General features: G+C 46.3%; 2 protein-coding genes and 1 long non-coding RNA gene across 5 annotated transcripts; 1 reads left to right on the top strand and 2 right to left on the bottom strand.

Annotated features, from left to right (window-relative positions):
* Positions 1-12,050: 12,050 nt before the first annotated feature.
* On the bottom strand, positions 12,051-15,054 carry LOC115866035 (uncharacterized). The gene is made up of 3 exons (XR_004044489.2): positions 14,942-15,054; positions 14,066-14,303; positions 12,051-12,265 (listed from the first exon to the last, which is right to left on the bottom strand). It is a non-coding gene; the product is annotated as an uncharacterized lncRNA (long non-coding RNA).
* A 41,775-nt stretch (positions 15,055-56,829) lies between these two features.
* On the top strand, positions 56,830-201,950 carry BMP6 (bone morphogenetic protein 6). Its single transcript, XM_030881473.3, has 7 exons — positions 56,830-57,436; positions 176,305-176,500; positions 190,921-191,069; positions 191,555-191,752; positions 199,316-199,392; positions 200,208-200,318; positions 200,410-201,950. Exons 1-7 carry the CDS (start codon positions 56,830-56,832, stop codon positions 200,557-200,559), a joined length of 1,488 nt encoding a protein of 495 aa, XP_030737333.1. The 3' UTR covers positions 200,560-201,950.
* TXNDC5 (thioredoxin domain containing 5) lies at positions 201,737-226,761 on the bottom strand. 3 transcript variants are annotated; one of them, XM_030881474.3, is made up of 10 exons: positions 226,473-226,761; positions 222,955-223,104; positions 217,925-218,030; positions 213,485-213,581; positions 211,122-211,237; positions 209,659-209,745; positions 208,929-209,072; positions 206,010-206,092; positions 204,461-204,590; positions 201,737-203,425 (listed from the first exon to the last, which is right to left on the bottom strand). In XM_030881474.3, the coding sequence occupies exons 1-10, from the start codon at positions 226,742-226,744 to the stop codon at positions 203,303-203,305; spliced, it is 1,308 nt and encodes a 435-aa protein (XP_030737334.1). In that variant the 5' UTR covers positions 226,745-226,761; the 3' UTR covers positions 201,737-203,302. The 3 variants fall into 3 exon arrangements, with proteins under 3 accessions (XP_030737334.1, XP_060163762.1, XP_060163763.1); XM_060307779.2 differs by lacking the exon at positions 226,473-226,761 and adding an exon at positions 225,917-226,282 and having other exon boundaries at positions 201,739-203,425; XM_060307780.2 differs by lacking the exon at positions 226,473-226,761 and adding an exon at positions 223,893-223,913 and having other exon boundaries at positions 201,739-203,425.
* Positions 226,762-248,653: the final 21,892 nt, after the last annotated feature.

The following is a 248,653-nucleotide window of genomic DNA, read 5'->3' as shown; positions in this document are numbered from 1 at the left end:
AAAGAAATAAAAAGGTCCTGTCAGTTGGAGATGCATACGGGATTGTTTACGAGTAAAATACCATAAAGTCTGGGGTTTGCTTTAAAATATTCCAGACAAAATAAATGGGGCAGGGCGGGAATGGGGCAAATAAAATAAATAGATAGAATGTTGGTAATTGTTGAAGGTGGCAGATGGGTAGATAGGAGTTCTTTCCACTCCTGTGCATGTTTGAACATTTGCCTAATAAAAGTTGAAAAAAAAGAGAGAGAACATTTTTCTGAATTGGGGTGAACTCGAGACTTCTCTAAATAAATAAACAAAGTGCCCGTGCTCGGGTGCAGCAGCTTTCGGGGTCTCAGCAATGACACATGGCCCTGAATTTGGCTTATTTCTGCATCTCAGCTGGGTGAGGGGGAGTGGAGATTGTGGTTAACTCAGGATGAGACAAGCTTTGAGTTTATTTAATAGCTCGAATCCACTCCTTATTCCTGGCACTCTTTATTGAAAATCAAATAATCCATTGGCTTATGTTGGACCAATCTGTCAATCAATCAATCAATCAATCAATCAAGGATTTATGGGGTTCCCTTACTTTGAAAAAAATAATATTTATTATTTTAAAGTAACACATGCACGTAGTTTTAAGAAGTCAAACAGTTCTACACAATTTGCAACCAGAAAGAACCAGTGGCTCTTTGCTCTTCCCTACTTGGCTTTCCTCTTGCCAGAGGGGTGTGACTTCTAACTTTCAGTTCTTTCGCATGGTGTTTATTTCCATATGTCAAAATAATCTGTTTATCCTATTTCTCTCTTTGACTTTCCAATTTTAGATGTCACCCTTTGGCCTCCTACTGAAGCAAGTGAGGAGTTAGCTCTCTTACATCGCCCTCCCCACACCCAGACTTGTGTCTTTCCCTATTTTCCCAACACCTTTGGTTTTTTTGTTAAATCAATATTCTGTGTTTGCACCATGAGAACCAGGTAAATATTGTTCACAGCCCAGCCAAAGAGCGAACTCAGAGTCTATTTTCTTTCTTCTGAAATGTTTCGGTTTCTCAGATGCTATTAATTGTCTCATCTGGTCATCTATTCATTGGCTTAGTTTCCTGGGGACCTGTGGCTCCGACCCCCTATTGCAGTTGTGAAAGTCCAGTATGTTCTAAAGATACTCAAACATGTCAGGTGTTTGATTCCATAGTTTTTTTCTTTCCTGGAGATGTCTCTCTTGGATACCTCTATCCTCCAGCTCCAGAATGAACTGGTCACTCTGCAGGCCCACTTTGCAATGTCACATGGAGCTTCCTTTCATCTCTTTCCTTTGCTAGATCCCTTGCTTCCTGGATTTGCTCCCATGTGTAGGGGGAGCACACTTTCCTGTAGTTTCTTGAGAGAAGACATGTGGGGGGCAGGGATAATGAGTGTTACATATAAGAGAAAATGAAGAGGCAGGTCTGTCTTATCACAGGTCAAGTTCACCTAGTTTTAGGTCTTATGTTTAAGTCTATGTTCCATTCTGAGTTAATTTTTGTGTATAGTGTGGAGTCAGAGTTCAACTTTATTTTTCTGCATGTATTTTTTTTAATTGAAAGTATAATTGATTTACAATATTGTGTTAGTTTCAGGTGTACAGAAAAGTGATTCAGTTATATATATATATATATGTATTTTTTTCAGATCCATTTCCATTATAGGTTATTACAAGATACTGAATATAGTTTCTTGTGCTATACAGTAGGTCCTTGTTGTTTATCTATTTTATATGCAGTAGTGTGTATCTGTTAATCCCATACTCCTAATTTATCCCTCCCCCCTTTCCTTTTGGTAACCATAAGTTTGTTTTCTATGTCTGTGAGTCTGTTTCTGTTTTGTAAATAAGTTCATCTGTATTATTTTTTAGATTCCGCATATAAGTGATATCACATGATATTTATCTTTCTCTGACTTACTTCACCTAGTCTGATCATCTCTAGGTCCATCCATGTTGCTCCAAATGGCATCATTTCATTATTTTTTATGGCTGAGTAATAGTCCATTGTGTATATACACCACATCTCCTTTATCCACTCACCTGTCAATGACACTTAGGTTGCATCCATGTCTTAGCTATTGTAAATGGTGGTATTATGAACATTGGGGTGCATGTATCTTTTCTAATTAGAGTTTTCATCTTTTCCGAATATATACCCAGGGGTGGGATTGCTGGATCATACGGTGACTCTGTTTTTAGTTTTTTAAGGAACCTCCATACTACTCTCCATTACTGGCTGCACCAGTTTACATTCCCACCAACAGTGTAAGAGTGTTCCTGAAAAAGCTGTTCATTCCCCCGTTTAATTGTTCTGGTCACCCTTAACTTTTATTGGCCAGTTTTAATTATTCTCAGCTTTTTATTTTTTTCCCCCGATATCAGTTAAACTTGGTAATAATCATCCAATTTCGTTGTCCTCATAGTCACTATTTCCTCTATATTTCTTGATCAGTATCAATGCGAAAATTCTAAAGTATTACCAAAAGGAACCCAGCAGCGCATTAAAGCAAATGCATTACAACCAACTGGAGATCATGTAGAATTCAATTTTTCTTGTTTTTTTAAGAAATCTTATTGATTCCCCCCCCAAATTATGGTAAATATATAGATTAATTTGGGGAGAATTGCTGTTTAATAAAATTGAGGGTTCCCATCTAAAAACAGCATATATTTTATCATTTATTCAACTCTTACTTTGTAAAAAAAATTTTATAAAGATCTTTTACATCTCTAACTCAGAGCTAAAACTATAAATCTCTTAGAAGAAAAGAGTAAATCCTTGTGGACTTGAGTTAGGCAATGGATTTCTTCTCTATTTCATGGTACTTTTATAAATATAATTTTTTTCATCTTTTTCTGACTGGCTACTGTTTATATGTATCTAGTCACATTATACTGCATTTCCTTGTATAATACTTTTCAGTTGATTTGCTTATGTTTTGTAGTGATATCCTGTGTGGCTTATATTAATTGGTTTCCCAATGTCAGTCTTTTCTTTGCTATTCCTAAGGGTGATTGAGCTGGAGTTTTCTTCTGTTATTATCTTTGACAGGTTTTTGTATGAAGGTATGGCAGCTTCATAAAAAAGAATTGGGATGTTTTCTTATTTGTCTATGATCTAGAAGAGTTTAAATAGATTTGGGAGTTATTTAGCCCTTATAGGCTTAGGCCTCTGCAGGGCCATGTGAGCTTTCTCAGGGTGAGTGTGTGTGTGTGTGTGTGTGTGTGTGTGTGTTTTCGGGGGGCGTCGTTAGCTCCTTGACAGATGTCTTAATTCTTTCTATGGTAATTAGACTGTTACCCTTTCCCCCCCTCTTCTGGGGTTGGTTTTGCGATTTATACTTTCCTAGGAAAAGCATCTGTTAAAAATGTACATACATATATACAGGCTGAGTACAAACCTGATATATCACAGCCACTGATGTGTTCGATTTCACTGGTACACCATCCAAGTTCGCCTCAGATGCCAGTTGCAGTAATTCACCTGCTACCTCCTACCTCGGGCGATCTGGGCTCCAGCCACTGTCCATGATGAGGTTCCCATTGGCAGCTGGACAGCAGGTGATCCAACTCCAAATTCCCAACTCAATTTGTTTTGTTACCCGACTCCCATTTATATATCTTAAAAATAATACTGGCTGGTGTTCCCCCCCCCCTTTTGGCTTCTTCAGGGTTTGAAGTGGGGGAGTGAGAAGATATAAGGCCAGGAAGCATCTCACTCGGTTAGCGCTGCTGTGGGCTGCCATGGACTCTCCTTGGGTTTGGATCCGGGTGGCGGTGATGGGCGCGGGTAGAGCTGCTCCCTTTTGCACTCTGGACACACTCAGGAGGTACAAATCCTGAGCAGACTAAGATGTCCATAGCAAACACACTCCCCTTTCTGCTGACTGGTCTCAGTGAGGACATGTATCCCGATTCTAGTCCATGGACTTGACAAGATGTTCCCAGGGGCCACTGGTGTAAAAAGATTCGTAGCCTCTGTCCTGTCTGTAGGCGATGTCTGTGCTTGCTATAGTCACCTTGCTACCTACCCGTCTGAGGATGAAGCCAACACATGGAAGAGGGCAGAGCTAAGAGAATTGCAGGAACTGGGCTGACATCCTGATGGGCCTAGAGCTGCCCTACTTGGGCACTTTGTATGTGAAAAACTCAGTCCCTTATCATCTACAACAACAGGTACACAAGGATGTTAAAGTTGAGCTCTGTCTGTTCCATATTCACCTAATGCACCATGGTAATCGATGCCAGCTACTCCCACAAGCCACAGTAAAAATCACTTGTGTAGGCCTTGAAAAAGCGCTGTCAAAAAAGCAGTTTTGCAACCTTTGGTCCCTCATATAACCAAGAGTATAAAAAGCAAGGATCCAGGAGGTTTGAGATCACAGGTTTTTGGAGAGAGTGGTTAGTGTTCTGTGATTTCTACTCTCATCCCATGAGGAAGTGATGGGAGTGCCTTTCCCACTTTCCTTCACTTCCAGCCCTAGGAAGAGAGGCTTTAATGGGACCCCTCAAGGAAGTAGATATTTAACTCCTGGAGCTTAAGGGACCTGGTAGAATGATGTGTGATTCATGCCTAAAAATAGCTAAAGGATGTGAGACCATGGTTGGGAATGGCCTGGACCCTCAGGGGCAAAGAGTTCCATGGAGCAGATGTGTACCTTGTCTCATGGTAGTTCCCGTGGGTTCTTAGATGTTTCCTGTGATGGGCTGAATTGTGTCCTCCTAAATTCATATAATGAAGTATTAACCCCCAGGACCTCAGAATGGGACTGTATTTGGACATAAGGTCTTTAAAGATGTAATTAAGTTAAAGTGAGGTCATTGGGGTGGGCCCTAATCTAATCTAACTGGTGTCCTTATAAAAGGAGGGACTAGCACATAGATTTGTGTCTGTACAGAGGATAGACCACGTTGAGACCCACAGAGAGGATGGCCATCTACAAGCAAAAGTGTATGCGTCTGCTTGGGCTGCCATAATAAAATACCACAGACTAGGAGGCTTAAACAACAGACATTTATTTTTTCACAGTTCTGGAGACTAGAAATCCATGATTAGGGTGCCAGCAGTGTTGGTATCTGGTGAGAGCTCTCTTCCTGGTTTGCAGATGTCTGCCTTCTCTCTGTGTCCTCACATGGCCTTTCCTTCACATGATGGGGGAGGGTGGGGGGGTGGGAGGGACACTGATGTCTCTTCCTTTTCTTACAAAGACACTAATCCTATCAGATTAGAGCCCCACCCTTATAACCTCATCTAAACCCTAATTACCTCCCTAAAGGTCCCATCTCCAAATACAGTCACATTGGGAGTTAAGGCTTCAACCTATGAATTTTGTGGGGCCGCGGGGGGGGGGGGAACGCAATTTAGTCTATAATACAAGAAAAGAGACCTCAAAAGAAACCAACTCTGCTGCCACCTTGATCTGGGACTTCTAGCCTTTAGAAATGTGACAATAGGGACTTCCCCGGTGACGCAGTGGTTAAGAATCCACCTGCCCTTGGAAGGGACACGGGTTTGATCCCTGGTCCGGGAAGATCCCACATGTCGCGGAGCAACTAAGCCCGTGCGTCATAACTACTGAGCTCGCATGCCTAGAGCCCGCGAGCCACGACTGCTGAGCCCGCATGCCTAGAGCCCGTGCTCCGCAACAAGAGAAGCCACTGCAATGCGAAGCCTACGCACCGCAACGAAGAGTAGCCCCCACTCACCGCAACTAGAGAAAGCCCGTGCACAGCAACGAAGACCCAACACAGCCAAAATAAATAGATAAATTAATTAATTAAATAAATTTAAGTATAGTTGATTTCCAGTATGGTGTTAGTTTCAGGCGTACAGCACAGTGATTCCCCTATCTACCTATCTGAAAAAGAATATATCTATGTATGTATAACTGAATCACTGTGCTGTACGCCTGAAACTAACACCGTATTGGAAGTCAACTTTACTTCAATAAAAAAAATAATGGATGTAATTCCCATTGTTCTACATCCTGTCAACACTTAAAAAAAACTAAGTGGCTTAGACATGCTATTGGTGATGGGGGGTTGAAGCCAGGTGACCAGGGATGTAAAAGGACCTGGGGAGAGAGAGGTGGGAGACACCCAGCGTTTGACAAGGAAAGAGTGAGGAAAATAGGAATAGATTCGAGACTGTGGTCGTGAACCCTTCTCAAAGGCTATTACTTTTCCTAATTTTAAAATCCCAAAGAAAGGCTTTTCTGAATTTGCTTAATTTGAGAAAATTTTGAAAATATATGAAGTTTGGCAGAAATACCAGAATAATTTGATTTTACAGATCCTAGTCGATAGTCGTATTTGTTTGCTAGGGCTGCTGTTCCGGGCAGGGCTGGTTCTTTCTGAGGCTGTGAGGGAAAAATCAGTTCCAGGCCTCTCTCCTTGGCTTGTAGATGGCCATCTTCTGCGTGTGTCCTCACCTGGTCTCCCCTCTGTGCATGTGTCTATGTCCTAATCTCTTTTTAGAAGGACACCTGTCCATGACCTCATTTTAACTTAAATACATCTTTAAAGGTCCTACCTCCAAACACAGTCTCATTCATAAGTACTGGGGGTTAGAACTTCAACATATGAATTTCTTTGGGTGGGAGCAGGACACAATTCAGGTCGTAACCCCAGTGACCATCTCAACTGGGTTGTACAGCCAGATGGTTCCCTGTAACCAATATCGCCCATCTCCATTGCAAGAACGGTCCAGGTGGCCACTGCTGACCCCCGCCCTCAGCGCTCTCTCTCCTTCCTCAGTCCCTTTCATCATCTCCATGGTGACACATGTGTTATGCCCCTGGATCCTAGATTTGAACTGACTGCTCATTTATCCTGGGCGCACCCGCCTATTTGAATCATCTCAGGGCCACTCCTATTTCTTCCCTTGCTCGTTGGTCACTTGAACTTAAAGGCATTAAATAAACCGAGAGTTCAAAGCCACAGTGTGTATAATAATGTTTGGGGTTGGGGATGCAGACAGGGAACTTACCTAAAATGTCACAGTGTTTGTGGTCCTCTGGGTGAACTGAGGCATGCCTGGGAAGGAAAATGCAGGCCAGCGGAAGTTTTCCCCTGGGAGAGCCGTGCTCCTAGAGAGACATCCTGTTGACTTTGAGTCATTGCTGAGACGGTGTGTCAGCTCATGTTTTTTGAGAATTTGCTAATGACATAGTATCTCTATTAAATAGGTCTATAGAAAGGTAAAAATAGGTTAAGCATCTTGTAAATAGCTCTGGCTCACAGCAAAGTGGTGAAAGAGTAGTCAGTTTGTTTTAAGGCAGAATAAAGCTACTCTTCATCACCCCCAGCCACGCTGGTAATTCATCCCAGGACAAACAAGACATCTCCCAGCTAAAGAAAAGGAAAACCCTGTTCTTGACTAGATGGCTTCAGAAATATGCTCGGATTGGAGAGTTCCAACTTTTCCGGGACTGATTCTTACAGAGTCTAACCCTTGTGGTTTTTTGGTAGGAGGTAATTTCTGGGCTGGTTATGATTTGAAGGCGCTGGCCCACAGCTCAACCTTGCTTAAATTAGAACAAGATGTCACCAGTGGTCTTGCTTCCACAGTAGACACTTGAAAATAGACTCTCGTCGGACAGACGGGGTCAGGCCATTCCGTGGGACTCCTGTTAGTTTCCATGACTAGAAATGACATCAGCCTTCTGTCACTGCGTTTCAAGTGCCTTGTATCGTGGAAGAAGTGTGAGTTGTTGTGGGTGGGTTTTTTTTGTTTTGTTTTGCTTTTTTAAAGGAATGAAGGCAAGGGCAAAGAATTTTTCATAAAAACAAGTGACAAATTTCACTCAAGTTACTGACACATAAAAGGAGAAAATTAGTTTCTGCTTTGAAGCTAACCAGAAACAAATGGGACTGGTTCTCCAAAGGAAAAGTTGGAGTTTAGTTATGATACATCTCCTCCCAGAAATCTAGGAAATTATACATACTGTACCCTCTGTTTATAAGAATATGAATAACACGATTGTGTGCACAGGGTCAAGTGCAGTTCAGATGAGAATTTACTGCTGCGGAGTAGCAACAGCATAAAGGCAGAGAGAGCCACCATTAACCCCTTATTCACACCATCCAAATGTTTTCCTTTTACGAAATACTTAGATTGAAAGCTCCTTGAAGCCAGGAAATACATCTTCGATGTCTTTTCGATGTCTCCTCACATCCAGCTCGGGACACAGGGGGTGGGCACACGGTAGGTATTCCAGGGAATGATCCAGGAGAGAAGCAGTGTTTGCTTTTTTCATGGAGAGATGGGAATGGTTTTATCTGAGCTGTATTGTTCTGAGTCCTCTGGGGGCTGAGCAGTTGAGGGCTACAAGAACCATGAACTTTGTTTTTAATATATATTCTTTTCCATTATGGTTTATCCCAGGAGTTTGGATATAGTTCCCTGTGCTGTACAGTAGACGTTGTTGTTTATCCGTTCTAAATGTAATAGTTTGCATCTACTAACCCCAAACTAAAAATTAATAATAATAATAATGTCTGTATGTGTATAGCTGAGTCACTTTGCTGTACAGCAGAAATTAGCACAACATTGTAAATCAGCTACACTTCAACTAAAAAAAACATTAAGAAAAGAACCATGAACTCGCTCTAAGTGCGGCCGCTTCCTTCCACGCCTCCCGATAGGACAGTCCCCATGACTGCAACTGCTGTGTGCCCGGCTCTGTGCTGAGTGGGCCCCAGGCCTCCTACCCATTGACCATCCCAACCACCCAAGAGTGGGCACCGTCTTCACTTTGGAGATGAGGAAAGGGCGGCCCAGACCGGCTAAGCAGCTTGCCTGAGATCACGTAGAAAGGGACATGACCAGAACTTGCACTCAGGCTGGTCTGAGTCCAAAGGCCACCTCACCGTGCTGCCCTCCGCGATGCTCCCAAAGGGGTCATGCTTTGTTCCCAAAGTCGAGTAATGTGAAACACCGTGTGGTCACAGTTGGAGAGCTTGGGAGTAGAATCAGGCCAGCCGAGGGGTGGTGGGGATCTCGGGTAAACCCCAGCCTGTGACCCACTCCCTGGAGGGCTCTATTTCAAACAAGATTATCCTGGGCAGCCCTCAGCGGCAGGGCCACCAAGATCGCCAGAGCCAGGAACAGATGTGGGCAGAAGGAAGAAGCTGAAGGGGAGCGGGTGGAAGGCTGGGGCCGGAGCAGCCCCGGGGTGTGGGGGGTGGCGTGTGGGGGCAGGGAGGTGATGTTGAACTCCAGCCCTGGCCCGCCCTTGGGCCTCTGCAGGGGGAGGAGGGTGGGACCAGTTCAGGGAGGACCGTTTATAGGCATCTCAGGCCCTTTTACAGCACCAGCCGATGGTGCCACTTCCTTCTCCTCTAGTTTAAGGCCCCTCTGAGTCACGCGGGGCCATTCCAGCCACCTGCAGTCCCCAAGCTGGGGTGGGGAGGAAACGCAGGGTGGGCAGTGGAATAAGCTGCATTTGGAGTTGGGCGAATCCAGCTGTGATTTGGACCAGCTGTGGGCAGATCACTTACCAGCTCTGCATCCTCCTTGGGGGTAACCATGCCCACCTTACAGAACTCAAATCAAAATGGGTCCAAGCGTGTGAGGCGTTTAGAGTCATGTCTGCCACCTGAGAAATGTCTGAGGACTGTTATTGCCTGTTCTAGACTCACCCGTGCCCCGCCCCCCAGTTAGGAGTCTGCCCCTTGTGTGACCCTCCTGGGTCAGCCTGAGCTGGGGCACGCCTGCCTTGAGACCGGAGCCCTGGGCAGGAGGGAGTTTTCCTGCCCTTCTCCTGTGTTTCTGACTGGGATCCTAGTTTGAGGACGGGTGGTAATAAATTATTGGCAGCAGGAACGGCAGCGGTCTGGAGCGCAGTCACGGAGGACCAACTCTGTGCCAGGAACTGCACTCGGGACAGAGCAATGGCACGCATGGCCCCTGCCCTTAGGGACCTTACAATCCATCCGAAGAGAAAGGCACATTAGATAGTAAGTTAAGAACCCACATATGTGAGGTGCTGTGGTAGTGGGAGGCACCGAATGCTCTGAAGGGCAGGACACGGAGCAAAAGCTGGGGGCCGAGGATGACTTCCCCAGGAAGGTGCTGCCTCGGTTGAGTCTTAAAAATGGAGTAGGGGCTTCCCCGGTGGCGCAGTGGTTGAGAGTCCGCCTGCCGATGCAGGGGACACGGGTTCGTGCCCCGGTCCGGGAAGATCCCACATGCCGCGGAGCGGCTGGGCCCGTGAGCCATGGCCGCTGAGCCTGCGCGTCCGGAGCCTGTGCTCGGCAACGGGAGAGGCCACAGCAGTGAGAGGCCCGCGTACCGCAAAAAAAAAAAAAAAAAAAAAAAAATGGAGTAGAAGTTAAACACGCACCCCAGTGTTTATAGCAGCACTGTTTACAATAGCCAAGACATGAAAGCAACCTAAGTGTTTATCAACAGATGAATGGATAAAGAAGATGTGGTATAAATATATATATACACAACAGAACACTACTCAGCCATGAGAAAGGATGAATTAATGCCACCTGCAGCAACATGGATGGACCTAGAGATTATCATACTAAGTGAAGTCAGACAGAGACAAATATCATATGATATCGCTTACATGTGGAATCTAAAAAAACATGATACAAATGAACTTCTTTACAAAACAGAAACAGAGTCACAGGCAAAGAAAACAAATTTATGGTTACCAAAGGGGAAAGGAGGGGGAGGGAGAAATTTGGAGTTTGGGATTAACAGATACACACTACTATATATAAAACAGGTAAACACCAAGGACCTACTGCAGAGCACAGGGAATTATAGCCAATATCTGGTAATAACCTATAATGGAGAAGAATCTGAAAAATAATAGATAGGTGTATATATATGTGTGTGTGTGTATATGTACACACACACACACGTGTGTGTGTAACTGGATCACTCTGCTGTACACCTGAAACTAACGGAATATTGTAAATCAACTATACTTCAGTTTTTAAAAAATGAGTAGAACTTAGCCCATGTGGTGACCTCGCACCGGTCCACTTGGCTAAGCTGGAACTGCTCTCCCCAGAATCCCCTTTCCTGCAGGGTCCTGGGTTATGACCGACCACAGGAGACCCTTGCGGGGGGTCTGGAAGGTGGGAGAGGAGCCGCAGCCATGTTTGTGTCCAAACGTCGACGCAGGGCCAGCTGGAGCTCACCTGCGGTCGCAGGTCTGTGGACTTACCTTGCGGGTTGAGGCAGCAGCCAGGCTTGCAGGGACTTCCGTTGCCACTGGCCTGCCTCCTTCAGCCCCTCTGACCCCTGGACTGGGGCTGTGTTCAGCTCTGTGAAGAAGGGCACCAGCCTCCCCGAGGGCATCACCGTGCCATCGACGTGAGAGGCCGGCCTGGCCCCCCCACCCCCCCAGCTTTCTGGGCTCCCAGAGAAGCCACGCTGCACCCCACCTTTCCTTCCCACCTGCCCGCCCTGCGGACTTCAGCCTCAGCACCGAATGCAGAAACAGCCGTGAGGACACCATTTAACAGGCTCCCGCCGGTTGTTTGTGGGACTAACCCCCGTTCTATGTCACTCCCGTGGTTCTGTTTCTCCTGTGGAAACTTGACAGGTAGGTAGTTAAAGATGTCTGGGAAAATGGACCCGGCAGGAGGAAAAGAAGGAGCAGCGTCGTGAAACGGCAGAGGCTGTGCAAGGAGCACAGGTGGCTTGGTTATTTCCAGAAATAAGATGAAAAACAAGGAGAAGATGAGACTAGAAAAGGAGGAAATGGCCAGGCCATGGGAGGGACTCGAATGCCACGCAGGAAGTTTGGCCAATACAGGAAACAGCTGAATGTTTACACGTGCAGAAAACAGGCTTGGAGCAGTTTACATTACGCTATTTCTTGTTCTCTGAATAGCGTTCCACAGGACAAATCTTCTTTAGCATATGCTACTTGCTTTAAGAAATGCTGTTTTCTATTGTCAGAGCGCAAGACTTAGGTAACGTATTCTATGGGGCTAGGGTAGGTCATGATGTCTAATAAGTAAACCGCGGATGTCAGTGGCTTTACATCACAAAGGATTTTTATTGCTCACATCATGCTGGTCAGATGGCTTCCTTGGGTGGCTCCTTATCAAGCCGTGTCTCAGGGTTCCAGGATCCTTTGATCTTGTGACACTGCAATCTTAAATGTGGAGGCTGTGAGACTGCCAGAAGAGGGGACAAGATGGTGGCCAGTCCTGCTGGGGGGTGAGGGCAGGTGGGTCATCACCGGGCACGAACTTCCGACAGCTCACCCAACTGCTAGGAGGCTGGGAGACATGGGCCAGGAGGAGGAAAATAAAACAAGATCTGGTAAGTGCATGGCATTGTGTCTGCTGCCCTTATCAGCTTGGGAGCGCTTTTATTTATGGCTGCATCTCAGTAACACAGTAACTGTGTTAGCACATAGGTGGGATGCGTGAGCTTTTTTTTCCCATTGCACGGTTCAGATTTTCTACTCCTATTTCCATGCCTTTGTATATTCACAGACAAAAAAAATTAACTCTGATTTTCACATCACAACTGAATGCTGTTATCTGAGCCCTTAAAACGACACTTCTACTTTTATCTAGATGAGCTGGCCCTCTCTTCATAAACAACCTTTGTGTGGGACCAGGTATAGAAGGGACTCTCTCTCGAACACGTTTTCTTTGTTCTCTGGAATGATCACCTGGGTAACAGGGATTGTTTGGCTTAGAGAATATCAGCTAAGAAAAATGTAGAGTGGGGCTTCCCTGGTGGCGCAGTGGTTAAGAATCCGCCTGCCAATGCAGAGCACACGGGTTCAAGCCCTGGTCGGGGAAGATCCCACATGCCGCGGAGCAACTAAGCCCGTGCGCCACAACTACTGAGCCTGCGCTCTAGAGCCCGCGAGCCACAACTACTGAGCCCGCGCACCTACAGCCGGTGCTCCGCAACAAGAGAAGCCACCACAATGAGAAGCCCACACACCGCAGCGAAGAGTAGCCTCCGCTCGACGCGACTAGAGAAAGCCCGCGCGCAGCAACGAAGACCCAACACAGCCAAAAATAATTAAAAAAAAAAAAGTAGAGTGATAGTTTTTGATGATTATGTAAATGTGGAGAAAAAATAAGTTATTGGGATCCAAGAACATAATCACTCTTCCCATTTCTGTTCATCACTGGAGGGAGGATATCACTGGTATTTTGATTTACAGTTTTGAAAGTATTTTCCTATAGACACAGTGTTACAAATGGTGATGAGGTGTACCGCAAAGAGAACCACCAGTTGTGTACTTTCCAGGCATATGATGGATTAAGTAGGTGAAATCAAACCATTTTTACATTAATTGTTGCAATTGCTGTATTATAAATTCCAGACAAAGGACTTACACTTTTGAAAAAGGGCCTATTCTTTCCAATATTTAAGTGGTCCCAATTGTAAAATTTTCATGGCATGATGTCTTTAAGACCAAAATGATAAAGTACTTGGAAAACTAGAAGATACTGCACAAAGTATCATAATGTTTTAATTTTCTTGTAGAAAACCTCAGACTGAACATGTGACAGTGCAATGGTTAATTTTATGTGTCAACTTGGCTAGGCCATGGTACCCAGATGTTTGGTCAAACACCCGTCCAGATGTTGTGGTGAAGGTATTTTTCAGATGAGTTCACCATTTAAATCAGTAGACTCTGAATAAAGCAGATGCCCGCCATCATGTGGGTGGGCCTCATCCAATCAGTTGAAGGCCTTAGAAGAAAAGGACTGTGGTCCCCTGAGGAAAAAGGAATTATGCCTCCAGAGACCATCAGACTCAAGCTGCCCCAACAAGCTCTTCCCTGGGTCTCCAGCCTGCTGACCTGCCTTGCAAATATCAGACTTACCAGCCCCCAGAGTTGCATGAGCCAATTCCTTAAAATAAATCTCTGTGCGTGTGTGTGTGTGTGTGTGTGTGCGTGCACATACCCCATGGGTTCTGTTTCTCTGGAGAACGCTGACTAATAGAGATATATTTTCTAAGCAAAGGAAAACAGACAGTATTTACTAATTTGCATCTAAAATATTTGGGATTATACACCCACAGAATGTTCTTTGAGAGACACTAACCCAGTTGATGAAGGAATCTGATGTTTCTTGTTGATTTATCTGTGGCCATCCTCAGACTTCTCCTATTTTCTGTAAATCCTTTACAGCAGGTCCCACATCTGCATTCTCTGCTTGAGGGCAGAGCAGCCAAAACACTCTTAGTCAGGAGAACCCATAATCCAGTGATAAAACCAAGACGGTTCACCCTTAAATCTGCGGGGAGGATTGCTCATACTTCGTGCAAACTCTTCTTTCAACTCTGATAAGGAATTACATTCATGTTAGGTACACATGAGATACATTCCCGGAAACAAAGGAAATTGGCACTAACTACTGTTAAATAGCATTTAGGACACAAGCCAATGGAAGAAATGAAAATTTAAAATATGACGGAGACTCCTCTGACCTACCCCTCTCCGCCCAGGCTTGGCTGGAGTTCTGACGCTCTGTGTGATGTTCCGTGCTTGCAAAATGTCTGGGTGTTTGAACCAGAAGGCTCATGCAAAGAATAAAATGTCAGCTTTATGAAGGTGATTTGTATAGCGTGAGGTATTAGCTCCTAAACAGAAGGGAAACAGAAGGAAAGAGGTCCTGTAAAGAAGTAAGGCTGCTCAGGAAGCAGACCTGGTGACATGTCTAAAAGCATTCATGTCTGTCGAAGGAATTAAAATGAAACAGAAGTGAGAAGCCGTAAAGAAGTGCATGTAACAGAGGCTAATTTCCATGTCTTATCTAGGATGCATCTTAGGAAGCAGCCATTCTTTTCTGTGTTACGTTAGAAGACAGTGAGTTTGAAAAGATTAAAAAGGAAAGGGAAGATTAAAATGCCCGGGGGGGGGGGCGGCGGAGAAGAAGGACCAAATTAGGACTTAAACTCGTTCAAATCATTGTACGTACCCTCTTTTTCTTTCCTTCCTTTGGAATCTTGGGAAGTGGTGTGTATCTCCTAGATTAAAATGACCCATCAGAAACCTCGTAATGTCAGAAATTTGAGCCTTATGTAACATCCGCATTAAAGACACAGGCTACAGTGAATGCAGCTGCAGCCAGGAGTGATACTCGAGTAGATAAAAGGGAAAGGGGACTGCAGTACCGGCGTGGACTTAAAACGAAGGCTTGTCTTTGGGAAGGCACAGATGAGAACAGACGGGGAAACAGAAGAGAAATTTGCATGTACAGAGGAACTATGATAAGTTAAAACACGCAGGGAGTCAGCGTCTCTCTGGTTCCACGTAGCCTTACTGTGTGGGATCTCGGCTGAATGACAGTCTACCTTCCGCCTTTCTAAAGACAATAATAACTATTTTCATTTACATACTTATAAGGCAACGGTCCCCTCCCCTGCATAGTTAGCACAGCGCTTGGGATGCCACAGGCTCTCGATAGGCGGCTGGGAGATCAGATGATTTCCTCAAGAGATGTTCTAAAATTAAACCAATATTGTGACTTACTATCCCATGCGATTGTCAGAATTAAGTCCTGGGGGCTTGTTCTCAGTCTCAGGTTTTTGTTTTTGATTGTGTGTCCTTGGGCAATTTAAAAATCTCCCCAGGTCTCAGTTTCCTCATCCGTAGGGTCGACTAGATGGTCTTTTGATTCTTTCTGGCATTAAAGTTCTGATTCTATGAAACTAGCTTCTGGGTACCCAAAGCTTGAACTACATAAACCTTATTTTACAATTCCATCCAGTTCAACCATAAATATGCAAATAAATATTTCTTAAGTACACACTATGTGTGAGTCACCACACTAGGTGCTGGAGGTCTACGAGTCTGAGACTATGAAAGCCTGCCCTTGACGTCAAGAACAGACCCGCAGAAAGGGTGGAAGTAAATACTGGAAAGTTCCAGAACTCTTGAGGGAAGCCCTCCTTCTTGGGATGGTGATGTTTTAGAACTAGGGAAGCCGTGGTGTGTTGAAAGAAGGAAAGAGGGATGGAGGCTCAAAGGGTAGTGAATTCACATTATCACCAGAGATGGGGGAGAGCTTCACAGAGGAGGGAAACTCAGAGAGTGGTCGGGAAAGAGCACGTGTCTCTTGAGCGGGATTGCAGGGTTATGTACAGAAAAACAGCAAGGTCAGCTAGAAACGGTAAGCGTAGGCCATTTGCAGAGCGCCGTGAATGCAGAGCTGAATTGACTGTAAACATTTCTGAGCAAGGACGCGAGAGGATGTTACGTGGCAGATAAATCAGAAAACAGAGAGGAGGGGTGGAGGCAGCAGCCGCTCAGGAGGTGAGGCCTTGGGGTTGGCTGGCAGTAGCAGAGCCATCTCACCTTCACCCGCAGCTACCAGAATGCGTCGTGAAAAATGACCCCTGGTGAATCAGTGTGGGTGTGGGCAGTCTTTGGTACCCAGACTTGGTGCTTCTGAAGCTGCTTGCCTGTTTTGCTAGGGTCTCCGCTGAAAGTAGCTTTCCCAGCCTGCACTTGATGCAGCCCACGGTGGGGGAATTTGGCTTTCCTCCTGGCTGATCTCCTGTTGCTATATTTTTGGGCTGTTCCGCAGTGGTTTGGTTCATGTCTGGATGAAATAGCTCTGAAGGGAGTGGCTGTGGCTGGTTCTTTCTTTTCCCCATAAGGACACATCACATCATAAGGCGGCGTCGGAAACGGCAGGACCAGGGTCCCTCCGGCTTTGATGGTTGACTTAATTGCTTTTAAAATTTTTTGGCTGGCTGAGATAGCAAAACAAATGAGGCGGAAATCTTTATTTTTAGCTCTTCATCTTAATCACGCTGATTAAGTGATCATTGTTATTATATCAGGAAGATGATGCTCTGATGCATCCCGTCTCTTGTTTTCTTTCCTTCTTTTCAACCTGCCTGCTCATCTTTTTGGATTGTTTGTTTAAGCAACTCCTAGCGTTTGCTATGTCTCCTTGAAGTGGCAGCCCCGGAAATTTCACACCGCGAGGGCGGAGGGCAACAACCCTGGATAAAGGGGCTGAGGACTTGCATTGTGTCTCACTGGATATCTCTCTGGGAGTGGCCTCTGCTGGGACACTGAGTGGGGGGATCTGGAGGCTGCCGACCCCTGATCACTCCTGCAAAGACCCCTCCCTCCCAACTGTATCTGTGTAACTGACCCCCTCCTCCTTCCAATTTTGTTTTAGACCATTCAGCCACTGAAAGGCCTTTTCTCATTTTACTGCTTCCTTCCTCAAGATTTTTGCTCTCTCATTCGTCTTTGGCGAAGTTTCTGTGCATGTGTTTGTGTTTTTATTAGAAGGTTTCTATTGGAAACTTTCTTTTCTGTACCTTATTTTTTCCCAATTGTATCTTCATTTACACAATCCTGCCCTTTTGCAGACTAAACAATGGCTCATTCATTCTCCAGTTTTAGATGTTTGGATCTCCTGACACACATGTCAAAACAGATGTTTTCCTGCAAGTGTGACTGTCAAAGGTAATTCAGCTTTGTCGGCAACCGTTATTTTAATGAAATTTGGATTTTTTTTGGCTCTCTTTCCCACTTGTGGCCTTTTACTCATTTGGAAATATCATATTCACTATATGGCAGAATTCTATGTTATCCCCCTGTGGTTGGTATCTTTGCCTCTAAGGCCAACTTTCTAACTTTTCTGTATGTTTGAATGTAATGCTTCTACAGTGGGAGGGAAAAAGCTCAGTTTCTGGTAGTTACATTCTTCTAAACAGTTGCCCCAGGAATGATAAACCCAACATTTTCAGTAGAGTTAACATACTGCTTTATCTGGTGGACAACTAAAACACACACGCACACACACCACAATGCAAACCTTATGCTCAACAAAGAAGAAATTACGATGCACAAGGGAGGGAAAAAAAAACCCAAACAAAGATAAAAGGCAGACCAAAAACCTCCTCAAAGCAGGGCATTTGTTTAAAGTTGCTGAATTACACATTTTGGGCCCTAAAAATGTTTGTGAAAAGTGCTCTGAAATTATTAGACCACAATATTCCTTTTGAGTCTGAAAAACATTTTGAGATTCTGTGGCACGGAGCATGGAGGCCGGGTGACAAGAAAGCGACAGAGAGCTGAGGCTGTGTCCCTGTTTTGGTGGAAGCAAGGGGGTGACAGAGCTAACAAGATGGGAGGTTTGGTCAGAGAAAGGAGACGTTGGCCATTTCATGCTTCAAAGGAATTCCAAGGTTCTGCATGTGACCATGGGGAGTGTGGAAGTAGAGTGGAAGATTGCTGGAGCTCAGGTGGGCAGGGACCCATGAGGTGGGCAGGCTACCAGGTGGTCTCCATGGGTGTCGATGTCACCCAGCAAGCTAGCAGCTCAGGATGGAGAGCAGAGCCATGAACCAGAAGACTGTGCCTCTTCTCATGACCCTCTATACCGAAATGGCAACCCAGCATCCATGCATCACTCATTCAAAAGTTAATGTGACTTAAGTACCAACCATAGTCTAAACCCTTTTACTGGGGTTACAAGAATACATCCGACATGGATCTGGAACCTGGGAAGCTTACTGCCTGCTTGGGGTCGGCGGGAATGTGCCAGTTATGAACTGAGGGGCTCATAGCTCACCTAAAGAAGGCAGCCATAATTCTGTGTTAGCAAATCTGATGTTTTTTTCAAGTCAGAAATGCAGACTTACAGGATAACGATTTCCCAACTTTAAAATTTTAGCAAACAATCAAAACATTAAGAGCACAGTACGGGCCAATGATTTGTGGCCTCTGATTTAAATAATTGGAGCTACAGGCAACCTTGTGTTCTTCTGGTTCTGCCCCTAACTTGCTAGTGATCTTAAACAAAACACCTAACTTCTCTGGACCCCTGTGACCTCATCTATAATGGAGCAGTAAGTGTACAGGACTTGCTCTGGAATCTTTCCCAGGTCTATGATTCTATGATTTCAATGTCTAAATAGACTTCTGATTAATTTCTGTCTGCAAAGAAGGGTGGGAAGCAGAGGGACCATATCTTTTACGCTCCTTCTTCTGAAGTGCGTGTTGTCAACAGAGGGCTGCCACTCTGGGGGAATTCATTATGGTGACCAACGTTGGCTAACTGGATCCTAAGACAGGGCCAGATTTGGGGGCTACCATGATGACCTTTTGCTTCCTTTACTCTACCCCATGTTGTGGTGGATGAGGGAGACATGGCGCTGTAATGGGATTGTTTAGACAGACATCTGCTAGAATCTCAGATCTTTTTCTTAATGATCTCTGTGATTGGAAAAGTCATTTTCCCTGAGTCCCAGTTGTCACCAGCCGTAGAGCTAGAAAAGAGAATGAGAGAATGTCCTCCCAATAAGAACTCGTACGCTTCCCTCTGCCCCAGGAAAACATGGTATTTCTTGTATGTATGTCTGTTTATTTGTTTTTCTGTTTTGCCTTGAAGTCTACAAAGTTTAGCAGAAACCAAAATACCTGGACCAAATTAATTTAATTCTCTAAAGAACTGCTTTGACTAAATTATAATTTAATGCCACAGCCTCAGATCTTTTTTTTTTCCCCCTTCAAAATTGCTGTTAAAGGTATTTAAAAAGGTGGCTCGGTATTTCCTGTGTGGCAAGGTAAAGGGAGAGCTCCTGTGAAGTGGGCTGGAGGGGTTACTGTGGGTCACCATTTGGGTCCTCGCTGAGCTTTTGCTTTGCTGAGCAAGGTATACGCGGAAAGGCATGAGCTGAATTGCCGGGACCAATAAAGATGATTTTTTAGAGGCTGTGGGTGAGGAGTAGGGGAATGGAGGGAGGGGAGGAAAAGAAAACTTAGCCGAAGGGTGGCCAGAGAAGAGGCCTTGGGACAGACAAGGGCAGAGAGAGCTAGCACAAAGTTGGATGAGACTTTGCCGTGTGCTAGGTGACATAATCCTTTCCTTCATCCGCTCGTGAAATCTTCAGGAATATCGACACCACTTACGGATGATTTTTGCTACTGATTATTTTTGCTACTTTTTTGATGTGATGAGTCAACTTCAAGGTGTGTGGGGTAGGCAGAGGCCACCTGAACAGTCCAGCCACCTAAACAGTCCAGCCACCCGTGGGTTACACTGATGGAAGTTTCCCCATAATATTTTCTCGCCAGATATTATCGCCAGGAAACAGTATGTCTTGCCAAATAAAAGCACATGCTTCCTTCTGCTGAATGAGAACTATATAATTCATTGAATGTTTTGTTTATTTGTTCAGCTTTGGCTAAACAAAGTTAGAACAAGATTTAGTGCTCCATTGTATATCACCCATTCCTAGTACATTTCTTTTTCTCTCTCTGTAATTTCTGATCTCTGTTTCCTATGTTTATTTTGACTGTATATCTTGTATGTTTTAAAGATAACTCAAATTAGAGTTTTAGACCCCCCAGATCATTTGTGGAAGCCAAGAAGGGTCTAGACCAGAGCCATCCAATAGAATATTCTGTGATGATGAAAATGTTCTGTATCTGTGCTGAACCCTTGGGGTACCCACTAGCCACATGTGGCTCTTGAGGATTTGAAATGCGGCTGGTGAGACTGAAACATTGAGTTTTTAATTTTATTTAATCTTAAGTAACTTAAGTTTCAGTAGCTACCCGTGGCTGGTAGCTGCCATGTTGGACAATGCAGGCCAATTGTTTATAAATTATCAAATGCTTCCGAACGTCAGAAAAGGGGTCCTTCTTAAGTTTAAATGTTCTTTTTTACAAAATTGATATACTCAGAAAAATCTTTGTATATAATAAGGAAAAAATATTGTGTTGTATAATATGAAATTTTAAGGAGGTTTAAACCCCATTTATTTATAAACATAACAAAATTAACTGAGTATTTCTTATTTCCTGGAGCTTTGGTGGTTCCACTATCAATTTACATCCAAATATTTACTAAATGTTTGAAAATATGATTGTCAAACCATCAGAACTAGCTGATAATTCTTATTTTAAATAGGTAGTTTGCGGGACACAACTGAAAATAATAAATTTTAAAAAAATTTATTTATTTATTTGTTTCTTTTCGGCTGCATTGGGTCTTCGTTGCGCGGGCTTTCTCTAGTTGTGGCGAGCGGGAGCTACTCTTCGTTGTGGTGTGCGGGCTTCTCATTGTGGTGGATTCTTGCGGAGCATGGGCTCTAGGTGCACAGGCTTTAGTAGTTGTGGCACACGGGCTCAGTAGTTGTGTCTCGTGGGCTCAAGAGCACAGGCTCAGTAGCTGTGGCGCACGGGCCTAGTTGCTCCACGGCATGTGGGATCTTCCCGGACCAGGGCTCAAACCCGTGTCCCCTGCATTGGCAGGCAGATTCTTAACAACCGTGCCACCAGGGAAGCCCTGTGAAAATAATAAATTTTAGTTCTATTTCTTGACCTGGGTGGAGTTTACCCAGGTGTTCTCTTTATAACTATTTGTTTAAATGTTTTTACATATTTTATGTACTTTTCTGTATCTGTTACTTTTCACAGTAAAATACAAAAATTTTTGAAGTTTAGTCTCTTTCATGTTTAAAGACAATATGATGAAACTGTAAAAGTGTCCATTTCATAGACTGATTTAGGAAAACTCATAGGGAAATCTAGAAATAAATCCAAGAACAAATGAGAATTTATTATATAATAAAAGAGGTATCTCAAGTCAGTGGAGGGGATATAGGCATTGCTTAACAGATAGTGATGGGAATATTCTTACTTATTTAGGATAACATGATGCATTTGAATTTACATTTACTGGGATCAAACTCTTGCCATTTGAATTTACATTTTTCCCATGAAGTTTTTTTAAAAAATGGTGGCCGCTGTCCTGTTTAGCCATTCAAGATCAAGTTATGTCATTTAAATTTACATTTACATTCCAGATATTTAAGTTAAGAGCAGATTTTGATAGCCCATTTCCCCAAGAAGTCTCTATCACATTCAGTTTTTTTTTTTTTTTTTTTTTTTTTTTTTTTGCGGTACGCGGGCCTCTCACTGTTGTGGCCTCTCCCGTTGCGGAGCACAGGCTCCGGACGCGCAGGTTCAGCGGCCATGGCTCACGGGCCCAGCCGCTCCACGGCACGTGGGATCTTCCCGGACCGGGGCACGAACCCGTGTCCCCTGCATCGGCAGGCGGACTCTCAACCACTGCGCCACCAGGGAAGCCCCACATTCAGTTTTAATGAAAGCTGAAAAAGTAAAAATCTCAAAAGGTTATAAAGCTGGAGTGGGACGTCAAACAAAAGTGACTAAGAAACCTAAATTAAAAAAAATGACTTCTGGAAAGAAGTTTATTAATCTTAAGAAATATTTTTCCACCTTTTACTGGCAGATTTTAATTTCTTTTACTTAATTTAATCTCAGTAGGTTGAGATCCTTGCCACCCCCAAATTAATTCTAGATAGAATTTACACGGAAGAAAATGAAGGAAACAAATCATAGAAAACATTGGTGAAGATTTAAAAATAATCTTTGAGTGGAAAAGAGCTTTCTATAAGTTTGACTCTAAACTTAAGGAAATCTTTTTGTAGCAGCAAACGTCATAAACAAAGTGAAAGCACAAACTTATTTACAACAAAATTGACAGTCTGATTTCCATAAAACACAAAGTGCTCTTTCAAATTAGCTTTTAAAATACTAACACAAAAATGAGCAAATTGCCTAAACAGGCCATTCCCATGAAAGAAATATAAATGGCCAATGAATATAAGATACTCAATATCAAATATTAAAGAAATGCAGATAGAAAAGATCATTATTTTTAAGAACATAGAATACTTTCAATTGGCCTGCAGAATTATTTTAATGTATACTATCTCTTCATAAATTTTACACTTACTATGTGTACTATTAGCAGAATCTTGGGCAAGTATTTTCTGTGATGATGACCTTTTCACCAATTAGAATGGCTTCTTAAAAAAGAATATTAATTGCTTGCATTCGCACTTTGGGGAAAAACAATTTGACAGTTTTTTATAAAGTTAAACATATACTTACCATATAATCCAGCAATCCCACTCCTAGGTATTGACCCAAGAGAACTGGAAACTTTTGTTCACATAAAAACTTGTCCATGAATGCCCAAGACGGGAAACAACCCAAATGTCTTTTGACTGGTGAATGGATAAACAAACCATGGTACATCCAAGTACTGGAATATTACTCAGAATGGAATAATAGGGAGCAAATTACTGGTTCACGTAACAGTGTGGATGAATGTCAAACGCTTTTTGCTAAGTGAAAGAAACCAGACTCAGAAGACTACATTTTGTGTGGTTCTAATTATATGACATGCTGGAAAATGCAGAAGTTATAGGAACAGATCAGTGGCTGCTGGGAGTTGAACGTGTGGGGAGGGGTGACTACAAAGGGGCAGCTTGGGGAGTCCTTTGGGAGTGAGAGAACCGTTCTGTATCTTGAAATTGGGGTCTGACTTTATGCGTTTGTTCCACTCATAGAAGTGTGCACCAAAAACAGGGAATTTGTACGTCAATTAAAAAGGTGAGTAGAAAGCTAAGGTAATTCTAAATTAACTGTTGCATCAACAAGCAAATGGCATCTTTTTGTTCGTTTTTTGACTTAGATTTGGTTACCCGGGATCTTTTATTGGAAATAAACTTTAGATGTAAACATCTAGATGTTTAGATGTAAACATCTAGATGTTTAGATGTATAACATACATCTAAAAATGCACAAATTATAAACATACAGCTTGATTATACAAGTCATAACTCTCATGCACTTAACTAACCACCACCCAGATCAAGAGAAAGAGCATCTCCAGAGGGCCCTCCTCTACCCGCTTCCTCTTTCCCAGAAGGAACCAATATTCTGACTTCTAACACTACAGATTAGTTTTGCCTGTTTTTGAACTTCACGTAAACAAAATCGTGCTGTATTGAATATTGCACTCTTAATAGGCTTATTCTTATTCCAAACGAGTTTTTAACATAACTAAGTGTAGATAGGCCAGTTAACAATGAGGAGACTGGATTGGGTAATTACTATGATTTCTTATAGTTCTCAGATTTGGAGTCTGTGAGTTGAGAAAATTGTGAAATATTTTTTTGTTTGAAATACATTTTTGGCCAAACAAACTAACCATCTTTTTTTTTTTTTTTTTTTTTAAAAAAGCGAATCTAAAGGCATTTGGGAAGTGCACACCATATTGTTTCCTACGATCTCTAGAATTATATTTTTCTCCAGGATTATTTTCCCTAGTATGGGTAGACATCAGTCTTAAAATTGGCCTGATATACTGATCCTGTCATATGATACCTCCTTGGTACTTTACCAAAAGATGATCTATGAACTTTTCTTGCTTTGTTCTTTTGAGATCATGCTTGACTTTGGCACAGCTATATTTAAAGTTGTGGGGAGAAGAGATTTCTTGAAAAATATGGTACCGAGGTCTGCTCTAAAATTGAATATTTGGAAACCTCCAGTAAAAGTAAATCCATATGGTAGGTCTGGTTCCAGCTTGATTCCTGCACGATTGGGTCCAAGATTCTCTATCAATTTGTGTGAGTGTGTGTGTATGCACGCACAATCTTGCATGTGCCCTTGGTGGTGGAAGTCAATTATACTGGTTTTGTTTTTGTTATTCTTTCCGGTGAGAGAACCTGGAGAATCAGTTCTGAGTTTCTGGGTTGGGCCAGGTTTTATTTTCTTAGCAGTAACCACACCACGAAAGGGAGAAACAAAACAATCTCTGACCAAAAAAAAAAAAAAAAAGGTCTTGAAAAATAATATCACTAACAAATACTAACTTTTTAGAGTTCAATGTGTTCTCCAACTAATTCAAAGCCTAAATTAAATATTACACCCTTAGATCCTTCATACAAAGCCTGATGGACTAGTCACTCTTTCCATTGTTGCAGGTTACCCACACCACACAGCTCAAGTGAAGGATGTCCCCCGCTGGGTGTGACCTGCAGGGCCACCACACCATGGCTTCCTTGGTTATGGGAACCCCAAATACTCCAAGGGTTGACCTTTGTGAACAGGGCTCAGCCAGCTGATTCTTCAATTGTATTCCCTCATTTCCTCTTTCTACCTCTCCATGTTAGAATTCTAACGCTGGGTTTCTTGCTTCACGCTGAGAGTTTTAATGCAAATAAAATGTTCTGTTGTTGTTGTCAGTTGCTGAATTTGAGAGTGTGGAGCAATTCACATCTGTAATTATCAACTAACCCCATAGGACTCAGTGAGTTGGAGCTTAGGGTCTACAATTAAAATCATAGAATTTTAGTGTTGGAAGTCTAATCCTTTTCACTCTGCAAATGAGTTCCTGGGCTCAAAGAAGGTACACAGTTGCCTAAGGTTCCATTGGTAATCGGTGGCAGAGGAAGGCTGGTATCTTGGAAGACTCTGACTTTCCAGCCAAGCCCTCTTTTCCTGTTTTCCTTTTTATTCTCCCAAAATATACCGAGGGAGTTTGGGATTATTGCAGTGGAAGAATGTACATTTGAGTAGTGTCTTGGGAATTCTAGTTAAGATGTTTAGTTAAAGGGATTTATGGGACCATGTCAATAGATGGTCTAAGGAGGGTAGATGCTGGGAATGGTCTGAACTGGCAGCTCAGTGACGTCGTCTAAAACAAGGCTTCTTTTCCATCTTTCCATTTAGTCGTCTGTGGTGTCCTCTGTGTGGCTATAACACGGCTGTCAGCTTCTCCCTGGTCTGCCCACTTCTTCGTCAGAACCACAGAAGTGAGTGAGGGGGTCATTCTGGAAGCCCCCAGAAGACCACCCCTCACCTCTCCTTGGCCTCAGTGGCTGTTGGGTTCACTCCTAAACCTGCAGCTGTCGGTTAACTTAAGCCTGTGTCATATGTATTGTTCTGAGATCACAGTCCCTTAAAGCATGTATGTGGCACTGAGGAAATGTAGGTGACAGAAAGCAAACCGACGTAGTTGCCAAGAAAATGAAAATGCATGTAAGGAGGCAACGCTGAGGTCTATTGGAGTTGCAAACGGCAGAAGTCACCCGAGCTAGCTTGAATAAAGGGCGGGAGTTAATTAATGGGTACAGGAGTGTCTCATGGAACCTGGGGACAGGGAAGCAGAGGGGTGTGGAGACAGAGGGGACGGGAGTCAGGCACCAGGAGCCATCAGTCACCACAACTGTCACTTCCTCTCTTCTCTTCTCGTTTCTCTCTCTCTCCCACCCTCTCTTAGGCTCATCTTCTCACGGGGCTTTATTGTTTATAGACCGTCAGGTCCCTTGCGTCAGTGCAGATGGCAGAAGATGGCTCTCTCTCAACTCTGGTGTATTCATATTTCTCCATCTTCTCACATAAACAGAAACCGACTTGCAGCCTCTGATCTCCAGTTCCTCATTCCTAGGAGGATCTATGTTGGCAAGCTCGGGTCAGGCATGTGCTCTGAGGTAAGCAGGATGCACTGGTCCAGGTAAGACCCCTGGACCCACCTGTGTGGGATGAGGGGCGATGGGGTGCCTGGCAGGGCCGATGGTCCTTAGAGATGCCAGGCTAAGAGGGCCGCCCCGAAGTCCCCACTAGAAGGGGGATTTTAAGCTCTGGATGATGTTAGTTCCCCAGGGCACTCCTGGTAGCGGATGCAGTCGATGGGGAAATGCCCGTACGAGGGGGACATCTCTCAGTTAACCTGCTTCCACTCCCCCGGGATTCTCAGGTCTGAAGCATGGAGGTAGAGGTGTGTGTGTGTGTGTGGTGGGGGGAGAAGCAGTGGCACCGGTAAGAAAGGAGAATGCTTTCTTCTAAATAAATTCAGAAATTTGAGGAAATTCTACTTTTCACCATAAAACCGAAAGGAGGTATTTTGCTGACTCACAGGCAAACTTCTAGTGTTGGAAGCAAAAAACTGGCAATATTAATGTGAGCTGGTCCTCAGGGATCTCCGTCAAGACCACCTCTCCATCCTGACAATCCCTGCGGAGGCTGGGCAGCCGCCTCCCCGAGATGCTATGATCCCAACGTCCTCAGACGTAGGTGTCCCGCTCTCTGTTTGCTCTTGGCAGCCCTGCCCTTTCCTCTGGGAGCGTGAGTCAGCGGCTGGGGTGGCAGGTCTGAGGCCTGAGAGCAAAGTCAGACATGACTCTTCTGGGGCTGAGATCTGACTATTACAGGGAGGGACTGTTTGGACCTTACCTTTGAGGATAAACCTATCCGAGAGCTTTTTTCCTTTTTCTCCTGTTTTATTGTTTTACAACTTCCTCCTAAACCTAGAACAATAGCCTTATAAACAGGCAGGAGATCCATCTGTGTCTATTGCAGGGAAAATGAATTGAATAGAAGACGGTGCCTTTTGTTATCTCATTTAATACAGACTGCGGTTGCTCCCCTTGAGAAGTGAGAAATTTCAGAGATCCTTGGCCGGACCTTAAGGTGGCAATGGGTTTTAGCCAAAGTTTAAGGGGTTAAGAACATGAGTAAACTCCAAGGCAGATCTCATTAAGGAAGCAACGCTAAAACCCAAAGGAATCTGAAAGCAGAGGAGGGGAAAAGAAGGGGGACCGGAAGGAATTAGGAGGAAAACGGCTGAGATCAATGACGGCCATTGTTAAGCCTAAACTGTGGATTTGTTGGTTTGGATACTTGTTACTAATCAGGAGAGCTGGGCAGTAAGTATTTTTATAGCACCGTGGACTTTACAAAGCTCTTTTTTTTTTTCTCACATTCGTGATACTGTTTCATCTCTAAAGCCACATTCTGAGGTGGGCATTACCCCCATTATGAGGGTGAACAGAGTGAGAGTCGGTAAGGTAAATACTTTGCTGAAAGCCTTTTATCTCGTAAGTTTTGGAGCTGGGATGCAGATTCAGATCTTGAATGCATTCCACTGTCTGAATACTTTCTCACTACAATGCAATTAGAAAGCTCTTCAGCCTCTGTTATCGCACTCTATTTTCACAATGACACCATAACAGATATATTCATTTCTATTATGCAGATGAAGAGATTCAGGCTAAATGAAAATAATATTTAACATGTACTGTTTGTTTTCTTTTTAATTGAACTATAGTTAATTTACAATGTTGTGTTAGTTTCAGGTATACAGCAGTGATTCAGTTAAATATATAGGTATATATATATATATATACATACATATACATATATACATACATATACACACATATATATTCTTTTTCAGCTTCTTTTCCATTATAGGTTATCACAAGATATTGAATATAGTTCCCTGTGCTATACAATAGGTCCTTGCTGTTTACCTTTTTAAAAAAAAAATTATTTATTTATTTTTGGCTGCATTGGGTCTTCGTTGTGATGCGCGGGCTTCTAATTGCGGTGGTTTCTCTTGTTGCGGAGCACGGGTTCTAGGCACACGGGCTTCAGTAGTTGTGGCACACGGGCTCAGTGGTTGTGGCGCACGGGCTCTAGAACACAAGCTCAGTAGTTGTGGCACATGGGCTTAGTTGCTCCATGGCATGTGGGATCTTCCCAGGCCAGGGCTCAAACCCATGTCTCCTGCATTGGCAGGTGGATTCTTAACCACTGCACCACCAGGGAAGTCCTGTTTACCTATTTTATATATAGTAATGTGTATATGTTAATCCCAAACTCCTAATTTATCCCTCCCCCCCCCACTATTCCCTTTGGTAACCATAAATTTGTTTTCTATATCTGTGAGTTTATTTCTATTTTGTAAATAAGTTCATTTGTGTCATTTTTTTAGGTTCCACATATAAGTGATATCATATGATATTTGTCTTTCTCTGACTTTCTTCATTTAGTATGACAACCTCTCGGTCTATCCGTGTTGCTGCAAATGGCATTATTTCATTCTTTTTTATGGCTAATATTCCATTGTATATATGTACCACATCTTCTTTATCCATTCATCTGTTGATGGACACTTAGGTTGCTTGCATGTCTTAGTTGTTGTGAACAGTGCTGCTATGAACTTTGGGGAGCATGTATCTTTTCGAATTAGAGTTTTCTCCGGATATACTGCTGGGTCACACGGTAACTCTATTTTTAGTTTTTTTAAGGAACCTCCATAGTGTTCTCCACAGTGGCTACACCAATTTACATTCCCATCAACAATGTAGGAGGGTTCCTTTTCCTTCACACCCTCTTGTACTGGTTCCTTATACAGGTCCAGCTCTGTTCTAAGTTCCCCACACCGTTATCTCCTTGGATTCTTACCATAATTCCACGATCCTCCACTTTAATTGTGGAGAAACTGAGTCTTGGGGCTGCTAAGAAATGTGTCCAAAGCTGCTCCACTGTAAAGTTCAGCCTGAGCCTCCACCAGAGGTCTAACCTGGAGCCTGTGTTTTCAGCCACCTGCCAGGCGGTCCTTGCAAGGCCCTGAGGCCAGGCTCACGCTTCTTCCCATCACAGCAGGTGTGGCTGTGTTTACTCTCTCAGCCAAGCGCTAACCGCAGCTCAGTGCATTTACTCACTCACTAAATGTTCATCAAGTCCCTGTGAAATGCTGGGCCCTTGATCCGTGCAGAGGAAGACCTGCCCAAAATACGCGTCTGCCCTCAAAGAGCTCAGGGACTCACGCGTGAGAGCCACCATCACACTGGGACAGAGGAGCACGGAGGGGTGTCCTGCATGCCAGGGTCACCTGAACACGGAGCCCCAGAGCATCAGTGAGTGTCAGTGCACCTCCGTGGGGCACAGTGATCACAGTGAGGGCTGAAAAGTGGGGTCCATGAAAATGTTCTTATTTCTTCTAAAGGCAGAAGAAGCAAATTAACTTTTAGATTGAAAAATCTGCCTTAATATATTATATATTTTTTTAATTTAATTTTATTTTTTTATTATTTGTTTTTGCGGTACGCGGGCCTCTCACTGTTGCGGCCTCTCCCGTTGCGGAGCACAGGCTCCGGACGCGTAGGCTCAGCGGCCATGGCTCACGGGCCCAGCGGCTCCGCGGCATGTGGGATCTTCCCGGACCGGGGTACGAACCCGTGTCCCCTGCATCGGCAGGCGGACTCTCAACCACTGCGTCAACAGGGAAGCCCAATATATAATATTAATATATGTGTCTTTATACCAAGGGGCCAGGAAGGCAAAAATACCTAAGGCCCACGAGAGTCATAACGTGTCCTGATTATATGAATTTACTGTGAAGAGAAGCCCTTTCCGGAGTCTTCAACCCTGTTCCACTACTGACATGTGACGTGGGCTCCTTCAATCCAAGTCCAAGGCTGCTAAGAGCGTTATAGTCATTGCTATTGCAGGTCTGCTCAGCTTCATGTGTCCGTATCACTTTCACAGCTGCCTTGGACTATTCTTCAGGGACTGACTTGTGCAAGGAGGTTGGAGAGAGCGCAAGGCCTTGCCTATGCTTCATCATCATCTCATCCTCCTCGTTCTTTTTTTTTTGCGGTACGCGGGCCTCTCACTGCTGCAGCCTCTCCCGTTGCGGAGCACAGGCTCCGGACGCGCAGGCTCAGCGGCCATGGCTCACGGGCCCAGCCGCTCCGCGGCACGTGGGATCTTCCCAGACCGGGGCATGAACCCGTGTCCCCTGCATCGGCAGGCGGACTCTCAACCACTGCGCCACCGGGGAAGCCCATCCTCCTCGTTCTTGAAAACATTTTGAAAAATCTTAAAAAGCACATTTTTCCTTGTAAGAACTTTGCTGATTTGTGTGTGTGTGTGTGTGTGTGTGTGTGTGTGTGTGTGTGTGTGGTTGTGAATCTGGGGAGGCTTAGCTAGTAGGAGGTGGGCAAGGAAGAGAGCGACAGCATGGGAAGCCGATTTCCAAGGTGTGGATTTCTCTGGGTCATGGGACCTGCGGTGGGTTGATCATGTAGGTTTCCGCGCGTTGCCACTTAGGAAGGTAGAACGTGGAGGGTCACCGCAGCAGGACTGCTTTCTAGTTTCAGAAAGTCTGAAGGCTCTTTCACACAAAACAAACCCAAACACAAAAACCCCATCTGGAAGGATAGCTCTAGTTAAGGCTCTACCATCCTGATAAGCAGTCACTACTCTGAGCTCCTAGGATTTGCCCCTGGCCTTTGCATTTTCCTCCAGATGGTCCATCTGGAGATGCCCAAGGACTGAGGCTACTTGGATAGACTGGCCTGTTGAGGGCATTGGACCTGTTTCGCCAGAGCTTCTCCCCAGTGTTTTGGAAGTAGGTGAGTTGGGATTGGCCAAAACTGATATGACTCATGACACAGGTTACCAGGGTTTGGGTCAACTTTTTATGACCATGAAAAGAAGAATTGTCGCCTGTCACTGCTAGGAAATTGGCATGTGCCAAGTTTATCCTTAAACTTGTGTTGCTAGGGATATTCTGAGCAATAATTAAGGCAATGATTCATTTTTGCGTCTCCTGGAGTTTGATTTTTTTACTCAACCACGAGTTTGTACGACAAATACAAAACTGAAATCTGCTTACGTCACCCACTACTTACTCACAACTCTACCTCAGTGGCTTCCTGCTGGTCTTAGGAGGATGACTGTAATGTTTATCAGTGGCCACTAGTCCCTTTGTGGTCTCTTTCCTGTCCGGCTCTCCAGCCCCATCCCTCGATGCCCACTCCCTCTGGGGCTCCACCCAGCCCTGCTTCTAGTTCTTCAGATGGTCCAGGGAACGGTGGTCCTCCACCTGGACTGCTCTTTGCTCCTTCTCCACTCCACTCTTCCTATCTCTGCTCCACTATTCCTTAGTGATGCCTTTCTTGACCTCCTTCATTAGGTTCAACTCTCTTGACGTTATGCTCTAGGGTAGGATGTTCTCCTGTAGAGCCCTGATCACAATGGTTTTGCCAAACTTATTCTGTGATTCTTTGATTCACATCCCTCTTTCCTACTAGATTCCCTGTCACAAGGGCTGACATCACTCACCTCTGTATCTGGACGCCTAGAATATGATAGGTGTTTAAGAAATATGTATTGAATAAATGATAAAAGGGATAAAAGGAAGATCAGGGCAAAACAAACCCTTGTTAAGAGATTACAAAACAGTGCTTCCCTGGTGGCGCAGTGGTTAAGAATCCGCCAGCCAATGCAGGGGACACGGGTTCGAGCCCTGGTCCGGGAAGATCCCACATGCCACGGAGCATCTAAGCCCGTGCGCCACAACTACTGAGCCTGCGCTCTAGAGCCCACGAGCCACAACTACTGAAGCCCGCACGCCTAGAACCCGTGCTCTGCAACAAGAGAAGCCACCACAGCGAGGAGCCCGCGCACCGCAACAAAGAGCAGCCCCCCGCTCGCCACAACTAGAGAAAGCCCATGTGCAGCAACGAAGACCCAACACAGCCAAAAATAAAAATAAATAAATTTTAAAAAAGACATTACAAAACAAATCATTCCCTTGAATATACAAATCATTTCTTAGAGCAAAATAGGCTTATCACTCTCAGACCTAAATTATTCAAAGAATGCACAGTTGGGTTTGTGTTTTGTTTTTTTTTTTTTTTAAGAATCCTATAACTAAGCCTCACATACAAAATGATAGATGGCTATTATGTATTTTTTTCCTTCTCTGTATTTTTCTTAATGGAAGCACAGGGAACTTTCCAAATATCACTGTATGATTGGAAAAAGTGAGGCAGTGCCATTTTGGGGGGAGGAGGGGAAGAAAGGGGAAAGATTCTGAAAAGGGTTTATGTTTTCTAATCAAAGTCAGATGTAGAACTGATTTTGTGTCGCTTAAGGAACACACTTCACTTTCTCCATCAGTGGTCTTGTCCGGCATTGGAGGTTCAGAGGAAGTCCCTTGAAGATAAGTGTGTCCTTCTAATTCTGTGCGTTTTGTAAGTTAGCCGTCTGCTTTCAGCAGAGCAGAAACAGCACTCCAGGCAGACCTGAGACAACTGCTTGAGAAAGATTTCCCTTACAAGCTAAATGTTACATTTCCACTCAACAGAAAGGTACTGCTGTGTGGCCATAAAAAGCTGGCCCAAACCCTGTAACCTTTGCAGCCAGTGGTGTTATTTTTGGTTCGTGCCAACACGGATCACAGCTGTGACTCAACAGAGCCGCTGAAGCAAGAATTCAAAGAGTTTAAAGAACAGCGGACTCAGAAATGACTTTTTTTCCCTTACGGTGTCATTATGCCACATTTCTTGTAGTTTACCTTTCACATTTACCAACTGCATACAGAGGAGCTGAGCTGTTGTCTGGCACATGAAATCCCGAGCTGCGTCAGCGCACTTCCCCAAACCCCACTGCAGGCGAAGGATGATGGAGCGTTCCTTTCTGGGGTGTTTGTTTTACGTAAGTAATGACTTACTTTTTCAGAGGTAAAAAAAAATCCTTGTTGATATATTTCTCCCTCAAATAAACCCAAAATAGGGTAGGAGTTTGATTTAAATGTTGGTAATTTCCCATCTGGAGGTGACAGAAAGCCCATATCAATTGGTTCTGTTTTGGGTTTTGCTTTTTCCTCCATGTATGTTAATTACATGAGGGCACGAACTTAGAGCAAAACAGGCATGGACTCCAGTAGACAATTTATGAGTCTGTTTATCAACATCCTTTAGAAGTGTGGCTTCGTTTTATTGATCACCACTTAAACCTGAAGAACATCACCGGTTTTCCCCTTTGGGGATGCATAGGAAAGGGGACGCAGAAGAAATGACGGAACTTGTCCCTTATCTACTAAATTACTGCAATTTGAGCTTTGTGGTTAAACTTAAGAATTCTAAGGACTAACATGTTAAGGTGCTATTTTTGTTGTTGTTATCTGTGAGCGAGATCGTTAATCGAATGTTTTACAGAACCAAGGGAAAAGGCAACACATTTGATCTATTTTCTCTTTGGGAAATAGACCCAGATTTTTTGTTCTGCTGTTGTCATCACTCAGGTCTGCCACTTAGAAAATGCTCCACGGCAAAAGCTATGCTACGCTAGGCACGCTGTCACTGAGACCAGACTCAGCTCTGCATTTGAATGTACTTGAATGTCAGTCTAAAAGGTGGAAATATAACTGTGGAGCTTTTCTTCCAGTAGCAAGGGTGTTAGCTTAAAAGAAATTATATTTCAGTGACATTCCTTGGATGTGGTACATGTATAAATCCTCTTTATACACTGTCTTCAAGTATTTACCCTGCAGAAAATGGAACTAGGAGATTCTGCAGAAATCCTGTAGGTTTATCATTTTATTTACAGATGCAGAAAGTAGCACCAAGAGGTTAAGGAACTTTGCCTAAAGTTACGCAGCTAACTGGTGGCAAAACTGGGACTCGCAGCTAAGTTCAGAATGTCCTTGAATCACACCACCTGCTTTAGAACAAATTGGTCCAGAGAACTGACTGTTCCCAAGAATTCAGATTCACAAATCTTAAAAAAATTATTTTGATCACAAAATGTCGTAAGAGAAAACACTGAGAATATTAAGTGAACATGGAGAATATTAATACAAATGGACACTGTGCCTATTGGAAAAAAACAGAGTATTGCCTGTATCCTTATGTGTATCATGATTTTGAGATTATTTTGGAAGTTGCTGAAATTCAGTTTGGCAAAGCAATTCACTTTGAAAGACGTGTTAGGAAACTAAAGTTTTCTTTACTGACTTTCTATCAACAAATGAGCACTGAAATGTTATCTATAGAAACGAAGATTCATTTGTTCCTGGCACACATGAGGAGCTCAACAAATATTTGTTGAATGGTTGAATAAGAACTACAGTGCTGTGGAGGTTAGCCTGCAACTATAGACACATTAATAAGGTGTTTAAACCACAGTGTTGAGCAAAACAGGCCAGACACAAGTCAGCATCCTGCATGATTCCATTTATATGAAGTCCAAAACCAGGCAAAGCTACTTAGACTGTTAGAAGGCAGGACTGTGGTTATCTTTGGGAGGAGTAGCTGCTGGAAGGGGGTCTAAAGGCTGGTCATGTTGTTTCTTGAACTGGGTGCTGGCTACACACGTGGGCTCAGCCTGTGAAAACTCATCAAATTTGCATCAAGACATATGCACTTTTCTGAATGTAGATTATACTTCAACAAAAAGTAAAGAAATATATATAACATTTCATCTTAGGAACAGAACAATTTAATAAATGCTCAGCCCATGAAAGAAATTCCTGTAGCATAAGTAAAAAAAAAAAAAAAAAAAAAAAAAGCAACAGAAGGTAGGGTGAGGGTTTTACTTTCCAAAATGCTGTAAAATGTGCAACTCTTACACTGTCGCAGAATAAATAGAACTTTGACTTTGGTTTCAAAATTTATGCAGCTGCTTCCATAGACTTTTGACAGTTTTATCACATATTTCGCAGTTACAAAGCACGCTTCAGACATGAGGATGATAGATGCAGATGTTGGTAGGGCTTATATATCTACAGTCTTGTAAAACTGAAAAAAAGAATTCAGCAAAAATAAACCATTATGGGACTTCCCTGGTGGCGCAGCGGTTAAGCATCCGCCTGCCAACTCAGGGGACACGGGTTCGAGCCCTGGTCCAGGAAGATGCCGCAGAGCAACTAAGCCTGTGCGCCACAACTACTGAGCCTGCACTCTACAGCCCGCAAGCCACAACTACTGAAGCTCACGCGCCTAGAGCCCGTGCTCCGCGATAAGAGAAGCCACCGCAGTGAGAAGCCCGCGCATCTCAACGAAGAGTAGCCCCCGCTCACGTCAACTAGAAGAAGCCCGCGCGCAGCAACGAAGACCCAACGCAGCCAAAAATAAATTATAAATAAATAAATTTATAAAAAAATAAAAGAATAAGCCATTCTGCTGGTCTATTGAATTACTTTGTCAGCTTTATGAAAGCACTTTGAGCATAACTGACTAAATATATAGTGGAGAAGAATAATCTTTCTAAATTAGTAAATTAGTTTTCATTTTGAAAAGTCAGATTTAGGTAAATACCTTTTTTAGGAAAGAATATATTAGTATCAATGTATACAGAACGTAATTTTTTTTTTTTTTTTTGCGGTACGCGGGCCTCTCACCGCTGTGGCCTCTCCCGTTGCGGAGCACAGGCTCCTGACGCGCAGGTTCAGCGGCCATGGCTCACGGGCCCAGCCGCTCCGCGGCATGTGGGATCTTCCCGGACCGGGGCACAAACCCGTGTCCCCTGCATCGGCAGGCAGATTCTCTACCACTGCGCCACCAGGGAAGCCCCAGAAGGTAATTTTTAAAAGAAACAGTTGATGCCTTTTAAAGTTGACATGAGAATAGAAATCATGGTCTAACTTCCAAATACCCCTACCTCCCCACGCCCTTCCCCCACTGCCACACCCTTTGGTTGTCCTGTGAGCCATTTAAAAGAAAGAAAGCAGAAATGGTGGGTAAGAGGACTTCCTCACGTGAAATTTTCTTGAGATTATCAGTGACTGAACTACAAAATTCACTTATTTAGGCTTTTTACCATTTTGATATATAAGCTCCTCTACAAGAGAGGCTGATGCGTATTTATGTAGCCATCTTTCAAAATTTAAGAAGAGGGCTTCCCTGGTGGCGCAGTGGTTGAGAGTCCGCCTGCCGATGCAGGGGACATGGGTTCGTGCCCCGGTCCGGGAAGATCCCACATGCCGCGGAGCGGCTGGGCCCGTGAGCCATGGCCGCTGAGCCTGCGCGTCCGGAGCCTGTGCTCCACAACGGGAGAGGCCATAACGGTGAGAGGCCCGCGTACCGCAAAAAAAAAAAAAAAAAAAAAAAATTTAAGAAGAACAGAATCTCAAGACTTCTGCAAGGACACAGGCCCTACCTCTTTTCCCCAATACACTGCACTTTGGAGCTAGATGTCCTGTTAGCTTAGCCATACAAAGGAATCCTCTTATTTAAGATGTTTGTTCATTCGACTTTTAATGGCCCTATTTCTTGCTTTTTTCAACATAAGTTAAATTGTACGTGAATTCCAACGTGCTGATCGCAATAAGCTAATCCAACTTATAAATCCAAAAATGCACTTTTTTGGGGGCTGCATTTGGTCTTCATTGCTGTGCGCGGGCTTTCTCTAATTGTCGTGATGGGGGGGGCTACTCTTCGTTGCGTTGCGCGGGCTTCTCATTGCGGTGGCTTCTTCTGTTACGGAGCACGGGCTCTATGCACGCGGCCTTCGGTAGTTGTGGCGCGCAGGCTCTAGAGCGCAGGCTCAGTAGTTGTGGCACATGGGCATGTGGGATTGCTCTGAGTCATGTGGGATCTCCCTGGACCAGGGATGGAACCCATGTCCCGTGCACTGGCAGGCAGATTCTTAACCACTGTGCCACCAGAGAAGGCCCCAAAAATGCACCTTTTAAAAAATAGAGACTTTCCATGAATTCTTCTCAACAGAATGTGTGGTGTGTATTTCTAGGTGAATTGAAAAAATAGATGTGATCTAGAACAAGGCAACAGCTAATATATTTTTGCAATACTTAAACAATTAACTCCCTTGGCAATTCCCTGGTAGTCCAGTGGTTAGGACTCCGAGCTTTCGCTGCCGAGGACATGGGTTCAGTCCCCGGTCAGGGAACTAAGATCGCACAAGCTGCGTGTCGTGGCCAAAAACAAAACCCCAAAACAAAAAACAATTAACTGGCCTATTTCTTTGTAAGGAAAACTAATAAGGAAATAGGCCTTCCCTAAAGAATTCAACCTAGCTGTAGCATCATATTAATAACTTTATTTAGCACTTTACAGTTTACAAAGCACTTTTCCTATTTTTTCCCTTCTTCAGTCCTCACAACAATTTCTGTTGATACCAGTTAAGTATGATTCTTATTCTTATTTTACAAATGAGAAAAGTGTGACTCAGAGGCAGTGCCAGGGCTGTCTCTCTGTGTCCTCAGCTGTGTTACATCCTTTTCACTGCACTGCACCATCTTGTAACAAGAAAGGGAAGAAATTTTTTCTAAAAACAATTTCTTTGCATATGATATGATATAATTAATATACTGAGAATATGATTATTTTAAAGTTGGACAAAGTTATTTCAAAATAATAGTTCATTTTATTCATCAGGTATTCGTTTAATACCTCTTGGGAGCTACAACAATGCTGGCTTCTGGGAGGAAAACACACATGGGCTCTGCTTTCTAGGAGGTGACAGAGTTGTCAGAAAGACACTCTAGATTAAATAATTATGCACAGATAGATAAATAGTTAAAACTACGATAAATATTATAAAGAAAACCTAGAGAGCACTATGAGAGATGATTACGGGGGGACTACGTGTAGAGTGGGAGAAAGTGACATTTAAGCATTAAAATAGGATTTAGCCAGGTGAAGTGTCAGGGTTAGGGAAGAGAAGAGTATTCCTGATAGAGGGAACAAAAATTTGCCAAGTCCCTGAGGTGGCAGATACAGGCACCTCCCAGGAAATGGAAGGATGCAGGGGGCAGTGAGTGTCGAAGGCAGTGGCAAGGTTTTGAGGCTGGAGAGGTCAGCGGGATTTGGGGGGCCCATTGAAAGATTTGAGCTGGGGTACAGTTTACATGTAAAACCAACATGGTTCCTGCAAGGAGAATGGATTGGACGGAGGGAAAGGACAAAGCCAAGAGAGGAAGGTTTCATAAAAGCCGAGAGCTGAAAGTGTGCTAAGAACAAGGTAGAGGTCAAATTAATGTCTGTGAGAAGTTTCCAAGGTTACGTCTGGATTTGACAATATGGAGGCCAGTCGTAACCCTACATGGTGGGGGTGGAAGCCGACTGGGGTGGGTTGAAGTGACAGCTTCATAGCCGTCTAAGGAAGGGGAAAGATGGGAAGGAAGCTGGAGAGGGTGTGTGCTGGGCAGGGATCGAAGGGAAGGTCTTGAAAGTGGAACATACTAAAGTATTTGGGCGCAAGGAAAGTCATCTGTCATCAAGAGGGAGATTGGTGGTGATGTTGCTGAGTGTGTGAGATAGACACACGCTGTTGGCTAATCAAGGGAGGAAAGTCCCTGGGGAGTCACAAGGGGCTATGACCAGGGTGCATGAGAAGCGTTTTGCACTGATTCTGGGATAGGAAGAGAGACACCTCCTTTGTTGTGACAAAAGGGGGAGGAGGAGAAGAGGGTTTGTAGATTTGGTAGGAAGATGAAGATATTTCTTTGCAATAGATTTCCCACCCCCATCCTTTATGAGGCAGGAAGCAAGGTCATAGCGAAGGGCAAAAGGGAGTTGGAGCCGGAGGTGGAAGAGGTATGAACTTGGCATTGCGTGGAGATGGAGAGAAAGCTCTACTAGCGGTGTCCTTTGGAAACTGATGAGTATGACCTTGATGACAATCTCCACACTGGGTATTTTTCTCCAGCAGTGTTTGGGGCTAATCTAGGTTTGGGAGAATACTGGAAGAGTTATTGTTTGATTCAGATGACTAATAATTTGCGGTTAGGTGTGCTTTCAAAGATGCTTATAGTTTTTATCAAAATGCTGGATGTAAATATGATGCTGCCATAGTGACTGATTGAATTCACAGGTGTTCAGCATCGCTGACGTGGTATTCCTGGCTTCTGTATTTCTTTCCTTGGGATTAAAAGCAGAGATTTAGGCAAAGAATTAAATGTTGGAAATTTAGTTTCTGGCTACTGAACTCTACTAGAGTATTACATACTTTGTGAGGCTGGTACATAAAGTTTAGTAAGCCCCATGATTAGTTTAGAAGAATGCATCTCTAGACTTCACGGTCATCTCAGTGGGCAGAACTGCAGTAAGCCTTCAAGGTCATTCTCCTCTCCCTTCTCTGAACTTAAGTAGACCCACCAGCATACCCCCTTGCCCACACACACATCCTTTCTTGACCCTGCATCCCCCTCCAGCCTTTGTTGTCTCGTCTTTCCTTCCCCGGAGACCTTCTCCTTCTGTCTTCTCTTCTTCTTCACTTTCCATTGACTTGCCTTATACACCAGCTTCCATCCCTCTGCAGTTCACTCTCTAGGCTCTCAAAGGATGTTCTGTTGGTTACGTCCAGTGGAAACACTTCAAATGCCATCTTACTTGACACCTTCTGTAGCGTTTTCACCATGGAATCTCCTTCGTATTGAATAATATGGCACTATTCTCTCCTAGTTTCCCACCTACCTCAGTGGTAAATTCCTAGTGTCTTTGGTGGTTTCCTCTTCCTCGTGGCACTACTAAAATGTCAGTGGTCCCTAGAACTCTGTCCTGAGTCCTCCTATCATTCTATACTTATGCCACTCACACTCATGGCTCCATCTTCCAAATTGATGTCTCCAGGCAGGTGATACTGAGGAATATTCCTGTATGTCCAACTAGGCAGCTCCATGTGGATGTCCTGTGAGGGCCTCAGACCAAATACATCCAAAGTGGAGCCCATCTTCGTCTTCTGAGGAACCCTGTCTTTGCAAATATCATTGCTATCCACCAAGTTCCTCAAGTCAGGAACCAATGGGTCATTGTAAATGTCTCCTTCACCTTCTTCCTGTACTTCTGGTTAATCACAAAGACTGATCTTGTCTGTATCCTAAATGCTTTCACCTCTGTTCACTTCCCCCATCACAGCTGCCATTGCTCTAGTTCAAGCCCTTCTCCTCTCTCGCCTGAGTCATGGCAACATCCTTCCTTCCTTTCCTCTTGTTTCTGGACACATCAACGTCATCTAACTGTCACATTGCCAGCAGAGTCACCCTTCTAATGTGCAAACTGAGTCTTGTCACTCCTTTGCAAAAGACTCTTCCATGACTGTATCACCTATAGTACATACTTTTACTCTATAGAAGGGCATACAGGTCTCTTAACAATTAGGTCTCGTTTTGCGCCTTTAGCCTCAGCTTTTGACTCAGGTTTTAGAGCCCTTGCAAATCAAACATATGGACTTACTCATCAGGAACTGTGATCGTTCTTGCTCCTTGGCCTTTGTTTGTGCTCTTCCCTTTCCCTGGGATAGCCTCCAATGATTGTTTGTCACACCAAGTGAGACATTTACTATTTTCCTGGCTCAGTAACTGGGGGTCCAAAATGGAGGACAGAGAAGCACTAAGTTCTAGCAACTGCCCACATTTAGGGGCAGACACGCCATCAAGGGTTATTAAAGAGGCTGCAGAAGGTTCCCTGAAACCTTCAGCCATGACTCGTGTCTTTCTCCCCATGCTCCCAAGGAGAGCAGAGAGGGGGAATCGCTGGAGTCAGGAGCCAATGGCTTGGTTGGGGAACACGTGGCTTTTTCACTTCCTCACCAGGGAGACGGGGCTGTTTCTGACAAAGCCAAGTGTACCTGGGGAGCATCGAGAGGATCATTGCAGAGATAACTGAACCACAAGAGGAGAAGGCTGGGTCTCACTCCTTGGCTTCGTGCTCGGGAAGCTGGAAACCTGTTATTTTGCTCTGTTGTCACCATAGGAGCAGAGGGGAGCGTGGTGAAGGGATTCGTGGGGGAGCTTGACAAGTGTCCCTGGAGGTTAGGAGCCTACGTATCCATAGAAACCGGTGCCGCCTCTGCCTGAAATTTCTAAGGTGAGAGACTGTCTAACTCTTGCCAGTAGGGTGAGTAAGGACCATGGCTTAACATGCTCTGAGTGAAGAAGATGGATGTTGGGGGCCTCACTGTAGTTCTCTTTGGCCTTCAGGGGACATGGCAAAGGCCTTCAGTGGCTTCTGTGGCTGAAAAATAAGGAGCATGGAAGTTAGATGAGAGGCAGGAAGGAGGGCCCTCCAGGAGGCATCTGGGCCAGCGAGGGGATGCCCAACGTGAGGAGGTGATTGAGGGCATGGACCACTGTCAGCGCCAAAGAGATACATGGTCAGTGATGGCAAAGGCAGGGATAAACCTGAACACCAACCCCTCCCCCAAAACACATGTACTGGGTGTATAGAAGCCACCATATCAGCAGAGGGCAGCAACATCAGATGAACCAGAGTGGATCAAAGATGCTCCCCATTACCACCACCAGGTGGACATCAATTGTTTAGGAAAACTTCTGCTTTCTTGTTTGTTTCTTCGAATCCTTATCCCTGGAGGAGCGAGGCCCCAGAAACAGAGGGGGAAGAGTCCTGTCAGAGCCTGACCGCACCCTTCAAGGTACTGATAAAGGAGGATATTGAGGGAGAAGAACAGCTTTAAATCGTGCGCGTGTGTGCGCGCGTGCGCGCGCGCACACACACACACACACACACACACAGAGTTTTAGAAGTCAAGAAAATACTTTTGGAAATAAAAACAGCACTTCCAGTGCTTGAGCGTTTCTATAGGTCAGCCCATCTCAGGCTTTCTTAAATACTGAACACATTTAAATTATAAATTGACACAAGAGCAGCTGGGGCACCCAAGATATTTTGCAAACTTGGGCTAGCGTCATGGACTATTGTCTCACTGATGAATTAACTCCTGTAAGAAATCATTCCAAACATACTAATATCCATTTAAACATTTGAGATGTCAAAGGAAAAAGAACAAGATATCAAAGAAGTTGACATTTGAAATAAGATACTGAATATAAATCAATGATCATCAAATCAAGACAACATCAAACCAATAATAAATTAAGACATTCATATCCATCACTAAGCAGATTGAAGCTGTTTGTTCATGCATGGGGCAATCACAGTGAACGTCTGCCCATTTTCCAATGGGGGACATTTTAAGAGGCAGAGTATCAAGAATGAGGAAATGCACGATTTTTATAATACAGTTAAACACTTTTCTTACAGTTATACTTAAAATGAATTCTAGGGAAAATAAAAACAGTATAGATTTTGTTTTGTTTTGGCAGATTCTAAAGAATATGCTCAGAAGCTATCATTTCTGTGGGATACCCTTCGTGAAACGCCTTTTTCTTGCTATGGCTTTTTAAAAAATATTTTATTTATTTATTTATTTGGCTGCACTGGGTCGTAGTTGCGGCATGTGGGATCTAGTTCCCTGACCAGGGATCGAACCCAGACCCCCTGCATTGGGAGCGTGGAGTCTTAGCCACTGGACCACCAGGGAAGTCCCTGCTATGACTTTTTAAAAATTTTTTTATTTTACATTGAAGTATAGTTGATTTACAGTGTGGTCTTAGTTTTAGGTGTACAGCAAAGTGATTTAGTTATACAATATCTACTCTCTTTCAGATTCTTTTCCCATACAGTGTATTACAGAGTACTGAGTAGATTTCCCTGTGCTGTACAGTAGGACCTTGTTGTTTATCTATTTTATATATAGTAGTGTGTATATGTTAATCCCAACCTCCTAATTTATCCCTCCCCCCACCTTTCCCCTTTGGTAACCATAAATTTGGTGAAACATTATTATAAGGTTCTGAGGACCAGTTATCCAAACTGTGGATGAAACAATGGGCTGGGGATGCTCCTTGAAAATTTTAGTCTAACATTTTAGTAAAGACATTGAAGTGTTACACTGTATGGACTTTTCAGCTGAAAGTGAGTGACAAATGATGAAATCTTCCCCATCTGCGTTAAGGAAGGGCTAATGGGGATTTGAGAGAGCACAGCTGAATGCGTTAGACTGGAGAAATATAAGATGTTTTACATTTTGACCCCGTTGAGTTTGAGGCTTCTTAATAAATTGGTCACTTGACGCTGTCAATCCTAACCATAGTTCTCTAAATTTCTTTCTTTTGTTCAAGATTTTAGTTCCTTGTTTTCTTCTCTATATCAGTTTTCCGTTGCTACAGATCACCTCAAAATTTAGCGACTGAAAACAACCAACATTGATTTTCTCACAGTTTCTGTGGGTCAGGAATTTGGGTGCAGCTTGCCTGGGGGTCTCAGACTCTCCTGAGTTTGGGGCTGGTTGGGGCTGCCATCTCCTCCGGAGGACCGACTGAAGGAGGACCCCTTGCAAGCTCACGCATGTGGCTGTTGGCAGGACTCAGATCCTCATGGCTGTTGGACTGAGGGCCTCGGTCCATCCTGGCTGTTGGACAGAAGCCGCCTTCCATTCCTTGGAAGGTGGGCCTCCCCACAGTGCAGCTCGAAACATGGCGGCTGGCTTCCTTCAGAGTGAGTGTCCAAGAGGGAACCACAGTCCTGTATACCTCATCTCAGAAGGGACATCCCAACACTTCTGCCATTTTCTGTTCGTCAGAGGTTAGTGAGTCCTGCCCCCACTCAAGGGGTGGAGATCCCACAAGTTCACAAAGACCAGGAGGCAAGGATCACTGAGGGCCATGTACGGGGCCTCTACAACCTCATTTATCCTCACACCACAGCATCTGCCCACTGTAGCTCCCACGCTCACCTGAAGAAATGGCCTCCTCTTCTTTAAGGAACCAGGTGATACGTTGTCTTTTATCTTCTGTCAGTTACGTCTCACACCTTCTTCATCTTCAGCCATTTTCCCCTTCTTTCCTCTTGTTATCCCTGACAAAGCCCTTCTTCCTGCCCTCCCTTGTCACAAATAAAATGACCACTAGGCTTCTTGTCCTCTGCCAGCTGTCACTTTGATACTCTGCTCCCTTTTACAAAAAACTTTTGAACAAGTTGCGTTTCTGTGGTCCCTCCACACCTCAGTTCCCATTCACTCATTGGCTCTAATCCATCAGGCCTCTGCCCCTCTCACTCCATTGAAATTATTTTTGTGAATGTCACCAGTGATGTCCATGTTGTAACATCCAAGGGACATCCTCTATCCCTGACCACCTTCAACACGGTGGACCAGTCCCGCCTCCTTTCCTGATTTCCATGACACCATGGTTCACAGGGACGTGTTTTCTCTAGTCACTCTACTCTCCTTGTTGGCTTTTCTCCTATTTGTGCTCTAAACATTTCCCAGGCTTACTTCTGTCTTCCTTCTCTCCCTCCTTCCATAAGTAACCTCACCCATTCCCAGGGTTTTAAATATCACTTATATCCGGATGAACCTGAAATTAATTTATTCAGCAAGTGCTTTCTCTGAATGATACAGCGGTTTCTCTAACTGCTTACTTGGTACCCCCATTTGGAAATCTCAGTGGGGCCTCAAACACAACCTCTGTAATAGAACTTCTCTTTCTCCAACTTCTCTCTCCCTAACACATTTTTTTCCCAGAATTCCCCATCTCAGTAGTGCAGCCATCAGCCACTTTGTTTGCTCAAGTATAAATCCTTGATTCCTCTTCTTCACTAGTCCTCCATTCCCATCTATCAACAAGTCCTAGAATTTTCCTACCTTCAAATATATGTCCAATCCATCCACTATCTCCACCGTAATCTAAGCCACCATCTTCTGTCCCCTCGCTTACTACATTGTTCCGCTGCCGGCCTTCCTGCTTTTATGCTCTGCAAAGCAGCCCATTAAATGGTTTAGAATACTTTATCAGACTGTGTTTCCCTTGAGTAAAACCCTTTGGTGCTGTCCCTTTATCCTTTGAAAGTCTAAACGTCTCAAGATCCTGTCTGATATGTCTCTTGCTTATCTTTTCCACCTCAGATCACCTTTTAAAAATCAGCTTTATTGAAGTATAATTGATACACAGAAAGCAGCACATTTTTTTTTAACATCTTTACTGGAGTATAATTGCTTTACAGTGGTGTGTTAGTTTCTGCTGTATAACATAGTGAATCAGCTGTATGTATACATATATCCCCATATCCCCTCCCTCTTGCATCTCCCTCCCACCCTCCCTATGCCACCCCTCTAGGTGGACACAAAGCACCGAGCTGATCTCCCTGTGCTATGCAGCTGCTTCCCACTAGCTATCTATTTTACATTTGGTAGTGTATATATGTCAATGCTACTCTCTCACTTCATCCCAGCTTCCCCTTCCCCCTCCCTGTTGTCCTCAAGTCCACTCTCTACGTCTGTGTCTTTATTCCTGTCCTGCCCCTAGGTTCTTCAGAACCTTTTTTTTTTTTTTTTAAGATTCTATATATATGCGTTAGCATACAGTATTTGTTTTTCTCTTTCTGACTTACTTCACTCTGTATGACAGACTCTAGGTCCATCCACCTCACTACAAATAACAACTCAATTTCGTTTCTTTTTATGGCTGAGTAATATTCCATTGTATATATGTGCCACATCTTCTATATCCATTCATCTGCCGATGGACACTTGGGTTGCTTCCATGTCCTGGCTATTGTAAATAGAGCTGCAATGAACAGCTCTATGTCCATGTCTCTGTTTGAATTATGGTTTTCTCAGGGTACATACCCAGCAGTGGGATTGCTGGAGCATATGGTGGTTCTATTTTTAACTTTTTAAGGAACCTCCATGCTGTTCTCCATAGTGGCTGTAGCAATTTACACTCCCACCTATTTAATGTAAGCAATTTGATGAGTTTGGACATACGCAGACACCTATGGAATCATCGCCACAATCAATGTCAAAGACGTTTCCATCTCCTCCAAAAGTTTCCATATGTTCCCCCCCCCCTTTTTTGGGGGTAAGAACACGTAACATGAGATCTCCCCTCAACAACTTTTTTTTTTTTTTTTTGCGGTACGCGGGCCTCTCACTGTTGTGGCTTCTCCCGTTGCGGAGCACAGGCTCCGGACGCGCAGGCTCAGCGGCCATGGCTCACGGGTCCAGGCGCTCCGCGGCATGTGGGATCTTCCCGGACCGGAGCACGAACCCGTGTCCCCTGCATCGGCAGGCAGACTCCCAACCACTGCGCCACCAGGGAAGTTCTCACGACTTTTTAAGTGCACAGTAGGGTATGGTTGACCAGAGGCACTCTGTTGTACATAGGTTCTCTAACACTGATTCTTGCATAACTAGAACACAGCTGTCTTGAAAAGAATGTGCTTTGAGTTCCTCTGATAAAAAGTTAAGGGCAGGACTTCCCTGGTGGCGCAGTGGTTGAGAGTCCGCCTGCCGATGCAGGGGACGCGGGTTCGTGCCCCGGTCCGGGAAGGTCCCACATGCCGCGGAGCGGCTGGGCCCGTGAGCCATGGCCGCTGAGCCTGCGCGTCCGGAGCCTGCGCTCCGCAACGGGAGAGGCCACAACAGTGAGAGGCCCGCGTACCGCAAAAAAAAAAAAAAAAAAAGTAAGGGCAAATGACCTAGAACTAAGGTAATTACGGTAAAAGGCTTAACATGAAGCACACACTTCCCTAAACCTGTAAGTGATACTAACATCATTTCATTAATTTCATATAAGCAACATTTACAAAATTTCCCTTCAGCTCCCTTCTTCTTAGCAGGGAGAGACCTCTTTCTTTCCTTAGCAAAGTGCATTGCTGACAGGAGCCCTCCTCTACTGATGTCTGGAAGGGCTTTCTTTTACTGATTCTGGGGTGTCTGAATTTGAAACAGGTGTATGTATGCATCTGAAAGAATCTGTTCCAGATGCCAGAAGATTCAGTTCTGGTGAGGGACGTGAAGGAAGTATCCTATTCACATGCTAGGAAAATAAATGTTTTACTAATCCTTAAATAACATTTTTACTCTGAGGTGTATTGGCAAATTTTAGTTTTATTTCTGCATGAAAGTCTCATTTTTATGAGTGTGTTTTATACACATTTAAGGAGTAGAGGCGACTGCTAAAATTAGTTTTGGTGATCCCATGCTAATGTCTGTGTAGGAAGAGAATAATGTAGTTTTAAAGCCCTGACACTTTGGTTATTAGTGAACAATTTATTATTTATTTTCATGGGCTACAATTTAGTTTAACTATTGATGAATGCACATAACTTTTTGTGTTTTGGGATCTTCTCATGGTAGAGAAAGTATGTGATGGGAAAATGTCCTGTGCGTTGTTCTCTCTTCCCACCCAAGCCATTAACCAATAAAATTCTATCATTAAACAAATGTTGATTTAGCACCTTACTATGTGCCAGGTACTGTGGCCAGGGCTGGAATACAGAAGAGCTTGCAATCTCGATCTCTGGCCAGGTAAAAGTGAGGTGTACAGACTGCATTTCTGGAGGATGACTGAAGAGTTAGCTAGTTACGACTTGCTCTGCCCTCCACCCTAGTTCACTTGTCAATATGGTAAATTCCCTAGACTCTGCATGAGATGTGGAGAAATAATGCCACATAAAATCCCAAACGGCCCTATCTACTTACTTCCGGAATATACTGTATGAATCTTATTGGAGTGGATCTTGCTTATTCAGTCAAAGGAAAAGTGAACATGTGGTCATCAACAGGCAGAAGGAGTTATTTCTAAAAGAAACTATATTAAAAAAAAATCCTCTGAGGATTCAATGCAAGAAAAATTTCTCCAGATACTATTGCGTTTTTTTCTATTAAACTATGAGCACTGTATAGGCCTCTATTTCCATTTTTGTCTTGTCTCCTAGGAACCTCAGAGCGAAATACAATGCTTAATTTCTGTTATGATTTTAGATACCTTCATGGTTATTTGGTTTCAACCTCATAATTTGGTTTCCTTCTTTATCTTTAACCGTTACCTCTATTTTAATAAGTTACCTCTATTTGTGTTTGTGACCGTACGGAATTTAAGTTAAAATCAGTTAAATCATGGACTCCATATCAGAACAACAACGACAAAAATGACTCTTATGCAGTCATTGGTGGAAACCGGCCTGGAACCAGCATTTTGCTGTAGATCGTCAGTATGTGGGTGCTTAAAAGTTGACTCCCAGAGAGCCTCCTCGTCCCTGCAGTTCCCCCGCCCCACGGAGAGACACCTGGTGGTCTATGTGGGGACGATCCTCTGGCCCTTCAGGCAGCACCAGCAGGGATGACAGGAACCCCAGCAGCACCGGACAAACCACACAGACCATAAAAATACCACAAAGCCCCTGAAAATTAAGTTGCCATTGGAACCACAGCTAACGAAAGGAGGCCAGGACTTGCCAGCTAGACCTAGGCAGGGTGATGCCGGATAAAAGATTTAAGTAGGACCCAGAGACTCATAACATAATAGAATGCCCAAGATGCAAAAGCAAAGCAAAAACATACCAAAACAAACAAGCAAAGCAAACCCAAAGCAACAGCCCCCCGCCAAACCCTCCAAGGAATCAAGAAAATGCCAACTTGAAATGAGAAAGGACCGTTCACTGACACCACTACCAAGACCAACCAGATGTCCAATGATCTCATCTCACCCAAATCAAGGTTGTAAAAGCAGCTGTCATTAAAAACGCTTCAACAGTCAATTACAAATTCCCTGGAAACACATGAAAAAGCAGAACATCTCAGCAAAGAAACAGAAGTTATACATATATGAAAAAGAACCAAATGGAAAGAATACAATCCCAGAGATAAAAAGCTCCCCAGATGGGCTCTAGTAGAGTGGAGATAACAAAGGATAGGTGAGCAGCAGGACACCCAGCAGAGTTCCCCCAATCTGAAAAAGAGAGGAAAGAGATGGATAAAAGTGATTAGAAACAATGCCATTATAAATCTATGTGGAATAAGGCTCATAGTATTACTTTCTACAGCAGAGGAGGTGGCCAAGTTTTAATTATTTTAAGATTAAAGCTATAGGAACATTCTTTCAAATAAACCTTTTATTTTAGCAGAATTTAAAATTTACAGAAAAGTTGCAAAGATAATACAGAGTTCCTCTGTCTCCCATCCCCAGTGTCTCCAATTGTTAACATCTTACATTATTATGGTATATTTGTCACAACTAATGACCCAGTATTGATACATTGTTATTAACTAAATTCTACCCTTTATTCACATTCCATTATCTTTTCCCTACTATCCTTTTTTTTTTCTGCTCCAGTATTCCATCCAGGATACCCCATTTATAGAAGTCCTTTTAAAATTAATTCTTAATGGCCAAACTTCGTGTCTTGGAAGAGATTGATATTCCCAAGATGGAGCTATTATATAACTATACAGGGAATATTGTTGGAAGGCTATCAGGGCACTTGTCTTGAAGCTGTTCTTGGGTAGCAAGCACTCTTTATTTTGAGCGGCTTTTGTGATGGAGACTACAGGTTGGCTAAAGTCCCTCAGGCCACGCCTCGTCACCGCCATCATATTGACCCACAATCATTAGGGCATGAACACTTGTTTTCCTCAGTCCACTGAAAATTCACACTACTACCCCATGCCTTATGCAGTGAGGGAGATGGTGTTCTGCTGGCCCTACCCCATGCCTTATGCAGTGAGGGAGATGGTGTTCTGCTGGCCCTACCCCATGCCTTATGCAGTGAGGGAGATGGTGTTCTGCTGGCCCTACCCCATGCCTTATGCAGTGAGGGAGATGGTGTTCTGCTGGCCCTACCCCATGCCTTATGCAGTGAGGGAGATGGTGTTCTGTTGGCCCTATACAGGGGGAGAAGTAGCTGGTGCTCTTGTTTTTACCTGCAGTTGGTGAATCCTCTTGGCATTGGGATCTGCCTTCAAAATGTGTCCAGGATCCCACCACTTCTCTCTCCACTGCTTCCATCTGAGGTCCCCTATGAGCCATCATCATCTCCCGCCTAAGCATTAGCGAGACTTTCTTGACTGACCGCCCTGATTCTGCCCTGGCAACCCTATAGTCTGTTCTCAACACGGTGGCCTGAGTGATTCTGTTAAAATTTAAGTCAACTCATGTCATCTGCTCAAAACCATTCAGTGACCCTCCCATCTCACACTTTTCATTGGTGGTGGTGCTGGTAGTCCTTTACTTAATTGTCTTTTAATCAAAATTTTTATTGCAATATAACACACATGCAAAAAGTGTACAAATGATATGTGTACCACTCAATGAGTTATTAAAATCGACCACTCCTGTTATAACCACCAGCCAGGGAATGGAATAGAACAACCTTAGGAACACGCCACTTGGTTTCATTCGATCAATTACTCTTACTCTTCTCTCCAAAGGTAACCACTAACCTGACTTCTAGAATACTCTGTTTTGAATTTTGTATAAATGGAGTTGCGACATGTGTTCTTTTGTGTCTGGTGTCCTTTCTTCAACATTATGTTTGTGAGATGTAGCCATGTTGTTATGCCATCTTGTGCTTTTTATTTTTTGTTTTGGTTTTTGTGTTTTTTTTTGGTAGGCGGGCCTCTCACTGCTGTGGCCTCTCCCATAGCGGAGCACGGGCTCCGGACGCGCAGGCTCAGCGGCCATGGCTCACGGGCCCAGCCGCTCCGCGGCATGTGGGATCTTCCCGGACCGGGGCACGAACCCGTGTCCCCTGCATTGGCAGGCGGACTCTCAACCACTGCGCCACCAGGGAAGCCCCATCTTGTGCTTTTCAAAAGGTGAATTCTTTACAAGGACACCCAGGATCCCGTGCCACCTTGGCCCCCAGTGCCCACCCTCTGTGGGGTGCTGATGTAATTTTCTACTATTATTCCCCTCTCTTCTCTGCTCTAACCTCACTGGCCTCCTTGCTCTTCCTCAGGCTCATCAGGCATGCACCTGCCTCAGGGCCTTTGCACTTACTGTTTTTCCACTGCCCAGAAAGCTCTTCCCCCAGATATTCTCAGGGCTGGTTCTCTTTCCCCTGTCGGGTGTGGGCTCAAGTGTTGCCTTCTCAGAGAGGCCTTTCCTGACTACCCACACTCTCTACAGCCTCTTCCTTGTTTAATTTTTCTCCACAGCACTTGTCACTATACTATATACACATTAGTTTCCTGTTGTTTGTGAAAGAAATCCCACACCTTTAGTGGCTTAAAACAACACACTTATTATCTCAGAGTTCTGTTGGTCAGAAGTTGGTAGGTTTTGTTTCTCTGCTCTGGGTCCCACCAGGCTGAAATCGAGGAATCAGCTGCCTGGGGCTCCTACCTGGAGTCTCTGGGTGAGAATCTCCATCCAGGCTCATTCAGGCTGTTGACAGAATCCAGAATTAAGACTGGTTTCTTTCTGGCTGTCGGCTGAGGTCTGCTCTCATTTCTAGAGGCACCTGTATCCCCTGGCTTGTGGCCCCTTCACCTTTGAGGCCAGCAAAAGTGGCTCCAGTCCCTCACAGACTGCTCTGTCTCATCTGTCTCCCTCCTCTGCTTTTTAGGACCCCTGTGATTACGCTGGGCTCACTTAATAACTCCAGGATAATCTTCCTATTTTAAGGTCACCTGCTTAGCAAACTTAACTCCATCTGCAAAGCCCCCCCTGAAATGTAGAGTAACATATTCACAGGTGGAACACCGGAGGCAAAAATCATGGGGACAACATCCTGCTTACCCAAATATATTTTCTTAGTTATTTTGTTTATTGTCAATCTTCCCCTCTAAAATCTGACTCTTTGATATCCCCAAACCTAGAACAGTGCCTGGCACACGTTAGGCGCTCAAATATTTGTCAAGTGAATGAATGAATACAGACTGGGTAATTAGTATCAACATCTGCCTTCCCGTTGGTATACATCTTCTCAGACTTTCTCTTCCTCTTTAAAAGATGGCCTTGATTTTCATTTTAACCTGATTTTATCCAGTCACTGTGGTTTTTCCTGCCCGCTACACCCCTGGTTACAGCTCTGCTAGTTAAGGGGACTGGCAGAACAATAACATCATATTTTCATGAGACCTCCTAGTTGACACACAAGAGGCACATCGAGGACAGGACACATCCAGAGGGAACCACAGGCGGGGTGGAGCTCAGAGGCCTCAGGCACTGCCCAGTGGAGCTAAATGTCCAGTGATTTCTTGGAAAAAAACTTCAGGGATTGTAGAGCTAGTCATAGAAATATGTTAAGCATTGTTTTACTCAGTACAAAAAAAAAAAAAAGGGTTGACTCTGCCGACGTCAGTTATCCAATGAAAATTTCAAAAATGAGTATTCTAGATGTTTCTAAAGATTCTGTGGCTGGTGAGGATAGTCTGAGGCACACATCAGTAACAGATTTGCCGTTTGGGTTACAGTGTGGAAAAAAAATCTCTGGAAACAGATTTATGTATTAGTTTTTCACTTTGCCACCAGATGTCCTTCATGAGTAGGAAAATATGATGGCTCGAATGATATTTTGAAGTGTGAATGCCCAGCATTTTTTAATAGTTGACAGTGAAAGGAAAGTGTGAGTGAATGTAAGTGTTGCCACAGACTTTTGGATGAGACACGTATTTTGAAGGCTGCCTTACAGGTGTAGCTTTTAGAAGCAAAATGTTTATTTAACTCTCAAATTTTCGTTTCTCGGTGCTCTGCAAACATTTACTTACCATATTTCCTTTTCACGCAACTCCAGATTGATATTTTGAAAGTTGGAGCAAATTATTATATTGAGAAATTCATATTAGGAAATACTCAAATCCTCACATGAACGTTAAAGATAAAACTGTGATGTTTTAAGTGGAGTTGCCCGAGGATTCCAGGTGAGCAGACCTCAGGCTTTTAAGCACACGAGCAGCACAGCTTATAATACCGCCACGTTAAATTAATTCTAAAAGTGGCTACTTACACCTTTAGGAAAGTCAGTTGAAAGGGGCCCAGGTATGATTTAGCATAAAAATCAAAGACTGCAATTGCAGTTTATTGCTAATAAGATAATTCAAAGGAAAGCATAGAGTATAGGGTATTTAATGTATCAAATTAATAAGCAGCATCCTTTAAAATAGAAATTATTTGGTCAAGGGTGTCATGAATGTAAACTAGAAACCCTCATAATACGAAAGGAACATGGGTAACTCCTCTCTTAAAGGCTTTGTCGTGTGGATTACCCTGTGCGTTGACGGACACCTGGGTACAGGATTTTCGCCCTAACCCCATACCACCAAAGGCACAGGGTAGTCCTTCACTTTACGGTGAGGGTTCCTCACTCCCTCATTTCGTGCGTGGGAGTGGGACAGGCAACCTTGTCCAGAAAACTGAAGGCCATCTGCATGAAATGTCAGCCAAGCCACCAGATGTTTGATATAGATTGGTTTCTACATCCGGCTTCTTGACCGAATTCCTCCTCTTTCCACCCAGATGTTTTGGAGGCCCATGCAGGGAACTGAAGGAAGCTTGTCCAGGCACACAGAGCAAGGGGCAGTGATATTTTCGTGTCCTGCAGGGGGCGAAGTTCCCTCTGATTTCCCTCCGGTCACACATCCCAGCAGACTCCAGAGCCAGACCTGTTCCTCTCCCTCACTCCCTCCCTCCTGAATCACATCTGGACTTTGCCCAACCCCCTGTCCCGGGACTTCTGGGGATTGTTGGGGTGGGTGATGGGGAGTGGTCAGAAAAGCAGGGGGTGGGCGAGGTCGTGGTTAGGGGTCCCTTATCTACTCAGCGTTCCGATAGGCTTGAAGAAACAGTGGTCCCAATTTTGAAGCTATTAAAATTTCAGAACCATATCTCTTTCTGTCCTTTGCCCCTAATGGATCCAAGGTCGCGTCTGAGTGTTTCCTGACAATGTGCACATGCTGGGGGCGGTGGGGGCGTGGGGAGAGCACGCCCTCTTCCGTGGTCCTCGGCTGCATGTCACCATCTTTATGATCGTTGTCATAACTCACGTCACATATTTCCCCTCTGGCTCTTAGGCGAGTCGTGTGCTCTCGTGTTTGTCGCCGGGGGGCACCCCCTTTTTCTCCTGTCATGCAACAGGGCCTGAGAGTCCATCTTGGTTGAGATGGGAAGCCCGTGGCAGACGTGAATCAGGGTTGCTGCTCAGATGTTAATTGATAACAAGTCACTAAGGGCCATTTTAGACCCATGTCGCAGAGGTCCATCTACCGCTTACCAAGTATCCAAGACTAGGGGGAGACGGTGTGTCTGTGTGTGTTCTCCACTGGGTCAGTTATGCGTATATAATAGGTGCACCTGGAATAGATGGGGCCCAGTCAGCTTTTGTGTTTTAAATGGCATAGCCCTTCCCAGGTGCCCTGTGCTCAGGGTTTTTACGGCTTTCCAGTACTTTACCCACAGCCCTGATGGGCTGGAGCTGCTTTTGCTCTGCTTGTGTCTCACTAGAAGTCTTAAGAAGGTGTGACTAGGTTTGAGAAAGGAGGAGGCCCTTGGGAGGAAGCCCACACACACCTGCCGACATTTCACATCTTCTGATCAGAGCTCTTGGCTGCTGGCATATTATGCACTGCAATGATTTTATGGTGGTAACAAGTCCCGGACAGAAGAAAGAAGTGATGGAGGCTAATTCTAAGGGGCCTGGGATCCCAGAGCACGTAGTGACTTACTCCTCTTTTCAGGGGAAAAGAATCCCTGCAGGTGGTTACAGATTGGCCTTCAGTGTGGCTGATGTTGGCTTGCCTGAGATCCGTGGCTACGGGACGTTTGTAAAATTAAAGTCTGTCCTAAAGACCACTGTGTCTGGGCCAAGACAGAACAGCAGCTAAGAGTGAACCAGTGGATGGTGGGACGGTGGGAGGTAAAGACCCTTACCCATTCAACACATACTTTCACCAGGTAAAAGATCATAACGTTTTAAGAGAACTTCTTTCTAGGAACCACCAATAACTGGGCCTTCCTGGATAGGGTGAGGGCAAATGAGTGTGCATGCGGAATGGCAGATGGTGGTGGTGTTGTTTGGGGGAGGGGGCAGTGTCTGTAACTGAGAAGTGAGCCTGCCATGAAATTACAACGGGTTTTACGTGCTTGACCTTGTCTAATGCTCCCAGCAACCCGAGTTTCAGGGCCCTGCCTGTGATCCTGAATGGGACATGCCAAGACCCTACGCTTACTGAAATCACCTGTACCACCTCTCCTCAAATTTTACTGATCTTGCATCATGTAAATTCGATTGTCTTTCGGTACATTAAAATGCAACCTTAACAGACAAACTGGAGAAGCTCTGAAACATTTCCAAGAAGCTGGGGGCGGGGGGGGGGCTTTTTTTTTACTACACTCTCTGATTACACCCTCTTTCTTTTGGGTGCTAGCTTAAGAAGCGAAGCCGAAGCCCAAATGAAGAAATAAATCAAAATACTCAGAGCCCAAGCCCTCAGGACGACGGGTATCGCTTATATTTGGCCCTCTCTCTGGCGTTTGGGAACGGCTTCTCCGAGGGTGTGTCCCAACTTCCATCGCCTTTGGAAGCCACGTGCACGCTCAACGCCTGTATTACATCAATTAGAGAAACTAAGGAAGGAATGGGAAAAAGTGATGGTTTGCTGTTCTTCAATTGATTCAGGTGGCATTGATTTAACAGCTGATTTTACTTTTATTTAGTTAAGGCATCAATTTAGGCCTTTTATGGGATCGTGAAAGGGAAAGGTTCCCATCGGGGTGTTGATCAGATCATTCTTCCTAGCAGTGACCTCTTTGCCGTTGCCACCTCGCCACTCCTCGGGTGCCTCCGAGAATTCTCTGTACTTGAAACCTACGCGCGGCGGAGGCGATGCCTCCCGGGAGGGGGAGGGTGAAAGAAGGGGGCGGGCCTATTTAAATACAGGCGAGACGCGCCTCTTCATTGGCCGCCAGCCTGTCCGTTACCAGGAGGGCGGGGAGACCCGGGGGCTGGAGTGCGGTACCTGAGCGAGACGCGCACCAGAAAGCCCACGTTGGCCGCTGCGGAGAGCGCGGCTCCGAGAGGCGGGAGCCTGCGAATTCCGGCGCCGACGCCGCCGCTCCGCGCAAGGGTCCACTTCCCTCCCATCCCTTCTGCGAGCGGGGTTTGCAGGGCAGCCGAACGAGCACGGAACGGAAAGCAAGAGCCTCACCGCCTCCGCTTGGGGAGTGGAACGGCGCGCCGAGATCTTGAGGGGGAGCGACAGTGCCGTGCCCGAGGGCGGAGGGGGCGCGGAGTTTGTGAGAGGGAGAAGGAAGTGTAAGCCTCGCGGAGAAGGTGGGCATCTTGGGACGCCTAGTCCGCCACGGCCGGGGCCCTGCGGCGGGGTGAACTTCACGGCGGCCGTGCAAGCCGGCGAGAGGCGTGCGCGGGGATGATGCCCGGCATCCTCCCCAGCTGGTGAGCGGCCCCACCGTCCGTCCAGCCGCCCCGGAGGGCGCAAGGCAGCGCACGTGCGCGGGCAGCCAGACCTCGGAGAGACTGCGCCGTGACCCGCCCAGGAGCCAGGGCGCCGGCTGCCGCGCGGCCCCGACTCGGACGCACCTGGCCTGGAGCTTGCGCCTCCGGGGACCTGCACGGAAGCGTGGGGCTCCCCCCCTGCCCCTCCAGCGGCCCTCCCGGTGATCGCCCCCTCCTCCTCCCCTCCAGCCTGGGCAACTGCGGGCACCCCAGACGAACATGAGAGATACGGACTGAGGGCCAGGAAGGGGAAGCGAGCCCGCCGAGAGGTGGCGGGGCTCTTCACGCCCAAGGGCCACCGCGGCCGCGCTCCGGCCTCGCTCCGCCGCTCCACGCCTCGCGGGGCCCGCGGGGCCAGCCCGGCTCGGCGGGGATGCTGGGGCGGAGGGCGCCGTGGCTGTGCTGGTGGTGGGGACTGCTCTGCGGCTGCTGCGGGCCCCCGCCCCTGCCCGCCGCCGGGGGCGCGCTGCTGGGGGACGGCGGGCGCCCCGGCCCCGCGGAGCAGCCGCCGCCGCCGCCGCAGACCTCCTCCTCGGGCTTCCTCTACCGGAGGCTCAAGACGCACGAGAAGCGGGAGATGCAGAAGGAGATCCTCGCCGTGCTGGGCCTCCCGCACCGGCCCCGGCCCCTGCACGGCCTCCAGCAGCCGCAGCCCCCTGCGCTCCCACCGCCCCCGCCGCCGCCGCAGCAGCCTCGCGGGGAGCCCCCGCCCGGGCGGCTGAAATCTGCGCCCCTCTTCATGCTGGACCTGTACAACGTCCTGTCCGCCGCCGACGACGAGGACGGGGCTTCCGACGAGGAGAGGCGGCAGCCCGGGCCGCGAGGAGGGGCCGGCTCGTCCCAGACCCGGCAGGCGGCCCTCGGCAGCAGGAGCGTCCTGGCCCCCGGACCCGGCGGCGGCGGCGCGTCTCCACTGACCAGCGCGCAGGACAGCGCCTTCCTCAACGACGCCGACATGGTCATGAGCTTCGTGAACCTGGGTGAGGATCTGGGGGAGCGTAGCGACCGGCATCATTCCCCCCCCGTCCCCCCTTTCCAGTCTCCCGGGCCCGGGGAGGGGAGTGAGAGGGTGGAGGAGCCCCTGGCGCTGGGGAGCCGGGCTGGCGCGGCGGGGACGCGGGGACGGGCCGGTTGCCCTCCCGCCACCTGCGCGGCCGGGGGCGGCACGTGCACTCCCCTCGCCGGGGTTGAGCGCTGCGGCGGCGGGCGGGCTGGGACGCTGGGTCCCGAGAGCGGCGCTGGCTGGCGCGTCTCCGTGAGCTGCCGGAGCACAGTCCGCGCTTTTCCCGTTGGTGCCCGGCTCGGGCCACGCCAGCCCGACTGTGGCAGCGAAGTCCGGCCCGAGTGGAGCCAGCTGGGAAGGAGAAAGCTCTTCAGCACTTTCTCCTCCTGTTTTGGTTCTGCATCCTTAACGCTCTGAGTGCCAGTTTTCCCACCGGGACTCTGGAGACTCCGAGAGCAGCTGAGAACTCTGGAAACTTGACATGATTGCGTTTAGTGGTATTCACGGAATTGGGGGAGGAGGGATGCAGGAGGAGGTCCCGAAAGGACCGCGGAAGGCGCGCCAGTCCCGGCCAGGCGGGGCTTGCGCGGGTTTGGGGCCCGACCCCGAGCCCAGTTGGGGTCACCCGCCCAGTGCCTTCGCTCACATGCCTTTGGCCAGTGCCCCAGAAGGCCGAACTTTTGATCAGTGAGGCTCCAACTGCACGGGCAGGGAAAGGGTGCGGGTTGGGGGCCGGGGTTGGGCCCTGAGCTGGTCTGAACCGGTTGCCAGGCAACAGAATGGAAATTCAAGGGCGGCTAAATCGGGCTCAGCCACAAATGTTCTGTGGCAAACCCGGACGGAGTCACAGAGCCTTTACCGCCTTGAGTTTTCTCATCTGTTAATGAGAACGGTGTAAGGAAGACTTTTTCCAGAATCAGTGCCTCCGGTCTGTGCTACTCTTCATTCATAAACTGACTCAGCTTAGCGTAGACAAAGCGATGTAGGGGACGCGTTCTCTGCGGGGAGAAACGGGGCGCAGTAGCCACGCCCCAAGTGGGCGCAGCCGCGCGGTGGGGAGGGTCTCCGCGGACTTCCTTTCCGCTGCGAGACGCGTGGCTCTGGCCGGGCCCCAAAGTGGGTTAGCAGATACTTAGCAAAGTAGCACCCACGTCTCCAAGCCACGTCGAAGACGTCCGTCTTTTAAGGACATTATTTACTTGAATGATTCCCATGTAAAAACTTGAAGCGAATCTTTTACAAGTATGTCTAGGAGATGATTCTCAACTCCGGTGAGCGTTGGGGGAAGGAAGGAGAAGTGGGGCTGAGGGACGAGGTCTGGGAGGATATAGAGCAGGACGATTGACATCCAGGTGGTGCAGAAATCCTCCTGGGAGACTCATGGCACAGGGAGTGGAGTCTCCAGGCCGGCCAGTCTTGCTTCTTGCAGTGCCAGGGTTTCTGATTGGACAGGAAATGTCACAGTGTGTTGGGACAGAATCCAGGGTTGAGCCACCTCCAAGAAGTATTCTAAGGAAATTCTCATGCCAGTCAGTAAAGTTTGGGGGGTGGGGAGCGTGGGCGGGAGGAGAGGGACCAGTGCTTTTCCTTATTCTAACATTTCTGCTGCTCCTGGCTTAGTAAATTCCACCCATCGCTGCCCTCCCCCAAGTTTCCCCACAGCCTTGGGGAAATGTGTTACTGCCTTTCGGGGGTAGAGTCCCAACCTGAACAAAGTGGGGAGAATGGCACTCCTGGCTCCTCCAGGGACAATCATATTATAGTCTCCAGAAAACGGTCCCTAGGCTTTACAACAGGGTTCTCGACCTTGACTGACCATTAGCATCACCTGGGGCACGGAAAGAAGTAAGATGCTGGGCTTCTCCTTAGAGCAGTTAAGTCAGAATCTTAAGCTGGTGAGTTTCTGGCTTTTTTTTTTTTTTTGCCTTAGGTTTTTCTAATGTGTTGCCGTGGTCAAGAAACACTGGTGTGGGAGAACCTGATGTCTGAAGGAAATCAGAGCATCCCAGAAAGCAATTAAGAGCAATGCTTCCTATGTCAGTGGCTCCCAAACATTGCTATACATGAGAATTACCTGGGGGCTTTTGAAGTCCAGATGCCCAGGTGGTACCCGTATCAGTAGTTAACGTGTGAGGTGGAAGCCAGGTATCAGCGTTTTTAAAGATTCCCCAGGTGATTCCAGTGGTGTTTGGGAACCGCTGGTGTTTGAAATTGTGAGAATTAGCTTGAGTAAAGTATGGTGACATTTACTGTGTTTAGTGACCTCCAAATTCTCCCCACTCCTTGCTTTTCTGACCTTTCCGGGTCTACAGGTGGGCACTGCTCCTGAGTCGCACTGCTTGAGGCTAGTTGTCAACTAATCCTGCTAAAGCGATGGTTTAACCTAGTATCTCGTTAGGGATATTTTCATTTTTCAGAAAGATTTGTAAAGATTCAAAAGAACAGCACTGAAAAATGCCAAGAGAACTCAACAGTAGGGTCATTTCAGGCCCGGGACAGGCTGATATGGAAGGAGAAAGATTGCTGGGTAGGGGATTCTGTCCCATGCCCCTCCTATCATACCACTGGGCTTTCTGACTGCAAGTTATAAATATCTGTAGGTCCAATCCTGGACTCCACATGGGTGATTAGAGGAGACAGTCACTTCCAGGTAAGTAGAATCCAAGTCACAAGCTATGCCACCTGTCAGCGAAGCAGTCCATTTAATCTTAATCCATTTAGCAGTAGGAAAGGGGGATTTCATAATGAGAGGCTAAAAATGTGATAAAATCTGATTATCATAGCTCTGAGCATAAGGACAGTTCATTTGAAGGAAGTAATTGCTTAGCAATGTGGATTCTCTAAATACGGACGCTGGGAGAATTCCACAGGTTTCTTACTCTGTCTCAATGGCGTGTTAGCTACGGCTTTACATGACTCTAAAAACCTATAGAAAGAGGCTACAGCATGGGTTTTAAAGTATTCTTGTATCTACTGAGTTAGGTAAGTTACAGACTGAAATAAGGGAATATGTTACATAGTTGTAAACATCCTTCTTCCCTGGGACGGGGGAGTAACTTACTCATGAAATACATTGAAAATGCTTTGAGCCTTGTCCGTCAGAGTGGTTATGAGGAAGTATGAATCAACAGGATACATTTCTCTTGCATATCCCAAAGGCTGGTCATTTGACTGGCCCACTGCTGTTTATGTTGACGGTTTTAGACCCTCTCTGGGTGAGTGGTCTGGGGATGTGTAACCTCCTTTGTCCTAACCGGCTGGTGTGCAGAGTGCCCGCTGGGCAAGCTTGGTGCACTCGTGAACCTGCATTCAATGTGGGCCACACATGCCATTTTCTACTTGTTTTCTAATGCTAAAAAGTGTCTTGGCAGCCTGATACGCAAGCCTGCCTATTTGGTGACCTTGGAGAAATATCCTGAAATAGCTCAGGTCTTAGCTTAAAATTCACCTTTGTAGAAGCAGCCTTCTCTCACCACTCCATAGAAACTGGCCCTGCTCTCACCCTCACCCACTTATGTACCATCACTGCACCCTGTTGATTTCCTTGGTTGCACTTATCACAAGGAGTATTTTTTTTCTTTTAAAATTTGCTTACTCATTTGTTTGTCACCCCTCTAGGATGTCAGCCTCGAAAAGCAACCAGGCTTATCCACTGTTGTAACTTAAGTTCCTAACATAATGCCGAGTGTACAGAAGGTGCTTAATCAAGATTGAATGAATGAAAGTAGACACATTCATTCACAATTCATATTTCACTAACCTGGAAGGGTATATCTGATGTTTTATTTAGATCATTTACAAATGGTATACCTGATTTTTATTAAGTAAAACATTTGAGGTAAGTGAAGACATTTAGGACATTGAGATTCATGATATCTGGATGTATATATCATGCTTTATGAATATACCCCTTTATTAGTTACCCATATGTATATTAATTTGTAATACGCATTACATTTGAGAGTAGTGCGAAGGTTTCATTAAATCTCTGCATTTCAGACTTCATTTATTTTAAATTAATGAGGTGTTGATCTGCAGATGGTAGGATACAATGAAATAAAACACTCAAGCTATGGTCAGAAAAAGGAATCAGCGTGTGTTAGTACAAGTAACAAGAAACTTATTGTACTGAAAATACTGGCAATCTTCTGAACAAAATTACTCTCGGGAAACAATTTGTAGAAGAAAAATGGAATACTCCCTCCTTGGATTTGTAACTAGATACACTGTATTGTCTTTTTCTCACAGGATCAGTGGTCCTATTTTTCATTTAAGCTGCCTGTACTTAGGAAGATTTTTGTTAGCAGAAAAGAAACCTGTGCCTGCAAGCTATTCACAGCAAAAATAGTTTGGAGAATTTGGTTGCAATTGTGTGGCTCAGAGAAGGAGTAGATAGTCTCCTGAAGAGATTTCAAATAGTAAATGTGAGATTCAGTGGTATTTCAACAAAAAAAGTTGTACAAAGTGTTCTTCAACTCGGATCAAAGGGCAAGCAGATATCATTGTTTAGACCTTGGATGGTGTTTCCTCTGCTTGTCCTTCTAAGAATGGGTAGAAATCCTTTTGAAATGTGCTGAATCATTCTTGGTTCCTTTACTTGAGAGCTTACCTCTGATTAGCATGGAGGAAGGATTCCTAGTGATATAAACATCTGTGTAAGTGAAAAAAACCCAAAGTTCAGCACTTTCTTCAGCATGTAATTGTTTCATCACTGTGTCTTCAGAGTTTAGCTACTTTAAATGTTGGGTTTCACATCAGTATTTTCCTTGGATACGGCAGTGGGAGGGTGAATACTGGATATCGAAGGTAGGACAGCAAACTCTCAGATAACCAACTGCTCTCTCATCTTTGCCTCTCCCTCATCTGTTTATGAAGCTGAGTTAGGAAAGGAAAGCAAAGCAAAGCGAATACAATTTCTTGGGTAATTAACCAGCTTTGTGTAATTTTTTTCTCAAGTCAGTCCTCTAATGTTTCCCATTCTGTATTTAAAAATGAATTATTCCATGGAATGCTCTTCTTTCCTTAATATAAAGCCTTTGCAGTTTTCTTTTTCTTTTCAATCCTCTCCCTTTTGGGTTTCCCTCCCATGTACATCACCACAGTGCGGTAAGTAGGGTTCCCTGTGCTGCACAGTATGCTCCCCTCAGTTGTCCGTTTTATACATAGCATCAATAGTGTGTATATGTAATCCCAATGTCCCAGTTCCTCCCACCCCACCCCTTGCAGTTTTCTCTTAACTTTTCCATTTGGAGCCTTATTCTGAATAAGGACAAGCCTCTCCTCTTGTCTGAATTTGTCACATCACCACCTTCGGCCCCTCCAGCAGTAGGAAGGAAAGTAGGCAGTATTTTAATCGGATCATTGCATTCCTGACTAGACTAAGCTTCCGTAAGTATCTGAGTGAAAGGGGTAGAAACCAACATAGATACTTCCTAAGATGTGAGTCCTTTGCAGAATCCCATGAGTGTAAACAGCTGTGTTCCATTAACCTTTCTCCCCGACCCTCCCCAGGCCATTACCCTACCCTGCCGCAACCTAGGAAGGCGACATAGTGTCCTGGCTGAGCGGCCGTCATCACCCAGGGGCTGATAGGGTGGGCAGGTGGCATCTTCTCCTCCCCTTTTGTGTTCCCCATGAAGAGCTGGCGTGTTCCGTTGCCTTCATTTCTGTTTTCATCATGACAGCCGAGTTGCTCTTATTCAAGCACATTTTCTCATAATACTCTTACTTCCTGGCTCCCCCTTCCTCCACCTCTTGCCCTCCAGAAACTTGGGACCAGAAAACGGTCCCAGTCCTACCTGGAATGTATGAAAGTGGTGACAAGTATGTCAAGGAGAAGGAAAGCCATTCCCGTTTTCACACAAATTAGTTACTAAAGAACCAGGGCCATATCAACCTCTAGAGTTTTTGTGCGCGCCAGAAATTCTTGGAGCTGCAGAGTTATCCCTGTATGTCTTCCCCCACAAGCTATTTTTAAAAATGCTTTTTATTTATTTTAATTTTTTGTGTTTTTATCTAAAAATTTTTTTTAATTGAATGTTGTGTTAGTTTCAGATGTACAGCAGAGTGATTCAGTTACACATATATATCGATTCTTTTGCAGATTCTTTTCCCTGGTAGGTTATTAAGAGATATTGGCTATAGTTCCCTGTGCTCTACAGTAGGTCCTTGTTTATCTATTTTATATATAGTAGCCATGTATATGTTAATCCCAAACTCCTAATTTATCCTCCCCACCCCAAGCTTTAGAAATAAGACATTGTAGTGCACTGAAGCAGGTTGGATTTTTTGGCACAGTTTACTAGTGTTTTGAAAATATTGTTCTCTGCAATTACTCTTTCCACTGTAAATATGTAGTTATTTCAGTCTCCTTATGAAGTTAGACTCTGGAGCTGGCTGGGATCACACAGCTACCTTCCATGACTGTTGTTTTTCTGAAGGAACATGGCCAGCAACGGACAACCTGTTTTTTAAGTTGGGTTTCCTCTATCAATAGGCAGTTGGGGATGATTGGTCCGTTTGTGTTATCCATGGGTCCTAGAGTTTACAGCTTGAAAAGGTTCTTGCATATCATGTTTTCTGTTGTGTTTGCAGTTACATCTGTTAGATGTACTCAGAACCGTTTCTTCCTCGCTGCTGGTACGTCTTAAGGCTGAGGAACAACCAGCAGAACCACAGAGAGAGCCTAATGCATCAGAGGAATAGGGCTATCGAGTTGTTGGTCAGGTGTGAGTGGATAATTCAGGAGAAATTATAAAAGCATGCAAGACCACAGCCCACGGCAAGAGATGGGGAGCCCAAATCTGGAATTTTGTGGGTTTTCTCTTACTGGATAGCATTCTCTCCTAGAACTCTGCTTTTAGAAAAGAAAAAGACTGTGCATCTCTAAAAATATCCCCCTCTTTGGTATGTCGAAGGACCATTGACCTTAAAGAATTGTTTTCTGCTCCAAAACTGAGTTGAAAACCATGCTGCCCTGAGCGGCATTGTTCTGCTGATGTCCGCAGGCACTGATTCTCTTCCTGCCCTGCCCATATCCATTATTAAAGAGATTGGGTCCATAATAGAGATGCTATCTAAATTGCATCAGGTAATTCCTGGATGGGTCCCCACGGTCCTGTTATCTCCAACCCAGTCCCAGATGACTGGGTCGAAGACTCCCCTTCAGACATTTTTGCAGAATGAGGTTCTGGTTCTGAGTGGGAGAGCCTTCCTGGCTCTTGGGTTTATGGGCACACGCCCTTGGTTCCTGATCCTGCCAGATAGTTCGGGGATTGTCCTACGCCTGAAATGTCCTTGCTCTGTAGTGCTGATTTTATGTTCAGATTGTTTTCTCATCATCTGAGAGCTCCGAGGGGGGAGGAGCCGGGTGGCTTCACAGCAGGCAGAAAGCACTGCCCAGGAGCCCTCTCCACACTGCCCTTTGATATCCGCCGACAGCCTTATTATGACTCTCCTACCACTTACCCTTTTCACCTTGTCCAGAATGTAACTTCCAGCTTTAAACATCTGCGCCTGTTGTTATTCCTGTGTTTACAGTCTTGTTGGTTTCCTGTTCATGAACATGGGCTGGCAGAAAATTGACTCGTGTTTCAGCAGAGCATGAACTGACTGCATCACCCGTGCTGATGAGGCCGGGAGATTTTTATAATCGGCCTTGCTGAATCTCTGAGACAGTTTACTTTCTCTCCCCCACCCCGCCTTTCAGTCTACGAGTTGAAATATTCTAAAGACAGAGCCTTGTAAACTACACAGTGAAGGACTGAAAGTTTTACTGGTTTTGCAAATTTTATCGAACACTCTATCAGGATAAATTAGCAGAGAAACTGTGCATTAAAAAAAAATACACTTTACTTTTTAGAGTAGTTTAAGTCTACAGTAAAATTGAGTGAAAAGCTCAGAGTTCCCACATAACCCCAGGCCTCCGCATGTGCACAGCTCCTCCTGGGATCACCATTCCCCACCAGGGTGGTACGTTTGTTACAGTCAGTGAACCTGCACGGTCACATCATTATCACTCAAAGTCCGTAGTTTGCATTACAGCTCACTCTTGGTGTCGGACATTCTGTGGCTTTGGATGAATGTCTACTGACATGTATCCATCATTATGGTACCATACAGAGTAGTTCTCACTGCCCTAAAAATCTTCTGAGGAGAAACTGTACTTTCAGCCAGAAAAGCTAATCGGTAAAAATCCTAAGATTCAAAATATGCAGAGTTTGGGGGAAGGGAAACAAAATACCTTTGCTGAACAATATTTTGTTTCTGCTGCTTTACCCCATCAGTGTACAAGTAATTTTGACTGACTACGTAGGCCTTATTTTGTGCTTCCGTGTGTTGACACCAAATCCATTAGAAATCTCTCTCTCGTTTTTTTTTTTTAAGTCTAGGAGTTTAAAAATCTTTTTTCGCCCACATACTTTCAGTGAGGTGTCTGTCACCATAGTACCTAGACAATCCCTCAGGCAGAGATATGAGCGATTAAATTTCTCCCTGGCTTGTGCCCTGTTTGATCCATGCTTGGCGGGATTTGGGCGAGTGAAAGAAAGAGGCCTGAAGAATGAACAAGAATTAGAGGAATTCTGTGCTTGTAAATTATTAAAATTTGGGAGGTTGTTGGGAGAGGGGTTAAAGTTTTCAGAAAGGAAGAAAATATATTGTTAAAACTTAGTTTGATTACTGCATTGAAAAACTCACAAAAATACCTTTTCATGGCCTTAGTGGCAGGATCGGGGACTTGAAAAGGTTTCCTCAGGAGAGACTGTTTAGATCAGATTAAAATTAAATTAATAGAGACTCCGTAAACCAGAGGTCTTTGTGGGTGAGGCACATTTGCTTTGAACTGTTTTCTGTGAGAAAGGGCTACACAAATTAATGGTGAATAAATGAGAAGATGCAATAATGTAAACAAGGAACATGGTAACCCTAAAGAGTGCTGTTGAACAAATAGTTAGCAATTCATTTGAGGTAGTTTGGGAACTTGTGAGCATTTCTTGACAAATACTGTACAGGTGAGACACTTCGTGAATTCTCCCCAGGTCTCCTTGTGTCAGCTCTGCGTGTTATTGGGATGTCTTCTCACTGAATTCTAGCTAAATAACCTCCTTTATTTCCCCTACATCCCTGCAGAGATGAAACCTCTCAAAAAGAGGAGCTTGGGACCAGGGCCAGATCGGTGGATTTGAGAAATTCGGCTTTGTTCTCTAACACCTGACTTGGTATGCGCTGTGGTTTAACTAGCTCTCTGTCTGGTGGGATAGAAGTTTAATCACGCCAGAAGTGAAATGATACCGAAGGGTGGGGCTAAGATTATGGAGGTTAAATTGAGGAAGACACAGGTGTCTTCAGTTGAAGATATTTGGAGAGTTGCATTTTCCCCGAGGTCCATGGAACAGACCTTTGCATTTTTATGGGGTCTGTTTAGGGCAGGATCCCCTAATACCAGCTTTGGGAACTTGTCCCACAAATCTGGCACCTCACTTATTTCATCTACTTAATTGAGGTTGTTTGTCTCTATTGTTATACATGCACATACATGTCATCACTCTAAGATGTGGAAGCCAGCATAGCTGTGGGGATGCAGGTGGTACCCACTGGAGCTTAGTTTCTCCCTCTCTCCTCTTGCTTTTCCCTTCTCTTTTCCTCCCATTAATAAATTTGGCAACTCCATTGCATTTTTTCCCTATTTTCTATCTGTTCGTTTTCCGTATGCCTTTGGTTGTCATTGACCTAACAGCAGATTGTATACATCTCCATGGATTCTGGTAGCTTCTACCACCAAAACGATGCATCGCTCACTAGAATGGTTAAGTAGCTGGTTTTCTTGATGGTGCTAGAAAGTGCTGAAGGCCTCTTCAGTATAGAGTTGAGGAAAGAGCACCTGATTAAGATTCGGGAAGCTTAAGCCTCTAGTCTTCGTGTTATCCCTTTTTACAGTAGCATGTTCGAGCCACTTAACCGAAGTTCTGAGTCTTTCCTTGTCTGTAAAGTGTGAGTATTGGGCTAGATCAGCATTTTCCAAGTAGCGTTTCATGGAACACTTTTCCCAAATGCTCTGCAGAGGAAGAACGTGGAAGCACTTTATGTCATATTCTTTTCTTTGAGATTTCCACGTCTAGGAGCATGTTAAAGCCCTGACAAGCCCAGCAGTAGGGAAGTCTGCTAACTTGCTTTAATAGAGTTTTCTGAACCGACTTTTCTTCTGTAACCCTTTTTTCCCCCTGAAACATCCTTGTGTCAGACCTGGGCCTCTCTGTCCCAAGGGCCACTCCTGACCCTCCCCTGGTCTTCTCTGTAGAGCAGGGATGGGACCCCAGAAGGCTGCCTTTCCAGCTGCTACTACTCTTCTGTGTCTCTGGCTCCCTCTGGAAGGGCTGCCTTGTGCCATCTTCCACTGGTGGCCCCAGGCTCTCTTCCTGAGGATGGAAGTGGCTTCTGACTACTGCTTATCCATGGGGTGTCTCACCACAACCTGCTTGCCTTCCCCACTGTGATGCCTCCAGTCCCCTGCATTCATTTCCCTCTGTTGTAAACACCTGCTGGGATTTCTCTTTTGCTGGCTGGACCCCGATTGCTACGGCCTTTTAATTCTCTGGAACACAGCAGAGAAACCCCAGACGATACAATGTTCAGAAATTAATTCTAGGAGTGTAATTCTATTGTGTATCTCTGACTATTTTTTTAAACAGCTTTCTTGCAGTATAATGGACACACAGTAAGCTGCTTATTTAAAGTATAAATATGGTAAACTTTGACTTATATAAGCACCTCTGAAACCAGCACCGCAATCAGGATAGTGAATGTATCCAGAGCTATTCTTTTAAACAGTTGTCTATGCCAGGAAGTGCAGTAATATCCTAGCCCCCAGGAAGCGTAGTGAAAATTCCCATCTTTCCTTGATGCCATTGCCGTTCATGCTTTTATACGCTTTGAACATCCTTAAGAATATAATTTGCTGAAGATGCTTGTGAATGGTTTTCTTGGATTAGAGACCTCTGGGGTCAAGCCCACTCTTTGCAGTGGTGACTGGCCTCGATCCTGTGTCTTACCTCCCATATTTATTTTAGGAGCTCGTAATAAAGATAGGCAGATCTCTTCTAATTTCGACGTCAAGCATCAGGGGCACTTTGGGAGGGTTAATGACCCTATTGGCATCTCCTTCCTCAGTCCTCAAGTTGAAAAGATCTGATCCTTCTGGCAAACATCACAAAGATGCTTCCTTGTGTTTCTGTTTTAAATTCTGGCAATTGAGGTAGGGCACAGGTCCAAGAAATTTACGAAAGTAGACTCCAGTTTACTCCTAACTTCCCCCCGCTCTGCTCATCTTCCTGCAAATGTTCTGTAAGCTTAAACAGAGCTGCATTTTTGCGGGGGGGGCGGGCAGGTTGTAAGAACATGTCAGTATTGTATTTCTTTATGGCCTTTTGCCTTAAAGAATGACTGATGTCACTTATTATCCTATTATCTCAGCAAGGCAAAAACAGACTTTTATAGCTTCAAACTTACAGCTATAAAAGCAGATGGATAGGGGAGAATTTGGAGATCTGGGGAGAAAATTATTATTTAGAGTAGTGTTGATGTTCCAGATAGCACCCAGTCACACGACAGAACAGTCTGGTGAAGTTGCTTAGCTCTCTCCCCCGCCTCCCTGCCATTCAGGGAAGCTGCTGTTCCGTTGCTGCCCATTTTCTCCTGTCCCGTTGCCATCTGACCTCTGTCCCCATCACTCTGGGGACATTCTTCTATCAGGGGCAACTAACCACTCTGCCCTGAGTCTTCACCCTCCTCTCCGGAAGCCTTTATCCCTCTGACACTCCTTACCCCCCGCTGTACAGTCCTAAGAAATTCCTTAGCTTCTGTAACTCTGCTTGCACCCTCTGCGTTCTTTTTCTATCCTCCAGATTTCTGTGTGGGGACATTCCTGAAAAACAGCAAAAGATTCAGAGGGTTGGCATGTGGCACTCGACCTACACATGGGGCTGAGATGGCCGTGAGTTTCGAGGGGTGGGGGGAGCACACTCAGATGTAGGAGTTAGGAGATGACGTGCGTGATGGTGGCCAGGTGCCAGCCTTCAGTGATGCGCGTGCAGGCTGAGTGGACCGTGGTGATGGGGACCCTGGCAGCTGGTGGATTCAGGCAGCCAGATGTCAGCGACAGGGAGGTATCTCAGCTCGGAGCCCCTCCTCGTGTACACTTCCCTTTTGCTTACCCATCCATTCAAAGTGTAGTCAAAGTTTGCTTCTCACACCGTCTTTGTGCAAGACCCAGTTGGGTTTTTTAAAATGTCTAAATTTCTGTGGACCCATACTTTTGTCAAATTCATTAAAAATGAACGATTAGAGAGGTGAAATGGAAAAAGCAAAATACATATAAAATCAAGCCTCAATTTCTAATGATCAGATTCCATTGATATAAAATGATTGATCAAGTTGCTACTAAACTGTCTGGACAGTCTCCCTTTTGTACTCGTCTCACTGCAGGACAGTCATGCAGAGTTTGTGAGTCAGCACAGATCTCTCTCTGTCTCTTTTTTTTTTTTTTTGCGGTACGCGGGCCTCTCACTGCTGTGGCCTCTCCCGCTGCGGAGCACAGGCTCTGGACGTGCAGGCTCAGCGGCCATGGCTCACGGGCCCAGCCGCTCCGCGGCATGTGGGATCCTCCCGGACCGGGACACGAACCCGCGTCGCCTGCATTGGCAGGCGGACTCTCAACCACTGCGCCACCAGGGAAGCCAAGAGATCTCTCATTTTTATTGACGTGCAATGAAAACCTTCTTGGACTCGCCAGGACTCAGGGGCTTTGCTGTGGGAATCTACACTTGAACAAGCCTGCGTGGACGTGAGAGTGCTGACACAGGGTTGAGAACCGGGGTGCTCATTGCTCAGGGTCACCCTCAATCTCTGTCCTCACTCCCACACCCAAGCAGTTGCTGGACTTACTGTTTCTGCTTCTGAAATCTCTCACTCGCGTCCCTCCATCTTTTTCCTCCTTTCTCTCCCCACGTTTTCCAGATGAGGTCTTTATGAGTTTGGCCTGGACTTCTATGCCGGCCTGCCCCCCTGCTAATCCACCCTTGCACCAGCGCCAGCTCGGTGTCTCTGTAGCACAGATGTGATCTGTTATCTCCCCTCCGTCACCTTCATTGGATCCTTATGGCCCCGAAGGAAGCCAGGGTGCCGTTCTGACTCCATGCCCTTTGCATTTCATCCCCTCCCTTCCTCTTTGTCCCCACTGTCATTCAACCAACCAAGTCTGCTCCGTGATTTCCTTCCTGTGGCCTTTTCTCCTGATATCTCCCATTTGCATTGCATCGCTTCCCATTTCCACATTCTCAGTTCGACCTGTTCTTTAAACCCCAGCTCAAATGCCATCTTAGCAAGGAATCCTTTTGGGAATTTGCTTACCACGTGCCATGACTCTTTGGGGTCTAGTGACCTTCCCCAGTGCATGTCAGCATGGAGTGGCATTCGCAGTTCAGATGTGTTTGCACATGAACTCCGTGTGGCCTAGAGGAGGGAGCTGGGAGCCTTAAGTTCCAGTGTGGGTGCTCTCCCTGCCAGCTGGGTAGATCTGGGCAAATCACCTTCAACACCGACTTCTCTGATTCTTTGTCATGCAATGCTTTGTTCCTCCCAACACGCCTTCTCCCCGCAGGTACCTTCTCTAAAGTCTAATGACTGTGTGTGGTCTTCCTTCTCTCTCTCAACGCCAGTAACATCATTTGTTTGAATGAGAGAATTCTAAATGGTGAAACACTGCAGATCTGAGGAGTGCTTATGAACTTCCATTTCACTGGTGGTTATAAGACAAAATGTTGCCTTCTTTTGGGTTTTATGTTCTGTGACTTTGTAGATGGTGGAGGGGGGAAAAAAAGGCCTCAGGGAGGAGAGATGTTGTTTTCCCTCTATCTGATGTCATAATGACTTTAATAAGTATTCATAGGAGTCAGAAGTGCTGCTCGATCTAAATTTAAGTTTCCTGCTTATGCTACGGCTCCGCCTGCAGGTGTCAACGCCAAATACTTATCTTGTCAGCTTCTCCAGGAGGCGGCTGGCTTGGCTTCTGTCGTGAAGGTGTTAGTCACTCTGTTTACATAAGGGCTGAGGGGGTGACATCATGTCTATTGAATCAAAGTCACTCAGCTCCCCCTTGGGCAACAGGGAGCGTTTAAATACCCAAACCAGATCAAAGCCAAGGGCAGAGTTGAGATACCCCTGCCCAGGAGTAGCGAGGTCTGGCCAGAGGGAGGGTGGTCTCTTGGGTGGGTGTCCGAAACAGATGTGCATTATTGCCTCCCTGTGTTTCCGGACCATTGGTGAAACGAATCATGTAGAATAAAACTCGGAGCGGCCAATCCAGAGAGACGGCTTAAGTGGGCGCAGGTGCATCCAAATAGGTCGGAAAAAATGTCAAATCAGGGATGTTTCTTTTTATAGGCTGTTAGAAAAGTTGTTTAAAATTAAACAACTCTTCAGTACTTAAATTATGTATAATGAGGACAGGTAGGTCCTGGAACAGAGAACTTTTTTTTTTTCTTCCTTATCCCACTTCAGTTTTGCTCTCCCTACTAGAGTATGCCAGACAAACAATTTCATTGCCAGGATATGTATTAGCCTCAGCGTGGAGGGAACGGGGAGAGACGGCATCGATAGAGGCCAGAGAAGTAGCAAATCTAGTTCACTTTCACGTTTTTATTTGATGACATGCGAGGATGTAGCCACGGGAACTATGAAAATGATTCGAGACTTGTGAGTCCCATCAAGTGATAACCTTGTGAATTTCATACCTTTTAAATATAGGTAAATGTAGAGGAAGATATATTATACAGTTGACATTCCCTTTACACCTCCCAACCCCAAATAAATAGTTTATTGATACACTCTCCAGCTTGGTTGCAGTGTAATTGACAAATAGAAATTGTATATATTTAAGGCGTCTGTGGTGATTTTTTTTTTTTTTTTTTTTTTGCGGTATGCGGGCCTCTCACTGCTGTGGCCTCTCCCGTCTCAGAGCACAGGCTCCGGACGCGCAGGCCCAGCGGCCACGGCTCACGGGCTCAGCCGCTCCGTGGCATGTGGGATCCTCCCGGACCGGGGCACGAACCTGCGTCCCCTGCATCGGCAGGCGGACCCTCAACCACTGTGCCACCAGGGAAGCCCCATGGTGATGATTTGATATATTGTGAAATATTGTCACAATCAAGCAATTAACATATCCATCACCTCACATAATTTCCATTTTCTTTTGTTTGTGGTGAGAACACTTAAGATCTACCCTTTTAGCAGATTTCAAGCATACATTACAGTATTGTTACTGTAGTCACATCGCCGTGCAGGAGATCTCAGGGACCTGTTCATCTTGTGTAAGTGAAACTTTGTACCCTTGGACCAACATCTTCCTGTTCCCCCCTCTCCCCCAGCCTCTTGCATCCACCATTCCACTTTCTGCTTCTACGAGTTTGGCTATTTTAGAGTCTACCTATGAGTGCGATCACACACTATTCATCCTTCTGTGTCTGGATTATTTCACTTAGGATCGTGTCCTCCAGGTTCATCCACATGGTCGAGAATGGCAGGGTTTCCTTCCTTTTTAAGGCTGAATACTATTCCGTTGTACGTATATCCCATGTTTTCTTTTTCCATCTGTTGATGGACACTTAGGTTGTTTCCACATCCTGGCTAGTTCAGTGTTTTGTTTTTTATTTTTTTTTTTACCTTTGGCCGTCTTTAGGAACAAGTAACCCTGTGTAATGTTGCATTATTTGGGAATTGTAAGGTTACGGTGTCTCAGCCTTTGTACTATTTATGCCTCATTTTTTTCCCGTTTGGCTCTTGTAAGGAGCACGATTTATCTTGCATCTGTAGGGTGTTCTCTAACCAGGGCATTTCCACTCTCCTCTCAGGGTTGGATGACATGAGACACTCTTCTGAAGCAGATGGCTCATCCTTTTGGCTTCTCTTTTCCTAGAGGCCTTTGTTTTCAGGACAGTGGAAATGCTCGCTCCTTCCCAGGCACCTGATCCCTCTGTCTCCCCCATCTGGCGATCCGTTTCTGTGGCTCTGCTGGTGCTTGGGGCCTGGCTCACAGGAAACTGAGCTCAGAATCGAAACTCCTTCCAGAATGCCACCTTGCATCCCTAAACACCACAGGGACAACTGGGGTAGCCCCGTTTCACTCTGTGAAAATAAAATATGTCACCAGGATGTTTCACTGGAATGAGGAATTTATTTCCATGATTCTAAGGTCAACTACAGTACATGGTTTTTCCTACTGGGCAGCAAACATGTTTTACTGAACCCTCACCTAAGAGCTTTTCGTTTATAACTCCACGATGAGTTCTTGGCTTCCTCCTTGTTGATGCTTGCAAATATTGTGATTGACTTCCACACCTTTTTGGGGAAGCAAATTCCAAGTTATGATTCATCTCTTAATTTTGGCCAGCATTTTGTTGTGAACATTTTCAAACGTACTGAAAAATGGAGAGATTTTTATAGTGAATATCTATGTACCCTCCACAGAATGCGAAAAAGATCTATTTGTAAAAGGCTGACAGATAGCATATGAAGACAGAAGGATGTTGGTTCTACTGTTGCATCATTTTACATTTTGGGAGATAGAGTGGTAGAGAGTGTGCCTCTAACTAGATGGCATCTGAGGCGTCCTGGGTGGTACACCCTGAAGAAAAGCTTCCTGAAACCCAGGGATTATCTTCCATGTTAGAAATGACAGGTTGAATTGTTTGTCCAGTGTTTATGGAGTCCCTTGAAGGCACCTGGCTAGGTGCTGACCACAGTAGGGACAGGGAGAGGTGGAGTTGCATAGACCCCTAACCCTGACCCCAGACCCCTTTGTATTGTGGTGTCTATGATAGAGGTAAAAACAATATTATGGGAGCATCAAGGAGGATGTGATTAATTCATGGGGGGACTTGACCTTCAGGCCGAGGGTAGAGAGGAGTGGGTTTCTGCTGGTGAATTTGGAAATCACAGGCATACCTGCAGTTTTCCTTTCCTTCAATTAAGTTTAGAAGGTTTAATAAAGAGAGGAAATTAGGTGACAGATTCATGAGTCACACCTACGAGATGATCACTGGTGGGAAAAGGACTCCTTCCAGGAACTAAAATCTGAAAGGTTATGATTTAAATAGACGTTTGACTAGACTTAACCTGCTCTTCCTGGAACGCTTTCCCTCCTTTCTCCTTACAATTAAAAACACCTACTTGGGAGCGTAGAACTGTGGTCAAGGTGCAGAGAACGTTCCCATCTTTGAAGTGAACAGGCTCAAGAGGAGACTTCAGCAGTGACCTGAGCCTCGTCCACAGACTGCTCGCCTGATGGAACTGACCAGTGGAAATTCCACTTCGTCTGCCACCTGGTTTGTCTCCAGTCTCTTGGCCAACCCGCACCTGTGACAGGTAGCGTGGAAGAGGTTTCATCTCCTGGGGCTGGGAACTAGCCAGTGCCAATCCAAGCAGGTGACACGCTCTTCTCCTTTCTATGTCCCCAGTTAATCACATGAGGACCTCCTCCTAAGAAAGTTTCATTTACAGTGTACCGTTCACAGGCCCACCCTGTGTGTGAGACCATCGTATGGACGGTCACTGTTGGGAGTGTTTGCAGTAGCAGGATTCTGGCCCTTGTGGTACCTGCCCCCTGGTGTTAACCTGGGAATATATTACCCATCGTGGCAAAAAGGGGATTCAGATGGCTAGACAGCTGCTGTAAAATAGGGAGATTATCCTGGATGATGATTCATGGGGGCCCTTCAAAACAGAAGCAGAGGCGGCAGAGCCAGAGGGTTGCGATGGAGGGAGAGGAAGAGAGATTCCAAGGGTGAGAGGGACTCTTCCGCTTCTGCTGCCTTTGAAGATGGAGGAAGAAGCCTCAAGCCCAGGCCTGCAGTGGCCTCTGGACGCTGGGACCGGCCCTCAGCTCACAGCCAGCAAGGACACGGGGATGCCAGTCCAACAACCATAAGGAACTGAAATCTGCCAACAACTTGAAAGAGCAAAGAAACAGACCCTCCCCTAGAGCTTCCAGAAAGGAAAGCGGTTCTGTCGACACCTTGATTTAAGCCCAGTGGGACGCATGTCAGACTTCTGACCTACAGAACTGTGAGAGAATAGACACGCATCGTTTTAAGCTGCTGAGTTTGTGGGGATGTGTTACAGCAGCAATAAAAAATGGGTACGGTGGTATTTACACAGGGTCTTGGTACTCATCTCGGTCCCTTGGGATCCCTTGAATTAGAATATTTGAATGGTGGAGGCACACTGCCTGTGTTTGGATATGAACCTTACCCGCTAGTCCTCTGTGCTTCAGTTTTATCACCTGTAGAAACAGGAAGCAGCAATTGCATCTAGTTCTCAGGGTGCTTATGAGGATTCATTGAGAGATTCCCTGTAGCGAGCCTAGCACCGCACTTGGTACATCTTAAGTGCTCGGTAGTTAGATGCTGCTGTTGGATATGTTTCCAATTAGAGGCCGTATAAGAAAATCTTCATGTTCTTTGTCCTACTATTCAACACATCATCTTCTGATGCCGAGGGTAGGAAACCATCCAAAAAGAAAACTGGAAAACATTGGGCAGTACATATAGATTCTTAAGTTCTTCTGGAAAGCTCTCAGGCTTTATGTGTCACTGGAACTTGAGGAGATAATGTTTTTGACAGATTTATAAAGCTGGAGCACTGTGTCATCGTAAGGTAAAATAAAGGAGGATGTTTGGGGGCTGTACCGGTTGCAGGGACCACAGATAGCCTGTGAATAAGCTCAGTGCCAACAGTCTGCTTCTGACTGGGTGGAGACGTTGGCCGTTACTAAACCTACCCAAGCTGAATGATCCAAGATTCACTGTTGATGTCTGAATCATCATGTACTGAGAAACATTCCAATTCCATAGGCCTATAATTTTGTAATTCCGTGGTCCCATGATTTCCATAGTCTATAATTTTCTTGCAACCCATGATGGCCTTGGTCTCTAGGACTGCAAGTATGCTGCTGTGTTACAATGATGTCCTATTCCTGGGATCAATAGAGGATGAACCTGTGGAAAAAACTGGAAATCCCTACATCGTTTAGCCAATCAGGTATCTTAGTAAAATAGGAATAATCTCTAGTTCTACCATCTTGAACTCCCACATTGATGCCACTGGTTTTCTGTCCTTCAGTCGAAGTGCTTAGAACTTTCCTGTAGATGTTCATTATCTAGTGTGTTTCATCTACAAAAGGCAACCACTGATGAACCACTGCACCTCCACTGGGGAGAGGGAGGGATTGGCATTCTGTGCTATGGATACGCTTTTCAGAATACAAAGCTTTGCTTAGCTCAAGTTGCCAGTATTGGGGAAATTCAGGATTTTTTTTCTGACCAGCTTTTGTCTTATTTTGTGAATGTCGAGAATGTTGTAAATGGTTCCGGTCCCATCTTTGTTGGTCAGTAGGAAACTCAGAACTATTTCCATTTATTGTGTGGTATTTATTTTTCTATATTAACCTTGTCTTACGTTCTTGCCCTATTTTCCTTTTGTTCCTATTTCCACACCTCCTTCATGTGTATTTCGTAAAATTGTATTTCTGCAAACTGTCTCAGATCTGCTTTCAGTATAGGTGGGGGAGAAATAAATTGCTTCCCAAGATCAGTAGTAAGTTGTCAGAGCAACCATCACCTGAAACCATCATGGGAGCCACTGGTCCCACACCTACGGCTACAGCCAGGCCCGTGGGACGCTCTTCTAAAGAAACAGCCCACACCCCATTGTGTCACCACATGTGTAGGGCTGGAGTCTTTTGCCAAATAGTTATGCGTCATACACGGTCCCCAGTGCAGAGCAGGCAATGTGACATCTCCTGGTTGATGACCTCTAAAGGCAGGTTGGACTGGACGTTAAACATGCGTTGTCCATAGATCACGGGTGTCAGAATAATTTCAAGAGCTTGTTTAAAATGTGCCGTCCTGGGCTTCCCTCCCAGATGGGTTGAAGCAGTGTGTCTGCTGTGGCACCAAGGAATCTGCATTTTAAGGAGCATCCTCAATGGTTTTTAGTCAAGTTGTTCATGGGACCGGACTTTGAGAAGCACTGTACCCGGAAGGGCGAGTGGGATTTAAAGAGGCAGATGCAGTTGGGAGGTTCCTTAAAAAACTACAAATAGAGCTACCATACGACCCAGCAATCCCACTACTGGGCATATACCCTGGGAAAACCATCATTCAAAAAGAGTCATGTACCACAGTGCTCACTGCAGCTCTATTTACAACAGCCAGGACATGGAAGCCACCTAAGTGACCACTGACAGATGAATGGATAAAGAAGATGTGGCACATATATACAATGGAATATTACTCGGCCATAAAAAGAAACGAAATTGAGTTATTTGTAGTGAGGTGGATGGACCTAGAGACTGTCATATAGAGTGAAGTAAGTCAGAAAGAGAAAAACAAATACCGTATGCTAACACATATATATGGAATCTAAAAAAAAAAAAAGGTTCTGAAGAACCTAGGGGCAGGATAGGAATAAAGATGCAGATGTAGAGAACTTATTTGAGGACATGGGGGAGGGGGAGGGGTAAGGTGGGACGAAGTAAGAGAGTGGCATGGACTTATAAATACTACCAAATGTAAAATAGATAGCTAGTGGGAAGCAGCTGCGTAGCACAGGGAGATCAGCTCGGTGCTTTGTGTCCACCTAGAGGGGTGGGATAATATATGTATACTGTAAGGTCGGATCTTAACAAACGGCACCGCGAAACAGAGGAAAGCTTCAAGCGAGCTTTATTAGGGAGCGCTCCTGGGCGAGGTTCACTGGTCCGAGAGAAAGGGGCCAGAGAAGTTGCACCCGGGCGAGGGTTGGGCAAGATTTTATAGGGGAAGAAGGGAAAGGGGTGTGGTGAATCTGGGAGGGTGCAGGGTATTCCCTATTTGGTGGTCTTTTCTGGTATCCTGGGGGACCGTTAGTCCCGCCCCTCAAAAGGCGGGAAGACTGGGCCGGGTGCAAAGTCCCCAGGTCAGTTTCTGGAACTGGGTGGTCCGGAGAGTTTCGGTCTGATGCAACCTGTGAATCTGATTGTGTTCCCCTGCCTCGGGCCAGTTGGCCTTACATATACGTATAGCTGATTCACTTTGTTACACAGCAGAAACCCACACGCCATTGTAAAGCAATTATACTCCAATAAAGATGTTAAAAAAAAAAAAAAAAGGCAGATGAGAGAACTCATAGAAGCAGAGGCACACATTATGATACTGGGTAAGAATGGGTGACAGGGAGGCTGAAGAGGGGATCCCATGTATGGTGAGGGCACTTTTCCTACTGTCCCTTAAACGTTGGAGGTGCCTATTATGTGCCGGCTGCTTTGCCAGGCGCCAAGGATACTGAAATCTAGAGACCGCATCATGCCAGCAGAAGGTTGTTCAGAAGGAAGCGGCTGATGTGTAGATACACAGGACTTCAGGAGTGTAGGGCTTCTGTGGTAGAAATCTGTTAGGGGTGTATCAGTGAGGGAATGATAAGGGCAGCACGAGGAAGCAGAAGGGTTCTGAGTCTGGGTGTTGAGCCACTATTTTCCTCCTTCTGAATTTCTGAACTTGCACAATGGCCGTGATTTAGCTTGAGATGCCCCACAGTGACTTTTACGGTCAATTTTCATTTTCATTGGCTGGTTTGCTTGTGTTTTACATGTCCTTTCGCTGCTTAATTAAATGAACTCCATAAATACAGGGACCTCCACTAGGCGTATCTTGAGATTTTTCCAGCTGGTTCTGGAATTTGAAGTTAAAAAATAAAATCAAAGTTTCTTTGATATTTTTAATTCTCTGTTCTTTAACAAAACAACGTGAACATTCTTTATTTGAAAGAGAGCCTTAATAAATGGTAAGATTTTTAATAACTTGGCTACCATTTCTTCTGTAGTCTGGTTTCCACGGGCATCAAACACTTTGAGGCTAAACGTCAGGTAACCTCCTTCCCTCCACATCTGCCCCAATTCCGCGATGTCAGAGCTCTGATTGTGTCTACCTTGTGTCTCTTCTTGGAGTGTCTCAGCTGCGATGGGGAATGGGTCCATCTCAGGATGCTGCCTAAGCTACTCTTAATCTGGAGCCAGAATGGAAATTCTCACCCTACTTGTCCTTGGCTACAACCCAAAGCTTCAGATGTTGTTGGATTAGTCCGTACTCAGCCACGTTAAGCTCAGCACCTTTGATGTCGCTTGAAGGCGGACTTGACCAAGTGGTATTGCCTCCTGCTGATACTTAGGTGAAAGCCAACACCATAAAAATGAACGGTTTACTGGGAGTGCGCCGCTCTCGCTACTACCTGCAAGCCCAGCCAATCACACTGCCAAGTTGGTCAGAGAAAGAATTGGCTTGAGAATTGCAAAGTGTGTTCCTCTGGCAGCAGAATGGAGCCTAGCTCAGTCTACTAAAATGCAGCAGACAGATCAAATACTTTAATTGGAAACTTCAAAAAAAAAAAAAAAAGCCCTCTTAATTTGCTACATTATAAAAGCAATATGGTGAGGAAGTGAAAAACAAAGATGAATCTTTGACGTTTTGGGCCTTCTTTCTCCATGAGCCCACCCACCTGGATTTCTAGAAAACAATACTTAACTGTTGTAGAAGATCCAGTGGTGCCGCACATATTTTGAAGTCTATAATTGGGTTGACACGTACATTCTGTGCCCATGAGTAAGACTGCAGAAAGATTTGGCAATCTGGATTACACAGAGACATCATTAAATTATTATTTACAAATCTCTGTGGAGCAATCATGGCATGTTAAAAGCTGTAATGGCCACAGAATTAGACATGGCTTCCGTCCAGCAGAGTCAGTTTTGTGGGCCAATTATAGACGAACTGGCCACCAGAAGATACCCAGGGCTGTCCTTTTCAAGATGCATGTTTTCTTTAGATTCTCTTAGCTGTAACGTAAGATGTTTTTCTTTGTGGGTCAAGTGAGACTACGTTTCAAGAAGTCCAGTGTGGGGCCTCTGTGCCATTGATAGCCTAAGATGAGGCAGAATCGCAGATGTGACTTAAGAAACCCTCCATCCCTTTCACCACAGTTCTAGGATGGTGGTCATCTAGGAGCTGCTTAAACCCTTTGTGTTACAGGAAACTCACTACTTCACAAAGGTGCGTCATTTAAATTTCGTACTGTGATATTGAGAGCTTTCTGCTCAGTGTAAGAATTTTCTGCTTCCTTCAGACTTCTTGGTCCTTGCGCATTCTTCTACAGCAGGGGTTGGGAGCTTTTTCTTAAAGGGCCTGATGCAGGCAGAGTCTTTGCTGCAGCTGCTCAACTCTGCTGCAGTAGTGCAGAAGCAGTACTTCAAAAAATGGGAGTTTAATTGGAATATATTCCCATTAAACTTTATTTATAAAACTAGGTGGCTGGCTCACGAGCTGTAGTTTGCTGGCTTCTGTTCTAAAGCTGTATAATCCAGATCCTGAATATGAATTACTTAAACTTTTAATTCCAGGCTGGTTCCATGACATATATGGGAGCACTGACTCTCCACTTGTTCTGCTGGGTGACTTGATTAAGAAAGTCTATCTCCAGCCATTCAATCTATCTTAGAGAAGTCTTTAAGTCGTAATAGAAATGAATTTATAACTGGAATTAAAGTTTTCTCTTTTTTTAAAATGGGGGTAAATTTAATTCTACATAATTTTCTGTGCCAGGAAGCAGTAAGTTCAAAAAGAGCTTTTAGTGTTTCATCACTGAAGGTTCTTGGCTGGGATTGGCAATTTGCAGATAAGGAAGATGCAGGTGAACAAAAATCTTTGTCCCCCCAAGTGAAGAGTATTTTACAGCTCTGAATACAACCATCCTTTCATCACTGTGGATGGATGTACAGAATAGTTCCATGAAGCCCAGCTCACGTGGTCTCCCGTCTTCTCTTGCCCTTTGTATTTTCTTGTTTACTGATTAGCCTCTTCTATGGGACCATGGTGTGCCTGAGTATTACCTGCTGGGTATAATGAACACCTACACCTAGCTCAGGGGATCAAGAAACAGGGTCAGCTGGGAGTCAGGGTCTATGAAGCTGCAGAAGCAGGTAATGTTAAGCACAGAACCAACCTCGTTTTTAAGATTTCTCATTTTATGTGGTAATAGCACTGCTGTTAAAAAAAAAAAAAAAAAGGTCTGAGTCCAAAGTAATTTTAGGCATTCAAAAAGGTTTCAGAACTTTTAAAGTAATGGTTATTAAAGCCAGTCCTGATCTCAGTCAAGCACCTGCTACTTAATTGATCAAAAAGTCAGTGGCCAGCCCTATCTCTTCCCTATTAAGTAACTTTTGCCCCCATCACCCACTGACCTTTTCTTGGCATTATCTCCAGAGAGGGAAGAGGACACAAGAGGAAGTTAAAAAAAAATCAGATTCAGTGGGAGAAATTGTTCCTGGTTAAACAGAGGCTGATGTATTGTTTGGAGGAGAGGGTTCTTGTTCCCCGCTGCTGAAAGTGCGGTCCGCCTCACTAGGGAGCTTGTTAGAAATGCATCATCTCAGGCCTAATCCCATATCTTTTGATTCAGAATATCATTTTTACAAGATCTCTGGGTGATTCATAGGCAAATTAAACTTTGAGAGGTATTGAGCTAGTTCACAGCCTTCCTTCTTCACAGAGCTGACAGGCAGTGGTATCTTTGTTTCAGAAATGCCCGTATTTAAAAAGAGCTTGAGTTCCTTTCTTGGGAGATAAGCGGGGGAGAGAAGTCAGGCTTCCAAGGTCATTGAGACTTTGCCACCAAATCTACAAATTAAAATTAATTCTGAGTGCCCAAATTATAAATAAGTACTCTCATCACTCTGGTGTATGGACCACTCTTCTTTTCTAAATAACCGTTAAATGGTATAGATTTCCCCCTCACCACCAGTTTTTCCTCTTGTCATGTTTTCATTTGCATTCAGTTCAAAATATTTTAAAAATTTCCCTTGTGATTTCTTCTTTGACCTTTTGATGATTTAGGAGTATGTTGTTTAATTTTGAAATATCTGAGGATTTACCGATTTCTAGTTTAATTCCACCGCAGTCAGAGAGCACAGGATGATTGCAATCATTTTGAATTTGAGTCTTGTTTTGGAGTCATATCTTGGTGAATGTTTCTTGTGCACTTAAAAAGAACATGTATTCTGCTGCTGTTGGTGGAGTGTTCTATAAATGGCAATTAGGTCAAGTTGGTTGATAGTGTTGTTCAAGTCTTGTATCTTTACTGACTTTCCATTTACTTTCATTGATTACTCATAGTTGAAATCTCCAGCCATCGTTAAGGATTTGCCCACTTCTCCTTTCAGTTCTATCATTTTTTTTCTCTTTCATGTGTTTTGAAGCTTTGTTATTAGGGGAATGCACTTCTAGGATTGTTACGTGTCTTGATGAACTGGACTCTTTAGCATTATGAAATATTCCTTTTTATCTCTGGTAATATTCTTTGTTTTGAAGCCATCTTATATCTGAAATTCATATGGCCATTCTAGTTTCTTTGATTAGTGTTTGCAGGGCATAATTTTCCAAACTTTTACTTTTTTTTTTTTTTTTTGTGGTACGCGGGCCTCTCACTGTTGCGGCCTCTCCTGTTGCGGAGCACAGGCTCCGGACACGCAGGCCCGGCGGCCATGGCTCACGGGCCCAGCCGCTCTGCGGCATGTGGCATCTTCCAGGACCAGGGCACAAACCCGTGTCCCCTGCATTGGCAGGCAGACTCTCAACCACTGCACCACCAGGGAAGCCCACAACCTTTTACTTTTGATGTATCTGTAACTATAAACTTCATACATAAAGTGGATTTCTTCTAAATAGTGTGTAATTAGATTTTGTTTGGTTTTTTAAATGATCTGGTGGTCTCTGCCTTTTAATCGGAATGTTTAGACCATTTAAATTTAATACAATTATTTACACAGTTGAGTTTAAATATACCATTTTGCTATTTGTTTTCTCTTTGTCCTGTCTGTTCTTTGTTCCTTTCCCCCTTTCTTTGCCTTCTTTTGGATTAATGGTGTATTTTTTATGATTTTATTTTATCTCCATTACCATCAATTTATCATAGTCTACCTTCAAATTCTTCACAATTTCACATATACTCTAAAATCTTTACAAAGTATACTTCAATTTCTCCCTCTGGTCCTTTGTGTTATTGTTGTCATATATTTTATTTCTACATACATTACAAATCCTCAATATTCTGTTATTTTGTTTGTTTTAAGCAGTCAATTATGTTTAAAGAAATTTAAAAAGTCTTTTATGTTTATGTATGTATTTACCATTTCTTGAACTTTTTATTCTTTTATGCAGATCTAAATTTCCATCTTCTTTCTGCTTAAAGAACTTTTTTTTAACCTTTCATGTAATACAGGTCTACTGGTGATAAATTCTCTCAGCTTTTGTTTGTCTGAAAAAGTCTATCTCCATTTTTGAAAAATTTTCACTTTCAACCTCTAATTCCTTCTGCTTAAAGAACTTTTTTTAACCTTTCATGTAGTACAGGTCTACTGGTGATAAATTCTCTCAGCGTTTTTGTCTGAAAAAGTCTATCTCTATTTTTGAAAGATTTTTCACTTTCAACTTCTAATTTTTCAAATTATAATTTTAGGTTGTCAGTATTTTTTTTCTTTCTACATAGCTCTTTAAAGATATCTCTTTAAAGATATCATTCTATTGACGTCTACTCAGAATGGCCTGTTGAGAAGTCTGCTGTCACGTTTATGTTTGTCCACTGTATGTAATGTGTCTTTTTTTATATGGCTGATTTTTAACTTTATCGCTGTTTTTCATCAGTTTTTTTTATCATGTGCCTTGGTGTTATTTTATGATTTTTCTATTTGTAGTTCTTTGAGTTTCTTGGATCTGTGAGTTTATAGGTTTTTTTGTTTGTTTTCTTTTTTTTTTTTTAATTTGGTCATTACTTCTTCCAATCACTTTTCAGCCTTCCCCTTTTCTTCCCCTCCTTCTGGGACTGAAATTCCCAAAATGCTAGACTGCTTTATGTTATCCCACAGTTCACCAAACCCTGTTCATTTTTTTTTTCAGTCTTTTCTTGTCTCTGTGCTGTCTCATTTGGCACAGTTTCTGTTGCTATGACTTCAACTTCACTTATATTTTCTTCTTCATTATCTAAACTGCTGTTAATCTCATCCAGTGTATTTTTTGTTTGACTTCTGGAAGTTTCACTTGCACATTTTATAGCTTCCATTTATTTCCTCCACATACTAATATTTTCCTTTGCATTCTTGAGCATATATTTAAGACATAATAGCTATTCAAGGTCCTTGCCTACTATTATTATTATAACTCTTTATCTCTTTTATTTGAGTCTGTTTGTATTGATTGATTTTTCTTTTGGTTATGAGTTATATTTTCCTGTTTCTTTGCATGCCCATTCATTTTTTTAAATTCTTTTTTGTGGTACGCGGGCCTCTCACTATTGTGGCCTCTCCCATTGCGGAGCACAGGCTCCGGACGCGCAGGCTCAGCGGCCATGGCTCACGGGTCCAGCCGCTCCGCGGCATGTGGGATCTTCCCGGACCGGGGCACGAACCCGTGTCCCCTGCATCGGCAGGCGGACTCTCAACCACTGCGCCACCAGGGAAGCCCTATTTGAGGATCTTTTTGACGTTTGCTTTTATGCTTTGTTATAGTGGGCACAGGTCAGCTTTTATTTTAGGAAACATTTATTCCCCTACTAAGGCACATTCTTTTTGAAGATTCTACCTAATGCTCCATATACTATGATGTCTCAACACTGTGGTTCTTGGGGACACAATCTTCGCAGCCTTGTATGAGCTCTGGTAATTTTTCTTTCTTTTCGCTATAGTTCTTTCCATGTCTTGTAGGTTTTGTTAGACATGAGCAGTTGAGAATTCAGCTAAAGGCTAGAGAAGACTCCTTTGCATATCTTTGGAGCTTGCTCTCTCTGTGTAACTCCCTTTTTTCTGGTATTCAGCCCTGCAAATTTAGCTCCGTTGGCCTCCCCAAACTCCAGTCTCAGTCTCTTGAACTCAGTGAGGCTATTGGACTTTGTACGAGCCCCCACACCTGAAATTCTGTAGGCAGTGATCTGCGGCAGTCGTAGGGCTCACATCATTTGTTTCATAACTTTTATTCATTTGTTTTCTAATTGTTTTATGGTGGGAGTGCAATTCCATAGTGTTTAGTCTTCATGGACAGAAGGGAAATTCCCACTGTGTGGTATAAAGAAGTCAAAGACTGTACTAGTTATATTATTTCATTTGCAAAATGCATAGTATGGTGTATTAATTTCCTGGGGCTTCCACAACAAAGTACCGTAAATTGGGTGGGTTTAAATAGCAGAAGTTTATTCTCTCACAGCTCTGGAGGCTGAAAGTCTGGAATCAAGGTGTTGGCAGGGCTGTGCTCTCTGAAGGCTGCAGGAGAGGATCTGTTCCCTGCCCTTCTCTTAGCTTCTGGTGTTACTGGCTGTCCTTGGTATTCTTTGACTTGTAGAAGCATCACTGCAATCTCTGCCTCTGTCTTCACGTGGCGTTCTTTTTCTCTCTGCTGTTTTTATGTCTCTTCACTTCTTATAAGGACATTAGTCATATTGGGTTAAGGGCCCACCCTATTCCAGTTATGACCTCATCTTAACTAATTATATCCACAAGGACCCTGTTTCCAAATAAGGTCACATTCTGAGGTTCTGGGAAGCATATGAATTTTGTGGGGATACTGTCCAACTCAATACATACAGCAGCTGTGAGTCCCCAAAGTTCCTTTGATCCCTTGAAGCTATGACTTGTCTCTAATTTCTTCATTCTCCCTCAGAGAAAAAGGAACACACCTCAACTGTTACTCTTGACCAGGACATTCTTTGTGCTGAAACAAGACTGGTTTCAGAGGTGCTGCCTGCTCCTTTTCCAGACCTCTCCCATTTTGTCTCCCCACCTTACCAGCAATCTGTTTGTGTTCTTTTATGGTTATACCCGGAGCTTCGTCTTCATAGAGATTCCTGCACTCTCTCCTTTTGAAGGCTCCCTGCTCTGCAGAGCAGGAATGAAATCCTAACTAGTATGCCTCTTCGTTCTTTCCACAGTCCTCAGTCATGACTGCTGATCTCCACTCCCTAGCCTGCTAAAATGGCTACTCTGAAAGTTCACATGTTTGGGAATCCTGCCTCAAATTATCTGCAGAGTTTCTCTAGAAGTGACTTCTTTTCTAGATCAAGGCTCTGCAGAGGAGAAATAGAATCATGGCAAACTAGTCTTTCTGGTTAGAGAAGAATGCTCATGCATGGGGATACCACCAACCAAATATATAGCATTTTCCACAGACATTCCACACATTACCTTTCGGACTTGTAGCTCGGCTTCTTTCTGGAAAGATGGTGATCTGTGCAGATTCCAGCATCTCTGAATTCACATTGAGGTTGTGAATGCAAGTTGAGTAGCCAACACCCTTAGATAAGTGATATCCCTGCTCTACCCAGGCAGGGAGCTGAATAGAACAAAGATTCTCACTCAAGCCTAGGAATGACTGGCAGAATCAGGAATAGATTAGAGAATTCTGCTGAACACTCACCCCCAGGCATTTATTTAAGGACTAAGAAATTCATCTGGGCTCCTCTTAGGTCCTTGTAGGAACTCACCAGATTTGTGTTTTGGAAAACGGCCATACGGACAGCTCTGGTTTGCAACCAAGCCTATTTAAAACAGGATCAACAAACACCCTCTCTTGCCTACAGTGCTTTGTGGCCTTTGCATGTTAATTTTTACTTTTTTTTGAATAGCTGTGGTGGTGGTGGCTAGAAGGTGAAGCTTGGGGATGCTTCAGAGGGGCTGGTCACAGGAGGCCCATTGCCAAACCTGACACATGAGAAGAGTGCAGCCTTTGGGTCAGGCTGTGCTTAGCAGTTTTGGTGTCCAGTCTCTTTGTTGACCCAACAACAAGCCCCCTTACCCTCTCTCCAGCCGCCTACCACGGGCTCACAGGCACCACGGGAGGTGGAGCCCATGTTCCCTTCTCTGTTTGCTCACCTACCCACAGGTGCATCTGTGGTTTGAGGAGAGGCGGTGGGCAGTGGTGGAGCAGAGGTGTCTCATGTCAGACCAACGCGAGTGATCTGTTTACTCATCAGTGCTTCCGGCCAGACCAAGAGCTCCTAAGAGCAGGGGCTGTCTTATTCCTGTGTTTCTTTGAGCGCAGAGCCTGGCACATGTTAGCTATGGAATCACCTTCTGAATGGTAACCTGGTACAAGGAAGGCGTTCCTTTTTCAGAATGCCATTCTCACCACTGATTTGGGGACTCATTTAGTGATTCAGGAGATGCCGTTAGACATTCTTTATGTCCCTCACGACCATGTAAGTATCCTCAACACTAGTAATATCTTCCGTCTTACTAGAAACCTGTGTTCCTAGGAAGATCATACATTGTTCCTGAATAATTCCACCAGATGTGAATTCTGCCAGATGGTTCCTCGGGCAGCTCAAGGTGGAGGGGACCTGTCAGAGCATGGGTGAAAAAATGCAAGCCATGTGCTGTAGGCAGTTAGAATTCAGCTTTTCCGAGGTCCTCCATCATCACTCTGCGTGCTGGAGTCCAGAACACTCTGTTTCTAGTCTTGGTTTGCCACTAAATAGCTGGGAACCCTGCAGTCCTGGTAACCTATCTAGATCCCAGTTGCCTCATTAGTAAAACCCATGTTCTTTAAGGCTCTTGCCTTGAACTTGCTTTGAATTTTAAATAAGGGACATGTTCTATGGGATTAAGGACGTATGACTTTAAAAGCTCAAGTGGAGTAGGAGAACAGAGAAGTAAAATTTAAACACCTGCTGATTCCATTCTTCTTCTTATTTTTTTTTTGCGGTACGCGGGCCTCTCACTGTTGTGGCCTCTCCCGCTGCGGAGCACAGGCTCCGGACGCGCAGGCCCAGTGGCCATGGCTCACGGGCCCAGCCGCTCCGCGGCATGTGGGATCTTCCCAGACCGGGGCACAAACCCGTGTCCCCTGCATCGGCAGGTGGACTCTCAACCACTGCGCCACCCGGGAAGCCCTTCATTCTTATTTTTAAGAAACCAGACTTTCACATTTTTTTGAGCTGGTGTGATAAACAGCAGTGAAATTGAAACAGGAAATGCAGAATTATAACATATTTGGCCCTTTTCCTGAGTGTCTTTGTCAATCTGCTTGTGGATGAAAGGGAAGGAATCAGTGGAGTGAGAGACACCATCCTCCCACCCTGAATTGACTGCTGGGCGACCCTGGTCAAGTCACTTACCTCTCCTGGGCCGTAGCTTTTTAACACATAAACAACAGATGCCTGGGGAATAAAATGTAAAAATCAAAGTAAAAGTCTTGAATGGATCAAAACGTTCTGTGTGAAATAAGGATTGTCTTACGAGACCTCCAAGTGAGTTTTCTTTGCTGTAGTCAGCGGGTGGCAAGTCTCCCATTAATTTTGTAAAACCACATAAGCCTATACGTGTGTTCTCTCCCCCGGATCAGCCATGCCCTGCACTGGCACATTTTGCATGGTTGGCTTGGCCCTCGCCTTGCGTCGAGTGTGAAAGTTGCACTGCGAAATGATATCCTCTTCAAGATGCAGGCTTTCTTGTCTTATTTTATGCTTTCGCTGTAACATTTCTCAAGGACCGTCTTTGGATTACTTGCACACACAGCTGCTTTTGAAGACGACGTTGGAGCTTATGAGTCAGATGGCTGTTACCAAGATGTTTGTGAAATCACTTCTGAAGTCATAGATTTGCATCATGAGCAACCTGTTTGACAATCAAAACATTATGCCCTTCAGCACTCGCTGCTCATTATCGCAAGTTTTCCAGCAGAGCGTTCCAACATCCTATAATTGGGCTAGAGACATAAGGAGCCCAGTGTATTATTTTAACATAGAATTCCAAGTGCACTTCTCTTTTCGTAAGGTGGAGAGGGACATATGATATTCTGTCATGGACTCAGTGTGACCAGCTAATAGCAGAGAAAATTCCAGTCCTGCTGAGGGGTGACCCACCGCAGCAGCCGTGGTTTGTGTTTGAATGGATTGGGTCAGCATTGAAGACCCAGACGCAGCCGCTGAAGTGGGCTCTGTATCTCAGCCCTCACCACCTTTCTACGTGCTCTTAGCCACCCTTCAAGGCCCATCTCAAATTGTAGCTCCTTCCTTAAGCCTTTACTGACCTCTTTGGGGTAGATGCAAACTCCCTCTCCTCGAGGTCTTCATAGCATTTGGTTGCCACTTCCTGATGGCTCGGCTGTCATTTGTTCACTTTTTCCCATCCCCACTCGTACGTCACCTCCTGGAGGACACAGGCAGGGTCTTACTTTGCATTTGGTGTAGGGAGGAGGTGGTGTCTTCATTACAATGGAAGCAGCCACGTGTTCATGACATGTTACGGGTTACTTTTCAGAGGACATGTCTGGGCCTCACCAGTGACTTCCTGGGTTGACATTTTATTCAGACCTGGAGGTTTGCTTTAAGAATGAGGTAGTTTTCACCGTATTACTGGGGCACCTCCTACTGCTAAGAGTTGACTAGGGTTCAAATACTTATGCAGCAGTCCTTGACCTCCTGGAGTTTACAGCCTATCAGGGGAGATAAGATGAATATAAAACAAAAAGTTAGAACATAAATATATTCTAGGAGCTAGCTGAGTAAAACAGTCAACACATACTGTTAGAAGTGTGTGTTTAATCTTAATCTGTGGCGTATGAAATATTGTTTCTGGCTCTAAATGTTACAGCGTCTATAACGATATTATATTCTGCTCTAATAGAAAGATATGACTCACTGTGTGTGTCTGAGTGTGTGTGTCCACACATTTTAAGTATTGTTCCAGTGACCACAGCATCCTATGAGGACACCGGTTGTGCATTCATATTCTCATATTGCCCCTCGAGGGGAGAAGCAGTAAGATGAGAAAGGAACCTCCATACTTGGCTTGATGTTTAAACTGCCTAGTGACACCAGAGTGCAGCCAGCTGGCGTCTGCTTTGCGTTTGCGGTGTCCTGGGAGCCTAGAGGCGGGGCCTTTGAACACCTGGGATGCAGCCCATAAAACGTGGCCGTGTACGTTGGCCCTACTCCCCACCTGCCCTTGGGACTCCCTTGCGTGTTTGCACCGCACACTGTGCTCTGCAGATACTCCTGTGGATTCCCTAAGCCTTAGATAACTGGGTGAGCTTTTCAGAAACCTGTATTTCGAAAGACAAAACATACATCCCAGGAGTGAATTTCGAACTTGGAGACAGCTCACCAGTGTTTTCGGCCTCTTGCTTTCTGCAGCCAACCCCGGGTGAGGAATAATCCAAAAGACATTGCAGCGGAATGAAAGCACAAGACACCCCGTTACTCTGAAACAAGAAGATCGGAAGTATACGTTTCCCAAAAAGAAAAAAAAAGGAATGATAAAGTTTGGTATTTTTATATAGAATAGTGATCCTCTTCCAGATGATCTGAGTTTTAAAAGTTGAGGGAGCACTTTTGGGAATTTTAAGAAACCACCAAAAGCAAAGTCGTTTTCTGAACAGAAAAAGTTTCAGGAAAACATCTGCCTTTTCTTGTATGTCGGAGACTTTTACCCTCCTCTTTTTTAAAACACCACATAGAAAGGAGGCTGGTGAATTTCATTCAAAGGGCACCTTGCTACGGGCGACAGTTTGCCAGATGTGGAAGTGTGGGTTGTGGCCTTGCACAGCCAAGTTGGCTCCATCGTGCCCGGGCAGGACCTCGAGGGACTCACAGAGCCGCCCATCCCCTGGTGTCTGAGAAGTGGGGACCCTGTCCCTCTGCTGTAGAGAAATGGTAGGTTCGGAGGGACCCACGGGGTGGCCTATTGGCACCGCTTCAAGGAAAAATTGATGTCTGTCTATAGAGCGAATGATTCCAGGTTCCCCTCCATGGCGACGTCCTCCCTACCCACCCTCTTGGCTCCGGCTGATGGCAAATTCTAACCGGACTACAAGGTCGGATATATTGTGTAGTCTGGGAGGGAGATGCCAAAAGGAAAACTCTGCTGGATCAAGTGCGTGTGTCCCGTGTTCATTTCTCATCCCGTAAACAAACACAGCTGTTGAGTGAAGGATCTGTCCTCAGAAATGGTGAAAAAACACAGTGGTGCCCTGCCAGGGGGACCCCAGCGGGGGAGGGGGTTACGTGACCGGGTATCTGCCGTGCGCTCTGGGGGAAGCGGGGCGGGTAGAGAGGTGAGTCTGGGTTTTCAGCTCAGGCGGTTCAAGGGTTTCGAATGATTCGTGTGGGAATGCTTTGGGGGGAAGGGAGTCTGAAATTTCATCTACTTTCCTCAAATGAAACCTCTGTTGAATATTCAAGCAGGGGGCTGTCCTTTTCTGGAGGGGATGGGAGGGGGTGTTTATCTTTCTCTACTCGTTTTAAAATCATCTGCAACTTCGAGAAGAAGACGTTAGAAATTCACGGGCCCAAAAGCCTGTACTTGTAATGATTCCCACTAAGATGAAGTGTCAGACCACACTCCTGTTTTCTTCCCCCTTTACTGCACGAACGTAGGTTTGCTGTCTGGGAGGGAGGATGTCTGTAATCACACAGAGCACGTGTGAGGATGCTCGTCAGTGGTCCACTCCAGTGATGTTATGTGGAGGTCAGATTTCTGTGGTCCAGTTGCTACCACATTCTTGTTGCTGGGACTGCAGGGTCCCCAGCAGTAAGGAGGCCCAAGGGGGACCGGGAGAGAGAAGCCAAGAAGGGGTTTATTTTGTGCCTGGAGATCTTGTCACCTGGACAGCCTGAGGGTTCTCTTCCAGCCTTCTCCGAATAGACTTGTGTTAAACACTTACCGCGTGCAGGGAATCAGTTTGACTTCATGTCTTCTCTCCATAGTGGGAGACTTGCGACACGTTTGAATTTTGTCTCATTCCCAGTCGTCTTCCTCTCCTCTCCCTACATGCAATATTATTCACAGTGTGTCACTGTCACCTTGGTTCTTGGCCCCTTTAAAGAGGGATCATAGATTGAACTTTTAAAATGTTGGACTTGAATAACTTGCATGCCCTCCACAGTGCAAATCCAGTCTTATTCATCAGCCGTTCCTTGGAGTTGTTAAGACCAGTCAGCTGGTGTTTCGTGGCTGGTTTTGCAGAGACCAATGTGGGGCACACCCTGCAGTGGTCGCTGGCCACTCAGAAGGGACATGCTGTGTGTTCCAAGGGTGAGGGGTGACTCTGTCACCTTGGGTTCCAGCTGCACGATGAAGGTTTGGTCAAACACACACAGTATCCTGCTTCACTGTCACCGGGACGCATCTCATTCCCTTTCGTTATGCAACTGTGTTCTAACAAATGGTGACTTACAGAGTGTTCCAGGAATAGACCAGTCTTGAGACTTCAAAGCCTTGAATTTATGGATAATTGGTTTCTGCATCTCCCTCCTGATGGGTTGGCCCAGGGATGCCCGGGGTTGTGTAGGTTTATTGCTCAAAGAGGTCAGGCTTGCTTGGGAAACGCCAGTTCATTTCAACATATTCATTATCTGACCTGCTTCTCAGGATTTTAAGAAGGACAGAGGTAATTACATCAACTCTCACTGTTACAGGAAAAGAGAAGAGTCCCCTTCACCCGCCCTTCCAAAAAAAAAAAAAAAAACAACTTGGGTGGTCAATCCTTGTTTGGTGCAGTTGGTTGAGGTAGGTTAACTCTGTTTCGTGATCCCACCTCCCATCAGCAAGGACATGCGGGTGTGTCAGAAGCACCCATCCACCAAAGTTCGTTCCTCACCTTGGCATCATCAGCACCTCCCCAGGCGAGGGACCCCGGTTCCCATTCTCGCATCAACTCGCTGGCCTGACCCCCTTTGGCACATGCTGGTAGATGGCAAGTGTGCTTCTGTTGCTGCTGTAACAAATTACCCCAAGATTAGTGACTTAAAACAACATGAGCTTCTCCTACAGCTGTGTAGACCAGAGGTCTGACATAGGTCTCCCTGGGTTAATTTTAGGTGTCAGCCAGGCTGTGTTTCTTCAGGAGGCTCTAGGGGAAAATACCTGCTTCCTTGACTTTTGCAGCTCCTAGAGGCTACCTGCGTTCCTTGGCTTGTGACCTTTTCCTCCATCTTCAGATCTCTCTCACCCTCTTCATCACCTCTCCTCCTGACTCTCCTGTGTCCCACGTTGGGCCCAGCTGGATAACCGGGGATTATCTCCTCATCTCAAAATCTGTGGCTTAATTGCATCTGCAAAATCCCTTGGACGGTGTAAGGTAACACATTCCCTGGTTCCAGGGATTAGGACGTGGCCATCTTTGGGGGCCACTGTTCTGTCTGCTACAGTAAGTTTGATGCCTTGTGATGGCTGAGCATGTTTAAGTGGGAGATTCTTTCTGCATTCAGTATGTGCTCCCAGGTGGTCTTTTGAGGAAGATCCTGTAGAGCGTTTTGAGGATTGTATCTTATCTGCAGAGTTTGGGTGGTTTTGAAGTCTGCCTCTAATGATGAGTTCGCTAAAGTGGAGTATTAGAAATAATTAATTGGAAAGCATGTAATGGCAGACTGTTTACTTGTGCCTAAATGTAGGCTTGCTGTTTTTAGAATAATGCACACAAATAAAATCAATATATATATATTTGAAGGCATGTCCTTTATGCAGGAGACTTTGCCGGGTGACATGGATGAAGATTTTTTTTAAATTAATTTATTTTTGGCTGTGCTGGGTCTTCGTTGCTGTGCACGGGCTTTCTCTAGTTGTGGCGAGCGGGGGCTACTCTTTGTTGTGGTGCGCGGGCTTCTCGTTGCGGTGGCTTCTCTTGTTGAGAAGTTGCTCCGCGGCATGTGGGATCTTCCTGGACCAGCGCTCGAACCTGTGTCCCCTGCACTGGCAGGCAGATTCTTAACCACTGCGCCACCAGGGAAGTCCCTGACGATACTTTACATACCATCCCTATCCTGAGTCCCACCTGGAGAGTCGGATTTAATAGGTCGGTGAGGGCGAGCTCAGGAAACTCAGTTGTCAGCTGTTTTTCTCCCAGGTACAGAGCTGTACTTTTTCTTGTTTGTTTTCTTAGGTGAAAATGTAATACTGTTGGTGCCTTCAAGCCAGGGATAGTTTTTATTCAGGTACTAGCTGGCAAATCTTTTGTTACCTGACGGTCTTCGTTATTTTAATTTCCTGATCTCCTTAGTTCTTGGCCCCTTTGTAATAATTCCGACATCCCTACCATATTGGAGCCTGGTTCTGATGCTTGCTCTTGTCTCTTCAAGCTGTGTTGTTTTTTGCCTTTTAGTATGCCTTGTAATTTTTTGTTGAAAGATAGACATGACGTACTGGGTCAAAGGAACTGTGGGTAAATAAGCCCCAAGGAATGTGGTGGTGAGATGGGAGGAGGGGAGAGTGTTCTCCAGTCCTGTGATTAGATCTCAGTCTTGGCAGTGAACCTGTGCCCCAGGCCCTGAACTTCACCAGGCTCTGCGGTTTTTTCTCCCTTAGGTGGGGCAGGATGGCTACAGGGGGCAGCAGTCGGGTATTTCCTTTCTCCCAGGTTGGTTGGGCGCTAGTGAAATAATTTCTCATGGTTTCAGGCCTTAAGAACAGAGTGCTCTGGTATACTTCAAAATGACCCCTTTTGCCCTCTTCCTGTTGAAAGCACGTGGGGATTTTTCTCTGATCTTCACTGTGAGAACCTGGTCGAGTTCCTGAAGAGGGTGAAACTCACAGAAGCATGGGGTCCCCCTGGAGTTTTAATTCTCAGAATTGTTCACAGCAAGCCGCCAGCAATTCATCAATTACAGTTCAGGATTTCCTACCACAGAGCTGGTTCCCCTAGCGATTTCTGCTCATGAGTCTCTGCTCTGGTAAATTGCAATCCTCTGTCTCTGCTTGTCTGTCCAAGTTCTGGGGCAGTGCCTTGCCCTTGACCTCACTTCTCTGATGGGTTCAAGAAGAGTTGCTGGTTTTCAGTTTGTTTAGCTTTTTTTTTCACTTGTTCTTAGGATGGATTGGTGACGTCCGAGATCCTTACATGCCAAACTGGAAACTGGAAGTGACTGGTTTTCACTTGCACCTGGTGCCCTGCTTCATCAGAGCTGGGTCCCCTGGGTTTTTTCAGACACACTGACCTCTCCCATGGGCTCTGCCCCCTTTGCATCTGCTTCTCCAGGCTGTCTTCTTACCTGCTTTTGAACCTCAGTCTCCAGCCTTGTAGAGACCACATCTCGACTTCCTCACCACGTGTGCTCATCAGGTCACCCCTGCCAGGCTGGCATCTCCTTGTTGTACCTCCCTACCCTGCCAGGGGCCTGAGAGTCTCTTTCTTGTTTCAGAAACCCTCTAGGATTGGCTACTTCTGCTTCTTCCTGTCTCATTATTTTGCGAGGTAAAGGGGTATTTCTCTCTCCTTTGATTTGTGCCTTTCTTTTTAAATTTTTATTTATTTATTTTTTTGGCTGCATCGGGTCTTAGCGGTGGCGTGTGGGGTCTTTGCTGAGGCATGCAGCACGAAGGATCTTTTCGTTGCGGCACGCCAGCTTCTCTCTAGTTGCAGTGTGTGGTTTTTCTCTGTCTAGTTGTGGTGTACGGGCTCCAGAGCACATGGGCTCTGTAGTTTGCAGCACGTGGGCTCTCTTGTTGAGGTGCGCGAGCTCAGTAGTTGTGGCACCTGGGCTTCGTTGCCCCGTGGCATGTGGGATCTTAGCTCCCCGACCAGGGATGGAACCTGCGTCCCCTGCATTGGAAGGCGGATTCTTTATCACTGGACCACCAGGGAAGTCCCGATTTGTGCCTTTCTTGTTGTACTCATCACAGCTCATTATGCTCAGTCATGTTTTTTGTTGTTATGGTTATTTTGTGTCTTCTTTTGCCACATCGTAAACTGTGAACACCAGGGGGCTCAAGATGGGGCCTTAATCATTGCTGTCACGCCACAACACCTGCACGGTAGGTGGTCAGTAAATCTGATAGGAGCTTTACTGTACTAACTAGATAAACCATTCTGAAGGGATACACACTTCCACCCCAAAACCAACATATTCAGTAAGTACGTAATGTGTTAGTAGGGCAGTGCAGATAGGATGAATAAAGCCAAAGGCCAAAGAGGTGCTCAGATGTCCCAGGAAGTTTCTGAATTAAAACAGAGACGGGTTATAGGTAAAAGGACCTGAGCCAGATGTTGAAAAGGACGAAGCAGAGCTATGCTCTCAGCTCTTCGGAGCCCAGACTTGCCAAAATGACGAGCAGCCTGGGAACTGCTTAAGTCAGCAGTTCCCAGACTTTGTTAGGTTTTAGAATCACCTGAAGTGCTTTTAAAAACCCAATGCCCAGGTTGCACCCTAAATCAATCACAGTGTCTGGGGTGGGAGCTGGCGTCACACATCTCTTAAAGATACCCCAGCGGATTGTGGGGTGCAGCAAAGTTGGAAAGCCAGGGGCTTATGCTCAGATGTGTTGAGTTGGGGTCAAGTTCAGCACAGGTGTTTGTGATCGTCACATCCCTCTTCCTATGACCTCTGCCAGGTTTTTGTTTTTCTGCCTTTTCTAGCCTGTGAATTGAAAATCTGAAAGACTTACCTGGTAGGGTCACAGAGAAATCAAGCTTGGGAACATACTTAAGGTAGTTGCTCTAAGCGTTTCGGAATGTCAGGGAAAAGATATTTGGAAAAGTATTATTATAATTTGTAAATTATAATTGCAATTATTTAAAAAAAATCAAACCAGAAAAAAACAATGCAGAGAGGTTGATTTTCTTGGATTTTTGAGGTAGACCATCATATCATCTACAAATAAAGATAAATTTGAAATTTTCTTTCTAGGATTCATCACTGTCTTTTCCTTGTCCTTCATTGTCTAGGACCTCTGAGAGTTCCTAAAAAATATTTTATTATTATAAAATATATACTGGCAACAGTGGGCATCCTTCAAAGTAGTGACTTAACGTAAACAGATTTTCTAATGTTGAATCATTCTTGCATCCTTGGAATAAACCCTTCTCATATACAAATATTTAAATAGACTCCTATATTTAGGATCTTTGGATGTAGTCAAATGAGATTGCTATACATTTCCATTTATTTTCTATCCTTGTTCAGTTTTGATATCAGGGTTATATAGCTACTTATAGTGTGAACTTAAAAAATGAATGTGGAAACTTTCTGCCTTTTTTTAAAGTGCATGGAACAGTTTAAATAATACAGTATAAAACATCTAAGATAAAAAAATAAGCCACATCCTGTTCTTACGCAGCTGAATATACTTTTACATGAATTGCTGTCTGAGTGCTTATTCAGTGATGTGTGTATAGCTTACATCAATTTCAAATTCTAGGTCCTGGTGATTTGGTCCAAATAATAGTGAAAAAAGTGATCCCTTAAGAAGAGGCAGAAACCACATGTCACAATGGTTCTTCTTTCTCTTGGCCTGTGGCCCACCGAGTAAAGATCGAATATCTGCAGGACTGGGAATTTTGTTCACATTTTGTCTTTCATTTAAGTCCTGGACACAGATTGGGATTGGAACACAACTCCAGAGAGGGATATAAACATGTATACAGCCAGCCCTGCATACCCATGGATGCAGAGGGCCCAGTGTAAGGGGTTTGAGCCTCTGTGGGTTTTGGTGTCCGCGGGGGGTCCTGGAACTAAGCCCCAGAGGGTACCTTGGGGCTGCGTGGCTGTAGTTAGAGCTATTATTAGCAACGTAACTTCCCCGTTGATTTTAGATATTGTCTCCGCCCTCTCCTAAAAGTACAACCTGTTTTCTGAACCTCCCTGAGTATGTACATCACCTGGGGTGCTTGTAAACATGCAGGTTCCTGGGCTTCCTCCTAGATTTACTAATTCAGAAATCCTAGGGAAGGGGCCTGGGGAAATCTGCAGCTTCAACAGTTACCCCCAGTGAATCTCTACCAGGAAAGCTTGGGAAACAGACTACCTGGAAATAGATTAAAATTCATGACAACTGTACCACAATGCTCACTGCAGCTCTGTGTACAATAGCCAGGACATGGAAGCAACCTAAAGGTCCATCGACAGGTGAATGGAAAAAGAAGATGTGGCACATATACACAATGGAATATTACTCAGCCATAAAAGGAAACGAAATTGAGTTACTTGTAGTGAGGTGGATGGACCTAGAGTCTGTCATACAGAGTGAAGTAAGTCAGAAAGGGAAAAACAAATACCGTATGCTAACACATATATATGGAATCTAAAAAAAAAAAAAAGGTTCTGAAGAACCTAAGGGCAGGACAGGAATAAAGAGGCAGATGTAGAGAATGGACTTGAGGACACAGGGAGGGGGAAAGGGAAGCTGGGACGAAGTGAGAGAGTGGCATGGACATATATACACTACCAAATGTAAAATGGATAGCTAGTGGGAAGCAGCCGCATAGCACAGGGAGATCAGCTCGGTGCTTTGTGTCCACCTAGAGGGGTGGGATAGGGAGGGTGGGAGGGAGACGCAAGAGGGAGAGGATATGGAGATATATGTATAGCTGATGCACTATGTTATACAGCAGAAACTAACACACCATTGTAGAGCAATTATACTCCAATGAAGATGTTAAAAAAAAAATTCGTGACAGTGATGGTTCTCAGCCTTGAAGGCATGTTAGAATCACATGGGAATTTTAGAACTCCTGTTGCAGGGCTGCACCCACCAGTGACTCGTCTCTCGGGAGCAGGCTGGTCATCAGGCGTTTTCAGTGTTCACCAGCATCGGGGGTCCTTGACCTTCAGCATTCCTGAGAGCTGAGCGGAATGCTCTGAGGCCATCGTGGATTCCTCATCTTGTTGGAAAATCAATGTAACCAAGTAGATTCTGTCTCTTTGCATAACAGGGGTGAGGCGGAGACCCTCTTTCTTGCTCTGATTTTTATTTTTTCCCTCCTCCTCTCTCTTTGATTTAATTCTTTTAAAAATCAAACTGGTCAACCAAGTTGAACCTCTGCAGAAACACAGGTGTGTGCCCGCCCCATAGTAAATGTTCAGTAAACGTTCATTACTGTTGGTCTAATCCAGACGTCAGCTGGGCTCATCCGGCTCCTTAAGCCCTAGACCTGATTGCATTGTCTCCCGTCCACACCCTCCTTAAGCTCTCTGCTGTCTCGGGGTTGGCTGGTTCTGTTGGCCACAGCCCCGGGGGTCTGCTTTGGTGCCTGGAGGTTCTGCCTTGAGTAGACCCGGCTGTGAAATCTTCCCTCCCACATAGTAACGCCACACATACAGAGCACTGATGTGAGGTCGTTGCTATCGTTAGTACCATTTTTCAGATGAGGCAGCTGAGGCAGACAGAGGTTACATAAATTTCTCCAAGATGGAGTCATAAGTGGTAGAGCCAGACGTCGGGCTCATGCAGCCCAGCCCCAGAGTCTGTGATTTGATGCTGTCTGTAGTCACGTGATCGTGCCTGAGTGGTAGATTTTCCTGAAGGCTTTGGACAGAGGGCTTCGAGGGGGGCCACATGGGGTGATGGCACAGTGGAAACCTGAAACCTCACCCAGTCATTCCTTTTACTAGAAGTCCTTTTAGTTGTCGCTAAAAGGGGCTTGTCACTTGGTCTGTGCCCCTGGCAGTGCCAGCACTGGTCACCCCTGTCCCCATCCTCCCTTCTCAGGATCACCCCTGGGAACTCCACGTTCATCTTCCTCTGTTTTCTTACGCACTTGCCCCCTCACCCAGCATTGCCACACTCGTCCAGGTCCTAAGCCAAGCGAGGGGTCCCCAGGAAATGGGGACACCCTCCATTCTGTTGTCATCCTTCATAGCGGGGCGATGTTCCCGTATCATTTTTCTCACTCTCGCACGTGCAGAATCACACCTGTCGGGGAGTCTTTTCCTTGCTGAATTTTGGGTCTGTCCCATAGCTGTAAAGGCCCCCAGGCCGTTCAGTCATTAATGAATATATTGTCTTATGATGAGACCGTAACTACTGAGGGGACCAGACAGACATAGTCAGATGGCGGGGACTTTCTCCCCCTGGGGGTGGGGCTGTCAGCAAAAGCCAAGTCCCAGACGTGATGCCAGCTTATTGATTTACAGTGAAACTGATATGCCAACGGGATCAAGTGCTTGTGTCCTCCCCCCGGGACGTGCTCTCCTGAGAGGCATTGGACCTCTCCCAGTGCCTTGGGAATCGCATTATAACCAGGTAATTAGGCAGAACAGGAACTAGAAAGCAGGAGCTTCTAAAATCAGGGCTCTTCCCAGAATCCCCAAGGCCAGGGCTCCCCTAACTCTGGACGTGCTGGGGTAGAACCTGTCTTGTCTATATCTCTGGACCCTTCCCTCCTAAGGTCCCGTGACCAGTAGGTGACAGGCACCCCCTTTGCTCACTGTCGATTAGTACATTCTTACCTTCTTTCTTTAGATACTTTACAGAACATTTGATCTGATTATTTTCATGCCTTGCAAGCCTGGGAACCAGTCTTTCTCTTTATGGTGGCTTAATTGGATTCATTACGAGTTGATTTAAAGTTTCATTTTCCAAAGGCAGTTTTCTCTTATTTCAGATTCTCGGGGGATTTCTCACTGTAGCCCCTCTGTGCTGGTCACGGTCAGGAAGATGACAAAAGAAAGGTGCTTAGAAGAACCTAGATTCTCAGTTTGCATAGAATTTTGCCCAATGGATGCTGTTTCTGTAGTTTCCACTTGTACATGCTCTCAAGTCGTACACATAAAACCCCAGTGTAACCCTCTCTCTGCCCCCCACCTCCGTCTACACACATGTACGCAGCCCAATAGACCCAGTTTTACTGTAGATGATGGCATTTTTGGCAAAGCCAGGTAAGTCCTATTTGCCTTTGGAACAGAAGGGCCGAGAACATCTGCTATGAGTTGGGTTCACTCATTACAGCGCATTTTCTTGGTGAATGCGCTTGGGCAGAATCTGGGGAGGAACAGGACAGCAGAGGTGGCTGTGCAGCATACCATACAGACACAGTCAGGGACAGGGGAACGATGGACAGGTGAGCCAAACTTGGCCACAGGCCTGGACCGTGCATAAACATAAACTCACAATGAATATGCAAATTATTCAAATGACTATAGAGTGTATACTGCAGTTCTTTTTCCATTAGTGTGTGTGTGCATTTGCAGACTTTCAAAAGAGCATCCTAACGCCAAAGGTTTTTAAAGGAATAGGGACAAAGAGAAATGTGAACAACGGGTAGACTGAAGCAGAAGACTTAAAAATGTTAATGGTAGGTCGTTCTCAGGTGAGTATTCTAGTGCCATTAATCCAAGTGCAGGTGAGTGGATCGTTTGGAATTTCCACACGTGTTTACTCTCCTGCTCTTGGTCTTCATATTTGGGCAGAGTTCGTGGAACCGATTCTTTGCCTCCATGTCTTTCTTCTGGGAGAGACCCTTTTCTTGAGCTCATTTGGAATTTGGGGGAAATGGCTTGTTAATCCGTTTGTCATGATTTCTTGGGACTGTATGAAAGGGCCAGGAGCCCTGAAGAGGGGTCCAGGTCATTCCATCCTCGCTGGCCCAGGGAGGGCTCGTCCTGAGCCAAGCTGGCAGGTGGACGACAATTAGTGACGGAACTTGGATTTTGCCAACTGGGTCCTACACGCTGGAATAAGGTTCCTTGAAGAAATTGCTTTTCTAGGAAGAGATCCACGTAGTGCCCAGTCGGCTCCAGGGTCTGGGTGGCTCCACCAGGTCTGTGACAGAGAGAATCCTGCCCTTGCTACCTCCCGACCGGACTCCTTCCTTTCCACACAAGAAAGTGCTAGGATAGGAGCAAGACTGGGGGGATAGCCTTGATTCATCTAATTTATTAAAAAAAAAAAGTGACTCTTTTGCAGACTCCAGTATTTTATTACATCTGGTTATGACTCACTGTGGTTGAAAAACCACCAGGCTCAGAAGAGGCCCCGGAAGGGGCTGCTGGCCGGGACGGTGCTGGCAGCAGGCGGTCAGGGGAGGTCCAGAGAGGTGGGCAGTTGATGGCAGGCGTGCCCTGCTCATCCCCAAGCACATGGGGGCAAGGAAGGTGGAGACAAAGCCACACACCGTGGGCAAAACCCGAAGAATGAAGGACGGTTTGAGTGCTCGTTCTGGACCTGGCCCACCAGGCCCTAGGATATCTTGTCTCAACGTCTTGTAACGTCTTGGGTGGACCAGACTCACAGTATTACATGTTAGAAAACTAAAGCTCAGTGTGTGGCGGGCTTTACTAAAACTAAAACTAAGCTCGCTTCGTTCACTCAGCTGTCAGTGTCAGCGAAATGATTTAAACTCATTTCTTTTGTTCTTTCCATCACATCAGAGCCGCTGGCTCACTTGGTGGCAGGTGGCAGGATCCAGCTCGAGTAAATGGGGTCAGGGAAGAACAGTAGTTCCCAGGAATTCTGGGAGGGGGAGTAGAGTGGGATCCCAGTCTCAAAAGTGATACTAGGGCGGTCTCGGTATCCAAGGGGGAAGTGGGCACAGAGAGGGGGCCTGACTGAGGGCAGTTGCTAGCAGTGGTCAGTCTCCTTACGGCTTCATGGCTTGGGCTGGGGTGGCTGGGTGGGCAGTCCAGGGTCTGCTCTCCACACGACTCCAGTGAGATTGCCCTGTGCCTATTGGGTGGTTGTTTTGTTTTTAATATCTGTAAGTTTGTACCTTTGGACCTCCTTCCACATACACACTCTTTGGCACACCTCTGGCAACCACCGATCTGTTCGCTGTATCTATGAGTTTGTTTGTTTGTTTAGATTCCACATATGAGATCATACAGTATTTGTCTTTCTCTGTCTGACTTGTTTCACTTAGCATAATGCCCGTATGGTCTATCCATGTTGTCCATATGGCAGGCTTTGCTTATTTTTATGGCTGAATAATATTCCATTGCATGTATATATACCACATTTTCTCTTTCCATTCATCCATCGATGGACACTTGGGTTGTTTCCATGTCTCGACTACTGTTAATAATGCTGCAGTGAACATGGGGGTGAAGATATCTTTTCGAGTTAGTGTTTTCATTTCTGTTTGATAGATTCCCAGAACTGGAATTGCAGGATCATATGGTAGTTCTCTTTTTTGAGTTTTTGAGGAATACTGTTCTCCATAGTGACTGTACCAATTTACGTTCCCACCAACAGTGCACAAGGCTTCCCTTTTCTCCACATTCCCAACTGGTACTTATCTCTTGTCTTTTTGATAGCAACCATACTAGCAGGTGTGAGGTGATATCTCATTATTTTTTCCTTCTAGTCTTTTTGAGATGTAATTGACATACAGCTCTGTATAAGTTTAAGGTGTACAGCATAATAATTTGACTTACATATATTATAAAATGATTATCACAATAAGTTTAGTGACCATCTGTCATCATATAGATAAAAAATTGAAGAAATAGAAAAAAATTATCAGAACTCTTAGGACTTACTCTTAACAACTTTCATATATAACATACAGCAGTGTTAATTATATTCATCCTATTGTACATTCCGTCCCTAGTATTGTTCAGCTTATAACTGGATCTCATGGTGGTTTTGATTTGCATTTCCTGATGATTAGTGATGTTGAACGTCTCTTCCTGTACCTGTTGGCCATTTGGATGTCTTTTGTGGAACCCGTTCTTTGGAGCCTGTTGTTTTTATGGAGATCTGGCTAACTCAGAAGAGGGCTTGGACTCGAGCTACGATCCTCTAGAAAGGGGATGACGCAGAGTGAGGATCAACCTCCTGCCTCGAGGTGTTTGCTCGTGGAAGGAGGGCTTTCTTTCTCTGGCTGGTGGATGCAGGATGTATGGTACGCCGGCCTGGTCAGCATCCACTCCATCCTCCTTCCAGAGTACCTTTCTGGATGTGAAGTACATTCCCCCATCGATATACTGTGGAGGAACTGAAGTCGGAACCGACTTGAGGGGGCGGGAGGCGCCCACTCGCTGGTCGGTGCAGATCTCTCGAGCCCTGTGAGCCTCTGGAGCCAGCCGACTGGTCCAGTGGTATCTTCTCTGGGGGTGGCTGAGATGGTCCAGGGGCCATCATGGGGCAGTAGCTTCCTGACTGCCTTGCTGGCAGCACCGTAAAGAGATTGTTGCTCACTCCAGAGCCTGCATTTTCGGTTCTCCCACCAGTTTTATAAGCACCTCGTTGCCTGAGTTAAGATCCTTTCCGCCTCACGTTGCTTGGTTGGCTCTGTATCTGCACTTGCTCCCCGACTATACAGACAAGTCACTGCTTGGTGGCGCCCAGACACCCTCCCTGCCAGGACGGCAGAGCAGGCAAGGCTCTGCTCATGGGACTGTTTCCGCCTCCCATCCTTTCTTCCTGCCTTCTTCCATTGTTTCCTTTTTAAACTTTTTACTTTGAAATAAGTTTAGGAAAGAAAGAAAGGTGGGGGAGGGAGGGAGAGGGAGGGAGGGAGGGAGGGGGAGAGAGAGAGAGAGAGAAAGAGAGAGAAAGAGAGAGAGAGAAAGAAAAAAGCTGTGACGTCATGTCTGTTAAATGGTTTAACCGAATCGGATGAAAGAATTTATAACCGTGTACATGTTTTGCAAGAGCAAGACCTGAAACCTATACCTTCCTTTCCATTTCTCCAACCAGAAGAAAAGCATTTCCGAAGGACTGGGAAAAGAAAGGAAATCCATCGAAGGAACCCTGGGTCAGCCTCTTGCTTAGTTCATGTGTACGCTGGATGACGAACATGTCGTAGAAGTAGCAAAGATGTGCTCCTGGGGTTACGTACCTGCTCCCTGGCCCCCCACAGACCCCGTTAGTGAAACCGTTCTTGTAACAGCATGTTTTCATAGTAATTCTATATGCAGGTGCTGATGTTATCATTTAGCACTGGCGGATCTGGTGTCCTAATAGAGATGAGTAATTGCAGCGGGAGGGGAAGCATCAGTAACCTTGTGTGTTGTGGTTGGGTGGATTGCACATGGGGTCTGGAGACTCTGACAGCTTGAAAGAATGTCAGCAGATGTTTCCAAGAATTGCTCAAAACAATTTCAAAACATTTGTGTTAAAAGCCTCAGCGGCAGGTTTGAGGCCTGAGCGAGGGCCCAAGCAGAGTGGTGTTGTAGGAAACATGCTGGACTTGGAACCAGAAGAGTTGGGTGTAAGTCCCTGCTCTGAAATCTTAAACTTGAGATGAGTTATTTAGCAACGCTTGGCCTTGCTCTTCTCATTTGTGGGACGATAGGGTTTGAATAGATCCTTCTGGCATCCTTTCTGGCTTTAAATACCTCAATCTGTAAGTTATTACTGGCCCCCGTGGCTGCCATCCTAATAGCATTGGTTGCCTGATTTATTCCTGGGCAGCTGAGGGGCAGATCCACGTCACACAATCGATGAGATGTCCCCCTGTGCCTGCTGAGTCCATTTTGTCCTGACGCCCACCCACCCACGCCGAGGAGTCCCCGCTGAGTCTGAGTTCAAGCTGTAACTTACAAGTGTTCAAGTTGGCACCAGTCTGCTGTGTTGTCCTCTCGGTATACTGTTCAGTATATCCTTCATGCATTCCCCAGATCCTAGGGGGCTACTTATTCCTTGTTATTGTCATGAAGCAAGAGTTTGAGATCCATGGAGAGAAGGACCCTATGATGGGTTCTCACCATCATTGCCAGGAGGCTGTCAGAATTAGGTTCACACTGTGGAAAGTTCCAGTATTTCAAGTGCTGTGTTGCACTTTTATTCATTTAGTTACATATTCCACAGATATTTATCAAGTGCTTTTTTTATTCTAAACACTGTGCCAGGGGATACAGGATGGATGAAACGCTTGGTTCCTAGGACAGAGGACAAGTTAGAGGATAAATTGCAACCCTGACCAGCAGGCACATCCTAATGGGGGTGTGGGTCAAGGATAAATTATCCTGGATCCTACAGGTGAGTTTAGATTCAACTGGAAGCCAAGGGCAGCTGGAGGGTATTGAGGTGAAGAGGGGTAATTCCACCCCTGTCACTACCTTGGTAAGTCCCAGGGAGAAATATAAGATGGGAACTTCATAACACTTTCTCCGTAAGAGTCGAGCCACCTACTTCCCTCTGTATGGCCACCTGGGTGAATCACGACTTAGTTACCTGGTGTCTGCAGTGATAGGGTGGCAGGTGAGGAGAAAGAGGCCATTGTATGGGGGGTGAACGGTTATTACAGTTTTGCCATTTTTCAAAACGTGTGCTGAACTTTTGTCGTGGTGGAGTTAACAGATTTTTCTTTTTCTTAATAAAATTTTTCTTTTTCTTAACAGAATTTTCTTTCTTTCTTTCTTTCTTTCTTTCTTTCTTTCTTTCTTTCCTTCCTTCCTTCCTTCCTTCCTTCCTTCCTTCCTTCCTTCCTTCCTTCCTTCCTTCCTTCCTTCCTTCCTTCCTTCCTTCCTTCCTTCCTTCCTTTTCTTTCCTTTTCTTTCCTTTTCTTTCTTTTCTTTTTCTTTTTTTTCTTTCTTTCATTATTTTTTTTTGTGGTACGCGGGCCTCTTACTGTTGTGGCCTCTCCTGTTGCGGAGCACAGGCTCCGGACGCACAGGCTCAGCGGCCGTGGCTCGCGGGCCCAGCCGCTCCGCAGCATGTGGGATCTTCCCGGACCGGGGCACGAACCTGCGTCCTCTGCATCGGCAGGCAGACTCTCAACCACTGCGCCACCAGGGAAGCCCTATATTTTCTTTTTTTTAGAGAAGGATTCCAAACAGTTTAAAAGATTTATTTCTGCAAGACTTAAAGTCTTTTCACATTAAGGTACATTGTGAAATTCTAAGAAATGTTGTCATATTTTATGTAAAAAAAAAAAAAAAATGGAGTTCCACTCCCCTCTCCCCCTCCCAACCCCAGTAATACTAGCCCAAGGGCTGCAAAAGCTAGAAGAAGGAAGGAGCAAAGTGTGTGCAGTAAGTAAGTGCCAATTATTTTTAGAATTTGGGTGGGGGCGAGAGGCAGTGAAAAGCACTGACTGTATAATTCTGGTTATAATACTTTGGAGGTGGTGGAGATTTAGAGCTTGTATTTATTAGTCAGGGTTCTCCAGAGAAACAGAACAATAGGACGTGTGTACATATACATATATAGAAAGAGATTCGATATAAGGAGTTGACTCATGCAATTATGGACGCTAGCCTGTCCAAAATCTGCAGACACAGTGTCCCAATTTAACACCAAAGACTGGAAGCTACTGTAGAACCAGCAGGAGCCAATGTCCCAGCTCATCAGGCCGGAAGAGCTGATGTTCCAGTCTGAAGATGTCAGGCAGGAGAATTCTCCCTTACCTGGGGGAGAGTCAGCCTTTTGTTATATTCAAGCCTTCACCTGGTTGGGTGAGGCCCACCCTCATTAGGGAGGACAATCTGCCTTTTTTTTTTTTTTTAAAGTCATTGCCAGGCACAATGTCACCTGGCTTTTCTCCTGTGTTAACTTCTAGTAGTTTTATATTTACTTATTTATTTATTTAGTTGCACCGGGTCTTAGTTGCAGCAGGCAACCTCCTTAGTCACGGCTCACTGGCTTCTTAGTTACAGCACATGGGCTCCTTAGTTGCAGCAGGCGGACTCCTTAGTTGCAGCTCCGGGGCTCCATAGTTGTGGCACATGGGATCCTTAGTTGTGGCATGTGAAGTCTTAGTTGCGGCATGCATGTGGGATCTAGTTCCCTGACCAGGGATCGAATGTGGGTCCCCTGCCTTGGGAGCATGGAGTCTATCCACTGTGCCACCAGGGAAGTCCCCAGGACAATCTGCTTTATAAACTCTACTGATTTAAATGCTAAGCTCATCCCGAAACACCCAGAACCTCAAAGAAACACTCAGAATATTTGACCAAAATCTGGTACCCAGTGGTCCAGTCAAGTTGATAGAGAAAATTTACCACCACCGAGCTTATCTAGTTCAAAGAGGTAGTGACTGGCCTAGGGACCCACAGCTACCTAGTGTCAGGAACTGGAATAGAATCCAGACCTTCCAACTTCCCGCCTAAGGTCCTTTCCACCGGCTGCTTCCGTGGGAGAACATAGCCTTGGAGGATTTCTGAGGTGCAAAGGATCACACAGCACACCTTCCCAGACCCTCCATTTTCCTCAGTGGTAAAGGCCTTAAGACATTATTTCTTTATTAAAACAAATATGGAAATATTGTGAAACACATTGGAAATTCAGATGAATGTTTAAGTTAAGGCATGAAAGGTTAAATTGTGGACTTTGTAGCTTAGCTGGAGATACCTGGTCATAAAACTCTCTTCTCTGCTCCAAGGATGACCTTGATGGGAAATCTTGAGACCCACAGGGCTGCTGAAGTGACCCCAGTGTCTGGGGAGACCCAGTTTGTCTTCTGGAATGGTCTGGAGCACCCATAGCCATCACCAAGGGCCTAAGATATATATGTTTTTAATTTCTTGCATCCACTCAAAAAATCATGCAGCTTTTGCTTTCTGTCCATAGTACACCTTGTTTATTTTAAATGTAAAATAATGCGGTAAGTTGTCACCTAATGAGCAAAATGGACTCCCCAGGAAAAAGATGCACCCTTAGCCTATGAAGCTGACCGCTCGTTGGCAGAGAGTCTAGGGACCTGGGGCTTATGTCTCCCAGTTGGAGGAACGTGGAAGGTCACTTCTGATTCTGTCACCTTCCCACCACCTTGCATCTGAAATCAAAGGCAAATAATGATGCCGTCTTTGCTTGGCATTCCAGGTCATTTTAGTTCTTCCTGATTACTGGGGAGGAAATTGCTAATGTTCTTCAACCATTCCAGTGACTTAGTTCAGTACTTATAATCTCTCCTCCGTGATTCTAAAACTAAGGTAAACATTTAGGGCAGCAAAGAAGGCATCATTATTCACCATCTCTTAATAAGAAATTACATGCATTTTTAGTAACTTACTTTCCATTCTGCTCACGTTAGGATGAAATAGTACTTCAAATATAGGATTTCCTACATTTTTCTTTAATTTAAAAATATTAATGAAACCATTAGACAGCACCCCTGATCTGTCTTATAGCCAAGGGAGGGAATCAGAGGCAAGTATTGAAGTGCTTGGAAATGAAATGTTTTACTTTCGATTAAGCAAAATTCAGAGCTGAAATAAGGAATCCAGTCATTGAGATAGTTGCCTAAGTTATACATGAATGCATTGACAGACCTTCTCACACTGCCCCTTCCATTTTTTCACTTTGGCCAAGAGCTTTAACTAGCTGGAACTGGACTGGAACATTTAAAAGAGACTTTCATAGAGACTTTGATATGATGAAAGTAACGTGACACTAGGTTCTCTGCTTTATTTATGTGGCTTGCTTTCTTGGGTCCCTAGGAAAAAGGATGGTGCCCAAGGGACCCCTCCTTTTTATTTTGTCAGCGAGTCCCCTGCCCATTTCCAGTGTTTCAGGAGGAGGAACCTCACAGTGTCAGCTTGGTCACTAGGGCCGTTTCCTCAGTGCTTTGCTCTGCCAAATTTGTTCTTACGCCTCATTCCCCAACTTTACTATTGGTTGCTGTCAGATGAAAAGAGTATTAATTAGGGAATTCCTGGCAATCAAGTGGTTAGGACTCTGTGCGTTCACTGCCGCGGGCCGGGGTTCCATCTCTGGTTTGGGAACTAAGATCCCGAGTGCTGCATGGTGCAGCCCCCCCAAAAAAGTATTAATTTTAAAAAAGAGTATTAATTATAATATTTAGATAATGTATCTTACATTAACATTTCTATTGATATGGGAAGTCACTCAGGTCATACCCTGACTTCCTTATGACAGTAGGAGTGAAGAGAAAGGGAGAAGATGTGTATATACCCAAAAAAGGCAGACAGTAGGGTGAGAATCGAGTCCTTAGGGATTTACTATGGTCACAGCTTAAATCTAGTCCCAGACCTTTCCTTAGAAGGTCAAGCACCCTCATGACCCCAACATGGGGAGGTCATAATCAGAAACTGTTGATGCTATAGAGCTAGGGATAGTCCCATAGTTTTCTGAATGACAGCCTCACCTGAGGGGTCCCACAAAAAGTGGAGCTTTTGCTATGCCCCGTCAAGGAAAGATATCTTCCAGCGGAGGAGGTCGTCCTCGGAACTGGGAGGCATCTTCTCGGTCAGGGTGCATGGCGAGGTGAAGGAGGACAGAGGCTGAGTTGGTCACATCAGCCCTGGGTGCCGGCAGGTGGCCCCCGAGTGCACCTTAGCTGTCAGACCGTTAACACTCATCCTGTGTGTGCACTGCTCAAGTGTGCGCGCACACACACGTGCGCGAACGTATACTTCACATAGGCAGCCCTCAGGTTAAGAGAGAGTGGACTTGGTACATTTTTACACATTGTGGTTTTAAAAAATCATACAGAGTAATCCATGAATACTTGCTTTATAAGGGCATGTTCTTCAGAGCATTCTGCAGCTTCCCCCGAGGGGACCAGCTCAGATGCAATGCCCCCTCTCCCTCTGGTGCCTGTACTGAGACAGGGAGATGGAGGGTACGCGGAGCTCCCCGAGGCCAGTTGAAGGCATAGGGAGGGCCTTGTTTCTTAGAAGACTTCTGGCATTTGCTGACTGGGGAAGGGAGGTGGGAGGTGGAGGAGAGAAGCTGGGAAGAGAGGGAACTGGAGCCAGTATTAAAATAAAGCAAAGCAAACACATCAACCTAAGGAAGACCTGTATCTTTCTGGCATCATTTTTTTTTTTTTTAATAAACAGGAGAAAAAAAGGTGAAAGCAAAGCGTTAAAACCCAAGCAAACACATCAGAACTACCAAATTAGTACTCTGTGCAAACACACCTTCCTATTTAGAGCTGCAGCGGCTCAGGTGACCTTTCTTGGAGGTTGCTTGCCTGGGAGGCAGTGACTTGGAGCCCCGTGGCCCCCGCCTCCCTGGGACTAGCCTGTATATGTTGATGTTTCCTTTGGCTTCTGGAATGTCAAATAGTGATGGCACTGGCTTTCTGTTTTCCCTCCTTTCCCAAAATGAGTGCTAATAACTTCTATATAAGGAATATTACCTGTTGGTTCAGAAGGCTGGTTACCTGCTCCCATTCAGAGGAGCATCTCCTCAGAGTGGGCAACTGAGCCGTTTGGAAATTGCTTTAAATAACTGTTTATTGACTGTCAGCCAAGCTTCAGACCACAGTGTGAGGCTGTGGGGAGAGAGGTGTGTCATACCTTTTAAGTACCCTCATGTCAAAGCAGTGGGAGTACACAGAGGATAAATGCACATTGTAGGGAAATAGACGTGTGTGTGTGTGTGCGTGCGTGCGTGTAATGTTAAAACACAAACATTATTAACAGCTAACCTGTATTGAGTACAATGCAGCAAACACTGTGCTCCGTTCTTTACACGTGCTGTCTGATTTTATTTCCACGACAACCCTGGAGGTGTTGGTGTTAAACCCACGTTAGAGATAAGGAGACTGAGGCTGTGAAGAAGCCCAGCGCCTTGTCTGGGTCTCAGAGTCAGTGACAGCAAGAGTCCAGGTGTGTCTGACTCCAAACCCCACCCGTTGACCACTGGAGGATTCTGCCTCTCTGTAAATGAGTAAACGTGGCGCTGTTTCCTAGACATTGTTTCTGTGGCTGCAGTGTTTCTTTAAATGAAGGACAGGAAAAACTTGAAAGAAGTAGAGAAATTGGAACTGCTGTCACAGTTTTGGGATTTCACACCTTTAGAAAAGAGTTTGAGACGGTCTTGTTTTAACCCTGCACTGTTTCCCTGGAGTTTGGTTCTATGAAGTGACTTCCCAGAGCTTGTCTGGAGTCTGGGACTCCAGACTCTTCCCCCTTATCTGTTGTTTCTGTGACCTCTCTCGTTCTTTAGGTATTTAGTCATCTTCTTGCCTCGCTGATTATTTTCTTCTCCGTTCGTGTCTTATTTCTCCAATAGGATTGTAAACATTGTGAGGACAGGTACTGTCCAACTTCTTGGTTTTTCCCCAGTTCATAGTTCAGCCCCCCCAGACTTGTAGGTATTCAGATATTTGTGATGTAACATTAGGCACGCCATACAGCTTGGGGAGTGGTAGCAGTATTTTCTGACTCTGGTGCTGGTGGGTGGATTATCTTGGCAATTTCTGGATCCCTGTGGGTCGCCCCAAGGAGCCGAACAAGAGGACCCGCGTGCTTACCCTGCCACCCAGGTTACAGTCCAGCAGGTGTTTGTGGTGGGCACCCAACCAGCCAGACACTAAATTCAAGTGTGCCGGCCATAATGCCAAGTTGCCATGGTGCCCTCTGGGGGATGTTCAGGTTATTACCTCCACTCCTCACGTGGGTGGATTTCGTCTCTAAGGAGCTTTTAATTTGCAAATTGTGTACTTCCTAAGAATGGTCATAAATGTTATTGCTCTTACATAAAGCTCTGTATTTTCCAAAGTGTTCTCAGGTGTGCTGTTTCACTTCATCTGCAATGTATTCTCGCGAGGCCCTTAGCCCCATTTTAGAGATGGGGACACCAAAGCAGGGAGGATACTTAAATAGCAGAGAGATGCCATCTGAGGTCAGGAAGGGATTGATGAGAAACAGCCTTCTACTGGTGCCTCCTTGGTGCTCACTGTGTCTTTTTGTGGTGTCTGGGGGGAGGGTTTGGGTGCGTATGCTTTTTCCTCCCTGAAACCACAGGCTGCCTTTGGGAAACCAATTTGCAGCTCTGGTTCACCTCATTCTACCTTACTTCATATAGGCTGCGTGTGGTTGTGTGTGTGTTTGAATTAAGTCAAATCTAGATAGCGTACACACCCAGTCATTTATTTCTGTGCTGCTTCTCCTTAACTGTAGTGTTAATGTGTCATGACTTATTCTGGGGAATCGAGATGCTCTCACCCACGTGATGTGTTTCTGTGACCAATTTATTTCCACGTCTCCTGGTCTGTGTCTCTGGTACCAGACTGGCCATCTACCACAACAGCATTTTTGGTACTTTTTAAAGGCAAGGAAGACCATTCAAACTCTCTTAGTTTTCCTTAATCCTTGAATTAATCTAAATCCTTCTTTTATGTCCCGAACAGCTTCTAACTAGTAAGTGGTCAATAAGTATTTACTAAATATGAGACAATTATAGTTTTACCCTGTATCCTTTGCAATTTTCTAATCCAAAGAGTATGTACTAGTACCCCCTTATCCATGATTTAACTTTGAGGTTTCAGTTACCAAGGTCAACTGTCACTGAGAAACAACAAATGGAAAATTCCAGAAATAATTCATAAGTTTTATTTTTTTGTGTTTTCTTTCCTTTTTCTTTTATTTAAAAAATTTTTATTTTATATTGGAGTATAGGTGATTAACAATATGTTAGTTTCAGGTGTGCAGCAAAGTGATTCAGTTATACACATACATGTATCTGTTCTTTTTCAAATTCTTTTCCCATTTAGGTTATTACAGAGTATTGAGCAGACGTCCCTGTGCTGTACAGTAGGTCCTTGTTGGTTATCTATTTTAAATATCACAGAGTGTACATCTCAATCCCAAACTCCCAGTCTATCCCCCCCTCCCACCCTTCCCCCCTGGTAACAATAAGTTTGTCCTCTAAGTCTGTGAGTCTGTTTCTGTTTTGTAAATAAGTTTATTTGCATCATTTTTTTTTAGATTCCTCATGTAAGCGATATCATGAGATTTGTCTTTGACTTACTTCACTTAGTGTGATAATCTCTAGGTCCATCCATGTTGCTGCAAATGGCATTATTTCATTCTTTTTAATGGCTGAGTAATATTCCATTGTATATATGTGCCACATCTTCTTTATCCATTCATCTGTCGATGGACATTTAGGTTGCTTCCATGTCTTGGCTATTGTAAACAGTGCTGCAATGAACATTGGAGTGCATATATCCTTTCAAACCATGTTTTTCTCTGGATGTATGCCCAGGAGTGGGATTGCTGGATCATATGGTAGCTCTATTTTTAGTTTTTTAAGGAACCTCCATACTGTTCTCCATAGTGGCTGTACCAGTTTACATTCCCACCAACAAAACAGGAGGGTTCCCTTTTCTCCCCACGCTCTCCAGCATTTATTGTTTGTAGACTTTTTGATGATGGCCATTCTGACTACTGTGAGGTGATATCTCATTGTAGTTTTGATCTGCGTTTCTCTAATAATTAATGATGTTGAGCATCTTTTCATGTGCTTCTTGACCATCTGTCTGTCTTCTTTGGAGAAATGTCTATTTAGGTCTCCTGCCCATTTGATTGGGTTGTTTGTTTTTTTGATGTTGAGCTGTTTGTAAATTTTGGAGATTAATACCTTGTCAGTCACATCATTTGCAAGTATTTTCTCCCATTCTGTGGATTGTCTTTTCGTTTTGTTTATGGTTTCCTTTCCATGTCTTAAGATGCCTTTATTTCTAACCTTCACAGTCTGTAATACACATAAGGCTCTAAAATGTGGTTTCCTCCTTTCCAGTTTCCTTTTGTGATTGTTGACATTTTTTGCATTTCATTATTAGATGTGTGACTCATCTTCTTGCATCTCCCCTGCATAGTATCTAAATCAATCTTTTTTAAGAGAAATATGAATGTTAGTAATCTTCAGTGCCTGTTTCTTTTGAAATGAATTGGCTGTCTTAAGTTTAGCTTAATGGGTCTAGGTATGTGTGTCTGAGTGGGTGTTCACGTCATGTGCTAGTAACGTGTTCAGACTGTTATCACGAGTATTATTGCAAAATAAAGCTTTTCTGTGCCAGGATACATTTTAAAAAATTCATGCCTCAACTTAGATACTTTTTCCAGAGTTCCTCTGCCCCCCACACCCCCTCACTTCCCAATTAACACATTTGGCAAAATCCACTTTTTCTTAGAAAATCCTTTGAACTTCAGATGATAGTATTTGATACGAGCATGAGAGAAGATCAAACACAGAAGAGAAGGAAGTGTAGTAAGTTGATCTTGGAAGGGGTGTAAGAAATCTTCTTACTTCTCAGTAGGATGCTAACCCTGAGCTTATGGGAGCAGCGGAGGTCTCTGTCGTCCCCACAGAGACCGGCTGCCCCCTACCTTGGATCACCAGTCACCTGGCCACTTCCTCCTTCCCGGGCTCCAGAGTGTGCTGAGGAAGTGGAGGAGGATTTTGTGTTTATTACGGTCTGAGGTGGGCTTTTCAGTGCAGGAAGGAGAGGTCCCTAGACCCATCTGCCACCTACTTAGCAAGGAATCACTAATACTTCACTGGCAAACCAAGAGGAGTGGTCATGGAGATGAGAAAGTTTAGATGAATTCTGGAGGAAACAGATTCCCCCCTCTAGACACCTGTTCCAGGCAGCTGGAGGAGGGCCGTCGAGGTCTGAGTGTGGTGGTATACCAGATGGCTGTGACGATCCCCTTCCATATTTACAAAAACAGTGTTTGTCTCCTACGCCGCAGGGCTACAGAGGGAAAGGAGCTAACAGGCTTACTGAGTTTGGCACTCTTCAAATAAATGTTGTTTTTACAAATGTAAGGAATTATTGCCGTAATTAATACAAAGGTAGAGTGATGCTTAAGTGGCTTCTTTCTCTTCATTTCTTTTCATGTGTCACAACTCTGAGTCCTGGCTATGAGTTTCCTTGATAAATGAGAAAAGGGGTCTTTGTGTTTGAAATTCAGAATTGTCAGACACTTAGTAGAATTGGCGTGTTTATTAGGATTTGTCTTTTTTGAGAGGTGATCGGTGGGGAGGGGCCTCTGTGGCTGACAGAGGCCAGAGGGAGCATCTTTTGCTTTCAACTCCAGTTTCGTCTCAGGCTATGAAAGGAATAAATGGGGACGTGCCACACGATGATCTTCTTAAGCCCTTCCTCTGTCTGCTGCTGGCAGAGGCCCGAGGAGCAGCCTCATATTTTCTTGTGTCTTGCAGGCTTCTCTTGCCTGAAAAAAAAAAAAAAAAGTCTGTTTATGGAGGGGGAGGACATGGCTGAAAAAACACTTGTACATAAAACAGCTGTTAAGCGAATCTCCACACACTGAGATCAAGAGAACGTGAAGAAGTATGTCCTTCCAAGGACCCTTTTGCCAACGTGGAGCCTCCTTCAGAAAATAAATACGGCCACGCTACAAGTTTCTGGTAACTTAGTTACTGAAAATAAATTGAGCTACTTAGACCCTTGAACCTTGATTAAAAAAAAAAAATCTCTGAATTCTATTGCAGTGATGCAAATGAAGCCCAAGAAACCATGCAGAGAGTTTTGCCTTTTTGTTAACGAAAGGACCCCAACGAGTCCTGAAAACGCACGACGCGGAAGCCCAGGCTTCCCGACAGAGAGAGAGCAGGTCCATGTGCGTTTGGGTCTCTAAGCTCCATCCACGATAAGACAGTAGTGCCAGGTTGCTAAGTTGCCTCTGAATTTTCCCTTCTTTGGGGCTTGGTGCGGTAGAGGACAGTTGTGTTCAGGGGCTGCCAGGAAAACTGGATTCTCCCCTATCAGCACATCTGGCCACACCGTTCCTCTGCCCTGCTAGGAACACCTCAAAGGATGGATTGCCTTTGGTGTCTGCTGTGGAGTCGGAGTGTTGTTTCTGCAAGATGAGGTCCCTTTAAAACTGCTCATACTTGGAGGATTCTGCTCGTGTGCTACAGATGTTTTACAGTTTATTTCCAAACAGCTGCTTTCCCCTTCTTTAGTCTGTTTTTCCTTTTTTTTTTTTTTTAAAATAAAATCCCTCCGGAAGCCTTTCAGCTCACATCCTTGGCAGTGTTCCTTAGTAAAAGCCCTTGCATTCCTCGCCATGCCATGCCCCTGACCAGCACTGTCGCTCTAGGCTGGCCATCGCCTTAGCAGGTTGCTGTTCTGGGACTTAGAATTTTGTGTATGTGTCCCAAACCCCTGTAGGTTCAATCGGCCTGGAACAGATGGCCCCCAGTGACAAGCAAGCCCTCCTGAGCGTTTCAGGAGACAACCCAGAAAGAAGAAGGGAAAGCAATGATTTATAATTTATAATGCATACTCAGGGCATCAGCAGAAGAGCCCATACAGGTGACCTAGTTCAGGGGTCAAAGGAAGGATTGCCTTGAGGGTCCACCACTTTGACAGGCTGTCCCACTTGGAACTCCACCAGCAGCCAGCTGTTATGTCCCTGACCTTTCGAAGTAGGAAGCACAGGAGTAATTAAGATCCACAGACAATCTCCAAATCTGGGTAATGGCGTTCACATCCTCCTTTCGTGATCTTTTCCCCAGAGCTGCCACATGGAGCTCAATTTTGTAGTTTGAGTTCAACCTCCTCTTGTTCCCTTTCCACCGATCCTCTGAGAAGGACAGTGGGGAGAAGCAAAGGTCCTGTGGAAGAGGGCAGGGAGGGAAATGGGAGGAAGGAGTTTGGGAGATCAGTCCTTGAAGAGCGAGCTCTCAAAGTGCGGATCAGCTCTCAGGAAAAGGAACGTGTGTTGACTTGTCCTTTGGCCAGTGGTCCATATGCAAAGACACCATCTGTGTTGAAAAATGTGCATGGATTTCTCTAAAAGAGCCCCAGTGAAGTCGGTGTCTGAACTGGAGTTGCACCTCTAAAACAGTTATCAGGGATTTCGGGGTGAGGGGCTGCAGAGCCAAGAGAGTGAAAACAGTCCGTAAAGGCGTGTTTGGCCAGCGCTCAAGAATCTGAGACACTTGCAGCACAGTGCTTGGCTCGGCCGCTGGATTTTTCCCATTCATGCGCTTTTTTGACAGATGAATTGTTGCAGGCTGCGAAAAAGCTCGAAGAGGAATCTGCTCCACTCTCAGGACTGGGGAGCTGTTTCCCTGCAACCCTGTTAGCAAGGCGAGGGGCCGCTTGCTTCGCGTGGCGAGCCGTTTGGCCGCTCTCTGCTCTGTCCGGAAGGGTCAAGGCCACACTTGACTCTGGCATATTTGTGTGTTGGGTTGGAATGAAGGCTCTCAATTTAGTAACTATTCGACACTGGTCGAACTTTTCTGGAATTCGTATTCCTTTACTCCTATGGAATGTTTATTACTTTCATTACGGTAATAACGAGATCGCTTACCCAGAATCCCACAAATCACTTGATCCTGGCATTTCCTCCTAGAGTTCTCCTTCCTTTTTACTGCTTGGTGGGCTCACATTTATATTTGGCATGTTTTACCCGCCTTCTGGATTGCTGACTATGGTAGGTTGATTTTTTTAAATCAAAAGTCATTTTGATAAAATTACCTCAAGCAGGGTGCCTGTTTCAAGTGTAGCTTCCTTCACACCACATGTGATAAGCGTGACCTGTTAGAAATAATAGAAACTGATGATTAATGTTTGGCTACAAGAGTGGTCAGTCCCTAGTATATGGGAAGTCCTTGCTCAAGTCTAGAGAAAAGTTTTTTGTTTTTTTTTTTAAATTGTATTGAAGTCTAGTTGATGTACAATGTTGAGTTGGTATCTGCTGTACAGCAAAGTGACTCAGTTATACATATATATATATATTCTTCTTCATATTCTTTTCCATTATGGTTTATCACAGGGTACTGAATATAGTTCTCTGTGCTGTACAGTAGAACCTTGTTGTTTATCCATCCTATTAGTTTGCATCTGCTAATCCCAAACTCTCAATCCTTCCCTCTCTCACCCCACTCCTCTCCCTTGGCAACCACAAGTCTGTTCTCAATGTCTGAGTCTGTTTTTGTTTCGTAGATATGTCCATTTGTGTTGTGTTTTAGATTCCACATAGAAGTGATATCATATGGTATTTGTCTTTCTCTGTCTGACTTACTACACTTAGTATGATAATCTCTAGTTCCGTCCATGTTGCTGCAAATGGCATTATTTCATTCTTTTTCTTACGGCTGAGTAATATTCCATTGTATATATGTACCACATCTTCTTTATCGATTCATCTGTTGATGGACATTTAGGTTGTTTCCATGTCTTGGCTATTGTAAATAGTGCTGCTATGAACATAGGGGTGCGTGTATCTTTTCGAATTATAGTTCTGTCTAGGTATATGTCCAGGAGCGGGATTGCTGGATCACATGGTAGCTCTATTCTTAGTTTTCTGAGGAACCACCATACTGTTCTCCACAGTGGCTGTATCAATTTACATTCCCACCAACAGTGTAGGAGGGTTCCCTTCTCACCACACCCTCTCCAGCATTTATTATTTGTAGACTTTTTAATGATGGCCATTCTCACTGGTGTGAGATGGTACCTCATTGTTTTGATTTGCATTTATCTAATAATTAACGATGATGAGCATCTTTTCATGTGCCTGTTGGCCATCTGTATGTCTTAGAGAACATTTCTTAAATCTGTGGAAGAAGATGGAGTCCTCAGAAGCATTTTGCTGGTGCTCAATCAATTGAATTTAGACCTTCAGGTATTCCTGGGCAGACAGGCTTGGAAGTAGAGAAAGGAGAGTCACCCTTTGAACCCAATATAGAAAGTACCAGGGGTTATGTATCGGTCTTGCCAGCTAAACTATGTATACTGAGAGCGACTTCAACTTCAAAGAAAGAACACAGCGTCTATTATTGTTTATACATATACAGACTGTATATAGTGCCAAATGGGGAAACGCTTAGTCACGTGCTCCGAATACCGTCCTCCATGTTTATGTAAAGAAACCAGGAACCCCTTTATACATTTTTAAGCCAACAATTAAAGATTCCTTATAAACTTGAATATAGTTTTAAAGGTCCATTGTAACAGTGTATATATGCTTTAAATATATTTTCATCAAAATGTGAAAGTTACGGATTTTCATATTTGGAAACCATCCACCCATGTAAAACTAACAGTGGCAAAGCCAGTCCTCATTATAAAACAGATCAGGCAGATCAGAAGTGGTCACTGTGTTTTTTCAGTTTAAGTAAACATGTCAACATGTATCTCCAAGCAACCGTCTGACTTCTGAATTTAAGCTCTAACGTATATAGATTGGAAAGGCAAGTGCCTTGCAGTGAATGTGTCACCTGGTAGAAATAAGACACCTCCCCCCTTATTATTATCATCTGTCTTTGTTTTACAGAGACGTTTTCTGTACTTTTCTCTCCAGGGCTCTCCCTCAGGAATGCATCCTTGAATTACTCTTTTTACTCGGCACCGCACATGCTCCTACCCCCCTGTCAGTGTGCTTTAAGGTTCTGGAGGGGCGAGAAGGAAGGGGAGTGACAAAGGAGAACCAACAGAATCTCAGGCTAATCAGGTTTAGGAAAGGATTCATAGGGAAACGGAGGTTCTGGAAATGTAATCTACTCTTAAAAACTATCCGTGCTCATTCCCCTTCCAGAAAATCTGTCACCCTCCTGCCCAGGGCCTGTGGACCCCAGTTGGGAGATGACTGATTTCGAGCACATGACTGTTGTCAGCCATCTATGTAGAGGGAAAGGTCAAGGAAAAGGGCCTCCAGGAGCTTCCCTGGTGGTGCAGTGGTTGAGGGTCCGCCTGCCGATGCAGGGGACACGGGTTCGTGCCCCGGTCCGGGAGGATCCCACATGCCGCGGAGCGGCTGGGCCCGTGAGCCATGGCCGCTGAGCCTGCGCGTCTGGAGCCTGTGCTCCGCAACGGGAGGAGCCACAACAGTGAGAGGCCCGCGTACCGCAAATAAAAAAAAAAAAAAGGATAATTAAAATATCTGAAGAATAGATGGAAGTTTAAAAATAGGTAGTAAAATGCAGAGAAGAGTGAAACACTCGAGACTGTAGTTCACGTGGACCTTGGAGGGAAAACGTGTAGGGATAATGTTAGGGGGACACAGACAGTCTGGCAGACGCTCTGAGGCTGATGGACAGCAGGTAACTTGCTCCTAGGTGGCCAATTCCAAAATGTCTTGACACCTTCCTTGCTGGAAGTGCTCTGGGCTGGTCATCGTTTCCCAGCTTGTAGGATTTCTTCAGAGACTCTCCCTGACTGGCCTTTAAATCATGACCCTCGTATCTTTTCAAGATGCAGAAGATTCTTCAGGGCCTGTGCTGGCCCTGGCCAGTGTGCAGCGGCCTGTCTAGAACTGGGGGCTGCTGCTGTCACACCCTCTGACTGGCCTGGGGTGGAGGCTGCCAGCCAGCCCCTGTCTTCTGCTTTCTCAGTGTCACCAGTGCTGGAGGCACGGCTTGGTATTCATCAGGTTTCCACTTGGGATCATCCCCTCTGTCCGTTCTTCTGAGTGATGCCCTGGGTTCCAGAGGCTGTTTGTATTTTTACCAGTTGCCTCACTCAGCCGGGTTTCTCAACCTGGACCACTTGCTGTGATGCTGGCTCAGGACCTCGTGTGCACAGGTGTTCTTGCTGGGGGTGGGGCGGGGTGTGTTTATTCCAGTTTGTTTTCAAGTGTTTTCTGCACATGGTCCCCTCCCCCCTGCCCCTTCGACGCGGGGAGAATTTTCCTAGCATCCGGCAGTGAGTATCAAGTCGATGGTGTTGGCAGAGTCTGGCAGTGTTCATCGTGGTCCTTCGGGCCTTTGTAGTCAAAACAGAACAGAACAAAAGCCACTCAGTTAGTCTCTCAACACCTGTACGATGCTGCTGCATCTCCAAATTCTTCTTCCTCCAGGTTTTCCCGCCACCGCATGTCTAAGCTTCTCTAAGGAGCATCTCTTCCTCTTTTCCTCCTGTCACAGGGAAGAGCTCTGACGCCTTCTGTCTGCCAGCTGCAGCTCTTCCCATCTCCCCACACCCACTGATGGTCCCACCCGTCCACAGGTTCAGATCCATCCTCTCTGCAGGCTCCTTCCCTGAGCCTGAAAACAGGCTCACGGCGGTTCTCCCTCCCTGTCGGCCGGCGCACTGGCTCCTCCCACCCCCCCAGCCTCCCCAGACACCCCTGTCTTGCTTCCCCCAATCAGATGGTGGATGCGTGGTTGCATGTGAGGTGGCAACATTTTATTTCCTTTCGTTATTCAAATTTTGATTTTTACACTCTCAAGTAGAGAACACAAGTAGAGTCGCATCTTGTTCCACAGTCTACTTAACTGATTTCAGCTACTTTGGAAGATTCTGAAGTGTTTCCAGGAGACACATCACCCTGCGGTGTGTTCATGGCCGCTCCCACCAGCACGGTGAGGCTGCACCGTCATGTCCTCTTGCTGTGACTTCTCTCCCTTGGGAAGCGTCGCCTTCCCCTGGCTTCCCTGCTGCTCCCCATCTCTCCTCTGTACCTCCTGGCTCCCTCCCCCGCCCTGACATCTTCACAGGTGGCTCACATGTTAGAGTTCTTTGCGCTTTGCCCTGGGCCCTTTGCATGGCTTCTCGCTCTTTATGGCAACCTCACCTTCTCCCAGGGCTTCGAGTGTCACTGAAATTATGTCTGTTAAGTCTGTATTTCTAACACTCATCCCCCCCTTCTCTCCCTCCCTCTCCCTCTCCCTCTCCCTCTCCCTCTCCCTCTCCCTCTCCCTCTCCCTCTCCCTCTCCCTCTCCCTCTCCCTCTCCCTCTCCCTCTCCCTCTCCCTCTCCGTCTCCCTCTCCGTCTCTGTCTCTCTCTGTCTCTGTCTCTCTCTCTCCCCCTCCAGACCCTCCTAACTGCCCTCTGAACATCACCCCTGGAAAGTCCCAGAGGCCCCTCAAATTCAACACGTAGGAAACTTAATTTCATCACGTCCCCCAAGCCTGCCACTCCTCACAATGCTGAAAATGGCCTCTCTACACCGGTGCCAAATCGAATCTTGGAGACAGAGTTTTGGGTGAAGTAGAAAAGAACAGGTTTGTTGCTTTGCCAGGCAAAGGGGGACCACAGTGGGCTCCTGCCCTTGAAAACTATGTGTCCCAACTGGTAGGATTTGATGAAGAGTTTTCCAGCAGTGGTTCAAGGCTGGGGTCGCGGCAAGATGAGGGTGTGCGCAGGGTCTCCTCACCTTGATGGGCTTCTCGGGTCCCTTTAATCTCGCCCCAGGTGGTTTCCTGGTTGCTCCTCCCTTGATTGGCAACTGTTCGAATCTGCCCTTTGGAACTCAGGGAAGGTCATGGAGGCTGGAGTCTTGCCTACAAGAAACGGGGGACAAAAAGGCTTCTGTGCCCAGGAGTGTTCCCCGGCTACTGAGTGACATCAACACACACTCAGCTTCCTAAACCAGCAAAGAGGGTATTACCTTAATTTTTTCCTTTTTATTACCCTCCGCCTACCCATTTCAGTTGCCACATCATATCAATTCTACCTTCTTAGTGTATTTCACACCTGTCTACTTTTTTTTTTAACTAATTTATTTATTTTTGGCTGTGTCGGGTCTTAGTTGCGGTGCGCAGGCTTCTCTCTAGCTGTGGCGTGCAGGTTTTCTCTCTAGTTGTGGCACACGAGCTCTGTAGTTGCAGCACGTGGGCTCTCTAGTTGAGGCGCGTGAGCTCAGTAGTTGCAGAGCGCCGGCTTAGTTGCCCTGCAGCACGTGGGATCTTAGTTCCCTGACCGGGGATCAAAACCCTCGTCCCCTGCATTGGAAGGCAGATTCTTAACCACTGGACCGCCAGGGAAGTCTCCCTGTCTACTTATTTTTCTCTCTCCCCACCCTTCATCTCATTTAAAAGTCAATAGCCTACAGACTTCCTTGACCTCACAAAGACAGGTTAGGTTCCTGTATCAGTCAGAGAAACAGTACTAAAAGGACGGATGGACGGATGGTTAGACACTTATTTCAAGGCATTGCCTCATACGATGGTGGGAGCTGACAGTTCCAAATCTGCAGGGCGGCCAACAGGCTGCAATTTCAGGCGGGAGTTGATGCCACGGTCTCGAGGCAGGATTTTTTATCACCTGGGAAACCTCTGCTTTTGCTCTTAAGGCCTTCAACTGATTAGATAAGCCTGAAGACAGAGTCAAGTCCTCAGGAAGGAGGAGTTGGCCCAGGAAGGCGATGTAGGGGATGTGCTGGGCAGTGAGGGGGTCCCCCCGACCGAGGAGGTGGGCGGGCAGGGCTGCAGTGGGGTGAGGTACCCTGCTCCCTCGGGGAGGACGGGAATGCAGGGTCACAGCCACAGAGGGCCAGGCTGTCACGAAGCTGCTTAGATCCGGCCCTGTGGGTGGTGGGAAGCCATGCAAGGAATGTGATCAGGAGTGACGTGGCCAAGTGCACTGCTGGGCTGCAGGGAGGAGGCTTCATGGGATAGAACGTGACCATGGGAAGCAGAGAGATGAGAGCCGGGGCCAGTAGTGACAGTGCGGGTGGAGAGCAGGGGACAAGTTCTCAGGACACCAGGGAAGTCCAGCTGGTGGGACTTAGCACTGGTTGGAAAGGGAAGGGTGCGGGGAGGGAGGAAAGTGTTGAAGACGACCCCAGACGCCTGTCTCGGGTGTGTGGGTGGAGGTGATGCCTCTAAATGAGGTGGAGGATGAGGCCTGTGATGGTCAGGGTTCCCCAGAGAAACAGAACTGTTAGGATACATCCTGGGTTTATATACTTATATAAATTCATATAGTATATATTTACATGTTAAAAGTATATATCATCAGTATATTATAGATTTATATAAATAGATAGATATTTGTTATGAGGAATTGGCTCATGCGATTATGAGATGGAAAAGTCCCAGGATGTGTGAGCTGGAGACCCAAGAAAGCTACTGGTATAATTCAGTCTGGGTCCAAAGGCCTGAGTACCAGAGGAGCCGATGGTGCAAATCCCAGTCGAGGGCAGGAGAAGATGAGATGTCTCAGCTCAGGCAACGATACAGGGAAAAAGGGGCACGATTCTCCTTCCTCCGCCTTCTGTTCTCTTCAGACCCCCCAGAGACTGGATGCACACCCCTGTCGGAGGACCACCTTCTGTACTGAGTCTACCAACTCAACTGCTCATCTCATCTGGAAACACACTCGCAGATGCACCCAGAAACAGAGTTTAATCTGGGCACTCAGTGGCTGGTCAAGGTGACCCGTAAAATTTATCATCACAAGGAGAAACAGTAGATTTGGGAGGAAGATGATGAGTTCGTTTGGACATATGTTGAGTCTGAAGTCCCCTTATGAAATATTGGGTGGGCCAAAAGGTTCAGTCGGTTTTTTCCATAAGATGCTCTCGTAGCACTTAGTTGTCTTTAACTTCATTCAAAACAATTTTGTTAGATTGTATGTGACACCTGTCATATCAGCGTGCATTGAAAAATAGACTTCTCAAAATTGGTGAATTTTTGTGTAGCCATTTTAATATTGAAGATGGAAGAAAAAAGCAACATTTTCGCCATATTACGCTTTATTATTTCAAGAAAGGTGGAACGCAACCGAAATGCAAGAAATGATTTGTGCAGTGCATGGAGAAGGTGCTGTGACTGATGGAACGTCTCGGAAGCGGTTTGCGAAATTTCGTGTTGGAGATTTCTTGCTGGACAATGCTCCGTGGTCTGGTAGACCAGCTGAAGTTGATAGCGGTCAAATCAAGACATTGAGAACAATCAACGTTATACCACACGGGAGATGGCTGACATACTCAGAATATCCAAAGCAAGCGTTGAAAATCATTTGCACCAGCTTGGTTATGTGAATCGCTTTGATGTTTGGGTTCCACATAAGTTAAGCGAAAAAAACCTTCTTGACCATATTTCCTCATGCGATTCTCTACTGAAACATAATGAAAACGTTCTGTTTTTAAAACAAATTGTGACGGGTGATGAAAGGTGGATACTGTACAATAATGTGGAACAGAAGAGATCGTGGGGCAAGTGAAACTAACCACCACCAACCACACCAAAGGCCGGTCTTCATCCATGATGAAGGTGATGTTGTGTACATGGTGGGATTGGAAGGGAGTCCTCTATTATGAGCTCCTTCCGGAAAACCAAACGATTAATTCCAACAAGTGCTGCTCCCAGGTAGACCAACTGAAAGCAGCACTCGACGAAAAGCACCCAGAATTAGTCAACAGAAACCACATAATCTTCCATCAGGATAACGCAAGACTGCAGTTTCTTTGGTGACCAGACAAAAACTGTCACAGCTCGGCTGGGAAGTTCTGATTCATCCGCCATGTTCACCAGACATCGCATGTTCAGATTTCCATTTATTTAGGTCTTTACAAAATTCTCTTAATGGAAAAAATTTCAATTCCCTGGAAGACTGTAAAAGGCACCTGGAACAGTTCTTTGCTCAAAAAGATAAAAAGTTTTGGGAAGATGGAATTATGAAGTTGCCTGAAAAATGGCAGAAGGTAGTGGAACAAAAGGGTGAATATGTTGTCCAATAAAGTTCTTGGTGAAAATGAAAAATGTGTCTTTTATTTTTACTTAAAAACCGAAGGCACTCTTTGGTCACCCCGTATCAAGCAGGCAGTTGGAACCAAGTCTGTCATTGTATGAAAGGTCAGGACTGGATGTGTAGGATTTGGAGTCTGCAGCACGGAGCGATTGTTAACACCATGGGGTGGACGCCGTTGCCCACGGAGAGTACCTAGGGTGAAGACAGGACGTTCCTGGGGAAGAGGCACGTGGAAGAGGACGATCCTGGGAACCTGGGAAAGGAGGCTGAACGGAATCGGAAATGCATGAAACCTAAAAGCATTGAGGAAGGAGGGCGGGCGGGATCGACAATGTCACACTGCAGAGAAGTCTTCAAAGAAAAGACAGGGGGGGCCATCTCGGTTGCCAGCGGCGAGCTCACTTGACCAGAGGGAGGAGTACTTGGCAGCCTTTCCGAGGATGCAGCCAGACCACAGCCATCATGGCTGGGAAGGCCTTGGTTCTGCAGCAGGAAAATCCTTCTGCCTTGGTGGAAAAATAGTATGTTATTTTCACCTGGTTCCCCACATCGTTGCATGAGGGCATGTTAAACAACATCTCTCCCTTCCTCATATGTAGGAATATTAGTTCTGGGATTTGTCTTGACGCCAGAATATTTTAGCTAATTTTTCGTCAATTCTTTTCAGTTATATTATGAACAGTCTGTTTAGAGAAAGAGAAGATGATCCATATGTGTCAAATGTCAACTTTTATGGGGCCCAGAAATCATAGCGAAGAAGTTTCTATTTTGCCAGGGAAAAGTCATACTTAGAAAACAATGTTTTCTTTTTCGCTGCTTTACTCTTAGTATAATCAATACATAACGGAATTTTAGTTCCATTTCATACAATCTTTACTCCGTAAAGAAATTAATAGCAGATTTTTTTAAACAAAACGTTGCTGGATTCACAAATCATATCTTTAAATTTTGTAAATTAGTGAAATAATTCAGTGAAATCATCTTCTGATTCTCAAGTCATAGCGATCCAATCTTCCTGGATAATTGGTTCTTTTTTTTCCAGATATCGGCACATTCTGAGATACATAAACAGAGTCCTGGGTAGTTATTTTTTTTGGGGGGGGGGTCATGTGGGTTGGGATTTATTTTTATTTATCAGTTTAAGTTATAACATTCTGGACTTAAATGTCTTCTTGAAGTACTGCCTATTCGTAACACGCTTCAACGTAGGCTAACACATCCAATGATGAGGGGAATTTGGTAAAGCAATAGGAAACTTTGCAGTAACTACCACAAATATACATCATCAGACTCTTTGTGGAGATGACACACTGGAAATTTCAGGTGGTGCTTATTTTTAAATGTATGCTCTATTTAATGTGCCCCTAAGTTCTCAGACTCCAAAATAAATCTGGTGAGGCAGCCCCCACCCCTTCCATCCACCACAAAACATGGGCTGTTACAGATCCCAAGCAATGAAGTGTATAGTTGCTTCAACTTTCTCTTGGCATCTAAAGGCAAAGAACTAATATTCTGAGAGGTGATGTAGTTTAAATCCTAATAAACACCTACAGATTCATTGCGCGAAAAGTGAAGGTTAGCAATCAACCTTCAGATTGATACTTACAGATTATTTCAGTGTGAAATTGTGTTTTAGGTGAGACACAAGAGTGGGTGTTGAGAGTGAGCAATAAACCATCAAACTTCAAGTGGTGACGTGTCATCACACCACTGTCCTCGTTGGATATTATTCACAGGCGTACCTTTGATTTATTTTTCTCGCTGGGTCCGTAAATCTCTTTCTTGGAGGACAAACTGCATGAGTAGTAAGTTCCATGGGCCAGGAGATCGCTTGGTTCATCTCTTAGACTTCAACAGCAACAAAAAACCGGTATGACGCAAGCTTTCGAGGGCCCCAAGGTGAAAGAGAAATTATTTTAGACTCGACTCTTTTGTTTCTTGTGTATTTCTTTTTTTACTAAATGAACTTCTCTATGATAATTTCTTTCATCACGATGTTTTGAGAAACGCAGGAACTAGCAGTTGATGAGATCTGACATGTCAGTTGGTCCATCCTTCTCCTGGGATGACATGACTTCTACCTGCCATTATGTTGTGAACCTCATACTTCTCTGTCATCCTTTCCCTTAAGCTAAATATGCCTCTAGAAACTCTCTAGTTGTCTAATCTTGGTCTCTTAATTAGTTGACTTGTTTGGTTGAGTGAAGTACTCAGGAGACCAAGTCTTGGATTTCATATGACAATCACCCTATATTTCATGTATGGACATAAATGGACAGAGTACCTTTATCTCTGTAGATTCCATCAGTCTTCTTACATTTTAAGGGCCGCAGGCTACTTGTAGGCCAGATGAGCCAAGTTCTTGCCATGAGTCCTAAGTTTCAAACAGGCTGGAAGACCAGAGGACTGGGGACCCAGCAGGACCCCCAGAGATTGTCTTAGTTGTCAGGGTGGCTATAACAGTGTCACAGACTGGGTAGCTTATCAACAATAGACATTTATTCCTCACAGTTCTGGAGGCTGGGAAGTTCAAGATCAAGGCACTGGCAGATCTGGTGTCTGTGAGCGTCTGCTTCCTAACCAGGCTTGGAGAGCCATCTCTTTGGCTGTGTCCTCACATGCTGCAAGGAGCGAGGGAGCTCTCCAGGGTCTCTAAAGGCACTGATCCCGTTCAAGAGGGCTCCACCCTCGTGACCTAAGCACCTCCCAAAGGCCCTGCTCCTAATACCATCACATCAAATTGAGGGCTAGGATTTCAACATATGAATATGGGGGGCAGAGAACACAAACGTTCAGTCTATAGCAGAGATGACCTTGGTCATCATCTTCGCCTTGCGGTTGCAGAGCTGAGACAGAGGAGGTCAAGTGCCTGTTTACAGTCATGCAGGCTCTTAGAGCTGGTGCTGGGTGAGCACCATACCACCATCCAGTCCAGTTCCCTCCTGCTGTCTCATCAAACATCCCAGGTCATCGCTGGAAGCAAGCAGACAGGCACATACCAGTTTAGTGTTCATGTTCAACGTGTCTCCAGGTCTGTGTTTTCCTCCTCCCAAAGAGTGGCATCTTGTCAGTCCTGTTCATCGTGAGGGTGGGGACTCAGATATTCCTTCCACACTTGTGCACGGACCTGCTTGGTGCCATGCACGGACCCGTCATACAGCAGCTAATGTGAAGCATTTCTAAGTAGTCCTCGATCCTCACGCCACGTGTAGCCCAAGGAAGACGATCTGTAAAGTAATTCCCTTACATTCAGGCTTAATGACTAGCCTCAGCTCGGGAACCAGAGAAACCCCAGCTAGGATTAGAGGTGGCTTGATTTCACAAATTCCATGGCCAGACGCCAGAGTGATACAGGCAGACCAGGGACGTGGTCACTGACGGACCTTCTGGCAGGGCTAGGGAGATTGGATCATCTCATTACATCATTTTCAATTATTACCTCTTGACCTCACTCTCTCGCGCCACATCGCGTACTGATTTTAATTGGTCAGTAGCCTAAGAGTCACAAGCCTACTTGAACTTTCCAACATAGAGCATGGAACCTTCGGCTGCTGCGAATTCCAAGGTTCGGATGGTAAAAATCTGGCAAAGACTCCAAAGGGGGCAGAGAGGAGGGAGCCGCTTATTCAACAGAATAACCTCATTTCAAGGCCTGAGTGCCAAGCTGATTTGTTAAAATTACTCCACTTGGTTCGCAGTTATCCATTTCAAGGGTTATTTACGTTGTGGATTTTCAATGGTCACCGAGTCTCAGCCAATCAAAGCAGGGGGTCAGATGCTAAATCAGTACTTTTGTATAAAGTCAATTTCAGAAAACTGCCAGTCACTTGGATTAATTCGGGGAAGGCCTGTTGAGATTATTGAAGAGATTAAAGTTATAATTTATTTATTTTTTTCAAAGAAAGGCCATTTGATGCCATCTGAATGTCGTTGTGTGAATTACTCACCTCTTCTGGGCTTCGATTTTCCCGGTAAATAAGGAGGATAGACCAAGAGGAATTTGAAGGTCTCTTGCAGTGCCAGCACGCTATAAGCACGGGGCCATCTCTCGAAATACCTGCAGTAACTGATAATAACTGATAATTTAGCTAGTCAAGCATCCCGACCGATCAGCTCCCTTTTATAAACGGTTATGATTTAGAATTGACAAGAGTACCAGCCCAAACTACTTGCCCTGTATTATAGTGTTTGTATATAAAAAAAAAAGTGTCTACAGGGCTTCAAAGCAGATAATCTTAGAATCTTTAAAACTTGAAAGCTTTGATTTTAATCCCCACCCTCATTAACAGCTGAGCCTGTTCCCTTGGTAGGGAACATTTTTCCATTTGCTTAGGGAACCCTTTGCTTATGGATAAGTGCAAACGTCGCTAGGCGCCATCCAGAAAGCAGACGTGCCAAACGAATGAAGACCTGAATTGATGAGGTTCTAGGGCTGATGCTTTTTGAGTTTTTGTGTTGTTTACATTATCTTTATTCGTCTCTCTTCTCTTATCCCAAAGAGGCGAATGCTATTACAATAAAGGAAGGTGTGTGAATGTGTGTTTTATCTAAAAGCAGTCTCCCTACCCTGTGACATCCTCCCTCCTCTTATGACCCCCTCCAGGCACCTCTCATGGGCTGCTATCCTTTAGCTCCGATAAAGGCTGTAAAATGGGATAACCCTGGTCCTTCCTACCTCCTACCTCTCTCATTTGTAAGTAGTAGAGACAAATGAGAGAATAAATATGAACGTTCTTCGAACTTTTAAGGAGAGAGCTTTTCCATACAGACTTAAAAAAAGCTGTATCATGGAGTCCAATAGTTTCAGTGGAAAACTTTGTAGCTAATCATTAACGTCCATCAAATATTAGAGCTCACGCACTGCCACATGTTGGCCTTTGCCTTTGAGCCGTTTTGGCTCACAAAATCTCTGCTAACACTTATATCCTGAAACTACTCTTCCTCTGCCTCTCTCCTCTTGCTGCACAGTTCTTGGAAGCCGGGTCTGAAACCATAACTGTGTGGTGGGATCTCTTGGTTCTGTTCCTATGAAGCTCTGGGGTTTCACTGGTAGCTCTCCTACTAACTAAAGGAGTCTTCTTTTCCTTTGGGGGGTGAGTTTATATATTAGCGATTCTGGATTCGGGGGTTCCTTTTCTTGTCCATTGTATTTCCATGTTCACGAGCGTAGTGGAAGTATTTATTGGAATGACTCTATTTTTCAAACCCACTGATTAAATTGATTCAATAATACTTCACATTTAAAAATAATTTTATTGAAATATAGTTGATTTACAATGCTGTGTTGGTTTCAGGTGCACAGCAAAGCAATTCAGTCTCTCTCTCTCTCTCTCTCACACACACACACACATTTTTCAGATTCCCCTCCACTACAGGTTATTACAAGACACCGAGTACATATGTATATACATATGTATATATTGATTTTCTTTCAGATTCTTTTCCCTTATAGGTTATTACAAAATATTGAGTATAGTTCCCTGTGCTATACAGTAGGTCCCTGCTGGTTGTCCAATTTGTATATAGTAGTGTGCATATGTTAATCCCAAACTCCTAATTTATCCCTCCCCCCGCTTCCTCTTTGGTAACCATAAATTTGTTTTCTATGTCTGTGAGTTTATTTCTGTTTTGTAAATAAGTTCATTTGTATCATATTTTAGATTCCACATACAGGTGATATCATATGATATTTGTCTTTCTCTGTCTGACTTACTTCACTTCGTGTGATATTCTCTAGGTCCATCCATGTTGCTGCAAACGGCATTTCATTCTTTTTTTATGGCTGAGTAGTAGTCCATTTTGTAAATATACCACATCTTTATCCATTCATCTGTCGAAGGACACTTAGCTTGCTACCATGTCTTGGCTGTTGTAAACAGTGCTGCTGTGAACTTTGGGGTGCGTGTGTCTTTTCGAATTAGAGTTTTCATCAGGTACATGCCTAGGAGTGGGATCGCTGTCAATAATACTTCATTCATTTAAAAAATTATATTCAACACATATTTTCTAGCGTCAGTGAGTCTTTGCCTGAACTGGTCAGGGGGAGGTATTCAGGTTGTGGCCATAAAACAAATCAAAGGTGGGCCACAAATCCTGAACTTTGGCCTTGACTCCAATCAGTTGAGCTGGTCAATCCCAACCATTTCTATATCAGTTTTGGGGAAAAACATCATCTTGCTTCACGTTGGAAGGAGCTGTACGTAAGCTTTTTAGAATTGATATTGTTCTCGTTTGGCCACTTAATTTGGAAGGAGAAATACGTCTCCCAGAATGCAGTAATGAAGGCAAAAGTGATGAAGCAAAATATTTCCAAATGGATGACCCCTCCCGTGCAGATGAATAGTATTCCTTCATTCTGGGGGCTTAGCACTAACGTTTTAATAGAGCATTTATGAACTCAAACCGTATCCTCTGAAAAACTTGCTTGCCGAATTCCCCAACTGCGTTGTTTATTGTTTGCTGGAAGACGAGTCCTCTTATTTTTGGCATTGCCTGGTACCATTGGACTTCAATCCAGCTCTTCATCGTGGAGTAGTGACGCACTGAGAAACTCGAGAGAGACGCACCTGCAGCGTCTGACGTTCGGGCTGGGCTCTGCCAGGCTGGGCCTGAATACATCCTTAAGGGCAAATCCAGGTGAACAGGAAATCATTTCCTTCTGGTCAGCATGGAGCTCTGAGGTCCACAGTGGTCAGACATGGAGGCCTGGGGACAACTGGATGTTGCCCAGTCATACCTTGCCCACGGGCTTGGCATCCCCGCGATCTCAGGTGGTTTCACGAAATAGCTCAGGGACGAAGGAGGTCTGTCCAGATAATAGAGCAGTGTCAGAGGGAACACTTTCCCTCCACTTCCCCCCTCCCCACGCCCCCAGTTTGGGAGTTGTGTGCCAGACTGGGGTGGGTGGAAGTTCAGCACTTGCAGAGTGCAGCCAGGAGTACAGTTGCCTTCTGTATCTCCACGCGGTTTCTGTACATAAGCCCCGGGGGTGCCTCTCATGAGAGCGAGCTCTGGAGAAGACACAGCAGATGTGGTTCTTGGTTGGCAGAAGCAACAGCCTGCCTGACAGCTAGCAAGGTGGGGTGCAGATGGTTCTATAGTGAAACTGATGGATAAGATCAGCTTGATCTAGGTCAGGGTGACATGTGTGCTGCCCTGAGATCTGTAGAAAGCCCCTTCTGTCAGGGAGATACAGAGTGCCCTTAACCAGACAGAGAACCAGAGGGCGAATTCCAAATCAGCTTCCGGAACACAGAGAGCTGGCCAGCGGGCCGTTTAGAAGGCATTTGGTGGACCGCTCAAGAGATCTTCAGCGTGAATGAGAACCTTATGTGAGTCAGGTAATTCACTACCTAATTCAGCTCCTCTCTTATTATCATCAGTTATTAAAGGAAAAGCCCGATTGTTTACAGATATTTTGGATTTAAAAGAAAATCGTGACTGAGTCCAATGAGAAGAGTGTCTTATTGGAAGTTGTCATTTACTCGGTCAATAAATATTGAGTCCCCCTGTGTTCCTGGCACCATGTGCAGTGGTGGATTAAACAGATGTGTCCCTGTCCTGAAGGCTGTTGATTTGTATAACAGAGTGTCATTCATAAGGGTAGCCCTGAGAGCTCATCTTTCTTGAACCCTGATTTCCAAGGGTTAGAAGATTCACAAGTAAGGGGCTTTTCATACAGTGGTCAGATTCATGGAGGGGGCATGGAGTTCCGCGTGGCCCTGGATTCGAATCATGGCTGAATTAGAACATTCTTAGCTGATAAGCTTGAGTTTCACCTGCCACCAGGGAGGGAGAAAGGCAGGGTGGACACCTGACCGGTAGAGAAGGTGCAGCCGTCGGTAGCATGGGCTTCCTCTGAGCAGGTTGCTAAAAGGACAGGGAGGGATTAGTGCCCTTGAGTGGACTGAGACGTTTCCTCTGGACGGTCTCCTGACCTTGAAGCTTTCTTCCATCCCGGAGAGACGTCCTTAGGCAACGCCCTCTTTCCAGATGCTGAGACTGGGTCAATCTGGGGTCCATCTGGCCTCCTGGCTCAGAGTGTGTGTGCTGGAGGGGAGGAGTGGGTCAGGCGCTTACTCATCAATCAGCAGATCTGCACTGAGTGCCGGCTTCATGCTAGACACTGCCCGGGGCTGGGACACAACCGGAGTGAAGAGAGACCTGGTCCCTCCACTGATGAACCTTGCATTCTAAGAGGGAAACAAACTAGAAACAAGTAAACAATGTAAATAGCATCACCTCAAGCTTTGATGGGTGCTAGGAGAGAAACATAGAAACGGTTGAATAGGAAAAGAAGGGTCTTTGGATGGGGTTGGCCAGGGCTGGTCCCTCCATCTGAGGAGGTGAGGAGAGACTGAAGGATGGAAAGGACCTGCTTTGCGAGGAGCCAAGGAAGAGCGTCACAGGCAAAGGGAACAGCAGGTGCAAACACCCTAAGGCAGGTGACCTTGGCTGGTTCAAGTGCGGCTGGATCAGTGGTCCAGTGGGAGAGGTAGGTTAGGCTGAGGAGAGAGGCAGTGGCTGGACCATTCAGGGCTTTAGATTCCTTGGAAAGGAGTTTGGATTTGTTCTAACTAGACTCCATCGAAGTGTTTGAATGCAGTTGTGATGTAATCCTAGATACCTCTACCAGATTAGTGGTCTCTGTGGGTCACTATGTTACATAAAATCTTTGGGGACCGCCCGCCAGCAGCTTGCAGCTAGTATTCAGTGTCCTTCCACTTGTTCTGGGTTTTATCTTTTTGCTTCATGCAAACTAAGGTCCAGTGTACTATCCACCTCTCCTCCCCGTGCTCTCCTGCTCGAGCGTTTGTACTTGTCGTTCTCTCCATCTTTAGAGAACTCACCCCCATCGAGTCTCAGTTCACATGGCATCCCCTTCACCACGCCTTTCCTTCATAGCTTTCCCAGACTGGATGTCATCTCCCATCTCCACCAGCCTTTGACTGCCACTGTTTTATTAATTTCAAGATGAACTTTTTTTCCACATTTAACTTCTGAAGTTAGGTTGTGCCTGACACTTGGTACATCATAGTTTAGTTGGCAGAGGTTTAAACTTTCTTAGCAGTTGCATAAATAATTTTTTTTTTACAACCAACGGAATCTTAGATTGGATGAAACATGGTAATCAGTTTACTATGTACTACTGTAATCAATATGATTGCATTTTATCCTCCTGAAATGAGGGCTCTGAGTTCAGGGACCACATGGTACCCCTTTCTGTATTCCAAGGTAAGCACACTTGCTGACATGCAAAGTTGGTTGCTCCATAATGAACCTAAAATGATAAATGAGAGAAAAATGTGCAGGAAGCAGTAAGTTTACTCCAGTGACATCCGAGGGACCTACTTGGAGCATCATAAGAGCTGGAAATGTCTAGAACGGGGTAGGTGACCAGTTTAGTTGAGTCCAAATCCCAAACTAAAGAACTTTGATCTTCTCTTTAGGATTATCTCAGACTACAAGTTAGATGCAAAGTCACTGTTACGGACTGAATGCTTGTGTCCCCCACACAATTCCTGTGGTGAAACGTGATGACAGTAGGGGTGGGGTCTTTGGGAGGTAGTTAGGGTTAGGTGAGGTCATATGGGTGGGCCCTTGTGAGTGGGATTAGTGCCCTCATAACAGTCATGAGAGCTTGTTTCCTCCTTCGGCTATGTGAGGACACAGCATGAAGGTGGCCTCAGTGAACCATGAAGCGGACTCTCACCAGACACCAAATCTCTGGTGTCTTGACCTTGGATTTCCCAGGCTGCAGAACTGAGAGAAATAAGTTGTCCATAAGCCATCCCATCTGTGGTATTTTTGTTATAGCAGCCTGAACTAAGCCACTGAAGCAGGAAATTAAAGCAGAGGTTTAATTAAGAAGTGAAAACATAAGAGGGGGTTATTATTACCTTCCTTTTGCTTTTTACCCTCACTTCTGATTTTTCTTTTTTTTTTCCATGATTCTCCCCACTTAAAACATTATAGATTTTTAAAGATCCTGCCTTCTTTTGCCACTAGCCATCTTGCCGTGTAAACTGGTTTTCAACACTCCCGCCCTTTTCTTCTTTGCTTTTTTCTTTATTATTCAGTAGAGATCCTGGTCTTACACATAATGAATGTCCAGGCAGAGTTTTCAGGCAGCTCAGTGACTATAGGACCCATTACCCAAGGGCTTTATTTATTTTTCTGTTTTGGAAATAAGTTCATTTGTATCATTTTTTAAGATTCTGCATACAAGAGATATATATTTGTCTTTCTCTGTCTGACTTACTTCACTTAGTATGATAATCTCCAGGTCCATTCATGTTGCTGCAAATGGCATTCATTCATTCTTTTTAACGGCTGAGTATCATTCCCTTGTATATATGTACCACATCTCCTTTATCCATTTATCTGTTGAGGGACATTTAGGTTGCTTCCATGTCCTGGCTATTGTAAACAGTGCTGCAGTGAACATTGGGGTGCGTGTATTCTTTCGAACCGTGTTTTTCTCCAGATATATGCCCAGGAGTGGGATTGCTGGTTAATGTGATAACTATTTTTAGTTTTTTAAGAACCTCCATACTGTTCTCCATAGTGGCTATACCAATTTACATTCCCACTAACAGTGTGAGAGGGTTCCCTTTTCTCCACACCCTCTCCAGCGTTTATTGGTTGTAGATTTTTTGATGATAGCCATTTTGACTGGTGTGAGCTGATACCTCATTGTGGTTTTGATTTGCATTTCTCTAATAATTAGTGATGTTGAGGATCTTTTCATGTGCCTCTTCCAAAGCCTTTATTTAAATTAGTAATTTCACATTCAACCTGAACTTCAGTGGGAAGAAAGATTTTAGATCTCAGAGACACGTGGGCAAGGCTGGAAGACTTCTCTTTCCCCATTATTGGAAAATTCATTCATTCATTCAGCAAACATCTAGTGTTTTCTGCGTGCCAGTTACTATGCTGGGTTCACAAAACACAGAAAAAACAATGTGTTCCCTTCCTTCAAGCAGCTTCTGTTCTAAACACAAAGAGTTAGTTAGTAGGTTTTACATACAGTGTTAGGGTGAGAAACAGCGTACATAGGACTCTTACTAGACATGTGTAGGCAACCTTCTGTACTGGATTGATTGAAATGAGGTGATTTCCATGACTGGAGTGGGTGATTTAAAAAATACCTTCCATCTTTTTCTATGACTGATTTTTAGTGTATGAAGAACAACCATTACCCAGAAACACTGTCCCCTTGCTCCACCAACCTGCTGCTTGTAAACACACTCACAGGTCACACCAGAGTGATAGAGTCTTTCAAAGAAAGAACAGTATTATTTTAATTGAAGTATAGCTGTCTTACAATGTTGTTAATTTCTGCTGTACAGCAAAGTGATTCTGTTATACATACATACATTCTTTTTTATATTCTTTTCCATGATGTTTTATCACAGGATATTGAATATAGTTCCCTGTGCTAGACAGTAGGACCTTGTTGTTTATCCATTCTGTGTATAATAGTATGTATAATAGTTTGCATCTGCTCATTCCAAACTCCCAATCCTTCCTCCCCGCCGCCCCCCCCTCCCGGGCAACCACTAGTCTGTTCTCTGTGTCTGTGAGTCTCTTAGGCAAATTATTATTTGAAGCACTTTTATTGTTCAAAGTGTAACCCTATTTACATTATACTGTTGTTGATCTGCAGTAAGTTTTCTTGGCCCATTTCAACTTTTCATCCCCAGTCTAGAGAGTCAGTCAGATCTAGCAGACAGAGAGCGACCCAAAGGCTCAGGGACCCCCCTGCGTCTGTCCCGTGTCAAAGAGCTTCCTTGGTCATTCCATCTGTCATCCGTGCAGTGGAGCCAGAGTTATCCCTGAGCTCGTTGTCAATACCGTGTGTGATGTGGCGTTCATAAATGTTATCTTTTGGATTGCAGGGCTACACACTGACATACAGGTATGTGAAGTGGTCTGTAGCTCTTCAGCGTATTTTTTTATCGCAGTTGCAATCGTCTTAAGAAGTAGCCTGAGATGTGTAGCGTTTTAACTTGAGACACTGAGATGCTACTCTTCTTTGTGGTTCTCTCCGAAGTTCCCTTAAAGAACCGAGTCCAGCCTGTCTTATTTTAATGGTTCGGGCTGGATGGAATTTTAATTGCGTGGAGGCATCGCATACTCTGGAAGGGAAGCAGATCTGACCCCATTGGAGTTCTGTGCGGGCGGGGGGAGGGGCGGGTTTCAAAGAACAGGAATGAATGAGAACCAACGAGCACTTATTTCATTATGACTGGGGAAAACAAACAGTGTCAATATTTGGTTCAAGAGCTCTTCCGTTTTAGAAGAGCTGTTGTCGGACCATGTAAGGCAAAAGAAAACCCCGCAAAGAGCATTTGGAGGGTCAGCAGAGATCATAAAATATTCTAGCACAGAAGTCACAAGGCCATTAAAATCTTAAATACTCTGCGATGTGAAAAATGTCCCAAGCAAGGCTTCCCACACAGAGCGGGGTCCTCATGGACAGCACATTTGGGTCTGTTTATCTCTGGCTGGAATGACACATAACTCCAGCCACATTGCGTCTCGTTACTGCTCAAGTGTGAAGTGTCCACTTGGAAAGAATGCAGGCTCCCACATGTGAGCATTGCTGCTTTCTGAGACGTGGGGTCAGCAATGCGGCTGGACGCTCTTTAGGAGATTAACATGGAACACATTTTCTGCAAAGCCTGCTCGACACGTCCAGTTAACCGCTTGGTGCCAGGCTCCCAGGGGCCCGGCAGCGGGAGGCGAGCACCGCTTTCTGGAATCCCAGCCCCTGCGGACTTTCCCTCTCACCTGGGGCACAGGATCTTCACCTGATGGTGACACAGGCATTGTTACCCACCCAACTTGGGGACATCGATTTCTGTTGTAGTGATCTCTTCTTAGCAGTGTTACTTAGCAATGTTACGCTCGCTGCACGACAGACCAATAATCGAGAGACGAGTTCTTGGGACAAGGAATAGTGACGTTATTCTGAAAGCCAGTAGACCGAGAAGATGGTTGGCTTGTGCCCCAAAGAACCATCTTGCCGGAGTTAGAATTTAGGCTTCTTTTATACTAAAAGGGGAGGGAGTAAAGTCAAACATTTCCTGGCTCCCGTCAGCCTCCGGAAGGGATGCGTTCATTTCTTCCTCCCTGCAGTCGTTCACAGGTGGACCTGGTCAGGATGTTTCCTGTGAGCTAAACAAAGGTATTTTAGCTTAATGCTCATGACCTGGGAGTCAGGGTTCCAAGAGTTGGGTCATTATGTATAATTTAAGCTTATAGGCAACATCCCTTTAGTGATTAACTTGTAATAGAATGCAAAGGTTCTTACCTATTACAGCAAGTGTAAGCAACCTGCCAGTTATCTCCTCTCCCGTTCGGTTTCTAGGATTGCTAACCAGCTGATTTCCTTGTGGACAGACATCTTTATAATCCCTTGCATTCTCATCCTGAAAATGTTTGTAGCTTTTCTCATGTGTAAATTTTGACTTCTTCCCTACCTAGATTTTTGACTTGCAAGTGTATGGCTTTCGTGGGTGCACGAGTGTGTTCTATTGGCTCTTGATATTTTCTCTGATTCTAAGGAACACATACTACTTCTGGGCCTAACAAGTAGAAAAAACAGCGATTTGAATAAAGGGAGTGTATCCAAGGAGCCTATAGAGAAGAGTCGGCGCTCTGTGTCCACAGGTTCTAGGTCTGTGGAGTCAACCAACCTGGGATTGAAAATATTTGGGAAAAAAAATTTCAGAAGGTTCCCAAAAGCAAAACTTGAATTTGCCACGGCAGCAACTATTTACATAGCCTTTAGGTTGTATTTACAACTATTTTACATACCATTTACATTGTACTAAGTATAAGTAACCTAGAGATGATTTAAAGTCTCCAGGAGGATGTGCGTAGGTTATATGCAACCACTGCACCATTTTACATAAGGGACTTGAGCATCAGAGGATTTGGGTATCAAGGTGGGTCCTGGAACCAATAAATCCGTGGATACCAAGGCCTTTTCTCCATTATCCTTTTCTTTCTTTGAGTTGGACAACTCTAAACTATTTACATCCTAATGAAATTATTTTTCCACGTAATAGTCCATCTTAATTAGATTACTTTTTAAAACAAAAATGTAGTTTAAAGTTTCATGCTTTATCAAGAGGCTGATTAATCTGGTGTAGCTATAGGCAGGTAGGAAAAGAAAAACTTCACCTATCATGGGATGGGAAAGGATTGGTTTACGCCCCCGTCTTCCGTTTAAATCATAGCATTGAACTAAAATTTGCCTCTAGTCTTAATAACTTCCTGATGAGAGGATGCCACCGTCTCCCTGCCAGGCCATTTCAACATTTACAGCTCTGTAAACATCTAATCTCAACATCTCCTGCTTCAGATCATCAATTCTCCTTTTACTCTCATGAGTAGGAAGCCGCGGGTCATCCTCTTACGTAATGCTTTCCTTATGACTGTGGCTGAGGGAGAGAATAGTGCCTGAGGAACCTTATATGTCCTGACCCATCTCCACCCTTTCCATACACAGAGAGCAGTGCTTCTCTGAGTGTGGCCCACAAATCAGCTCCATCGGCACCTTCTAGGGAATTGTCAGACCTGTGACTTTTAGGCCCCTCCCCAGACCTCCTAAATCAGAAACTCTAGAGTTGGGGCCAGCAACTGGTGTTTTAACTGACTCTCCAGGTAATTCTGAGGCATGTTACGTTTGAGAAGCCTTGCTATAGAGGAAGCTGGGGAGAGGCAGTCCCAAAGGGCAGAGGACAGCTCGGATCACCCCAAGAAGGGCAGACTCCCCTGGCCCTCCATCCCACTCCAAGTGCATCTTGAAGTCAAGCACGGAATGCAGCCCTACTGTACCCCCGTGCCTGTGAACGATGCCAGTTCTTTTTTGTGTTACTAACTGAAAGGTTTTAAATGTTAAAGGAAAATATGTGTGCATATTAAGGGATTGTACTTAGAATTAAAGTCAGCTCATGCTTTTGGTTGGTAGAAGTCAAATTTCTATAAAATCTGAACATTTGGGGCTTCCCTGGTGGCGCAGTGGTTGAGAGTCCGCCTGCCGATGCAGGGGACACGGGTTCGTGCCCCGGTCCGGGAAGATCCCACAAGCCGCGGAGCGGCTGGGCCTGTGAGCCATGGCCGCTGAGCCTGCGCGTCCGGAGCCTGTGCTCCGCAAACGGGAGAGGCCACAACAGTGAGAGGCCCGCGTAACGCAAAAAAAAAAAAAAAAAAAAAAATCTGAATGAAATGGAGAAGCATTTCTCAGGTAGACCCATTTCGTTGACCGGAAGCTGCTCAGTGCCTCCTGAGGGACATGGGGGACCACTGCCAACATGCCAAAACCAATTGCCTGGAGCTTCTGTGCTGCTGTTAATTTCTCAAGACTGCAAGTTCTGAATTGTCCATTTTCAACGTTGCATTTATTCTTAGGACATGGGAGGTCTAAAGACCTAGCTGGTGTCTGAAACCCCTCCCCCTCTGCTTTTCCAACAAACACAAAACTTGTCAGATTTTATTTACCTTGACAGAGCAGACGAGGCGAAGGTCCAGCTACTGGGATCAGAACCATCCCTTCCCATAAGCACTTCTGGGCCTTGAGACGCCAGAGAACTTACGATCATAGGAAAATCTAGAACTAATTCTTTTAAATACAAAAAAGTTGCTTTGGCAGGGGCCCTGTTTCTTCTCATGGGCGTAGAGTACAGAAATGTACCCCTTTTGAATGTCTGTGATGGTACAGATATAAAAGCAAATGCTTAAACCTTCATCCTTTAAAAATTTCTGGCTTGAGTTTCTTTAAATGGAACTCTCTGGCGGCTTTTTTGCAACCTGTACTAAACTCATTGGAATGAGTGGGAAATCGATCTCATATGTTTCCTGGACCTTCCTTGGGTCTCTGGCCAGGAGAAAGCTGTTCATCGTTCAAGGGGTTAACGGTGTCCAAGCCCTATTTCTGTTTGTGTGATTAGAGATATGCGAGATGTGTCTCTTGCACTCAGCCCTGGTTTGGGGAAGATTAGCTGTTCTAAGCAGAAATGGAGGGACAGCCCAGAAGAACTGGAAAAAGAACGTGTAGCAAGAGCAACAGGGTTTTTTTTTTTCCCCGTGTGTGGTCGTGTAGAGGTGGAAAGGGATGAAACACGGTTTAAAAATTAAATGCAGACTGACTGCTCTTCTCCTCTGAAAAAGGCCAGAAAGGACATAATCCAGGAGATGCCCCCGACCATTGACTATATCCCGCCCGCCGCCATCCAGCGGAGACCTTCAGACACTGTGAAATGTACGGACGCGGTCATCACTGCAAAGGCTCTTTGTTGTATTTTAGGGTTTAGAGCCCAAACGGCAGACAGCGCGTGACTGTGTTTGAATTTCTTCTACACTCGGCTTGAGAAAAAGGCTGTGTGCAAACTAGCCCAAGTGGCCCGAATGGCTTCGGAAGTCTTCTAGGGAATAAAACATCAGAGACAGCAAATTAAGGGAAACGGAATCTGATCATGAACATGTATGACTTCTCCCAAATCTCTTACATGGTGAAGTCACTGATTCATACGTTTGTTCACCGAGCAGATACTGGATGGCTGCTTACTATGACAAAGCTAGACATTGTTAGCCTAAATCTTTTAAGCCATTAAAAAAAAAATGGACCTGTATTTCCATTGCCTGCTCTACGGATTCCCAAAGTTATATCTAACTTTCTTGGTTAACTGTACATATTGATAGAAAAAAAATAGATAAAAATATCCATTTATCTGGCTCGCTGAAGAATAAGAATGAGACATTTTCTCCATGCCGAGTTGCTCATCTTATCCATCTATAATAAAATGGTGCTACTCATGTTGTGTGACCCCCAGAGTTTCAGAAAACAGGAACAGGACATCCGGAGGCTCCAGGAGGTATTCGGAAAGATCCAGTTCATTAGCCTTAACGTACAGTTGAGAACACGGAGCTTAGCTCACGTGGCCACATCCCAAGGCACCAGAGGCAGCTGGGGAGACTGCCAAGCCCAGGGGCCGCGTTGCCTTCCTCGGGGTAGGTGCTCGACTGGCACCAAACCCTTCCGGAGGCGCTGACTTGGTTCCAGCCCCAGTGCTGCATGCAATGACTAACACGATAAAGAAACAAAATGGAAAGTCGCCGCCCTGGTGTCGCTCACGGTGTTTCTGCCTTGAGATCTTTCTTCCTTGAAGGTTGCAAAGTGGAAGCTTTTGCAAAGTGTGAAAATTAACCAGAGGATCCGTTAGGAAGGTTATTTTCTGAAGGATTCATTCTATGTCATAGTAGCGCTCATTGTATTTTCCTAAAAGTGTAAAGTGTCAAAATACGTATATTCTTGAGAGAAGAGGAATCTCAGAGGGTATGAGAGAAGCCACCCCTTGGCCAGCAGTGACTCTTGGGGATGGGGCGTTTGAGATGAAGTGGGCTTCTGGTGTGTTCCCATGGGGGTAGCAACTGTGTGGAATCCAACTGCTGGGCTTGGGATTCTGACCCAGCCAGGGCTGTGCTTTGAAACCCTGGGTCTGAAACAGAGCGCTCTCTGCCCCCAGCTGTTGTATGTTTTCCTCTGATTGGGAAATGCCATGTTAAGGGCCTGAAAAGTGCACTGTTACCTCAGTTCAGCTCACACTTTGTGGCTGAAGAGTCCCATTTGGTAAATGATGGAGCTCATGCTAAATGGTGTCAGAGGTCATAGGTAAACTGATTGCGGTCTTCTTCAGATGACACCCACCTGCCCTTGTATTCCAGGCTCCTTACACCCTCCCTGGCCGCGGTCCTCCTTTATTGTAGCAATGATGCTACTCATCTACTGCCCCCCACTCCCACCCCACTCTCTCCTGTGCCCAGAAATCCAAGACACCACCCAGATGCCCTGCGTTCCTGGCTCCCCAGGGGGCATAAACTGGGGGTCCCCAGGGTCCAGTTCTTGGAGCCAGAGTCAGACAGGCATGGAGGCCCATGGGGGGGCCAAGATTCAGGGTACATGGCAGGTCGTGGCGTGGGAAACGCTTGCTTGGGGATAAATGACAGGAGTGGGGAAAGCAGCGGTGGAAGAGGGAATGGGAAAAGAATATTTGGGAAGAAGGTGTGATTTGTAGGCAAAACTGTTGGCCTGATAACTAGTTGCCATGGGGATGGGCCCCCTGTTGGGGCAAATGTCTATCCCCTAGAGAGAAGCGTTTTCAGGGGGCCCTTTCTGACCCCCTGTCTACCTGAGACAATGTGACTTAGGAGACATTGTTTACATAGTACTCAGCGTTCTGAAATAGGGTCCAAGTTCAGGGTAGTAGTCTTTTCTGTTCTTCCACTTGACGGTAACACAGGGTATAATTTGACCTAATAGATTCCAGGCCTTGTCACTGTCTCTCTAACGTCTTCCCCCCTCCCCTTTATTAAATTCACATGGGTTCTCTCTGCCCTCCGTTAAACTTTTCAGTTAAACTCCTGCGGAGGTGAAAAGTCTTTCTACAGATAACTTCTGTTAATGGAAGCACCTAATTTTTTCTTTGGCCGTGAAAGCCTCTGGTGATGCAAATACTTAGGTGTTTGTTTTTAAACTGGGATTCCTAAGTAAGTGGGAAAAAATGTATATGTGAAAATTACTGCCCTGCAAATGGTTATGAGAGAACCGGGCAGTGCCTCTGCTCAGAGCTCTGTAAACATAGGCAGGTGTTCAAGTGGGGAAAACAGGGCGGGGATAGTGGACCAAGGGCTGAGATTCCAAATTCAACATCAATTTAGTTGTTTTAGGTTAGGGTTGAGTTAGCTCAAGCTTTGGTACATTTTATAGACTTTGATAGAGCTGTGTTATAATTGGATTGAGAAAACGGAAGGACTTCGGGGAGAAGAAATAAGGGAATCTGTTTACTTGTTCTCAGGACCGATAGTGAATTAGTTCCAGATAACAAGTATCGAAACTTTCAATCTTAGAAAAAGGTTCCTTTTATTTGCTGAAAGAACACCACCCACCCCAGTTCTCGCGAACGTTGGCCAGAACCTCAGATGCGTTTTGAAATTCAATAGTCATAGGCAACAGAAATATTTTTCCAGTTTCTTAGATTTTCTTTTTAAAAATTTTATTGAAGTATAGTTAATTTACACTGTTGTGTTAATTTCTGCTGAAGTGATTCTGTTATACATATATATACATTCATTTTCATATGCTTTTCCATTATGGTTTATTACAGGATATTGAATATAGTTCCCTGTGCTCTAAGGTAGGACCTCGTTTATCCATCCTATCCATCCGCTAACCCCGACTTCCCACTCCATGCCTCCCCCAGCCCCCTCCCTCTCGGCAACCACAAGTCTGTTCTCTATGTCTGTGAGTCTGTTTCTGTTTCATGGATAGGTTCACTTGTGTCGTAGTTTAGATTCCACATATAAGTGATATCATGGTATTTGTCTTTCTCTGTCTGACTTACTTCACTTAGTATGATAATCTCTAGGTCCATCCATGTTGCTGCAAATGACATTTCATTCTTTTTTATGGCTGAGCAATGTTCCATTGCGTATATATACTGCATCTTTATCCATTCCTCTGTCAGTGAGCATTTAGGTTGTTTCCATGTCTTGGCTATTGTAAATAGTAGGCAACAGAAATTTAAAAATTAAACCATTACAAACTGGAAGAAAGAGGTAATTATTTAACTGGTCTCTGGATGAAAAATGCATTCTAGCTATAAAGTAATAGGAAATTGTATAATATATATGTACATTATGTATATATATTCCTTACACATATATGTAAGGAATATATATACCTACATATTAGACTACATAAAAATTTAAAACTCATGTCAAACTATAAGCAAAATTAAAATAAATACATTTGTGATATTAACTCCTTGGTGTATTTGTTGCAAATATGATAAGCAACAAATAAGACAAAAAGGGTATTCTTTTTGTATAACAAACCAATACAAATCACGAAGAAAAATACTAAAGTCAAAGTTAAAATGTGCAAAAGTCACCAAAAAAACATCGAGAAAGAAATGTGTCTATGGTGTATTTTCAACAAGTCTTTCCCAATATGATGTGGTGTCCCATTTATAAGGACCCAGAAGAGGACTCTCTCCCAGGTCTACACTTTTTCTGAGCAAATTTCTCTGTGAATGATGTAACTGTCCTTATACCCTTGTTTTCAGTGATTACTGGGAAGGTCAAACACAGTCCTTAGTGTGTGTAAAAGATCTTAAAACCACGCAGTTTGTATCTCTCTGGTTTTCTTTCCATTTCCCCAGTTTCCTCGCTTATTCATTTTTATCCCGGTGTACGATTTTTTTTTGTAGATGACCTCAAATACATGTGGCATGACACGGGTGTTAAGTAGATGATTACATAAAATAAATTACAAATTCTGCGGATTTTCCATAGCATCTCTCTGCAGTTTACCTTTGAAATCCCTTTGATTCTGTACACTGGAGTTGTGAGCAGTCGTAGGTATAAATAGCCAGACGTCGACTCCTCACTCCCGTGGTCCCCTCCCTGCTCCTCTCTCTTGGGCCAGCTGGGGACTCAGAATGAAAACCCAGCTGTTCGTGTCTGGTAGCACCACCCGGTAGCTAGTTCATTCTGATTCTGATTCTGATTCTTCCTCACAGGTAGCAGACATTGTCAGTTTCTAGGTGCCAGGACCAGGCAGCTAATCAGTCCTCCCACCAACTTTCTGGGCTGTACTTCATTGTCTCCTTTTGGAGATGGGGTAACAAAGAGCTAAAGTAACGTGCCCAAGATCACAGATTGAAGAAAGGACCAGAGCTAAGATTTGAACCCAAGTCAGACAGTATATTAGTTTTCTACTGATACATAACAAATTATCACAAATTTAGGGGCTTAAAACAACATCCAGGGCTTCCCTGGTGGCGCAGTGGTTGAGAGTCCGCCTGCCGATGCAGGGGACACGGGTTCGTGACCCGGTCCAGGAAGATCCCACATGCCGCGGAGTGGCTGGGCCCGTGAGCCATGGCCGCTGAGCCTGCGCGTCCGGAGCCTGTGCTCCGCAACGGGAGAGGCCACAACAGTGAGAGGCCCGCGTACCGCAAAAAAAAAAAAAAAAAATCCACTTGTTAGCTCACTGTTCTGTAGATGATAAATCTGCAGGGCTTGGCTGGGTGCTCTGGTTAGAGTCTCATAAGGCTGAAATCAAGATATGGGCCAAGCTGGCTGCTTCTCTGAAAACGCTTGGAGAAGCCTCTACCTTGAAGCTTGTCCAGGTTTTGGGAGGAAGTTATTTCCTTGTGGCTGTAAGACTGCGGTCCCCGTTTGCTTGCTCACTGTCAGCCAGGACTGCCCTGGATGCTAGAAGTCTCAACAGACCGTCTTTCCCCTCCTCTTCAGAGCCAGCAATGGCATCATGCCGGGAATTTTTCTGACTTCATCTTCTGCCACCAGTTGGAGAAAACTTTACTTTTAAAGGGTTCCGGGGACTAGATCAGGCCCACGTGGATAATAACCTCGTTCAGGATTAACTTTAAATCAACTGATCATTAGCCTTAATTACATCTGCAAAATCCCTTTGCCAGGTAATAGAATCAGGGTGTGATACCTCATCCTGTGTTCAGTCCTGGGGATTAGGACAAGAGGTCTTGGGGTCCATTTTAGGAATTTGCCTGCCACAGCCAAATGCCAAAACTCTTAACCTTTTTCATCCTTAAGATGGTATTTCTCGTGTTCCCCATTTCTTCCTTTCTGTTGTTCATTACCTTCTGATCTTCAGGGTTTGTTTTTTTTCCTTTTCTGCCGTGCCATGTGGCTTGTGGGATCTTAGTTCCCCTACCAGGCATTGAACTACTCACTCCCATGGTCCCCTCCCTGCTCCCCTCTCCTGGAGACTCAGAATGAAAACCCAGCAGTGAAAACGTGGAGTCCTTAACCACCGGCCGGCCCATCAGGGAACTCCCTGTTCTTCAGTTTAATTTCAGGGTTTTTTTTTATCCCTTTGCATAAAGCACACCTATCCTCTTAATCAAAGGATCAGCCGTGGATTCTTTCACTAAACAATCAGCCTTTACTCCAGGTGCTTCCTGGAAGCTGTGGTACTAAAACGCTGATGAATTGATGGGCGTGGAGATGATGCTGGGTGAGTGGCAACTCCTCTGTGCATGCAGAATAGCAGAGAGGCTAAGAGCATGGACGTGGTGATAAAAAAATATGTAACCTGAAATCTTGGCTTTGACGGTGATAAGCTTTGGGAATCTGGGCAAGTTTCTCATCAGTAAATTAGAATGATATTGGGAGTTGCAAAAAATGAATTAGATGTTTGTAGAGAGCCTATCACTGCTTGGCACGTAAGTATTCAATAACTAGTCGGTATTATTGTTGCTAAGAATTAATGGGGCAACAGCAATACCATAGTCTTGGTTAAAATCACATTATAATGAAACATTTCAAAGGTTGACATGAACATAGGAGGGTCATATAGTTGAATCATTAATTAATACTAAATTTTAAAAAAGTAAATACTATAGTGAGGTCTTTAAGAATGGAGGAAAATGGCTAAATTCATTCCCATTGTAATTAATTAATGAGCATTTCACAGCAAGGATGTGCTTAGCATTAACATTTTCCTTTGTCTCTCAGTTGCTGGACTTCCTAATACAACCCATTTAACCAAAAATAGAGCAAGAGGACATAGAACATAGTAGCATAGAAATAGTAGTTCTGGCCATAAATCAAATGGCTGGTGGGGCGTTTATTAATCATTTGTGTATCGATGTAGCTTAACCTGTGCTTGCTGGCAGAGTGGCTGCAGTCAGAATCTGTGACACTTGGAGGGGGGTGAGGACTTTTATGTTAAACATTTCCCACAGTGAGGACCTACAGAAGTCCTGCCCTCGGGGTTGCAAAGTCATCAACTAGTAGGGTGGAAAATTTCTAGAGAGGCTTGTGTGTATGTTTTCCTGACAGGTATGTTATAAGAAAAGAATGGAAAAATAAGTAGATGAAGTGGGGGAAGAGGATGGTGTTTACATTTGTATGACACCTGCTTCCATTAGTTGAGTCCTCTCCCGAATCCGCAGAGTAGATTTCTCCCCATTTTAAAGGTAAGTCAGAGGTCAAATAACTCGTCAAGGTCACACTAATTGATAGGTGATAGTACTGGAATTTCAACCCAGATCTGTCTGACCACAAAAACCCATGCATTTTCCACTGGTATATTACTTCAGATTCTGGCCCAAAGTAAAATTCCTAATTAGGAAAGATTACATTGTCTGTGTATGCTGACCTCTATTTTAGACCAACTAATTAAACTCTGAACTGGTTCTGTTTATCAAAGTGCATTAGCACGTCAGAGTATAGTCTGCTTGTTTTGCTGGTGGTTGTTTTTGACTTTATTTTTTCCCCTTAATGTCCAGTTTCCCTATAGGGTTATATATTAGGTTAAAAAAAAAAGAAAACCCACTATGGTATCAGGAGAAAATCCTGTAGGATGCAAAAAATTTATTCCTCTACTGTTTCTAATACTGGTTATTAGCTGATTGGTCTTCGTATTGTGATAATACTTCAGTGACTATGAACAGATCCTTCAGTTAATCAGGATTATCTATTATTCTGAACTCTACTAAAGGAAAGAAAGTGACAAATTCAGAAACAATCAGGAGGGGGAGGGATAAATTAGGAGTTTGGGATTAACATATACACACTATTATATATAAAATAGATAACCAACAAGGACCTACTGTATAGCACAGGGAACTCTACTCAATATTTTGTAATCTATGAGGGAAAAGAATCTGAAAAAAAATATATATATGCATATATACGTATATATGTCGATAGGTATGTATAACTGAATCACTTTGCTGTACACCTGAAACTAACACAATATTGTAAATTAGCTATACTTCAGTTAAAAAAACAAAACAAAGGCAAGCAAAGATTTAGGCTCCCACTTTTATCACTCTGGAGAAACCAACTTCTAGGTAGTTCCTTGGCCAAGCAAGCATTCAGTCTCATTTAAAATAATGCCCTGCCCATGAACTTGACAGTTTGCAAAATGTTCTTACATGTGTGAATGAGCTCATTTGATTCTTATATTTTGTGTGTGTGTGAGGGAGAGAGGTGTGTGCTGTGTCTTCAGGATTCTTTCAACCAGACAACATAATTTTCTTCCGACCTTATTTCTCAGTAGGAGCTAACATAATTCTGCAGGAGCCTCCGTCATTAAAGAATGATGTATGTTTATTAAGGCAGAAAACTGCCTTATGTTTTAAAACTGAATTAGAAGTGTTTCTGAAAATTTTATTGAACCTTCATCTGACTCGAATATTAGATTTTCCCCAACACCTCCTGTCATGATAGAAATGCAGCATTGGAAAGAATGGGCTTTGGGTATCATCTTGTCGAAAAGTGCGGCAACAGAGGTCCAGAATGTCAGGCTGTTTGCCCAACATGACTCAGCTGGTCCCCGTCTGTTGTGGGTCATCACATTACGGGTCCCACAGGTGAATACACTTAGATCGCGTCTCCACGCCCAAACGTTGTTTTTTCTTTTTTTCTTTTTTTAAACACATTTATAATTGGACTCTTGGAGAAATTTTTTCGGAGCATGAAATAGACCAAATCCGTGGCTTAGACTATCTTGTTCTGCTGATTTTTCTCAGAATTTACAAAACACAAAGAACTGCATAAATCAAAAATAAGCAAATACATACAAATTAGAGCCAGGGAAGAGGTCCAGTTTTGCTAATCCCACTGACATGGAAGTATAAAAAAGCGTTCCTAAACATTGCTTTTTTATGTAAGACGAGAGAGACCGCATCACGTTGGTTTTTTACTTCGGGGACGTTTTATGTTCCACTGAAGGGGATTTAAAACAGAAGGGATTTTGGAATCTTTAATACTCCTCGTAGGATCGTATTATTTAGCTCACTACCACCACTTGTGAGTATTTCAGCACTTCTAGTTCTGATTTGGGGAGTTTTTTTTACCCCAAACTTGCCAGCAGCCGTGGATGGTAACTGACATCTCTATGTGAGTTGTACATCGTTGACAACTGGAGTGATTTGCACTGTGGCCTGGTACTTTTTGAGGTTTCCTTTCTTGTGGACACTGTCTACGATTAAACACTAGTCACAAACAAGCCCCAAAGGGAAGTGCTCCCGGCTGGCGTGGTCACAGTCACATGGAGCCAGGGCCCTGATTTTCCTCTCCTCAGACAAGGCTGCCCCGTCCAGGGCTTGGGGTCCTGGAATCCGGCTCCATAGCCCTTGTTTTCAAAGTGAAAAGGGGAGAGAGCTGCTCGTGATCTTCAGGATCACGTCACATACAGTTGTCAGGGTCCCCCTGGGTCAGAGGTCATGTGCAGACATGTTGATAATATCGAAAAAAGGAAAAGCCCATCACAGTCTGGGGAAAGGAGATCCTTTTAATGAGCTGATGCTTGCATTTGATTAAAAAAAAATACATAGGGCTTCCCTGGTGGCGCAGTGGTTGAGGGTCCGCCTGCCGATGCAGGGGACACGGGTTCGTGCCCCGGTCTGGGAGGATCCCACATGCTGCGGAGCGGCTGGGCCCGTGAGCCATGGCCGCTGAGCCTGCGCGTCCGGAGCCTGTGCTCCGCGTCGCGAGGGGCCACAGCGGTGAGAGGCCCGCGTACCGCAAAATTAAAAAAAAATAATTAAAAAAAATACATAAACACATGAAATTGGCAAGATATTCTTTTCAGGTTTCAGAGAGAAGTATCCCATGTCTAACCGGGGAAACACATGAGGACATGAGTAATCAGAGGGAGAAACATCATTTATAATGACAAGGTGAACTGTGAGAATTGGCTGGAGCAGAAAATGAGGGAAAGAAAGGGACCAGCTCTGGTGTGAGATGTACACAGGCACGTGCCTACAGGCATGTGTATGTGACTGTGCGGGTGTGGATACATGAGTGACTGAGAGGTGTGTGCCCATGTGCACATACGTGTGATCTCTAAACCAGGTAACTTCTAGAGTCTGAGGTATTATCGGCATAGATGTCCTATGGCAGTACTGTGACCAACTCGTCCTGGTTTGCCTGGACCTATCTCGGTTTGAGCACTATAAGGCCCGTGTCCTAGAAAACCCATCAGTCTTGGGCAAACCAGCATGGTGAGTCAGTGTACCTCTTATTTATAGATTCATCTTTAAGATCCAGCTGGTGAAAATGAGCCAGAGGAACTTCAAACCCGAGTGGACAGGGCATGTTGAGCACCTGTTTCTTTGTCTGTCTTATCGCTTGCAGTTGGCTGGCCGGAGCTCATCCAGGTCAGCGTGTGTGCTAACGCTTAGGGGCTGCATGCCTGACGACAGCATATTTTACTCCCAGGTCTGGAGATCTAGCAATCGTTTGAACTTGGCAAATAAGTAGGCAGTGAGAGATGTGAAAGGGGAAAGTAGGATGAGAGAAGGGAGAGCGGGAAGGACTAGGGAACTTCCTAGGCCCTACCTGGAAGGTCTCAGCAATGATACTAGACCCCTCCATGGGAACCGAGAATCCTTTCTGGGAATTCTTTTGAGTTGTATTTAATTTCTTTTTTCCAATTACAATTTTCTTCTAAAACTCAGTCTTTCAATCCTAAATGTTGAGGTAATGCTGGGATTTTCAACGAGAAGCATAAGTTGCATTTTTTGTAGCAGAGTTACCATAAATTGGCCTACAGTGAGTAATTTTTTTTAATCAGATGGAAAAGAGGCATCCCAGCTATGTTTCTAGACATCTGAGAATATTTAATAACTTCTTTGAGAGATAAAGTTAAGAGGCTGGTGAAATTAGGGGCCTTTGTGGTCCACTTAAGTGATGTACTTAAAAATCGTTTTTATTTTAAATAATGCAATGGATTTTTATTGTAAATAGACTACATGGTGAGTAATTTATAAAATAGAAATAACCGAAAATAAAGAAATAGAAATTATCCATAATCTTTCTATCATCCCTGCTAACTAGAATTTTATTGTATATCCTTTCAGTCTTTTAAAAAGTGTATGAATGTACATTTTAATATATACGTGTGCTACAGATGACGTACAATTTAGTAAATAGATACACTGTAAAGGTTTGTTCTTTTAAAATTTTTTTAAATTGAGATATAATTGATATAGAATGTTACGTTAGTTTCAGGTGTACAGTATAATGATTCAGTATTTGTATATACTGCGAAGTGATCGTGATTGCCGCAGTAAGTCTGGTTAACGTTCATCCGCATACGTGGTTACAGGTTTTTTTCCTTGTGATGAGAACTTTTAAGAGCTCTTAGCAACTTTCAAATATGCAATGCGGTTTCTTTTTCTTTCCTAAGATCGCTTTGGGCATTGTATTGTTCTCTATGCAGGATTAAAGCTCTTACCTCTAGACAATAAATTCAAACCTTGGTGGGTGTGTGAGGCGTTGGGAAGCTCAGATGCTCTCAGAAAAGTGTTCCCTTTGGGTCTCAGGACTTGCTGATGCCTGCACACTTCTGCTCTTTTTGCCTCGTGTGGCCCCTTCCCCTCTCCCCACCCGAACGAGCCGTGTCCAGGAGCTTTTCTAGCTCTGAGTGCTTTGTGGCCTAGTCACTGTCCCCACCTTCAGTACCTGCGCTCCTGAAGCGGGGGCGGGTGAAGGGCTGTCCGCTCATCCCCTGAGGCAGGTGCGCTTGGCCCAGGGGAAGGGCGCAGCCCTTTCTCTAGACCTGAAATTCTTCCTGCTTCATCTTGTACTTTCCTCAGGCCCCTTTCTCCCCGAGAACGTCCTCCTGCCTGTCGTGGGCTGTTCCTCCAGGTGGCCCTTTATTGCAGCGAAACCTCAACCTTCTTGAGCTGAGAGGGAGCCCCAGGCATCTTGGAGGCTCTGCATTGCTCATCCCTCAGGGTCTGGCTATTGGAGCCAAGATTTAGAGCTTTGGGGCCCCGGGGTCTGACTTACTCGTCCCCACCTGAGGGCTGGCTTCACCTAGTCTGAGCGGGGGACTCAGGGTTACGTCTAGGGTTCTCACATGTGCCCGTCAAGACTTCCAAGCCTTGGGGCAGCTCTTAGGCCACCTGTGCTCCCAGAATCTCTCTCGTAGGACCTGTAGCTGCAGGGTAAGGATGTGGCATGAGTTTGGGAGCCAGGTCTCAGTGCTGCCCTTGTCACTCACGTGACCTTGAGCAGGTTCCTTGCCCCTTTGAGAGTTCGTCTTCCCAAATGGGCAGTGGTGGAGTGACAGTGACGACCGTACTCAGGCTTCATGCAGCGTAGGTAGGACAATGTGTGTCCATCACTTAGCAAACTGTCTAGCGCACAGCCAATATTTAATATATTTTTATTTAAGAAAGACGTTCCCTACTTTCTAAGAATATTCGACACTAGGGACGTTAGAAAGGGATCTAAGAGGGACTCGGGCCATGTGGAATCTGAGGAGGAAGTGCTGCTGCGAATGGGATTTAACTGACACAGGCCTTAAGGTTATGATTTCAACCCTGCCTATGCTCCGTCCTCCCTGGGCAGCCGAGGACTGACAGCGTGGTGTCCTGACCGCGGACCCTGGCATTTGATGGGGGAGGTACTTTCCTTTCTCTGCCTTCTCTGTGCAGGGTTTGCTCCGTGTGAACGAGTCCCTTCTCCCGCATCACCTCCTGCCCCCTGGAGCCCTGTTCGTGAGCCTCATCTCGCACCAGATCGCAGCCTGGAGCTGCTTTGCTGACCTATTTCTGGGGGTTTTATTTTCGTCCTGGGGGTGGGTGTGGAAACGGCCTCCTGCCACCCTTCAGGCCCACCCCTCCCTCTTCTTACTGCGCTGTCAACCCCTAGGCACTCCTTTTTCTCACCCTCTGTTAGATGCTCCCTCCTAATGGTTTACCACTTCTCTGGGAGCAGCGGGACAACATGGGGCAAAATGGTACAGATTACCAAAGGAGTGGTGTGACTTTCCAAAGCCTGAGTGACAGAAGTCGTCAGGGCCGCCTTCAGGCTTTTGATGTGCTGGGGTCTTAAGCCATAGCAACTGGTTCCTCCAGGCCATTTAGTTGTGGAAACGGCGGCGGGCCTGCCGGTGCTGCAGCGGGATCCGTGCTGTGTGTGTTTGTCCCAGTGAATATACCTCCTCCTTTTTTCTGGTATTGATTCATTTTAAAGTTTGTGAATATGGAATTCAAATATTACAGCACATTTTCTGTAATACTCAGTACCCTACATTTTTCTATCTTACATTCTCCCTGATTTCTCTCTCTCTCTATCTCTCTCTCTCTCTCTCTCTCTCTCTTTTTTTGCATGGAACAGGTTTTTCAGTTGAGGGATGGCAGTTACCACCACTGCATGTCCCAAACTATGTTTTCCTGAATATCTGCTCAGCTCACTTGTAGGTGATGCTGACTGAGTTACTGGCTCTGCTTTGTCCCCGGCCAGTGGGTAAATAGAAATAATACCTTTCACTTAGAGAATTCTGCACTTTATACTTTGCAAAATGCTTCCACATGTATTATCTCATTTAAGTATTGAACAGTTCTGCGAAGCAGATGAGTTACTATTACCTCCCTTTTGCCAATGAAGAAAATAAAATCAAGGAGGTTACTCATTCATTCAAAAGGATCATTGGCCGTCAGCCACATGCCATGCCCAGTTCTAGGCACACGGGATATAAAAATGCACAACAGACTTCTGGCGCTCATGGAACGTGCATTCTAGAGAAGACGACAGACAGTAAGTTAATAAATTCAGTAGCATGCCCGGTGGTGACAAATGCTGTGGAGACCTAACCAACAGGGATGGGGAGTAACCAGAGGTGCAGTTAGGTGGTCAAGAAAGGCCTCTCCAAGAAGATGGCATTGGAGCCTGTAGACACGGGAAGTGAGAGGGTGAGCTGTAGGGCTCTCGGGAGTGAGGGCATCTTACTGCTGAGGAAGCAGCACGTGCAAAGATCCTGTGGCAGGTGCGTGCTTGGCGTGTTCACGGAATTGCCCTATTGAAAAACGCCTTCAAGGGTATGAAGTGAGGTCGGAGAGCAAGCCAGAGCCTGAATCAGGGTGGGCTGTGTGTACCACCCTAAGGATTTTGAATTGTATTCTAGCTCCTAGAGAGAGGGCATTAGGGAGTTATATACTGGGGATGGCATCTGAATTATGTTTTAAAAGCGTCATTGTGGCCACTGTGTGGAGAATAGGCCGTAGGGGCAAAGTAGAACCAGAAACACATGGTGGGGGCCTACTGCAGTACTTTAGATAACAGACGGCAGCTGGGGAGCTGGGGAGCAGCTGGATTCGGGTCAGTTTTGAAGGTGGAGCAGGCAGGATTGGCTGGAATTGGGGAGGAGGCTGTGAGAGAAAGAGGGGGTCAAGGAGGGCTCTAAGCTCAGAGGAAGAATTCAGGAAGGGATGTAATGATGTCGTCGTTGACTGATGGCAGGTCCAGACTTCCTGAGTGACACGCCCCATCCTGGCCTTCTTTCCAGAACATTCTGAGCAAGGGTCAGTGACTAGCAGTGGTCTTCCTCTGGCTGGGCTCTTCTCCCCATGGCCATTGTGAGTCTTCTAAGAAGTGCTATGGCTGCTACAAGACCCCCTTTCTCCCTCTATCAAACCCACTTTGACCATAGACATTTATTGATCCTTTCTGACTGGAACACAATAGAGGGGAGGGGTTAGTACTTACTGTTGTGTAATCTTTTAATTTATTTCAAGGACATGGAGGGGGATGGGGAGCTCTACCGGAATATCCAGTTAAACATGTCACTTAGTACTGGTAATATCCTTAAAAGCCCATTAATGACCTTTAAAATTACTCGTGCGCAAATGTGAACTCTATAGAGGATGCTCTGGTAATCCCAAAGGCTTATTAGCGTGGCTTGTAGGTGACAGATGTTCGGTAAATATTTAGTTGAATTTAGTGATTTGTTTTTTAGGTGAATGTGGAGTGTTGGCCTTCTCAGGAGCGTGTATATTTCCATTCTCTTTTGGGTACTGGTGATGAGTCACACCCCACTTTCAGGTGGGATTAGTGTTGGCGTCTCCATTGCTTTGCTGATGAGGAAACTGAGATGGGAAAAGTGGAAAGTGGAGGTACTTCGCCAGAAGACGCCAGATATGTCATTCCGAACTCCTCTGTAGCTTCGCACCCACAGTTATGGTCCATTTTTCCCTGTTTGGCCCTGCCTGGTCCTACTCATAAGGCTTTCCAGCCAGGAGCAGGATGAAGGGGGGCCTCAGAGATGGTGTGGACTCCAGTATCTGAGTTGAGACCACGTCACAGTGGCTGTGGATCCTTCCAGAACACTCAGGATTGGGGCCGACTGACTACCTCTGTTTCCAAGCCCAGTGGGGTGGACTTCCTTCTTGGTTCAAAAGGGCCATAAAGCGACAGCTTCCTTTTCTCTTACTTGACAGATCACTTCCAGCCAAGTCAGCCCTTCCTGTTCTAGGCGTCAGTCTCTCTTGTTCTTCTCACTCTCCCATGTGGCGAAGGCCTTTGGTGTGTTTATCTCCCAGGTGGCTTTCTCCTCGTCAGGATGCAGCCGAGGGCCGGGATGGTCGCGCACCTGGAGGGGCTCTGGAAATGCCCTTGTCAGCCCGGGTTTGAATGACCTGAGGACTAGTTATTTCATTCATGGTTTATTTTGTGATGGGTTCCTTCCTGCCATCCTGGGGCATTTGAAGGCTCTAAAGAGAGAAAGGCTAAAATCCAGCCCACGAGTTGCACCGATCACTAATGGCTTTGGTGACGGGTTTTGTGGGGAAGGCACTGATGATCAAAGGTAGTCTGAAAAATTACGCATGACTTTTTCTCATTCTTACTCTCCTTTGGACTTGGTTTGTCTGATTTTTACCAATGCCAGACAGGAAGAGCAACAGCAAGGGGAAGACCGATGTGGGTGAACCAAGCTACGGCACCCGGTGGTACCCACTGTGCACGGGCCCCAGCCCCGTGCCTTGAGAGTACAGCGGGGTCCAGGGCAAAACCACCCATTGAATGGGAACCAGACTGGTCCCTCCACGGCTGCGTGGTGGATTCCTTGTTGACGCCGTGCTGCCTGACTTATGTGGGGTGCCCCTTGTGGATCCCCAGGCAGCCTCTTTTCTATTCATTTCCTCTCCCCTGTCTTGTTTTGTCCTGTGAACCACGACTTTTGATCGTTTCAGTGCCCGAGTGAGGCTGGACTTGGTCCAAGTCAGTCACAGCCCCACGTGCGTCTGAACTCCGAAGGCAAGTACCCTCACTGATTTACCATTAGCTCTATAGCCCACCTCACTTCTTTCTGGAGTCCAGCTTCTCCCAAGCCTGCTTGCTGGTCTCCTCAGCCTGTGATTTGAGATCCCGAAAGAACCCAGATCTTGTGACTTGGCCGAGGGAGCTGCCCGCCCTGTGGACTTCCCCCACCCTGCGGACCCGCTGTGCTTCAGGGAAAACAAAATGTTAAGTGAGCAGTTTAGCTTGGACTTAATCTGGAGGCAGATCAGTAACTCTACACTGGGAGCCTCTCTCCGTTGTGTTCTCAGGAAAATGAAGTGAATCACCGGAGCAAAGAATGTACTCTGGTGCTACAGCAATAATGAAGTATAATGTTTTGAATTAGGAGAGGGAGGGAGAGTTACTGAGAAACATTTGGCTGTCACTGCATTGTTCCTCTGCCTTCCCTGCCTTCCCACAGATAGATGCTTGGATAAGAATCTTCTCCAGCCTGGTTTTTCCTAAATCCAGCCTTGCGGTGAATTGACAAGGCCGTGTTAGACACAGAAATTATCCCAGAGCAGTGCCTCCAAAGTGACGGTTTCACGGGGGCTCCAGGAAGAGGAGACAAGGACCTGAGCTTCTAGCTCAACCCAAAGATGTTTTTCCTTGTACCACTTGTTAGTTAGGAAATGAGAACCGAACGAAAAAAACAAACAAGTGCATACCGCCAATCTGTCACACTTGAACACCTCCCAGCTCATATCTGTCTTTCTGACTTTATATAATCTGTGATCATCATCATCTCTGAGGACCCAAAAGCACTTTGGTAGGTTGGAGTCCGTTTTACTCTTATAAATAAATACAATCGCCTGAGAAATTACGTCGTTCAGGTCAGTATTAGCCAGTTCACTCGGAAGTTGCATGATAATTTTTTTTAGAAACGGGAAGATGGGAGCAGTGAGGCCCTGTGTTTTCCACTCTTTGGAGCCTCTTATAGGTGTTTTCTGTTGTGTTTATTTTTCCTTCCAAATCGTACATTCACATGCTTAACCTTGGTGTACCTGTTGTGTTATTTTCATGTAGGAAGTGTTGCCAATAAACACTTGGAGTCAATTAGGGCTAAACACACCGGCGGGCAGGAAAGCTTGGTGCCCCAGAAAGGGAAAGAGATTCTCCGAGAGCAGCCCTGAGAGAAGCGTTTTGTTGTGTTTTTGCAAGGATATGGCGATCCAGGTTTTGTCTCTGAAAGGGAAGGAACTGCCCTCTTCTGTGTTTTGCGCTCAGATGGCTGCGCCGAGCTGCGGGGACCTCCCCATGGGGGGACTCTTCCGTTCTCTTGTTTAGAACACGGCAGCCATGATCACATCTGAGTTTAGAACCGAGGGCTGAGCTTGACCAGGAGATGTTCAAGCCTCTGTCTGTCACTGCGGCCAGGCCGGCCAGTGCTCTGGAAGGTGTGACCCCATTGCCTCCATGTGGGTGGTTGCCTGACTCAGCGAATACACACCGGCCCCCTGCTCTGTGCTGGCCCGGGTCCAGGCGCTCAGACACAGAAGGTGACAAGACAAGACGCCCTGCCCCTGGTGCAAGCGCACTGGGGGCGGTTCTCGCCCTCGCCCTCAGTACCAGTACGCGTTTTCTTTCTCCGTGGCCCTTGGGTTTGGGTCGTGTGCTGCAGCCCCCCGCTGTCAGGCCACCCGGGGCTTGGACGGGAGCATGAGAAAGGCCTCTCCCCACGTCCCGTGCTTGGCATGTCCGACACTGGGCCTCGGCTAATAACGGGTCATCTGATGCGGTGTAACTGACCAGGAATCTGAAACCCCGGTCACCCTGGGAACCAGGGCAAGGAGCTGGGCTGTCAGTTACTCTTAACTTTAAAAACTTGAACATTTCATCAAAACCAAATAGCTCCATTGTCATGGTCAGAAGTCCACTGTGGAAAAAGGCAGGATTTCGTGTTTGTTTAAGCTGCCACCCAGCGAGAGAAACCAGTCCCACATAGTTCACTTCTCAGCTATTTAAGGACTGATTTTCCATTTTGTGGATGTTTCATGCTTTTACCCGGTCTCTGCAAAAGGAGATGGAAGAGGTAGGATTTATTGGCTGGGCAAGGGGGGATGTGAAGAAAAGCCCTGACGGGCGTGATCTTGATGGAAAGGATGCGTCGCCCAGTACTTTATAGCCCTGCCGGGCACTGCCTGAGCGTGTTGATGCATGGGGTCTGAATCCTCTCTGCCTCGTGGATGGAAGTTACCGCACCTGTGGATGGTGGTCCCCAAATCGGTAAGCACAGGCCTAGTACCCCTTGCTAAGTGGGTTATTGATATTCCGTTCTAGTACCTGATAAAGTAATACTATCTTTGTTTGCAGATTTAAGGCCCCCCTGTAGATGTGGCAAGAGACTGAAAACAGTTCAGTCAGCTGACAGGCTAGAAAGAAGCCCCCACCTCTTGGTCCGGTGTCCCTTCCTGCATGTTACTCTTCGGACTTTCAATAAAGGAAACGATAGCCGTTTGATAAGGGTCCCTCCCTTTTCATCTTTCCCGGGATGTCTTCTGGTGAGAAGGTGCCTCTCTCATCAGAGCTTGATTTTCAGTCTCTTGTTACCCTTCCCACTTTGCTGCTCTCCGAGGTGCCCTTTGCTTCTCTTGACTCTTGCTTGGTCTGTGCCTCTACTTTTCCTTCTCGTGGTCCCTCCTGTAACTCCTCTGAATTAACCTCCTTTGTAATCAGAGTCAACAAACATTTATTGTGAACCTGCTATGCGCCAGAGATGGTGCTGGGCGTGTTCACTCAACACTCAGTGACTCTCCAGCCGCTCTCTGCTCAGAGGTCCTGCCCAGCTTGGTCCTGAGGAGGGGCTTTAGCTAATCGCCCTGCTTTTGGGGACAGGCTGTGTTTAAATTCTAATAGAGCGTTGTTAGTGGCTCCAGCATGAACTCTGGGGAAGTTGTGGCTGAGAAGGAGAGATGAAGAGGAAGAACAAGAGAGGGCTTCCCCAGTGGCACAGCACTGAAGAATCTGCCTGCCAGTGCGGGGGACACAGGTTCGAGCCCTGGTCCGGGAAGATCCCACATGCCACAGAGCAACTAAGCCCATGCGCCACAACTACTGAGCCCACAAGCCACAACGACTGAGCCTGCACGCCACAACTACTGAGCACACACACCACAACTACTGAAGCCTGCACGCCACAACGACTGAGCCCACACGCCACAACTACTGAAGCTGCATGCCTAGAACCAGTGTTATGCAACGAGAGAAGCCACCGCAGTGAGAAGCCTGCACACTGCAACAAAGAGTAGCCCCTGCTCGCTGCAACTAGAGAAAGCCCGTGCACAGCAATGAAGAACCGATGCTTCCAAAAATAAAATAAATAAAATAAATTTTACTTTAAAAAAAGAGGAAGAACAAAAGAGAATGAAAGAGGTATTATAATAGAAAACAGGCACTCAAATACATGTGCATGCACCTTCTTACAAGCACTATTCATAGCAGCCAAAAGGTGGAAATCGTCCAACTGTCCACCGATGGATGAATGGGTAGACACAATGTGGTGTGTGCATACAATGGAATATTATACAGCCACAAAAAAGAATGAAGTGGGCTTCCCTGGTGGCGCAGTCGTTGAGAGTCCGCCTGCCGATGCAGGGGACACGGGTTCGTGCCCCGGTCCGGGAAGATCCCACATGCCGTGGAGTGGCTGGGCCCGTGAGCCATGGCCGCTGAGCCTGCGCGTCCGGAGCCTGTGCTCCGCAACGGGAGAGGCCACAACAGTGAGAGGCCCGCGTACCGCAAAAAAAAAAAAAAAAAAAAAAAAAAGAATGAAGTACTGATACATGCTAACACTACTGATGAACCTTGAAAACATTATGCTAAGTGAAAGAAGCAAGTCACAAAGGACTGTATGACTCCATTCATATGAAATCTCTATGATATGCAAATCCATAGAGGTAGGGCAAAGGTTGCTGGTTGCCAGGACGTGGGGGCGGGGGATGGGGAGCTTATGGGGAGCTTACTGCTTAACGGGCGTGGGCTTTCTTTCGGGGCGATGAAAATATTTTGGCACCAGATAGGGGTAGTTGTGCACAACACCGAATGTACTAAATGCCCCTGAATTGTTCGCCTTAAAATGGTTCGTTTCATTATGTAAATTTCACTTCAATTAAAAAAAAGGAGAATGAAAGGGAGGGAGAATGTCAGAGGTCTGTTTCTGTGAATTCAGGATGAGATTAAAAATCCATTCTGTCTTGTGCATGGTGACCTTGTGATATGGCTTGAGTATTATTGAAGTATTTTGAGCTGATTAATTTCTTTCCTCTGCTCTTTACCATTTAAAATGCTTGGAGTTGGCATCCTGAACGCTGAGTGCAAAGCAATGTGAGAATTGGTGTTCTGGGCCCGGAGTGTTGCGGCTTCAAAAAACAAAGCTGGAAAGATGTGTGCAGTCGGTCCCCCGGTTTCGCTGTGCTCTGGGGGATGCCCCTGGGGCTTGAGGAAAGATAGCGGGGGCTAGCGTGCAAAGCCTGAGTTTGTTCTGGTTCCCTTTGCCTGCTGGGGACACTGCGGTGCCCAGGAAAGGGCACGGGGCAGCCGTCAGTCCTGGCTTCTGCTTTCATTCTCTGAGCCCTCCTGGGGGTATGAAGGCGAACCTGTCACGGACCCTGCTTTTGAGAGGCTTATGGTCTAGCAGGGGAGGGTGGCAGCCACACGAGCAGCTGGCCATCTTAGTATAAGGTCGGGGTACAGTTTCCATGGGACGTTATGGGAACTTAGAGTGAGGGTCCCCAGACCAGTGGGGATGGGGGTAGGGTGGAGAAGGACGGCAGTTAAGGAAGGCTTCCTGGAATTCAGCCTTGAAGGTTTAAAATAGTGCCGATTGCCCATGAAGTATCCCAAGTAATGGTTTTAGTTCTAGCAAAAGAGAAACACTTAAAACTGAGTGGAAACACATTTTTTAAAAAGAGTTTGATATTTTTCACCAAAGCATTAGTAATTACAGAGGAAATAACTTTGATTTACCTCCCCTTAGTTTTTGGCTTTAATGAATTGTCTTTATTTAGCATTACATAGGAGCACCAAAGCATTTTCAAAATTGGGGGCCTGTAAGTAACGTCTTCATCCTGGAGGTGAGGGAGGGAAGGATCTTTTTTTTATAATTCAAGTATTGTTGATTTACAGTTTCATACTAGTTGCAGGTATGCAGTATAGTGATTCAATATTTTTGTAGATTATACTCCACTTAAAGTTATTATAAGATATTGGCTCTATTTTCTGTGCTGTACAATATATCCTTGTAGCTATTTTATTGCATAGTAGTTTGTACCTCTTAATCCCCTACCCCTGTCTTGCCCTTCCCACCACCCCTCTCCCCACTGGTAACCACTGGTTTGTTCTCTGTATCAGTGAGTCTGTTTTGTTGTCTTCATTCATCTTATTTTTCAGATTCCACATATAAGTGAAAACATGCAGTATTTGTGTTTCTTCGTCTGACTTATTTCACTAAACATAATGCCCTCCAAGTCCATCCACACTGTTGCAAATGGCCAGTTTTCATTCTTTTTTATGGCTGAGTAATATTCCATTGTGTGTGTGTGTGTGTGTGTGTGTGTGTGTGTGTGTATACATACACGCCACATCTTCTTTATCATTCATGTGAAAGATCTTTGAAAGGGCAAGGCGATTGTATAAGTAAGGCAAAGGCATGAGGTTCTGGGGAGTGTGGTCAGAAAAACAGAGCAGTTTAATCCCTCCTAAGAGAAGAGCTGAGGCAGGGGAAGGTGAGGGGCGGGACGGGAAGGCGGTTGGGGGGTCGGGATTGAAGGCTCTAGGCGGGCATGCCACAAGGTAGGTCGGGGCTGTGACTGTGGTACGAGCTGCGGTGTGGGGATAGATGGACAAGGGGCAGAAGTGAGGGCAGCGGGACAGGCTGTGCAGGGGCAGTGGGCATGGAGGGAGCAGAACGGGTGGGTCAGAGAGACCCTTAGAGCAGTGCCGTCCAGGAGGACTTGCTGTGACGACGGGAGTGTTCCCTGACCTGCTTTCTGGTACAGCATCCACCAGCTGCATGGGGCCACTGAACACTTTTAAAATTATTTATTTATTTTTATAAATTTATTTACTTATGTCTGGCTGCGTTGGGTCTTTGTTGCTGCACGCAGGCTTTCCCTAGTTGCGGCGAGCGGGGGCTACTCTTCGTCGTGGTGCACAGGCTTCTCATTGCGGTGGCTTCTCTTGTTGCGGAGCTGAGCTGTAGGTGTGCGGGCTTCAGTAGTTGTGGCACGTGGGCTCAGTAGTTGTGGCTCACAGGCTCTAGAGCACGGCCTTCAGTAGTTGTGGCGCACGGGCTTCGTGGCTCTGTGGCATGTGGGATCTTCCTGGACCAGGGCTTGAACCCACGTCCCCTGCATTGGCAGGTGGATTCTTAACCACTGCGCCACCGGGGAAGCCCCCCACTGAACACTTTCAACGTGGCAGGTGTGACAGAGGAACTGCACTTTTCACTTGAACCACTTTACACTTAAATAGCTACTCGTGGCTACAACACGTTTCTAGAAGGTGAAATCCACACAAGCCGGGGACTGATCGGCCAGCTGGGCCTGGCCAGGTGGACAGAGGCGAAGCTACAAGGCAGCTCAGTTGGGGGATGGATGAGTTTCCTCTTGTGTGTGTTGGGGCTTCCAGGGGACCAGGGGCATCTGGATGATGACGTGCACCCAGCAGTAAGACAAACACAGTCCTTAAGGGAGAGCAGTGGCTGGAGATGCCAGGTGGGAGGCATCAGCATAAAATCCTAGCAGAAATCATAAAAGTGAGCAGCTTAGGGAAGCCCCTTCACTGCCTTTGGCCTCAGAGTCCTGTTGATACCGTGGTGATCTTGTTTGCTCTGCCTGCCTGCTGGGACTGTTCAGAGAAACAGGTGACACGACGTCTATGGCAGTGCCGGTAGACTCTTCAAACATTAGGCGGGTTTTATAACATCGTTCGGAGTGGAGAGGAATGTGTCCCAAATGTTATTTTCCAAACAGAAGATAAAGGCCCCAAATTCTGGAAGTGTTGCAAGCTAGATAATCCATCAGGCCCTCCTGCTAAAAGATGACTAGGTCCAGGATAAACAGAGGCAAATATGTCTCCGTCAGGAATGTCAGGGACTCCCAGACATCTTGGAGGGCTCCCTTGAGGTTGTTACTGTGAGCAAACAAACATAAAAGCCGGTGTCTGCGAGTGCAAATACCAACACCACTCAGATCACTAGACCAGCTCAGGGCCCAGGCCAAGGTGGGAGAGTGGTCCTGGAGGGGTCCCCCGTGAAGCCAGGGCCCTCCAAGCTTCCAGAAGAGATCCCTGATTCCAGCTTTGTAGTCCTCTCAGAAGCAAATATACTTTTTTTTTCTTTTAAAGAAAAGCAACACCAGTTTAAACATTTAGGATGAATTTCCATCAAAAATTACCTACAAATTTCCAATCATCCAAGGAGGTAAAACCAGCAAAAGGAAAGTCATCAGAGGGACGGGAGGGCGATGTGGATTAAGTTCCCCAAGGATTTCACATATTAGAAAACAGACACCAAGTTAGAAAAGGGAAGACAACTATGTAGGAAATACAAAAAACGAAGAATAGTATAATAATACGTAGTAGTGATACAGAACAATGGAAAATGACCAAGTAGACCACAGAGCAACTATAACAACAAAGAAAGCTATTGGAAAAAAATATAAATGACAAACTAACAGATGCCTTAAACTGTACATTAAATACCAAAGAGAGAATTGGTGAACTTGTAGACGGGTCTAGAGAGGTGGTTCAGCCCACGTACGAGGAGGTAAGTGATGTAAACGTGCATTTAAGAGAGGCAGAAATTAGAATGAGAAGGTCTAATATAATATCCATCTAACTTTCATCTCAGAGGAAACTGAAGTTAAGTCAGGAGAGACCACTATCGATGAGCTAGTGGCTAAGACTTTCTCAGAACCGATGGGAGATAGGCAGCCGTAGATGTATGAAGTCCAGTGTCACCCCAGCACAATAAATAAAAGGAAACGCACAGCTCAGGGCATTGTAGTGAAGCTGCAGCACAGCAGGCACAGGGACATAAGAGCAACCCGAGAAACCAGATCATACAGAAAGAAATGATGAGTCTGGTATAATGAATACAGGCTTACGTTTCTCCTCTCCGTCACAGTGAGGACATTCTGCCCGCCCCGTATTGCTGTGCCGTTGAAACCAGAGGTGTGGGAGAGTTGATTTTTCTCTTTGGGCTGTCCCATTTGTCTGTTTTGACTGAAGATGTTCGCTTTTTTTGTGAGAAAATGCATGTTATCTATGCTGATGTTCACTAAGTGTAATCTAATTGCTTCTTTATAGCCGTCCCTAGAAGGAGGCAAAGTGGTGGTTATTTGCTATCCATGGGACTCTATCAAGGCTGCCCCTGTTCAGCTTCAGTCTTTCCTGGTGACACATGTTTATTAGGAGCCCGAGTGCACTCCCTCATGTTAGCTGAGGTCTGTGCCTTGATTCCACTGTAAGACATGCGTGGTTGAAGCGATTGAACTTCTTCCCAGCCTAAAGTGATGTTAACACCTGTTGGGGTCGGGAAAAAGGTTCTAAAATGAGATTTTCAAAATAAAAAATGACATGCTTAACCCTTACTACTAATGATGGTATGTAGGCTCTAATTTTTGGTCCTAAATCTTTTTATAATATACGCACTGAGTCTGGTCTTAAAAGTCATTGGGAATCAAAGGGCAGCCTTGGGGGTTCCTTTATGGGGACTGAACTGTTCTGGATCTGTGGCGGTGGTTATAGGAATCTATACATGTGACAAAATGTCATAGAGTTATGACATACATGCATACCCAAAAAAGTGCATGTAAAAGCTGGTGAAATCACAGATGTAGAGGAAAAAACGTATGGACACCAAGGGGGTAGAGCGGGGAAGGTGGATGAATTGGGAGATTGGGATTGACATATATACACTAATATGTACAAAATAGATAACTAACAAGAACCTGCTGCATAGGACAGGGAACTCTGCTGTACAGTAGAAACTAACACAACATTGTAAAACAACTATACCCCAATTAAAAAAAAAACAAAGCTGGTGAAATCAGAGAGAGGGTCTGTAGTCTTGCTAAGGTATTAATGCCAGTGTCAGTTTCTTGGTTTTGTTATTGTTCTTAGTTATACAAGATGTTACATGGGACCTCTCTGCTTTTTTTAAAAAAAAAAAAATCTGTCCTATTTTTGCAACCACTTAATAGATCTATATAATTATTTAAAATAAAAAGTAAAGTTTAGGTTAAAAAAGTCATTTAGAGCATATGGTAGCCAGGAAAATAGCTTCTTCTTGATATTTGTGATCTTCATAGAACTTGAATACACATATTTAGGAATATTTGGTGAACCCTGGAGGGAAGGGTTATGGCACTGTGGTTAAAAAAGTGAGTAGGAGGGCTTCCCTGGTGGTGCAGTGGTTGAGAGTCCGCCTGCCGATGCAGGGGACGCGGGTTCGAGCCCCGGTCCGGGAGGATCCCACATGCTGCGGAGCAACTAAGCCCGTGAGCCATGGCCGCTGAGCCTGCGTGTCGCAACGCGAGAGGCCACAACAGTGAGAGGCCCGCGTACCGCCAAAAAAAAAAAAAGTGAGTAGGAGAGTTGAACTCAGTGTCTCTGGCACTATTTAAGGTTGCAAGCTTGCAACAGAGAAGTCAAAAGGCCACCATTGTTACAACCCTTGGAAAACTAGCCAGAACTTTCTATGTTGCCTAAAATGAAATCAGCTTGTGCCATAGCATGAAAAAAAATGTTCATAGTTATCAATGGAATGGGAATTTTTTTAAAAAAGCGTTTCAGCTTCTTCAAGTTTGGTCTGTAAGTGGAAGCATTAAGCATTTGGAAAATGTAGAATTTATTGTGGAATGAAGGTACCCTTGAACAACGGGGGTTTGAACTGCGTGGGTCCACTTACATGGCGATACTTTTCAGTAGTGAATACTTCACACTACACAGGGCGTGGTTGGTGGAATCCATGGATTTGGAGGAACTGAGGATGTGGAAGGCCAGCTCTAAGTCGCACTCGGATTAACCCCCGAGTTATTCAAGGGTCAACTGTAATTCCCTGAACTGAGCTATACTGAATTAACCACCAAGTGAGTCCAGTTAGTGAGAAAGTAATGAATATGGACTACTCTTAAATGTATTAGAGAGAGTGTTCCATTCTTTTTTTTTTAGTTATATATTTTATACATAGTAGTGTATATATGTCAATCCCAATCTCCCAGTTTATCCCACGAGTGTTCCATACTTTTCCCTCCCTCTTTCTTCTTTTATATTTGCAGTTGAAGTAGGTGGTGTCTTTATTTTTCTCTAGACAACTTTAATTGATAGAATTCAGATTTTGTGGAATGATGTTCAGAAAATACCTATATTAAAATACCTTTATCACGATCAAATTAAGCAGTAGTGAGAAAGAAAAAGTGACCTTCAGTAAGATGAGTCAAAAAGGAAATCCATGAATAAACAATATTAGAATGAGAAAGACATAAATAGAGCAGAGATTAAATAATAAGAGAATACTCTGAAAAAGTTTATGGCAATAAATTTAAAGAATTAAACCCAAATTAACAAATTTTAGAAAATACACGCTGACTTAAAAAAAAGATAGCTTGAATATTTCTATATGTTTAAAGGAAAATGAATGAGTAATTAAAAATATTCCCCAAAGGAAATTCTAGAATCAGATGTTACTAATAAGTTTGCCAAACTTTCCAGGAAGAGATCATTTCTTGAAAAGAAAGGGAACATTTCCCAACTTATGCCAAGAGCACGTGTAACTTGAAACCAAACAACATGATGGTATGAGACCATCACCAAGGTCACTTATGAAAACGAATGCAAAAATTTCAAACCATAAATTGGAAGGGTAGTGGAACACATGACGTGACACCTTCAGGTCAACGTCATGGACTGCGTGTTTGTGTCCCTGAAATTCATACTGTTCAAACTCTAATCCCCAGTGAGACAGTATTAGGAGGTGGGGTCTTTGGATGATAAATAGGTCTAGGTGAGGTCATGAGGCTGGGGCCCCAGGATGGGATTAGTGTCCTTATAAGAAAAAGAGACTCCAGCTCCCATACACTCTCTCCCTCTGCGAGCACGCACCAAGGGAGGCTATGTGAGGACCTAACTGGGAAGAGGGCCCTCAGCAAGGACCCAGTCCTGCTGGCGCTCTCATCTCTTGCTTCCAGCCTCCGGAACTGTGAGGAATAAATGTTTGCTGTTTAAGCCACCCAGTCTGTAGTACTTTTGTTACAGCAGTTACAACTCATTGAGATAGGGAAGCAGTTTGCTGAACTTCTTATTAGGTCCACAGTTTTTAATGTGCCTCGTCCTTTCCAATTGTTTAACCTTAGCAGCACTGAGCTGGATTCCAACACAAGACTGAAATGAGCATCCTCACCTTCTTCATTGTTTTAAAGGAAGTGGTTCAAACGTATCACCATTAGGACTGTTGTTAGTGTACGTTTTTATGTTGACTCCTTATCAGGTTAATGGAGTTCTTCCTATTCCTGGTTTGCTGGTTTATTTTTCTTTCTTTATTTTATTTTTTGGATAAGCAACTCTTTTTTTGGGGGGTGGGTATAGTTGTTTTATAATGTATTAGTTTCTGCTGTACAGCGAAATGGAGTTCCCCGTGCTATACAGCAGGTTCTTAGTAGTCATCTATTTTATGCATATGAGTGTATACATGTCAATCCCAATCTCCCAATTCATCCCACCACCACCAGCCCCACCACCCACTGGTTTGCTAGTTTAGAAGAGACTCAAGTGTAAGGAATGGACCCTGTTGGGCTCCTGATTCCAGCAAACCCAATGTAGAAAGACAATTTTTGAGGCATTTGAGGAAATTTAATTATGGATTGGGTATAGGACAGTGAGGAATTATTTTAACTGAGGTGTGATCATACGTTGTGATTGTGTAAGAAAATGTCCATTTTCTAATTTTTTAACAATGGTAAAATACGCGTAACATAAAATTTACCACCTTAGGTACAGGTACGTTCACACTGTTGTGCGACAGTCACCTCCATCCTCTCCAGAACTTTTTCATCTTCCCTCACGGCAACTCAGTACCCATTCAACACTAACTTGTCATACCCCCAGCCCCTGGAAGTCACCATTCTACCTTCCGTCTCTATGAGTTTGATTGCTCTGTGTACCTCATGAAAGTAGAATCGTACGATATTTGTCCCTTTGTAACTGTCTTATTTCACTTAACAAAATGTCCTCAGGGTTTATCCATGTTGTAGCATGTATCAGAATTTCTACTTTTATGGCTGAACAGTATTCCATTGTATTTATGGACCACATTTTGTTTATCCATTCGTCCATTGTAGATGTTGGATTCTTCCTATCTTTTGGCTTTTGTGAATGAAGCTGCTATTAACATGGTATACAAATATTTGTTTGAGTCCCTGCTTTTGATTCTTTTCTTACACACCCAAAAGTGGGCTTGCTGGATCGTGTGGTAATTCTGTTTGACGTTTTGAGAAATCACTCGACTGTTTTCCGCAGCAGCTGCTCCATTTTCCATCCCTACCAGCAACGCACAGGGGTTTTACTTTCTCCACATCTCCACCAGCACATATTAAGAAAATGCCCGTGTTTGTAATAGATCTACACGCGGTAGGGCTGCAGAAGGAGAAAAGTTGCTGGTCAGCCATTCCCACAGAACCTCAGCACCCCACCAGCTGATGGGCAGCACAGCCCCCTGCCCGGGCAGCCTTCAAGCTTAGCTGTGGCCGTGACTAGATTTTCCCTGGGTGCCTGTAAAACTTCGTCATGTCTCTGAAAGGAAAGACTTTAAGAGAAAAAGAAAGACTAAACACTCTGTGATTCCGTGATACATACGTATGTAGTAAAACTTCTTCAAAGGCAAGGGACTGGGAATTCCCTGGCGGTCCAGTGGTTGGGACTCCATGCTTTCACTGCCGAGGGTGTGGGTTCAGTCCTTGGTCGGGAACTAAAGTCTCGAATGCCCAGAATAAATAAATAAATAAATAAAAGAAAGGCAAGGGACTGCCAGACGTTATTCATGACCCGAGGTCCCTTGTGGGTGGGAGTGGGGGATGGAATAGTGTTCACCTTCCAGTTTTTAGATTGGGTGCTGGTCTCATTTGTGCTTCGTTATTATGTTGCATGACCTCCATAAATTACATATATATACATACTTTTGCATGTATAATACCACACAATTTACACTTATAATCTTAACCTAGTAACGTTCATTCTTTTGGGCTGTGGCTCCTCCCTGTTGACGGGAGGTCCGGTGCTGGTCTGAAATTTCAGCTGGTATCGTCTGAGGCAAAGAGAGAGAACAGAGTGAGTTTTATAAAGCGAAATTGATTCAATTTCAAGGATTGTATATGTCCTTGAATTACATCCTCCCTACTTGATTTGGTGTTAAAAGGACCTTTAAAAATAAAATCAGAGTGTTAAAAGGGTGCCGTTTGTTGTCTTATTTGTTTTATTGTCCTTACAAAAGGAAAACAGAAACAGATGTCCTTGTGTAAGGTCATTACCATTAAAAAAAAATGTTTTCAGTGGTCCTTGAAATAAAAAATTATAGGAATTGTTGCTTCAGAGAACACAGTACTGTGTTCAGTAGCCAAACACCAGGGCTGATGACACTTAGGACAGTGATTTCACTCACCTCCCTTTCCAGAGGATGTAAGTCCTCCACTGTCAAAAGCTCATTTAGAGACGTGAGTAAATTTGAAAAGACATATTCTCAGCTCAGAGGAGCTCGATTGTCAAATACCGCTAACGATGCTTCCAATTACCATTTGCTGAGCCCTTCCTCTATCACTGACTGTCTTGTACAGACTGTCTCACTTAATCCTCAGAAATGTTGTTATTCCCATTTAACTGATAACTGAAACTTTGGCTGGTATCTTGCTTGTTATCACCTGAGTAAGATAAGGGGGAGCTGGATTTCAAAACCGTGTTGTCAGCTTCACACGTCGTCCACATTCTTGGCTACTACCTCGCTACTACCTATTCCACACATGGCACCATCTTTGAGAAGCTAGATGCAGGGGCTACAAAATAGGTACTGAGCGCTGGATCCCCACCTCAGCCCCCTCTCATTTTTCTTGAACTGTCTGATGTTTAAGGAGCCCAGGTCGCAGAGCTCAAAGGGGAAATGCTAAGCTCATTGGAACCATTGCCGTTTTACGGTGGTGGTCTTCAAACGCACATGTAGGCAGTGACCTAATTGTACTTATTTCCTGTATCCTTATGAGACATTAGCAAATGCACTGTGTAACTTTAATTGTGGGCAGAAGATCTGGGGAGAGAGGAGGCATTCCAAGCAAACTCCAATGACCAGTAGCTGAGGTCTCCTGGGAAGAGTGAGGAAGATGGTGTAGCTTTGAGCTAAGAGGCACGAGGAGAGGTGCAGGCGACAATAAGGAGTTTAGGTGGGAGAGCTTCTAACGAGGTGGGCAGCAATCAGAGACTCACGGCGGGGGGGGGGCGGGGGGGCGGGGGGGGACTGAGAAGACCACGCCTCTCCTCCAGGAAGGAATAAGGAAAAGCAGGAGGAAGTGGAGTGCTTCAAGACTGACCAGAGGAGAATCGGGGAAATGGACATATAAGGCAACGAGTTCTAATTCGCACGGTAATAAAATGGAAGGCTTTGAACTATGCTTCCACTTGCTCATTTTTAGATTCTTTATCTATCTATTCACATCTGTCTGTGAGCGGCTGCCAGGATCCTTCCTTAGTCACACACACTGCCTCCCAGGATTTCAAAATCCCTCCTTAAGAACTGCGTGCAGTTTCTCCCCTTCCTGGCAAGGTCAGACTCTCCTTCTTTCTTCCTCTCTTACCCTCCCTTCTCATCTTGTGTCAGTTGCCTCTTACCGTGTAACAAATCACCCAAAACTTAGTGGCTTCAAACAGCAAGGTACTGTTATCTCTCACGGTCTGGTGAAAAGACTAGGATGAACTGGGTGGCCCCCCCCCAGGGTCTCTCATGCAGTTGCAGTCAGGTGGTCACTGGGGTTGGGGTCATCCTGAGGCTCCAGTGTGTTGGACATCCAAGATGGCATCTTCATACCATGTCTAGTGCCTCAGCTGAGGTGGCTGGGGACTGACTGGGCTCTTCCCTCCCTCCTTCCTTCTCCCTCTGTGTCTCTGTGCGCCACACAGCCTCTCTACGTGGTTACCTCGGACTTCCTCATAGTCTAGGGGGTTCAGAGTAGTTGCACTTCTTACGTGGTAGCCATCTTTCCTTAGACATTCCAAGACACCTAAATGGAAGGAAGTTCCAAGCTTAGGACTTAGCCTCAGAATCACTCAGCACCACTGTTGCTGCCTCTTGTTGGTCCAGAGAAGGTCACAGAACCAGCCCAGGGGAGAAGGGACCACCTAAGGGTGTACATACAGGAAGGTGTGGTTTACTGGGGGTGGTATACCTCTCCAAAGACTGACATATTTCTCATGTATTCAAATGTGTGTCCCTTCTCTCCTCCTTATAACTGAAACATCTTAAGTCACTGTTTTATTTTTATTTTTAAGTCACTGTTTTATGTCTTGCTTCGCATCCGTAGTTTTTCTTTCTGTTGTTTATGTTAAGAGTGATTGGACGACTTCTTTGAGGAATTCTTATGCATTCTCTCAAAAGAATCTTAAGAATATGCTTTCATTTCTTGATATTGAAATTTTTAAGCACCCAAGAGGCCCTAGAGAAAAGCTGTGTGACTCTTTTTTAGAAAGTCTCTTTGGGAAATCAGATTCGATTCACTTTTTAACCACTGATGATAACATATCAAACTGAAAAGGCAGATCAGTTTTAGGGAAAAGTGATCCACCATCAGGTGTGGGTGTCCTTGGGTGAACTCCCCAACAATATTGCTTTTCATGCTTAGCCACTAATTAAAAAACCTGTTCTCTTGTTGGGACTGAACCATGGTTTACTTTCTGGCTGGACCTTTTTTTTTTTTTAACTTATATTCAAGCTCTTACACAAGCCAAAGCTTACTGTTTTTTAACAACTCCCTCCCCCCCACCCCGCCCCCAGAAAAGGGATAACTTGAATCTAAAAGATTTGTTGCACAGTCACATGGCAGCTTCAGAAATTCTTTATTTAAAAACCTCGTACCGATGGATGGCTTAACTTTCCCAAGCTTCTGCAATGCCATCGAGGTCTCAAGTTCGTGTAAAGTTATTGGCTTTAAAGGAGCTTAATCTGCAGAGCTTTTCTCTGGTGATTATGGAGAACAGCACATGGGGGAGAAAGTGGGCCATTGGAGGTGGCAAATAACTTGATCTTTTTTTTTTTTTTTTTCTACCCACAAGCCCTGGAAAAACTCTGCCATCGGGGATTAATTTGCTCATGAGATTTTACTGCGGTTGCCATTAAGAAAAACCTAACGGGAGCAGCAGGGCAGAAGCATTTCTGAGCTCTGGGGAAAAGAGTCAGGATTTGTGGTGGGAAGCAGGATGCTCGTTTTTCTCTCCTACAACGATTATGAGTTAAGCATCCGAGGTTGCCAGCGTTTCTCTCACTCAGGACCTTGTATAGAGCCATCTGAAGGCTGACTCTGAAGCATGATAATCCGTAGTTTGTAGTTTTCCATAGTTTGTCTTTATGCAGGGAAAAGATTTCCTTTAAAGAAAGCTTTTAGGGAGTTCCGTGGTGGCTTCTTAGGATTCGGCGCTGTCACTGTCATGGCCCGGGTTGGGGAACTGAGATCCTGCAAGCCGCGTGGCATGGCCAAACTATGAAAAACAACAACAACAACAACAAAAAAACGCTTTTAGACTCGATCCTTTCCCAGTTTTTTAAAAAAGCCTTAGGGCTTCCCTGGTGGCGCAGTGGTTGAGAGTCCGCCTGCCGATGCAGGGGACACGGTTTCGTGCCCCGGTCCAGGAAGATCCCACATGCCGCGGAGCGGCTGGACCCGTGAGCCATGGCCGCTGAGCCTGCGCGTCCGGAGCCTGTGCTCCGCAATGGGAGAGGCCACAACAGTGAGAGGCCCGCGTACCGCAAAAAAAAAAAAAAAAAAAAGCCTTAGACAATCGCATGTTATCCCGTTGGTGATGTGTTTCCGCAACTCTGTCCTCATACGTGGGTTCTACATGCAGGTTAAATGGAGACCCCGGCAGCTTCATAACCCAGAGGGTCCCTCCCCTCAGAAGCGTTCAGCCCTCAGTTTCCTCCAGTAGAGCGAGGGCAGTGGACTTTAGTTAGAGCAATATTTTCTATGAAGTTTCACACTAAACCCCTCAACAAAAACTCCCCCTGGACATCAGGCAAAATACGAGGACCGTTCGAGCTTCAGACCCAGGCGGAACGCGCTGCCCACTCCCATCTCCAACCACGGAACACCCCTCCCCCAGCAAAGGTTAGCTCAGGGCTGCCCTTGGTCTTGGCAACTGCCTGGTGGGGAGAGAAGGAACCAATCTGAGGGGATAGGAGAGCAGCAGCAGGAAAAGGGGGGCTGCGAGGGGACAACAGGGCCAGGACGGCAGAGGGGTTCTTAGTCACTGTTGCCTGGGTCCCTCCAGCTTCCCTGGGAAGCCCTCTTCCTCTCATGCTGCAGATGAGGAAGCCGGAAGGCAAGAGTTTAAATAACTTGCTGTCATGCAACTTGGTTAAATAGTTTCAAGTCGTTAAAGAGAATCTAAGCATTGTATTTAATCCCTGGGGAGAATGAAGGATTTTAATCTCAGCCTGGCAGCCTAGCCTGCGGTTCTTTCCACCACCCACTGACCCCTCTAATAAGGGTAACGGTAAGCCGCTTAGGAATGAAAACGGGGGAACTTTCTAGATGTGAGCCTGTGGCACTTAGCCAAGTAACGATAGTTGTCACTCTCTCTTGTTTAATCCTATAGTGGAGGACGACAAGGAGTTCTCCCCTCGCCAGCGACACCACAAAGAGTTCAAGTTCAACCTATCCCAGATTCCTGAGGGTGAGGCGGTGACGGCTGCAGAGTTCCGAATCTACAAGGACTGTGTGGTTGGAACGAGTTTTAAAAACCAAACTTTTCTTGTCGGCATTTACCAAGTCTTACAGGAGCAGCAGCACAGGTACGGAGGCTCGAGGAACCCCAAAGGGTGGGGCTGGCCCCCGTTTCTCACCCCGTCACCTTATAACCCCGACTGTGTCTCTGGAAGGTGGCTTGGAGTTCAAGGGCAGCACACGGGCGTGATGGGGGCTGTGTTCCCAATGGTAGCGTTGAGCCAGCAAGACGACTTTTTTGCTTTTAAGGTGAAAATTTACCAAATAGTTTTCTTTTCCGAAGCAAGCCAGTGAATGGTATCTACTAAGCATCCTTTGTGTTCGGAAAACATATAACCCACTGGGACTAAAATGTTTCCCGCTATGTTTTAGTCCCTACTTCGAATGGTGGATGAGGGTGGCTAACATAAGTTCGCACACGGAAATTATATGAGGATGCTTAATTGCAAATGCTGTTGATTCAAGCGAATAGAAGGCTGTGTGCTTGTGCATATAATATACACATATATGATATGTCTTTGAGTGAGTGTGTGTGTGTATATGTGTGTCTCAAATGTGTTTTTTATCATGTAGTTGCAAGGGACCGGTAGACTTTTTTTCCCATGTCTATATTATTCTTGTTTCCTGAAATGAGGCCACACTGTTTGACAGAAGAACTGTGTTCTTGGGGCTGCCTAGCAAATAAAGGAAAACTTCCATGGAGTGATGTTTAGAGCCTCGGAGGGGCTAAGGGATGAAGTATTACAGCAGTTATTTCAGTCCTACATACAGCACACAGAAAACAAGCCCATGACCTTGAACTTTGCTTGTACGTAGGGCTCAGTTGAGTGGTTTGGCCAGACAGAGAGTCCGATGCAGAGGTCAGCACCGCCCGTGGTTCTCAGAGGGCAGCAGGTAGGAACTCGGCCCGTGATAGGACATTCTGGCAATTGTGTGGTAAATACGAAGATAAAAGAGAAAGGAAGAGAATGCAGAGGAGGGGGGACATTTATGTCCTCTATTTATGGACTGTATTAGCTTTGGTTTTATAAACCACCTCCAGATTCTTGCTTTTGGTCCTGGAAATCTGTTAATTTCCCAAGAAGGTCCAAAAGTTTGGATTAAGAAGGTCCAAAGGAAGGAGTTGGGTCTCTCCTGAACTTATGGATCTGTGTGTGGGTCTGTCGCAAATACACACACTAAAATAATAACCAACATGAACTTGCCCCATACAAGGACCATTTTGAGAGCAATGCCAACATTTGGCCCTGATGCATATTCAAGTCCGTAATGAGGGAACTGGAGAAGGAGGGACATGCCAGGCTGTGGGCCCATGTCCTAGTGTTGGACAGACACACGGATGGCTGTCTGTGAATTCTTAGCTGTGGCAGTTAAATTGTAAGTAAAACAGAGCCGTTGCAGGATCTTTTTAACAGACCAGAATTTCAGAACGGAAGGCAGGTTTTCTGATGTCTGATTTTCGCTCCTAAATAAAAGTGTATTCATTGACTTAACTGTTAAGGGCCTCTCTTGAAAAGTAAATAATTCGTTGCTAGATTTTCATCTTTCAGTATTTCGGAGAGAATTGCTATTCAGGGATTCTTCGGAACTGCTTCAGCCATTGATTTTCAATCTGCCGAAGTATTGGTCCCGTAGCCTTTCTCTGATGGAAGGAACCTGCTGGTGCCTTTTTTGGCTCAGACGTTGGTTTGGAAAACATAGTTTTCCGTGTTCTGCAGGAAAAGCTTTAGAGTGAAAACACTAGGTTGGAGGTTTTGTGACTATGGATTTTTTTCAAAATTATTATTATTTTAAAAAAGAGAGAGAGCACGCGCTGGCGGACCATTTGTAAGGTTTACGCTGAACTCCAGCCAAAAACGAACAGCTGCCTTCAGCCTCAGATCGTGGTGTCACGCTTCCTCCAGGCCAGCAGCGAGCTTGGAAAACAAAACTCCCAAATGGTCCCAACCTTTGCTGACTCCGTGTCAAAGCAGAGTTGTAATTTCTCTGCGTTTTAGGATGGGAGCATTTGGTGATTGGATGTGTTTAATTTTTGTGCATAGGAAAGGGGAAATCCTGGGAGAATTGGGAGAATTCCATGCTTTTAAAGAGTTCCAGGTTGGCCAGGAGAAGATTTTCTTATCAGTGGGCCTGGAGCCCAGGCTGCCTGTGGTTTGCTCATGTCCTTCCAGAGGCCTCCAGATTGAACTGTGGGACCCCTTCTGGGGAAGGTTCGATCTCCCCATCTGTACCATCTTGGGGTGTCTTGGCTGAAAAGGACCCTCCAGGCCTGTGAAGAAACGTAGCTGTCTAATCTGTTTCAGTGAAATTTGTAGCATTTGATAGATCAGCTTAACACACGTGGGTGTTGCAAAAGAGTTGGCCTCCTTGGAAAAGAAAAAAGGCAGGTGTTTCAGTGCTGAGTCATACCCTCAGCTGAGGCAGAAGAAGTTCTGTGTTGGGCCTCCTGGTGTAAAGGGCAGCTAGGGAGCCTGACCCAGGGAGGGTCAGAAACGATTCTTGGAAGATGGGCCATTGCTGTGAACTCTGCGGAAACCTTATTTCTCTGACTGGTAAGAAATCACTGGACCAGGTAAGTTCAAAAAAGTGATGAGTTGAAGAGATGGTGCTTTGAGGTAGGACAGGGTAACAATTGATACAGTATTCAAAGCCTGAGAATAAGCCAGGAGATGGAATCTAAGTCCTGAAAAGATCTGGAGCAACTCGCAGAGTGGAGTGGGGTCGGCAACCCCACAGCATACGCGGTCCCATCAGAGGGGCACAGGGCGCCCTTTGTAGTTTACTTTAAAATTTTAGAGTACGGTGTGGGGTTGGTATCTTAAGATGAGTTTGGTGTTACTGTCTGATGTAAGAAATTGTTATGTTTTTATGATGACCTTGGTGGAAACTGGCATTTCTACAGTGCTTAGAGTTTGGGAAAGACCTTCCCCCACGTTCCTTCCTTAGGATTTAGCCGTGACCCCATCAGACAGCTGGGCAGGCAGGCTATCCTTAGGAGGATGAAACGTGGCACATATGGATTCTGCCAAGTCCACATTAGGCCTAAACTATGATCTGCTTTGATTCCCTCAAAGTCATCCCAGTGACATGGGGACAGTCCTGAGATAAAGGTGAAATGCCAGAAAGAGGTAAGCGGTCCCCTTATGGCATGCCTTGCATCTTCATCTCCTTAGCTTGGATGCGAACATCTCAAGGATGCTTCTGTTTGGATGGCATAGGAGCCAGCTCCGTTGGGGGTAAAAATGTGTCTGTTAGAATTCAGGCCCTGGTATTGATACTTGGGCTTTCAAGGCCCCGCGATGGAAAACCTCTGCAAACCTTCATTGATCTTTTGGTCAACAATGGATCTACTAGCAGTTCTTCTAGAGGACGGGGTGTGGAGGAGAAAAAAAGATAGAATAAATTTACATGAAAGTACTTGTCCTTATTCACAGTGTTATATCTTTGTCCATTTATTTTACCGTTTTCTCCCGAATCTCATACACACTAAGCTGTCTTCATCCTTGGAGGGTAAAGCCTGCTCTGATTAACCATCAGCCTTCCATTGTGTGATGGAAGGTTGTTGATGGTAGCATGTTGCTTTTCATAACAGGTACTCATGATCTTTACTTTTATAGCACCTATCGATTAATAGTGCCGTTTGGGGGCCTTTAAGAATATCATTTGCATCTACATTTCTATCTGGTGCAAGACATACTTTGACTCTTCTTATTCAATTCTGTATATCTGGAAGTCAAAGTCAAACAGCATCTCTTGAAAGCCAGCCAGAAATTTTTCCAGTGTCTGAAAGATGGTTCTGTTTGGTACATGAACTGGCCACACGTGCCTCTGATAGTTTTGACATCCCATATTCTACTCTCTATGGTTTGGCAGTTGTATTACCTGGCAGCGATAATCTATCTTCTGTGTATAGGATAACTTTTCTTTTTTTGTGTTCTATCATGGTGCAGTCCTTTGGAAGACAATTTAAAGTGAGAATTAATTACCAAATTCAAAATTCACTTCCTCCTGGTATAAGCAATATCACGACTCTGTTTGCAGACAGGCAAAGCAGGGTTTTTTGTTTTGTTTTTGTTTTTTCAGTTTGGTCCATATGTTTCATCCTAACTTCAGAATCCTTAGAATTGGAAGATGTGCATCTTTGAATCAAGGGAACAGGGCAATGCTGTGTTAAAAGCTGGTTTTTAAAACCAAGAAAGATTTCCTTAGGCCACCCAGAGGCCATGCCGGTGGAGTCTCCAGAAACAATGCCAGACTGAATTACTGTTTAAAGTTGTGACCAAGTTCACCATTTCTGACCTGCTTTTTAAGATAGAATATAATTGTCCCAGGAGAGAAAATAACTGTCAAAAGGCAAAAAAGCAGTTTTCCAAAATTTTTAATTTGATCCGCTACTCTGAACCATTCACAGAGATAGGGAATGTAGGAATAAGTCAAGGAAGGGGGATGGACATGAGTCCAGGTTGGGACATGTCTGAGTCATGGTTGGATGCCCAAGAGGCAGTGGGATATGGGAGTGTTTAAATCAGCAGAATGAGCTAAACTCTACAGGAATGGATATTTGAGATCACAGGTGAACTACAGCTGTAGATTAGATAGCTGTGTAAGAATAGAAAAACCTAACTGACCCTGGACCATTTATTAAAAATACTATCTTTTTTCCATGCACATCAGTGGCATTTTTGTCATGTATCAGGTGACCACATGTGTTTGGGTCTGTTCCTGAGATCTTTGTTCTGTTCTATTGATTGATTTTTCTCGTATCAATAAAAACTCTGATTCTTCTAGTTTTGTAAGAAGTCTTAGTATCTGGTGTGTAAGTTCTCCAGATTTGTTCTTTAAGATTTTCTTGGCTATCGATGGCCCTTTGCATTCTCATATATATTGTAAACTCAGCATTTCAATTTCCACAAAAGAAACTTGCTGGGCTTCTGTTTGGAATTTCATTAAGTTTAGAGCTTGATTTGGGAAGAATTGACTCTCCCTAGTATTGAGTGTTCCAGTCCACGTTTATTTAGGCTTTCTCTAATTACTCTCAATAACAGTTTACAGTTTAGGAGGTCTTGAATGTTTTTATTAGAATTATTCCAGGAATTGAAGTTTTTATCCTATTGTAAATGATATTATTAGCTTTTTAAAATTTCAGTGTCTAATTCTTTTTTGCCCACATGTAGAAATGCAATTGATTTTTTTTTTTTCGGTACGTGGGCCTCTCACCGTTGTGGCCCCTCCCGTTGCGGAGCACAGGCTCCGGACGCGCAGGCTCAGCGGCCACGGCCCACGGGCCCAGCCGCTCCGCGGCATGTGGGATCCTCCCAGACCGGGGCACGAACCCGCGTCCCCTGCATCGGCAGGCGGACTCACAACCACTGCGCCACCAGGGGAGCCCTGATTTTTATATATTGAACTTATATCCAGCAACCTTGCAAATTTACATATTAATTCTAATAATTTTTCTCTGCAGAATTTTAGAATTTCCATGAATATAATCGTCATCTATAAATATTTTTATTTTTTCCTCTGTAATTCTTATATTTTTACTTCTCTTTTTCTTGTTTTATTGTGCTCACTAGATATCCAGTGCACTGTTGAATTCCATTCAGATTTCTGTTAGATTTCTAATCTCAGATTGGAAATCTCTGTCAGATTTCTAATCTAAGGGGGGGGGAAATGTTTAATATTGCACCATTAAGGGTAATGTTTGCTATAAATGTTTTTGTAGATACTCTTTATTTTATTAAGGAAATTCTCCTCTATTCTTAGTTTGCTATGGGTTTTTAAAAATTAGAAATCGATGTGGATTTTATCCTTTTTCTGAATTTTTTGGGATGATCATAGTTGGTCCTTCATATCCATGGGTTCTGCATCTGTGGCGTCAACCAACCATGGATCAAAATATTTGAAAAGAAATTCCAGAAAGTTCCAAAGAGCAAAACTTGAATTTGCTGTGTGCTGGTAACTGTTTATTGATACATAGCATTTACATCGTGTTGGGTATTATAAGTAATCTAGAGATGATTTAAAATATACAGGAGGATATGGGTAAGTTACATGCAAATACTGTACATGATTTTGTATAAGGGACTTGAGCATATGGGGATTTTGGTATCCAGGTATTTTTGGGATCCAGGTTTGGGTCCTGGAACCAGTCCCCCAGGGATATTGAGGGATGTCTATATATGATTTTTGTCCTTGATAGTGTTAATGTGATATACTACATTAAATGATTTTCAGGTGTAAGGCCAACTTCACATCCCTGGAACAAACCCAACTTGTGATTTATTATCCTTTCACTATAAGGCTAGATTCCAAGATCATGTCTGAAAACTTTATTATCTGGATCACCTGTGGGTCTGTTTCTATTATCTATTTGTTCCCTTGGTTTTTCCTCATTTGGTTTCATTTCCTGGCATGCCTGATAATTTTTTAAAATTAAATTCTGGGCGTTATTTATGAAATCAATTCTAGATACTGGTATCTCCTTCCAGACTGGGTTTCATTTTCTTCTGGAAGGCAGAAAAACTACAGACAGGTAGATCACCTTGTTCTCTTGTCTTAACTGAGGCTGGGTTTCCAGGTGTGTTAAGGCTTCTCCATTTCTGGTTTTCCTTTTCTCCTACAGTTTAGCTCGTCAGGGGTCTCAGCTGAAGGTCTAGGTTGTTTACCAGAAGTTCCCTTCCTTGGTGGCCTCTGAACTCTAATTTTTTAACTCCCCAGTATTGAGAGACTGCCAAAAACTCTGCTTTGCTTTTTATCCTCTAAGCAGTTTCTTTCTGCTTGTTTTCTCAGCTTCCTCCTGCATGCAAACACAGTCTAATATTTGGCAAGCATCTCAGATGGAACTATTGGAGTTCATGGACACCAGGACTTGAAGGGCCAAGGTCCTGGAGGAAGTGAACCCAAACTTCTATGAGATCACTTTTATGAGCTCACTTCTCTACAGCCTCTTTCCTCTGGGACCTTAGCCCTTCAAGTCATAACTTCCTGAAGCTCCAATTTGCGTCCCCAGCCAGCGAGATTGCTCCAAGCTCCTGGCTGCTTCTCCTTTCTGTTTGACATCCTTGCGTCATGCTAGGAATTAACAAATACCCTGAGATGAAAAAGCAACAGCAGATACAGGGTTCACCTCAATGCATTTCTCTTCTCTCTGAGCTCTCGACTCCTCAACCATTGCCTTTCTCGGTTGCTCTAAGATGGCTTCCAAGAGGTTTGTGTTTTTAGTCTTAGCAGGAGTGTTAGTTGGATACATCGTAGCCAGAAGCATCCGTCTCTGAAGTATCATATTTTTATTATTTTTATTCGGAAATCTTTATAATGAATCCCCACAAATGTTGATGTTTGAGTCTTTAACCAAACAGTATAGTTCTGGAAACCAGACCTGAATGCGGTAGTGGAGCCAGGATCTAGGCGAGTTGTTTTCTTAGAAAAGTGTTTCTCATAGACTGATTCTCATAAACTGATTGCTGTATGAGTTCTGTCGGATGTTCAGTGCTGCCTCCCAAAGTGAAGTAATGTGAACTCTTATCTCCACCGACATGAAAGTGAGATACCTGGGACCGTTTTCTTTTATGAAGAGAAGGGCAAACTTGAGAAAGCCAGGAATAGGAGAACCCTATTGTCGTTTGGGTGGAGGAAAATCAAAGCCTTTTTATCGCTGTGCCCAGCCACACCTGTTTCTCTTTCTGTATCTGGCTTTCACAGGTCCCATCCCCAGGGACTCCTGCAATCTTACTGCTGGCTTGATAATCTCTGACGCACTCAGCGTGGGCCCCGGGCAAGCACTGAACTTTTCAGTATTTGTTCCTTTGCCCCTGAAAAGGGGATAATGTAACTGACCCACAACGGCTGTTATGTAACCCGTTAGTTTCATCTTCTTAGTCAAGAACATATTCCTTAGACTTAGAATCATCTCCCTGAAGTTAAAAGAAAAAGATTCAAGAAGCTACCAAATCTTCTTCCTCTGCCTGTCTACGTTCTGTTCTTTGCAAGGGCGCAGGGGAGCTGCGAAGGTTAGAGGGGAATTAACATTATCACACAGAACTGGATACACTCAGAATAGTGCTAAGTTTGGGGAGAGGGGGATGTCAGGGCATGGGGAGCCGGAGGAACTATTGTTTGGAACTGTTTATCCACTTGGTAAATGTGGCAGAGAAAAGAAAATAGGTCTGAGCTTCCCTGGTGGCGCAGTGGTTAAGAATCCACCTGCCAATGCAGGGGACATGGGTTTGAGCCCTGGTCCGGGAAGATCCCACATGCCACGGAGCCACTAAGCCCGTGCACCACAACTACTGAGCCTGCGCTCTAGAGCCCGCGAGCCACAACTACTGAGCCCACGCGCCACAACTACTGAAGCCTGTGCGCCTAGAGCCCGTGCTCCGCAGCAAGAGAAGCCACCGCAACGAGGAGCCCGCACGCCGCAACGAAGAGTAGCCCCCGCTCGCTGTAACTAGAGAAAGCCCGCGCACAGCAGCGAAGACACAACGCAGCCAAAAATAAAATAAATAAATAAAATAAATTATTTATAAAATAAATAAATTTATTTTAAAAAAGAAAGAACATAGATCTTTGTTTCTAGAACTATGCCTTCTGGATTATTCATTCCCAGAAACAGGTTGCTTTGGTTGCCAGCATCTCCCGCGGGACGTCCAGCTTTGTGGGAGTTGGGCCATGGTTGTGGTCAAGATTTTGTTTTGCTATTTCTTTTAAAATCACAAATTAACAGTATTTTTACCGTTTTAATTCCCCATGGTGGGCAAGGACGTGGATGTGGGGTTGGTGATAAGAACTAAAACATATAAGATATGCCCATGACATGTTTAAAAGGTGGCAGACCCTTCATTCAATCTGTGTTCGATCGCTAGGGCGTGCTGGAGTATTTGCCCCGGTGTCTGGGGGCCAAAGAGGACAGGTTAGGTGGCCATGAACTTGTACGAAGTAATCTTCCACCTTCCCCCTCTCTCCCTGTCTCAGACACATAGAAGCAAAGCTTCTAATAATACTGCTGCTTTGGACTTGATCTAACCTGTGCTTCTGTTTATTAGTCTAACTCTAACACCCTGAGGGTAAGGCCAGCCCCTAAGACAATCCAACACTTGTGGAGCCTACATGACTTTGCATGATTTTAAGGAGAGGAGCAAGATATTTTGAGACCAGACAGCTTTGAACCTTAAGTCTAAAAGGCAGGCCAAGGTCATTCTCCTCATACTCGAGAGGGAGAGTGCTGGAGGACAGCGCCTCTGAGTGTGGTCCCCAGACCAGCGGCACCAGCATCACCCGGGAATCTGGTTTTTGTTTTTGTTTTTGTGGTACGCGGGCCTCTCACTGCTGTGGCCTCTCCCGTTGCGGAGCGCAGGCTCCGGACGCGCAGGCTCAGCGGCCGTGGCTCACGGGCCCAGCCACTCCGCGGCATGTGGGATCTTCCCAGACCGGGGCACGAACCCGTGTCCCCTGCATCGGCAGGCGGACTCTCAACCCCTGCGCCACCAGGGAAGCCTGGGAATCTGTTAGAAGTGCGAGTCTGCAAGGCCCCGCCTCAGAAACTCTAACAGTCTGTGTGTTAACAAGGCCTCCAGGGGATTCTGATGCAGGCTGACTTTGAGAACCTCTGCTATGATGGTTAAGAGCCAAGTTGCCTGGGTTCAAATCCAGCTGAGTGAGTGTGAGCAAGTTGCTTAACTCGTATGTGCCTCAGTTTCCTGCTCTGTAAACCTGTGGTGGTATGAATAGTATTTTGTTTGCCTCTTCGGGTGGTCGTGAGAAGCTAACATATGTAGGAGAAGTCCTACATATGTTTACATGGTAAACACCATGTAAGGGCACAGCTGTGTTAATATCCTGACAGCAAAGTGATTTGTACTGGTTTATTGAAGATGAAGTATCCCTTACAGAGTGGAAGTGCGTTTGATATATGAACTTTTTATGCTCATCCTAGAGGTGCAAACTGGGTAAATTCAAGTACCATAAATCAATGAGAGCTTAGCTGATTATATAATAATAATGTTCATTCACCCATGTTACTCAAATCCGTGTGTGTGTGTGTGTGTGTGTGTGTGTAGCAGTTTACTCTGATTTGTAATGCTTTGTTTTCAAATATCCTATTTCTTTCTATCTTTTTAGTTGGTAAAAGTTCAGACGTAATCCTCTATATACGATACATTACATAAGAAAAAAGTAAAAATCCTTGCCTTACTGTCTAATTTTCATTGATTTTTGACTTTCATTCTATTTGAAAATTGTACTTCTCGCCTAAAGAAGACCTCGATGCCCCTGGAGTGGGGTTTGGAAGGGAACCCCTGCTGTTTGCCTAGCAAAGTCAGGAGCGCCTTGTTTGAGGCAACACTTCGACAGGGTGCGTAGACTGAGAAGGTCATGTGTCATTGAAGAAAAGTAAATAGATGTGGGTCACACCAGACCCATTTTAGTGACTTGCCATAAATAGTGTGTCTTAAATACCTGAGTTACTGGAAGCATTGAGCCAGTGAAGTCCCTCCTCAAAGCTGTCATTCTTTTTGAAAGTTCCTCACCCTTTCTGAGTGTGTGTCAGTGGTGTCTGCAGTCTAGACAGAGGGCATTGTGCCTGGGAAAAGGAGGAGGGTGAGACCGGGAGCCACTGGAGTCCCAGCAGCAGGCGTTAGGCATCTCAACCTTTACTTCCTGCACGACCTTTCACCCCTCCGACACTGACCCTGACATGAGAAGTCACTCGTGATTTCTCATCCTGTGCCAGCCCTGAGCATCTGAATGTGTTTTCTGTATCCAGCCGCCATTGGCATTGATGTGCAGTGGATTTTAAACTCTGACTTTATTATTCCAAGTCCTTGTTTGGGTAATTACTACCTCTGCCCTGTACTTTAGAAAAAAAAAATTTATTGAACTAGAGTTGATTTACTATATTTTGTTAGTTTCAGGTATACGGCAAAGTGATTCAGTTGTGTGTGTGTACATACGCACACACACACACAAATATACTTTTTTCAAATTCCTTTCCATGATAGGTTATTACAAGATGGTGAATATAGTTCCCTGTGCTATACAGTAGGTCCTTGTTGTTTATCTTTTTTTTTTTTTTTTTGGTGGTACGCGGGCCTCTCACTGTTGTGGCCTCTCCCGCTGTGGAGCACAGGCTCCGGACGCGCAGGCTCAGCGGCCATGGCTCACGGGCCCAGCCGCTCCACGGCATGTGGGATCCTCCCGGACCGGGGCACGAACCCGTGTCGCCTGCATCGGCAGGCGGACTCTCAACCACTGCGCCACCAGGGAAGCCCTGTTTATCTATTTTATATACAGTTGTATGTATCTGTTAATCCCCAATTCCCAATTTACCCCCCCCCCTTTCCCCTTTAGTAACCATGATTGTTCTCTGTATCTGTGAGTCTCTTATTGGTAAGTAAGTTCATTTGTATGATTTTTTAGGATTCAGCAAATAAGTGATCTCGTGATATTTGCCCGCCTATACTTTTCTTGACTCTGCTTTTGAAGCCTGAGCTCCGGTTTCAAGCTGTAGTGACCCCACTTAACACCTGTGTGGCCTTCACACCCTTACCCTCTCCAGGCTGCACGCCCTCAGCTCTAGAAGAGACACGTGATAGGACCTGCCTCCCCGGGCTTCCCTTGGAGCGGCGGGAGCTCTTCTCGAGGCCCCGCTCGGTGAAAGCACACGGGAAATATTTGCTGTTCCTCCAGCCACTGAGCCCAGCTATTTCAAGCCCATGTTCTCCATCACTTCCCTTCTAAGGGACCTGAGCATCCTAGGTTTAAGTGGCTGAATTTGATTCGCCCTCAGTGCCCTGAGCCCCGGAGCTCTTCCTGTCTCCAGGCTCAGCTGCGACCCTGTGTGTGTGGATCCATGGGTCTCCTAAGCTGTGAGGACCGGCACTGTCCTCGCTGCACAGTCAGCGAGGTGTGGCCCAGAAGCACCACCAATTCCTGGGGACCCCAGTGGGACTCCGGAGCAGAGTCAGGGTAGAAACTCGGGCTCCCGTGTCCACCAATCCCCACGCAGCGTGTGGACTTCATTTCCTCCCCATCATGGTTATGCGTGCTTCCCCTCCCTCTTTAAGTCACGCCCTTCTCCTCTTTCCCTTTTTCTCTTCTTCTGTCTCCCTTTTGTGGATGACGGCCTCTGTCCCATCGCCCCACTTTCTCTAACAGACTCCCCCGTTCCTTCATCATTAACTCTTTTTAACTATAAAAGCTCATTCTAGCTCTTTCTACCAGCTATGCCACGCCCATATCTTGGGCTGTATTTCTCTGCATCCTTGTTACAAGTCCTGAAAACATGTGCATGGAAGCTCTTAGTGACCAGTGGCCCTCGGCTCTAACCCCACACGGACCCTCTTCAGCTCAGGGGCAGCCTCACACCCTGACATTCTCACCGCGTCTTCATTCTAGAAGCCGCCCCTCTGACAAGAACATGTCTTGTGCATCCTTTGGGACTAGGGTGACTTTTCCCACATTGCCGTTCATAGTGTCTGTGTTATTTCTGGATGAAGGTCTTCTCCAACCTTTCAGAACAGCACTGATGTCTTTTTTACATCTTCACTTCAAAGCTTTGGACCCGCCACCCCCTCTTGCTGCTTTCCACGAACACCCCCCGTCTGCCTGCCCACAGCCACCTCAGTGATGGGGGGGGTAATTTCTCAGCAGGGTGTGTGACACATTGGGGGAGGGGGGGTGCTTTATAGATGGCAGGCGGTGATGTGCCCCCTGCAGACTCTGTCCACCAGCTGAATAAACGATGCGTAGGCACACCTACTGCTTGGAACTTGGAAAAGATGACAATAGCCTTGCCTTCCAACTCTGAGCCATGTAAACAGGAAAAATTGTTTCCCCTCTGAGAAGTCGAATAACATTTTTAACTCAGATGTTTCACTGGCCTCCCAAACGTTGGATGGACTAGAGATACATTGTATTCAGTTGTCACAGGTTGTCTTTCATAATAATCTCAAAAGGCAGGAAGTCATTGTGGAAAACTCTGAATCCACTTACTTTCTTTTCACCAGATTGTTCTTTCAATACTGGTCATGTGTCCATAAACTCACACCTGAGTCTCAGTTTCCCCAGCTGTAAAATGGGGGTAATGATATTCTACCTAGTTTTCAGGATGGTTGAAGCAAAGTAGATGCAAGCGCTTTATGACCGATTTAAATGTACACTGTTAGGACCTCCCTGGTGGCGCAGTGGTTAAGAATCCGCCTGCCAGTGCTGGGGACACAGGTTCGAGCCCTGGTCCGGGAAGATACCACATGCTGCAGAGCAACTAAGCCCGTGAGCCACAACTACTGAGCCCATGTGCCACAACTACTGAAGTCCGTACGCCTAGAGCCCGTGCTGTGCAACAAGAGAAGCCACCGCAATGAGAAGCCCGCGCACCTTAACGAAGAGTAGCCCCCGCTCGCCACAACTAGAGAAAGCCCACACGTAGCAACGAAGATCCAATGCAGCCAAAACTAAATACATAAATAAATTTATAAAATAAATAAATGTACACTGTTAGTATTGTGATGGTCATCTTAAATTTAGTATTGAATTCTAGTAGTTGTTCTGTAAGCTCTTGCAGCAAAATATTTCCAGCACCAGGGGATTTGAGTCTTTCCATGGCTAAAACCTCCCCCTTCCCTGTCATGGGAATTCCAGGCCATTTCATGCCGGTGTCTCTGGGACGTCAACTCAGACTGTGTCCTCGCGACACACCAAGGTGACCGTCCTACACGCTGCCTTGTCGTGGCATGTGGGTCCCTCACCCCATCTTCCCACACTAGCGTTATATCAGCTGGAAACTGTTAAAAAAAAAAAAAAAAAAAAGTAAGTCCGTGTGGAGCCCAGTGGAAGGAACGGGCTCGGTGAGTTTGCCTCAAAGGGCCCCGGCATGGCTCACAGCGGGGCTGGGACAGACTTGAAACTCACCGTCCACATGGGGAAGGACGCGGCTCTCACCGTAGGCCATGCGAAGGCCTTAATTAACAGAAAAGACTTGATGATTACTCAGAAGTAGGATGTGAATCCTGGCTTCTCCTTTCACAGGAACTAACGTGAGGATTGTCGGGTTCTGAGCTTTTAAAAAAATTAACAAAGTACAACTTAGTAAATGCTCATCTTTATTGATCCTGATTTAATATTTTCTTACCCCTCTTCCTCACTGCCCCCTCCACGGCCTCTCTGTTTAGAGTTCATTAGCTGCAAAGCGTGCAACAATAGGACTGTTTATTTATTTTGAATTTACCTTAATTCTAAAAAAGATGTGGCCTGAGCAGCTGTCGTGAGGCTTTTGGTGACACCGAGGGGCGCCCCTATGTCAGCTGCTGTCCATGCGGCACCCCAGCAGGTTGTGTTGCGGGTGTGTCCTGTGTGATGTCACACCAGCCGGGGCCACGGCTGGTCGCCGTCCCTGACCCGACGGTGGCATCTGTCGTCTGACACCGGGCAGGACGGAGTGGGGATGAGCTGGGGGCCCTGCGCCCTTCATCCTGCCACCTTTTCCCTCTTTCAGAGACTCTGACCTGTTTCTGTTGGACACCCGCGCCGTGTGGGCCTCGGAAGAAGGCTGGCTGGAATTTGACATCACAGCCACCAGCAACCTGTGGGTCCTGACCCCGCAGCACAACATGGGGCTGCAGCTGAGTGTGGTCACGCGGGACGGTGAGTTGGCCAAGCTCGGGCCGAGGGTCGTCGGCCTTGGTCTCCTTCGCGGCAGGCGTGGCAGAGCCGTGGTTTCCGGGTGGGCCCCGGGCTCCAGGATGGCTTGGCTTCCTGTCCCCTCAGAGCCACTGTGGACCAGCAATGCCTCCTCCCCCAAGCCTCCTGGCAAGGACTTGGAGACGGTGAGATGGTCCTGGGTCCGAGAGGACCCGCGGAGGGCAGCGCCCAGGCAGAGGCCGGGCCGCGTCAAGAGAGAGAGGAAGGTGGGAGCGGGTCCGAGCGCCGACACCGCGTGGGTCAGTGGGCGCCCTTCCCTCACCTGCGCGTCCCCGCTGCGGCCCGCGGGCCCGGCACCTGGGGCCTGTGGAGCTGCCTCGCCGGTGGGAGGCACGTGATCGGGAAGAAGGATGCACAGGCCGGGGTGAGAACAGCACAACTGGGGGGCTGGGGGTCCCACCACCCTCCTGCTTTGATTTGCCTTCCAGGGCTCGACATCAGCCCCCGAGCCGCCGGCCTGGTGGGCAGGGACGGCCCCTACGACAAGCAGCCCTTCATGGTGGCCTTCTTCAAGGCCAGTGAGGTCCACGTGCGCAGCACCCGCTCGGCCGCCGGCCGGCGGCGACAACAGAGCCGCAACCGCTCCGCCCCGGCCCAGGATGTGTCGCGGGCCTCCAGCGCCTCAGGTGGGTTGGGCGACCCCGTCTTTGCAGGACCCTGTGGGCTCTGGGGCGTCCGTGAGGACACAGGACCCGCCAAGGCTTTCAGACGCTGCGCAGCTTCCACAGGTGCCTGAGCAGCCCCCGATAATCTAGACGGGTCCCTAGGCCGTCAGAGGGGAACACTTGTTACCCCGAGGTTGTCTCAGGCTGCAGACAGCCTCAGAGTCTGTTTTGCCAGAAAAGCGTCCTTTTGTTTGGTCAGGTCTCTCCACCTCTTTTCATGCCCGTGCCGAGCCTTAGAGCGCCTAGCTTTTCTCCTAGTTGCGTTACGCCGGGGAAACCGTGACTTGCAAACGTGGTACATCCGTGTAAGGCGGGTTGGCGTTCGTCGGTGCTCTTGGCTGGAAGTGGTATGGCCAGTCAGCTCCAACAGCCCTCTCTGATGGATTTCGCTGGTGCATTTGATTGGCAAGTTCAGGGTTCTACCTTTAGACGTGTTTAGATCCGTGGGCTCAGATGATATTAGGAATCTCTGTTTTCCTAGCTTCCTCTGTTGGTGGCATTCTCAGAAAGCCTGTCTTGATGTGGTGGTCAGGAAGGCAACCTCAGCTTCAGAAAGAGAGCATCTCTTTCGTGGTAGCTTCAGACAGCCAGGTTGGGCCCAGGTGCTCACCCCCTGGAGGGTAGGGGATGGAGTCAGCCCCCTCCTGCCCTGAACAGGCAGGGTCAAAAGGGCAGGAGAGAGGAAACAGCTCCCACTGCCCGAGTGTCAATTCAGAGGTCTTTCCGAAATGCTTCCTCCCACGCCTGCCTTTTGGGGAAGAGGCACGGAAGCCCACTCATCAGAACACGGTGGTGGGGGGGCGGGTAGCAGGTGTTCCCTCCTGACACCCAGCTCACAGAGCTAGTCAGTATTGAATTCAAACCAAGGTGCATCTTACTCTAGAGTTGGTGCTTTCGAGTTCTGGGTTTCCTTTTCCTTTAAATAGCCCAGAAATCAAGCACGAAGTTGAAGATTTGCTGTAGGATTTGCAGTTGGAGATCTTGCTTCCCTCATTACTACTCTGTGACTTTGGACAAACTAATCCACTTCGGCGTCAGTTTACCCAGCTGTTAAGTGGGGATGCTTGATCCTCGGGGGCTTTGCTGGAATTAAATGAGAAGCATTGCTCTGGCTCAAAGACAAGTTGCCTCCAAGCATGGGAAGGTCTCAGGGTGTACGTTAGGCTCCTCTGAAGGCATGTAAAATACTTCTGGAAGATGCGTTAATTCTTCCAGGTGACTGTTAAACAGTGTCATCTTCCATGGCCGGCAAGAGTTCTTGGAACTTTCCGAAGCGCCCCGTTTTCCTTTGGGAAACAGTGTCTTCATTTTGGGTTCTGACTCAGCGTTTCTGTTACCAGTAACCTGGATGTGGAACTTGTACCACCCGGTGTGATGTGACATTGTGCTGCTTCTCCTCCTGGTGTTTCTTGGAGGCTTCGCCCAGCATGGGTGTTCCTGTGTTTACCGCTAGAAACAGTCAGGGTTGGGGTTTAAAGAAGAAGAAGAAATGATTGCTTGCCTTTATTCGCTTGGCAGGAAGCCTGCTGAACAGTAATCATCGCAGTGCTGTCCTCGGGGCGCGGCGGTGCAGCCGGCCCGTGGCATCTGATGAACTGCGGTCAGTTTGGTACCAGGACCTCAGGCCTGAAGGCGGCTCTTGAGGTGTCGATTACTTTTTTTTAATTTTTTTTTTTGCGGTACGCGGGCCTCTCACTGTTGTGGCCTCTCCCGTTGCGGAGCACAGGCTCCGGACGCGCAGGCTCAGCGGCCATGGCTCACGGGCCCAGCCACTCCGTGGCATGTGGGATCTTCCCGGGCCGGGGCACGATCCCGCGTCCCCTGCATCGGCAGGCGGACTCCCAACCACTGCGCCACCAGGGAAGCCCTCGATTGCTTTTTAAAATGAAAATCTCACTTGATTTACTCCACATCCCCTCCCCCACCAGTACACACATAAATGTCTTTTTTAATCGAGAAAACATGTCATCTCTGATTTGGGTTTTCGTGGCATCACTGAATTATTCTCTTCCAAATCCCTTCCGGCATTTTGTTTTCAGTTTGATGAGTTTAAATTAAATACGAATAGTAAAGGTGGTCTAATTTGTAAGAAGAGGCAAGTACATCTGCTTTTTCTTGGTCTTCCCACCCCCCCAGCCCCGTACTTTCAAACATGCTTTGTTCCTTTCAGCAGCACTGAGGCTAAGAGTTCCTAACAAGTGGGCCTGGCCTCACCTGCTTAAAGGCCCAGACCCCCAAGAAAGTGTTACTACGGAGGGTCCTCCTTCCCTCCCGCTGTCTTCAAAGACTCTCGCAAGCTGGTCCAAGAAGTGGCCCAGGTTAGGCTCACCGAAGTGCTTTATCGGTTTGGCCCTTTCCTCCTTCCTTATTCTCGCCATTAATGGGAATGGAGGTGCAGAGGGGATTGCTCTTGGAGAAGGTGTTTCCAGAAAGATGGCCTGCCCTCCAGGGGAACGGACCATCGGTTTGCGCTTTCTTTCCGGGCTATGGTGGGGCCAGATGTTGCTGGGTCTTCGTGAACCAGGTAGATGCTGCCGAGACAAAAAGCTGTGGTCTCGGTGTGACTCCAAGGGGGACTTGCCCCTTGTAAATCTTTCGGGAGGTTGAAGGAAGGGATGGCTTGGCCTCTGCTGCCCCCCGTCTTCCACAGTGTGCTGCTCCCAGGGAATTCATACTTCTCCACTGAAACAAACACCAGCAGCCGCCCACCGGAGACTGTCCTGCCTCTGGGTAAAGAAGTTAGCATCATCCGTCCAGTTGCCCGTCATCAGGGTGAAACATGGCAGGGAAACACGCGGCTGTTTTTGGCACTGAGCTGCCGATGCTGGAGACGGCGGGACGCGTCCCCGAGGGAGAGGCCAGCAGCCCGCCCGCCTCTTCCCCTGCCCACCAAAATCTGCTCTCACACCTGTCCTTGGCCTTCAAGCTGGACTTCCCAAACACATGCACCAAGCAGTGGGTTTGGACCGAAGTCTCCCTGGATGGGTTTGACCTGCCCTGGCTTCTCTGTCGCTGTCTGCTCTGAGTGGATGTTGGATGTTGGCCGTGTCGCTCTTCTCCAGTGGGCTTGGATATCGTCTGGACCATAGTGTTCATCGTTTGACACGTGTTTTACTAGTCCTGGTCCAAGCCGTGCTGTGCAGCCCACTGGGGATTCTAGTGTCTCTGGCCATTCTTTTCGGCCTCCAGGCTACCAGCCAGCCCACTGCTCCTGTGGCACCCCATCCACGGCTCCCCGAGCTCTCATTGGGTGGTCTCGTTCTACCTGCTGCCATTCATCCTCTTTCATAGTATCTTTCTCTCAGCGTCCATGATTTTGTCTCCTGGGGGACTGACACCACCTGACCGACCCATTACAAGGGTTGTGAACAAATGGCCTTGAGGGTGGTTCCATGTGGTGATTCTAGATTCTGTTCTAGCTCATTTTCCAAGATCTTTCCAAGACATCTTTGGGGTGTGGGGTAGTGAATGTGCTTTCAGTTCAGCTGGTGAGTCTGAGGTTTTCTGCCGTGTCCACCAGCTGGCTGCCAACACCGTGACTGAGAATTGCTCTTTGTTTTGGCAGATGAATAGTTTTGAAACATTTTCTGCCACTTTGAACAATTCATGTCAAATTGGATTCACTGACCTTTGGGCCTCGTTCACCCTTGACGTTCATGTTGCCATCACTCAGCCCTGCTGACTATCTCTGAACCAGCAGCTTCTCAAGACCCTCTCTCTGCTTTGGAATGAGCTCTTCATCGATTCAAATGCTACCTGTGAGCATCTCTTAAATTCTCCTCTGTCTCTTTCCAACCCACCCAAACATGTATCCTTTTCTTAAAATTTTATTTATTTATTTATTGGTTATTTTTGGCTGCGTTGGGTCTCTGTTGCTGCCCACGGGCCTTCTCTAGTTGCGGCGAGCAGGGGCTACTCTTTGTTACGGTGCGCGGGCTTCTCATGGCCGTGGCTTCTCTTGTTGCGTAGCACGGGCTCTAGGCGAGCGGGCTCAGTAGTTGTGGCTCGCGGGCTGTAGTGCGCAGGCTTGGTAGTTGTGGCGCACGGGCTTAGTTGCTCCGTGGCATGTGGGATCTTCCCGGACCAGGGCTTGAACCCATATCCCCTGCATCTTAACCTCTGTGCCACCCGGTAAGTCCCCAAACATGTATCCTTAAGGGTCCTGGGAGAAAAGGTGGCTCTGGTACATGTAAATACACTGTTGACCTTCTCGTTGCTGGTTCATATCTTCTATCCCTTGAACTTTCCAGTTGGGACCATTCAGTATGCTTCCAGCATAGGAAAGGTACCCAGAACTCATCACTTGCAAAGCAGTGATGTGGGTACTTTATTATGACTATGACATGCTTTGCTGTAGATTTCAGGGAATTTCAGTGCACAGACTAGGGGGTCTCATTCTCCCAGAGCAATGTTTGCTTGGCCTTTTAGTTCCTGGCGGGTGTCCCCTCTAGCTCAGCACTTGCTTCCATGGGTTGACATGCCAGGGATGACAGGGCTCGTCCACCATGGACACCCAACGCTTGGGAAGAACGGACACGGGTCAGGGCTGTGACTTAGCCGTGTATAGTTCTTCAAAGGCGCGAATTTTAATGTGTCATTTTGATCTTAAATTCAAATTTTAGGGCCTGGAGCTTGGCTCCCAGAGGTCTGGGTCAAGAGGTGGAGGCTCGTCCAGGGCTTTCTAAATGAAATCAGAACTTAGTTCTCCACAGCTGTGGAGGACAGTCAGGGCATGAGTGATTGGAAAGTTAGAATTGTTCCAAATTCCATATTTCTAATACTTGACTCTCGTCTGCCATTACGCCCCCTTTAGGATAAAAGTTATCAAGGAGTGAAGCCAACTAGAACCTGACCTTCTACTCCATCCCTAGGTTCACCCCTAATGAATGTGCTAACGGGCCGGTAATGCTGAATAATAAAGAGGTGTGAACAGGTGCCGCAAGATGCCCGAATAATTCACCAACTACTGCCAACTCCCCAGAGGGCACTGGGGGCCAGGGTCCCTCTAGGAAGGGACAGAGGTGCGTGAAGCAGGGAGTCTCAGGGCTCAGTCTTTAAGGAGAGCCTCTGTTTTCAAGATACTTAGCTCCATATTCTTTTATAATCAAGACCAAGGCTGAGATCAAAGCCCCGCTCAGATTAAATGGAGCTGTATAAGACCTTGAAATCCTGCAGCCACAAAAGAACAGGACTTCACTGTTGCCTTTCATGCTAACCGTCCGGTTGTAAACAAAATCGAGCCTCTGAAAAGCAAGCTGTCCCCCCATTCCTGCCCCCCGCCCAGCACTTTACGAGATTATTGACACCAGAAATCAAAATCCCAGTGTGGTCCCGGGGTCCCACAGTGTCAGTGGCACAGGAGCTGGGCTTCTTCCAGCAGGTTCTCAAGGCCCCGTTGATTCTGTGGGGTACGTGGGAGCCGGAGATTCCTTTGGGATAAGCTGGGCGGATCAGGCCGGAGGCAGGGGAGGAGCGGCCAGCCCAGTGCAGACAGGGGTACCATTTTAACAGCTGCCCTTTGCCCTTGCCCTTGTCATTCTAGGAGGGAAGGGAAATGAGAGCAGCGAATTGTTCCCTCTAAAAAACAAGCTTCCTCTGGGAAGACTCTGCAGCCTGAGCTCAGAAGAGCCGGGCTGTGCGGACAGCGTGCTCTGTGCTCCTGCTGTCCTGGTGTTTTCCTGGCCGAGCCTGGGGCCTGCAGCTGGTGTGGCCTGGGGCAGGGGAGGCGGTCAGCCCCCGGCGGCTGTCTGCAGAAGCCTTCACGCTCCTCCCCTGCCCCCTGGTTTCTTAGGCCGCCCTGACTCTGTCTCTTTCCTGCTTCTTCCCCTCTCCAGTCTCCCCTTTGTTCCTCTCTCCTCCTCTCTTGGGGCTGGAAAGGACAGCAGGCCGGCTGCCTGGACCCCTGGGGCTTGGGCTGAGCTGGGGCCGCAGGGATTCAGGTGCAGCCGCCTCCCTGGTGGCTGCCCGGCCCCGCCTGTGGCGTGATGGGGCCCCTGCCCTTCTCATCCCGGCCCCGCTCTCCTGAGAATCTCTTCTGCCCAAGGGAAGCGAGGGCCAGACTGCGGAGATGGCGGGGGGTCGGCCAGGCCCTTCCCCACGCCCCCTCGGTTCCGTCCGGCAGAAGCAGCAACTGTCCCTGCCTGCGTCCCGATGCCCACTGGGGGTCCTACAGCCCAGTTCCGTCCTGATCCTGACGGCCTGGGGGGAGCACAGATGCCACCAGGTCAACGGCTTGGCCCCCTGCGGATGCCACCTGTGGCTCTGTCCCGCTCGGTGAGATTCAGGGGTTCCCGTAATGCCCCCTCCCGGGTCTGCTGATTCACTGGAGCAACTCACAGGACGCAGGAAAGTGCCCCACTTGGGACTCCAGCTGGATTAGAAAGGACGCAGAGGAGGGGCAGCCCTCTCCCCAGAGGACCCGGCGGGCCGCTCTCCCCGCACACGGACATGCTCACCCAACAACCCCAGGCTCCCCCGAGCCCCGTGTCCAGAGTTGTCACGTGGGCTTCACGACTTGAACTCCGCCTCCAGTCCTCCCCCCTTCCCTGGAGGTCAGGCTGGCCCACGTCCCAACCTCTGATCACGTGGTGGTCTTTCTGGTGAGCAGCCCATCCTGAGCTCTCCGGGGCCCCACTAGGAGCTGGATTATCACACAGGAAATTCCACGGTTTGGGTAGCTCTTCACGTGTCCTTAACTTCATTCCACCAGAACTGCTCTCTCTTCCTCTCTCTCTCCCTCTTTAACTGTCCCTTCTCTGAACTCCCGGTGGGGTTTCTCTCCAGCCCCTGCGCATGGCGTTCAGATTCTGTTTTGTACTGGCGTGAGCTCTGCACGTCTCACGGCACCCCGTCCGTTCCCTGAGTCGCTGGAGGCCAGAAGCCTTGCCTAACGGATCCTCGTGTTTCCCGTGGCACCTCGCAGGGGGCGCGTCACACAGAAGCCGCTCCGTCTGGCCTAGATGAGTCAGGGCACCCTTGTCCTCCTGCCAGCGGTCGGTTAATGAAGCCAGGCTAGCAGGTCCTGACACACAGAGCAGGTGCGCGCACTTCAGCCCCGCCCCGTCCCCACTCCCAGCCTCCCGGGCAGGCCCGGCTCCAGGGCGCCCCCTTCAGGAGGCTCTCCCGGCCCCTGCGCAGCTTCAGGACAGCCCCGGTTTTAGAAAGCGAGCGGAACCTGCCTGGTGTGTCTTGTCTGTGAATATGATGTCCTCCAAGTCAGGGCCCCGGGGTGTTTGGGGCATCTTGGTCCAACAGGGGATCACGACAAACGTCTGTTGCTTGAAAGGAGTCCATTCAGGTCAGTAATGACGTGTTGTGTGCCAGTGTGCCTGGCAGTGACCCCAGAGTGGACGAGACGGAGTTAAGTCAAACACCCGAGCAGCTGGGAGGAGGCTGCAGAACTGTGGGCGCCCCAGCTGTGTCTAGCGGGGGCCTTGTGCACGGCTGGCCAGTGGTTAACTGTCCGGGTAAGTTTGTAAGCGAAGAATGAATCAGTTAACTGTGGCATCTTCTGATCTCCAACAGATTACAACAGCAGTGAACTGAAAACAGCCTGCAGGAAGCACGAGCTCTACGTGAGCTTCCAGGACCTGGGCTGGCAGGTGAGTGCTCTGGACAGCAAGGGGGACGAGGCCCTCTCTCGGCAGCCTCTTCTCATCTTAGAGGCAGCAGCCATCCTCAGAGACCTTGAACTTGAGGGCTGAGAAGGTTCCTCCTGTGAAGGTCTTAGGGGCCCTTCCAGATGCCCAGGTCTTGGAGTGGCGTGGCAAAAGGCCCGCCCACCCGGGCAGGAAGCCCCCCGGCTCCTTTCCAGGTGCGCAGGCGCCCTGTCCCTCCACATCAGTAGCCCATTTCCCAGTGCTCTTCTCTCATTCTCTCAGGGTCCACAGGGCCTGTATTGCTTTGGGCATTTAAACAGGAGTTCACTGTGCTTTGAGAAGGGGCTGGAAGAGCATCTAACAGTTAACTTCTCCAAGGGCCACATGCCAGTTCGCCCAGACTAGAAGCGCACCAATGCTCTGCCTCCCTGCCGAAGGCCACTGCTAGTTAATAAGAGAAGACGCAAATTCTAGGCGTCCAGTGATGGAAGATCGTTCCCATGTGCGGTGGCATTGCGGAGACGGAGTACCTGGGCTCCTGGAGAGGCTCCTTTGGTCCAAGTTCATGGAGCCAGCCACCTGCAGGCCTCCAGGCCTAGGCGGGCCAGGAGCAGGTCAGGGCCTTGTGGGCCTGTGGAAGGAGCGAGGGCTCCAGAGTCTGACTGACCGGGTTCACAGCCTCGCTTTGCCCCTCGAGTGTGACCTCGACCTGCTGTGTCTGTCTCCTTAGCTGCCCCATGTGAGTGATAGCTTCTCGCAGGGTTCCTGAGGGCACAGGTGATACGAGGTGTGTGTGTACATCACTCTCTCTGTTGCAGGACTGGATCATTGCACCCAAGGGTTACGCTGCCAACTACTGTGATGGAGAATGCTCCTTCCCTCTCAACGCGCACATGAACGCCACCAACCATGCCATCGTGCAGACCCTGGTGAGCGCTGGCATCTCCACGTGACTGGGGAGTAGGCCCGGGCCAGGTATTGTTCCTAACGACACCTCCCCTCCTTCTGTGTTTGAAACAGGTTCACCTTATGAATCCCGAGTACGTCCCCAAACCGTGCTGTGCGCCAACGAAACTGAATGCCATCTCTGTGCTTTACTTTGATGACAACTCCAACGTCATCCTGAAAAAATACAGGAACATGGTCGTCAGAGCTTGTGGGTGCCACTGACTCAGGACGAGCTGCTGGGGACACATGCACTGCCTTGGACTCCTGCATCACGTCTGCCTTAAAAGGCACCCGGAAGCACCGAGAAAGCGGGATAAGACGCCGACACCATCTCGTGCTGCCTGCTGCCTTTCCGCCCTAACAGACATCTTAAAGGACCTCGTCCGTAACCTGCTCACGTAGTAAATGTCGTGAGTAGTTGTCGGTCTCTAGGAAGCTGAGTTTGAGTGTCTGTAGCATGAAGTCCGGTGACTGAAGAAACCTAACTTTGAAGGTTCCCCTCTGCCCCCCCAAACCCACCCAAATTATTTTGCTTTAGATCAAGCTCTTTGTGGTTTTAGTAAGTAAATAGGGAAGATAATCTTAAAGTAAAATTCTTCTTGGCTCAGATATCAGCGGGCTCAGTAGCTGCTCACAGGTAGATTTTGCAGATCACGGGAATGGGGGAAGAACGTCTCTGTTGAGCTCTCATCCCAGGGAGGTCGGTTTCTCACGTGGGATCAACGGCCCGGGAGGGAGCCGGGCAGCCCGCAAGTGCCTTTTGTCTCAGTCGTGCTGTTACGTGTTTGTGCGGGCGTTTTGTCCATATGAAAATATCCTTATTTCAGTTCAACCATATATCATTTCCACCCCGCCCCCCCCCCCCCACCAGCATTTGCTGTTTTCTTTGCTAGGACCAAAAACAGAGACTAAAGTGATCCCACTTTGAGGCGAGGCTCCGGGGATGAGAAGTCTTTTTAAAGCCATCATTTTAACCGAGCTACACGCCCGCACCTCTTCCCCTGAGGGACGGCTCTTTGAAAAAGCACGTTTACGTCAGGAATGTCAGCCCTCATCTGTGTCGGTAAAACGGTTCCTTGCCTATTACTGGACAGCGTCCCGCATCTTGGGGTTAGACCAGCAACAGGCGATGAGCTGAGGAAGGGCACCCAGCCTTAGGAAGAGATTAGGATGGGTATGCGGTTTAGGAACCGAAATCACGGTTTTCTCCTGTAGAAAGTAAGACTCAGATTAAATCTGAGAATATTTTTTAAATGTCTTTTTCACGATCATGTACTCGGAAACCAATTTCATACTAAACTGATTAAATAATACATTTATGATCTATAACTGCACTTACAGCTTTTTTGTAAATATAAACTATAATTTATTGTCTATTTTATATCTGTTTTGCTGTAACATTTAAGGAAAGACCAGACTTTTTTTTTTTAAGAGTTTATTTAGAAAGTATCATAGTGTAAACAAATTGTACCACTTTGATTTCCTTTTTAAAGCAAGACTCACGATGCAAAGATGAATCCACTCATGAGGATTGTGCTTCTCTAGAAAGTTGGGGTCTTTTTTAAAGAACATCTGTGAACCATACATGATTAATAAAGATTTTCTTTAAGGCAGAGGCTGGCCGGGATCCTGTTGTCGTCTGCCGTGCACAGCGGACGGGGTCTTGTTTCTAAGGTCCTGACCACCAGGTACTTTGTGCCAAGTGGCCACATCTCCTGAGCGTGGGCGGTGGGGTGACGAGTGTTATCACGAGGAGCACCTGATGGCGAAGAACCTACAGGCGCATGCCTTGAGGGAGCCTCGTCCCACAGCTGCGGACTTCCAAGGGTGAGGGTCGACGTGCTCCTTATCAACCAGGACGGCGTGGGTTATGCGGACGTCGGTAAGGTGGCCTACTTCGGCCCTGCCTCTCTCCTCCTTTGATCTTGAGGTCAAGTTAATTCCACTCTTCTTACAGTAGAAGACTGACCTCCTCGAAGGCAGGCGAAGTACAGGACGCGGCCTCTAGAAGGACTGCTGAGTCCGAAGCTGCTTCGGTTAGGGCTCCATCGTGGGGCTGCAGGGCTTCCTCGGTCCCTGATACGCAGACCTGGGAAGGCTCCTGCCCCAGATGGCCAAGCCAAGCAGAATCTTCCTAGGAGTTAATAGTCGGGACAAGCCTTGTGGAACTTTTCCACGCGAGACATCGAATCTTCAAGTTCACGTGGACTCTGGCTTCATGTTAACTAATGAAATCTCTCACCCAGGAGGGACAGAAGTATCCCTTGAACAGTAATAAGCAATTGGTCGAGTATCAACACACACACAAGACTATGGCATCAGCATTACCTTACTCAGGCACGCGTCAGGAGTACCTCCGTTTTCATTATGGCTCACCACTCCCCGTGAGAGAGGTATCAACAGAGACAGAAGATCCAGGAGGGGCTGGGAAAGTGGTTCTTCCAGAGGCGACGGGGTTTTGTGTTTTAAATCCGCTCCAAGCTACGGACCAACGACGTTATTAACAAGTCAACTGGGACCTTCAGATCAGAGCAACGCAATATCGCCACAAGGCAAGGCCACCTTTCCAGAACTTGTGCGCGGATGGTTCAAAAACTATGCATCGCATGATGCTTTCACCAAAATTACTCCAAAGCCAAAAACAGTCTGGCAATTGGAATTTCCTTGACTCTATTTTAGTCTCAAAGGAAACCATTTAGATTTCACCGAGAGAAGGTTAAAGGGGATGGATGGTAGCTTGCCACTGAAAATATTTAGTTTGCAAAGGGATCATGAGTTACACATGTACTTAGAGAAACCTAAGAAAGAATCTGTGGAGTGTGTTGGCTTAAAAAACACACACATGGAGAAGATAGCACAAGTTTAGTGCGTTCGGATCTCTGAGTCACCACCGCAAGGGACCGGGCAGCGGCCGCAGGACTGAGCTCCTGCCCAGGGCCAGGCAGGAGACAGCTTCCAGCCGAGCTCACAGTTCATCCTTCGCCTGGCGCAGGACAAAGTGGTGCAAGGAATCCAGGTCTCGGTCCCCGCTGTGCTCGCTGACTTTTTTGCCTCCGCGGAAAAGCAGCAATGTGGGATAACCTCGTACCTTAAAAAAAAAAAAAAAAAAAAAAATTGAAAACCAACATAAAGTTGCTTCTTAAATAAAATCAGAAGAGATCCTAGAGTCGTGCCCAGGGAAGTCTATAGTTAAATTTTCAGAACGTACAGACCATCAAAAAAGTACCTAAGAGTTCAGAAAGCAGAGCCTTGGGGCTCTATATTCACTTTCCAACCCAAACCTACTTTCAAGATTAGCAACAAGGAGTGACTTCACCCTAGAGTGGAGTCTCGCCTGGGGAGCTGGTGGGGATGGAGGGGGCCTGAGGCTGCATTTCCCACAAGCTCCTTGGCGACACCAGGGCGCTCTGTGGTCCGCGCTGAGTGGCAGCAGGAGCCTCAAGGATGCACACTTGTCAGCACAGCTCACCTTTCTCTTTAAAGCACCAAAAAAATAAAACATTTTAAAAAATGACTGGCATCTTCTAGTAAGTAGACGACGTCTGTGCTACATACATCTATTCTAATAAACTCCGGAGGCCTCAAAAATGTTTTAAGAAAAACACCACAAATGGAAAAATATAAATAAATTGCAAATCTTCTGGGCCATTCGATGGTGCTAACAGCTTGGAAAGAAGGCAACAGCTACGTAAAGAAGCCAAGCCTGGCCCACTGGTGTGGCCCTCTCAGGGAAGCGTAGGATCAGATACTTTCTGCACTGAGCGCTGCCTTGTGTCTGTGTGTGCGACGAAGGCTACAAGCCAGCTGACCGTTTAGCCAATGAGAATGGCCGCGCAGGTGGCGCCCTGCCCTCCAGCTCAGAGTCTCAGGTACTGCCCGCCTTTCGCCCAGGTGGCAAGGCCTGAAAACCCCTCTGAACTGTGTGCACTCACAGAAGACAGCCTTTCCTTTGAGAGAGCAGCTCTTTTGCTTCTCAAACGGGAAAAAAAATCCCCAAAGGACACAAAAAACTCTTTGTCGAGAGGATGAGTTATCTTGGTTGAGCCCACAGTACCGAATTACAGCTCCACTTGGGATCCGCCCCCACCTCTGTCCCCATGAGTTCCCATCCACGTGGACCCACCGAGTGCTTGCTGCAGATGTTCCGTTCCGTAGTGCAGTCCAACTCGGCGATCTTGACCCCCGCCAAGCCAGGGAATTCCTTTTTAGAGAGTTCCTCCCAGGTAGGAGCCAGGCTCTTACAATGCCCACACCTGGGGACAGAAGAGCGACAGCTTTGTTGAGGTCCCGTCAAGCTCACTCGCCTGCACTTCACTGCCCAGCCTGTTTCTTCTGTAGGAAGCAGCCGACAGCTGCCCAGAAGTGGATAAACCGGCAGGTTCTCCCGCGGGGCGCGCTATCATCCCCCACCTCCTGCACCTGCTCGTCCTCTCCCATCCCGAACACGGAGTTCAAACCCAAGCCCGAGCAGGCTTTCGGATACCCTGACTGACAACAAGACGTCTGCAAAACAGCTTCAGCTTTGCAAGCATCTCTACGATGCGGTCAACTGTGGGCTTTTTAAAAAATCACCTGAATGCCAAAAAACAGATATTTCTGACGGTCTTAAATGTTCAAAAGAACTTCAAAGCTTCCCTGAAGCTTCCGGGATGTGGTGTGAGCACTGAGGCCACTAAGTTCGGCTCAAACTCTACTTCCACCTGTTACTATACCCCCTTCCTGACCATCTTCCCCTCTATGACCTGCTCCCCTTCAATGAAAGCGGCTCTTCTGTCCTTGTACGTGATCTGTACAGCTTTAGGGTTTTTTTAAAAAAAAACTAGAAAATACGTGATAGTTTTAAAGGCATTATTTACTAGTGATTCTACTCTTTAAGAATAAAACCTGCGCAAGTCGTACAGGTCACTCGTTAACTTTTTTATCTGTGCCGTTACTGATTCTCATGGATACGCGCAATGAAACAGTGAGAAGCGAAAATGGCACGTGTGTGTTTGTGTTCAGAAACAGGATCTCTCTCTCCTCAACACTATCTTTCCAAATGGGTTGTTTCAAGACAAAGCGTTCTCCCCGTTTTACAGCTGAGGAAAGTGGGTTCAAAGGATTTAAAGGGCATCCAAAGCCGCAGTGGTTCACGGCACATCCTGGAACCTATCGTCTCCCCACTGACTGCGGTTGCCGCGGTCTCGGGCTCCGAGCAGCCCATCTCTGCTCTGGTCCCCGAGGGCCACGGGCCAGGAAGGTCAGGTGACTGACAGACTGCATGGCTCTAACGGAAAGCTGAGCTCTACTCGATTTCTCTACAACATCCAGAGAGACTAAGGGGCAGAGCTCTTAATACCTCATGATGTGCACGGTGTTTTTAACCCCAAAAGCCATCTATTTGGCAAAGTGCCCAGATACCACAGAACTGCAGTGTTACGTGGCCACGATAAGAAGTCTCCAGTTTTGTTTCTTCCAGAGCAGACTGAGCTTTAAGTTAACCTCATTCTCCATCACTTTGTGAATTACCACCAAACTCTAACATATATAATGACATTTCCTTTTTCCCTGTAGCATAACTACAAGTAAATGTATCTGCCCAATACTGAGTCCGGAGGGTTGGCCTACGGCCTGAAAAATAGGATGTGACTCAAGCGCACGAGGACCAAGGTTCTAATTCAACAGCTACTTACCACGGGGCATAAAACTTGACGAAGGTTATGCCTTCTGCGATGGTGTCATCGAAGTTATTTTCCGTTAGTGCCAACACAGTGCCCTTGGGGGAGGGAAAAGCCACAATTCAAATACACCACGTAGAGCAGAGCGGGGACCATGCTTTGGGATCGCAGAGATACGGGTCCGTCATCTTTTAAAATGCTGTGATGTGTGCTCCGAGGCCACACACAAATACCTACACAACTCACTTTTCACAAGCGCCACAAAAGCTCCCAGCCAGCCCAGGCAGGGTCAGGTGCAGCCGCTGTCTCCAGGGCTCTGGGTGGGCAGGGCCCAAGCATGCGCCTCCCGGGCTTGGAGCCTCGGACACTGATCGAAGTCCGAGCTGACCGGCCTCCCTGAAGTCTGTGCGCACTGCTCTCCCCACCGACTCTATCGCTCTCATCCTACAGGTTCATAATTATCTTCTCTATGTGACGGAAGGACCTTAGTTACACAAGCACAGGCAACATGGGCTTCTACAGCTAACAGGCTGCTTTCCATTTTCAAATTCACAGTAAATGTGAAGACTGCTCATTTGAACTCAGGCTGGAGAATTCAGGGCCAAGGTGCCACACGGCAGTCTGCTCTAAAGCGATTCCATCTTGAAGGCTCTGCACAGGGTTATGTCTATGTGTTTTCCTCCAAAAACGGACCTGTGATCCTCTCGTGAGAATATGGATGATGGGGACTTTCCTGGTGGCCCAGTGGTTAAGAATCCTCCTTCCGATTCAGGGGAACGTGGGTTCGAGCCCTGGGCAGGGAACTAAGATCCCACACGCTGCGGGGCAACTAAGGCCACGCGCTCCAGAGCCCGCGCGACACAACTACTGAGCCCGCACGCCGTAACCGAAGATCCTGCGTGCCTCAACGAAGACCCGATGCAGCCAAATAAATAAATAAATAAAAAGAATACGGATGATGTATCACGTGGCAAAGTGTACCAGGGCTGCCCCACTCGAGTCCAGCACCAAGTACCATGTGTCTGTGACCAGGACGCAGGGGCACTGAGGGGGCCGTCCAGACGCTGCCATCTTCATGTCCAGAAACATGACACCACACTCACTGAAAGACCCACTTAGCGGTGGAAAACCTCATTATAAATAGAAACCCTTCTGGGTTTGACAAAAACACCCACAGTATATAATTATACTCGATGTGGGGTGACCTTTACAACCACCATGACACACGCTCCCTTGACGCATGGTCCCTTAACTACGAAATCGTTTGTTTACTTCTTAAACCAAAACTTCCACTTTTAACTAACACCCACGCGGTCCCCAACCTACAAGCGTCCCACTAGGGGCTGGGCCCGGGGGGGCGGAGGCGCCATCACAGCCCCACCCTGGGAGGATGGGGCCGGTGGCTGCCGGCTCTCCAAGCCTGATCCCCGGGCCCCGGGCGTGACAGCCCCAGCGAGTCACGATCGCTCCCGTAAGTGCAGAGGCTGGACAGTCGCCAGGGAGGCGTCCTCCCCAGGACCAGGGCCGCCCTGCCCGCCGTCCCGGGTAAGAACCTGGCGTGCTGTGCAGTGCAGTTGTGTGAACCGAGGCGGCAACACAAGGACTCGGCTTTGGAAGTACACTGACAGACAAACAGGCCTTATGTGTGGTTCTCAGCTGGGAAATCCGAGCACTGCTTTCCCGGGAAAACACCACTTTGACTCCCCGAATAATCCCATCTTCACCCGCGGCTTCAGCATCGGTTTCTACCTACAGGAGCGGATGCGGGAACCTCCTCCTCTAGACAGGCATCCGGCTTAAGCTCCGGACTCTTACCTGTCGCCACGTGCAGACCGCCACAGCCCTGGAAGCAACACCTTGAATAGGGACCCATCGCCTCCCTCCCACCCGGCGCCGCCAGCCCGTCTCTCCCTCCCTCCCCTCCCCCATCCCGACTGCGCAGGGGGAGCTGGACGCCCCTGCCCACCGTCCCTGCATCCTTTGTCTCCAGATACAGCGGTTTCCGTCTCGTCCACACAGGCTGCAGCCAGCCGGCTTTCTTAAAGTCCACGTCGGCTCCAAGCCCTCCACTGGCTCCCTGCAGACCTGAGATCTGCGGCTGGCGGACAAGGCCCTCCGGGGGCCGGCGGACAAGGCCCTCCGGGGGCCCGCCGCCGGCTCCCTCTGCGTCCCGCACGGTGCCCTTGGCCTCCTCGCGCCCTCTTCACTCCTGCCGGCTGACGCGCTGCCAGGCGGCCTTCCCCACGGCTCTCCAGCGGACACCGACTCACCCGTGGGGTGGCGCTCCCTGCCTCCCCGCCCCGGCCTGCGTCGCAGCACCGACATCTTCGCGTGTCTCCCCCTTCCCACCCGCCACTCTCCACAGGCGGAAAACGACCTTATTCGCTTTGTGTCCTGGCGGCCTAGGACAGTGGCTGGAACGCAACAGGGCTTGATAAACGCAGAACGAACAAACGTGAAACCTTACGCTCTGAATATATGAAGAGGACACCTCGATAAGTCAGCGATCGTCTGGACAAATGAAATAGCCTACAGCGATCTGCCTCTGACATTCCAACGCGCAGAGCCTTTCTGCTGCAGCTCTTTCAGGGGCCTTTACCACCTTGACTGCAGCAAGTTATGGAAACGAGCAGAACGGGCCCAAGAGGCAACAGCCCAGCTTTCACAGCAAATACCTTCAAGTTAGTGAGTGCTGAATCAAAGGGAAGAACTGTCCAGAAATGCTGACACCAAATGCTCGCAGGATCCTTTGTCTCACACCCACTCCAGGTTCTTTAAAGGGAAGCTCTGTCTACGCTGACCCCCTAACAAGCATGTGAAAGGAGTTCAAGAAAACGCTGTGTTGAAAAGTGGACCCCAGCCCCCCATGTGAATGACCGACCGCGTGCTGTGCCTGTGCTGTCGCTTGGAGGTGGGAGCTGACCGTGCACCCACCTGGTCGGCCGCGGGCTCAGTGGCCAGCGTGGGGGCCTCCGAAGGCTGGATGGGCTCCGGGGCGCCCCTCTCCGTGCTCTGGAGCTGCGATGCCACGTACTCCCTCAGCGACTCCAGATCCCGCTTCCCCTTGTACTGATCAACCTGTCCGGGACACAGGCGACACAAAGACACGTCAGGGCTGTGAATCCTCAACTCTCCACCTGCCCACGCGTGACCCGCCCCCATCGGACGTCTCTGTCTGGGTGTCCCGGCTCTGTGGTGTCTGCTGCTCAAAGGTGAAGGCAAAGCACAGATGATCAACCGCAGTTTGGCTCTGGGCAAAGAACTTCACAGCGCCTTCCTTCTGCAGAGCTAAGCGGTTCCAAAGTCTGGGCGCTGCCCAGCGGCCAGGGACGAAGCCGGCATTGAAGGGCCTTACCAAGAGCGAGCGCTGACCCCTCTCAAAGGTCGGAATCAGAGCAGTTACCCTAGGACCGTCCATCCGGCTTATGCTAGAGTTAACCTGAGCCCGCTGAGATGCTTCGGGAGTGCATAACGCCTGATGGTTTCTCTCAACCCGCCAGGCCTTACCAACAAAGAGAAAGACATTCTCGCTCCGTGATGCGTATTCCTTTAAACCAGTGCCCAAACAGTCTGTGCTGGCAACGCGCCACCCGTTAAACCACTCGACTGTTCAGCCGTGGTTAAGACACACATCTTGTCTCAACGCTAAGACCCGAAGACGCACCTTTTTACCGTCTCGGAACCAGAGGAGAGCAGGATAACCTCGGACCTGGTTTCCTGAGCAGAGTTCATGGTGCTGTGTGCAGTCAACCTGGAAATACAGATCACGCGCCCCGTCAGTTTCTCCGTGAGCCTTCCTGGTAAATGGGCTCTCGGACACTCAGTGCTTTTTCAAAGAAAGAAAATTTCTACAACTCCCCATCTGTAGCGTCTCTGCCAGCAAGCTGCAGCTTTTGGAGAGACTTTACCCCAAAATACACCTGAGCTTAGGGAGCAGAGTGATGGGATTTACTTTAGAGACATGATTTCTTTTCACTCAAAAATGCCAGTTTTGGGGGAGCAGGTCAGCAGATGGGCCCTGAGCAGGTCAGCAGATGGAGAGAGGGAGCCTAGCCTGACATCTGGAGAAGGGGACGGCCAGCTGTCGTGGACAGAGACCCACGCCAGTCATCAGAAATGTATTCTCAGGTTCAGGAGTTTTAAATAGGAGTATTTGGAATATAATAAAGATAAAACTGAAAAGATGTCAAGTTAAGTGTTTAACACACAACAGTGAAAACTTCACTTCACAACCATTACAATTTCCTAGGCATCTGCTCTGTGCCCAGCGTCGTGCTCAGCATTTCACCGTCACCCTCACCACCGCCCCAGTCAGATCTCGTCTCGGTTTTGCGAAGGGGGAGACTGAGATGTGGAGAAGCTGCTCGAGGGTGGCCGGCCAGGTCTGTCCGAATCCCACGTTTATGCTTTTGGCCATCTCACTGTGCTGGGCGCATCACCTTATTAGCTACAGTTCCTGAACACACAGCATTACTCCTGTATACAAATCAGCCCCCGGCAAGGTAGAAAATGAGATTTTTATAAAAGCAATTCAGGCAGGGTGTCTGGTAGGTGCTGGAGGATGGACGGATTAAAAGTGCTTGAAGGCCCGGAAGCTGCTCTAGATACTTCCCGAAAACCCAGCTGTCAAGGCATCACTTCTGGTTTCCCTACGTAAAGTGGGAAAGAATTCCTGGCAGCAGGGCAAAAGCCAGGGCTCCCCACGGGCAGGTCTTCTGCACGCAGGCTGCACACAGGGTGTGAGCACAGAGCCCAAGGTCCTTTTAGGAAAGAGCTCTTGGGTGAGTTCGACTGTGGATGGTCTCCAAGAACGTCCAGTGAATGTTCTCTAAGGCTCTGCCCCATATCTTTGCAGAAAGGGCTCTGGGGCTGCCAATTCAGAACTGGCCATTGCTTCAAAATAAACAAAGGAGCCAAAGCCATAATTTATCTCTAGACTGTGGAAAAGCCGGCCCACTCGAGACCCGGCTGCCATCTGTGCAGGCGAAATGAATTACCAAGCGGCACGCTAAATGGAATTAACAAATCAAGTTTGCGACTCTGTGCACAGAATGAAGAATGGGCTACTCAGCTAATTAATCCAGCCAGAGGCGGTCTATTTCCGGTTTAATAAGGGCTTTCACTTACCTTGCCAATCTTGACAGTTTCGGAATGTTCAAGGCCCAGAGCCAGCTGCTCCCAGGTCGGAGCCAGAGCTTTGCAGTGACCACACCACGGGGCGAAGAACTTGATAAAGTGGTCTCCTTCGGGGGTGGGGAAGGAAGGCGGGGGAGGGGAGAGGGAGTGTGAGTTACACCCACCCACCTAGAGCGTGAGTGGAAGCGTCTCATCTTTGTCCTCCTGCAAAGCTCAGTTCAGCATGAACCCTTGAACTGGTAAAAAATGACTCCCCATCAAATATGTCTCTACCCATGAGTTCATAACGATCCTTAAAAACCAATCTGTCATCTTTGGAGGACAACAGGGACACAACTCATTCGGAAAACGGGCGATAAAGGGAAAGAATCAGGCACTCAGCCTGTCTTTCCCACGTGAACTGCACCGCTGGATAACCAAGTGATAAACGAGGGCAAGTGTCTCCTGCTGTAAAAATGAAGAAGGGATGCTTGAATTACAGCAGCAGGCTTTGCATCCCTCGTGAGTTACGGCTCTAGGCGGTGACGGACGAGGCACTGACGTCACAGAGAGACTTCCCAGCTATGCAGTGTTGCTCACACCCCCCAAAACATCAAACAGAACGTGATCAAGTCCCTAGATTCAACGGCCAACTCACAGGGAACAGAGACATCAGGGTGACGTGGACAGGGCGACCGTACTGCACACCATGAAGCAAGTGGCGGGTTCCCTACAGCCAGGGCAGTGCCTTTTGGGGGGCGGGGCACGGGAAGCGAGCAGTGTTCTGTCTTGAGCCGGGTGACCGCTCTATGACCATTCACTACACCCTACATTGTTTTCTGTATCTGGGTTTTATTTCACAATAAGATAGAAGGTCTAAAAAGACTGAATATCACTCCCCTTGGCTAGGAAAAAAACAAGCCTACAACACCATGATTTAGGCACTGAAAACTTTCATCTAGGCTCTTCTACCTTGACCAGCCTAGGGCCAAAACGGTGTCAGGCTGAGACCAGACCGAAATCAGGCTGTGGCCAAGGAGAGAACCAACCAACGGACGCTGGCGTGTGACTCAGGCTCAGAGTCGGACTTTGCCATGGCAACGCTCACGGCGGCAATGATGCGATTGCGGGAAATGGGGAAAAAAACTTGCTTCAAAATCAATACTGTAAATCCACTATACTCCAGTTAAGAAATTTAAATAAAAACATTTAAAATATACATGAGCAGCTGATCTGCAAGGCTGAAACCACGTCTCCAGACAGGTGTGTCACTACTTTGTGCTGTGAGGCGGAGACAGGAGGCCTGGCAGCTGAGTCAGGGCGGGGCTGCACCGCTCTCCGAGGAGAGACCCTCATGTCAGCAGCACAAGGCCACGCGTGCGGGCACACGGCCCCTCGGTGGGTGACCTGCTCGGGGTGGGGGGGGATGTCAGGGCTGGGCTTCGGACGGTGGTCTGTCACGGGTGGCCCCGGGAGCGCATGCTGCAGGGAGCCCAAGCCCGTCTCAAATTAAAGCGACTCCCCTTCGGATAGAAACCCTGTCAGAGCATCTGTACCAATTAACTAGCCACCTTTAATTAAAAACGGCTGAAAGGATCACCACAAGCGATGTCAGGCCTTAGATGGGGTGTATGTCAACTACCAGCAAGCAGGAGGCTTCAGGGCCGGACACAATTTTAAGCCCTCCTAAGAGCGTTTCCAATCCCGTCTCCCAGGAGGATCTCTCTCCACGACAGCATCTGAGAGGGCAGGTCAGCAAGGAGGCTGAACCCACTTTCAAGCCTTTCACTGCTGAGCCCACACTTCCGAACGTGTGAAGAAAGGCCTTACACATCATTAACATTAGAAATCGTACTCAGGTCATTCTGACATTTAGGAGACTATTTTCAAAAAATGAGATTTGGTATCGAAAAATATTTTAAGTGTAAAGAACACCTACGCTGATTCAATTCGTGTGTTATAATGGTCCCAATAAATTCTGGTTTAAACAGGTAAGAGAAACCTTTGTTTCTGCCTCAGGTCAATAAGCATATGCTTAACATTAACATAAACATTCTTATCCAAGGACGCACTGTCCAGCCAGTACACAAGTGCGTGCACCCACTCACCATCAGTGAGCTTTCCACACCTGAGGCTTTAGCTTAGGATTAGGACTGGCCCTTCCCTAAGGACAGAGACGAAAGGAGGGATCGTCTCCGAGAGGAAGAGCATTAAACACTGATGCCATCGGGGTTGGGGGAGAGAAGCTCTGGACAAGTGCCACCCATGCTGCGACCCACCGGCCCTCAAGCAGCAAGAGGAAAAGCCAGGCCCCCAGGAGGACGGCCCGGGCAGGGGTGCCCAGAGGTGCAGACCCGGCGCACCCGCCCGCCTACCTTGTGCCACGTGCAGGTCAAAGTTGCCGGCCGAGAGCTCGTACAGGCCCTGCTTGAGCTCGGGGGCTCGGGGTGGCTCCACCTCGGGCTCCGGTGTCTGATGGGAAGAGACGGAACAAGGGTCACTGGGTGTGTGTGTGAAGACCCAGGGGAGCCCATGGAGGCTTCTGTCTGGAACCTTCTATGCTCTCCTCCCTCCCCTGCCACCTCGAGGCTTCGAGGGACACTGCTGTGTTGAGGTGGCGCCCCGGGCAAAGAACCGACTTTGTCACCCTTGGCAAATGCTCGAGGACCGATGCTCCAGGCAGCTGGGTGATGGCCTCCCTGCCCCAACCCGTCCTTTGCTGTCCCCAAACCCTACCCAACAGAGCAGACAAACTGAAGGACGGGCCACCCCAAACCAGCACCCTGTCCCGTCCTTTGAAACGTGACCTGAGACGTCTTGTAGAATACAGAAGGAAGCAGCACCCGAAGACACAGAGGGAGCAAAAGGGGCACGACGGGGAGCAGGAAACGGTCAGAGAGCAGGCGGGCCTGGCCACCCTTTATCTACACAAACATAAAACCTGTGAAGGAAGGTCAGACTCTGAAGGGCTGACAAAAGAGAAAAGATGACGAGAAAGAAGATTCAGGTGGACGGAAGGCAGCAAAGAGGAAACCACAGGGCAAACATGGGCTGCACTTTTAGCAAGAATATAGTTCATGGGGCTAAGTTTGGGACAGAAACACACAGAGAACGGACAAGAAGTGGCATTTCTCCAGTACCTGGCAGACACCAGTGTGACAACTAACTACTAACCACTCTACCACACCGTGCGAAACGTCTCAATTGTTCAGGCCGACACAGCCACGGCCTGCAAGCAGAGGTGAAGAGAAGACCACTGAATCCCCACTGTGCTATAGACACGTGGGTGTGTGTTACTCAGTTTTTACCTAGTGGTTCGTATTTCTATTAAAAAGAATATCTAAGTTAAGTCTTTAAAAGCTTTCAAAGTGCTGACAGCTCAAAGCTGAGCAGTAAAGCACCATGAAGTTTTCTTTTCCACTGCTGGCTTGACACAACTGTCCAAGTGCTAAGTACCCAGGCAAAAGGATGACCGAGAGTGATGGCTAGTGAACAGTCAGCTAAGTTCCAATAACATGAAACAAAAGACGACACGTCACCCTGTATAAGACGTTCAAAGGGCTGCAGTAGCAAAGTGTCCACTTACAGCACCGCAGGAGCACGTGCCTCGGTGGCACGCAGGGATGGCCACTATGGGGACACCACAGTGTATCACAGAGCGGCCACCCTCCCCTCTCCCCGGGCTGGTGACAGTGTGGGCTTACAGAGTCTTAGGAAAGCGATCTGGCAGTATTCATCAGGGGCCATAAAAGTGGTCTTGCTTTTTTATTTTTTGCCTTGCAATTTTATGTCTGGGAATAGAGTCTAAAAAGTCACTCCAAAGTAGAAAAGGAAAACGTCCTTTACAAAGATAAAAATGTTCCTTATAGCATTTCTGATGACAGAAAAAATATACATAACCTAACTATTCATGGACAGAGAAGAGCTGGATTATGGCAAATCCAGGAGATAAAATATGGTCAGTATAAAGGTGATTCAACTATATAAAAAGATCATTAATGAAAGGAACCATGTTTATTTGATGATGACTGTTTAAGGAAAAATTACAGAAGGAAACATGGAAATATAAAAATTGGCGTACAATTTAAGAAATGGCAGGTTTTCTTTTGACTTCCTTTAATACTGCCATAATGCTAGGAAGGAAAAAATCTAAATTTATCCTGTTTAAAGATGAAAATGTGTATATTAAGTTATTTAGATATAAATACAGATGAAGTTTTTAAAAAGTTTTTGCTTATAAGGCAAAATTCACATTGAAAAGAATTTCAGCTTGCAGTATTAAGTCTGAATATTTGAACTTTTCTATAATAAGGCACCCTGTCATCATTTCTAGCAATTATCTGAGATCCCCACTGCTCCGAGACACAAAGATATGGCCAGTGGGTAACTGAGGTCTCAGGTGGGGAGGGGTGGGTTCCATGTGGCCACGCCCCCGGGGTACTCCGCTGAGGATGGCTACGTGAGCCTCAGCCTGGCTGCCCCATCCCCAGCCCGTGCTTTGGGCTCCACTCCCCAGAAAGACGTTCGGCTCATAAGATGAAGTCTTTCTGCTATCCTGACACTGGCAGATGCTTTCGTGAATAAAGTCATCATAGAAGACTGGCTTTTTGCTGAAAAGTTTACTTTAAATGTTTTTGGAGACCATGAACTCCCCTTTAAAACTGGCTTCCGGGCTTCCCTGGCGGCGCAGTGGTTGACAGTCCGCCTGCCAATGCAGGGGACATGGGTTCATGCCCCGGTCCGGGAAGATCCCACGTGCCGCGGAGCGGCTGTGCCCGTGAGCCATGGCCACTGAGCCTGCGCGTCCGGAGCCTGTGCTCTGCAACGGGAGAGGCCACAGCAGTGAGAGGCCCGCGTATCGCAAAAAAGAAAAAAAAAAAAAACTGGCTTCCTCCCCTCAGAGGACATTTCCACAAAAAAAAAAAACAAACACAAAACTTGAAGTTTAAACCTATGTGAAAGTTACACCTGCTCCTCCAGCTTTCTTGCCATGACAAAGATGCAAATTTACTCTCCGCGAGGTTTGTGGTTTTCCCTGTTACCTAAAATTAGACACGTCTCTGGTCAACACATTCAATACCGTATGCCAACGTTCTTCTCCATGTGGTTCTAAACTTTTTAAGAATGTGAGGTAAAGTAGCACTTGGGAAGCAGCTGGGTTTCCGATTAGCTGTGACCTCTACACAGAATCTGGAGGACAGCTGAAGGACCACACCCTGGAAGATGACACCAACAGCATCAGGGCCCCCAAAAGAGCCCTGGAGCCCAGACAACCTTCAGGTCAGGGAGCGCCTGCCTGACGCAATACCACGGTCTTACTCCAGTGCTGGACTGGACATTACATTCAAAGACTTCAGATGCTCTTAATATTTTCATCAGGAACGTACAGCACGGGAACACGGGCCATCTTTCTATTCCCGTCAAAATACAGCTCAGCCTCCGTGGGCCTGAGCAGTCAGCATTGATCCGAAAGCACCACCCACGAAGGGACGCTCACTGCAGGGCTCACGATCAGTGATTTATAACAAAACTAAGGGTCCTAACATCAGCTGGAGGAGGATTACAGGTTTTTTTGTAACACTCTACATATAACTATGTCTTTAAAAAATATCTCAGTAACACAACATTGTAAATCGACTATACTTCAATTAAAAAATATCTCAGAAATCATACAGTTTCTCCCATTTCCTGATATTATCCTTACCGCAGGGGAGGCCATTAAGACGTGGAGAGTATGAAGGGTATTGAATTCTGTTATCAGCAAAGCCACTTAGGGCCGTGGGGCTGAGGGTTGAGAAGCAAAGGGAAGATTCACACTGTGGGTACCGCCCGCGGGAGCGAGGTCCCCACCCTGGGCCTGACCCTGGGTGGCCACGAGTCCATCTCGGGTGCTGAGGAATTACTGTGAGCTGAATTACATGTGAAGGGGGCACAGAAGGTATGTTAAAAAGTAGTGAGTCCTCATCTGTGGGCTGCATCCTGAAATATTTACAAATGACACTGACTGTGCAGCCAAACGTGGGGCGGGGAAGCAGGGGAGACAAAATAAGGCCCACAGAATGGGAACCACTGTCAAGGCTCAGGCGGGCACGCGGGGCCACCTTCCCTGCACTCCTGCCCACCATCCATTAGACTCTTCTTTCTACTCTGGTGCCTGTTTGAACTTTTCCATAACAGAAAGTTGTTAAAAGTTCATCTTTTCCCACTTACATAAGGTACTTAAAGGAGCCAAATTCATAGAGGCAGAAAACAGAGCGCTGGGCGCCAGAGACTGCCGGAGGGGGAGGGGAGTCAGGGCTTAACGGGGACAGGGTTTCCTTTCGGGAAGACGGAAAATTTCTGTGCATGGACGGTGGTGACGGCGGCACCACATTCTGAATGTATTTATACCACTGAACTGTACACTGAAAAACAGTTAACAGGGCAAATTTTATAGTGTGTGTATTTTATCACGGTAAAAAGAAAAACTGAGAAGGAAAAAAAAGTGAACCTTTACTTATGATAAAAGTTGCTTTAAGATGGTACTTAAGGCTTCCCTGGTGGCGCAGTGGTTGAGAGTCCGCCTGCCGATGCAGGGGACACGGGATCGTGCCCCGGTCCGGGAGGATCCCACATGCCACGGAGCGGCTGGGCCCGTGAGCCATGGCCGCTGAGCCTGCGCGTCCGGAGCCTGTGCTCCGCAACGTGAGAGGCCACAACAGTGAGAGGCCCGCGTACCGCAAAAAAAAAAAAAAAAAAAAGATGGTACTTAAACTGGCCTCTTGACTACCCCAAAACTGTAGGAAGAAAGAGGGGGTGGCTTCGTGTGCACTCACGGGGGGCTCCTCGTTCAGCGTCTGCAGCATCCAGTTTTCCAGGGCCTGAAAATCCCGGGGACCCTGGTACTTCACAGCTTCTTGGCCAGGCTTGAAAAACTTCAAGCTGAAAGAGTAACAGAGGATTAGTTGCAGTAGATTTTAAAGCACTTCAAACCACTCCGAGCAGAGAGCAAACTCAGTTAGCGGAACAATCATAAAAATGAGGTGCCGGCGGGCCGCAGGCAGCCCACCCCTGCCCCTCTCTGATGATACTTGGAAAAGAAAGAAAAGTAATGTTCTAGGTGATAACATAGTCACTTAATCCTGAACTTTTAAAAGTTTCTTATGTTATTCTTGAAAAACAAAACCAGGGTGAACACATCAGGCCGTGAGTTAAACCCCGAAAGCTACGAGGGTTCAGGTGTGCAGAGCTCTCTAGCTTTCCCCTGCCCCACATTTGTTATCCTTCCCTGGCTTCAGTAGTTCTTACGTTCTGCATTTTGAAAAACAATTTACAACTGTAGTAGAAATAGCATTGTTCTGCAGTAAATGTATTTCCAGGATACACTGTCAGCTATTCAACTCTTACAACGCATGAATATCCAGCTACTGTGAGAGTTCAACTTTCCAACTATAAGGACAACCTTGACGTTGGTTGATATGGCCCGTTCACTTGCCCCCAGAGAAGGAATCTTTTCTATTTTACACACACACTAGGTATCTGCAGACAGAGCAAGGAGCTCTGCCTTTGGAGGGGAGCAAAGACATCACCAGAGGCCGAGATGAACACGTCCAGACCCTGTGTCACTCCACTGGTGACGGGACAACACGGTCCAGATAAAACTTAACAGAAGGCGTCAAGGAAGGTGGGGAGGGGAGGGAATAATTCTTCTATTGACAGAATTAATAGAGGGTGGCAGGATGGAGGGGGAAATATGGCTACTGACAGGTAACACACACAGGCTAGCACTCGGGGGCGAGCCTACTCATCTAAAAGACCCCTAACGCTTCCCGGCACGTACGTGGGTTTTGTTAGGAGACGCCCAATGCACAGTGCCAGAGTGCGAGAGGCTAAGATACGCAGAAATCAACTGTGGGTCTGGACGGCTAAGCCCCACAAAGGTCTTAAAATGAAGTTTCACACCAAACAAGAAAACCAACACACTGGCTGGAGAAGGCATTCAGGTGAAAATGGGCTTACTGGCCTCACCCAAGAGCTCAGATCCTGTGATGGGCCACGGGACATCCCAATGTGTCTCCAGTGAAGAATATATGTCCCCTTCCCTAGCAGCTTATACTCATAGAGCCAGGACAAAAAGACGCAGTCTAACTCGATTCGGCCAGTATGTCCCTTCCTTGACGAAGCGTAACATTTCAAGTGACTCCAAAGCAGGCTCTCAGACTGCGAACACCAGCATCCACGCCTTGAGACGCTCTGGAAACGTGAGCTGTGCCCACAAAGGACTAGAGGCGGCTACTGTCCCTCTCCACTCCCTACCTCTCGCCCCAGTACCTCCCTCCACCAAAGCGCTTCAGGATGGAAAAGAGTGGATCCTCAAAACATCAGAAAGGAATAAAGACGCAGGCGTAGAGAATGGACTTGAGGGCATGGGGGGCGGGGAAGGGGAAGCTGGGATGAAGTGAGAGAGTGGCACTGACATATATATACTACCAAACGTAAAATCAATAGCTAGTGGGAAGCAGCCGCATAGCACAGGGAGATCAGCTCGGTGCTTTGTGACCACCTAGAGGGGTGGGATAGGGAGGGTGGGAGGGAGACGCAAGAGGGAGGAGATATGGGGATGTATGTATACATATAGTTGATTCAATTTGTTGTACAGCAGAAACTAACACACCACTGTAAAGCAATTATACTCCAATAAAGATGTTAAAAAAAAAGAAAGAAAATCTGAAGGCTTAAATATTAATTGTAACGATAAAACTATATAAGAATTTTTAAAAAATCAGAAATCAGAGCAGGCATTGTTGAACCCATCCTCCATTCCTTTGCTAAGGTTAAAATGCAGTAAACCTGATCTGGGACTTTTCCCTCATGTGGTGTACACTGAGCGAAGCAAAACTAGTTTTTAAAATCTCTTCCTGTTGTTGGATTAAAAATCTTTCTAACCAGCTCGAGTCTGAGATTCTGGTTGAGTTCACAGAGCCTAGGGAGGGCAGAGCTTCCCTCACGGGGCATCTGACTTCACTCCCACTGTACATGGAGGTGAGGGCAGCAATGCAGAGCAGGCCACGGGGTTCACGCCCCAAGTATAGCCCCAAACTCTTCTGCTGTTACCAAACCTCCACATGGGCACTTGTTTTCCTGGTGATCTGTTCCTCAATCAAGGAGACTGCAGGGAAAGATCCCCATTGCTGGGTCCCTCTGGAAAACAGCCATGATGGAAGTTCTACGACTATAGATGAGATGGTGTCATGGGTCGAATTGTGTCCCCAAAAAGATCTGCAGAAGTCCTAACCCGCGCTACCATGGAATGTGACCCTATTTGGAAATAGGATTTGCACAGAGGCCATCAAGTTAAACTGTGGTCGTGAAGGTGGGCCCTAATCCAGTACGTACAGAAAGGGGAGATTCAGACACAGAGAGAGACAAGCAAACAGCAGAAGGCCAAGTCCAGGAGCAGGACTGGGGTGACGCTTCTGCAGGGCAAGGAACACCGAGAGCTGCCCGCCAACCACCAGGGGCCAGGAAGAGGCAGGGAAGGACCCCTGACAGGTTTCAGAGGCAGCACGGCACTGCCGATGCCTTGATCTCGGGCTTCTGGCCTCCGGAACTGTGAGAGAATACGTTTCTACTCTTTTCAGTGGCACTCTGCATGGCAGCCCTAGGGAACCTCCTTCAGCCCTGCCCCTGCCAGCACTTTCCCAGGTGATAAAGATTCTTTACTGTCTCAACAGCAAGACCTCAAAACATCTTCCCGAGCGTAGGCAGCCTTCTCCAGGGACCTGGGAACCCAAACTCCCTCCCTCTCCAATCCTTTACTCCAGTTGAAGGTGATGGGAGGGATGACCTAAAAGCTAATGTGCTGGCACCCCGCTCCGCAACCCGCCTCAGCACTTACATCACCACCTGATTCAGGCCTCGAAACATCCCTAGAAGTGAAAGCTCACACAGGGTCATCTATGAACGCCCTGAGGCCACTACGTTTATGCAGCATGCCCCTACCTCCTGCATTCTGTGGAAAAAATCTGTTCTCGGGCTGTGACGAGGTTCCTTCCCAAACCACGTAGTGGTAGCTCATTGTATTGTATAGTTCTTTTTAACAACACAAAACCAGTGCATGGTTTTCTTGGGGAGATCATGTCTTCTAAAAAACAAATCAGGACACCTGATCCAACATGGATCTTTCAGTATCTGTGAATAGCATCTGTGCAGTAACTGATGTTGCAGCCAGAGAGCTCGTATGACTGGGTGCAGGTGGAACCCTCTACTCTCTCCGACACTTGCCTTCTCAGCCCTATGACTGGTCCTGTTTCACCTTCCCTATGGCGTGGTTTACCGTGCACAGAGCCACAGGGCCACACACAGCCGGCTGTTTCAGAGTGGACACCATGGCCACCCATCTCTGTTGCTCCTGCACCTTGAAAGTAACAGGCTCTCAACAGGTAACTGGTCCCACTCCTCACTGGCTGCTGCTTTGGGATGCTCTTCATACAAGCAGAGTTTACTTTAAAGGCAATGCAGTGGAGCACAGGACAGTGGTGCCAACGGGTAGGTACATACAGCAGGAAGTTTTGTCTCTATTGCTCTGATGTGATGTACACTTGAGTTACTGCACCCACATTAGCAAACAGTCACCAAAGACCAAGAGTTCCAGGGCCCTTTATGGAAATGCCAAATCTCCAAAGGTCAGAGGAAACCTTAACATTATTGGGTATGTTCAGATCGGTATCTACACACGTTATTACACACAACAATGTTATGGGGGTGGGTGTCAGCATCCTACTTCAGACTCAGAGGCTGAGGAACGTGTGTGACCAGAGCTGCAGGATAAGTACACGGTAGAGCTGGGGTCCAAACCGTGGCATCCAGGTTCCAGCCCAGAGCTCCTGCCATTTTCCATGGGGCCTCTCAAGTCTGAAGATCAGCTCGGGTTTCCCAAAGGATCGACTTCATTTGTCAATCTGAACAAATATTTGGGGACCTGTGGTGCCCAACCCCTCCCCCATCCTTCTGGAAACAGCGTCTTCCCTTTTTTGGAGAAGCGCTCTTCACTCCACCAGTAAATGTTGAGTCTGAACGGGGCTGCCGTCTTCCGACAAGATCCTGCCTCTTGGGTCACAAAGATGGTTTCTGGAATGAACAGTCCATCCAAGCTGGGCCAATCGGCGACAGGCCCAAGTCCGCCATGGCAACAGAGAGATGCAGTGCGGGGGGGTTAAGTCACCTTAAGGGGCGGGAGGGCAGAAGAACAGACCTCCAAACTCATGGAGCTGAGTCTCAGAGGCCTCCCCCCACAGCCTTCAAATTAATTCCGTCTTTTGTTCATTAAGCCAGTTTCAATTTCTGTTCTTAAAACCAAAAAACTGTTTTAACTGTCAAGGCAGTAGGTAGCAAGCATCACTTGTCAGAACAGCTGCACTTTCTTTCCAACAAAAACAGCCCACGGGCCAGTCACATGGGAAGTAACTCTAGAAGGGAGGCTTAAGAATTAACAGTGACCAAAAATTCAACGAAAATTCATGACAGTCGGTGCTCATCGTGTAAACGTACGTGTGAACGTCAAATGTGACAGGACCTCGTGGAGAATGCCACTTTTGTCTGGCAGACATGTTCTTTTATAAACAGGAAAACTCAACTAATTAAAGGCTTTTCCCAAACAAAGTAAAAAAAGGCACCCAATACACACACGGTGCAAATATAACCTCTCCCTAACACAGGGAGTGCCTGCTTGAAGTCGGCATCCCCTCACTCCTCAGAACTACAAAGAAGGTGCCGAAAGTTTAACTTGAACTTTCTTGGCCCAATGCGGCTGGCGAAAAGCCGAGGAAGACCCGGCGGATACAGGACGCGAGCGCCCGTCACTTACGTGGGGTACCCACGCACGCCCTGGGCGGAGCACACGTCCGAGCTGGCTGTGCAGTCGACCTTGGCCACGTACACCTTGGCGTCCTCCATGCTGTTGTACTTGTCTCCCAGGTCGTTCCAGGTAGGCTGCAGCCGCTGGCAGTGTCCACACCTGTAGCAAGGTGACAGTGACAAGCACGCTGAGCGCCGGGGTCAGAGGGTGCCCGACCCACCTGCTCAGCCATTTCCTAGGGCAGTGGGGCTCTCTGATCCAACCCCTTCTTCACACTGCAGTGGAGATGGAGCCGGACAGCTCACAGTGTCTGCATAATCTTGCTCCCCTGCTTAAACCCTCCGGAGAGACCCCGCATTGTTCTCAGCGTGAAATCAAGACTTAGCCAGGCGCTGTGCCGGCTCCCCCTGGATCTGGTCCCTGCTGACCTCCCACCTGACCTCTATGCACACTGCCCTCCTTCCCTTGCTGCCCACCACTGGGTCATGCTGCTGAGTTTCCAGGTTCCTGAAAGGGCCGTAGCTTGGCCGGGCCCTGGGAATCAGCACACTCTTCTCTCTGACACTTCCTCCCTAAACCCACCTGGCTCATTCCTATTTGTCACTTCCTCCAGGAAGTGACTCCCAGGCTGTCTGGTGTCCACTCTCTTCTCCCCTTCATCTGGAGAGCTCCCTCGCTCCGCCCCTGTGGCGGTGGCTCAGCACTTCCCCTCGCCATGGCTCCTTGACAGTCAGGTCTCCTCTACCATGTAACCGAGTCTCCCCACATGCAAGGCAGCCTCGAAATGAAATCAGCTCTGCATTCTCTCCAGTGAGAAGCATACAAAAAGCTTGTGGCCACCCCCAAACTTCTAAATCTGAGATACTCAAACATACACTCATAAAATTCAGTGTATGAATTTAACTATACACAAACACTATGGCATGTGGGGGGTTTTCCCCATTCACCTGGTAAGTGTGTATTCGTGATGTCTACGATGTTACTTGCTGCATTGCTTTTTTCTAAAGTGTGGTAAGAACACCCAACACTTAATAACTGAGCTCATCCTCAAAATAATTTCTCAATCAAATCAGTGTTAAATCTCCTTGCCTCTTTTCTTTTCTGACAGATGACCTCACCAGGAAGCACCTAAAGGAAGCACTGGAAAATTCTGCTTCAAGCAGAATAACCTGTCTTCCCTAAGCACTTTCTTGGCCAGAGAAGAGAATCCTGCTTTATAAGAGGTTCGAATACAATATGAATCCCTTCTTTTCTGGAAGACACTTGTGAGGGAAAACCCCTGCTGGATTTAAGTATACATGGGACAAGAGACAAGCATCATCCTTCCTACAGCTGGATCCCCAGTGCCTGCACGTACTAAGTGCTTGGCGATCTCTCAGCGATGGATCCGTGGGTGCCGTGCAGTTGGCACTTCTGGGTTTGGACCTCTGGGGCTACAGCATGAACCTCTGAGACAGCAGCTGCATTCAGAGGCAGTTTGTGGTCACATAACAGAGCAAAAACACCTGGTCCTTTTGAGGAGGCGGCTCCAACCTTGACCTCACTGTCACCAGGTTCAATGTGACCCGAAAACTGGCCATAGAGAAGCTATGACCTGACGCTGGCACAAGATCTACAGCAGTAGGACAGCCCTGCCTCTACCCAGTTCAGAGCAAATACACACAGATCGATGTTTTCATTAGCTCCTGCCCCCAAATCACACGTGGGCTCCCAACATTCCAGAAACTGAAATGGAAAGAGGAGGGGCAGCCCACAGCGTATTCCATCTGAGCTCCAATCTGCTCTTAAAGTCTAACTTTTAAATGTTGTCACAGAAACCCACACATCTCTATTTAAACATTTCACGGTAGACTATTAAGAAGCAAACAAAAACTTTAAAAGTCACTTTTTCTGGGAGCATCCACCTAAAAGTCTATAAGCCACACACAATGAAACATTACATTACTTTAAGGAATGTACTTAATACCAAGTGCCCGGTCCTGTCCCTCACTCAGCCCAGGACTAGCTGGTGAGTATTACAGAGACTCCAGAATTAAAACTCCACTGGCACTGCACGGACCTACGATGTCTACATGTCAGTTTTTCTTTAAAATATAAGGGAAAAAAATCCATGGGCAGATTTATTCCACAAAAATAGGCTTCACTTAAGTAGTGTATTTAATTGGAATAGCTACTCTGAGAATAATACCCTTCACAAAGTAACTATCGATGTCCATTATGTTACACTACAAAGTATTTTCTATACCACTGGTAGTTCTACAAATTCAACTCTTGGTTCTTGGGAACTGGAAACACAATGTATCTATGGGACAGCTCTGACCCAGACCAAAAGTGCTGATTTAACTCCAAATGAACTGAAATACAGTCATCATCTGAACATGGGGAGGAAGAGAAAAAGTTTCCTCCAACTTCCACCAGCACATTTTCTGAACAGGCCGTTTTTCTTGGGCATCTTCTCCCTATTCCTTCCTGCATCCCCTTCCCACATCTCAAGGAGCCTCCTCCGCTCTGGGGGCGAATGCCAAATTCTGCAGTAAAGCCTGCAAAGGGCCTTGGGCCCGAAGACTGGCTGGCTGCTCTGTCCACGGAGGACCCCCTTCATCGGGCATCTAGGCCCTAGGAGGAAGGCACTCAGTCCCTGTGCTCGTGCGAATGACGGGAAGGCTTTCTGCAGGGCAACCCACAGGGCAGGCGTCTCTGGGTTCGGCACCGAGGCCACACCAAAGCCCCCCGCCCCCCGAGAACCACGGCGAGGGGCACCGTCTGCTCAACGTAGTAATAACTTTTCCCATCTCACACTCTGCAGACGACCAGGCCCCAAGAAAGCAGAGAGGAGCAGGTGCCAGAGGTCGGCCTTGGGTCCGGGGCCAGTGGCTCCCATCACCGCGAGCACAGCTCCCCACCGCCCCGGGGCTGTGGACGGGCCCCCAGAACCCGCACTGTTCTCCACCCCCCGGGAGAGCGCAGGAACCTTCTTCTGCCCGGGCCACCCCTTCCTGCAGGGTGGGAAATCACGCCTTGTGAGTCCCTGTGTTTCAATTAAACTCGCAGGCCGGAGGTCTGCCGTGCGGCGAGCGAACCGTCTCCGAAGTCCAAGTGTGCACGCCTGGCGCCTGGTCGCCGGGGCGACCGCACGTGGCCTCCGGGTCCCGGCGCACCGCAGGCCGCTGCCTCCGGCCGGCGCAGAAGTTTGGGGCCAGGGGGCGGACGGGCTCTGAGCTCCCAGCGGCCCCGAAGGGCGACGACCCCTTCCCCTCCCCCGGTGCGGGGATCGGGGGAGGGGGCGCGGGAGCCGGAGCGGCGGCCTTTTCCGGCTCTGCCCTCGGGGACCGCCCCCTCCTGCTCCACCCCGGCCCTAGCGCCACGTCAGCCGCGAGCGCCCGGCGCGTCCCACCTCCCGGCCCGGAAGACCCTCAGCCCCTCGCCGGGCGCCCCCAGGCCGCGGCCCCGCGCCCCCCGCGCGCATAGTGCGGGCCCGGGCCAGACCCGCACCCGCGGAGCCCGAGGCGGGCGGTGCGGCCAGTTACCAGGGCGCGAAGAACATGACGAAGTGCGCGGCGCTCTGGATGCCGTGCGTGAACATGTCGGCCGTGTACAGGTGCTTGGCGTGCGGGTCCTGCCCGTCCCCGCCGTCGGCCGCGGGGTCAACGTCCGCCGCCGACCCCGGCTCCTGGGCCCAGGCGCCCCTGCGCCCGCCGCCGGCGTCCAGCAGCAGCAGCAACAGCAGCAGCAGCAGAGGCGCGGCCGGCGCCAGGGCCTGGGGCCGCGGCGGGAGGAAGCCTCCGGCGCGCGCGGACATCACGGCTGGTTGGGCGCGCTCTCGCCGCGGCGGCCGGTAACCCCTCCGCGCCGCCCGCCCCCCGCCCCCGGAGAGGCCCCGCCCACGCCCCGCCCCGCCCGGCGCGCGCCCGCTCCCCGGCGGAGGCTGGGTCCGCGCGCGCCCGGAGAGCCTGGCTGGGAGCCCGCGGAAGGAGTGGGTCCGGGCCCCCGACAGCCTTCCGTGCCGGGCCTCCAGCACTTCCTGGGACGGCTTGGGTTACTCCCGCAGGGCGCTGCGCCTCCCCAAACCCAGGCTCTGCCCGCTCTAGCCTGGAGCGGGGCTGAGTGTTGGAGCGCCGGGAGGCCACTGAGGGGGATGTCAGCCTCGGTTCATCTCAACGTACACAAAGACCCCAGGATTTCAGGCAAAAGGAATAAAGAGCTGCTGTCAGCAGAATTCAGGAAACTGAGCAGAATTGGCGGGGTTTACACCTGAATGAGTCAAATTCTTGGCTGGACCTCAACTGTGATTCCGGGCCTGAGCTCAGGGACTGATGAAAACCCGCTTAACAAGAGAAACGCGTGCGGGTGTGCCCTGCCCTGCCTTACCTTGAGGGTGAGGAGAAAAGCTCCAAGCATCCTCTTAGACACTAATCCCGCAGGGCTCCTCCTCCAAAAACGCCTGGCTGGCGTCCTATGGCGCCCTAACTCCCCAATTGCATCGAGGCTATAAAGACACGCCTACTCGTGCTGCACTGCCTCCCGTGGAGACCGCGAGGCTCCCAGGTGTGAATCGTATGAATCGGGCACCTCACAATTCACATCTGCAGGCGCACTCCTGATTGCACGTGGTAGTTGAAGGTAAGGCCCCGCCCCAGGGGTCGGAAGGAGACTCATTGGGTTGCTTCCTGGCATCCTGCTTGGCCTTGATATACCCTCAGTTTGGGAAACTCCAGGGAGTGACTGCTGACACAGCAGGGGAAGCGCCCAGCGCCCTGTCATTACACTGCTCCGGCCACTATGCACCCTTTAACCAAGGTTTGCCAAATACCAAGTCATCAGTTTCCCCTCAAAACCGATTCTCCCAACCAGTTACACTCAACACGTGGGAATCGTCTCCCAATTACTCCCTCCTTTCCCTTATCTCTGATAATTCAAGCCAACCACATTTCTTGCCAAATACCATTTCTTTCCACCATTCTCAGTGCTCATACCCTGATCAGACCTTAATCCTGGCCTGTGCAGTAGGCTTCTAAGGGCCTCTTTCATTCACGAGGCTGGAAAGTTAACTTTCCCAAAGCCTGCCTTTGACCATGATAGTTTGCTGTGAACACCCTCCCCCAGCCCCCATCTACAGGGTAAAACACAGAGTCTTCAGACTGCCGCTCAAGGCCCTTAGCTATGTGATTCCACCTGCTCTATCCTGTGAAACTCACCACTGGAAGCCCAGGGATCCTCTCCAAAAATCCAGTATCAGCCAGACTCCCATCCCAATGTGCCTCCAACCTCAGACCTCCCAACGCTTCCACCAAAGCATTAGCACACATTCTTAGAGTATCAGCTACTTTCCTTATCTTAATACAAACATGGAACCACGGGAGCTCTCTCAAGCGTTAGAGGTTTGTCTTTCACACCTTGACTCCTCCGAGTTGGGAAGAAAAGCTGGGCTTCCTTGCTTGCATTGCTCCTTCCACACCCTTTCTCCTCCTTCCTCCAGCAAACCACCAGCTCCTTTTCCACGGATGCTATTGAACAGGGCACCCACCGCTCTTCCGGTTCCGGTCACCCACCCACTTCTAGCCTATAACTTCTTCCGGGTCGCTCCCCACTCCCCGTTCACTGAAGATTTTGGTTCCTGTCTCAGTATTCCTGGCAACCTCTATCCTGTTTTCATTCCCGGCAACCAGGTGGATGACCCATCTCACCCTATACTTAACACCTGGCCAGGGTCTCTCATCAGGCCTGAGAGGTGGTTGTTTCCCACTCTGTTTTCTTCAGCAGCCAGGTGGATGATCCATCTCTCTGTCCCCCAGTGACTCCCTCCCCAAGCGAAACCTCAGAACTCGTCATCACCTAAATCTGCACTGTCTCCAAAATCTACATTAGCAATATCCCACTCTGCCCAACCCCTCTGGTACTTACAGTTCTCTCACTCAGTGTCCCCTCGTTCTCGATCCCGCCCCCCTTCTGCTCACAGGCTCCTGAGAAGCCACCCGGCTGCTTTGTTTTCCCCGCCTCCTGATTAGATCCCATAGATTCTGTCCTATACTTAACACCTGGCCAGGCTCTCTCGCAGGGACCCTGGCCAAGCCTGAGAGGTGGTTAAGTTTCCCACTCCGTGCAATACTTCCAGACCTCTACCCCTGCTGCTCCCCTGTCCGCCCTCCTTCAGTTGCCATTCCTCTCAGCTGTCAATACTTCTTGCAGAAAATTGAAGCCAAAAGCAGGAACTCCCTCATCTTTGCGCCACCAAATCTACACAGCCCTGCACGGGTCCCCTTCCCTTTTTCCCTCTAGTTACAAGAAGGAAGGAAGTCTCCCCACTCGGAGCCAAGGCCAGTCCTCCGCAGCCTATCCATGTGGGCTGAGTGTTACCTTACAGGACAAACGAGACTTTGCAGGTGTAATTAATAAGGATCTTGAGGTGGGGAGGTTATTCTGGAATACCTAGGTTGGCCCTAAATGTAATCACAGGATAGAGGCAGAGGGAAATTTGACCAGAGCAGAGACAGATTTGAAGACAGAGGAGTAGATGATGTGACCAGAGCAGAAACAGATTCGAAGACCCTCCCCTGCTGGCTTTGAAGATGGAGGGAGCGGCAATGAACGAAGGAATCAGCTCTAGAAGCTGGAAAAAGCAAGAAACAGATTGTCCCCTAGAGCCTCCAGAGCGACCTTCGGCCCTACTGACAATTTGACTTTAGTCCAGTGACACTGATTTGGACTTCTGACCTCCAGGCTGTAAGAGGAGAAGCGTGTGTTGTTTCATGCCCCCAGGTTCATGGTATTTGTTAGAGCAGCCAAAAACCCGGCACCCACCCTCCTCACCTGCTCCAGGCTTTGCTCCCACGCAGTCTTCTCTCACCTGTGTTAATTACCAACCGCTCCATCTCTGTTGGATCATTCCCACCCACAGATAAACATACTTTAGTGTTCCCTAACTTAAAAATAGAAAACATCCCTCGCCCTCATGACCCCCAGCTACTATCCCAATTCCTTAGTTTTCCTTCATAGCAAAATCTTTCCAGAACTATACACACATCGCTGTAAGTTCATTTTTCAGCCCATGCCCCCCTGGCTTCCACACCCACCATACACCAAAGTCACCAAAGATGTCCACGCTGGCAAATCCGAGGAAGGCTACGCTCTCTCTTCTTACTGGGCTTCCTGGCAGCTTCAGGACAACCAGCACTGGCTGCATCTGGATCCACACCTGGACCAACACTTCTCTGCTGTACCTCCACCCCATGCATCTCTCCTCAGGCCCCTCAGCCCAGCCCCAAGATGCTAGCTTCTCAGCCTCCAACCTGCTTGTCCTGTCCTCTCTCTCCACTCACTCCCTAGCTGATCTCATTCACAGCCCTGGCGAGACACACCCCTGCAAGCTGATGACCCCAACATTTCTGTTATGAGCCGAGCCGGGACCTTCCTCTGAGCGCTCACTGTCTATTCGATCTCACCACCAGCCTATCTTACAGGCTGAGCCCAAACCCCACACGTGGGATTCCCCGCAATCCACTTGGCCTTCAGTTTCTCCATCTCAGAAAACGGTACTTCCCTGCTGTTGGCTCAAACCAGAAACCCAGTTTGCACACTTTGCTCCCCTTTTCCTATTGCTGGTCTCAGTCCCACTGCAGCCCCCAGGTCACATCAGTGGGCTTGTCATTTCCATTTCTGAAACACAGCTCCAGTCAACGTCCCCCTCCCCACTACCCCATGTCCCTTATCTCATGTACGGGAGTCTCCGGACTGTTGGGTTCCAGAGTCCCTCCAATCTGTCCACACAGCTTCTACAAATGAATCATACTACTCTTTCACTTAATTCCCTTCAGTGGCTTCCTTTTCTCTTAGAATAAAATCCCAACTCTTTGCTTCGGTTTTCAAGGGCCTTCAGGAAAGATGCCATCTCACCCAGTACCCCGTGCCCTCTGCTGCCCCGGATTCTAGCTGTTGGATTATTCCTAATCCCCTCCGACACTTCCTGCCTCTGCACTTGCAAGGCCCGAGCTTGGTCCCTCTCTCATCTTTTCCGGTGACTGGCCTCGTGGTGCACTCAGGTCTCTTGCCCCCAGATCACCTCCGGGGGGGACACCTCCAGGCCCACCCTGAGCACCCCCCTGGAGCCACTGCCCTCTGCTCACCGCACTCTCTCCACCACCTCCGAGTTTAGTTCCCACGTGGCCCTTTTCACAATCTGATGTCATTTTGTTGCAGATTTATGTGCTCACTTGGTTGATTGGCCCTCTTCTCCATCAGTGAGCTTTACAGCTATATCCGCCACGTTCACCACTCTCTCCCTGAAACCCACACGCCTGGCAAGTAGAGCCCATCTTTCTACCTCTTTCTACCCATCTCTCTCTCCCAGGCTCCACTAAGACTAAATAACGTACTCTTTTCCAGACAGACTTCAAGCTGCTCCCTTTGCCTGGGATGACTCTCCTCTTCTCTGAGCCCATCACAGGCCTGCCCTTCTTGCACGACCCAGCATCCCCGGCTGGCTGTGCTCGGTCCTTCCTCTGAATTCCCAGGCCCCGCTTGGAACATACATGCCACGTCAGAGGGCAGCAGCCAGGAGCGCCCCTACTTAGATTCCCACCTCTGAGCAGCCTGCCTTCTAGCTGAAGAATGCCTAAGAGTGGGGAAATTGAATTTTTATAACAACGAAGTAAATACAGTTCTCTCCAGGGAGGCTTTTTTTCAGGGGTTAGCCCTCACCTCCACTACGCTCTCCTAATATCTGTCCTTTCTCTCTGGACCCCCGAACAGAACGGTAACTATGTGTTTGTGTAGTGTCAGGTTTCCCCTCTAGTCTCTATGGGGTGAGATGTGGACACGATGTCTGGTGAAGGCACTTAATACATGTTTGATGAATGAATGAACGAACGTCCCATTTGTTTTCCCTCAGATGATAGCTTCCTTGAGAAAGAATCCTCATAATCGTAGCCTGGTCCCAAACAAATAAGACAACAGGCAGGGGCGTCAGTGTTACCACCATTAACAAATAGTGTTGATACACTGCCCTCTTCCTGTAAATCTGCAGCCTTCCTAGAGCTCCACTGGGAGGAATTGCTGCTGACAGCGGAAAACTACAGTTTTTGTCTTCCACCTGCTGAGAGTGAAACGAACCCCCAAAGTGTTGCCACTTTGGGAAGAGGACCCCACAGAACATTCTCTTAATATGGAAACTGAAATGCCACCATTTGAACCCCTTTAACAGGTGCATCCTGAGTTATTACTGGGCTACAAATGCTACTTTTAGGCAGGTACTGAAAGCACTGACATCCTCTTGTTCTAACTGTTGGTCAGAACATTCTGGAAGGTGCCTCTAAAGAAGAAGAGAAACCGTAGTTTTCTCAAGGAGCTTTTGTGATGGTTCAAATGTGATTGTTGAGGAAGAGAGCGGAGCTGAAGGATTGCTCTCAACAGAGAAAGTCCAAAGAAAAAGACTGAAGGTCCTGGGCAAAGGGTGAGGCAAGTGAAAGTGAGAACGTTGGCTTTTTTTTTTTTTTAATCGTTCCTTTTTAAATTAAAGTATGGTTGATTGACACTGTTGCAGGTGTACAGCAAAGTGACTCAGTTTCATATGTATATTTTCAGATTCGTTTCCATTTTAGGTTATTACAAGGTACTGAATATAGTTCCCTGTGCCACACAGTATTGTTTATCTATTGATATTTTACATATAGTAGTTTGTATCTGCTAATCCCAAACTCCTCATTTATCCCTTCCTCCACCATTCTTTCCCCTTTGGTAACCATAGTTTGTTTTCTAAGTCTGTGAATCCATCTCTGTTCTTTAAATAAGTTCATTTTTATCATTTTTTTAGATACCACATATAAGTGATATCATATGATATTTGTCTTTCTCTGTCTGACTTACTTCACCTAGTATGATCATCTCTAGGCCCATCCATGTTGCTGCAGATGGCATTATTTCACTCTTTTTCATGGCTGAGTAGTGTTCCACTATATAAATATACCACATTTCTATCCATTCATCTGTCAATGGACACTTAGGTTGCTTCTGTTTCTTGGCTATTGTGAATGGTGCTGCAATGAACGTTGGGGTTCATGTACCTTTTCAAATTAGAGTTTTCATCTTTTCTGGATGTATGCCCAGGAGTGGGATCGCAGGATCCTATGGTAGTTCTATTTGTAGTTTTTTGAGGAACCTCCATACTGTTCTCCATAGTGGCTGCACCAATTTACATTCCCACCAACAGTGCAGGAGGGTTCCCTTTCTCCACACCCTCTCCAGCATTTATTATTTGTAGACTTTTTGATGATGGCCGTTCTGACTGGTGGAGAGAACACTGGCTTTCATCAGTGAGAAGTGTTTTCAGCAGGAACACAACATGCTCCGACTTCCTCTACACACAGCATTGCTCTGAGAGCTGGGCTGAGGAATGGAAAGGGGGTGAGGGCGGACATACACAGACCAGTTAGGGAGCTGTTACAACAATCCCAGCTGGAGGTGCCAGTGACTCACACCAGGGTAGAGGCCGGAGGGTGACGAGAAGTAGTCAGATTCTAGATCTGTTTTGGTGTAAATGCCAGGAGGATTTTCTGGTTGAGTAGGGGAGGGCTGTGAGAGAAAGACGGAAGTTGTGGATGACTCTGAGATTTTTAGACAAAGCAACTGGGAGGGTTGACGTGTCATTAACTTTAATGGGAAACAGGATTGGGAGGTCACTTAACAGTGAACACACTACATTGGAGAAGTCAGCAGATACATAGAATAGGCAGTCGGATATGCGGGTTCAGGGGAGAGATGTGGCCAGAGATAAAACTGAGAGTCATCAGCATGTAAGATGGTATTTACAGCCCTGAAATAGGATTAGTCACCATGGGAGCGAGTACAGAGAAGAGCAGAGGGTCAAGGGCTGAACCCTGTGGCACCTCACTGTTAACCCAAGTGTCCCTCATCGGATGCATGGATACAGAAGATGTGGCACATATACACAATGGAATATGACTCAGCCATAAAAAGGAACGAAATTGAGTTATTTGTAGTGAGGTGGATGGACCTAGAGTCTGTCATACAGAGTGAAGTAAGTCAGAAAGAGAAAGACAAATACCGTATGCTAACCCATATATATGGAATCTAAAAAAAAAAAAAAATGTCATGAAGAACCTAGGGGCAGGACGAGAATAAAGACACAGACCTACTGGAGCATGGACTTGAGGACATGGGGAGGGGGAAGGGTAAGTTGGACGAAGTGAGAGAGTGGCATGGACATATATACACTACCAAACGTAAGGTAGATAGCTAGTGGGAAGCAGCCCATAGCACAGGGAGATCAGCTCGGTGCTTTGTGACCGCCTAAATGGGTGGGATAGGGAGGGGTGGGAGGGAGGGAGACGCAAGAGGGAAGAGATAATGGGAACATATGTATATGTATAACTGATTCACTTTGTTATAAAGCAGAAACTAACACACCATTGTAAAGCAATTGTACTCCAATAAAGATGGAAAAAAAAAAAAAAAGAAGACCAGCCAATGAGGAGGAATAGAAAAAAGAGACAGACAAGGAGCAGCCAGGAAGGCAGGAGGGCCGCCTGCTAACTGTTGGCCTGAAGGCCAGGAGCAAACGGGAGGGGGCGAGCAGCTGTTTGGTTATCTGCTGACTTGTCTTGGTTTGCCCTGGACCATCCCAGCTTATACTCCCGGACTGGGTTTAATCATTGCTACAACCCTATTCACTCTCAAATGTGCCCCAGTTTGGATGACAAGTGACAGGTCCTCCTACTGATAAGAGAATTCACACTTACCCCTGGATTTGGCAGTGTGTACGTTACCGGGGACCTTGATCGTGGTAGTTTGGGTGGAGGGGTGGCAGCAAAGGCTAGTTGGAGTGGCTTCGAGGGGGCAGGAAGGGAGGAAACAGGGACAATGGGTGCAAACAGCACGTTCCAAAACTTCTCTTGTAAAGAAAAGGAAAGGCACACACAGTAACTGGAGGGGAGAATGCGGCAAGAGGGTTTTGATTTTTTTAACCTGAAAGAAGAATCAGCCTGTTTCTAAGCTGATGGGGATGATCCAGAAAAGAAGGCAACATTGATGCTGTAGGAGAGAGAAGGGAGAATTTGGGGGGCAATGTCTCTGAGTGAGTGTGGGGGGATGTTACTAGGTGCACAGGAGGAGAGGCTGGCTGGCCCAAGGAGTACGAACCGTTGTCTGTAAGAAGAGAAGGGCTGCACGGGGGGTGAGCACTGATCTGGAGAGGTGCGTGCCTGTGGTTGGTGGTGAGAGCTTGTATCTGTTCTTTTTTTTTTTTTGGAGAGAATTAACTTTTATTTTATTTTATTCTTCTGTACAGCAGGTTCTTATTCGTTATCCATTTTATACATAGTATTGTCTACATGTCAATCCTAGTCTCCCAACGCATCCCACCACCACCGTCCCTCCCCCCTCCCTTGTATCCGTTCTCTTCTTGTGGCTTCCATTTTGTCACCGTAACGGGAGCCAGTATCGTGAGCTGAGGCTGAAGATGGGGGAAGAAGTACTGGAGTTTGGAGAGGGAAGAGGAAGTCTGAGGTTCAGAAAAGCATGGGAGAGTGATGGACCAGTGCGGTTTGGCATGACTGCCTGCTGGCCTGGGGACCCACCTGAAGCCAATGGGACACCCCTGGGCTTCCTCCAGGTATGTTCCACTGTGCAGGGCAGCCACAGAGCAGACGAGGAGTTGGGTTTCGCCAAGGGAGGGAGCAAAGAAATGAGGCAGCAGAGTGAGAGCGTATGTAGGGGAGAAATGATAGTACTTGACTATGGAATTGAAGCAGGCTAAATTAATCAAACAGTTATCCTACGAAGTTGTAATAGTCGTGTCTACCTATAATGCACAAGTTCGTTACACCTTTGATAAGTTAATAAGTTCCAGTAGGTCACGTGTCAGCTTATCAGGAAGTCATATTCCACGCTTCCTGCCTGGATTGTCTTTCTAGTATCTTGGCTATTATGACCAGTTCCACGTATTCCCATCCAAACCACGTGCAACTCCTTTTGCCAAGATCATCTTGAGATAACAGGTTTAGTAAGTCACTTCTTTGCCCCCAAGAAAGAACAGCTCTATTATTTCTTATTACATCGAATCACAAATCCTCTGCATGGCTTTAATAGCTCCCTCTGCTTTCACAAACTTGTTTCTTATACTGTGTAACTCTGCTCCAGAAAGGCTGGTTTCCTGATTGCCCCGGCCAGATGTTGCTCGTGCTATGCTTTCTGAATGAAATGCTCTCTCTGCTTTTCAAAATTCTACCGCTGTACATGCTACACTGTGATAGTGGTAGGTACAAGAAAGGAGTGGGATTGGAGAAGGACTGGTGTGAGCTCTGTGTGTGTATACATATATACGTAAGTATATGGGTGTATATATATAATATTTTTCATCTGAATTTTTTTCAGTAAGCACGTTATAAAAAAGTTATATCACTTTTATAACTCTGTAATTGAAAAAAAACTTTAAATTTAATTTTAACGAATGAAATTATTGCAATTTGACAGTAGGTATTTTAAATTTAAATAAGTACATGTATACCCCTTGACCCACAACAGGTTGAGGACCTTATCTTTGGGAGATAACGTCACAAGTTAATTGCAGCATTGTTTATAATAGAAAACTATTGGAAACAACCCAATATCCCTTAGGAGAGGACTGGGTTTTAAAAAATGGTATATTCAGACCATTTACAACATGCACGGCAGTTGCATTTTAGTGGTGAATGGTGCAGCCTCTGCGTCGGACTGCTTAAGTTTGAATTTCAGTTCTCGCCCTTCTGGCTATGTGATTTTGGATAATTTAAATGTCTGTGCTTAAGTTTCTTCATCTGTTCAATGCGGACTATAATAATATCTACCTTATAGATTTGTTGAAAGAAAGTGACGAGTTATTACTTGTAAAGCACTTGTAAACCATGCCTGATTCCACCTCAGACGGGGAAAGCAGGAAGAAGTACCGCCTCACTCTAACAATGGGGGAAAAATCCAGAAAAATGGCAACATTTTAACTTTCATGAACTTATTAGAGAGCGGAGGCCACAGCACAAAAAAAGTATCCTTAAATGCAAGGAAAGTCAGGCCCCTCCAAGGAAAAATGGGACACAAGTACTGACTCATCTACGGCAGGGCACAGGAGGAAGAGATGCTGGGACCATACACGTGAGTAAGAAGAATTCAGCTAGATTTTAAAATGAGTTGCATAGGGCCAAGTGTGGGCTAGCCGTAGAGTACAGAACCCCTGAGAGCACAGACACAGAGGGAGTTTGCACTCACATTCAGGGTCTTTTACAGGGACCTCCACTGAATGCTCACAAGAAAGATCAGGAGCAAAGCAGGAGACCAAGAGAAACTCCTTTGATTGTGTAGACCTTGAAAATGGGAGTGGCTGCTTTTGTAGGAAAGGCACAAAACTCTGATTGGACCCTAATCCCCTATTGAAAAACAAAAAAAAGTTTTAGTTTGCTGGGACACTGGTAAGCTGGGGCGGCTGGGGAAAAGTTAAAAAAAAAAAAGGAAAAAGAAAAAAAAGGAACATCCTTTACCCCTGGAGAAGGAGCAGGAGACAATTCTTGGTTCGGGACTGAATAGAAGTCTCGTACATCCAGGGCAGGGGCAGGAACTACCGCATACAAGACTCACCACAGATACGAGGCATTTTGGCTATCATGGGAAAAGGGGCGGGATCACTGTGAAAGCCCCACCCTAAGACCCAGGCAGAGAGGACCAGCCTAAGACTGAAGCTGGACCAGGACAACCTTCCCTATCCCCACCACAGGGCTAGCAAGCACCAAGTGGTACGCAAGAACGGTCTACTTCTGGAAAGGGGGCAAGAGCATGAAGAGAGACCTCCCCCTCTTTGGCACAGGTACACAGGGAAGACTGGAAGTTGAGGGTAGAGCAGGAACATTGAGAAAGACCCTCTGGAACCCCAGCCCCTAAGCACAAGCTAATGCTAGAGGAATTGAAGCCAGTTTTCATGGAAGGGAACCATAACAAGAAAACTCAAACCCACTTCAACTCCTGAATGTATTTACTCAACACCCACACTAAAGGTCTAATCGAACAGGTATGCCCACTTACATGTGTAAATACTATTTACCTCAGGGCCGACTGGTCTATACATGATGTCTAACGTTCAATCAAAAATTAAAGACAGGGCTTCCCTGGTGGCGCAGTGGTTGAGAGTCCGCCTGCTGACGCAGGGGACATGGGTTCGTGCCCCGGTCTGGGAAAATCCCACATGCCGCAGAGCGGCTGGGCCCGTGAGCCATGGCCGCTGAGCCTGCGTATCCGGAGCCTGTGCTCCACAACGGGAGGGGCCACAACAGTGAGAGGCCTGCGTATCGCAAAAATAAAATAAAATAAAATAAAATAAAATAAATTAAAGACATACACACAAAACAAAATTTAAAAAAAAACAAAGTAAAACCAAAGTCAAGAGACAAAGCAATCAACACAACCAGATTCAGAGGTAACCCGTGTATTGGAGCTATCAGACAAGGAATTTAAAATAACTATCACTCATATGTTAGACGCTTAGGGGAAAAAACCATATGACGTGCATAAAGAGATGGGAAACTTCAGCAGAGAAGTGGGAGTGAGAAGAGAAAGTTAAAAGGAAATATTAGGGGAAAGAAAACTGTGGTACTGTAGATGAAAAATGCCTTCAACAGGCTCTTCAGCAGACTTGAGAGCTGAGAAAAGAATCAATAAACTTGAAAATCGGTTAATAGAAATTACCCAAACTGAAACACAAAAAGAAAACAAAAGAGTGAAAAACAAAACATAACAGAGCTTCGAGAGCTGGAAAAAGAAGTAACAATGGGTAATTAGTTTCCCAGAAGAAGAGGAGAGAGATAACTATGCAGAAAAAAATATTTTAAATGAAATTTTCAAAATGAATGAAATACATTAAACCACAGATCCAGAGAACCCTAGCATGAAAATATGAAACAAACAAACAAACAACAGCTACAAATACACCCAGACACATCATATTTAATGGGCAGTTAAAAAACTACATGCATTGTATTGTCCCATTTGTAAAACCCAAATGGATTTGTTTTCTGGAAAAATGATCATCAGAACATTTATAATGATTATTTGTGTATAATGGCAGCTCAGGAGAGTTTTTGTGCCTGCTCTGTACTTTATATTTTCTTTGATTTGAAGATAAGTAATAAAGCTATTTTCACTGACAGAAATCTGCCTACTTTTGTGAATAGGGGAGTTTATCCCACTTACATTTATTTTCACAAAGAATATGTTCTGATTTTTTTTCTTTTACATTATGTGAATTTTTGCCCTCTGTTTAAAGCTAGTTTATAGTTTGGGTATCATTTGTCTTTAACGTATTTAATATATATATATATTATATATACATACACACATACACACACACATACATATACATACTTGTTTACCAATTCCAAGGATAAAACATCCCAAAAGTTAAGAATTTTATTGAATGTTGCTGAACCATATGATGCAACAGGCTTTTTATTTTCTGTCACCTATTCTCTTTCCCTATTTATATTAGATTTTAGACATTTATTTTCAGGTTATTATTTTATGTTATATAAATGTATAGGTAGACTTTCAATATACGCTTATTAAGATTTGATTTATGGTACTTAATTTAAACGTTCACTGTGGTCCTCAACTGTGATTCACTATTGGGGGAGGGGGTGCAATTTACATTTTGATTAATTACTTGGTTTACTAGAGCAGTACTTCTAGAACTTTAATGTGCATATAAATTACATGGAGATCTTGTTAAAATGCAGATTCTGATTCAGAAGGTCTGATGTGGGGCCTGAGAAGAGCTTCTGCTTCCCAGCAAGGTCCCAGATGATACAATGCTGCTGTGAGCCACACTTTGAGTAGCAAGGGGCTGCACATGGACTGTAAGTTTATGAGCCCTTGAATCTCTGAAAATGTTTTTTTCTGTTCTTGACAGGTGAAAGACAGATTGGCTACATAAGGAATTTGGGGTCACAAAGTTTCTCCCTCAAAACTCTAGACATTGACTGCGTCATTGATTTTAGCATCATATTATTAAAAAAAAATCCTGAGGCCAGTTTGTATTTCTTTTTTCCTGTTTCTTTCTTTCTTTCTTTCTTATCTTTCTTTCTCTTCCTTCCTTCCTTTTTTTTTTCCTTTTTGTGTATACCTTCTTTCATGGCATTAATAGGGTTCTTTACTTTTACATAAATTTCAGAACTTTCACCAGGGTATGTTAAGTGTTTGAATCTCTTCATTTTGCCTAGTACCCAGTGGGCCATTTTAATTGGGAGATTTCAGTCTTTAGGAAGTTTTATATATGTTCAAATATTGTTTTTCTTCCATCTGTTCTTGGTATCATCTTCAGAAATACAGTTTTCCACATGTTGGATCTCCATGTATGACCATGAAATCCCCCCAACTTTTTCCTCTCTTTTCTTGCATTATATATACATATATTTTTTCTGGCTTGCCTTCTGTATCACTGAAATAATTTTTGGCAGGGTCAAGTCTGCTCTTTACTGCTTCTAATGCGTTTTGAAACACTGCTGTTATCTGCTTAGTTTTAAATCATTTCTTCACACCTCATTTATTTCCCTTTAAGTGCTGCTTGCATCTCAGCATTATCTTCCACTGTCACGTCATTTTACAGTTTATCTAATTTTATGCGGAGCATTTTTTAATATTATTGAGAGTAAAGAGCAGATGGTATCTGAAATTCATTGGGGTTTTTTGCCACAAATATTTTCTAGAAATGTACACTTTCTCTGAATCTTCCTGGTAGGATTTCCTGATAAAGAATCTTTTCACAGACACCACATTGGTTTTATTCTTGCTTACTGATTGTTGCTAATCCAGTGATCCAGTCTGAGGGTAGCAAAGAGCCACACGCTATGCTGACGAGGGAGTCTGGTCTCTGTAATTCCTCCTCTATCTATAGAGAAGCCACTTCGCCTGGCCGCAGGCTTATGGCTGGAACTCCTATGAAATTCTGCCTCTTCAGCCCAATTTTTCTAAACAGCTGTTACTGTGTCAGCAAAGGTTGGCCACCATTCTGGGATGCTGCCAGCAGCCTCTTGTTCAAGGAAGTGGTCCTTTCCCCGCCGGGGTCTCCAGCCCAATTTCACCAGGCTGCTTATCACTACAATTACAATCACCTTTGCACTTCGGGCAACTTCCTCTCCAGAGCAGGGAACCACAGCTCTCCACTAATGACAGCAGGCTAGATCTCTGAGTCCTGCACTGACACTGTCAGTGGGGAAGCCCCACAGTCCACACACCCACGGCCTTCACAGGGCGCTTTCCAGGTTAGTCTCACAGCCCACCCTCCCCTCCAGAGCTCAGCCCTCCAAGCCCAGTGACTCCTGGGGGCCAGCACTTTACCCACTTACTCCCCAGAAGGCCATGCCATACCTTCAGGAGGGGTTTATTTCTGCCATTTTGATGATTTGATTCCTTAGCTTTCTGTATAAATGGATGCTTTCCCCAATTATATACTTCTTAGATTATTTTTTTAGGAACTGGTGGCGGATGAGTGTTTAGAAATAAATTGTATCCAAAAGCCAGGCCTCTTTATCTGCAAGTCCCTGTCGTAGTCCATTCAGGCTGCTACAACAGAGTACCGGAGCCTGGGTGGCTTATAAGCAAGAGAAATTTATTTCTCCCAGTTCTGGAGGCTGGTAAGTTCAAAACCAAAGTGTCAGTAGATTTGGTGTCCTGTGAGGAGTGCCTGCTTCCTGGTTCATAGACAACTGTCTTTTCCATGTGTTCTCACATGGCAGAAGGGGGAAGGGAGCTCTCTGGGGTCTCTTTTATAAGGGCACAAATCCCATTCATGAGGGCTCCACCCTCATGACCTAATCAGAACCCAAGGGCCTCACCTGGTAGCAGCATCGCATTGGGAGTTAGGCTCTCAACAAATGAAATTTGGGGAGATATGAATACTCAGTCTATAGCAATCTGGGACTTTTTTTTTTTTTTTTTTTGCGGTATGCGGGCCTCTTACTGTTGTGGCCTCTCCCGTTGCGGAGCACAGGCTCCGGACACGCAGGCTCAGTGGCCATGGCTCATGGGCCCAGCCGCTCCGCGGCATGTGGGATCCTCCCGGACTGGGGCACAAACCCGTGTCTCCTGCATCGGCAGGCGGGCTCTCAACCACCAGGGAAGCCCAGGGACTTTTTTTTTTTTAATGAGAGCATAATTACTTTAGGTGTAGCGATTATAGCAGGGCTTTCTTCCCCTTCTTTTGCTTTTAAACAACATGGTTTTCCTAAAAAGCACTTTTTAAACTTGAAAAATTATAACTTTCATTCCCTTTTTGCATCATAGATAAATAGACTGTAAATTAGACGCTGCCTTCATGATTAAAGAGAATCTATTCATGAATTTGTTTCCTTTGAATTGAGAAGTTCAAATGAAAGTTAATGCCCTCGCTGTCCAATGAGAGATTCCTCAGCCTTTATTGTATTTTATTTTATGAACAGCTGATTTAGAAATATTGTTAACATTTATTATATGTATGCCAATTCAGAGTGAATTAACACCCATCTGTGAAAAAACAACAAAACCTCTCAGCGCTGGTGCCTTCAAGTGTCTAAAGAATTAGCATCAGTTTATTCCTCTTTAAAGAATGATGCCTCATTCAGCATACCTATTTCATTTAATAAGCAGGTCCAAATTTCCTTTGTTTGACTCAAAATTTCTGACACTTAAGGCAATGAAATTAATTTTAAAGTTGTTTATAAACACTTGTGTTAACAAGTACATTTTCATCTACTTCTTTTAAAATTTTTAGTAAAATTATATCTCCATAGAAATAAAAATCTCCTTTTAAAGAATTTTAGTCCAAATTTAATTTCTTCTAGTTATGTCATTATCTTCTATTTTTTAATTCTCTCTTTTTTTAAATCCATGTGTGTAAAGAAGACCAAAGTTTAAGACACTTTAATAACTGATTCCATTAAGGCAACAAAATCAGGTCTTCAGTCTCCATGCTTACAAATAATGGGAGAACCATGAACCTTTTGAGCAACACCAAAAACCAGGTCTTGAATATCTAGTATTTAGTCAGTTGTGCCTTCTTGCACAACTTTACTAAACATGGAAGAATCTACAGCCCCACACACGTAGGTCAGACATAATATAAAATAAACCAAATGTATTTCATGATGGGCAAACCCCAGTGATGTAACTGTAACTTCTCTGCTCCATTAAAACTCCCTTTGCATTTTTCATTAACATAGTGGTGTTATTCCTGTTCTTCCAGCCAAATCCCAACAGCCACAGCAGCATCCTTTCCTATCAACGAAGACACTGGGCATCTTGGGGGCGTTGTCCTGCTACGTGCAGTTGGGCAGCTCCCGTCAGCAGGGTAGCTGCTCACATCTGTCATGGAGCCTGGAATTTCTGAGTTAGGGGGCTGTCTGCCAAAGACTTCCTGGCAAAGTGTTTTGTCTGCAAAACAGACACAATAGCAAGGGACTCATATGGATTTTTAAGGAATGCCCTACACCCTTCTTGTTTTGGAAGAAGTGAAGGAAGAAATCCACTCTTTTCTCAGAAGAAAGTGTTTCCAAAGCAGCTCTAAATCTGGTCCCCATATAAGACAATAGCTGTTTTTGTAAATGCAAAAAAAAGGCCTAGTGACAGGACTTGACACTAGAGCTCTAAAGCTAAGTCCAAATGGGGCTGTCTTGGAGGTCCTTGAGGTGTCCTTCCTAGTTACACCACTGCCATCCCATCCTGTCCGGCCAGTAAGCGTGCCTGGGTTTAGCTGGTGAGAGACACAGACTCTAAGGTGCCGTTTGTTATCTATGGGCTGAATCTGCCCCCCTCCGCTTCATATGTCGAAGTCCTAACACCCAGTACCTTGGAATGTGACCGTATTTAAGTTAATGAGAACTTTAAAGAGGTAATTAAGTTAAATGAGGTCATATGGATTGGCCTTGATCTAATATAATTGGCGTCCTTATAAGATGAAGAGATTAGGACAGATGCACACAGAGGATAGACCATGTGAGGACACAGGGAGAAGACAACCGTCTGCAAACCAGGGAGAGACGCCTCAGAAGACACCAACACTGCTGGCACCTTGATCTTGGACTTCCAGCCTCCAGAACTACGAGAAAACAAAATTCTGTGGTTTAAGCCCCGCGGTCTGTGGTCCTTTGCTGTGGCGGCCTGAGCAGAGTCAAACACCATCCAAGTCTTCCCTTCACTGGGTGAGACTGAGTCTCAGAATATCCTTCTGTTTCGGAAGGAGACCTGCATCCTGGGAACAGTGCCAGCTGCCTAGATGGCTTCTGCCCCTTGGAGCACAGCTCTTTAAGGAGCCATCTCTTCTCTGGTGTCACAGTGAACTCCCTTTTCTGATCTTCCTCTCCGTGCTTCTTAACAGCAAAATATGAGACCAGTGAGAGGTAAACCCAGCAAAGCCACTAAGAAAGCTCCAGCCGCGGTGCCGGCTGTCTGGGAAGGGGGACAGCCTGCGGCCCCCACCCCTGCTCACAGCCCGCTCCATCTGTGCCTGTACAGGCATGGCCCAGGGCTCTCAGGAGGAGCCCTTTCCCCACAAAGTATTGTAAATGGGGAAGAACAAATCTGACTCCGTACTGGATCTGTTTCTTTTACTTGGACATTTGTATTCTATTGCTTTTGCTACAAGTTAATCACTAAAGGGATGTTGCCAATAACTTAAGATATACATAGTGGCCCATCTCCTGGAACCCTCCCAGGCTCGGGCCTCCCATGCCTGAGCATTACGCTAGAATACCTTCGTTTAGCCCTGATCAGGTCCACCTGTGAGTGGCTGCAGGAAAGAAGAAATTGCCACATACCCTCCGGAGTCTGGCTGGAGCCAGGACGTATCTGCAACAACTGACCACCTTTCTTACTTTACTTCCTCGCTTCCCCGCTCTTTGTTATTTAAAAGAAACTAGCATCAAACCTGGGCAAGGTGGTTCTTTGGAACGCTAGTCTGACATCGTCTCAGTCTGCTGGCTTCTGAATGAAGTCGCCATTCCTGGCCCCCAAAACTCGTGTCTCGAGGTATTGGCCTGTCGTGCGGCAAGCAGTCTGAGCTTGGACTCGGTAACAGTATGGGTGAAGCCGCTGCTTCCATGTAACCACGGAGCAGGCATTGGCGGTGAGGTAGACAGCTTTTGCTATCAATGGAATATGGGACGCGAACCTTCCTTTGGTTCACATTTCAATTCACATTCAGCCGTTTCTAATCCTCTCCCATCCATCAACGTAACAGCTGGTCGGCTGAAGCTGATTTCCAACACCAGGAACCTCTTTTGCTTTGCACAGCTGGGTGACAACATCCGATCCCTGTATGTTTGTTCTACTTACCTGGTGACGTGTCTCTAGATGTGGGATCACTAGTTGTAAAGGGTACCCACCTCTTCAGATTTCAATAGCAGTACAGTAAACATTGTCTCTAGAATACGCAGGAATCAGTGATCCCCCTTACGGTTACCACCTGGTGATAAGCCGGTGGTGTACGTGCCCCCCATTTTGTGGTCTAAGCATGAATTTGCATAGCGGGTAGGTGGTTTCTACTGGGCTGTCGAGGACCACTTCTCCCCAGCCTGCAGCGGAACCCTCACTCGCATGCAGAAGCAAGACCCGTGATGCGAACACCATCCGCCGGGCCCAGCCACTGCACCCAGGTCTGATCTCTCCGGCCTTCTGAGCTCCTGAATCCTGCTCTTGACTACCTGTCGCAGCCATCTCTCTTACATTACATTTTCGATATTACTTTAAAAAGGCAAATGAATTAATCTGTGCCTTGAGGATTTACCAGACTCCCAGTAAAATACGTTTTGTTTTCACAGCTGTGCTCCCACGCTTCTATGATGCCGTTTCAAGGGAGACAGACTGATGTAATGCTGGTGACAGCACAATTGTCATCCTGCTAAAGAGAAGAGTATTGTGATCTCAATGCAAAAGGAAAGTGAAGTTTTCAGCTGCAGGCTCGGATCCCATTAACTGCAACAATCTCTACCTTTGAGCAGGGCTGGGAGTGGAAATTACTACAAGCTGCTGAATACAAATGACGTCATCTTGCCACCCACAAATCTTAGGAGTCTGACAGTCCGGAAGACGGCGTACACTCGAAGGAAGACAACTCCAATGAAACTGACAGGTTCTGAGGATTTGAGAGGAAACATTTTCATAACAGTTATTCTCTTCTCCGTGTTCTTTTTTGGTTTTGCAACTGTCGGTACCATGAAATTAGGACCATGACAACAAGCCATTAGCTTCCCCCAGAGCCATGATCAGCGCTCCCTCTGCGAGGAATTATGAGTTTGAGAGTACATGTGCGATTGTGCTGTTAGCCCTTCTGCTAACTATTCCTGCTATCACGCTAATCACAGGGACTTTTCAGGGAGGCTGCCAGAACTCAAACATGCCACGTATAGACCAAAGTTGTCAAAGGTCAGAAAGAGGGTGCTTCCTGCCTGCTAACTCTGCAGCTGCTCCCCTGTGTTTGAAGGAATGCTGGACACATTTTTCTATGCTCAAATTCTCTTCCATTAAAGGACACACACCTTTACATGTGATTCTGGAAATGCTATTCTATCCATATTATGGAGCTGTATATGCTGTAATCATAAAAGTGGAAAGAAATCAAAAGGGTACAATTTCAAAGGAACAAACGGCACCAGAACCATAAGGCACCTGGACACAAATGAGGCTTTGGGGGGAAAACATTTCCTGTGCTCCCTTTTATTCACTTTCAGGGCTTGGTCTCGTGCATTTAGGATTCAGTGGTAAAACTGATTTTAATTATGTTTTAATCCAACTTATTCTAAAAATTGTTTTGAAAGCTCTTTGGATTTCAAACAATAAAACAGAACAATGAAGGGTTGTGGACCTATATTCAAAGAGAAAAGCAAATAACTTACCTATATTCAAAGAGAAGTTACAAATAACTTCTTTTACATTAAATTTCCTTAACTAATAAAATATTCCTTCACTATCCACTACTTTTTTGCATGGCTTTACAACCGATGTGTTTTAATATCAACCACCAAAGGGGGAAAAGAAAGGGGGCTTTAACATTACCGTTTCAGGTAACGAATTTGGGAACACCAGATCTGGGTGAGACAGCCTCCATGCAACAGCGCCCCCTCTGGTTCAGAAGACTCTTCACTACTGCTCGCCCTAATTCTAAAGGAGTGGTAGCCCTTAAAGTGCATCTCAGAACCCTGGGGAATATTTTGGGAATGCTCATTCCTTAGGGCCTCTTAGATCTCACAGAAAGGTGTCAACAACACAATGTATGACTTAGAAAGAAAAAGGAATGAAAATGTCAGGACCTAAGACAGTTCTCTCTCAACCTCCCCCAGGCAGTCTGGACCCCTCCTTCCCCCGCAGGGTTCCCGGACCCTCACTCATCTCTGCTCTCTGACTATAGTCCTGTTACAGCATTGATTTCAATGTAATTTGCATTAACTTTAAGTGGAAATACATTCCCCACTATAATTCAAATTCCTTGGGGGCAGCAATCACTTCTTGTTAATCTTGATATTCTCCTCAAAGTACCAATTCAATAAGTGTCTGCTGTATTGAATGATGCCCTCAGAAAAGTTACCAGACCTGAGGTCCTTGCATTTATCCTGACTAAAGCTCTAGAAAGAGCCACTGGAGTATTTGTTTTATTCATGAGTTTAATATGCACATTCAGGTACACCATTCCTTATATGAAACCTCTGGCGTCAAGATATATCAGAATTTTTCAGATCGTCAAAAGTTAAAATGGTTCTTGACAAGGGATTAATTTCCAAACTATACAAGCTGCTCAATATCGAAAAAACAAACAACCCAATCAAAAAATGGGCAGAAGATCTAAACAGACATTTCTCCAAAGAAGACATACAGATGGCCAATAGGCACATGAAAAAATGCTAAACATCACTAATTACTAGAGAAATGCAAATCGAAACTACAATGAGGTATCACCTCACACCAGTCAGAATGGCCATCATGAAGAAGGCTACAAATAATAAATGCTGGAGAGGGTGTGGAGAAAAGGGAAACCTCCTACAGCATTGGTGGGAATGTAAATCGGTACAGCCACTATGGAGTACAGTATGGGGGTTCCTTAAAAAACTAAAAATAGAGCTACCATATGATCCCACTGCAATCCCATTCCTCGGCAATCCCACTCCTGGGCATGCACCTGGAGAAAACCATAATTTGAAAAGATACATGCACCCCAATGTTCACTGAAGCATTATTTACAATAGCCAAGATTTCCATCTGACAGAGGAACGGATAAAGAAGATGTGGTACATATATACAATGGAATATTACTCAGCCATAAAAAAGAATGAAATAATGCCATTTGTAGCAACATGGATGGACCTAGAGATTATCATACAAGTGAAGTAAGTCAGAGAAAGACAAATATCATATGATATCATTTATATGTGAAATCTAAAAAAAAATGATACAAATGAATTTATTTACAAAACAGAAACAAACTCACAGACACAGAAAACGAACTTATGGTTACCAAAAGGGAAAAGGGGTGGCGGGAGGGATAAATTGGGAGATTAGGATTGATATATACACACTACTATATATAAAATAAATAAACAACAAGGACCTACTGTATAGCACAGGGAATTTTGTAATTACCTATACGGGAAAAGAATCTGAAAAAGAATACAGATAGATATAAAACTGAATCACTTTGCTCTACACCTAAGACAAACAC

Source organism: Globicephala melas, chromosome 11, assembly GCF_963455315.2.
Source record: "Globicephala melas chromosome 11, mGloMel1.2, whole genome shotgun sequence".
Taxonomy (NCBI): Eukaryota; Metazoa; Chordata; class Mammalia; order Artiodactyla; family Delphinidae; genus Globicephala; species Globicephala melas.
This window is presented reverse-complemented; position numbering and strand designations above follow the sequence as displayed.

What these genes read in the sequence shown, in the direction of transcription:
- BMP6 (XM_030881473.3), top strand. Translation starts at nt 56,830, where the DNA reads ATGCTGGGGCGGAGGGCGCCGTGGCTGTGCTGGTGGTGGGGACTGCTC. An exon ending in TTACAGGAGCAGCAGCACAG is followed by an intron (nt 176,501 to 190,920) that starts GTACGGAGGCTC and finishes TCCCTCTTTCAG; the next exon opens with AGACTCTGACCTGTTTCTGT. An exon ending in GAGTGTGGTCACGCGGGACG is followed by an intron (nt 191,070 to 191,554) that starts GTGAGTTGGCCA and finishes TTTGCCTTCCAG; the next exon opens with GGCTCGACATCAGCCCCCGA.
- TXNDC5 (XM_030881474.3), bottom strand. Translation starts at nt 226,744, where the DNA reads ATGTCCGCGCGCGCCGGAGGCTTCCTCCCGCCGCGGCCCCAGGCCCTG. An exon ending in AAACTGTCAAGATTGGCAAG is followed by an intron (nt 209,746 to 211,121) that starts GTAAGTGAAAGC and finishes CTGTATTTCCAG; the next exon opens with GTTGACTGCACACAGCACCA. An exon ending in GGTTCCGAGACGGTAAAAAG is followed by an intron (nt 209,073 to 209,658) that starts GTGCGTCTTCGG and finishes TGTCCCGGACAG; the next exon opens with GTTGATCAGTACAAGGGGAA.